This window comes from Homo sapiens, chromosome 4, assembly GCF_000001405.40.
Source record: "Homo sapiens chromosome 4, GRCh38.p14 Primary Assembly".
NCBI classification, from domain to species: Eukaryota; Metazoa; Chordata; class Mammalia; order Primates; family Hominidae; genus Homo; species Homo sapiens.
In genome coordinates, this window is record NC_000004.12 from 143,486,786 (window position 1) to 143,722,842 (window position 236,057).

At 38.5% G+C, this 236,057-nt stretch overlaps 2 protein-coding genes, 1 long non-coding RNA gene and 1 pseudogene across 5 annotated transcripts, besides 11 other annotated features; 2 read left to right on the plus strand and 2 right to left on the minus strand.

The window, feature by feature from the left end:
* Positions 26,348–26,397: an enhancer, noted in NCBI's record as "active region_21946". NCBI's record gives its function as "activates an Ori minimal core promoter by ATAC-STARR-seq in GM12878 lymphoblastoid cells {active_cell/tissue: GM12878}" and the evidence as "EXISTENCE:reporter gene assay evidence [ECO:0000049][PMID:35858748]".
* Positions 26,418–26,507: an enhancer, noted in NCBI's record as "active region_21947". NCBI's record gives its function as "activates an Ori minimal core promoter by ATAC-STARR-seq in GM12878 lymphoblastoid cells {active_cell/tissue: GM12878}" and the evidence as "EXISTENCE:reporter gene assay evidence [ECO:0000049][PMID:35858748]".
* Positions 26,538–26,607: an enhancer, noted in NCBI's record as "active region_21948". NCBI's record gives its function as "activates an Ori minimal core promoter by ATAC-STARR-seq in GM12878 lymphoblastoid cells {active_cell/tissue: GM12878}" and the evidence as "EXISTENCE:reporter gene assay evidence [ECO:0000049][PMID:35858748]".
* Positions 26,638–27,007: an enhancer, noted in NCBI's record as "active region_21949". NCBI's record gives its function as "activates an Ori minimal core promoter by ATAC-STARR-seq in GM12878 lymphoblastoid cells {active_cell/tissue: GM12878}" and the evidence as "EXISTENCE:reporter gene assay evidence [ECO:0000049][PMID:35858748]".
* On the minus strand, positions 26,687–28,052 carry SMARCA5-AS1 (SMARCA5 antisense RNA 1). The gene is made up of 2 exons (NR_104027.1): positions 27,660–28,052; positions 26,687–27,440 (listed from the first exon to the last, which is right to left on the minus strand). It is a non-coding gene; the product is annotated as an SMARCA5 antisense RNA 1 (long non-coding RNA).
* SMARCA5 (SNF2 related chromatin remodeling ATPase 5) lies at positions 26,917–70,701 on the plus strand. Of its 2 annotated transcripts, NM_003601.4 has the most exons (24): positions 26,917–27,316; positions 30,570–30,644; positions 34,644–34,810; positions 37,582–37,682; positions 38,666–38,766; positions 39,496–39,675; positions 41,083–41,238; positions 41,798–41,929; positions 43,673–43,741; positions 48,070–48,179; positions 49,667–49,893; positions 51,805–51,926; positions 52,001–52,153; positions 53,578–53,710; positions 56,724–56,872; positions 57,068–57,187; positions 57,952–58,062; positions 58,685–58,798; positions 59,140–59,262; positions 59,991–60,123; positions 60,600–60,718; positions 61,143–61,355; positions 63,212–63,319; positions 66,334–70,701. In NM_003601.4, the coding sequence occupies exons 1-24, from the start codon at positions 27,140–27,142 to the stop codon at positions 66,397–66,399; spliced, it is 3,159 nt and encodes a 1,052-aa protein (NP_003592.3). In that variant the 5' UTR covers positions 26,917–27,139; the 3' UTR covers positions 66,400–70,701. The 2 variants fall into 2 exon arrangements, with proteins under 2 accessions (NP_003592.3, XP_047272279.1); XM_047416323.1 differs by lacking the exons at positions 53,578–53,710; positions 57,068–57,187; positions 57,952–58,062; ... (5 more) ...; positions 63,212–63,319; positions 66,334–70,701 and having other exon boundaries at positions 56,724–56,753.
* Positions 27,298–27,357: an enhancer, noted in NCBI's record as "active region_21950". NCBI's record gives its function as "activates an Ori minimal core promoter by ATAC-STARR-seq in GM12878 lymphoblastoid cells {active_cell/tissue: GM12878}" and the evidence as "EXISTENCE:reporter gene assay evidence [ECO:0000049][PMID:35858748]".
* Positions 27,418–27,537: an enhancer, noted in NCBI's record as "active region_21951". NCBI's record gives its function as "activates an Ori minimal core promoter by ATAC-STARR-seq in GM12878 lymphoblastoid cells {active_cell/tissue: GM12878}" and the evidence as "EXISTENCE:reporter gene assay evidence [ECO:0000049][PMID:35858748]".
* Positions 72,429–72,588: an enhancer, noted in NCBI's record as "active region_21952". NCBI's record gives its function as "activates an Ori minimal core promoter by ATAC-STARR-seq in GM12878 lymphoblastoid cells {active_cell/tissue: GM12878}" and the evidence as "EXISTENCE:reporter gene assay evidence [ECO:0000049][PMID:35858748]".
* Positions 72,599–72,708: an enhancer, noted in NCBI's record as "active region_21953". NCBI's record gives its function as "activates an Ori minimal core promoter by ATAC-STARR-seq in GM12878 lymphoblastoid cells {active_cell/tissue: GM12878}" and the evidence as "EXISTENCE:reporter gene assay evidence [ECO:0000049][PMID:35858748]".
* Positions 72,687–74,675, plus strand: GUSBP5 (GUSB pseudogene 5; annotated as a pseudogene). Its single transcript, NR_003675.2, has one exon. The product of NR_003675.2 is annotated as a GUSB pseudogene 5 (transcript).
* Positions 72,839–72,938: an enhancer, noted in NCBI's record as "active region_21954". NCBI's record gives its function as "activates an Ori minimal core promoter by ATAC-STARR-seq in GM12878 lymphoblastoid cells {active_cell/tissue: GM12878}" and the evidence as "EXISTENCE:reporter gene assay evidence [ECO:0000049][PMID:35858748]".
* On the minus strand, positions 90,517–213,890 carry FREM3 (FRAS1 related extracellular matrix 3). The gene is made up of 8 exons (NM_001168235.2): positions 208,706–213,890; positions 206,328–206,417; positions 140,829–140,975; positions 137,323–137,553; positions 134,252–134,377; positions 124,494–124,742; positions 99,059–99,208; positions 90,517–91,067 (listed from the first exon to the last, which is right to left on the minus strand). Exons 1-8 carry the CDS (start codon positions 213,888–213,890, stop codon positions 90,826–90,828), a joined length of 6,420 nt encoding a protein of 2,139 aa, NP_001161707.1. The 3' UTR covers positions 90,517–90,825.
* Positions 213,257–213,914: an enhancer, noted in NCBI's record as "H3K27ac-H3K4me1 hESC enhancer chr4:144621195-144621852 (GRCh37/hg19 assembly coordinates)". NCBI's record gives its function as "activates a minimal SCP1, AML or CMV promoter by ChIP-STARR-seq in naive H9 embryonic stem cells {active_cell/tissue: H9 hESC(naive)}" and the evidence as "EXISTENCE:reporter gene assay evidence [ECO:0000049][PMID:30033119]".
* Positions 226,647–227,148: an enhancer, noted in NCBI's record as "H3K4me1 hESC enhancer chr4:144634585-144635086 (GRCh37/hg19 assembly coordinates)". NCBI's record gives its function as "activates a minimal SCP1, AML or CMV promoter by ChIP-STARR-seq in primed H9 embryonic stem cells {active_cell/tissue: H9 hESC(primed)}" and the evidence as "EXISTENCE:reporter gene assay evidence [ECO:0000049][PMID:30033119]".

Sequence of the window (236,057 nt, forward strand, 5' to 3'; positions counted from 1 at the left end):
TGGATCAAAGAGGGCTTGATTTTGACATGTGCAGCCAAACTGAGACTTCTTAGTCTTCTAGATTGTCTTTGCTGTATCAATATCAAGGGACTTTATTTAGAATTTGTAACATATGTTTTTTAAAGTGGTAAGAGACATATAAAATTAACCATCTTAACCATTTTAAAATGTGTAGTTCAATATTAAGTATATTCACATTGTTGTGAAACAGATCTCCAGAACTTTTTCATCTTGCAACTGTATACACATTAAACAACATCTCTGTCATTCCTATTTTAGTATATGTGCTGCCAAAGCAAGCACAATAACATATACTTTTGTAAGTATTATCACTTTATTTATCTTTATAGAATTTCTTAGTTTCTTTGATGCTTTCAAGGCCATTATTTACATTGAATTTAGTCCTGCATCATGTTCATTATACCTGTATTTTGACTTAAAATATGCCAAATTAGTCCTAAGAAAGTAAGTTTAAAGTGGATATTTTCAATTTATGCCTATATCTTGAGTTCTAGACTCTACATCTTTATTAATATTATCAATAATTTCCACAAAAGGATTTTATACTACGTACAATTCAGTTCTTAGTGGCCTGATGGCATCATCTCAATTTTCCTGTAGATATTGACAATAGTTTCCATAAATGACTTCTCTGACACATTTCAACATGTTGAAACCAAAATGTATTGTTTATTACAATAATCGCATAGTTATTGGGTAAAATAAAGAAATCTAGCGTGTCAAAACAGATTCTTCTGCTGCTTCATCCATTACCAAGTTTAAAGAGTGAATGGAACAAAGAATATAGAATCTCTAGAATGTTTTTTGGAGGATCCTGCTTTGAACTCTGTTGTGTTTGATAGGGAGGCACAGCAAGATGGCAGAATAGAAAGCTCCACAGATTACTCCCCCAACAAGGACTCCAAGCTAACAATCATCTACACAGAAAAAACTCCTTCATAAGAACCAAAAATCAGGTGAGCACTCATAGCACCTGGTTTTAATTTCCTATCACTGAAAGAGGCACCAAACAGACAGAAAAAACAGTCCTAAGTTGCCAACACCACCCTTCCGCCACCCCCAAGCAGCAGCAAATCTGGGTGCTGGAGGAGGGAGAACACAGCAATTGTGAGGCATTGAATTCAGTGCTATCCTGTTAGAACAGAAAGGAAAACCAGACCAAACTCAGCTGACAGGGAGTGAGCATTTAAACCAGGCCCTAGCCAGAGGGAAATCACCAATCCCATCCTAGTGGTCTGAACTTGAGTTCCTGCAAACCACACCGCCACGGGCTACAGCACTCTGTGTCTCCAAGTAAATTTGAAAGGCAGTCTAGACCATAAGGACTGCAACCCTGAGCAACTCCTAGCGCTGAACTAGGCCCAGAAACAGTGGACTGTGAGGGGAGCACACGACATACTGAGACACCAGCTACGGCAGCCAAGGGAGTGCTGGCATCACCCGTCCCCTAAGTCCAGGCTGCACAGCTCATGACTTCAAAAGAGACCCCTTCCTTTCACTTGAGAGCAGTAGGAAAAGTGGGGAGCACTTTGTCTTGCATCTTGGATACCAGCTCAATCAACCACAGCATGAAAGGGCGCCAGGCAAAGTCTTGAGGCCACTGTTCCAGGCCCTAGCTCTCAGACATTTCTAGACACACCCTGGGCCACAAGGGAATCTGCTGCCTTGAAGAAAAGGATCCAGTCCTGGTGGCATTCATCACCCACTAACTGAAGAGACCTTGGGCCCTGAATAATCAGTAGCAATAAACAGATACTACATTGAGGGCCTTGGGTGAGCCTCTGAGACATCCTGGTTTCAGGTGAGATTCAGAACACTCCCAGCCTTGGTGGTTATGGGACAGAACTTCTGCCTCAAAAAGCAGAGGGAAATGTAGGGGACTTTGTCTTGCACTTTAGGTACCAGCTTGGCCGCAGGTGGGTAGAGCACCAAGCAGACTCTTGGGGTCCCCAGTTCTAGGACATAACTCTTGGACAGCATTTCTGAACCTGCCCTGGGCTACAGGGGAGCTCGCTGCCCTGAAGGGTGCATTCAGGCCAGGCAGCATTCACAACAAGCTGACTCAAGAGCCCTTGGGCCTTAAAGGAACATCAGCGGTAGTCTGGCAGTACTCCTCATGGCCAGGGTGGCAGTGGCTATGAGGTGAGCCTCCTCTGTCTTTGGAAAGGGGAAGAAAGAGTGGGAAGGACTTCATCTTGTGGTTTGAGTGCCTGTTCAGTTGTAATACAATAGAACACCTGGTAGGCTTCTGAGGTTTTTTAATCTAGTGCCTGACTCCTGGACAGCAGTTCTGGACCCACCCAGCACCTGGGAGACTTTGCTGCCCTGAAGAAAAAAACATAGGCCTGGTTGGCTTTGCCATCTGCTGATTGTAAAGCCCCAGGGCCTTAAGCAAACAGAGGCCATGGCCAGGAGCAGGTCTTGGGCAAGATCCAGTGCTATGCTGCCTTCAGGTCTGACCCAACACAGTCATAGTGGTTGGTCACAGGGGTGCTTGTGTCACTCCACCCCCAGCTTCATGTGGCTCAGAACAGAGAGAGATTGACTCTGTATGCTTGGGAGAAAGTAACAGAAGAGAACAAGAGTCACTGCCTGGTAATCCAGAAAATTCCGCTGGATCTTGTCCAAAACCATCAAGGCGGTACCATTATGAGTCTGCAAGAACCACAGAGTTACTGGGCTTGGGATGACCCAAAGAGCAGATACAGCTTAGATCACAACAACCAAGTCTTTTCAATATCTGGAAAGACTTCCCAAGAAAGATGGCTACAAATAAGCCCAGACAGTGAAGACTACAATATATACCTAACTCTTTAATGCCAACACACCAAAGAACATCTACTAACATCAATGCCATCCAGGAAAACATTACCTCACCAAATGAACTAAATAAATCACCAGGAACCAATTCTGGAGAAACAGAGCTATGCGACCTTTCAGACAGAGAATTCAAAACAGCTGTGTTGAGGAAACTCAAAGAAATTCAAGATAATGCAGAGAGAGAATTCAGAATTGTATCAGATAAATTTAACAAAGAGATTGAAATAAATAAAAGAGTCAAGCTGAAATTTTGGAGGTGAAAAATGCAATTGGCATGCAGATAAATGTATCAGAGTCCTTTAATAGCAAAACTGGTCGAGGAGAAAAAAGAATAAGTGAGCTTGAAGGCAGGGTATTTGAAAATACAGGTCAGAAGAGACAAAGGAAAAAAGAATAAAAAACAATGAAGCACACCTACAGGATATAGCCTCTAGAAAATAGCCTCTAAAAGGCAAACATAAGAGTTATTGGCTTTAGTCTGGGCATGGTGCCTCACACCTGTAATCCTAGCACTTTGGGAGGATGATGTAGGTGGATCACAAGGTCAGGAGATCAAGACTATCCTGGCCAACATGGTGAAACCCCATCTCTACTAAAGATAAAAAAATTAGCTGGATGTGGTGGTGCGTGCCTGTAGTCCCAGCTTCTCGGGAGGCTGAGGCAGGAGAATTGCTTGAGCCCAGGAGGTGAAGGTTGCAGTAAGCTGGCATCATGCTACCGCACTCCAGCTTGGGCGACAGAGCAAGACTCTGTCTCAAAAAAAAAAAATTGTAAGTACACAGAAAAACAGACTGTTATAACACTGTAACTGTAGTGTGTAAACTACACTTAACCTAAGTAGAAAGACTAAACAAAGAACTGATCAAAAATAATAACTGAAACAACTTGTCAAGACATAGTCAATACCATAAGATATAAATAGAAACAAGAAAAAGTTAAAAAGCAGGGGGACAAAGTTAAGGCATAGAGTTTTTATTAGTTTTCTTTTTGTTTGTTTGTTTATGCAAATAGTGTTAAGTTGTTATCAGGTTAAAATCACGGGTTGTAAGATAATATTTGCAAGACTCATGGTAACCCCAAACTAGAAAACATACAATGGGTACACAAAAAATAAAAAGCAAGAAACTAAATCATATCACCAGACAAAATTACCTTCACTAGAAGAAAACAGAAAGAAAAGAAAGAAGGAAGAGAAGACCACAAAGCAACCGAAAACAAATAACAAAATGGCAGGAATAAGTCCTTAATTATCAATAATAACATTAAATGTAGATGGACTAAACCCTCCAGTGAAAAGACGCAGACTGGCTGAATGAATAAAAAAAACAAGACCCATTGATCTCCGCCTACAAGAAACATGCTTCGCCTATAAAGACACACACAGACTGAATATAAAGAGATGAAAAAAAGATATGCCATGTAAATGGAAACCAAAAAAGAGCAGGAGTCTCTATATTTATATCAGACAAAATAGGTTTCAAGACAAAAACTATAAGAAGAGACAAGGTCACCATATAATGATAAAGGGGTCAATTCAGCAAGAAGATATAACAATTATAAATATATATATGCATCCAACACTGGAGAACCCAGATATATAAAGGAAATATTATTAGAGCTTAAAGAGAGAGATAGGCCCCAATACAAAAATAGCTGGAGACTTCAACATCCTACTTTCAGCATTGGACAGATATTCCAGACAGAAAATCAGCAAAGAAACATCAGACTCAATCTGCACTGTAGACCAAATGGCTGTAATAGATATTTACAGAACATTTCATCCAAGAGCTGTAGAATACACATTCTTTTATTCAGCACATGGATTAGTCTCAACGATACACCACATGTTAGGTCACACTAAAGCATTCAAAAAAATTGAAATTATATCAGGCATCTTCTCTTACCACAATGGAATAAAACTAGAAATTAATAACAAGAGAAATTTTGGAAACTATGCAAATACATGGAAATTAAACAATATGTTCCTAAATAAACCAGTGGGTCAATGAAGAAATTTAAGAAGAAAATGGAAACGTTTCTTGAAACAAATAATAATGAAAACACAATGTACCAAAACCGATGGAATACAGCAAAAGCAGTACTAAGAGCCAATTTTATAGCTATAAGAGCCTACATCAAAAAAGAGGGAAAACTTCAAATAAACAATCTAACAATGCATCTTAAAGACCTAGAAAAGCAAGAGCAAATCAAACCCAAAATCAGAAGAAAATAAATAATAAAAATCACAGCAGAAATAAATGAAATTGAAATAAAAATCAATACAAAAGATCAATGAAAAAAACAAATCGGTTTTTTAAAAAGTTAAACCACAATTGACAAACCTTTAGCCAACTAAGAAAAAAAGAGAGAGGATCCTAATAAATAAAATCAGAGATGAAAAAAGAGACATTACAACTAATACCACAGAAATTCAAAATATCATTAGTGGCTACTACGAACAACTATCTGTTAATAAGCTGGAAAATCTAGAAGAAATGACAAATTCCTAGATACATACAATCTACCAAGATCAAAGTAGGAAAAAGTCCAAAACCTGAACAGACCAATAACAAGTAACAAGATCGAGGCTGTAATAACAAGTCTCCCGGTAAAAAAAAACCCAGGACCTCATGGCTTCACTGCTGACTTCGACCCAATATTTAAAGAAGAACAAATATCAATCCTACTCAAACTATGCTGAAAAATAGAGGAGGAGGGAATACCTCCAAACTCATTCTACAAAGCTAGTATTACCCAATACCAAAACCAGACAAAGGCACATCAAAAAAAGAAAACTACAGGCCAATATACCTGATGAATATTGATGCAAAAATCCTCAACAAAATACTAGCAAAACTAATTCAACAATACATAGAAAAATCACTCATAATGATCAAGTGGGATTTATCCCTGGAACACCAGAATAGTACAACATACACCAATCAATCAATGTGAAACTTCATATCAACAGAATGAGGGATAAAAGCCATAAGATCATTTGAATTGGGCTGAAATAGCATTTGATGAAATTCAACATCCCTTTATGATTAAAACCCTAAAAAACTGGGGACAGAAGGAACATGCTTCAACATAATATAAGCCATATACAACACACCCACAGCTAGAAGGCTTAGAGGAAAGAAAATCTTTCCTCCAAAATCTGGAACATGACAAGGATGCCCACTGTCATCACTTTTATTCAACATAGTATAAGAGAACAAGACAAGGGAATGATGTAAATCAGACAAGAGAAAGATATAAAGGGCAACCATATTGGAAAGAAAGAAGTCAAATTATCCTTGTTTGCAGATGATATGATATTACATTTGGAAAAAGCTAAAGACTCCACAAGAAACAGAACTGATAAATTCAGTAAAGTTGCAGAATACAAAATCAACATATAAAAATTAGTAGCAATTATAGTACTTTCTATATGCCAACAGTAAACAATGTGAAAAAAGTAATACCATTTACAATAGCCACACATAAATACCTAGGAATTAACTTAACTAAAGAAGTGAAAAATCCCTGTAATGAAAACTATAAAACACTGATGAAAGAAATTGAAGAGGACACCAAAAACTGTACAAATATTCCATGTTCATGGATTAGAAGAATAAATATTGTTAAATGTCCATACTACCCAAAGTAGTCTACAGATTCAATGCAATACCTATCTAAATACCAATGACACTCTTCACAGAAATAAAAAAAAATTCTAAAATTTATATGGAACCACAAAAGACCCAAAATAGCCCAAGCTGTCCCAGCAAAAATAACAAAACTGGAGGAATCACATTCTCTTACTTCAAATTATACTACAGAGGTATAGTAACCAAAACAGCATGGTACTGGCATAAAAACAGACACATAGACCAATGGAACAGCATAGAGAATCTGGAAGCAAATCCACAGACCTACAGTGAACTCATTTTTGACAAAGATGCCAAGAACCTGTATTGGGGAAAAGATGATCTCTTCAATAAAGAGTGCTGGGAAAACTGAATATCCACATGCAGAAGAACAAAACTAGATCCCTAACTCTCACCATATACAAAAATCAAATCAAAATGGATTAAAGACTTAACTCTAAGACCTCAAACCATTTAACTACTACAAAAAAACATTGGGTAAAATCTTCAGAACATCGGTCTGGGCAAAAAATTCTTGAGCAATACCCCACAAGCACAGACAACCAAATAAAAAAAGGACAAATGGGATCACATCAAGTTAAATATCTTTTTCATAGCAAAAGAAACAATCAACAAGATGAAAAGACAATGCATAGAATGGGAAAATGAGAAAATACTACTCATCTAAAAAAGGGATTAATAACCAGAATATATAAGGAGCTCAAACAACTTTATAGGAAAAAAATCTAATAATTCTATCAAAAAATGGGTAAAAGATTTGAATAGACATTTCTCAAGAGAAGACATACAAATGGCCAACAGCCATATGAAAAGGTGCTCAATATCACTGATCATCAAAGAAATGCAAATTAAAACTACAATGAGACATCATCTCACCCCAGCTAAAATAACTTATATCCATAAGACAGACAATAACAAATGTCGATGAGGTTGTGGAGAAAAGAGAACCCTTCCTTATACACTGTTGATAGGAACGCAAATTAGTACAACTACTATAGAGAAGAGTTGGAGATTCCTAAAAAACTAAAAATTGAGCTACCATATTGATCCTGCAATCTCACTGCTGGGTATAGGCCCAAAAGAAAGGAAATCAGTATATTGAAGTGATATCTGCACTCTATGTTGGGTGCAGCACTGTTTACAATAGCTAAGATCCGGAAGCAGCATAAGTGTCCATCAACAGACGAATGGATAAAGAAAATGTGGTACTAAGATACAATGGACTACCTTTCAGGCATAAAAAAAGAATGAGGCTGGGTGTGGCTCAGAAGTATGAACAGGCTCAGGCCTGTAATCCCAGCACTTTGGGAGGCTGAGGTGGGCAGACCGTTTAAGCCCAGGAGTTCAGGGGCTGCCTGGGCAACATGGCGAAACCCCATCTCTACAAAAAATGGAAAAATTAGTCATGCAAAGTGGTGCACACCTGTAGTCTGAGCTACTTGGGAGGCTGATGTGGGAGGATCACCTCAGCCCAGGAGGACGAGGCTGCAGAGAGCCATGATCATGCCACTGCACTCCAGTCTGGGTGACAGAGTGAGACCCTGTCTCAAAAAAAAAAAAAAAAAGAATGAAAAGAAAGATCCACTCATTTGCAACAACATTGTTGGAACTGGAGACTATTATGTTAAGTGAAATAAGCCAGGCACAGAAAGACAAACATCACGTGTTCTCACTTATTTGTGGGATCTGAAAATCAAAACAATTGAACTGGTGGACATAGAGAGTAGAAGATTGGTTACCAGAGGCTGGGAAGGGTAGTGGAAGGCTGGGGCGGCGGGGGAGGTTGGGGAAGGTTGGGGATGGTTAATAGGTACAAAAAAATTTAGAAAGAATGGATATCTACTATTTGACAGCACAACAGGGTGACTATAGTCAATTATAATTTAATTGTACATTTTAAAATTTAAAAAAAGAAATCTATGTTCCCACGAATACACATGGCATTGTCATATCCATGATCTCTCAACCTGTTTGGAACAAGAGTTTATCCTTGTTTGGTCCCCTCACCAATAGGAAGAGTTTATCTACAATAAGTTTCTGAAAAAAAATCACAGTCTGAGCTATCCTTTGAAAGTTAAAATTTCTTACACTGTAACTGACTCAAGTCTGTCTACTTGCTGCTCAGAGGCTAAAAACAAGAGATGCAAGTTTTGGTGAAAGAAAAGCAACTTTATTCAAATGCTAGCAGTTGGGGAATGGCCGTGCCTATGTCCTTAAAAGACCATTCCAAACTTCAGGCTGAGGAGAGGGAATTAAAAAGGGGAAGGTGGAATGGGAGGCATGCGTAACTGGTGTGAGATACAAGGTCTGTGTGTCATGTTCCAGGGGCTATCTTGAGTCATGGACCACATGGAGCCTGGGCTGGTGTCATTTCAACCATGGCCAGGGCTGATGCAGTGGCTCATGCCTATAATTCCTGCGTTTTGGGAGGCCGAGGTGGACAGATCTCCTGAGGTTGGGAGTTCGAGACCAGCCTGACTAACATGGAGAAATCCCATCTCTACTAAAAAATACAAAATTAGTCGGGCATGGTGGTGCATGCCTGTAATCCCAGCTACTTGGGAGGCTGAGGCAGGAGAATTGCTTGAACCCGGGAGGCAGAGGTTGCGGTGAGCCAAGATCACGCCATTGCACTCCAGCCTGGGCAAGAACGAAACTCCGTTTCAAAACAAACAAACAAAAAAGAGTGTACCATTGTTTAACATTCAAATTACTGGCCATGACCTAGAAAGATTGCTAATAGAGTCTCTGAGGCCTTTTTTCTCTTTGGGTTTTTCTTTACATTCTTCAATTATGATTGATAAGAAAGTAGAAAATAAATTCTTAACCTGTTCCATCAATGATATACTACTACTTACTTTTTGATTCATTAATGATGATCTGGTTTTTGTTGCCCAAGCTGGCCCTGAACTTCTAAGCTCAAGAGATCCTCCTGCCTCAGCCTCCTGAGTAACATGACAACATGATCTGTTTTATATGAAGTACTTATGGATTTAAACTGGGACCCAGCAATAGGATATTGGTATAGTAAAGAAATGGAAGAAAATCTGAGCTGCAATATAAAATGTCAAATTTAGCCAGTATACCAGTACCAATGGGAGATTTTTTTAAATTTTCAAGACATTTGATAATCATTACATCAGCCAGAAAAATAGCTCTTTGTTTATAAGCATGGGTTATTTTAGCTATTAAATCAATGAGATTTTTCAGTTATCAAATTTGTACCTCTTTTATAAGCAAAATATCAATCAGGTTAGAAAATGGCCCTTCCATCTGTTAGAAAATTCTACTGATTTTGTTAGAATAAGATACATTAGTGCCATCTGTTGGAAAATTATCACTATAATTATACAAATCATCTGAAATAATTAAGATATCTGTCTTAGTCATCTATTATTCCTTAACTACCTGACAACTTAGCAAACTTAAACAATAATATGTTTGGTATCTTACACAGATTATCGGGATCAGCAATTGGAAGCCTCTTAAATGTCAAGTTCTTGGCTACAATCTTAAGATTGTAGCCAAGATGTTAGCCTAGGCTCCAGTTATCTGAAGACTTGACTGGAGCTGGAGAATCTGCTTCCATCACAGCTCCCTCACATGGCTGTTGGCAGGAGGCTTCAGTACCTCACCCAATGGGCCCCCACCTAGGTCAGCTTAAGTGTCCTAACATTGTGGCATCATGCTGAAAAGCAAGTGGAATATTCTTATAGTGTCTTTCCTATTATTCTATTTAACATGTAAACAATTAATTGAGAGATGAAAATCTAGAGGCTTGAATTATAAAATAAAGTTTTCATAACAGGTCATATCGTACTGTTTAGAAAAGGGTGGCTTAGTCCAAACCAAAATACTTAGAAAACCTAGGAAGGTAGGTCCCAAACTTAGAATGTGGCTAGTGAAGTGATAAGAAACATGCCTTGATCCATATGAGATAGACCATGGGCACAAATCCAGAATTTCATTTAGTTTTATGAAGTTATAGTGGCCTCGGTCAGGATTAAAATAAAACAAAATAAATAAATAAATAAATAAAACAAGTTGTCTTCCTATTCCCCTTGAACTGAAAGCAGAGTTAGGGAAAACATGAAAACTCATAGAAATTTAAGATTTAGTTGCAATTATATCTTTGAGTGTATTTTTTGTTTACAGTTTTAACTCTTCTAATAAAAATTGTCTGTAATGTGAAATTAAACCCTATTGATTCAAACCAATAGATTCTTTTCCCAATGAGAGGTGGTTACCAGAACAGTGAGTTGCCTAACTCACAAAAAAATCACCTAGTAAGGTATTGGGGCACTAACTCAAGAGGAAAATAATAAAAGAGAATAAGGCTTCTAACAAGAGAGTGGGCAGTGCAATATTCCAGGCAGTAATTAGCTCTGGAAATATGATGTGTGAAATAACACTTGTTTGGGGCAAATTTTGGACCAAGCCAGGGGCTTTTTCACTATATTTAAGACCCAGGGTCGGCTGGGCATGGTGGCTCATGCCTGTAATCCCCACACTTTGGGAGGCCGAGGCGGGTGGATCACTGAAGGTCAAAAGTTCGAGACCAGCCTGGCCAACATGGTGAAACCCTGTCTCCACTAAAAAAACCAAAAAACCAAAAAAACAAAACCCCAAAATTAGCTGGGTATAGTGGCAGGAGTCTGTAATCTCACCCACTGCAGAGGTTGAGGTGGGAGAATTGCTTGAACCTGAGAGGTAGGAGATTGCAGTGAGCCAAGGTCGTGCCACTGTACTCCAGCCTGGGCGACAGACTCCATCTCAAAAAACAAACAAACAAACAAAAAAACCCAGGGTTGTTTGCAGTCAGAGCAGTACCATTTGGCTGAAGGCATCTGTATTTAGGCAGACGTGATGGCAAGAAAGAGTTACTTGGCATAAAACATAAATGTAATCAAGAGTATTAAAATGCTATCAACGACATCAACTCATCGGTCATTCTCACACATTGCATGTGATTTGGCCTTACTACTATGGATTTCGCTAATGTTTCAGCTGCCTGTTCTTCGTGCTATTATTTTTACAAGGAAATGGAGGTTGAGAGAAGGGAGAAAAAGGCTGCTGCCTTAGTTCCCGAATCGGCCAAGGCTTTTTACATTTTTTACTTTTGATCCAAATTATCCTGGAATCAGATTCACAGCATATTGGTCAAGGTTTTGTTTTCTGTTGGCAAATAAAGACAGCATCCCATACTTTCAAATAGAAAAGATGTGTTTCTCTCCCTACGGAGCACACTGGAGACAGAAAATACTTGTCTTAGTCAATTCAGGTTGGTGCTGCTATTAGGTTGGTGCAAAAGGAATTGTGGTTTTGGCCATTAAAAGTAACAAAATACCTTAGACTGGGTAATTTATAAACAACAGAAATTTATTTCTCACAGTTAGGGAAGTTCAATATGAAGGCGCCAGAAGATTGAGTGTCTGAATCCTCATATTCCTCATAGATGGCACCTTCTGTCTATCCTCAGGTGAAGGAAGGGGCAAACAAGATCTCTCTGGCCTCTTTTATAAGGGCACTAATTCCATTCATGAGAGCTCTCACCTCATGACCTAATCACCTTACAGATGCCCTACCTCCCAACACCACTGCACTGGTGATTAAATTTCAACATACGAATTTTCAGGGGGCACAAACATTCAGACCATAGCAATACTTTAGATATAAATCCATAAAACTAACCTAAAACAGAAATGAAATAGCCAAAAAGGCAACAAGCCTTTGAAATAGCCAAAAAGGCAACAAGCCTTTGAAATTTTGCCTTAAGTTCTTATTTAACTCTTTACGTTTATGGACACTGATGTTCTCATTTATCTTTCATTATTAGTGGCATTGCTGTTGAATTCTAAGTTTTTAAAAATGCCTTTATTGAATTCTAAGTTTTTAAAAAGGCCTTTATTTTAAATCCAGATATTTATTATCTTATTACTCTGCTGCGTCAACTGTTAAATGTCAATTAAGGTAGTTAGCATACATAAACAAAACTAATTGAGATCAAGTATTAATTGATATTAAGAGCTATCAAAGACTTTTCAAAAAAATTAAGTAGAACAAATTTGGTGAGTCTATTTTTGGAACGCTGCTTAGTTTACATAAGGACTAACATAAGATACATTAACCATACATACTCATTATGGGATATTTCAGTTGCAATTTAATATTTACACTACATTTAGTTAGGCCCCAATACCCTTACAATTAATTTTCCTTTTCTTCTCTCCTTCTCCTCTTCCCTTCTCTTTCTCTCTCTCTTTCTTTCTTGAGACAGTGTCTTGCTCCATCACCCAGGCTGGAGTGCACTGGGGATCATAGCTCACTGCAACGTTGAACTCCTGGGCTCAAGCAATCCTCCAGCCTCAACCTCCCAAAAAGCTGGTACTAAAGGTGCACGCCACCATGCCCAGTTAATTTTTAATTTTTGTTGTTGTTGTTGTAGAGATGGGGATCTCCCTATGTTGCGCAGGCTAGTCTAGAACTCCTGGACTCAAGGGATCCACTCTCCTCGGCCTGTCAAAGTCCTGGGATTACAGGCTTGAGCCACCACACCCAACCTCTTCAGGCCATTTTAATAGTCATTTCACAAAGAGCTTCACATTTCCCAGGGTGCAATCAGGTTCCTGGGTCCCCTCTTCACTCTGCATTGGAACAGAGTTGATAAGCCCTTGTGAATGTGCTTGGTTTTCAGCAATTTCTCTTCTGAGCCTGTATTTTTACCCTTCTCATTCTGGTGCTTGAATTTTTCTCTCACCAAAACCTGGAAACACAGCTTTTACTTCATATTCTTTCTAATTATGTGGCATGAAGCTGGGCAAGGAACCCTACAGCATGCTTGGAGCTCCAATCCATAGTACGGAGGCACAAGCTTGCTCCAGAGCCTCATTCCTCTTTCAGGTTTCTGGTAGCAGAGCTCCAATCTGTAATAATACCTTGTTAATGAACTGAAAAATGGTTTTTCCTCTCTTTAATACTGGTCATTTAACACCTTTCCATCGTTTACTGAAGAAGAGGAAGGGACAGTCTCAAAATTCCACCTACCCTCTACTCAATCTTCCCCATCTCTAAGTCCACAGAAGCCACAGACACAGGACAAGCTCACAAGCTAATATAAGCCATTATACTATTTTTTTTCCTCCAAGACTTAAAAAATTGGTGATTTCCAGCCATGTGCTTAGCTTCTCCTACTTAGCTCAGTAAAGTAATCTTTACTTAAAATTATATATGAAATAGAAAATTATTTAATATTTTCATATAGTGTTAATACAATTTGATTTCAGTATATACAAAAACAGCGGGTCACTTTTGGAATTGATGAACCTTTTAATTATGATACATTACATATATTTTAAACAAACATTTGCCATTATGACAGGTGACATAGACACATTTATCTATAAAGCATTAATTTTAAAAAGAAAATTGTTGGATGCTTGAGAAGTAGGAATTTTATGTGTCAATGATGTCCTTTTGTTTTCCATTAAAGGGAACCTGCTGTATGTATAAAAACATTTTTGAGTCTCTGTTTCTAAATAGTGTTTTCTCAGTTAGTTTTGAAAATCACAGTCTCAAAGGCTAGCATTATTCAAAGGATAAAAATTAAACTTGGTATTATTGAATGTAGTTTAGTGATATGCAGTAGGGGCTCAAAATAGCAGTGGCTTACACAGATAGAAGTTCTTTCTTATCTGAGTGAAGCATGAAGAATTGCACTCATCCTTCACTCACATGGTGATATGGTTTGGCTCTGTGTCCCCACCCAAATCTCATATTGACTTGTAATCCCCATAATCCACATGTGTCAAGGGAGGAACCCGGTAGGAGGTGACTGGATCTTGGGGTTAGCTTTCCCATGCTGTTCTCATGATAGTGAGTGAGTTCTCACAAGATCTGATAGTTTTATAAGGGGCTCTTCCCTCTTCACTACTCACACTTCTCTCTCCTGCCACCATGTGAAGAAGGTCCTTGCTTCCTCTTCACCTTCCACTATGATTGTAAGTTTCCTGTGGCCTCCCCAGCCATGTGGAACTGTGAGTCAATTAAACTGCTTTCCTTTATAAATTACCCAGTCTCAGATATTTCTTTATAGCAGTGTGAGAACAGACTAATATACATGGCCACCCCTGGCAGCACGAGGATGAGAAATGAAGACTTTATTCAGGATGGCCAGATGCGCAGTTAACTGAGAGAGTACTGGAGAATGGTTGTTGAAGCTTTCAGTTGGTCATAATCACACATTGTAAAACACTTTCTCAGGTAAAATTTAATATAGGAACTAGCAGAGGCACTAACCTTTTGAGTTTTCATGGAACTAGGCTTCTTCACTGTTGTATTTACATACACTACATATACATACACACATATATAGTATGTATACATATGTGTGTATATACATTGTATATATATTGTACATATATACATATGTACAAATGGTACAGCATATACACATATATGTGTATATATAATTTATATATTTAATTGTTTAATACTTTTTATTAAACATTTTTATTAAATGTTTTATTAAAAATTAAACATTAATATGTTAAATTTTATTGGCATTTAAGATAACCTAAATAGCATTTTATTGATATTACTATTAAATAGACGCAAACTATTGTCAGCAGAATTATTAAGATAAGTTGGGTGATTTTCCCCTTGAGGGACTGAATATACAAACTGACTCTATACGACAACAGAATTGTCACACACAATGTCTGTAGCAACTAGTTGGAGAAACTATCTTAGTCCCTTTGGGCTGCTATAACAAAATACCATCAACTGTGTAGACTGAAAAAAAGAAAACTAGAAATTTATTTATCATAGTGTTGATGACTGGGAAAACCAAGATCCAGGTGCTGGCAGATTTAGTGCCTGGTGACGGCCTGCTTCCTGGTTCACAAATGGAGCCTTCTCACTGTGTCCTCACATGGTAGAAAAGACAAACGAGCTCCCTTGGGCCTATTTTATCAGAAAACTAATCCCATTCTGTGGAGGTGTTATGACCTAATCACCTCCCAAATGGCCCTACCTCCTAAAACCATTAACTTGAGAGTTAGAATTTCAATATATGAATTTGGAGGAGACACAGACATTCAAACCACAGCAGGAGCTATACCACAACCTCTGCAGCAACAGCTCAGTATGGTCACAACTCGGTCAATGACTGCTTACTTCCCTATTTTTTGCATCAGGACAACTTTCAATTCAGGATCAACCAGAGAAAGCCAAATATACTTCCCAAACCAGTCATCCTAGATGTCTTATTTTTATTTAGCCTGCCTCCAGTTCCTCTATGTGAATGAGCTCTACTCAGAGCACAATACTATAAAGCTTTTCCAGTTCCCACTCTACCACTGTCCTACTTTGCCAAGAGCAAGTGACGATAGCTAAGTCCCTCAATATAACAAGTTCTGAATAAATAGCACCTGTTTGTTCTTGTTTGGGTGACCTTCATTTATTTCCACGATCTCAATAAGCTACCATCCTTGAGCTACAGGTTTCATCTTTTACTTTTATGCAATTTAGTCTAATTAATCTGCCATATCACACATTGACTGTATAATACTATGTAAGCCACTCTATCTTCTATGTCTGTTTCTCTGCAAAATGGAGACAAATATTACCCCCTTCACAAGGGCTAATGTGAGGGCCAATGAGTCAAAACATAAAAAACTTGAAACACTACATGCAACTAATAAACTTTAGTTATGATTATCATTATCATCACTATCATCATCAAAATACAAATCTTCTTTCATCTAAATTGTATCTGAGTACCTGGGATCTCTGTGAGTCCAAAATCAGGGTTCAATGATAAATATATGTTTTATTTTTCACCCTGAAGATTGTATAGTGTGTGTGTGTGTGTGTGTGTGTGTAAAATTAGCTGAAATTTGTTAAATTTAAAAGATGATGAATTTGTTGAAAGTATACTTCTTTGTCTTTCTATAATATGTGTATATATTCTTGTGGTGACCATGAAGCTATGACACTCAGATCTACTATGGCAGCCCCAGCTGTAGCCCCTCTGGATCCACCTCCCCATCCCTCCATCCTCTCATCCCTACTCCCCACTTACTCCATATTTGTGCTTAGGGCCAACTTTTCTCAGGCTACTCCCAGCAGGCAGTGGTACTAGTGCAGGAACACTCTCATGGAATATACTACTCATCTAATGAGCAACTTTGGCTTAAAGATGCCCCATCAGCCCAGCCAAAACTTTCTCAGAGCTCTGCTACAAACTGAAATTCTTCTTTCATAATCCTCCATCCTTCCCTTGTCTTTACAAATGTTAGTTCTGCCTCTCTGTCTCAAGTCACTCCCTCCTTACTCATGCTTCCTCCCTTTATTTTTATTCATGTATTTTTTTTTTTTTTTTTGAGATGGAGTCTCGCTCTATTGCCCAGGCTGGAGTGCAGTGGTGCGATCTTGGCTCATTACAAGCTCTGCCTCCTGGGTTCATGCCATTCTCCTGCCTCAGCCTCCCGAGTAGCTGGGACTACAGTCACCCGCCACCACGCCTGGCTAATTTTTTGTATTTTTAGTAGAGATGGGGTTTCACTGTGTTAGCCAGGATGGTCTCGATCTCCTGACCTTGTGATCCACCCACCTCGGCCTCCCAAAGTTCTGGGATTTCAGGCATAAGCCACTATGCCTGGCCCCTTTATTCTTCACAGTTAGTCCCTCCAGTAAATATCTCGCATGCTTGACCCTGTCTTGGTGTCTGTTTCTGTGGGGACACAAACACAATATGTAAATAAAACACAAAATAGCTAAATTATATTATTGCAATCTCTACCATAGGTTCTGGTTTAGAATCAAAGTGCATAAGATATACTCGTTATATAAAGGTAATTGCAGGTCCATAAGTAACTTCATTGTGAGTTCAATTATAAATCTAGAATTAAAATTCAGTTTACTTCCAGATATCATGATTCACCAATTCTTATTACTGAAAGAACTGTAATAAAAGAAAATTCAGTGATAAGGAATTTAGGTTTGAAATGTTCAGCAAGCTGTGACAAAAATGACAAGCAAGAGCAAGCTGCAAAGCTTACAGTCTTACACAGTTCTTACTGTCAAGGTCTCTGTTCTGTAATTCCTGATTCTCTTACAAAATAATAAGTGGAAAATTCCATTGACTTAACATTCTTCTCTTTTGTGTCTGAAAGCGAGACTTACAAAATCTCCACTTCTTTCCACTAATGAAGACCCTGAAGTGGCCTATATTGATAGGGCAAAACCAAAAGTGCACTCTTTTTCAGAACACAACTCAGTGGGCCTTCTGACCAGTGACAGAGTTACAGGGCTTCCTCCTTACATGCGTTCTGGAGCACTTACCATTCAGAGAAGATTAAGTTCAACACCAGGTACTTTGAGATGAATCAGAAACTAAAAAAAGTTTCTTTGAATTTATAAGATACTAAGTCCATACCATCTTTCATAATGAGTTATTATAGAATAATAATTATATACCTACAAGTGTTAAGAATCAAATTTTCAAAAGGCCAAAATTAATCTCCAGCTCTCAAAAAAACATACTTCAAATACATTTTAACTGAATAACTCAATTTCAAGTGCAACTGGGCTTAGAATTGGCAACTTGGATAAAAATTGAACCATGAATGAAAATTAAAAGGATCATAATGCTTGAATGGGAACATTAATAGATTTTTCTATCAAAGATAGTTTACTTTTCTGCAACATAAATAGACCATAAACATATGCTAGAGATTCCAGTCAATTCTTTGCACTAATTTACTCTTCTTTCTAAGAGAGCCTCCATTCTCGGTTGCTGCTCAAGAGGTGGCCTAGGTAGCCATGTTTATATCTAGTGGCCTGATCCCTATTCATACCTAACGAATCTGGGATTGGCACCTGACCTAAACTGAACTGATCTGTCTCTGGACCTTGAGATTTGTAATTGAAACACTGGTTGTTATCTATGAGGTACTATAATGCACAGCCAGTTGGAGTTGGAACAGACTAAACACAATGCACTTACTTAGAAGCAGAGAAACCAAGAGAAAGCAAAGAAAGCTATTCTGGAGAGATGCAGAATGACAAAAATATATGCTGCAGTGGTTACCAGCTTGCATATGGGTTGAATTTCAGTTCTTTTACTTAGTGTAAAATAAAGACAAATTAACTAGTAGGTTACTTACAAGTCCAAATGAGAATTATTTACAATAAAACTAAAACAATAGCACATAGGGGAAAACATGGGCTTAAATAGAAAATCATGAACTGTCTTGACTCCAGAAGACAGACTTTTGGGTTTTCTGACTCTATGTGAGCTATTTTACAACTCTGTAAATTGTAAATAACTTATACAAGTGCAAAATAATTCTCGTCTGTACATACGCAAGTGTTGTCCTATGCATTAGAAGGTAAACTGACTTCCTTCCCCTAGTGTGGAAGAAGATAATTTTACCTCCACTTCCACATTAATTTCAACTTTTCTTTACCCAATATAAATTTGTTTTTCCATTTTTAATCTTTAAACTGTTGTTAACACCTCACTAACTTCCGTATTAGTGAGTTAAATAAAATCTTTAACAAGTGTTCTTTTTTATGTATGTATGAGAATCATGCTTTTACTTTTTTAAAAAATTTCTTTTAACAGTTTTGGGAGTTTTCCACAAACATGTCCACTGGATTCACTTAACAAGACCAGGTGTATTAGTCTGTTTTCACACTGCTATAAAGAAATACCGGAGACTGGGTAATTTATAAAGGAAAGGTTTAATTGACTCACAGTTCTGAATGGCTGGAGAGGCCTCATGAAACTTACAATCATGGTGGAACAGGAAAAGGCACATCTTACATGGCAGCAGGTGAGAGAGAGAGGAGCGAAGGGGAAAGAGCCCCTTATAAAAACCATCAGGTCTTGTGAGAACTCACTTGCTATCACAAGAACAGCATGGGGGAACTGCCCCCATGTGCCAGTCACCTCCCACCAGGTCTCTCCCTAGACATGAAGGGATTATGGGGATTACAATTCAAGAGCAGATTTGGGTGGGGATACAGCCAAACCATATCACCAGGTAAACTGTCACCAGAGAAGTGCATCTCATGGGTAGTTTAAGCCCAGCATGTCTTGGCTTCCAGAAGTAAATCCAAAGCAGCAATATAAATTTGCTGATGATGTTTTTCTATTTTTAGTTTTCTTCTCTACTAATTTTATGGGTTTTTTTTGTTCTTTTGCAGCTGATAAGTTATTTCCCATTAGTGGCAGCAATAACTGGCAATTTGATTTTTATGATCTGACCATTTGATTTCTGTAGAAGAATTTGTGGCTAATAAAGATCTATTCTCTGCTGAGTGAGAGACAACAAAGTGTTGGATTTGTTAGTCTTTTGGTTTGTCAATTTATCTATTTAGGGCTTAAATCAATTAAGAATTTCCTGTCTATCAGGAAGAACAGCTCTTTAGTATCTGAACTGGAAAGTTATTTTGATATTGTATTTACTCTTGACCAATGGCTGAAATTTTAGAATTAAAACTCTAAGTGCTATCTATCTCTGTCTATATACGTGTCTATAATTCAGAAAAAATTTTACTTTCCTTTTGTGAGTGCGTAATGTTTTCCATCTCAGGATGTAATCAATAAGTTCAATTACAAACTCTTAAAGGGGCCTGTTCTGATTGACTAATAAAGATACTTACATGGATTGAGTATTCCAAAAATTCCCAGAAAATAATAAACTTCTAATAATTTAAACGTGCTAAAATCTAAAAGAAAAGTATTCTTACTGAAACTAACAAGTAGAGAAGCCATGTTCACAAAGTGTAGGTGAATCTTTGGCAAACAAGACTAATTTAATATTTTTGTTTTAATAAAATCATCTATGTCTTATCTAATTTATCAATATTAAGTATAATAAAATCCTATAATAATTTTAGTTGGGAATGTTTTTCCTAAATTTATACTGATTTATTGATCAAATAAACTAGCATTACTTCCACTTTATGGTTAAAGATTATGAAAAATATAAATTTGTATTTGGCCAAATTGGTTCATTATTCTGATTTTCAACAAAAGTTTTATGTCAGTTTGAAGAGAATTTCAGTGATCTCTATTTTTCCTTTTCAGCACTGTGTTGAATATGAATGTTATAAGCAGAAAACCTTCCCTGTTTCAGATCTTAGAGGGAGAGGATTCAATCTCACTAAGTATAATGTTTGCTGTAGGTATTTTGCTGATGCTCTGTATTAAGAGGAGGAAGTTCCACTCTATTTGTTTTCTCTTTTTTTTTTTTTTTCTGAGAGTTTTGTTCTAAATGGGTGTTGGAATTTTGTCAAATGCTTTTTCCTCATCAGTCAATATAATCATGTGAGTTTTCTTCTCTAGCCTGTTGATATGGCAGACAACATTGACTAATACTCAAATATTGAATCAGTGTTGAATATCTGGAATAAATCACATTTGATCAGGGTGCATAATTCTTTTTACACATTGTTTAATTGTATCTGATAATATTTTGTTAAGGATTTGTCTGTATTCATCAGTGATACTGGTCTGTCATTTTCTTTCTTATGTAGTGTCTGTCTGATTTGGTATTAGAGATAAAGCACCTTCATAAAATGAATTACAAAGTGTATCATCCTCTTCTATTATCTGCAGGAGATAGTATGGAATTGGTATTAATTCATCTTTAAATATTTGGTAGAATTTTTCATTGAAACCATCTGTGCCTGAAGATTTCTTCTTTGGGAGTTTTTAATTTATCAATTTAATTTCCTAAATAGTTACAGTGCTATTCATATGATCTTTTTATACTGTTTAAGTGGCTTGAATTTTTCAAGGAAGTGGTTTTAAGTTGTCAAATTTATGTGTGTCGTACTCCTTACTACCCTTTTGATGTTTTCAAGGTCTACAATGATAGGTCCTGTTTTATTCCTGATATTAGTGATTTGAGCTTTGTTTCTTCCTTCCTTCTTACCCTCTCTTTTTTTCCTTTCTTCCTTTCTTGTCAGACTTCCTAGAGGTTTGCCAATTTTACGTATCTTTTCAAAGAACCAGTTTTTGCTTTTTATTTTCCGTATTTAATTTTATTGACTCCTGCTCTTACCTTTATTATTTCCTTCCTTTTGTTTACTTTGGATTTATCCTTGCTCTGCTTTTTTTAGTTTTTTGAGGTGAAAGCTTACATTTGAGACTATTCTCTTTTCTGAATGTAAGCATTTAGTGTATAATTTCCCTCTAAGCACTGTTTTAGCTGTGTTCCACAAATTTTAATATATTGTATTTTTATTCTGTTCAATGTACTTTTTGATTTCTCTTGAGACCTCTCTTTGACCCATGGATTATTTAGAAGCACGTCATTTAGTTTGAATATATCCCTGGTAACATTTTGTTACTGATTTCTGGTTTGACTCCATTGTGGTTAAAAAACATACTCTGTATGATTTCACATCTTTTAAATTTGTTAAGGTTTATGGTCTATCTTGCTATATTTTCTGTGGGTTCTTGAAAAGAATGTGTATAGTCCTACTTTTGTAGAAGAAAAAAATATGTGCAGTGTTGTATAAATGTCAATTAGATCCTATTGGCTGTTGTTAAGTTCTTCTATACCCTTGCTGGTTTTCTGCCTAGTTGTAGTATCAGTTGTTGAGAGATGCTGTAGTCTCCACATATAATTGTGGATTTGTTATTTCTAATTTCAGTTCTGTCACCTTTTGCTTCACATATTTTGCAGCTCTGTTGTTTGGTACATATACATTTAAAATTGCTATGTCTTCTGGGTTGACACTTTCATCATTATATAATGTCCCTCTTTGTCTCATAATTTTCTTTGCTCTGAAGTCTACTTTATCTGATAATGATATAGCCACTCCTGTTTTCTTTTTGCTATTGTTTTAATGATATATATTTTCCATCTTTTTACTTTCAATATTTTGAGCAAAAGACTGCCTAATTTCCTTTGTCTGAAGTTCCTTTTAATAAATGAGATAAAAACTAAATAAAAAAACTCTAATTTCTTAATTGAAGCTTTGTAGTTTATTATTTCAAAAATGTTTCAAAGATGGTGGTTAAAATTTAACTTTGGATCATAATATTTGAGTTCCTAGAAATACTTTACCTAGAACCAGCCCAACAAAAAAGAAATTATTTTTTCATGAGCAGGAAGAAATGCAGAGAAAACCTGAAAAACTTTGACTACATAAACATATGCATATATACCGAGCAGACACAAAGTCTCCCACTATTTAGTTGGTGACTAAATATGAGGGGAATGAAGGGAATATATCCTTACCTGTTTATTAACAGTACAGTTAATGTTTCTCTTTAACTGAAATCTCTGTACATTGACAAATGACCTATGTGGGAGAACTCTAAAAAAGATACATACAACATGTAATCATTGGTATCTGGTGTTGGAAATACCCATTCTTAGATACAAACTCAATACAGTTTTATTGTCTTGCAGTAATCAGACTTTATTTTCTTAAGCTTTGACAAAATGAGTTGCAATGAAGAGAGGTGTTGCATTTCTTCTTTGTCCTTGAGAAAACTTTAACTCCTTTCTGTTACCATTCAAGGACACAATGCTGAGAGAGCCCTGGCTCTTCGGCACATTTTTGTCCTCTGGCAACATCTCTTTGTTCCATTGTATTTCTGTACTGTACTTGCTGTTCTAGCACATTAAATCTAACAGAGGAAATTTTAGGTGTAAACTATGTATATACATATTGGAGATAGAACACTAACATTATTTTACACTGTAGCATTCTGTTGCTGGGAATACGACTAAAGCTCTAATCCTTTCTGGTGTTTTCTTGCTACCAAACCCCTTACCCTCCTCCTTCTTTGGTTCCTCTTCTTTCAACTAGACTCTAAACCTTAGGCTTATGATTCTCAAGGATAAGACTAACACTTGAACCCAGAACTCACTATATGTCAGGCACTGTATCATGTACCTTATACTGTCTCATTTAATTTTTATGACATCATAATATTATCTCAAAATAAAGCTAGGAAAATATAATAATAAAAAGATGAGAAAATTGATTTCAAAGAGGTTAGATAACTTGTCTGCATTCACACAGCTACTAAGTTCCAGAGCCTGCACTGGAATCTAGGCTTGCCTGCTCCCCAACCCACTCTTTTACCAACACATGAATTCTGTATTATGTGATCAATTCAACAACTAGCTGCTAGTTTTAGCCTTTTAGCAGGATTTTGTGATTTGGCCACCATATTAGTATTGCTATCTGCCTGAGGAACACAGCTAATGTCCCTGTAGCTGTTTCTAGGCTTCATGTCTTTTCTGTAGCTCTTCTCTGCTTTTCCTTTCTGGTTCTAAACTCTGCCAAAAATCTTTTTCTCTGTCACTTATGCTAGATAACTGAGTTCGAGCATTCTGTGTCCTCTTGCTAGTTTCCATCTTTTCTCTATAATTTTCCCCCGAATGATTCTAATACAGCTTTCATATGATCATATGAGAAACTCACATGTAAATGCACATGTTAAAAGACAATCGCCATTTTGGAGGCAATTTTTATTTATTTATGTGCATTGTTTTCCTTGCTATTTATTGCTTTCCTTAAATAGTTATCAGACTTAAGATCCTTTCATTTATATACCTACATATAACTTTAGGGTTTCCAGACCAAGACCCAAGATTTCTACCTAAGACTATAAAAAGTGAAGAAACATTTCGAATGCTAAATTAATGTTTTAGTCTATTTAATGTAAATATAAAAATATTATTCATCAAGTATTTATTAAGTATGTGTCAGGTTCCACCCTAGACACCACTTTCTTACCCTTCCACATAATTTTTTTTCGGTGAAAGAACATTTTTTAAAATTAAAAATAAGCTTTCTAAAAATGGGGAGATGTTGGTCAAAGGATACAAAGTTTTGGTTATACAAGATGAATAATTTCTGGAGATGTAATGCACAGCATGGTAACTATTGTTAATAATACTGTTTGCATAGTTGAAATTTGTTGAGAGTAAATCTTAAATGTTCTCACCATGCTGGCAGGCAGTAAATATAAGAGGTGATGTATATGCTTATTAGCTTGATTGCGGTAATCATTTCACAACGTGTTTATATATCAAAACATCACATTGTATGCCTTAAATATATACAATTTTGTGAATTATACCTCAGTAAAGCTGAAATTTTTTTAAAAAAAGTTTTCTTAATACAATAATAGGCAAATTCGGCAGCCTGGCACAGTGGCTGTCACCTGTAATCCCATCACTTTAAGAGACTGAGGCAGGTAGATGGCTTGAGCCCTAATTGTTGTTCAGGACCAGTATGGGCAACATGGCGATCCCTGTCTACACCCAAAAAATACAAAAATTAGCTGGGCTTGGTGGCATGCACCTGTAGTCCCAGCTACTTGGGAGGCTGAGGTGGGAGAATTGCTGGACCCCAGGAGGCTGAGGCTGCAGTGAGTCACGACTGTGACACTGCACTGCAGCCTAGGAGACAGGGCAAGCCACTGTCAAAAAACAAACAAACAAACAAACAAAAACAAAAAACCAGCAACGATCAGTTTCAATACTTTTGTAAATATGCTTCCAACTTTTATCTACATTTTTGAACTGTTAAACCAAATTTTTCAGTTAACACTTTATAAATTAACATTCTTTGGCTAGGTGCGGTGGCTCACGCCTGTAACCCCAGCACTTTAGGAGGCCTAGGCGAGCAGATCACTTGAGACCAGGAGTTTGAGACTAGCCTGGCCAAAACAGCAAAACCCTGTCTCTACTGAAAATACAAAAATTAGCCAGGCGTGGTGGTGCACGCCTGTAATTCCAGCTACTCCGGAGGCTAAGTCATGAGAATCCTTTGAACCTGGGAGTTGGAGATTGCAGTGAGCTGAGATCATGCCACCGCACTGCAGCCTGGGCGACAGAAACTGTCTGAAAACAAAACAACACAAAACAACCATTATTCTACATTAATGGTTGTTAAAGGTTAATAGTTCATTTTCTGGGTGTATGACAGTTTTAAACACCTAACTTTTAATACTGGATTCAGCCTACTGTTGTTAGCTTTTTGCAGTCATATATGAAGACTATGATGAACATCATTGTAGGTATTCATCTTTGCATATATCCTTAGACATTTCCTTATAGTCTAAGAACTAGCATTTCTAGTGGAGTGGGGACATTTTTCCAGATGTCCATTTAAGAATTATCATTCCATTAGTTAAAAAATTTGCAGGCTATATATTCAAAGGGGATCCCTTCTGTTTGGAATTCAACATAACCAGTTAGCTCAAACCTCAACTCTCGAAAAATGTGTCTCCTTTACTCAACAAACATTTAGAGAATACTGAATATGAGGAATAAAAAAAGATAAAAAAGACCCTGTACTGGGCAGGTAATCTACTGTAGTATGCAGATTCGTTATCAAACAGACTACAATGTATTTAAATTTTGTAGGCGATGAATGCACAAGGCCCTTAAGCTGCATTGAAGGCTGCCTAAGGCAGTATACAAAATCAGTGCTGAATATTTGTTAACACTTAAGGAGAATGTACGTTTTAATTTTCATGTTTGATGCTTGGGGAAAAGATTACATCGCACCACCTATCTTCCCCATATATTGATTATTCGTGTTTCTCACTTCCATGGTAGTGTGCACGTTATTTGCTTAACTTTGGCATATAAATTCAGAAGAAATATCATTTAACTCTGTGCCTAAGGAGGGTATTTAGAAATAACCGACGCAGCTAACATGAGAAGGCAAAAAAAAAAAAAAAGAAAAAAGAAAAAAATCACACTAACGGACTTTTTTTTTTTTTCTAACAACAAAAAACCGTGAGACTTCACTTGGGGTAACCATAACGTCGTCAAGGCTGTGGCGTCACGCCTCTAAGCGGATACGGCAGAAGTTTTGGGGCCAGACACAAGACTTCCAAGTTTGAATGGGCAGCGCAAAACCCAGACAAGTTTTCCGGTAGTGCCGCCAACCCCTGTCAGGCACAGAAGACACAGCGAGAACCGTGAGCCGTTACGAAAGCCTAAAACACTGAGCTCGCGTCCTGCCAAGCAGCAGGCGCACAAACCTACACCTCCGAGCGCTCCCTGGAGGTCCCGCCCACTCTTCTCTCCCGAGCCGGCTAGAGATCTGGAAGAGGGCGGGCCAAGGGTGAGGAGGGCAGTATGCGCATGCGCGCTCAGGACCCAGTCAGTGAGCCAATAAGGAATCTCGCGAGTGTTGAAAGTCGGTGGCGTAGGTCGTCGTCCTGGATGCTGGCGAGATAGATGTTATCTTCCAGAGGAAGAGGAGGAGGCGGCGAAGCGTTTTCCCAGCCTCAGTCTCTCTTTCGTTTTCCTTTTCCCTTCCCCCAACCCTCCGCCCTTCTCTAAATCAGCCGGCCTTCCTTGACCTCAGTGACCCGTCTGGCCCCGCCCACCCTCGTCGACGTGATTCCCGCCGTGAGGTAAGCGCCGGTGGAACCTAGAGCCCCGCGGAAGAGCAGAACGTTTGGGAGTGTGCAGCTCCTGGGCCCGGCTCAGGCCCGTCGCGGAGGCGCGGCGCAGGGGAGCGCTCGGGTGGGAGTCTCGCTCCTCCACCAGTTTATTGCGACGTAGCATCCAGGCCTAGGCCTCCCCGTCCATCCCCGCCGGACTCGGGCCTCTGGCAGCAGCGGGTGACGCAGACGGAACATCATGTCGTCCGCGGCCGAGCCTCCGCCACCCCCGCCTCCCGAGAGCGCGCCTTCCAAGCCCGCAGCCTCGATCGCCAGCGGCGGGAGCAACAGCAGCAACAAAGGCGGCCCCGAAGGCGTCGCGGCGCAGGCGGTTGCGTCTGCGGCCAGCGCTGGTCCCGCAGACGCCGAGATGGAGGTGAGGGCGACTTGCGGCATGGGGAGCGGGTGCAGCGGGGAGGAGGAGCTGGCTCCCTCGCCGGATCGTGGCGATCGGACGCAGAGCCGGGTTTCTCTCTCTGCACCAGACTCAGCTTCACACCCTGTGGATACGAAATGATGCTCTCACTCTTGCTCCCTTGTTCTTACCCTATTCGAGCTAAGCAAAATGGATTTCTGGCTCCTCACATTTAAATTATTTGTCTCTTTCGTGAATCCTGACAAATATTTGAACGCTCTCAGTGAACAGATGTTCTTGGTTACCGTGGCCCGGGGGACCCATCGTTTTTTTCCCACTAGACTCCCATAATTCCCTCTCCTACCTCTGAATGTGGTTTTTAGTTTCCACCAAACTTCGGGGAAGGGCGAGGAGATGACCCCTTAGGAGCGGGATGCACGGGCGGGGTGAAGGAGGCATTTAAAAGCAGCGCGTCCGAGGACTTGGGCCTCCTTTTCTTCTTCCCGGTCCTTGCAGGGGCGGTATCTGTTGTGGGCAGAAACAATGGCGAGAGCTGGATGGCCGAGTGCGCAGTGGGGATAAGCGGGGCGCAGCTGCTTCTGTGAAGGGAGAGAAGGCCCCTCCCAGGCACTATTCCACTGGAAGGGAAGCAACCAAGGCAGCAGCAGCTGTCTCGGATCCCCCGTCTAATTTAGGGGGGATGAATAAGTGTAGGAATGAATTAGAGAACCAGGCGCAGTTGGTTGGCTCTCAGTCCGGCACTTTTCTCTTTTTGGCCTCTGGCCTTAAGAAAAAAAAAAATTAGTACCACTCGCTGCCGAGACTTATGGGTTTGGGTTGGGCAGGGGATGCTGACAGTACTGAGGGGGCTGGAAAGATGGGGGAAGCTGCCAGGCGGGTAAATTGGATATGCTTCCAGGCTTTGCATCTGGGAACAAAGTAATTGCTCCTTCCAATTTTTATTTTCTTGGCCTTCGACCTGTTTTGAGATATTTTGTGAGTCGGAGCCCAAAGATTTCTGGGATTTTCCTATCCTTAGACAGAATGAAAGTAATACTGCTCCGAAGATGAGTCTTGATGCAGAATCATTATACAGTAAGAAAATGGTAGCGTAATTTACCATTGAGGCTTTTGGCACAGTAGTTATATTTGGGTAGCTGGGGTTAAGTAACATTAATGTTAGTAATCATTTAAAGAACTTTTAGTGGTGAGGGTAGGTTTAGTGACATAGGAACTCCTGATAGTTCCTGTAGTTTTGAGTGATTAAGATAAGATTACTTCCAAATTAAAATATATTCAGTGTTGCTTTTTTTTCCTTAAGGAAATGGTTCTTTTGGGTTACTAGGGCTCTTTAACTTGGATTTCTGTTCCAAGGCTTAAGGGGTTTGACACAAAGCAATTATGTGTAAATGTGCAGTTCTCTACAAAAATTGTTTATAGTTTTTCCTCAGCTTCTCAAAGGGGTCTGCCATCCAAACTTTGGAAAAATGAATGTTTCACCAGAGGTCTTATTAATATCTGAATGCAGAGTAATTTTAAGCCTAAAGCAAGTCAACATTTTTGACTTGAAGTTGCTATTTTAAATGAAAATTGATTTTAAGTTCAAACGTGAGTATAGATGTTATCACTACCGTATTAAATTAGTGATATTTTCATTTGCCAGATGGGGAAATTGAGTTCTACTAGGTAGAACCTGTAATAAAACTCGGATCTGCCTTTAAAAGTGAGCCGTTTCCCACCCATCTTGCTCTGCCATGTTCTTACCAAAAAAAACATATTTGGCGGTTCAATTTATTGAATAACATTGTTATTTTTACCTTCCTAGTATAGAAATATTAGGAATTTTATTTTTTTATCCATCTTATCACTGACACATTTTTTTTTTGGTTGACATTATAGTGTGATTTTTTTTTTTGTCTTTTAAAATGTCAGTTTCCTGTTTAACAAAATTCAGAATTACTGCAATTCATGATATAAACTAAGTTTGAGCACACATGCTTAATATATATGTCACAACTTAATCTGTTTTGCACTTGGAAAATGAATATTTTATAAATGACTTTTTCTTGTTTGGAAGTATGATCTAAGGTGTTTTTCTAAACAGAGTAAACCCAGCATTCATGAATTTTTTTTTTTTTTTTTTTTTGGTGACAAAGCTGATTTTCCCAGAAATAGCCTTCCTATGTATTCAGTTACTTTTTTTCTTTTTGCTTGATACTAATAGGTCAATGGAGCACTTGTTTTTTAGTTATCCTTTTGGCAGTGTGGAACTCTTCTGTGTTCATCCTCATCTCTATTGACTAGATTGATTAAATAGTCACCTGTATACCAATAATGTGATGTCAAGATGCCTGAAGCACATTTTATTTTTGTAGGTTGCATTTCATGGCATTTTGGAATTTTGTAAACTGGACTGGGTAGGTGGCTTTGTCACTTACATATGTAGACCAGAGATTTATGATGAACATAGGGTCACACAAGTGCCAAGGGTCTTAACAATGAAGTTAGACTTGACTTAAGGTCATTTTACCTTCTATTCCAGTACCGTACCAGATCTCCTCCCCACAACTTTTTGGTCACAGATAGTTTTATTATAGCATATATTGCCTAGCATAGATTTGTGCATCATTAATGAAGATTACTTCTGCCAATTTTTTTTAATGGATGAATAGAACTTTGCAGTGTAGAAGTTGTTTTTTGTTGCTTGTGACATATGAATGTCAGGATAAATATATTTGCAAGAATAACATTTATTACTAGTTTAGGAATCAGACTGTAGTTAGAGTATTCAATTTAGGCTGCGAGATAAAGTTTTTGTAATATTCCAGAAGGTGGAAATCAGGGTGACTAATTCTGATTTCTTTGTAGACATTTGTGTGGTAGCACAGTAGATACTGTAGTTTTATGACAAAAGGGGAACTTTTCCCCACATTTTATACTATTTAGTTTGGTTTCATGGTTATTACAGAAAAAGAGAAACAGATTGGCTTGTATTAAATGTAGTTTTCTTTTAGGATGATGAAGATAATCTTGTGTTCTAATCTTGGCAACAACCATACAGTTTATATATATGGGTTAAATACGTTGTTATCCCCATAGTATCTAATATCATTTTATCAGTTTTTCTGTTAGCTTAGATGACAGCTGTTTAAGTTTCTAGGAAGTTTGGGGTGAGAATGTATTATTTAAGATGTGTTTTGGTCAGAAATTGGTCTATAATGGTATGTTTACTATTTTCGAAGACCAATTCTATTTAATTATTTCTTTCTACCAGGAAATATTTGATGATGCGTCACCTGGAAAGCAAAAGGAAATCCAAGAACCAGATCCTACCTATGAAGAAAAAATGGTATGTTCTAGGCTTGTGAATAGAGTCTATAAGGAAAACTTTTTATCAGGTGATTAAATGTACTAAACATCTATCTTAGTCCATTTTGTGTTACAACAATACCACAGACTGGGTAATTTATAAAGAAACGAAATTTATTTCTTAGAGTTCTGGAGGCTGGCAAGTCCAAGGTCAAGGCCAGCATTTGTTGAGGGCCTTCTTGCAGTGTCATTATATGGAGGAAGGCCAAGAGAAGAGAGCAAGACAGGACTGAACTTTCTTTTATAACAAGCTCACTGGTGATAACCTCCTCCTGAGATACTGACAGTAATCTTTTCCTAATCACCTCTTATTAGGCCCTACCTCCCAACACTGTTGCGTTGGGGATTAAATTACAACATGGGAGATTTGGAGGGGGACACAGTCAAACCATAGCAATGTCTGTTTAATTTTTGTAATTATGGCACAGATATCCATTTGAAATATGTGTAATATGGAATACTATAACTTCCATATCTTATGTGTCTATGTAAGCCAAATGGAAGTATTATATGAATTAACATAATATGATGTCATTATCTAGTTATGTTAACAACACCTTTAAAAATTTAACCTTGGAAGCGAGGTGAAGACCAGAATAGTTACTCAGTGTATGTTTATTCTGCACTTGACTAGCATTGTACTCTGCTAGTTACCAAAAAAAGAAATATGCTCCTTGTTCACAGCATTTTTATATTATAGATGGGGTCTTTACAAAAAGAACATGACATTATATTGGAGTCATTCAAGTCCCAGTTCACGTTCCGTATCTTCTAAGAAACTTCTCAAAACTATGACTTGACTTAAACAGTACCTACACAGAGCTTTAAATTTAAATTCAGTTTTAGTAATAGTAGTAGTGGCTAACAGTGAATGTTTACTCCGTATCTGACCCTGTTAGGAATGCTTTATATGGATTAAACTCATTTAATTGTATTGAAATCTCAAAAAGTTAAAATAACAATGTATTAAATAAGAATACCACTACACAGTGTGCTCCTGTAGGGTAAAAACAGTGTCTTAATCTTTCTTTCTGTCTTCAGTACCCAGAACAGTATCTGGCACATAGCAGATCTTACATATTTTTTAAAACATACTTTTTTCTTGTCCTTTGACTTTCTCTTCCAAATCAGTAAATATTTTTGAATGTCTTAAATAGCTTCAAAATCTTAAAATTATGGTATGTATTTTATGTGCATGTATAATATGCACAATACATATAACACTATGTAAATTATAAATGATATATCTTTAGGTTTGATTTGTTATATATTTTACATATGTATATATGTAACTGTCACCTTTTTTGCTATCAAACTTAGAGAAAAAATAGATTTGCCGCTCTGTTTTTTTAAAGTGAATACTACTTTGAATACAGTCTACATATTTTAATACTGCTTTAACCCTTTATAGTTTAGATTCTGACACACTCTGCTGGTGAATCTAATTGCCAATTCTGAGGCTTAGTTTTAGTTTCTTGATTTGTGCTTGACATTGTTGACCATTCCTCAAAAATCTTGACTTGCCTTGAAAGACATTTTTTCCCGTGATAATATCCTCTTTGCTTTTTTATTCCTTTGTCCTTCCTTATTAAAATTTGAACATTTCTTCCTAGACAGTTTGATTCTTACTGGTTTTTACCTGGTATCTTTAAACTGAATATTTTCAAATACTTAACCTCTAGCCCAGAAGCCTGTAATCCGTATTTTCATTTACTTTAAAATCCTATTCATACCTCTTACTTGAGAATATCCAAAACTGAATTCATAATTTTTACTTAGCATACCTTAGTGTTACCTCAATGAATGAAAGTTCCTCTTCAGGTATACTCAAGATGTTCATGACAGTACTGCATACTTGTAAACAATAAGTTTACTTACGAGTTTATTCTCTTTTCCATATCACCCTAGTTTAGTATTTTTCTATTATTGCATGGATTATTTTGTGCTTCTGTATTTGCCTCCTTTCTTATGATCTGGCCCCTTCCAAGTTTCTTAACATTTTTGCAAAGTGTTATTTATAACACAAATTTGACTGTGAAATGGAGGTTTTTCAGTGGCTCTCTACAATGCTTTTCATTTTCTTAGTGGCCTTTATTGGAACTCTTTTCGTTTCTTCCAGGTTTTTCAGTCTCCCAGCATTATTTCCTTTTTTGACATCATGATCTTCACCTGCACAGTTTTCTTCTAAGCAAGAAGCTCCCTTGTCATCTGCTAGTTCTAACCATAGATAAGTTCACTATCCACTCCTCGTTCTTGAACCCAGAATGCTGAGTACTACTTCAGAAAACTAAATACTAGTGCTGATTGGTGCCAGTATAAGTTTATGGTTTTTATTTTCTTGGACCTTGAGTATTTATTGCCTATCAGTCTCATTTAGCCATTCTAAAATGTCCCCACTCTGATCAGTCTTTCTTCTCCATTTCTACCATGCCCTCATTTCCAATCTTCCTCCACAAAGAATTGCAGGCCTGTCTTTATTTTCTTTCTCTTTTCAAACATATGTATAGCCTCTATTATCCTACCTCATTTCTTCCTGTTTCAGAGAAAGAAGCTAGTCCAAAGCTATTCACTTTAATTTCCGTTTGATTTTATAATTGATTTCTTTCAGGTTCCTAATCATACTCTCTTGTTTCTGCTTTTTAGGTTCTGTTGGTTTTTCTCCCTCAAGACATTTCAGTTTTAACCTTTTCATTCTTTCAAGCAGTTTATCTTGATTCCAAACATAATTACAATAATTATTTTTTCAGTCCAAACATCTTGTAGATGCGTGCTCTTGGCTTTTGTTTCATTATCTATAAATTAAGAAATGTAATTATGTAAAATATGCATTCACATATGTATCTTGTTCAGCACTTTAAAAACAGTCTGTAATCTTGGAAAACATAAATAACAGAGGCTTGTCATCTGTAGGACATTACTGGGGTTCTAGCATGTTCACAGTCTTGTTACTGTGCAGATTCATTTGCTGCTATGACTGCCATTTGTGACCCAATGAAACACTATAACCATGTGCCTTCCTAATAGCAAATTGGGCTTCAGTTTTTACATTGGTGTGACCTTAAAAAATGATTATGTTCCTTTTAAAAATACGTAGTTGTTACAACATTATGGCATTTGGATACTTCTTGTGTTTGCTAGGTAAAATGTCTTTTTGTAATTTATTCCCAAACTGACATTTTAAACATTTATAGACAGAGATGTTGAGTAGTTGGTTTCCCTGTTTATTGAGCTTTTCTTGTCTTGCTTCTCCTTTGTTTCATCAAACTATTATTGTTTTTGTATAAAGGCTGCCTAATGGCTCCCAATTTCATTATTTTTATGAAAATTTGTCTTCGAGGCTCTTAAGGTTTTTTTTGCCCAAGTAAATTTTTTCCATTCTCTCGGTATTATAATAGGGAACATTCAAAGGGGCAGATGGCAGATACGAAAGGAAGGAATAGTATCAATCCCAATACCGTTTTAAAATTTGTCACAGCCTAACTAATGAATGAGCACTGCATTTTTTCCAGCTTCTGAGTAAATTCACTTGTATTGCACAGTGTTTAATATTTTAAAAATTGTTCCGATCAACTGTATTGAAGTATAATTGACATAAAATAATTTTAAGTTTGTAATTCAATGAGTTTTAGCAAATATTTCTTTAAATACCATCACAATCATGATGCAGAGTAGTTCCATCATCCCCAAAGTTTGCTCCTGCTCCTTTCTAATCAGTTCTTGCTCCCACCTCCTTGCCACTTCTGATCTGCTTTCTATCACTAGTTAGCATTTCATTTAAGTGGAATCATACAGCATGTAGTCTTTTGTGTTTGGCTTCTTTCACTTTGCATAGTGCTTTTGAAACTCATCCATGTTGCATTTATCTGTAGTTCTCTTTTTTTTTTTGCTGAGTTCATTGTATGGAGGCATGCTGAAACTTTGATTTCTGAAGTTTTAATTGATACTCTGATAAAATGTATCTTAAATTTTTTTTTTTCAGCAAACTGACCGGGCAAATAGATTCGAGTATTTATTAAAGCAGACAGAACTTTTTGCACATTTCATTCAACCTGCTGCTCAGAAGACTCCAACTTCACCTTTGAAGATGAAACCAGGGCGCCCACGAATAAAAAAAGATGAGAAGCAGAACTTACTATCCGTTGGCGAGTGAGTAATAGTTTAAACTTCATAGTTCAACCAAACTTATTTTCGATAGTCTTCAGTGGAAGCATAAAATCACTATGATAAATAACTTAAAATTATTTTAGTGCCATTATTTATTTGGCCCTGTTTGGCTTGGCATGATTTAGCCATAAATGTATAAGTATATAAAAATACGCATAATGGTTAGAGCACAGTGGCTCTTGCCTGTAATCGCAGCATTTTGGGACGCCAAGGTGGGAGGATTGCTTGAGTCCGGGAGTATGAGAGCAGCCTGGGCAACGTAGGGAGATCCCATCTCTACAAAAAAAAAAAAAAAAAAAAAAAAGAATAAAACTGCATAACGCCTTATTTTTTGTAGCATTATATAGTTTATGAATTGTAACAATCATGTTGAGTATGGAATTTAGATGTCACGTCATTCCTCAGAGAGGAAACAAATGCAGAGGTTAAGTGGCTTGTTTAACATCACATTGAAGAATGATCCAGACTTGAATTTGAATCTGACTTGGGTGTGCTCTAGGCTCCTCCATCACATACAGATGTTGACAGTATTTTATCTAAAGTGTGGTGTGTGGGATATTGTGATGACTTACATCACGGCAGCCTGTTTAAAATTTTTATTGCATACTTAGTTGTTTTTATATAAATTGAAGTGTCACGTTGTATGCCGTCCTTTGGTGGTGGTTGAAAATAATTCTTACATGTTGAATTTGGAAATTCTCTAGAATTTTCATTCTGGTTGGATAAATAAGATGTTTAATTAGTAATAGTAGATTTAGGGCAGTCTTGGCTCCCTGAAATGGCTTTGTGTAATTCCCAAAGTGAAAACTGTGATTAGTAATTAAAATACAAAAGATTGTTTAAAAGAAGAAGTATCAACAAGGTTAAATTCACTACACAGTTTGTTGAAAGAGGGAAGTATGATCTTCATCTTGAAGGGGTTATCGTTGTAAGCATAATACCTTTTATTTGGGGTATTCCACTCATTCATTATATCTTATTTCTCATCCATTGTGACCAAAGCACTATTTTAATACTTACGAAACTTTGAAGGGACAATTTTGCCCTTCAGCTGTATTTAAAATATTTCAGACTTCAGAAGTTTGCATTAGTGTCATGGCATGAAACTGGAAACTACTGTACTGAATATTGTTATGGGATAGTCAGTATGATGTCTCGAAAAGAAACACTTCTTTTATTCTTTTCTATTTTATTATTATCCTAATTTATCTTTTTTATAAGATAAAAAAGATTCTATTGGAAATAGTAATAATAAATTGTTAGGCTTAATGTATTAAATAGTGTTATTAGGGAAAAAAGTCCTAGTTAACAGATTTCTTTACTCCTCAAACCATCTTAAATGGGAAGCTAATTTACCTAAAGTAATGAGGGTCATAGTATTGTCTTTGGGTATCAGGAATACATTTTTTTAAATCTTTTTTTGTTTGTTTGTTTTTATTGAGACAGAGTCTTGCTCTGTGGCCCAGGCTGGAGTGCGTGCAGTGGTGTGATCTCGGTTCACTGCAAGTTGTGCCTCTGGGGTTCAAGCGATTCTTGGACCTCAGCTGGGATTACAGGCTCACGCCACCACGCCCAGCTCATTTTTGTATTTTTGGTAGAGATGGGGTTTCACCATGTTGGCCAGGCTAGTCTCGAACTTCTGACCTCAAGTGATCCACCCACCTCTGCCTCCTAAAGTGTTGGGATTACAGGCGTGAGCCACTGTGCCTGGCCAGGAATACGTTTTTTTTTTAAGTCATTCACGATTATATTCAATTTTTAACAATAAATGACATCTCAGCTTTTAAGTTTTACAACTGTAATAATCAAACATTTTGAGAGTAACTATAAAGGATATTTTATAAAAAGAATTTAAAATTATCTCCCAGTTTATGGAGAATAAATAGGGGATGGAAGTAGATCTTTGTACTCAATTTCATAGGCTCAGAATGCAGAGAAGTACAAGGAATAACAGACTAGGATGTACTGATTATGATTAGAAGCATATATAACAAACAAGAAGGCCCTTGAATTTCTGAGGAATGCTTCTATCTTGGAAGGCCGCTTATCCTTTTAGCAAGCATGTGGTTTTGGTAGAAATGAAGTTACAAATTAGATTCAGCGGTCTCAACAGAGGCATAACGTGCCTTTTTCTAAATAAGATGAAAATATTTGTTGAAAGTGTCAGAATTGGGGAGTAAGTATTAATAGTTTTACTGAACCAAGCCCTTTAGAGATTAATTGGCAGTATTAAAACTTTAGAAAATCAGTTTTTAAGGGGGTAGTATATCTGATTCTCTTAGGATGTAGAATTTAGATGTGTATTTAAAAATTTTTTTGATGAATCCGTGGTCACTGCTTAAATTTCTGAGTCCTTATGCTGCAGCTTTTGCTCGAAGTTACAATTTTAAACATGTGGTTTCTGGAACTTTTTTTTCCTTGGCAAAAAGATTTTTAAAAAGGTACACTTTAAAATTCAAATAATGAGATTTTCTGACTACATAGTTCTTGAAATTTGACTATCATATTTGAGTTTATTGGGTTCTGGTTAATGTATCGTACTGGTGTATTTTAATAACTAATGTATATTTTAAATAATTATTTAAAACATTGCAGATTTAAATGTACTCATATTTTCTACTGTCCACTGGTTGATGCCTGTTAAAAATTTAATTTTGTGGAATCTTGGTCAGCCACTTGACTATGATGTTTAAACAGTAGCTGATAATTAAAGCCAAAACTCAAATCAGGTTATTTTATTTTCATCTTAACAGTTACCGACACCGTAGAACAGAGCAAGAGGAGGATGAAGAGCTATTAACAGAAAGCTCCAAAGCAACCAATGTTTGCACTCGATTTGAAGACTCTCCATCGTGTATGTTAAACACACTTGATTTTTTTAAAAAATTGCCCTTTGAGATCTCCTTTGGTTAATGTTTTGGATTTGTGTTGGCTACTATTTGTGAAGCAAATTTTTAGTAGTCTTAGATGTTTATTGGTTATGAAATAAACTTCAGATTTTGATGGAGATGAGAGCATATTACAGGATAGTAGTGCTGTATTTCAAAGTTATATAAAATGTCATTGTGTTTGTTATTGCCCTGAAGTATATGTAAATCTAAGGATCGTTTTGCTTTATATTTGTCCCACATAAGAAAACTAATTTATTTTAAAAAAGGTACTTCATGAACACATTTGCTTACTTCTGATGTTTTTATATTAATTTAATTTTTTGTGAAATGTATTTGTTTATTGGTTAGCTTTTTATCCTCAAGTGTTTTTCAAAAGGAGATGGAGGGCTACACTGTGTACATATTAAAAAAGAAAAATCAGGTGACCGTTATGTATATTTGGTAATTATTCTGGGGAGCAAAATAAGTAGTATACCCTGAAAGAGAGTGCATTGGAATGTATAAGATATATTGGACAAGTAACTTAGGAATTTCCTATTTCTTTTTTTTTTTTTTTTACTAGAAAGAAAATAAAATCCCCAGATAACCTGTATCTGGTCTTTATGAAAGCTGAAAATACTTGGTTAGGAACACTTGGTTTTTCATTAAAAAGACGAGAGGCCAAAGAGTCTCTCAGACCAGTATATGGGTAACGTAAGAACTGAGTTGTTGGAGTGGGTACTCTGATGCCCGCAGTCATGTTTCCCGCACTTGATTATCTTCCATGTCCAGCTTTTCCACTTCAGACCATGGCAGCTACCTCTAGTATTTTGGAACTTGCAGAGTTCCTATTCAAGAATCCGTTAGTAATGAAAATAAAGTCAGTAGATATGTGTAGGCTTAGATGAAGAGATTGCCTTGTATTTCTTGTCTTAAAATGCCTATTGTGCTTTTCTTTTGTTCTTAGATGTAAAATGGGGTAAACTGAGAGATTATCAGGTCCGAGGATTAAACTGGCTCATTTCTTTGTATGAGAATGGCATCAATGGTATCCTTGCAGATGAAATGGTATGTGTTGGTAGTTTTTTTTGAAGGGTATGTTTTGTATTGAAAATATCTTATACGTTGATAAAAGTTTCTTACAGTCTACAACTGTTAGCAAATGGATCCTCTCAGAAACTAGTATAAGCAGCTTGCCTTAGTTGCATAAGTGTGATCTGTATTTTAATTGTGAGAAATTTCCATCGCTGAAAATATGATAAATTTAAAAAGAATACATTTGAGAAACATGTTTTTGGATGACTTTTATAGTACAATGATTTATTTGCTTCCAGTTTTGTAAAACAAAAGTGAGGTCATTAATTGTTTATAATTGATAAATGTTTTTTCCAGGTGGTAGCTTGTACAATTCTTAGAAAACATTTATCTTTTGTTAACTACTAGTTATGTAATGAATGTTTAAAAAAGTTTCCTTATTGCTATAATGCTAAAACGTTTAATTGGTTGGAGAAAGTATGAAGTCAAAAGAAATGTGTTTCAATGCTAGCTCTGCTAGATGACTTTGGGAATGTCACTTAAACGGGGCCTTATGCGGGTGATAATAATACCTCCTTTAGAGACTTGTGAAAATTATATGACATAACACTTACAAACTTTGATATATGTTAAGTTTTTGCCATTTATTAACTGTTATAAATATGTAGCATTTCTTTTGAACATTTCTATATGTTGGGAGGTATAATTGTGAAATAATATTTTCATTTTTCACTGCTTCATGGTTATTTTGAAATCTTTCAGGGCCTAGGAAAGACTCTTCAAACAATTTCTCTTCTTGGGTACATGAAACATTATAGAAACATTCCTGGGCCTCATATGGTTTTGGTTCCTAAGTCTACATTACACAACTGGATGAGTGAATTCAAGAGATGGGTACCAACACTTAGATCTGTTTGTTTGATAGGAGATAAAGAACAAAGAGTAAGTTTCTAGTATTTCATTACATTTTTGAGGCTAAAATAATTTGAATTCAGGCTTGGGTATGGGTATAGCTGGAAGAAGGATAAATGAGACGGGATCTTCGCAAATATTAGTATTTACAAATGTAGCATTGTCTTGGTGGATAAAAAACAGCACTTTGGGAGGCCGAGGCGGGTGGATCATGAGGTCAGGAGATCGAGACCATCCTGGCTAACACAGTGAAACCCCGTTTCTACTAAAAACTCAAAAAATTAGCTGGGTGTGGTGGCACGCATGGCCTGTAGTCCCAGCTACTTGGTAGGCTGAGGCAGGAGAATCGCTGGAATCTGGGAGGTGGAGGTTGCAGTGAGCCGAGATGGCGCCACTGCACTCCAGCCTGGGCAACAAAGCAAGACCATCTTAAAAAAAAAAAATCATACTGGGAAGAAGACATTAGAAATGGTAGAAAGCTGTAAGACTGTAGTTTGTTTCTCTCCCTTTTGGGAGTGGTTGTATAAAATCATTGGTTGTGCTCTCATTAGAAGTTATTTTCTTGTTTTTAAAAGATATTTTGAAATGTGAGTTGGTTGGAAATTTAAGGAGCCACATTTTTAGATGAATGTGTGTAGTGGTAATAGTCACAGAATTAGAGTTTTTAAAGACGGGTTGAGTCATATATAGTAATTTGGTGATTTATTATGATATTTAACAAAATAAGTTAAAATTTCGATCAGTTGACAACATCCTTGTGGGAAGAAGAGATGGAAATAATGACATTAGTATATAAAGCTCAGATTTGGAAATTTATTCAGACTCTACTGAATAGCTGTGTACTTGTTTTTTATTTCCTCTTCATTTACCTGTGAGTGATAAGTCTATATTTTTCTCTCCCTTTCTAGTTATGTTGGATATTTTAAGTTATCAATTTTTGTTTGTTTGTTTGGGAGCCCAAAGAGTGGTAATTACTTAACCAGTCTTTGCTTCAGTTTCCTTACCTTTAAAATAATACTATTAGGAATGTGTTAATACATTTATAAACCTGAAAGGAATGCAGATGCCTACTACTGCTAACTATCTTTCCACCCTCTTCCTTTCTTTATGTTAAAACCTCCCTCTTTTTTGTCTAAACCTGCCTCCTAAGAATTTCCCGATCTAGTGGAATTGCAGAAAGACATTTTAAGTGTCTATTGAATTTTTCACTGGTTAACTTTGTCAGTTTTTTAAAACTTAATGGTTCTGACATTTAAATGATTAATGACGTTACTTTAGTCTTAGGAAAGCTGGTTCTAAACGTTTGCATAATATAGCTAGCTACTCTACTCCTTTTTAGTATTCCCACCTCTTTTTATATACTAGATTACTTGTCATCAGTAAATGTAATGCGTAGTTTATTTCTACGTGATGTAATTTTTTTCTCTTGTTACACAGGCTGCTTTTGTCAGAGACGTTTTATTACCGGGAGAATGGGATGTATGTGTAACATCTTATGAAATGCTTATTAAAGAGAAGTCTGTGTTCAAAAAATTTAATTGGAGATACTTAGTAATAGATGAAGCTCACAGGATCAAAAATGAAAAATCTAAGGTAATTTGATACTTAGATGTGAAAAGCCTTCATGTAAGAATTTGATTAAAGTACAGATTTTTTTTTCTTTTAACTTTAAGTTATGAGATACATGTGCAGAACGTGCAGGTTTGTTAACATAGGTATGCATGTGCCATGGTGGTTTGCTGCACCCCATCATCTAGGTTTTAAGCCCCGCATGCATTAGGTATTTGTCCTAATGCTCTCCCTCTGCTTTCTCCCCACTCCCCGACAGGTCCTGGCATGTGGTGTTCCCCTCCCTGTGTCCATGTGTTCTCATTGTTCAACTCCCACTTATGAGTGAGAACATGTAGTGTTTGGTTTTCTGTTCCTGTGTTAGTTTACTGAGAATGATGGCTTCCAGCTTCATCCATGTCCTTGCAGAGGATATAAACTCATTCTCTTTTATGGCTGCGTACTATTCGCTGATGTATATGTGCCATATTTTCTTTAACCGGTCTATCATTGTTGGGCATTTGTGTTGGTTCCAGGTCTTTGCTGTTGTAGATAATGCAATATGCAGAATATTCTAATGGTGTATTTGGTTCTTTTCTTTCAGTTGTCAGAAATAGTGAGGGAATTCAAGACTACAAATAGACTATTATTAACTGGAACACCTCTTCAGAACAACTTGCATGAGCTGTGGTCACTTCTTAACTTTCTGTTGCCAGATGTGTTTAATTCAGCAGATGTAAGTATTTCCTGGTGCTTTCTGGTTAATAATAATATTTTGCTTAATGCTATATATTTTTGTAATAAAAGTGGCCTGCCTTTTAGCATGGCTTGAGGTTATTATTAATTTTTTATGCTTTTATTTACATAGTTAGCCTGGTGTTATCTCCTAGGTTGTCTCTGTATAATGGGAATTTACTTTTGTGCCTTTGGTTTCAATCTTATTTCATTATTATTATTATTATTTTATTTTTTTTGAGACGTAGTCTCACTCTGTCACCTATGCTGAAGTGCAGTGGTGTGATCTTGGCTCACTGCAGCCTCCACCTCCGGAATTCAGGTGATTCTTGTGCCTCAGCCTTCCGAATAGCTGAGATCACAGGTGTGTGCCACCATGCCCGGCTAGTTTCTGTGTTTTTTGTAGAGATGAGGTTTTGCCATGTTGTCCAGGCTGGTCTCAAGCTCCTGGCCTCAAGCGATCTGCCTGCCTCAGCCTCCCAAAGTGCTGGGATTACAGGCACGAGCCACCACACCAGGCCTCAGTCTTCTTTAAATCATTGTTTTCTCTATCTGAAATGGCATAAATTGTCACTCCTATTTGGTAAGTCAGGTTGGCCTGACTTTGTTTCAGTGGCTCTAGGTTGACTGGTTATGTTTTTAAGGTGCTGCTCAAGGTATTCCTGAAGTGATTTGTATACCTCACATTGCTTATGTTTTAAGTCCCAAGGATGACTGTCAAATTTAGTGAAATCTGTCTGGCTTTTCTTATATTATAGTCTAACAAACAAATAGAACCTAATCTTTATGGATTATTTATAGTCATAGAAAGGATAGTAATGGTTAATTAGCTATTTGAACTGTTAATAGTAATATAATAACTATGTCAAGAGTTTGTGCTATTAGAAATTGCAGTTTTTTTTGCCTGGACCAGTGTTTATTTTTGAAGCTTTGTTTGCATAGCTGGCGTCTTATGTGTATTGGAGGGATTTGAAGAGCTCCATGTTAGTATATTTTTGTACAATTAAGTTATAAAAAGGTATTAATTAATTTTGTTTTTTTTCTGTTGAAGATTGTTTTGAAAGAATAGATTGTGTTGTAAAAAGATATTTAATCAGACTCCAAAAGCAATTTTAGCTTCGATTTTATGTATTTTGATGTTTTTGAGATAATTCCTGTTTCTCACTACATTGACACTTTCATTTACTTTAAAGCAGTGAATTCTAAGATTATGTTTACTCAAAAACAAAGCACATATATAATACATATGTTCAAGAGATGAGGTTAGGGAAACTGCCCTTGTTGAAATCGTAACCAAATATTAATGAAATGCTGGTAATTTCAATTTCATTTAGTAAGTTTGATTAAAATTGACATTGTTCGTAAACTTGTATTTGAGTAGTGCGAATGGTCTCAGAGAACAAACTATAAAATGTTTTAATTTTCAAGCTTTTATGAAACTTGAAAGATACTTTACAAGAATATTAATTTTCTAATCCTATAGAACTTGCTCTCCAACTTTTTACTGTGAAACTTGTTATTTTGATGTTTTTGAGAAGAATGTTTAGAAGGTAGTGTGATTTCTGAACTACTTGTTTTAAAATTAGTAACAATGACACATGAAAACCAGGATTGGACTAAGTGATTTTTTTTTGTGGGTTACAATTCAAATTACTAATTCTAGAAATCATTTCTATATCTGGTATTATAGGGTATTTGTTAATATTATCTCTGATCTGAGTATATTTTTTGTTTGTTTATCTAGGACTTTGATTCCTGGTTTGATACAAACAACTGCCTTGGGGATCAAAAACTAGTTGAGAGGCTTCATATGGTAAGTATTTTGGAGTAGTGTTAAAGCATATTTATGATGGGAAAAAGGATAAAGGTTTAAATTAGTAGATTATTTTCCTGTTAATAAAAAACACAATGGCTTAAGAATCAGATCTGCTTGAATTCTGACACTTAACTCTTACATCTTACAATCAGTGTAGGGGGTGATGTGTGGTTGTTTCAGTGTTAGAACCTAGAATGGAATCCTGACTTAAGGGAGAAAGTATTCTCTTACAGTTATACAAAATACAGTGGGGGGAAGAAGAATTGCATAATAATTAATATAGACAAGTTTTTGTTGTTGTTTTTGAGACAGTCTCACTTTGTCGTCCAGGCTGGAGTGCAGTGGCATGATCTTGGCTCACTGAAACCTCTGCCTCCCAGGCTCAAGCAGTCTCTCCCCATTCAGCGTCTAGAGTAGCTGGGGCTACAGGCTCTGGCCACCATGCCCAGCTAATTTTTGTATTTTTTGTAGAGATAGTGTTTCACCATGTTGCCCAGGCTAATCTCGAACTTCTGAACTCAAGTTATCAACCTGCCTGCCTTGGCCTCCCAGAGTGTTGGGATTACAGGCATGAGCCACCACGCCCGGCCTTAATAGACAAGTTTTTAAAGCTTAGTTCAATTTACATTCCATGGAAGAATCTAACAGGTTCACTTTTGAAAGGGCTAAAGATCCATCTGTTTTTTCTTAAATCTAGCTACATTGTGTATAAACAACTGCTAATATTGCATTATGAGCACAGTTGGTATGTTTTTGCTTGCTGTATAGCTTTGTTTCTACATACAGCTTCCTGTGACGGTTCACAAGTAAAAGTTGGTAGGTAGAGAAACTTCTCTAACAGACACCAGATTAAAATACCCTGCTAAGCAGGTTAAAGCAGGAGCTTGTAAGAATGTTATATAAAGCCCTTAATGACCTAACTCAGGAATTCTCAGCCTCTTTTGACATTTTGGTCTGGGTATATCTGAGAGGGGTAAGGAGAGAGGGGAGAACGTGATTGTCCTGTGTATTGTAGCATGTTTAATAGCATCCCTGATACTTTTACTCACTAGATGGCAGTAGTAACATTCCTCCAGTTGTGACAACCAAAAATTTCTCTAGACATTGCAGATGTCCCCTGGGGAACAAAATTGTGCCCCTCCATGACCTAACCTTTTTAACATTCTTTGGCATCTGTTTTACTTCTTCATATATTGAGCTTTAATTTGATAGATTGCTGACCCCACTGTCAGTTTTCTGTAAACATTGTGGTAATTCTAATCTATTTTTGCTTATCATTTTTGCTACACCTAGAATCCTTTTTCCTGGTCTCTTTACTAATACCTAGTCCAAGACTCAGCGACATCACCTCCACTGAACCAGCCAGGCTGAGGCTGGCCTAGGTGCCCTTCTGTGTATTCCATCTTTAACAATCTGAGCATCCTAATATTATAGGACTTTGCAGAGGATATTGAGATGATTCACAAGTGTTTTCCATACTGGATTGTAAGCACAAAGGCAGGAAGCACAGATTTATTTGTCTTTGTATACCTGGCACAATGCCTAGTTAGAGTGGATATTTGAACAGGGAAAAAAATTTAAGTTCATGATTGTTCAAATATTTCATTATAAAGTACTTTAAAATTCTTAAATATTGAGAGTTTTGTTAAATATTTGAAGGTAGTAATTTCCTAGCTACCTTTGTTTCAATTCAGATGGCATTCATGCATCTAAGCACTCTCTTTGTATTTACTTAGACCAAGGATTGTGGAGTGTATATGTAATCTTGGGGGTAGAAAAGGAGGCAGAAGAACATGATTTTTTTTCATGCATTTTTTTCCCCTTATTCCTCTGCTCTTGGCTTTCCTTTAGTAAATACGTAGGTACATCTAGGTAAAGCAAATGAACAACCCATTCAGCAGTATCAACCAGATTTGGTAACTCTGTTTTGTTCACAGGGTATTTTGAAAATGCTTATGAAGTCAGGGAGAAGAGGTCTTGTAGCTACCTCTCTACTTTCTCCTGCTCTTTACTTTGAAGTTTCTACAGTAGCACCTGTGGTCTTATAATGAAAGGAGGGTTTAGAAGTCGGTATGGATGCGCTTAGGAATGAGATAACTCTTATTTGATGTATTAGTTATCTAATGCTGCAAAAGAACCCCTTATTCCCTCCACCCCCCAAAAACACCTTAACCCCCCTTTAGGGGTTACTAAGACCCCCTTATTTCCCCCACCTCCAAAACACTTCATAGTTTATATTTTATTAACAACCCCAGAATTTATGGGTTGACTGGATGGTTTCTTTGTGGATTACACTTGGGGTTATCCAGTTACATTTATTTAGCTGGACAATGCTAGAAGAGAACCGGTGGGGCTAAAGGTCTTCACTTACACATCTGGCAGTTGCTGCCGCCTGTTGACTAGGGCTGAACTAGCTTTTCTACGTGGTGATGTTAGAGAGGTGTTGCTGGTATTTTTCCCACTAATGTCTAATTTGGTTTGTGATATAGTCACTATTTTTAAAAACCAGTGTAAATAGAACAGAGGTACAAAAAAGGGTATCTTTAGTTGTGTAGTTAATTTTAAAACTTACTGTTCTATGAAAATGAGTGAACTACTACTACATATAACATGGAAATGTCTCATTGTTTAATAAAAGAAACCAGATATAAATGGGTGCATATTGAGTGAGTCCATGTATATAAAGTTAAAAATGATAGGCAAAATTAATTTATGGTGTCTAAAAATAAGAATATTGCTTACCCTTGGGAAGGAAAAGAGGGGATAGTGATTGGAAGGGACACAAAAATGATTTCTAGAGTGTTCTATTTGGGTAATAACATGGGTACTTTTACAGTACTTGAATAAAATTTCTAGAACTGTACACTCATGATTTATTGAAGTGTGTACTTTTATATTCTTTCCCTAAGTTAGTACATTAAGTTTAAAGACTAACCATAAGGAGATCTTAATGAGACCCTTGTCCATTCTTTTTTTTTTTTTTTTTTTTTTTTTTTGAGATGGAGTCTAGCTCTGTCGCCCAGGATGGAGTGCAGTGGCGCCATCTTGGCTCACTGCAAGCTCCGCCTCCCGGGTTCACACCATTCTCCTGTCTCAGCCTCCCAAGTAGCTGGGACTACAGGTACCTGCCACCTCGCCTGGCTAATTTTTTGTATTTTTAATAGAGACGGGGTTTCACCATGTTAGCCAGGATGGTCTCGATTTCCTGACCTTGTGATCTGCCTGCCTCGGCCTCCCGACCCTTGCCCATTCTTAGGCACTGTTAGACAGTCTGCATGCAAGTAACTAGTTTTAGACCTGAAAGGCAGCAAATTGTTGAAAACATTTTAAAAATTTACTATTGTTTTTAGTATTTTATGGTAGTATAACAAGTATATACTCAAACATATACAGGCACATCTCATTACCCTTTGCAGTGCTTCACAGATACTGCATTTTTAAGAAACATTTATTTTGCGAAACAAATAGATGGTTTGTGGCAACCCTGTGTCAAGGAAGTCTATCAATAAACACCGTTTTCCCAACGGCATGTGTTTACTCTGTTTTTAAAGCAGTAATGTATTGCTTTAAATAATGTATCACATTTTTAAAGCAATAATGTACTTTTAAAATAAGGTGTGTACGTTGTTTTTTTTTTAGACATAATGCTATTGCACACTTAATAGTGTAAATGTAACTCTTAGATGCACTGGGAAATGTGACTTGCTTTATTGAGGTAGTCTGGAACTGAGCCTACAATATCTCTGAGGTATGCCTTTATTGAATAAGTAATGGTCTTGTATTACTACCCTTCAGGAACCCAGTAGTAATAAATTATATACAGTTAGCCCTTCATATCCATAGGTTCCACATCCATAGATTCAATCAACTATGGATTGGAAATATTTGTCCCCAAAAAAGATAAAAATAAAATAGATGGTTCCATCTGTGTTAAATATACCGACCTTTTCCTTGTCATTATTCCCTAAACGGTATAGTGTAACAACTATTAACATAGCATTTACATTCCATTAACTATTATTATAAGTAATCTAGAGATGATTTAAAGTATATGGGAGGATGTTTGTAGGTTATATGCAAATACTACATTTTTTATAATGGACTCGAGCATTTGTGGATTTTGGTATTCAAAGGGAAGGGGACAGGAACTAGTCTCCCACAGATACTGAGATATGACTGTATTTGCAGGGAGAAGTCCTAAGAAATCACTTGATACTCACGCAGAGAAATTTCTTTTTCATGTATTTTATATACAATTCTAAGATGCTGAAATATGACCTTATGTGTAATATTGGTATTACCTGTTTATTTTTGTCCTTTTTAAGGTTTTGCGTCCATTCCTCCTTCGTCGAATTAAGGCTGATGTTGAAAAGAGTTTGCCTCCAAAGAAGGAAGTAAAAATCTATGTGGGCCTCAGCAAAATGCAAAGGGAATGGTATGTATTCTCAGATGTACTTGATAGCACTATTGATTCTTCCCTAAATTTCATGTGTATTTTGTTTTCCTAATTTGTGTCTTCATGGAATTCCAATTTGCTGGATTGAACTCAACCTGAAAAGAGTTTTCTTGTCACGTAGTATAGGACTTGCTCATTAAGTTCGTTATAGAAAGTTTTGAACCTGTTAGATGACAGAATCAGGATGGAAGGCTTATGAATCCAAAATTAAAATTGGGATTTAATTAAACGGGGTTCATATGAAACCATCTACTTGGGATTTTTAAAAAGGAAACTGTGATAGCACAGTGTGGGAGATATATGGTTCACTTATAGTTCATAAATACTGGGTCAGTGTAAAGTAGCTGCAGAAAAAGATACTGTTGGCCTTAATGTAAATGTAGTGTTCAAAGGAGAGGAAATAAATATAGCTACCCTTTTCTTTACTGGTCTCATCATATTTCATGTATATTTAACTGCATACTTAAATTTTGATAAGTATTTGCAAGAGGCCAGAGTTGTTTGGTTAAAGGACTTAATATCATATAGAGAACTGGGCATGTTATCTGGGTAAGAGGTTATCTGTAGAAGGTGGTTGGTCCTAAATGTCCTCAAAAACTTCTGAAAGGGTAGCAGATATTAGGCTTACCTTGGATGGCTCTAAAACAGAACTAAGATGAGTCAATGCTAAGGAAAGACAAATCTTTTTTAGTTAAACATTTGAGTGAACTTTATATCAGAATTGAGATGGAAAGGTCTGCCTTGTTGTTTAAGCATAGATTGCCTAGGCTACTTACTTTGTTCAAAGGATCCAAGGCTCTAAAACTTTGATGCTTAGACAAATTACTCATTCTTTCATAACAATGTCTACATCCTTAGTATATGTTCAAGGCTTTTTATAATCTGGCCTTAGCTTATGGCTGTAGCTTCACAGTCCTGCCTCACAGACATACCTCCCTCCCCCATGTATTTATACGTATGTTTAAGTCACGTTGTATTCATATTATTCTCATCATCATGCCTTACCATTTCATTATTCTTCCTGTCTTCTCAGATGTTAGGGTTCTTACCTAAATGCTACACTAGCTATGGGGTATATAGTAATCGAATAGTGGCACTTTCTGTTGCAAAAAAACTGCAAACTAAAATTATGTTTAAAACTTACATTTTTTAAGTTTTGCTTTATTACTTAAAAATATTATGTCTTACTGCTGTAATTCTACCCAAGGGAACTGTTTTTGTACTTTAAAAATAATATCCTCAAGGCCCAAGGCGTAAGTATGAACATTATAATGCTATGGACAGTAAAGAAAAATGGAAGCAAAAAGAGGTTACAGATGTTAAATTCCTAACCATACCTAGAAGTTGATGAGTAGTTTCTTACAGATATTTGGGGGTTCATGTGGGGAAGGGGATTAAGTATGTAAAGTGGCAGGGATTGATCAAGGAACATTTGAGCTCTAAAAATGTTTTTCTTCTTTGAATAGGTATACTCGGATATTAATGAAGGATATAGATATACTCAACTCAGCAGGCAAGATGGACAAAATGAGGTTATTGAACATCCTAATGCAGTTGAGAAAATGTTGTAATCATCCATATCTCTTTGATGGAGCAGAACCTGGTCCACCTTATACAACAGATATGCATCTAGTAACCAACAGTGGCAAAATGGTGGTTTTAGACAAGCTGCTCCCTAAGTTAAAAGAACAAGGTATCGGTTACCCGTATCAAATTATCAAAACTGTTTTAAAATGCTCATGTTAAAACAAAGGAGCACTGTACTTTGAAATGACTGCTCTGATGCTTTCCAAGGTTGACGTGTAGAACATTAAAAAAACCTGTTCATTATCTGAGCTCTAACCCCCACTCCTGATTTTAGGCCTTAAGTCTCTTAGAAGGTAAGCAATAGTTAGAGCAACCATACTCCCTTGATTTTGGGAAGAGTTCATACTTTATATATACTTTCCTAGAAATTATAGCTTTCTGTCATAAAATGTGAAGAATGCATCTCCCTCCCACACATGGTTACCAGATCCATTGTTAGACAGTGGTGGTGTGTTCATGATATTGTTTTTTAATTATTTATGTGGAGTTTTAATTTAATAAGGTACCATGTACATGGACCTGAAACATTTTTATTTGTAGTATGCTGACTTTTTTTATGAAAATGGGTATGTCTGTGTTGTGTGTTTGGGTATATTTAAATTACACGAATGCAGAAAGAACTTAGAAGCCAGCTTCTGATTTTAACTAATAAAAACGTTTTTAGTCTGCTATACCCTTCCTCCTCCCAGATTATTCGAAGCAAACGCCAGACACTATAGCCTTTCATAAATTATTACATATCTCTTAAAGATACGAAATATCACTGCTATAGTATTAAGTGTGCAGATTCAAGTTTGTGTTTCTCTCTATATTTTAATAAGAATGACATTTGGACCAGTAGGTGAATCTCCTCTATGATACTATCAAAAGCATGTTGTAAGAGTTGTCAGTGAATGGGTTTACTTTTTCCTTTTCATACCTTTTTGTAGAGATAGATTTTTAAAAAATGCTTTCCTTGAAAGCAAAGTAATTAAAGGAGTTAAATTGGTGGGGAGGAGTGGCAGGAACGTGGTGGGAATACTCAGATATTAATGAAAGGTATATTAAACTCTGCAGGGAAAATGGAGACTATTAAGTAGTCTCATGTCCCAGCACTTTTTGGAAGGCTGAGGTGGGCAGATCACCTAAGGTCAAGAGTTTGAGACCAGCCTGGCCAACATGGTGAAACCCTGTCTCTATCAAAAATACAAAAAAAGTTAGCTGGGCATGGTGGCATGCACCTGTAGTCCCAGTTATTTGGAAGGCTGAGGCAGAAGAATCACTTGAACCTGGGAGGCAGAGGTTGCAGTGAACTGAGATGGCGCCGCTGCACTCCAGCCTGGGTGTCAGAGCAAGACTCCATCTCAAAAAAAAAAAAAAAAAAAAATTCTTATGCATTTGAGGTGCAGGAACGTGTGACAACAGCAGATTGTCAGCCTCTGCTTCTAGGACAGGATCATTTCATAATCATTACTTTTCAAAATGATCCTTTGTCTTGATATATTCTACTGAAGGTATTATGTAGCTGCCTAAAGAAGTGGAAGGCAGTCGGATAGTTTGAATCATGGCAGATAAGTGATAAGTGAAGGATAGTCATTGTAGATATATGAGGCACATATTATGGTCCTTTGATCTAGAATGGATCTTCAGAACCAGGCTGAGACCAGGATTATTAGGTGTGTGTTGGAGGTTTGGGGAGTCATATGCATTGAAGAGTTGTTGTGAAGTAGTGGAAAGTTATTTTTAAATGTATATGGGGTAACAAGATAATGATTATCTTACCCTTTGGGATGGCAAAGCCTTCCAGACCAGAGGCAAATATGCTTTTCTGTACAAATGTTACCCTTTTTTATTTGTGCCATGGTGAGAAAAAAGTGGGAAATGACTGACTTGGATAATAATGTGTAGATTTTTTTCCCCCTTGTAACCAAGTAGGTAGCTTTGGAATTAAGGATAATTGATTAGTCTTAGTTTTGGTTACCCTTAAATTTTTCTACTTTTGAAGCCACTGATAATAGATTGTTATATTCCCCAACAGGTTCACGAGTACTAATCTTCAGTCAAATGACAAGGGTATTGGACATTTTGGAAGATTATTGCATGTGGAGAAATTATGAGTACTGCAGGTTGGATGGTCAGACACCCCATGATGAGAGACAAGTGAGTAAAATTTGGGGAGGGAGATAAAAAAGAATCAGATAAATTTTTTGACAACCATTTTGTTTTATCCATAGGACTCCATCAATGCATACAATGAACCAAACAGCACAAAGTTTGTTTTCATGTTAAGCACGCGTGCTGGTGGTCTTGGCATCAATCTTGCGACTGCTGATGTAGTAATTTTGTATGATTCTGATTGGAATCCCCAAGTAGATCTTCAGGCTATGGTAAGAGATAACGAATAAATATATTCTGTGCTTAGTAGATGGCGTTAGTTAGGACAGGCTAATTCTACAAATATCAGTGACTTAACCCAATAGAATTTTATTTTTCTCTAATCTAATGGTTCAGTGAGAGTATATTGAGGTGATCTTCCATCTAAATAAGGGTATTTCCATCTCAGGGATCTGCCATATCTTAGGACCCTGGAGTCCTCTGCTATACTGCATCCTATTGGCAGAAGGGGGAAACGATAGAGTTGGGGATTTCCCAGGAAATTCTTTATGGGTCAGACCTTGAAAGAGCCTCCTTGTCTCTCCACCCCCTTGATCAAAGAATTAGACAGAACTCAAATCATGTAGCATAACTGACTGCAAGGGAATTGGTAAATTATAGTATAGTTATATCACAGGACCAAAGAGAATTGGGTTTGATGAGCAACTAGCCTGTCTTCCACTTTAGTTATTTAAAAGAACACCTGTGTGAGAGTACCTGGTCAGATCAGGAAGATTATTTTTAGATTGAGAGAATTGATACTGCAGATTGGCCTGACCCATGATATTGGTGACCACAAACCCAACTTTAATCTCTGTCATTAGTCACTTTCTTTTTTTTTTTTTTTTGAGATGGAGTTTCGCTCTTACTGCTCAGGCTGGGGTGCAATGGTGCAGTCTTGGCTCACTGTGACCTTTGCCTCCCAGGTTGAAGTGATTCTCCTGCCTCAGCCTCCCGAGTAGCTGGGATTACAGGTGTGCGCCACCACGCCTGACTAATTTTGTATTTTTAGTAGAGATGGGGTTTCACCATGTTGGTCAGGCTGGTCTCGAACTCCTCACCTTCAGGTGATCCACCCACCTTGGCCTCTGAAAGTGCTGGGATTACAGGAGTGAGCTACTACACCCAGCCCATTAGTCACTTTCATCTTGTACTCTTACTAAGGGTGACAGGGGAAAATGGACCAATTATTAGAAATAAGGGAGTTTTTTAGGAATGTAGTTAGCAAAAGTAAAACAAATTCATATTCAGATTAGTTTGACTACTTGTATATAGTTAATTGGGTAATATTTAAAGGTTAGAATTTTTGTGTTGTTTGCTAAGTTGTTTCATGTCACTTCTTTGCCTGATAGCAGTGACAATTTGGGTTTGATTTAGATAGAAAAACATTTTGAATTTAAACCTAGGAAAAAAGACTTAAAATCTTTCCTCATCAGACTTAAAAATTATAATGTTGTATATTGTTTGGAGACATTATGTGTTTTATCTCAGTGTAACCTAGCAGAATTCATCTGATTCCTTACAGATGCAGTGTTATTACAAATTTTTAAAAGTTTTATATTTCAGAATATTTTAATTTTTTTTCTCAGTGTACCCATTTCAGTGTTATTTATGTGACTTTTAAACTAAATTCAAAATAACATGGTAATTTATTTAGGACCGAGCACATAGAATTGGGCAGACTAAGACAGTCAGAGTGTTCCGCTTTATAACTGATAACACTGTAGAAGAAAGAATAGTAGAACGTGCTGAGATGAAACTCAGACTGGATTCAATAGTCATTCAACAAGGTAAGCCATGGAACTTTAAAACTTTACCAAGTTGGATTGACACAACCTGTTTTTGTTTGAAAATCGTCTTAGAAGATTCTTGTTACTAAGCATCCATTGAGTCAAGCTTGCAGCCAGTAGAGATGACTTGTATTGCAAATACAGTAAACTTTAGTTTTGTCATTAAAAAGATGGATTTGGGCTCAGGACAGTTGAGGTTTGAATAATGAGTCTGCCAGTTAGCAGTTCTCTCTGGTTACATGAACCCATTTCCTCATCTGTTAAGTGGGGATAAAAATAACTACACTTAAGGATTTTAAAGGATTAAAGGGGATAATGTATATAAAATATCTGACATTCAGTGTGGTGGTTAATGATTTATATGTACTAACTACTCTTGATTACTGTGGGGAAAACTGAAGAAATAAAAATCAAAGAGCCTGATTTTATTCTTTTTTCTTGTCTGCAATTTACTGAGTACCCACCAGATGCTAGGCACCGTTCTTGGTGCTGAGAATTCAGTGGTAAATGGAACAAACAAGTATTCTTACTTTCAAAGAGTTTACAATTTAGTTGGGAGGGAGAGATGAAGTAAACAAGGGTATAAGTAGGAGTAGGGGGTGAGAGTGGGATTTTATTTTGGATCAATTGAAGGAAACTTAAGTTCTCATTCCAGATCAGCTTTTAAGGATGACATAATTTATGTTTTCATGAAGCCTACTATAAAGTTGATGATGGGAAATATAAAATTCAAGAAAAGGGGTGGGAAACTTAATAATTTCAAGTGTGCATTGGTTTCCTTTGTAACTGCATTTGTGAGCATGTATTTACTATCTGTCTATAAAGCTGAAAGGCATACTGTTACATTGTTTACTGATTATGTAGGTATCTTGATTTTGTCAGTCTCTGATGTCCATGTAAGAGAGTATTGTACATGTCTTTGGTATCCCTAATGCTATTCATAGTGTTAGCCATATGTCTGCATACCTGAAGACAATAAATTATTGCTTATTTTTACAAATCGTTTCCCTTAATAAAGTGTTTACTTTGTGCCAGGCAGTGTGCTATATACTTAACATTTCATTTTCTCCTTTAGTCTTCATGCCAACTTGAGATGTTAGCATCAGAGATAAAGGCTTTTGAGAGGTTAAATTACTTGTTCATTGTACATACAGCTGGGAAGTGACTCAAGGGGGATCAAGAACTTTGTTAACTCTTAAGTGTTTAATTAGAAAAGTCTCTGGGGACTTCTCGAGGCTGCCACCCCGTGATGTTATCTCATGGGTGATATAATGGCTAATGTTTTATTTTTCTTCACACATCCATGTGTTTTGAAATACACCTGCCGTGTGTTTCTTGTTCTCAGTTATTTTCATCCATGAAACACTTTTTTTTTTTTTGAGATGGAGTTTTGTTCTTGTTACTCAGGCTGGAGTGCAATGGCACGATCTCGGCTCACTGCAACCTCCGCTTCCTGGGTTCAAGCAATTCTGCTGCCTCAGCCTCCTGAGTAGCTGGATTTACAGATGCCCGCCACCACACCTGGCTAATTTTTTTGTATTTTTAGTAGAGACAGGGTTTCACTTTGTTGGCCAGGCTGGTCTTGAACTCCTGACCTCAGGCGATCCACCCACCTCAGCCTCCCAAAGTGCTGGATTACAGGTATGAGCCACCACGCCTGTCCAAAACACTTTTTTTAAAGATAAAAAAGACCTTAATTGATTCATAATTAATTTAGAAATCTTGAGGTTTTTTTACTTCATATTTACTGTGGCAATTTTTGGAGCAAACCTTCAGGCTAATAGCTTTCTTGTGCCGTTTGTAGACATGTTAGTCAAACAGCAAGCCTTAAGTGCATACCTTTGTGTTACTGTTTTTTATTTGAGGGACATAATTAAAAACGAGAGTACACAAGCACTTTACATCTGAAGGTTCCGGAACCTTCCTGCCCAACTTGGAAGTAGTTTGTATAAGCATAAGAACATTTTGGTAGCAATGGTAGCATCCAATCCAAGGAAACATACCTTGTGGATATCTCCTCACTTACAAAGTCATGGATGTTTGGCTGTATATCCTATTATGGGTCCCAAACCATGATACAAGTATTTAAAGAAGTTGTTGAAAACTTGGATCTTTTTCCACTTACTTACAAGTTGGTTGGCATATAAAAATCAAAGCTTTGTTTAGGTGTATGTGAGTGACCCTTGAGGAGGGTGAAAACAAGTCTTTCTGGGTTTTTGTTTGTTTTTTTATACCTGTATTTTTGAAAAATTACAAGGTTGTCCAAACTCCTGCCAACTGAAAATATTTATTAATTTATTAATGGTGAGTTTCTTCGATGATCCAGATACATTTTCTCACCAGGTGTGGTAGTGCATGCCTTTAGTCCTAGCTACTTGGGAAGCTGAGACAGGAGAATGGCTTGAGCAGGGAGTTGAAGGCTGCAGTGACTATGGTCCTGTCATTGCACTCCAGCCTAAGCAACAGAGCAAGACTCCATCTCAAAAAAATAAACGAATAAAATAAGTTTTTAGGAGTTTCAGTTCTTCTGGAAGTTTTCTTTAAAAAGAAACTGATGTTACATATTTCAGTTCTGTGTAAAGTTTGGCCTAGGTGAAGGATTTTTTACTTTACTTTTCTAAGGAGAAAAGCTGATTTGGGGAGTATTAGTTAATAACACCTTTCTGCTCATCAGAAACTTGTGTGTATAATGCTTCCATCTGTTGAAACTTGTAGGTTTTTGAAAATTTTTCATATGCAGCTTTCACAAAAGATTATATTTCGTTGGCACAGTATACAGCAGGTTTCATTATATAATACATAAGGTTTAGGAATGTTTTGTAGCTTACCAACTGAAAATTTGGCATTAAATTTAGTGCAAAAATCAAAATTATTAGATGTGAATAAACAGTAAACAGAAATGATTGACATTTGAGATAAAATTATAAAGCATTAAACCTTACATTTAAAGTTTCAAGTTTCCAGTAAAATAAAGTCTGTTCAGTTAACATTATACAACACAATCTTTTTTCAGGGAGGCTTGTGGATCAGAATCTGAACAAAATTGGGAAAGATGAAATGCTTCAAATGATTAGACATGGAGCAACACATGTGTTTGCTTCAAAGGAAAGTGAGATCACTGATGAAGATATCGATGGTATTTTGGAAAGAGGTGCAAAGAAGGTGAGATGTAGATTAAATAATGCTTTTAATATAGAATGTTTTAGACCAGAAACAGGAAATATTTGTTACATTGATGATAAATAATTTTATTTCCTTAAAGAGAAGCTTTTGTGTACGTGAAGTTAATTTATTTTGACTGCAGTTTTCATGCTTTCTTTGCTGTGAATCTAAGAAGCTGATTGTTTTGTTCTCTAGACTGCAGAGATGAATGAAAAGCTCTCCAAGATGGGCGAAAGTTCACTTAGAAACTTTACAATGGATACAGAGTCAAGTGTTTATAACTTCGAAGGAGAAGACTATAGAGAAAAACAAAAGGTAATTTAGAAATAGGTTTGGGTTACATGAAAGCTTTATTTTACTGGAAACTTGGAATTTTAAGTGTTACTGTAATGTCTTATAATTTTGCTTAAAACAGTAGTCATTTTTGCTTATTCACATCTGAATATTTTCATCATTATGTAAAATTTAATGCCAGTTTTTCAGTTGGTAAGCTCTGAAATATTTTTAAAGTTTTTGTAATGAAGTTTGTGGTATATGTTTACAGTGAAATATATTCTTGTATGGGATGAATAGTAATTTGGGATGGTAACCTGATTCATTTTATTTTAAACAGCAGAATTGGCTGGTAATAAAGGGAAAAATTTCTTAACTTCATAAGTAATACTTGGTAATATAGAGATAAATTGAAAAATACCCAGAGATTAGAAGAAAAAAATAATTCTACCCAGTGTTTTTCTTGTTAATATTTAGGTCTATATCTTCAGAATTTTTTGTAGGCTAATTATGTGTCTACATTTTTCTCCTAGTTTAGATTTATACCAAACATTCTGTAGCATTTCTCCCTCATTTAACAGTTGTTCCTTTAAGCAAGAAATACTGAATGCTTACTCTGTTGACTAGACACTGTCTCGTGTTAATTATATACATAATATTGAGCAAAGTATCATAGTCTCCACCCTCATAGAGCTTATAGCCCAGGATTTTGTGAATATCTTTACATTTACAAACATCCTTCTTGATGATGATTTGTTACTGTGTATAATAAAAGTTGGTGATTTGAGTTGTTTCCCATGTGCTAGATTGCATTCACAGAGTGGATTGAACCACCTAAACGAGAAAGAAAAGCCAACTATGCCGTTGATGCATATTTCAGGGAAGCTCTTCGTGTTAGTGAACCTAAAGCACCCAAGGTGAGTTGACTGACACAGCATAAAAATATCTAAAAATTTTGAAAATGTAATTTTTTTCATATATTCTTGCAAAAAGATTGATAATTAGATTTTGTGTTTCTTTTTTTTTTTTTTTTTTGAGACAGAGTCTCACTCTGTTACCAGGAGTTCAGTGGTGCGATCTCAGCTCACTGCAACCTCCGCCTCCCGGGTTCAAGCAATTCTCCTGCCTCACCCTTCCGAGTAGCTGGGACTACAGGCACCCACCACCACCCCTGGCTAATTTTTGTAATTTTAGTAGTGATGGGGTTTCACCATGTTGGCCAGGATGGTCTTGATCTCTTGACCTCATGATCCGCCCACCTTGGTCTCCCAAAGTATTGGGATTACAGGCGTGAGCCACTGCCTCTTTCCTACATTTTGCATTTCTTTAGAGTGTACTCTCTTCTGTTTTTAGTTAACATTTTTCAAAAATTAATTTTGAATCTGTGCATTTAAAATTAAGATATAAATTCAGTTTTATTGAAAGATGCATTCAGTTGCTTGCAGAATTGGCTGTTGTGGTTTATGAAGTGAGGACTAAGGATACATTTAAAATGAAATTTCTTTTTTATGGATAACACTTATTTTTGTTTTTCTTTAGGCTCCTCGACCTCCAAAACAACCCAATGTTCAGGATTTCCAGTTCTTTCCTCCACGTTTATTTGAATTACTGGAAAAAGAAATTCTGTTTTACAGAAAAACTATTGGGTACAAGGTAATTGAAATTATCTGCCTTTCTGTTCATTCCTATCCAGAAATTATGGAAGGTATAAACATTAGTTATAAATATTTATCTAATTTGGACCTAGTGTGAAACAATACTGCTTTAGCCTAGTCTAGTTGTATGTATGAAATACATAAACTTGGGTCTGTTTTTCTTTAACAAGAAAAAATAAGACTTCATGACCAATCTGGTTTGTTTTTAACATAATACATGCAATGTATCAGTATATTTTCTTTCCTGGTTGAATTGAAACTTGTGAAATGTCAGTTAGTTGGTTCATCACATGCTCTTTAAAATTTACTGATTTGATGGCATAGAAAAATATCTTTTAGGTACCTCGAAATCCTGAGCTGCCTAATGCAGCACAGGCACAAAAAGAAGAACAGCTTAAAATTGATGAAGCTGAATCCCTTAATGATGAAGAGTTAGAGGAAAAAGAGAAGCTTCTAACACAGGTATAGCCTTTAATCAGTACAAACTTTAGTAACAGTTTGTTGTAAAGGACTGTGTTAGGTTATGTTGGGGCATAAAAATAAATACAAGTTTCTGCTTTTAAAGATGGAATAATTGGAGACAATAAAGTATGGGCATGTGGATAAATGCTCCATCTGATTGTCACTAGTTGAGGTAGTTGAGAAGACTACAGATTTTATTACTCTGGCTCGGTAGAGTGGGTATCTTTTTTATCACCTTACTTTGAATGTTCCCGTCTTTCCTATGAATTTTCCACATTGCTACCCAGTCACCATTTTCAACTATAAATCTTGGCTTGGTTATTTTTTAAACATCCTTTGGTGTTCATCAAGGTCTTTCAGAATCTGGCCTTTGACTTACCTTTAAAGCTTCATTTTCCTTCCATTTTTCTACTTGCTCATATTTTTGCCCTTTATGTTATTCACTCTTTCTGGCCAACTGCTAGTAATCCTTCAAAGCTCAGTGAAACTGTCACCTTTTCATACAGTATTCCTTACTCTCAGCCACTCATATTTAATTGCTTGGGTATTTGAGCAATATATAATGTGTTGTCAAAAGTGTATATTTATGTACACGAAAAGTTACCACTCTAAAAGAACTTAATAAACTAGTGAAAATTTGTTTTTGTAATATTTAGAAGGTTTGCTAATAGCATGTTTTCCAAGTTTAATGTGCTGTGATTAAATATTTTGTTTCTGTTCCTGTGAAGGGATTTACCAATTGGAATAAGAGAGATTTTAACCAGTTTATCAAAGCTAATGAGAAGTGGGGTCGTGATGATATTGAAAATATAGCAAGAGAAGTAGAAGGCAAAACTCCAGAAGAAGTCATTGAATATTCAGGTAATTCTTTTAAGCAGGCTGTTGGAGTTTAGTAAGAGCTGTTGGAAGGTTCTTGTTTTCTTATTCTGAATTATGTTGTGATTAGCTAATTTTGTCACAGTGTAGTTAGTACCTTCTTCATTATTTTTTACAAATTAGAAAATGTTCTGTTTCCAGAAATGGCGTAATGGTTTCCTTTTTAAAAATTTTTTAACCCTAGCTAACTCTAGCGACAGCAAAGAAAATCAGAATAAGTCACTGGATAATTGCCCTTGCATTTTTATCTTAATTTCTCTGCATAACTTCAAGTATTATGTGTTGTGTTTCCTGAAGTCAGTTGTATTATTAGGTTAACATGTGAGGGTATGCTGTGGTGAGTCTGCTTAGAATAGCAGAAATTTAAGAATTAGAAGATAAATAATCCAGTTGATCCCATTTTTTTTACATTAAAGAAATAAAAATATAAATGATTTGTTTACTTTGTCCAACTTTTACAGCTGTGTTTTGGGAAAGGTGCAACGAGCTCCAGGACATAGAGAAGATTATGGCTCAGATTGAAAGGGGAGAGGCGAGAATTCAAAGAAGAATAAGCATCAAGAAAGCACTTGACACAAAGGTAATTTGCTTGTTAATAAGTTAGGTAGTTAATAAAATAACTCCTAGCTGTGAGTATGAGAGAGTGACTTTTTATAAAGGAAAAGAAGTAAGGGTTTACAATTTAAAATTTCTTCAGAGTAGCATTCAAACATGGTATTGTCAGCAGAATTTACCTATACACTAGACTGATAGATCTGAGTCAAAGACACTAAGATTAGCTTTTTACTAAGTAGAATCAGGAAGTCTTAGTCTGTATTTCTCTTTATAATAATAAAGACTATAAAGGTCTTTCGGGACAAAGATTATATAAAGCAATTGAAGTGCTCTAGATAGAAAATTCTGATTTGAAATGCAACATTTTAGCTAATTATACTAAAGCTGAGTTTGAAATACAGATTATATAGGATTTGTATTTTATATAATATAAAATCTGACTTTCATAGATTGGACGGTACAAAGCACCTTTTCATCAGCTGAGAATATCATATGGTACTAACAAAGGAAAAAACTATACTGAAGAAGAAGATCGTTTTCTGATTTGTATGCTTCACAAACTTGGATTTGACAAAGAAAATGTTTATGATGAATTGCGACAGTGTATTCGCAACTCTCCTCAGTTCAGATTTGACTGGTTTCTTAAGTCCAGAACTGCAATGGTGAGTGCTCAGGGCTTTTTTGTGTAATGTAGCAGAGTTCAGAGTAAGTGTCATCTTTGGTATTCTTTAAGGTGACTTTAAAAAAATCTATGAAGTAGACTTTTGTTACAATATTGTTAGTATCATAAAACCTAATACCAGGGATAGCTTACAAGTTTATTGGTCCTATCCTTTAGTATCTTACGTCTTTAAATATCACTATATGATAAGACTAGCTTTTCAAGTTCTAAGTGGGAGGAAGTATCAGTTTCAACTTCTGAGTGTTACGACTTTTTGGTTTTTCAAATGAACATATTTCTATAAAGAAAAATGGTCCTTGCATTCAAGCATCTGCACATCAGAATCAGCATTCTGATTTATTTAATATAAATCATCCAGAGTCTGGATTATTTTAAGATGGCTTATTATAGTGAAACACTACTTTTGCACTGATTTAGTGCTAGGTTTTGTTTTTATTCCCAATATCTGACTAACAGTTTCTGACCAAATAGCCCCATTTCTAATAACCTAAAATTTGAATTCAGAAAAGTTTAACTTTGATGGATTGCTCCTTTTCTTCCTTATTTCACCACCATTGAACTTTGAGCTTCAACTTGTTTTCTGCCAGATGAGGATAATGCTAATAAGTTCTTTAGTCTTAAGTTTGGGATATTCTGGGATAAGCAAAGTTTAAACATCTTTGTGTTTGTTTATAGTAAGATTTCTCTGTATATTTAAAGTAAAATGTCACTTTGTAAGACAGTGGATAGTAAGCAGTATTTTCATGTTTGACCACTGAAAATTTTTTTTCACTAGACATCACTGTTTGTGATACCCAAGTTTGGGAAATGTACTAAACTTAAATACATGAAGATACTTTGAAGATAAAACACTGTATAAATATATAATTAGAGAAAAGATCCAGTTGCTGAAAGCTTATTTCTTCTTAAGTGGGAACAATTTATAGAGTTAATAAAGAATAATTTTATAGTGATTGTAACAAGACAGTGCCATGTTAATTTAACTAGTACAGTACCGTAATTTAAAACTGTGTTACTTCTTAACATGTTCCATGTTAAGATGCACAAAAAATGATAATGTATTCTTCTATCTCTATATACTATTTCTAAGTCTTGTGTGGTGTATTCTATACAGTAGTATTTTAAAATTATTTTACTGTAGTTGTGTGTGTAGTAGTATCACTTACTATAAGAAAAAAATAATTTTGCTCTATAAGAAAGGGGGCTGCTACCCAGCAGCCGTCCGTGCAGATGGACTTCTGTTTCTTTCAGGGTTAACTGCTACTTCTATGTTATACTTTAAATCTTTTCTGGAGGCTGTATGTCCAGTTTGCCAGAGAGAGATGAGGTAGAACTCATCGTAGACTTCCATGGCTGGTTTTCCAAAATTGGGAAAGGTGCCATGTGATTGATTGACTACCATAATTCTAGTGATACTTTGAAGGGAAAGATTATACACACCTGTTAAAGTTCTTGTTGTTTTTGACCCTCACATATGTGCACTATTAATCTTTTTAAGTTTTGGATATAAGTAGCACAGTAGTTCTCAGACATACACACTAAGTAGCAGTATTGCATATGTTCATTTTTATTGCTTTAATTCCTAAGTGAAGGAAGAATTTTTGAAGAATACACAGTAGTTTGGCTTTAAAGATTGGAGTAAAAACATTATTTACAAATATCTTGCCTTTAATCTTCATAGCATGAATTGTATATGAAAATCAGTTGTTTTTTTTTTAAATCAGGGGTGTATTAGTGGTTTTATATATTATCCTATTAAAACATACCTTGTTTTAAAATTGAAATCATGAAACTTGTGGATGGAAAGTGCGTGTACCATGTTTGTTTATAATTTAGGAGCTCCAGAGGAGATGTAATACCTTAATTACTTTGATTGAAAGAGAAAACATGGAACTAGAAGAAAAGGAGAAGGCAGAGAAAAAGAAACGAGGACCAAAGCCTTCAGTAAGTATTCATGAATATGTAAATATGTGGATTATGTAAATTTCCCCTTTCTAAGTATTTAACACTGCTTGGCTGTCATTGATGTGTTAGTCCCTGTTGTGCACCCCTCCATTGCCTTTACTTTTTTTTTTTTTTTTTTTTCCTTAAGGGAGAACCCAAGCTCATAATTTGAGATTCTTCCACTTTCAAATTTAGGTAGTGGTATAATTTTTAATTTTTAGTTGTTATGAGTAAGTATGTATTTATAGGTTACATGAGATACTTTGATACAGGCATGCAATAAGTAATAAGGACATCAGGGTAAATGGGGTATTTATCACCTCCAGCATTTATCCCTGTTACAAACAGTTTAACTCTTAGTTATTTTAAAATGTATAATTAAATTATTTATTGCGGTAGTCACTGTGTTGGGCTATCAAATACTGGGTCTTAGTCTCTCTTTGTATTTATTTGTATCCATTAGCCAGCCCCACTTTCCCCCACCCCCACTGCCTTTCTCAGCCTCTGGTATCCATCCTTCTCTCTGTCTCCATGAGTTTAATTGTAGTTTTTAGCTCCCACAAATAAGTGAGAACATGCCAAGTTTGTCTTTCTGTGTCTGGCTTATTTCACTTAATAAACTCCAGTTCCATCCATGTTGCTGCAAATTACAGGGTCTCATTGCTTATGGTTGAATAGTATTCTATTGTGTATACATACCATGTTTTCTTTATCCATTTATCTGTTGATGGACACTTAGGTTGCTTCCAAATCATGGCTACTGTGAATAGTGCTGCAGTAAACATGGGAGTGCACATATCTCTTTGATATACTGACTTTCTTTTGGGTGTAAACCTAGGAGTAGGGTAACTCTTATCTGTAGTTTTTTGAGGAACCTTCAAACTGCTTCCACAGTGATTGTACTAATTTGCGTTCCCACCAAAAGTGTATGAGGGTTTCCTTTTCTCCACATTCTTGTCAGGATTTGTTATTGCCTGACTTTTGGATAAAAGCCATTTTATCTGGGATGAGATGTTATCTCATTGTAGTTTTGATTGCATTTCTCTGATGATCAGTGATACTGAACAGCTTTTAATATGCTTGTTTGCCATTTGTATGTCTTCCTTTGAGAATCATCTGTTCAGATCTTTTGCCTATTTTTAAATCGGACTGTTAGGATTTTTTTCAGTAGAGTTGTTTGAGCTCTTACATATTCTGGTTATTTATTAATCCTTTGACAAATGGGTAGTTTGCAAATATTTTCTTCCATTCTGTGGGATGTCTCTTCACTTTGCTGTTTCCTCTGCTGTGCAGAAGCTTTTTAACTTAATGTGATCCCATTTGTCCATTTTTGCTTTGGTTGCCTGTGGGGTATTATTCAAGAAATCTTTGCCCAGTCCAGTGTTCTGGAGAGTTTTCCCAATGTTTTCTTGTAGTTTCACAGTTTGAGGACTTAAAGTCTTTAATACATTTTGATTTGATTTTTTTATATAGTTAGGGATACAGGTCAAGTTTCATTCTTCTGTGTATGGATATCCAATTTTCCCATTACCATTTATTGAAGAGACTGTCCTTTCTCCAGTGTATGTTCTTGGTAGCTTTGTCAAAAATGAGTTCCATGTAGATGTATGGACTTTACGGACTTATCTCTGGGTTCTCTGTTCTTTTCCACTGTTGCACTGATCTATGTATCTGTTTCTATACCAGCACCATGCTGTTTTGGTTACTATAGCTCGGTACTATAAGTTAAGTCAGGTAATGTGATTCTTCCAGTTTTATTCTTTTTGCTTAGGGTGGCTTTGGCTATTTCTGGGTGTTCTGTGGGTCCATATAAATTTTAGTATTTTTTTTTCTATTTCAGTGAAGAATGTCATGGGTATTTTGATAAGGATTGCATTGAATCTGTGGATTGCTTTGGGTAGTATGGACATTTTAACAATATTGAATTTGCTAATCCATGAACATGGAATATCTATTTTTTTGTGTCTTCAGTTTCTTACATCAGTGTTTTATAGTTTATCTTAGAGATCTTTCGCTTCTTTGATTAATTCCTGGGTATTTTATTTCACGTGTAATTACTGTAAATGGGATTACTTTTTATTTTTCACATTCTTCACTGTTGGCATAGAAATGCTACTGTTTGTTGTATGTTGATTTTGTATCCTGCAGTGTCACTGAATTTGTTTATGAGTTCTAATAGTTTTTTGATGGAGTCTTTAGGTTTTTCCAAATGTAAGATTATGTCATTTACAAATAGGGCAATTTGACTTCTTTGTTTCCGATTTAGATGTCCTTTCTTTCTTTCTCTCGTCTGATTGCTGTAGCTAGGACTTCCTTGAAATACTTAAAAAGTACAAATTTAGCTTGACTGGGTTGTGTGGGAAAAATCACTTCTTGATGATATGGTAGTCCTTAATATGGGGCTTCGTGAAAATCAGGAAAGTATGTCTCGTAAATGTCAAGTGTGTACACATCTCATTGAGAATACAAGTTATAATTTTAGAATAATTTAAGAAACATTGGAAAAGCAGTGGTATTATGACTTTTACTGTTAGTCTCTAAGCTTTGATTATTTCAGTGATGTTTTAGCAATGTGAAGGCAAACACTTAAAGGGAAAAAATGTTATTTAATAATAGTTAATTTAATAAAAAATGGTTAATTTATAAAGTCATGAATAAATGAGTATCTCTGGATAATATTTGGTACTTATGTAACTGCCTTTTAAAAACTCAAGTGTTTCTTACTATTTTGGGAAGCTTGCATTTATTTGATATTGATCTACTACTGTTAATTGTGCATTAGTTTTATAACGTCATTATTAACATTAACATTTTTTATTCTGTAAGTAAAATAAGTAGGTAAGATTATTTGGAGGCTTTATAGTTTGCTTTGAAAGATTTATATAGCCTGGGGGAAAAGTCTCATACCTATTACTTTGTAGTAGTTGTTATTACTAAAGTGTTATAATGTGTCTGCAACTATATTTCATGTTTATATTAGTCTTGTGAAAAGTAATCCTTCTGTCTGTTTGTAGACACAGAAACGTAAAATGGATGGCGCACCTGATGGTCGAGGAAGAAAAAAGAAGCTGAAACTATGAATATGTTTTTGTTTCATAATCACTAACTTTAAACCAGTAGTTCTTTAATTTACGGGTCTTCATAAGATGTACTGTACAATGCTCAATTGTTATGTCATTTAAAGACATCAGGTTCATCTGTTTACTGAGCTAGAAACATAGTATGTAGTTTCACTTTTTTAAATGCAACAGCTGTGCTGAAATTTTTTTATCATTAACACTTGAAGTAATAAAATAGGCTTCATTTATTACTAAGTGTTTCATTTGATTTATTTTTCTATTGTAGTTCCATTTGTGAAGATTGTGACTTTTTGTTTATTAGCTATAATTTCTACACTTGTAAGGCTTAAAAACAAGTTAAAAAGAAAATTGCAAATAACATTTGTCCCTTTCAGTCTTCACCTAGTTGTGTAATTATTTTAATTCACTTTGCCTTTGCAGAAATTTGGGTATTTTCTTTGTAGTGCTATTGAGTCTCATCTGGAAAGATTATATAAATTGCATTCTCCTTGCTTATGTGGGTAGAATGGGAAAAGAAGGCAAGACAAAGTATACTTAAATTCTATGCATATTTCTGTTATGCTTTCTGTTTTTTTTAGTTGATTCTGAAATGAATATGCCCTATTCTTTTGAAAGAATGGCCTTTTAGTTGTATAGCCAAAGACATTTAGTATTTTCCGGTTCCTTAAGGTATTACTGTACCATTTTGTAAAAGGAATATTATTATTATTATTTTTAATTATTTGGTAAATATTTTGTCATATGACCTTCTGAAGCAGCCACAACTTAGATAATGTCAGAACTAAGGTGATTTTTTTTTTTTAATTTTGAAAGCCCAGCCAAAATGAGGTGTGAATTTGTCATACTGTTACATTGAAATTGGTAACAAAATATATCCCCTCCCATTTGGACTTTTAGGGTAAATGAAAATTTTATTGTATTTTAAAGTAGTTTCTAAGTGTTAGCAAGACTGACTATAATTCCAGTTTCTGTTTTCTATGGACAGACCTGATAAACTGGAGACCCTAAAGCAGGAATACCCAAATTATAGTGTCAGGATTTTAGCTGTACCAGAGGCCTTTATGTGCTACACATAATTTGTATAAAATTTTATATGTGCAGATTGGGTACATAAACAGTTCTCCATTTTTCTAAGGGAATGCAATAAATGTAGCATCGTGAATAAATATAACTTTTATAATCCGTAAAGTGGTCTTTTCTTTCCATTTCTTTAATTGTTTTCTCAATTTTTATTCACTTTTTCCTTTAGGACACATTTCCCTTAATTGGATATCTTTCCCTTAAATTTCTATTAGTAGTTGTTTTCATCTGCCCACATGTAATTGAAGATTTAAAAAAAAAATTTTGATACCTGCAGTATTACTAATACTGCTTAATTTCTTGAAATGTGGAATTGCTGCTGTTAATGTCAAGCAAAACGCAGTATTTATGGCAAATTGTAAAGTAATTTGAATTTAGTGCTACCTCAAAATTAACTTTTTAAATACTATGTTAGATTCTTAACAGTTAAAGGTCTAATACATGCATGAGGAATGGTTACTTATGAAAGGAAAAAGAATTTGTAAGAGTTATCACCTCAGTTTGGAAGAAATTGAAAAAATGTAAGGCTGAAGAAAACTTACGGAGGTCACAAAAGTGATGTTTTCAAGAGGAGGAGAAACTGGGAGGGAGATACACAGTGGAAATGCAAAATGAATCAAGTATAGTGGTAGCCCTGAGAGCTTAGGGACTCAAATGGAAACTGTGTGAAGGGAAACTCACTTGAAAAAAAAGCATGAACCAGCTAGGCCCTGCCACCACTGTGTTTGGCCAAGTTCACAAATCTGTTTTAACCTGTCACTTCCCTGTCACTTCTCTGGCTTTCCTCTCCCGCTAAGCTTTTGTTTCCTGGCAGTAATTAAAATCTTCTGTCAGTGCCACAGCTACTACTGCTACTGGAACTGCCTTAACCACTACTGCTACTGGAACTGCCTTAGCCACCTTGGTATCGTGGTTTGGCAAAGTATTGGCCTCTACCACCATAGGGCCCAGAGCTTCTGCCTCCAAAGTTTCCTCCCTTCATGGGTCCAAAATTTGAAGACTGATTGTTGTCATTGCCAAAATCATTGTAGCTTTTACCACCTCCAAAATTGCTTCAATCATTACCAAATCTATTATAGCAATCCCCACTGCCACCATATCCATCACCACCACCATGGCTGCCACCAAAGCCACCACGATCACAGAACTTGATGACTGTATTTGTGACTAATTGTATAATAGTTTCTGTTCTGTGGAAAGTAAAGCATTCCAACACAGGGTTTCAGTGTAGATTGTTTTGTTTTGTACCCATGCTGTTGATTGCTAAATGTTTTAATAATCTGATCATGATACTGAATAAATGTCTTTTTTTTTTTTTAACAACAAAGCATGAAAGATTGCTTAATTGTACATCTGACAAAGTGCTGGAGGCTATTATAAAGTGTAATTATTACTACTTTTAAGAGACAGGGTCTTGCTCTGTCACCCAGGCTGGAGTGCAGTGGTGCAATCACAGCTCACTGCAACCTCAAACTTCAGGGCTCAAGTGATCCTCCCACCTCAGCTTCCCAAGTAGCTAGGACTACAGATACCACGCCCAGCTAAGTTTTTTTAGTTTTTGTAGAGATAGGGCCTTGCTATGTTGCCCAGTCCGGTCTCAAACGCCGACTTCAGGCAATCCTCTTGCGTCAACCTCTCAAAGTGCTGGGATTACATGTGTAAGCCTACATTCCAAAGTGCTGGGATCATAGTTGTGAGCCTACACCACACCTGGCCTACATTTTGTTTTTCATAAAGTTGAGAGAAGCAAATCCTAAGCATAGAGTACAAGTTGAGCATCCCTAATCAAAAAATCTAAAATCAGAAATGCTCCATAATTTGAATGCTCATTAGGGCATTTCTGATTTTTGGATTAGGGATGCTGAACTGATAAGTATAATGCAAGTATTCTAAAGTCTGGAAAATGCTAAAAACACTTCTGGTTCCAGGCATTTCAGATAAGGATTGCTCCATCTGCCCTTTGAGTATTTAATATATGCCGATTGTTTGAACTAATCTGGATTTAATTATATAAATGATTATATAAATGATCTTTGGCTTAGTACCTTTCTTAATCTCGATCTTAAAAAGCATTGTAAAACACCCCTGTGGTTTTTCAGAAAAATTCTGAGTAAAAAATAAATTTCATCTTGTTCTATCCCTTTGAATCTAAAAAACAAATCTTTTTGAAAGGATGTGCTACTATATTTCAAACCAGTAGTTTTGGAGTAGAACATTGCTAAAAAAATGGGTACTAAGGAGGGTAATTTAAACAAAGTAGATTAATGACACAAGGTGGATTGATGAACTCATAAATCCAAATGAATGGAATGCTAGAAGACATGTATTAACGGAGTAGCTGTTACCAAAATATATACATATTTTGTATATGTACATAGCTGTTACCAAAATGTATCTTTGCCTGTTGGAATCTGATGTCAAGATCAAAGGTGAGGGCATCCCTCAGATGACAGATAATGGGCAAAATACATTCTTGGTGTGGAGCAGTGCTGCAGAATTAACTTCGCTGTGTACATCCCAGAATCGTTTTGGATCTGTTAAGGTTTTTATTAGAATGATTAAATAGGCTTTTGCAGCATTAACTTTACAGTAGTTACCAGAAAAGACTATGCTACAAGAACCAAAATTGAAGTAAGAAGAAAAAGACTGAAATGATATGATTCTAAATGAAAAAAATGAAGAAGTGGAATAGTTTCTCCACAGGCATAAGAGGCAAAGCATTGTTTCAGAAGTGGACTGGCACCTCACCTGAGATACTCAAGACTGGCAACATGGGTCTACATTCTTTGTTACCACAGATTCCCTTGTGTCCGGAGAGATTCCCTAGCTCTAATGACAGCTTTTTTGGGGGGTAATGAGGCTATGAGAAGATTGAGGATCTAGGTACTTGCCTTTAACTCTACAGCATACAAGGTGTGTGGCTCTTATCTCTAGGACACCAATATTTAATGTTGCATATCATGTATCTCCAGTACAAGAAGAAAGTTTATCAGAATTTAGTTAATGTTGGAAACTTTGTAATATAAACAATGTAAACACTACATTGACAAAAATATTTTATTAATACAAAGAATATGCATATAGTTTGCTTACTACAGAAATTCTTGTTTTTGATGTAGACAACCCAAAGGAGTTTTTATGTATATAGATTGTGAATAAATTGGGAAAAGAAATAGAGATAAGTAGAGATTATTTCACTTCATTAAACTTTTGAAGTCCTAATTTAGTTCATGTGATTATTTGTAAACTTTTCTTTATTAGTCTTCCTCAATCATTGAAGAACCCAGGATTCAAATACAATACTTAATGGAAACACTTTTTCATCCCAAACTAAATCCTGCCCTGAAAGCCGAATTCACTATGAAATCTGAGATGAAACTCCAAGGCTATTATGCTGGCCAGTGGAAGGTTGGTTCACCCCTCTTGAGGTGACATTAGGGTGGTCTGCAGACATCACTGGAGTGGACAAAGAGATGCCTGGGTGGTTGGGGAAAGGACAGATCATAGACAACAGTAGCCTCTTTCTAGAGCTCAGTTGCAATAAATACCACAGTTACTCATCAGACACATTGGCAGTTCTACTTATTCCCATGTTTCAAAACTAGAGAATTCTAGCAAGGACTAAGCACTGCTTCTGTAGACCATCGGTATTTCTCCATGGCTGTTTGAATTTTTGTCAAAGCTTCTGTGTCTCATGCACACTAGTGACTTTTGAGACAGAGTCTTGCTCTGTCACCCAGGTTGGAGTGCAGTGGTGCGATCTAGGCTCACTGCAACCTCTGCCACCCAGGTTCAAGCAATTCTCCTGGCTCAGCCTTCCGGATAGCTGGGACTACAGGCATGCACCACACCTGGCTAATTACTGTATTTTTAGTAGAGACAGGGTTTCACCATATTGGCCAGGCTGGTCTCGAACTCCTGGCCTCAAATGATCTGCCTGCCTCCGCCTCCCAAATGTTGAGATTACAGGTGTGAGCCACTGCATCTGGCCTGATGCAGATTGATAATTTCTTGAGTGAGGCAGTGCTGTTGCCTAGTAGCAAGGCTTAGCTGGGTGAGACATTACTAGCTGCCTTCAGAAGCGGATCTCTGCCCTGAAGTTTACCAGCCTGCTTTCCTTGATGCCCATGCTGGCTGGGTGTAGGGATCCTGAGTGGAGGGAAAAAGAAGAATAGATGATACAGATTTGCTGTGCAAAGGCGGAGTTCTTACTGGCTCTTCCTCACAAACAGGCTGGTGATTAGCTGACTTTCAGATTCCCTTCTGGGAGGTGGCAAGGGGCCATCTGGTCATCCTAGCTTTGCAAGGAGTAACTTTTTTTTTTTTCATTTTATATGCCCTTTAATCCCAGTAGATGGATAGGTTTGCTTTCTTAGTATGCTTTCCAGTTGTAGAAAGGTCTTTTCTCTGGGTATTGGCTTTCCCCCAGCCTCCTATTTTTTGCGCTCCCCCTCCTCCCCAGCCACCTCTTTCCCTGGGAGCCAACTTGATAAAAGTAATGGCACAAGTCTTGCAGAATACTCCTACCAATCTAAATGCTGCAGACGCCACAGTGCTTTTTTCTCACCCTTAATAGTCGTAAGATAAGTTAGAGGGAGCTCCTTCAAGAGTACGCTGAGTTTAGTTTCTTCACAGCAGGAACTAATCTTTAAAAAAAATTATCATTGGGCTCCTTATTGTAACTGGACAGTACTGGAACTGGGTGGGTGCTTGATAAGAGAATGAATAGTTTAGGTAGTTACAATGAAACCACAGGCACCTGTAGAGGTCTCCCCAGGCTCACCTTGACGCTCTGATTGGCGGCTGCAGACCCCATCCGCGAGATGGCAGTGTTAGGAACAAAGGTGAGCTGCCCACTGCAGGTCAAACGCTGCCGGCTACCAGCTGCAGCTGGGAGTGAAAGACTAGAATACAGAAAGGCGCAGGCAGTCACGTAGGACTAGGCCGGGTTTAACACCCGAACAGTGGTGCTAGAAGGTCAGAGTCTTCTACGTACATGTTGGAAACATCCTTGATTGTCTAGCACCAAGACTTTTAAACACAGGGGGACAAATCATCACTTTGGGTATTTGTAATTGTTCGTCAGTTCAAATCTCTTGGTTTTAAAAAAATACTTTCCCTCTGCGCGACTGGCGCGTCACGTCGCGCGCGACCAGTCCGCAGGGCTCCTCCCGCGCTGCTGATAGGCCCGCAGACGGCGGCCCAGCAGAGGAGCGGAAAGCATGGTCCGGGGGGCGGCGGACGCCTGGTAGGCGCTCGGGCCGTTGTTGTGGGGCTGCGCGCTGGCGCTGCAGGGCGGGATGCTGTACCCAAGAGAGAGGCCGTCGCGGGAGCGGAAGAAGCTGGACCGCCTCTGGAGCTTCCGCGCCGACTTCTTCGACAAACTGTGCCTTGGCTTCTAGGAGTAGTGGTATCGGCGTCTGCTGCGAGAGTCGGGCTCCACCATGGACATACCGGTTCCCTCCAGCTTCAACGACGTTGGCCAGGACTGGCGGCTGCGGCATTTTGTAGACCAGATGTGGTACGAACGGGAGGTGACCTTCCTGGAGCAATGGACCCAGGACCTGCACACAAGAGTGGTACTGAGGATTGTCAGTGCCCACTCCTATGCCATCGTGTGGGTGAATGGGGTCGACGCGCTAGAGCATGAGGGATCTACCTCCCCTTTGACACCGACATCAGTAGCCTGTTCCAGGTGGGGCCCCTGCCCTCCCGCCTCCGCATCACTATCACCATCGGCAACATGCTCATCTCCTCCACCCTGCCACCAGGGAGCATCCTCGACATGGCCGACACCTCCACGTGGGTACCATCCTGCTTCCACCGCAGACACCCACCTTCCTGTCCCACCCCGTGGGGCATTACATTAGGGTAATTACATTAGGTAAGTCACATATCAGTGACTTACAAATTTTGTAAGTAATTAAGAAATTTTCAATAAGTGTGGAGCTGAATATTTACATGAGCCCTTCAAAAACTGATAGTTAATGGAATAAATGAAAATAACAGGAGAGACTTTGTTGAAAGAAGACAAAATAGTCAAGGAAGTGATAGAGGATACAAAAGAAAGATGAAAACTTACATTCATTTAATGTCTAACCGTGTGCCAAAAGACAATATTATTATTTAGTTTTCATAACCACAACATTTGGTGGATATGATTGCTTCCATTATATAGGTTAGGAAAGTAAAGCTTAGGGGTTTGTGAACCCACTAGTTTAAAGTTGTGTAGCCAATAGGTGGTTGAGTGAGAATTCAAAACTGGAACAGATTTGCTTGATCCAGAATGGTATAACTTTATTGTCCATGCATTGTCTTCTACATTTTACTGCCTGTAAAGTGGGAGTCAGTTATGGGAGGAGACCCAGAATGTCACAGGTTTTGAAAGCTGCTGTGGAAAATTTGGAAGGAGGCATTGGATTTAATGACTGATACAGGTCAGTGCAGATTGACCTTGGAGAGAACAGTTTTCTTCAGTGGCATGGTAGTGTTCAAAACAGGATCTGATGGTAAAGAAAATGTAGAACCAGTGTGTGTAGACTCCTTGATGGAAAAGTTTATTTGTAAAATATCAGAGGAAAATTATAATATAGATTTGTCCATTCAAACCCCAAAGTCCAGATTCTTACTGCAATATTTGATGTAGCCAATATACAGCAGTTGAGTTCAATTTTGGCCCCTGTTTATGTGTATGCTAAAGAAAAATAACAATCCTAAGCCTATGCCACTTAAACAAGAGGATGTGATTATACTATGAAACACTTGTGACCATAGGAATATAGCAGTGCTAAGGCAAAATAGGTCTTAACTTGACTTTTCCTGTCATTTGCTGCCATTGTTTGCCAAAGGTCTAGCACCTATCTTCAGAGGAAAGTCAAGAAATTAGTGCTCAGATGGTGGGATGAATTCCTGAATTATTGTTGGCTCTAGTAGTTTCTTCAGATCAATTTTATAGTTTCTTTAGAACTAGAAAATTAGGTCTCAGAATGGCAGTTGGCCACCCAATGTGTATAATACAATTACTCAACCAGCTGCTTGAAAGCAAGGGGCAACAGAGAAGTCAGCTACTGGCTCAGGCAACAGGAAATTTGATGATACTCCTTGGTCAAATCCTTCATTTAACATACATTTATATAGAACCTTTCTGTATCAGGCACCATTCTAGGTACCACAGATAAAACAATAAAGAGAACTGACAAAACCTCAGCCTTCATGGAGTTTATATGCTAACACATATGCATAAACAAACACATATAAAAATCCAGAAAGTCGTTACTGCTGTGAAGACAAACAACACAGAGTAAGCAGATACTGATGTTGGGTTGTTGCCTTAAGGTGGTCAGCAAAGTTGTTTCCGGGGAAATGACATTTGGATGAAAAACTGAATAATGTAAGAGAGTTAACCATCAAACATCTGTGTGAAGATCTTTAGGAGGAGTGGGGGAACCGCAAGTGCAAAAGCCCTGTGATGGGAAAGTGCTTGTTATGTTTGAAGAACAGCAGTAAGACACCATGGCTGGAGTGTAGTGGGGGAGGGAGAGAGAGGTGGTAAATAATAATGGAGACTTAGTTAGGGCCACATCATGTAAATAGAGCTTTTACAGTCTTGTAGACAAGAAATATGTTTTGATTTTTCCCTAAGTCCACAAAATAGTTTGTGATAGAAAGCCATCGAAAGATTGAAAACAGGGGAGTATTATTTGTAACCTCAGTTGCTGTTCCATGCAGGCATAGGAAAGAATAATGCTTCCTTGCTCCATATCTATTGCTGAAACAGTTCTCCATGATCTCTTTAGTCTGAGGACAAATGACATTTTTCTGGTTACAAGACAGAGGGGATATGCCATCCTAGGCATTGAGATTGGGAAATATCAAGCATGCATGTGACTGCCAAGTATTAAACCCCATTTTCTGATGACCACTAGGGTTCCAGGTATCAGCCCATAAAGTGAGCTTTTTCTGAGAAGAACGAAAGATGGCAGGTAGAAATGATTGAGCTGGTAAAGAAGACTGAGGCTTATTGTTAAGGTCTGGGGCCTAAAAATGTCAGGGTTCAAAGTGATCAATTTGGAAAATAAAGAGATTTGGACCCTCCTCTGAAATCAGGGAGTAGTGAATATGTGGAGTCAGAAAGTAACTGCAAATTCTGGAGAAACTGTGGAAGCAGCATTTTGTAGGAGGGTGGGGGAAACAACACCCTCAACTAGTATTTCTACCTTCTGGTAAATCTATTACTTTAACTTTACCTCTGCCAGTCAATAAAACTTTTTCATGTTTTGGTACATTTAAAAAATACTTTTCCTCTTTCTATTACTTAAATTTCACATTAGAGGTTGATGTGGGCACCCAATGACAGCGTGTACGGGCACATTTTTCTACTGTGTGGTTAACTCTGCTTGGTATCTGACTTGTTAACAGATCTTCTTGCTGGATACATATCTCTAGGAACAGAATTAATCTTTTTTCCATTTTAGAGGCCAGAAAACCCATGAAGAAAGGTAATAAGAAATTTGATTCCTGGTTATATTATAAATTATTGAAGGTAATTCTTCAAGGCAGCCTCTCCCTTCACAAGCCCAGAGGTCTAGGAGGAAAGAATGATTTTGGGAACCAAGCCTGGGGCCCCCCATTACCCTGTACAGAGTCAGGACACTGTTCCCCGAATCCTAGCTGCTTTGGCTCCAGCCTCAGCTCAGAGGGCCCCAGATACTGCTTGGGCAACTGCTCTAGAGGGCACAAGCCATAAGCCTTGTAGGTTTCCACATGGTGTTAGTTCTGCAGGCAGGCAGAAGGCAAGAGTGGTGGAGCCTTGGCAACTTTCCTCTAGATTGCAGAGGATATAGTGGAAAGACTGGGTGCCCAGGAAAAAGCCTGCTGCAGGAGTGGAGGCCCTGTAGAAAGTCTCGATAGGGCAGTGCTGAGGTGAAATATGAGATTGAAGCCCCCCATGGAGAGTCCTCACCGAGGCACTGCCTAGTGGAGCTGTAGGAACAGGCCACTGCCTTCCAGATCCCAGAGTGGAAGAGCCAGCTTATACCTTCAGCCTTGAAAAGCCACAGGCATTCGACTCCAACCCATGAGGGCAGCCATGTGAGCTGCACCCAGCAGAGTCATAGGGGTCTGACTGTCCAAGACCTTGGGAGCACACCCCTCGTACCAGTGTGGCCTGGATGTGGGACATGGAGTCATGGGAGATTATTTTGGAGCTTTAAGATTTAATGTCTGCCCTACTGGGTTGCAGATTTCTGTGGGGCCTGTTGCCCCTTATTTTTGGCCTATTTCTCCATTTTGAAGTGGAAATGTTTATCAGTCTTTATTTCATCATTGTATCTTGGAAGAACATAACTTGTTTTCTTTTTTTTTTTGATTTTTCAAGGTAATATTCTCAATATTATTTATTATTTATTGATAGCACATGACTTCAAGAGAGTTAACACATTTGAGTTTAAAAAATGATTTGCTTGTAAGTAAAAAATAGAATGTAACATACAGAATAGAAATCTATATAGAGAAAATCATATACAGTAAAGATAATTGAATTAGTTTAAAAAGGCACATAATGAATAACAAGTACTACTTTTTAAAAGAATGTTTATGCTTTTGGTTAAATATAGTGAATGTATTTTTATTACTTTTCCAGAATTATGAATAAATAATTATACCCCATCATATTTATCATTTTCTAAAATTATGTTTTATATTCTAAAATAATTTTTATGTCAGGCAATTCTGTCTTTCTATACCTTTCTATACAATTCTGTCTTTCTATAAATATTCTTCCAGGCTGTATTTCACTTTGTGCCTTGTGTTTTCACCTAAATGTTGAGGGAAGAAAATTATTTTTTGGCAAATAACCATTTTCCTCCAGGTTTTTAATCTAAAGGTGGTTATATGCTAAAGACAATATGATATTAAGAAAGCAGAATGTGTCATGTTCTTACTCAAATGCTAAACCTTTTCTTAATGGAAAGAAAATATATAAACTAAATATGTTGTTTCTGAGACCTGAAGATTATAACTTTTTAAATGTATTTCAGTCTAAAAGGTTAGGATCCCATGTATAAACATGGCAGTGCATAAGACACAACTGAGAGGCGAACTGCTATACTATACAGAATTGTTAGCATTTCTTGTGGCTCGTGTATGTTTCAGAAAAAGATCAGTAAGTTACCACACTTTTCTTGCAAAATTGTATATAAATTAACCTGATATCCTTTTATACCAAATCGTGGTTACTAAATATTGCTATTCTGTAAAAGTGCCTAAGAATCATTATTTTCAACACTAACACCCCGGAAACAGTAAGAGAAACCTGAAAGTGGTAGGAAAGAATGAAAGGCCTTATTAGTCATCTAAATTATAAGTTTTCTTTTATGTTGTTAATATGGACATGGTAATTATAACTCAGTATCTTCTTGGGGTCCCTGACTCATTGTTCTTCACTCACTCTTATTAGGACCTCTGGAAGATATAATTTATCCTATTTAAGTGAGCAGGATTTTCCCCTCTAGACATACTTTATAAGCATTTTCTCATTAGAAAACCACATGTGCTATAACAGTAGTTTGATTTGCTCTTTACAATATCAACAGATACTACTTGTTTCTGTTTGTTTTTTGTTTTTGTAGAGACAGGGTTTCATCATGGTGATCAGGCTTGTCTCGAACTCCTGACCTCGTGATCCACCCACCTTGGCCTCCCACAGTGCTGGGATTACAGGTGTGAGCCACCATGCTCAGCCTGTTTTTTTTTTTTTTTATTTCAATAGTTTTGGAGGAACAGGTGCTGGTTGGTTGGATGAAAAAGTTCTTTGGTGATGATTTCTGAGATTTTTGTGCACCTGTCACCCAAGCAGTGTACACTGTACCCAATGTGTACTCTTTTATCCCTCACCACCCCCGCAACCCTTCCCCCAAGTCCCCAGAGTCCATTATGTCACTCTTATATATGCCTTTGCATCCTCGTAGCTTAGCTCTCATTTACAACATACGAACATACGATGTTTGTTTTTCCATTCCTGAGTTACTTCACTTAGAATTATGGTCTCTTTCCAGGTTGCTGTGAATGCCATTATTTCATTCCTTTTTATGGCTGAGTAGCATTCCATGGTATCTATATACCACATTTTCTTTATCCACTCATTGGTTGATGGGCATTTAGGCTAGTTCCATATTTTTGCAGTTGTGAATTGTGCTGCTATAAACATGCATGTGCAAGTGTCTTTTTCATATAATGATTTCTTTTCCTCTAAGTAGATACCCAAGACTGGGATTGCTGGATCAAACAGCAGTTCTACTTTTCACCACATCCACACCAACATCTGTTATTTTTTGATTTTTTAATTATGGCCATTCTTGTGGGAGTAAGGTGGTATCGCATTGTGGTTTTGATTTGCATTTGCCTGATCATTAGTGATGCTGAACAATTTTTCCGATGTTGGCCATTTGCATGTCTTCTTTTGAGAATTGTCTATTCATATCCTTAGTCCACTCTTTGATAGGAGTATTTGTCTTTTTTCCCTTGGGGCTGTCTGTTTACTCTGCTATTTCTTTTGCTGTGCAGAAGTTTTTTAGTTTAATTAGGTCCTGCCTATTTATCTTTCTATTTGTTGCATTTGCTTTTGGGATCTTGGCTTAAGCCAATGTCTAGAAGAGTTTTTCGATGTATTTTCTAGAATTTTTATGATTTCAGGTCTTAGATTTAAGTTCTTTTTTTTTTCTTGAGATGGAGTCTCGCTCTGTCACCCAGGCTGGAGTGCAGTGGCGCGATCTCTGCTCGCTGCAAGCTCCACCTCCCAGATTCATGCCATTCTCCTGCCTCAGCCTCCCTAGTAGCTGGGACTACAGGCACCTGCCACCATGCCCAGCTAATTTTTTGGATTTTTTAGTAGAGACGGGGTTTCACTGTGTTAGCCAGGATGGTCTCGATCTCCTGACCTCGTGATCCGCCTGCCTTGGCCTCCCAAAGTGCTGGGATTACAGGCGTGAGACACCACAGCTGGCCAGATTTAAGTTCTTGATCAATCTTGAGTTAATTTTTGCATAAGGTGAGAGATAAGGATCCAGTTTCATTCTCCTACTTGTGGCTTGCTAATTATCCTAGCACCATTTGTTGAATAGGGTGTCCTTTCCCCACTTTATGTTTTTGTTTGCTTTGTCGAAGATCAGTTGGCTGTAAGTATTTGGCTTTATTTCTGGGTTCTCTATTCCATTCCACTGGTCTATGAGCCTATTTTTATACCACTACCATGCTGTTTTGGTAACTATAGCCTTGTACTATAGTTTGAAATCAGGTAATGTGATACCTCCAGATCTGTTCTTTTTGCTTAGTCTTGCTTTGGCTATGTGGGCTCTTTTTTGGTTCCATATGAATTTTAGGATTGTTTTTTGTAGTTCTGTGAAGAATGATGATGGTATTTCTATGGGAATTGCATTGAATTTGTAAATTGCTTTCGGCAGTATGGTTATTTTCACAATATTGATTCTTCAAATCCATGAGCATGGAATGTGTTTCCATTTGTTTGTATCATCCACAATTTCTTTTAGCAGTGTTTTGTAGTTTTTCCTCGTAGAGATCTTTCATCTCCTTGGTAGGTATATTCCTAAGTATTTTATTTTATTTTTTTTGTGGCTGTTGTAAAGGGGGTTGAGTTCTTGATTTGATTCTCAGCTTGGTCATTGTTGGTGTATAGCAGTGGTACTGATTTGTGTGTATTGATTTTCTATCCTGAAACTTTACTGAATTCATTGATCAGATCTAGGAGGTTTCTGCATGAGTCTTTAGGATTTTTTAAGTATATGATCATATCATTGGTGAACAGTGACAGCTTGACTTCCTCTTTACCAATTTGGATGCCCTTTATTTATTTCTCTTGTCTGATTCCTCTGGCTAGACTTACAGTACTATGTTGAATAGAAATGGTGAAAGTAGGCATCTTTGTCTTGTTCCAGTTCTCAGGCGGAATGATTTCAACTTTTCCCCTTTCAGTATAATGTTGGCTATGGGTTTATAATAGATGGCTTTTATTACCTTGAGCTATGTCCCTTTCATGCCGATTTTGCTGAGGGTTTTGATCATAAAGGGATGCTGGGTTTTGTCAAATGCTTTTTCTGCATCTGTTGAGATGATCACATAATTTTTGTTTTTAATTCTCATAACTTGTTTTTGATCTTACAGGCTTATAGATGGAAGGAACTTTCCTTGAGTCTCAGATTGGACCTTTTGGACCTTTTTTTTTTTTTTTTTTTTTTTCTTTTGAGTTAAGGGTCTCACTTGGTCACCCAGGCTGGAGTGCAGTGGCATGATCTCAGCTCATTGAAGCCTCTGCCTCCCAGGTTCAAGTGATTCTCTTGCCTCAGCCTCTCAAGTAGCTGCAATTACAGGTGTGTGCCACCACACCTCACTAATTTTTATATTTTTAGTAGAGACAGATTTCACCATGTTGCCCAGGCTGGTCTCGAACTCCTGACCTCAAGTGATCTGCCCACCTTGGCTTCTCAAAGTGCTGGAATTACAGGTGTGAGCCACCATGCTCAGTCTCAGATTGGACTTTTGAGCTGATGCTTGGAATGAGTTAAAATTTTGGGGGACTATTGGGAAGGGATGATTCTTTTTTGCAGTGTGAGAAGATCATTAGATTTGGGAGGGAAGGGGTAGAATGATATAGTTTGGGTATTTGTTCCCTCCAAATCTCATGTTTAAATTTGGTCCCCAGTGCTGAAGGCAGGGCTTGGCTGGAGGTGTCTGGGTTGTGAGGTGGATACCTCAAGAATGGCTTGGTGCATTTCTTACAGAATGAATGAGTTCTTGTTCTGTTTGTTCACAGGAGAACTTGTTGTTTAAAAGAGTGTGGCACCTTCATCCCCCTTTTTCCTTTCTTGCCATGTGACACACCAGCTCCCCTTCACCTTCTGCCATGATTGAAAGCTTCCTGAAGCCTCACCAGAAACAGATGCTGGTGCCATGCTTCCTGTACAGCCTGCAGAATTGTGAGCCAAATAAACTTTTCTTTATAAATTACCCAGCCTCAGGTGTTCCTTTATAGCAACACAAATGGACTAAGACAGCAGTTTTCAAAGCTTTACACATTTGGCTGTATGTCTTTTTTCTCTTCTACAGCTGTCTAACCTGCTTCTTATTTGCCCCAAAGGAGGATATAGGGAAACTTTGGGCTCATGTTAATGCTCATAGGTAGATGTCAGCAGTGATACTTCTGGATCAGGTGAGGCTATCCATTTGACTTTTACACTTGAGCCCATCAGACAGCTTTACTACTGTATTAGTCCATTCTCATGCTACTAATGAAGACATACCTGAGACCGGGTAATTTATGAAGGAAGGGGTTTAATGGACTCACGGTTCCACATGTCTGGGAAGGCCTGACAATCATGGCGGAAGGCTAATGAGGAGCAAATTCATGTCTTACATGGCAACAGGCAAGAGAATTTGTGCAAGGGAACTCCCGTTTATAAAACCACCAGATCTTGTAAGACTTATTCACTACCATGAGAATAGTTGGGGGAAACTGCCCCCATGATTTAATTATCTCCACCTGGCCCCATCCTTGACACATGAGGATTATTACAATTCATGGTGAGATGTTGGTAAGGACACAGCCAAACCGTATCATTCCACCCGTGGCCCCTCCCAAATCTCATGTCCTCACATTTCAAAACCAATCATGCCTTACCAACAATCCCCCAAAGTCTTAACTGACTTCAGCATTAACTCAAAAGTCCACAGTCCAAAGTAATCGCCCTTGAAACATGGGGATTACTACAATTCAAGGTGAGATTTGAGTGGGAACACAGCCAATCCATATCAACTACCAACATTAAATCACTTTAAAAAAGGTGCCAAGAAATCTGATACTTTGCTTTACATTTAAAAGAAGAGGATAAGAAGTCTAAAAAGGCTTTAGGAAAAATCTTTCAAATCACCCTCCATTATTAGGTGGAGTAAGCACTGGGCTAGCTAGCAGTCAGGAGAATAGAGTCATAGTCTCAGCCATATCACAGCCAATGTGATGCTGGGAAAAATAATTTGCTGAAATGGAACAGGAGCTCATCTTTTTTTTTTTTTTTTTTTGAGACAGGGTCTCATCCAGGCTGCCTGGAGTACAATGGCACAATCATAGCTCACTGCAGTCTTGAACTCCCAGGCTCAAGAAATACTCTTGCTTTAGCCTCCCAAGTAGCCAGGACCACAGGTGTGCACCACCACACTCAGCTAATTTTTAAATTTTTTTTGTAGAGATAGGGTTTTGCTTTATAGCCCTGGCTGTTATTGAACTACTGGCTTCAAACTATCCTTCTCCCTTGGCTTCCCAAGGTGCTGGGATTACAAGTGTGATTCACAACACTCAGCTAGGATCTCATCATTTTAAAGCACTTTTGCTTGTACATTTCAGTTGAATCAACTCAAGCCTCAGTTTCCTCAGGTTCCATGATTCTTTGTATAACTCTGTACTTATCAGCTATAAGTATAAGCACATCAACAAATCACAGGTACTTCAATTCATGCTTTTATGGCAAGATGTGGAAGAAATGTAAAATTAGGAGTCAGGTGATGTGGGCTCAAATCTTAGCTCCACCCCTTGATACCTGAACAACTCAGGAGTATTTTTATTTCTATTATGGGATATTAATAAGCACCTCACATTGGACTAAGGACAATTAAATGGGAAAAGGATATGAAGGCATCTTGTAAATTCCAAGTAAGGAAACTGTTGAAAGTGAATATGATAGTATCTAAAGCTCCATTTGAAATTTCAGATGTGGAGCTGCCTCTTCAATTAGTTGATTTATCTGGCGTTCATTCACATTTACACTCACATTTAGGATTGCTCTAAGCCTTTAATGGATTATTGTGTCCCCAGTTAATGAGTATGGATTGCTGCTCTGCTCCAGCTGTCCCCCACCATCCATCCCCATCAGTCCTCCTGTCAGAAGCATACCTGGCCATCAGTGCGAAGGAGCCACTGGAGCACACTCAGTCAGCAGTTTGGGCATGTCATAATATCTGCTGAATTCACAGGGGTAGGCCTCCAGGTTGAGGTTCTAGTGAAAGCAAAGGGTGCCAGCAGGTCTTAGGGAGGCACTGCACTGTTTGAGGGTGGGGGGCTCTGCCTGGGCACTGCCAGGTGCTTGGCGTGCTTTGTGGTGAAGCCATCCTTGGTGTGGAGCTTGCTGTCACCAGAAGATTGGAGCACTGCGTTTGCCCACATGGGAGGAATCTCAAATATACTTAGTGTCTGCCCAAGAGAAGGAAGCTCAGTATACTTAGTGTCTACCATGGCCTGCCATCAGGGCTGAGAGGGAGCTCAAAATTGTCAAGAGGCCATGTGGACATGACAGGCAGCATTCCTGGAACCCAGGGAGACAGCCTGCATAGGGCAGAGCTTGGGGTTGGGGTGACTGGGTCCTACTTGTATCTTCAGTTCTTCCAGTGGCCTGAGGCATGGCCCTGAGGTCCCCCTTCTCCTTGCAGAGAATGCATGCCTGTGCCTTTTGTCTTGTGGTAACACCTATCATTCATGTGCGGTATCATCACAATGATTTTGATTAAATTGAGGTAAACAGCGTCATCAGGCCCCATATATTGAATCTTGGCTGAGAAAGGCTCAGCTCCCACTGTGTCAGACAGATGAGGCTGACAGAGACCTGGGAGAACAGATGCTAATGAAAACATAAGGGACTGGCCACTCCAGGATAATAAGAATAAAACAAGGAATAGTAATTACAGTTTGCTGAGTGCCTAGTGAACACTAGTGTACATATATCATCATATTGATTCTCAATAATCCTATGAAGGAGATATTCTCATTTTGCAGGTGAAAAACTGAGTCATTGACACAATTACCTCTGTGAATTATTGACTTCTATATTATAAGGGAAACAGGCTTGGAATAAATTGATTAATAATAATCAATTACTGATTTTTGAGATATCAATGTACTTCTCTCAAAAAATTCCTTGTTCAAATGTGGCCTAATTTCTTGTTGCTTCAACAAGATGAAAACATATGGAACTCTTCCTTCAATGGTTGTGCTTAGGAGACTCTCTGATGGGATTTCTTTTAGTCCTTGGAAGATGTAATTGTGGACGTAAAAAAATCATAAACACACACACATGCATACAACACATATTTAGTGAAATTATTTCATACTTGTTAACTATTATGTTAAAAAAATACATTTTTACTTACTCAGAATGGCCTAAGAAAGAAGTGGAAGCTCAAGTATACTTAGTGTCTACCATGGCCAGAGAGCTGGGGAGAACTGAGGCAGGGTCTGGACCCAGTGAAAAACATTCATTAGGGCTAAAAATCATTACACAGAGTTTGCACTGATCTGGTCCTAGCTCAGGCTTCCTCCTCACTGGGAGCCCCACCTCACTCAGCTCTGAACTGGGCCCTTTAAGCATGCTCTCTCACCAGTGGGGTGTTCTATCTTAGAAAAAGTTGCTGTCGACCTCACTCAGTGACACTAGGAGTGCATTCTGTAGGGGGGATGTGCCTATACCTTTGCTTTAACATTCTTTGAATAAGTATAAGAGTTGCTTAATTTCAACATTCTTCCTCAGTTAATATATTTCTTGTAGCATTATGTCTATTTAAGTTAAGCACTTCTGTTCAAAACAGATACTTTTACAATTCAAGATACCTCTTAATATGCATATTATATATTATGTAATATATTAAAATATACATGAGATATATATTGATTCTGACATTGTAAGAGCAATAAAAATTATTATCCGTAAGAAGGCACTTACAGTCTTACAGTACTTGGGGGACATCATTACATTTGATTTTTATTATGGCACAATACAATATTGAGGACCAGAGTGACCCGGAAAGAACTGGAGCTTTAGAATGAGACAAATCCAATGTGATAAAATGGTCATGGTGCTTAATCCAGGGAAGTATATCCATATGATTTTTATTATATTTTATTACATTTAAAATATTTAAAATGTACAAAATTAATGGGGGTATGGTAGAGAAGGTAAGCTCTTGTGATGATTCATAACTTCCTATCATATTTTTTTCTTGTGATGCTCCATTGTAGAATCAAAGAACATAGCTTTGTAAAAAGTCCAACATATTTGTGCTAGCTCTGAATTAAAATTCATTTGATCTATTGTAGTGTCAAGATATGCCATAATACTGAGAATGGAGGAGTCTGAGGCCCTGGTCCATCAACTGACAGCATGAACTTCACGTCAAGAAGTGAGATTGGTGAATAAGTGAAGACAGAAGGAAAATTGGAGATACAGCTGGATGTATGAACCCTGCTCTGAAAACACTCTTTAACGGTATAAGGATTCTTATTAACGAATTTTATTTCTTTTTTATCTGATCATTATTTTATTTTGATTTATAGAGGAATATATAGAGGGGGATATCTATAGAGACACACACGTTTGTGTGTGTATATATAAATATATATGTATGTGTATGTGTGTGTGTATATATATATGTATGTGTGTGTGTGTGTGTATTCTCTAGTCATGCTCCAAATTTGGAGTCTTTTTCTATAGTCTTGAAATTAGTAGTGCGATATTGTTATATAATAAGAAATATCATTTAAGGTCTTTGTTCCTGATTCCTGTCATAGAGCTAGTAAAACCTTTGGAATTTCTGAGTGATAGAGGAAAGTGGAGAGTCTTTTGCTATTCCTAATAGGCCCCTGTTAACCATATATGAGTTTATGCTAATGAGGTGACTCTTGAAGGATGGGCTGCTTTCCAGAGGAACCAACCATGTGATTACGGGGTTGGAAATTTCAGTCCCACTTCCAAACCTCGAGGGAGGCAAGAAGAGCTGGAGATTAAGTCAATCACCAATGAGCAATGATTTAATAAACCATGCCTATAAAATGGAGTCTCCATAAAAACCCTAAATAACAGGGTTTGGAGAGGTTCCAAGTCAGTGAATGCATCCACATGGTAGGAGGGTGGTGCATCCCAAACTCCAGGGGACAGCAGCTCCTGTGCTCAGGACCCTTTGGGACCTTGCCCGGTGTCCCTCTTCATCTGGCTGTTCATTTCTTTTCTTCTTTTTCTTTTTCTTTTTTTGAGATGGACTCTTGCTCTGTCACACAGGCTGGAGTGCAATGGCGCAATGTTGGCTCACTGCAACCTCTGCCTCCTGGGTTCAAATGATTCTCCTGCCTCAGCGTCCCGCATAGCTGGGATTACAGGCACGTGCCGCCACACCCGGCTAATTTTTGTATTTTTACTAGAGACAGGGTTTCACCATGTTGGCCAGGCTGGTCTCAAACTCCTGACCTCAAGTGGTCTACCCACCTTGGCCTCCCAAAGTTCTGGGATTACAGGTGTAAGACACTGAGCCTGGCCCATCTGGCTGTTCATTTCTATCTATTATAATATCCTTTATAATAAACCAGTAATAGTAAAAGTGTTTCCCTGAGTTCTGTGCTGTTATTGCAAATTATCAAACCTGAGAGGTGGTTATGGGCAGTTCCAATTTGTAGCCAAGTTGTTCAGAAGTATGGTGTCCGAAGTGGGAGCAGTCTTAAGGGACTGAGCCCTTCACCTGTGGGATCTGATGCTAACTCCAGGTAGGAATGGTAGGGTACCCAGTTGGTATCCCAAGGGTGGGAGAATTGGTTCTTGGTGTGGGAAGAACCCACACATTTTGTGTAAGAAATGTTGTGAGTAGAGGAATAGAATCTTAGTTTTATCTCTGTTTTGTTGTGTTTTTGTTTTGTTTTGTTTGAGACAGGGTCTTGCTCTACTGCCCAGGCTGGAGTGCAGTGGCTTACTGCAGCCTCAAACTTCTGGGTTCAAGTAATCCTCTCACCTCAGCCTCCCAAGTAGCTGGGACTACAGGCTTGGGCCATCACACCTGACTAAGTTTTTGTTTTCTGTAGGGACAGGGTCTCACCATGTTGCCCTGGCTTGTCTCAAACTCCTGGGCTCACACAGTCTTCTCGCATTGGCCTCCCAATGTGCCGAGATTACACCAGCAATGTTGAGCCACCATGCCCAGCCGAGGAATAGTTTTTATTTCATTAGATTTATTAATACTTACATTATTGGTAGATTAGGCTAATGCTGGACTGCCTACAGCTTCTTTCGAAACATAGGTCTACTAAAGCCTCAGGTTGGAATTCCCATTGCTTTCAGGACATTGTTTATCTGCTGATGCTGCTTCCAAGTATTACCTCTGTCAGATGGACTGCGTTATGTCTTCAGGACAGGGCCTTGAATCTCTACAGAAAGATCCCCTCACAGCAGACACTGAGTGTCAACCTCTGTCTGTATTCCCTGAGTGTGCTTTCTAGTGTTCTTCATTTTAGTTCGTTGCCAATACCAGCAAACTCTCCTGATCTCTCCCTGCCTGTGGTACCAGCTTCCTGTGGCTGCTATAACAAATTACTATAAACTTGATGGCTTAAAAAAACAGAAATTTACTTTCTCCTAGTTCTGGAGTTTAGAAGTCCAAAATCAGTATTACTGGGACAGAGCCTAGTTGTTGGCAGGGATGTACTGCCTCCAGCAGGAGAATCTACTTCCTGCCTGCCAGCTTCCAGTGGCTGCTGGCCTTCCATGGCTTGTAGCCCTATTACTCCAATCTCTGCCTTTCATAGTCACATTGCATCCCCCTCTTCTGTATGTAACCTGTATCTCACGTCCTCTTATGAGGACTCTTGTGATTACATTTAGGGCCCATTCAGGATAATCTTCCTATCTCAAGATCCTTAATTACATGTGCAAAGATGCTTTTTCTATATAAGGTAAAATCCGTAGGTTCCAGGGATTAGGACAAGTCAGTGCTAAATATTCCTGCAGGGACCCTATGAGACTTCATCACAAATTGTAATAACAATAACAGAATGAGGTCATTATAATCTGTTTAATTTCCTCAATTTCATAAATAGCAAAAACTTGCTAATGAGCACATATATTTACCGACAGAACTTTAAAGTACGTTTACAAAATAAATGACTGATAATCTCATTACCCTAATAGAAAGTTATTACCATTTCCAGGCATTTTCTTTTAGTCTTTTCCATATGTTTAAGGATTGCAATAGCCACATGGTCATGGATACTCTAGAATTCATACTATTCTATCAAGTAGATATCCTATAATTCAGTTAACCATTTCCTGAGTATTGGGTATTTAGGCTGCTTATAATTATTTATTATTATAAATAAGGTTAGGAGCAGCAACATTCTGCTGCCTTAGTGACAAACAAATTTTTGAATGCTTAGCTGGCAGAAAGCCAGCTGTGGAGTCATCAGTGTTGGGTTGCTCCCCATAGTTCACTGTCTCCTGGGCTGAGCCCTGGTGGGTATGGCAGTTCACCAAGGACCTATGGCTGGTGTCTCTGCTCCAGTAAATGATGGCCCTTAGCTGCCTTTTTCATTCACCCTGTCAGTGGAGCCCTTAAATTGGGCCCTGGGTACTGAAATAAAATATACAACAACTTTCCATTTAACGTTTACACAAGAACAGCAACATCTAGTGTATCTCCATTACACTTTCCAGCTCTGAGAAAACTAAAGTTTTAAGTGAGAAAAAAATACTTAATATTTTTTCTATAAAAATGTTAGCATAGGGAAGAGTATATAAGGGATGACAAATGAGCCCAGTTTTCCATAGTGTGCAATTCCATTCCTGGTAGGAAATCAGGCATTTTTTTCACTCTTTCAGGACACTAGATTACTTTCATTACTGAATTGTAGAATATGCTATAAGTCATAACTAGAATACACTAGGTTTTATCCTAAAAAATGTAATTTTGCTTCTCTGGCATATCTTAATGGGTAGAAACTGGGAATGAAACAGACTTTATAAAAAGCACTGTTTGTGATATCCTCCCCCCAAAAATATGAATGCCTAAACACTGCATTCATCTGAATGTACCTAAGTAACAAAAAAATACAATGAGAGAGAAAAAGAGTGATTTTCTGAAAAACACTGAAAGACTGGAATTAATTTTGAGTTCAAAACAGATTCCTCCATAATGCCGACAATGTGTATTTCCCCTGGGCACACAGGTACTCAGCAGGGAATTCAGTTGTTGCTTCATTTGAGGCCCAAACCAGGGGATCTGTGGGGTCTCTTAGGTATATCTGAGAGTTATCTTGGTCCATGTGTAGTTTTTCTATTACTTTTTTTCTAATGTGTGTGAAGGGGACATATCTCTTTGACCTGAAGAAGAAGCCCAATAACTATTTGTTGAATTTGAGTTTAAAAGAGTTTTGCCCCTGGTGGTTGGGCAAATTGCAAGGTGAGGGAGGGTGATTTTCTGTTGGTGGATATGCACTCAGACAGGAATCAGACAGAACTGGAAGAGATCTTAACAGAAATTGAGTCCAAATTTCTCATTTTACAGAGGGAGAAGTGAGGTCAAGAGTTATCAGGTAGTTTAGAAAAATATTTCCTCTGGTTGGGAAAATGAAAGTCTAGCAAAGAAGCAAAACCTGGGCTAACAGTAGACAAGGGTTTCTTGGCCTATATATGCAGACTATATCACAGTCAAGAGCCTTTTTATCCCTATTCAATATTTGGAAAAAATGCATCTGGGAATGGTTTCTATTATACACTATATTGGCTTGAGAATAAGTTAATGTCTGAAACACAAATTTTAAAAAAAGATTTGCATAAGAAATACCTAAAAAGTAATGATGGGGCACAAAGATGTGGTTTCAAAATAATTTGGAAACTTTGATTTATGTGGTATTAGCCACGGCTATATATATTGTCAATTTAACATTAGTTAAGAACTAATTGGGCAGTTTGTGAACTATGCAAATCTTCAACTCTTCTTTCTTCTCCTTTCCACTACTTGCATGTTCATCATTTTACTGTTTATTATCCTTTTTTTTTTTTTTTTACAAAAGAGTGCAAAGGAATAAAAAGTTGAAAAATTTCCCTACCAAGTAGTTCTGATAAAGACTTGTGAACAAAAATCGAAGAATTCGCTAAAGGAACTTTATATATGGAGAGAGAGAGTTGAAAAGTGTTTCATATGCAGCATCAATCAGTAAAGAGAGGTTAATTCTTTGATCTTAACTTTTGATTTAATTGATCACAGTGGATTTCTTACTTGCCTCAGAAACAAAGTAAAACAAAATAGAAAAAGAACATGAACACAGTCTAATTATTTGTGGGCTCAATGTTTTCTAGGTATATATATTTCTATCTCCATGCAGTCATATAAATTACATTTCCACATATCACCAGAATATAACACCAATGACAGTACAATATCACTGATATCCCAGAATTGCTAAGATCTATAAACAGTAGAGTTTCATTCTGTTGTTAGGAGACATATCTTGGCTGTTTTTTTCCCTCTTAAAGTCTTTCAATCAAAGGAACTACAAGCACTCTGCTTACAGTCCGTGATGGTGTCCTCGATGAAAATGGTAGTTTTATTTGGTTCTCCAAGCACTGCACCCATAGGCATCTGAAGAAGTAATTCAAACTTCTCTGGGCCTTCCAAGGTAGGCTGTCCCAGGTCATCAAGGATGGTCACTTGGAATGTCTGCATGCGCACGCCTGGAGCAAAGTCCAGGTTTCGGCTGATACCAACATAATCTGTTCCAGCTAGTGAAAAAGGAAAAGGCACTGGTGAGACAGTAGGATTTGTCATAAGTTTTCCTTCAGAGAAAAATGAGAGCTCTCACCAACTCTGCGGCATTCACCTTTGTACCCAACACTCTCAGGATCATATACTTTGGGTTTGATCCCCAGAAGGGGGAACTTCCATATTCTACCAAATGCCTTGTAGTCCCTTGTGCCATGCCCACGTGCCATCCTCACCAGGGCTTTACACGTCTAGACCAGGCACATCACCTTCCAACTACTTCCACCAAGATTCTGCCAAATTATTGAAGGATCTCTGAAGGTAGCTTCAATTTGAAATGAAAGGATTTGCCTTTTTAATTTTTTAACCTTGAAGATAAATGTAATACATTTTATTTTGATTAGGTTTCACTCATTCACTTTTGCCAGACATCTGTTTTAATCTCACAACACTCTGCTCAATTTTATGAAGCCATGAAGTTCTGCCATTCTCTCGGTTGTTATTAATCATTTTTTCAAGCTGGTCCACCTCACCGTACAGCTTCTTTGCGACTTATTTGGAAAGTCATCAAATGTAATGATCGTAACATGATAATCAATGGAATTAAATAGAAACCCCTGAGTGATATAAATATAAAAATAAATCGAGGAACAGAATATTTATATTGTCTCAAGGTACTCCTCCATAAAATATTAATTGCAAAGGAAAAAAGGGAATATAATGAGGAACCCTGGCAGATACTACCTTACCCAACTGATCAAAGTTAACACCACCAGTAATGGGATAAATGGAAACTGTGTGCCATTTGACAGAATACAATGAGAGGATAGTATCATCTTTGTGATATTCCTGCTAAAGATGCATTACCTGAATCTAATTATGAAAAACCATCAGACAAACCCAAATTTGGAAGACATTCTATATAGTATAATAACTGGGTTGTAATCTTCAAAAGCATCAAGGTGTTGAGAGGACTGTTGTAGGTTGAAGAAAACAAAAGCAGACATGACAGCTAAATATAATGCATGATTTAGAACTGGATTCTTTTGCTGTAAAGAATGATTTGAGGCAACTGGTGAAATTTGAATGAGGTCTGAGTAGATTATGCAAGTGTATCAAGTTAATTTCTCAGTTTATGCTTGTTTTGTGGTTATACAAGAGAATGTCTTTGAAGGAATTACATTGTAAGTTTTTGGAGACATGGTTCCAAACTTAAACTCAAGAGTTGACAAAAAAAAAAAAAAGCGTCTCACTCTACTTGTTACTCTTCTGTAAGTTTGAGATTACTCCAAAAAATTTTCTAAAAGGCACCAAATAGTGACATTAAGAAAACAAAAAAAGCCGGGCCCGGTGGATCATGCCTGTAATCTCAGCACTTTGGGAGGCCGATGTGAGCAGATCACTTGAGGCCAGGAGTTTGAGACCAGCCTGGCCAACCTGGTGAAACCCATTTCTACTAAAAGTACAAAAATTAGCAGGGTATGGTGGTGAGTGCCTGTAGTCACAGCTACTTGGGAGGCTGAGGCTCAAGAATCAATTGAACCTGGGAAGCAGATATTTCAGTAAGCTGAGATCACGCCACTGTACTCCAGCCTGGGTGACAGAGTGAGAGCCTGTCTCAAAAACAAAAACAAAAACAAGGTTATAGTGAAAATTACTAAGGCAGGAGAGTAATGGATAAGGTTTTGTATCTCATGGACTTTGACTCAAATCTTGGTTTATTGCTTACTTGTACTAATTCTTTAACTTCTTTGAGTCTCAGTTTCTTTTCTTCAACTGCAAAATGGGGATAATGATAGCTACCTTATAAGGTTTATTGTGAAGATTATGGATGGTAGAGCAAGGATGCTAACACAGTATCTGGCAAATAGTAGGCATTAAGAACACAGAAGTTATAATAATTATTAATGTAACAAGTAACACCTTATACATATATACATAAGATTAATATAGTTAACTAACCTTAGCGGATGTCAAATATTTACTAGGTTCAATAGATTATCAAGTATAAACCTTACTTCTACAACTCTACTTGTTAAACCCATGAATCACTATCCCAAGCATGAACATTACTTTTATTAGTTCATCCCTACCAGACAGCTAGCAGAGGCGTCATTACTTTTATGCAAAGAGGTTTATCTAAAGGAATCTAAATTTCTCTTTCAAACCACAGGCAAAGAAGTCCACCTAACCAAATGGGTTTATTCACTCTTGGTTTCATGGATACATACACAGTGAGAAATGACCCTGTCTGAAAACTTAAAAAAGAATGAAAAAAAGGGGAGGAGAGTGCCAAGATGGCTAACTAGAAGCTGTTAGTGTGTGCTGCTCTCATGGAGAGGACAGAGAGTGGTGAATAAACACACAAGCTCTTCAGCTGGATTTTCTAGGTGGACAGGTTGAGATTCATCAAGGAAGCAACATGACCCACAGAGAACATAGAAGAGTGAGACAGGACGGCTGCCCACCTAGGACTGGGGCAAAGCCAGGGGAGGATCCCCACCGTGGGTAAATGGTGAGTGCGACCCTCCTGGGACCCACAGTTCTTCCATGAACCTTTGCAACCCTGGGCTCTGGAAATCCCCCATGACCACCCCTACCACTGGTGCCTCCAGACAGACACAGGGAACTGTGTGGAGACTGGGCAGAGCTAAGGCTCAGGCATGCATGGAGTCCCAGGGGCTTTGGACCCCTGGGAACACTGGTACCAGCCTCTGGAGCTCCTGCTGCCTCACATGCCCCCAGGATAGGGGCTCTGTGAATTCACAGAGCTGAAGAGCAGATGGACTGCACAACTTGCCTCCACTGAACTCACTAAACAAAGCCCACTGGCCTGGGACCCCAGCATGGCCACCTGAGCTTGCAGGCTGGTAGCAGCCCTGCACTTCTCTGGGATGGAGATCCCAGTGGTAGCAGGCAGGCCTGTCAGTTTTGCTGGTCTGCAGCTCTTGCCCCTGCAGTCTTCAGGCTCTGGAGAGAGCACAAAGATTGAGAACTAATGTAACCCCCAGCACAGCACAGCTGCCTTATGGAGAAATAGACTGTTTTCCCCATGAGTCCTGCTTCTGCTACCTCTTACTGGGCAGGGCCTCCCGACCTGGGACACCAGCCACCCCAGCCCCACCTAGGCTCTTGGCTGGTAGCAGCTCCGCACTTCCTTGGGACAGAGCTCCCAGAAGTAGCAGTGCCACCATTTTTGCTGCTCCACAACCCCAGCTCCTGCTGCGCTCAGGCTTGGGAGGGAGCAAAGAGATTCAGGACTAACTCAGGCCTCCAGCCCAGTGCAGCAGGATTATAGAAAACTGCCCAGACTGTTCTCCATGCGAGTCCCTGCCACTGTTATCCTCACTGGGTAGGGCCTCTTGATCTGGGAACCCAGCACAGCCATCTTGTCCCCATCTGAACCCTTTAGTCATTGGCGGCTCTGCATTTCTCTGGGGAGGAAATCCCAGAGACAATGCAAAACCTCTCTGCCATTGCAGCTGCAGTGGTACTGCCCTTACTGCCCTCAGACTGGGGAAGGAACAAAGGGCTGGTCAAGTCACTGACACCTCCGGCATGGCACAAACACCATACGAAGAGGAGCTCAGTTTCTGTTTCCTGGGAGCCTCTACTGTTCACCAGGCAGGGCCCCCAGCTCAGGACTGCAAAGCAGTTGCCCTGCCCCTGGCTGAGCATTCCCACTGGTAGTGGCTCTGTGTCTTCCTGGGCTGGAGCTCCCAGAGGCAACTGACAGCCCCTCTGCCACTGCCACTGCAGTGGTTCTGCCAGTGCTGCCCTCAGACTGGGGAAGGAACAAAGAGTCTGAGGGCTTTACTCACACCTCTACCGTGCCAGTTGCCATATGGACAGGAGCCAAGTCTCTCTTCCCTGTGAGACCCCAACCCCCTGCTCTTCACCAGACAGGGCTCCTGGCTCAAGACCACAGCACAGCTGCACCACCTCCTGGCTGAACATTTCCATTGGCAGTGGCTCTGCATTTCTCTGGGGTGGAGCTCCCAGAGGCAACTGAAAGTTCCTTTGTTACTGCCACTGTAGTGGTACTGCCCTTGCTGCCCCCAGAGAAGAAAAGGAACAAAGATTCTGAGTGCTTTACTCACACCTCCAGCTCTTAGCTGCCCTAAGGAGAAGAGGCCAGTCTGTCCTCCCTGTGAGCTTCCTGCACTCCCTGCCCATCACCAGGCAGGCCCTCCCCAGTGCCCCAAGCTTGGGCTCACAATGCAGCCACTCTGATTTGTAGTGGCTCTGTGTTTCTCTGGGGTGGAGCTCCAAGAGACAAGTCAAAAGCCCTTTGCCATTACCACTGCTAAGGTCTCTGTCCTCGTCACCCCCAAGCTGGAGAGGGAGTGTAAAGCCTGAGCTTGCCTCAAGGCTGCGGTGTATAGCTTAGGAGTGCAAAGCCAAGATCTGCAGCCAGCACTCAGGTAAGAGAGGAACCCACACTGTTAGAGTGCTGAGAGGGAACATGGCTGCAAATGCACAGAGGAGCCATGTGGCTGAGTAAGAGCCTGCCTACCAGCCGTTACACTTACACGCCATCTACTAGATCACAGCCCAAACTTCAAAACCAAAAATACTTTGCATATAACACCCTGTGAAACCAAGGACAAGAATTCAGCTACATATGAAGACCCTGAACAAAGCCTTGGCCCTCTGAAAACGTCCAGAAACAAAGTCAATTGACTATATTAAAATTACACCACAGTTAAAGGAATATCAGCCCATACAGATGAGAAAGAACTAGCGTAAGAACTCTGGCAATTCAAAAAGCTATAGTGTCTTCCTTCCTCCAAATGACTGCACTAGTTCCCCAGCAATGGTTCTTAACCAGGCTGAAATGACTGAAATAACAGACATAGAATTCAGAATATGGATAGGAATAAAGATCATCGAGAATCAGGTGAAAGTCAAAACCAATCCAAGGAATCTAGGGATAATAATAAAATGATATAATAACTGAAAGATGAAATGAAGAAAGAACCAACAGATCTGATAGAGCTGAAAACACTACAAGAATTTCATAATACGATTGAAAATATTTATTATTTTTAAATTAATTAATTTACTTTTTTTTTTTTGAGATGGGTTTGAACTCTGTCACCCAGGCTGGAATGTATGGCTCATCACAGCCTCAACCTCCTGGGCTCAGGTGCTCTTCCCACCTCAGTCTTACAACTAGCTTGGACTACAGGTGCACACCACCATGCCGGGCTAATTTTTTTGTATTTTTTGAAGAGATGGGGTTTTGCCATGTTGCCCACATTGGACTCAAGCAATCCACCTGCCTAGGCCTCCAAAAGTGCTAGGATTACAGATGAGAGCCACTGTGCCGGGCCAATTGCAAGTATTAACAACAGAATTGGCCAAGCTGAGGAAAGAATCTCATAGCAAAAAGGTTCTCTGAATGAACAGAATCAAAAATAAAGAGAAAAGAATAAAAAAGAATGTGCAAAACTTCTTAGAAATACGGGATTCTGTAAAGAGACCAAATCTACGACTCATTGGCATCCCTGAAAGACAGGGAGAGAAACCAAACAACTTGGAAAATATATTTGAAGATACTGTCCATGCATATTTCCCCAACTTCACTAGAGAGGCCAAAATTCAAATTCAGGAAATGCAGAGAACCCTTTAAGATACTGTATAAGACAACTATCCCTAAGACACATAGTCATCAGACTCTCCAAGGTTGACATGAAAGAAAAAAATATTAAAGGCAGCTAAAGAGAAGAGAAAGGCAGCAAAGAGAACCTCATCAGGCTAACAGCATATCTTTCAGCAGAAACTCTACAGGCCAGAAGAGATTAGGGGCCTTTATTAAGCATTATTAAAAAAAAAAAAGAATCTCAACCAAGAATTTTATATCCAGCCAAACTAAGCTTCATCAAAAAAGGAGAAATAAGATCTTCATCAGACAAGCAAATGTTAAGGGCATTCATTACCACCAGACCTGCCTTACAAGAGGTTTTTAAAGGAGCACTAAATATGGAAATGAAAGACCATTATGGCCACCACAAAAACACACTTAAGTACATAGACCATTGACACTATAAAGCAACTACACAATTGAGTCTGCATAATAAACCGCTAACAACAAGATGACAGCATTAAATCCTCACATATCAAATATTAACCTTGAATGAAAACAGGCTAAATGACCCAATTAAAAGGCCACAGAGTTGCAAGTTAGATAAAGAAGAAAGATCCAACCACATGCTGTCTTCAAAAGACCCATCTCACATGCAATGACAGTCATAGGTTCAAAGTAAAGGGATGGAGAAAAATCTACCAAACAGGCTGGGCGCGGTGGCTCACGCCTGTAATCCCAGCACTTTGGGAGGCCGAGGCGGGTGGATCATGAGGTCAGGAGATCGAGACCATCCTGGCTAACAAGGTGAAACCCTGTCTCTACTAAAAATACAAAAAATTAGCCGGGCGCGGTGGCGGGCGCCTGTGGTCCCAGCTACTCGGGAGGCTGAGGCAGGAGAATGGCGTGAACCCGGGAAGCGGAGCTTGCAGTAAGCCGAGATTGCGCCACTGCGGTCCGCAGTCCGGCCTGGGCGACAGAGCGAGACTCCGTCTCAAAAAAAAAAAAAAAAAAAAAATCTACCAAACAAATGGAAAACAAAAAAAGCAGGGGTTGCTATTCTAATTTCAGACAAAACAGACTTTAAGCCAGCAATGATAAAAAAGACAAAGACAGGCATTATATAATCGTAAAGGGTTTAATTCAACAAGAAGACTTAACTATCCTGAATATTTATGTGCCCAACAGAGGAGTATCCTCATTCATAAAACAAGTCCTTAAAGACCTATGAAGAGACTTAGATAACCATACAATAATAATGGGAGACTTCAACACCCTATTGACAGTATTAGACAGACCATCAAGGCAGAAAAGTAATGAAGATATTTGGGACCCAAATTTGACACTTAACCAAATGGACCTAATAGACATTTATAACACTCTCCACCCAAAACCAACAGAATATACATTCTTCTCTTCTGCACATACACGTACTCTAAAATCGACTACACCGTTGGCCATAAAAATTATTAGCAAATTCAAAAAATTCAGAAGTATACCATCCACACTCTCAGATTATATAACAATAAAAATAGAAACCAATACCATGAAGATCACTCAAAACCATACAATTACATGGAAATTAAACAGCCTGCTCCTGAATGACTTCTGGGTAAACAATGTAATTAAGGCAGAAACCAAGAAATTTTTTTGAAACTAATGAGAACAAAGATACAACATACCAGAACTTCTGGGACACAGCTAAAGCAGTATTAAGAGGAAAGTTTATAGTGCTAAATGCTCACATCAAAAAGTTAGAAAGATATAAAATTAACAACCTAACACCACACCAAAAGGTCACAACTGCAAATGAGAAAATGTGGGCATCAATGTACATGGAAATGTCCTTTTCTTTTCCTATTGGGTCCTGTTCTTTTTCTGATAAAGCACCTGACAGGTACTCTAGAGGAAATGATATCTAGAATTGTGCCATGCTGTCAGCTAGGCCTTGATCATCCATGTCAGGAAATGCAAAGGTGAGCAGGGCATGAAGACATGCTGTTTGAAGCTAAGGCAAATGCCTGAGTCTGAAGTGAAAACCTCCTACACTTCAAAGGTCTAATATGTGACGAGATTCTTCCACGAGTTGGGACTTGCTTGGCCATTATGGGGGTAATTTCATCTGAAATATTGTTTATGAGCAGCTTTAGGTATCTATAAATATTCTGAACTTTGGAAAAATTAATGTGAGCCCATGACAAGCCAGTGGGTAATAAATGAATCATAAAGGCTGCTGTTTGAATAATGTACTTATTTTGTAACCAGCAGAAGTCATTATGTATACAAACCATCTACGTGCTGAAGCCAGAGAAACTTTCATTCAGAGTCCATCAACAAAGACTAAGCATGCTTACACTTAACAGACTAGACTCCACCATAAACATGTATCATGATAATGATATATTCTTTAAGTGGCCCTCTCACCTTCTGCTGACTCCTGCTCTGACTTTCTGGAGCGCACGGCGATGGATGATGGTTGGGAAAGATCAGTGCCTCTTCTCCAAACACAAACCTCCACGTAGCGAGCACTTTCATTGACGTGATATTCAGCATCCCCAAAGTGCAGGACAGGTTCTAAAGAGGCAAAAAAAGATACACTAAGAATGCTTCAGCCTGCCTGGTATACTGTCTCCTTTGGCCCTGTGTGAGCCTGGGCATTTGTCATAATTGTCAGACATGACAGATCCCATAGGTCTTGTTTTTTTATATAGCTCAGGGAGAACAAAAACAAAAACACACAAAAAGCCACATCAGAGTCACATACCATGACTTTGACTCCAGGAAATGCCATGAGATGAAGTCAGTTGAGATGCTATTCATTTTTTTGTTTTAAGAACTTTCCATTACATAGAAGAGATTTTCCTATTAGGGAAAATTGGCCAATCAGCTGTAACTCAGGCAAGTCCACTATTGTTTGGGAAAAGATGGTGGAGAAGTTAGAGAGGCTTTTTTTGGCAGGGAGAAAATTGCTCTTCCTGTGGAGGGACAGTTGAGCCAGAATTCTGAGTTTGATCACTATGGCTATGCCTTTTCTTAGGGCATTTGCTGATTACAGGGACAGATGGAAATCCTGGGGCAGTGAATGAGGGGGAGGAGAGATCCTGTTAGCTGAGATGCCAGAAGCGCTTCCCCAGGAGACCAAGAAGTGACTCCATAGAAAAAGAAGGCTGAAGGAGAACAACCAGCACAGACACCAGGCTTCAGCGGTGGGTAGAAGGGAATTGTACATCTTCTAAAAGGAGAAAGAGGTTGACAATGCGAATGTTGCTTTGGCCAAGCAAATACACTTATCCATACCCCGTTCGCTCTTGTTCTAAAAGGTAGCTATGAACTTAGGTGATTATTTAAAGCATATACAAGGCTTAGCTGTAACAATACCTACTATATGTACTGTCATGAAAAAGATTTTGAGATGAATACTTTTGTTGGCTGTGACATCTGGAGGCAAAAAATGTAAATATTAGGAAGCAGATTCACCATGGAGGAACAACCCCTTGAGGTTGTTGAACGGAAAATTAGTTATGGAGATGACACCTTTGCAAATATATTGCAATGCACCAGGAGTGTATCTGAATTTAAATTCAAATTTTTGGAGGCTAGGAATCAGATTTAGTAAATATTATTTGTTTCAAGATGTATTTTAGTAGATCTTTTAACTGCTGAGGGAGTAGTAGTAGTAAAACTGCAAGACCTCTCCTGTCCTGGTTATGCCAAACAGCTCCCAATACACTGAACACAGCATGCATTTGTGAGCCTCCATCTTTGTTGATGATGTTCTCTGAGCTGGAATGTGCCAATATGGCAAATGCCTACTCATTTTTTTAAGACTTTATTGATAAAGAGTTGCCTTCTCTGGGAAGCCATATTTATTTCCTCAATAAATAATCATTCTTCACTCTGTGCTTCCCTAACATTTCAAATAGTTCTATAACTGTAGTGATGGAATACACTTGCAATTTGCTCACCTCAGGCATACAGCAGGCAGGTGGCCTGCACTCAGAAAAGGGTGGTAGGGTCATTCTTTCTTTTCTTTTTAATGAACATGTAGTAATTGTATGTATTTATGGGGTACATAGTGGTGTTTTGATATATTTATGGCACAGTGATCAGGTCAGGGTAATGCACATATCCCATTCTTTCTTCTCTTACCAAGAACTTTCTCCTCATTATTGCTAATGGGTGTTTCTGATGCCTCCACGGTTGGGACAGGAAAGAAGGAGGATAGGCAGGAGTAGCAGGAAAGTTCTTTCTTGAACACTTTCATGGATGTCAGTACTCTTTGGTTTTGGAAGATGGAAGAAAAGCTGATCCTGTTTATCATGGGCACTTCTGCAGGTTCTTTGGGATCTCTCACTCCCACAGTTGGGTATCTCTTATCTGCAGTTCTCTTGATGAGGATGAAACAGATATATTCTGGCTGATCACTTAATCATTCCTCAACCTATTTAGCATTTGGAAGTACCTCTGTTCAGCCCTCTAGATGGCACCTTTGGACAAGTTCATTCTGGCTCACTCTTGTATGCATGGCTCACATGTGGTCCATGGCAACCTTCCTGCATCCTCTGCCTTGATAAACTCCAGGAATACCACTTAACCCCAATGCAGTCCCTCTCTTTTGTTCATCCACCAAAGCAGCCAACCAGTTTATCTCCCACATTCAGATTTTCCAGGCAGAGCCAGATCCCAGTTCATTGTGTTCTCCACATTGCAGGTGGCACACATCATACTGCCCAAATGGTCTCCTTCGAGCCCCCTCTCTTGATTTAGCACCTCTTTAAAATGCAAAAATGTTAAATTTACCATTCTAACATGCTATCCTGTGTTTTTTTTATTATTATTATACTTTAAGTTTTAGGGTACATGTGCACAATGTACAGGTTTGTTACATATGTATACATGTGCCATGTTGGTACGCTGTACCCATTAACTCATCATTTAGCATTAGGTATATCTCCTAATGCTATCCCTCCCCCATCCCCCCACCCCACAACAGGCCCCAGTGTGTGATGTTCTCCTTCCTGTGTCCATGTGTTCTCATTGTTCAATTCCCACCTATGAGTGAGAACATGCAGTGTTTGGTTTTTTCTCCTCGCGATAGTTTGCTGAGAATGATGGTTTCCAGCTTCATCGATGTCCCTACAATGGACATGAACTCATCATTTTTTATGGCTGCATAGTACTCCATGGTGTATATGTGCCACATTTTCTTAATCCAGTCTATCATTGTTGGACATTTGGGTTGGTTCCAAGTCTTTGCTATTGTGAATAGTGCCACAATAAACATACGTGTGCATGTGTCTTTATAGCAGCATGATTTATATTCCTTTGGGTATATACCCAGTAATGGGATGGCTGGGTCAAATGGTATTTCTAGTTCTAGATCCCTGAGGAATCGCCACACTGACTTCCACAATGGTTGAACTAGTTTACAGTCCCACCAACAGGGTAAAAGTGTTCCTATTTCTCCACATCCTCTCCAGCACCTGTCGTTTCCTGACTTTTTAATGATCACCATTCTAACTGGTGTGAGATGGTATCTCATTGTGGTTTTGATTTGCATTTCTCTGATGGCCAGTGATGATGAGCATTTTTTCATGTGTTTTTTGGCTGCATAAATGTCTTCTTTTGAGAAGTGTCTGTTCATGTCCTTGGCCCACTTGTGGATGGGGTTGTTTTTTTCTTGTAAATTTGTTTGAGTTCACTGTAGATTCTGGATATTAGCCCTTTGTCAGATGAGTAGGTTGCAAAAATTTTCGCCCATTCTGTAGGTTGCCTGTTCACTCTGATGGTGGTTTCTTTTGCTGTGCAGAAGTTCTTTAGTTTAATTAGATCCCATTTGTCAATTTTGGCTTTTGTTGCCATTGCTTTTGGTGTTTTAGACATGAAGTCCTTGCCCATGCCTATGTCCTGAATGGTATTGCCTAGGTTTTTTTCTAGGGTTTTTATGGTTTCAGGTCTAACATGTAAGTCTTTAATCCATCTTGAATTAATTTTTGTATAAGGTGTAAGGAAGGGATCCAGTTTCAGCTTTCTACATGTGGCTAGCCAGTTTTCCCAGCACCATTTATTAAATAGGGAATCCTTTCCCCATTGCTTGTTTTTCTCAGGTTTGGCAAAGATCAGATAGTTGTAGATATGTGGCATTATTTCTGAGGGCTCTCTTCTGTTCCATTGGTCTATATCTCTGTTTTGGTACCACTACCATGCTGTTTTGGTTACTGTAGCCTTGTATTATAGTTTGAAGTCAGGTAGCGTGATGCCTGCAGCTTTGTTCTTTTGGCTTAGGATTGACTTGGCGATGTGGGCTCTTTTTTGGTTCCATATGAACTTTAAAGTAGTTTTTTCGAATTCTGTGAAGAAAGTCATTGGTGTCTTGATGGGGATGGCATTGAATCTGTAAATTACCTTGGGCAGTATGGCCATTTTCACAATATTGATTCTTCCTACCCATGAGCATGGAATGTTCTTCCATTTCTTTGTATCCTCTTTTATTTCCTTGAGCAGTGGTTTGTAGTTCTCCTTGAAGAGGTCCTTCACCTCCCTTGTAAGTTGGATTCCTAGGTATTTTATTGTCTTTGAAGCAATTGTGAACGGGAGTTCACTCATGATTTGGCTCTCTGTCTGTTATTGGTGTATAAGAATGCTTGTGATTTTTGCACATTGATTTTGTATCCTGAGACTTTGCTGAAGTTGCTTATCAGCTTAAGGAGATTTTGGGCTGAGACGATGGGGTTTTCTAGATATACAATCATGTCATCTGCAAACAGGGACAATTTGACTTCCTCTTTTCCTAATTGAATACCCTTTATTTCCTTCTCCTGCCTGACTGCCCTGGCCAGAACTTCCAACACTATGTTGAATAGGAGTGATGAGAGAGGGCATCCCTGTCTTGTGCCAGTTTTCAAAGGGAATGTTTCCAGTTTTTGCCCATTCAGTATGATATTGGCTGTGGGTTTGTCATAGATAGCTCTTATTATTTTGTGATACGTCCCATCAATACCTAATTTATTGAGAGTTTTTAGCATGAAGCATTGTTGAATTTTGTCAAAGGCCTTTTCTGCATCTATTGAGATAATCACGTGTTTTTTGTCTTTGGTTCTGTTTATATGCTGGATTACGTTTATTGATTTTTGTATGTTGAACCAGCCTTGCATCCCAGGGATGAAGCCTACTTGATCATGGTGGATAAGCTTTTTGATGTGTTGCTGGATTCAATTTGCCAGTATTTTATTGAGGATTTTTGCATCAATGTTCATCAAGGATATTGGTCTAAAATTCTCTTTTTTTGCTGTGTCTCTGCCAGGCTTTGGTATCAGGATGATGCTGGCCTCATAAAATGAGTTAGGGAGGATTCCCTCTTTTTCTATTGATTGGAATAGTTTCAGAAGAAATGGTACCAGCTCCTCCTTGTACCTCTGGTAGAATTCGGCTGTGAATCCATCTGGTCCTGGTCTTTTTTTGGTTGGTAAGCTATTAATTATTGCCTCAATTTCAGATTCTGTTATTGGTCTATTCAGAGATTCAACTTCTTCCTGGTTTAGTCTTGGGAGAGTGTATATGTCGAGGAATTTATCCATTTCTTCTAGATTTTCTAGTTTATTTGCATAGAGGTGTTTATAGTATTCTCTGATGGTAGCTTTTATTTCTGTGGGATCAGTGGTGATATCCCCTTTGTCATTTTTTATTGCGTCTATTTGATTCTTCTCTCTTTTCTTCTTTATTGGTCTTGCTAGCAGTCTATCAGTTTTGTTGATCTTTTCAAAAAACCAGCTCCTGGATTCATTGATTTTTTTGAAGGGTTTTTTGTGTCTCTATCTCCTTCAGTTCTGCTCTTATCTTAGTTATTTCTTGCCTTCTGCTAGCTTTTGAATGTGTTTGCTCTTGCTTCTCTAGTTCTTTTAATTGTGATGTTAGGGTGTGAATTTTAGATCTTTCCTGCTTTCTCTTGTGGGCATTTAGTGCTATAAATTTCCCTCTACACACTGCTTTGAATGTGTCCCAGAGATTCTGCTATGTTGTGTCTTTGTTCTCATTGGTTTCAAAGAACATCTTCATTTCTGCCTTCATTTCGTTATGTACCCAGTAGTCATTCAGGAGCAGGTTGTTCAGTTTCCATGTAGTTGAGCGGTTTTGAGTGAGTTTCTTAATCCTGAGTAGTAGTTTGATTGCACTGTGGTCTGAGAGACAGTTTGTTATAATTTCTGTTCTTTTACATTTTCTGAGGAGAGCTTTACTTCCAACTATGTGGTCAGTTTTGGAATAGGTGTGGTGTGGTGCTGAAAAGAATGTATATTCTGTTGATTTGGGGTGGAGAGTTCTGTAGATGTCTATGAGGTCCACTTGGTGCAGAGCTGAGTTCAATTCCTGGATATCTTTGTTAACTTTCTGTCTCACTGATCTGTCTAATGTTGACAGTCGGGTGTTAAAGTCTCCCATTATTATTGTGTGGGAGTCTAAGTCTCTTTGTAGGTCACTAAGGACTTGCTTTATGAATCTGGATGCTCCTGTACTGGGTACATATATATTTAGGATAGTTAGTTGTTCTTGTTGAATTGATCCCTTTACCATTATGTAATGGCCTTCTTTGTCTCTTTTGATCTTTGTTGGTTTAACATCTGTTTTATCAGAGACTAGGATTGCAACCCCTGCCTTTTTTTGTTTTCCATTTGCTTGGTAGATCTTCCTCCATCCCTTTATTTTGAGCCTATGTGTGTCTCTGCACGTGAGATGGGTTTCCTGAATACAGCACACTGGTGGGTCTTGACGCTTTATCTAATTTGCCAGTCTGTGTCTTTTAATTGGAGCATTTAGCCCATTTACATTTAAGGTTAGTATTGTTATGTGTGAATTTGATCCTGTCATTATGATGTTGGCTGGTTATTCTGCCCATTAGTTGATGCAGTTTCTTCCTAGCCTTGATGGTCTTTACAATTTGGCATGTTTTTGCAGTGGCTGGTACTGGTTGTTCCTTTCCATGTTTAGTGCTTCCGTCAGGAGCTCTTTTAGGACAGGCCTCGTGGTGACAAAATCTCTCAGCATTTGCTTGTCTGTGAAGTATTTTATTTCTCCTTTGCTTGTGAAGCTTAGTTTGGCTGGATATGAAATTCTGGGTTGAAAATTCTTTTCTTTAAGATTGTTGAATATTGGCCCCCTCTCTCTTCTGGCTTGTAGAGTTTCTGCTGAGAGATCAGCAGTTAGTCTGATGGGCTTCCCTTTGTGGGTAACCCGACCTTTCTCTCTGGCTGCCCTTAACATTTTTTCCTTCATTTCAACTTTGGTGAATCTGACAATTATGTATCTTGGAGTTGCTCTTCTCAAGGAGTATTTGTGGCATTCTCTGTATTTCCTGAATTTGAATGTTGGCCTGCCTTGCTAGATTGGGGAAGTTCTCCTGGATAATATCCTGCAGAGTGTTTTCCAACTTGGTTCCATTCTCCCCGTCACTTTCAGGTACACCAGTCAGACGTAGATTTGGTCTTTTCACATAGTCCCATATTTCTTGGAGGCTTTGCTCGTTTCTTTTTATTCTTTTTTCTCTAAACTTCTCTTTATGCTTCATTTCATTCATTTCATCTTCCATCGCTGTTACCCTTTCTTCCAGTTGATCGCATCGGTTACTGAGGCTTGTGCATTCATCACATTCTCGTGCTGTGGTTTTCAGCTCCATCAGGTCCTTTAAGGACTTCTCTGCATTGGTTATTCTAGTTATCCATTTATCTAATTTTTTTCAAAGTTTTTAACTTCTTTGCCATTGGTTCGAACTTCCTCCTTTAGCTTGGAGTAGTTTGATCTATTGAAGCCTTCCTCTCTCAACTCGTCAAAGTCATTCTCTGTCCAGCTTTGTTCCGTTGCTGGTGAGGAGCTGCGTTCCTTTGGAGGAGGAGAGGTGCTCTGATTTTTAGAGTTTCTGGTTTTTCTGCTCTGTTTTTTCCCCATCTTTGTGGTTTTATCTACCTTTGGTCTTTGATGATGGTGACGTACAGATGGGTTTTTGGTGTGGATGTCCTTTCTGTTTGTTAGTTTTCCTTCTAACAGTCAGGACCCTCAGCTGCAGGTCTGTTGGAGTTTACTGGAGGTCCACTCCAGACCCTGTTTGCCTGGGTATCAGCAGCGGTGGCTGAAGAACAGCGGATATTGGTGAACTGCAAATGCTGCTGCCTGATCGTTCCTCTGGAAGTTTTGTCTCAGAGGAGTACCCGGCTGTGTGAGGTGTCAGTCCACCCCTACTGGGAGGTGCCTCCCAGTTAGGCTACTCGGGGGTCAGGGACCCACTTGAGGAGGCAGTCTGCCCGTTCTCAGATCTCAAGCTGCATGCTGGGAGAACCACTACTCTCTTCAAAGCTGTCAGATAGGGACATTTAAGTCTGCAGAGGTTATTGCTGTCTTTTGTTTGTCTGTGCCCTGCCTCCAGAGGTGGAGTCTACAGAGGCAGGCAGGCCTCCTTGAGCTGTGGTGGGCTCTACCCAGTTTGAGCTTTCCAGCCGCTTTGGCTCAAGCCTCGGCAATGGCGGGTGCCCCTCCTCCAGCCTCGCTGCCACCTTGCAGTTTGATGTCAGACTGCTGTGCTAGCAATGAGCGAGGCTCTGTGGGCGTAGGACCCTCTGAGCCATGTGCAGGATATAATCTCCTGGTGTGCCGTTTGAGAAGCCCGTTGGAAAAGTGCAGTAGTAGGGTGGGAGTGACACGAGTTTCCAGGTGCCGTCTGTCACCCCTTTCTTTGACTAGGAAAGGGAATTCCCTGATCTCTTGTGCTTCCCGGGTGAGGCGATGCCTGGTCCTGCTCCATCTCACACACGGTGCACTGCACCCACTGCCCTGCACCCACTGTCCGACACTCCCCAGTAAGATGAACCTGGTACCTCAGTTGGAAATGCAGAAATCACCCGTCTTCTGTGTCGCTCACGCTGGGAGCTGTAGACTGGAGCTGTTCCTATTTGGCCATCTTGGCTCCACCCTCTGTCCTGTGTTTTTATCAGAGTCTTATGAACTGTTCTCAAGGTCAGGCACCATATTCTATATGCCCTTGTATTTTTAGTGATGCAGTGGCTGGCATATTGACAAAGTCTCAAGAATTTGTCAAATGGACATTTTTAACTCTCTTCTGATGTATTTTGAACTTATTACAAAGTTTGTTGAAAAAAACTTTGAACAAAGTTACCTACATTTTTAGCAGAGGAATTATATTGTGTGGCATTGGGGAAGGGCAAGAAGTGAGAAAGGTAAAAAACATTTGGATCAGTTGTACTGTTGTTTAGAGAAAAAAATGTCAGAACTCAAGCCTCTGAATACACTAAGATATAAGACATGAGAGGAGGGTAGTGTCACTTGGAAAAAATGTCATGAAATTCTTTCTAGATGCTCTAGGTATTGAGCATCAGGAGATCTGTCAGAACAGAGAAAACAGCTCCTCCATGTAGCACAGAAGAGTTTCCAAGTACTCTTTACCTTAGCTCTGTCTGAGAAACTGAGATGCTAGCAGTGATTCTAAAGGATGGGCAATTAGAAGAATATGATGCTTTGGCCACATCACATTTATGTTAAATGGATTCCACAGCCATAGATGTGTTTTAATCTCCTTTAAGAGAGAATGTTCTTTAAATGAAAATAGGAAAAATAAATATGACAAGGTCAGAAATTAAGCTCTCAAAGAGATAAAATTATCATTTAAAATGAGTTCAGTGTTCATATTCGGAGACGCTTAATGCCAGGTTTTGCAGGTGAGGTAACAGAAACACTGTTGGTAAACTGAGAAACCATACAGAACAGAATGGATGCCAAAAAATGGAAGATAGGAAAATATTTTTCCAGTTGTCTCAGGATAGAAAACAGATTCTAGAAACAGACGGGTAGGCTTAATCTTTAGAACAATTCTAGAGCTGCTTATTTAAACAGGTTTTGAATTCTGAGAAAAGAAAGACAATGCCCATTGGTCAGTATTGGTTCTGTAATATCAGATTTGGCAAAGCCAATTCAATGTTTTTTTAAAAAATATTTTTTACTTCAGTTCAACGAACATCTATTGAGCATCCCCTATGTGCTGTAAGCATGGTGCTAGTTACTGGGAATGTAAACAGATATACAGTCTTGTTTTTGAGATATTTTTGGTATGACAGGGCCTCCACACCAGTTCCTTCTTTTGCTGTAGCACTTAGGATTTCATTCAGCTATGCTATAGCAAAAGAAGGGAGCCGGGCACCGTGGCTCTTGCCTGTAATCCCAGCACTTTGGGAGGCCAAGGTGGGCGGATCACGAGGTCTGCAGATCAAGACCATCCTGGCTAACACGGTGAAACCCCGTCTCTACTAAAAATACAAAAAAATTAGCCAGGTGTGGTGGCAGGCTCCTGTAGTCCCAGTTACTTGGGAGGCTGAGGCAGAAGAATGGCGTGAACCTGGGAGGCAGAGCTTGCAGTGAGCTGAGATCACGCCACTGCACTCCAGTCTGGGCGACAGAGCGAGACGCCATCTCAGAAAAAAAAAAAAAAAGAAGGAACTGCCTTTGAGGCTCAGAAGGAGTCCTGGAGAAAATAAGGTGCTATGTCTTTAAAAATGAGTGAGAATTGACCAATGAGAGAGGTGGGAAAAATGTTCCAGGTAGAGTGGCTAGTAGGAACAAAGACACATAAGCATGAAAAAAGCCTACCGTTTAGGAAGGGATGCAAGAACTTGTTTATTGGTAGTGTGTAAGGTGAGAACAGAGGAATGTTTGGAATGAATTTAGAGAGGAACATAATCATTTTAGGTAGATGGGACTTGATATTTTAGATTTTATAGAATGTGGAAACCAATTTTAGGCAGTGAAAAGGTGTTTGGTTTTTGTTTTCTGCACATCTGTCCAGTGTCAGTGTGGGCCATGAATTTAGGAGGAATTAGTGCAACCCATTAGAAAGGTATTGCAATTATTCATGTGAGACATGATGATGATTGATGATACTACTAGTAGGCAGTAGTATTAGTGATGGAGTGGAAGAGGTGAATGTAAGAAATGCCCTGAACAGCACCCACTGACTAATGTAGCACTTCTGGGATGCCCTGCAAGTTTCTAGTGTTTGTGGGTGGGAGTGGGAGGCACTAATTCAGTTGGGAATAAAGCAGGTGGAACAGCATTGACTGAGGGTAAGAGAAAGAAAGATGATGAGTTTGGTTATAGGTAAGTTGAATTTGAATGGCCTGTGGTGCATTTAAGTAGATATTTTGGAAAAACCCTTTCATGCATGAATCTAGAGTTCAAAATCAAGCCTCACAGTGGTTCATGCCTGTAATTCCAGCACTTTGGGAGGCCGAGGAGAGGGGATCACTTGAGACCAGGAGTTCGAGACCAGCCTGGAAAACATAGCGAGATCCCATCTCTATAAAAAAATAAAGAAATAATTAGCTGGGTGTGGTGCATATGCCTGTAGTCCCAACTTTGTGGGAGGCTGAGGTGGGAGGATCACTTGAGCCCAGGAGATTGTGGCTGCAGTGAGCCATGATTGTACCATTGCACAGCAGTCTGAGGAAAAGAGTGAGACTTTGTCTCAAAAAATAAAAAATCAAGCTAGGGCTGGAGATAAGATTTGGAAGTCTTAAGCATACAGATTGGGGTTAATCCTATATTAGATGGTATGATCGTCTACTATGGATGAATAAAAAGAGGATCATAGCGGGGAGCATCAACCCTTGGGGAGAAAGACCGAGTGACAGGAGCCCCAAAAAGAGACCAAAAACAAACAGACAGAAAAATAAGCAAACAAGCAAAAACAAACAAGCAAAAAATCGTTGGCGAGAGGGAGAGAGAGGAGTTTGAAACAGGAAAATCAAGAGAGTAAAGAATCTTGAGAAGAATGAGTGGTGACAATGTCAAACGCAGCGAGCACATCCAGAAAGATACATGTAAGCCAACAGTGGACGTCAACGGCAAAAACCCAAAACACATCGTATGAAACTTTAAGCTGAATAAGGTAAATTAACTATAGTGCCCAAATGAAAGGAGATAGAAAATCTACTCAGGAAGACCTGCTTAGATAAACACAGTTTTTATGCCAGTATCTTACTATTTTGACTACTGTTGCTTTGTAAATATTTTGAAATCAGGAAATGTGATGCTTCCAGCTCTGCTCTTCTTTCTCAGAACTGTTTTGGCTTTTAAAACCAATAAATACATTCAGTACAGTTGCAAAATACAAATCAACATACAAAAATCACTAGCATTTCTTTATACTAATAACAAACTATCTGAAAAGAAAATTAGGAAAACAACCCCATTTACATTCAAATACTATCAGAATAAAACACTTAGGCATAAACTTAACTAAGGCAGGGAAAGACTTGTACACTGCACTGAAAACTACAAAACATTGATAAAAAAATTAAAGAAGACATACAAATGGAAAGACATCCTGTGTTCATTAAAACATCCATTCTACTGAAGGCAATCTACAGATTCAAATACCACATAAACTGAGTAACTTATAAACAACAGAAATTTATCACAGTTCTGGAGACTTGGAAGTCTAAGATCAAAGCATCGGCAGATGCAGCATCTGGTAATGGTCCACCTTCTAGTTCATAGATGTTGCCTTCTTGCTATACACTTATATGACAAAAGAGGTGAGGGGTCTCTTTCAGGTCTCTTACATAAGGGAACTAGTAGTGTTCATGAGGGCTCTGCCCTCATGACCTAATCACCTTCCAAAGTCCCCACCTCCTAATGCTATCACCTTGGAGGTTAGAATTTCAGCATATAAATTTGGGGGAGACACAAACATTCAGTCCACTGCAGTGGCCCTCAGCATCTAGAGTATAGTGGGTTGCATCAGTGGTCTGAGGCAGGTAGACAGAAGCCAGTGACTTGGGCAGGCCCCAGTAAAAATCAGAGCATTTATGTGTGGTCACATCCTTTTCTTCCCTGCCCAGGTACAAGCTGTAATATCAGCTTGGAGCTGTTTTCTTTTCCCCGTCCACTCACTTTGCACTGAGCTGAAGGTTGCAGCTGTGGCATATGCTAGCTTGCTATTATGAACTCTAGTTTTGTTCTCAGTAATAGCTTCTGGACATCTATAGTATGTGAGATTGTTAGTGCTCAGTGACAGGTGACACAGAAGCCAGTGTTCTGTGCATGCCCCAGAAAAGTCAAGGCATTAGATATATGGTGCTTCTCTTCTCCTCCTTCCTCAAAGAAAAGCTTGGAGCTCCCAGTTGTATGTCACTGTGCTAGGGGCTTTGGACAAGAGGGTGTCTTGAACTCTCCTACCAGTTTTTATGTATAAGCATAATGATGTTTTGCTCAATGGTTGACCATATATATAAAATGGTTGTCCCATATGATCATAATACTGTATTTTTATTATACCTTTTCTATTTTAGATACACAAATACTTGCCATTGTGTCCCAGTTGCCTACAGTATTCAGTACAGTAACATGCTGTACAGATGTGTAGCCTAGGAGTAATAGGTTATACCATATAGCCTATGTGCATAGTAGGCTATACCATCCAGGTTTGTGTAAGTATACTCTATGATATTTGTACAACATTGAAATTTCCTTAAGAGATCCATTTCTCAGAACATATTGCTCTCATTAAGTGACACATGACTGTAGCTGGTTTTGTACTCAGCCTGGATATGGGAGTCTTACAGCTGGTTTTTGGATTTCTCATAAAGAGAATGTTAGTATTTTGCTCTTGAGTCAGTATGTCTGTAGAGGGAAGAAAAGTGTAGGAGGGTCTTCTGCCATCTTGCTCAGAAAGCTGATTTTTAAAAAAGAATTTTGGATCAGAATAAGGGCATTCTGTTAATTAAAGTTATTTAACCATAAATTTGGCTTTATTTTAAGTAGCAAACTCTGGGTCAATAGGATTTTTCAGAACAAAGAAAAATAACTAGCTGTCAGAGAGGCTAAGGGACACGATATTAGAGAAAGAGCACTGAACCTGGAATCTGGAAATAATAGGCTTCTCAGATTGTTCTTGCCTTGACTCAGTATGGACACTTGGGAAAGTCACTTTAACTCTCTGGGCCTTGCTTTCCTCATTTGTAAAATGAAGAGGTTGAACTAGATGACCTTTGAGGTTCCTTCTGGTCTTAATGATTCTGTGATGCAGAAGATATTTCTGCATTGGGATGTCATCCTTATAATTTATTGAGGTGGATATTAGAGGATTATGGTAGGAGGTGTGGAGGTAGAAACAGATCTGACTTGAATCATGTCAGACCTACCAGTGGAGATTCAACCACTTGGCAAGGCATGGTGTCCAAAGAATGTAGTAATTTAAAGTGTAACCTCTGGCAAAGGAACACTAGGCTAGAACAAAAGAATGGGGAAATCCAGAGCAGGAAAAATAGAGGATGAGGGAAAGGGTCTATTCTTGGGCTAGATTCAGGGGTACATACATTCTAGCCTCCAGGGAAATATCAAGTCCTAAGAGTGGAGACCAGGGTCTTGTTGATACTAGCGCAGGATGTGGAAAAAGAATTCCTGGCATAAGACCAGCTATCCACACATGAAATGTAGGATGGAAGACTTTGGCCCTGGACTATGGGCTCAGAAGCACCTCATCTGAAGAGAGAAATATAACTTAGGGAGCTATTTAAAAATCTAGTGGTTGGTCTTCACATTTTCTGAGTCATGCTGGCATCCAGCATGAGCTGGAGAATAGTCTGTGCCCTGGAGCAGAGGCATAGGAATTTTTAAAGAAGCCCTTAAATCTTTCCAACTGGTTGTAGTGGTCTTATTAAATCTGACAGTGGCTAGCATAAAAAGGAACAAAATAATGGCATTTGCAGCAACCTGGATGGAATTGCAGACCATTATTCTAAGTGAAGTAAACTCAGGAATGGAAAACTAAACATCATTTTGTTCTCACTTATAAGTGGGAGCTAAACCATGAGGACTTTGAGGATACAATGGACTTTGGGGACTCAGGAAAAAGGCTGGGAGGTAGGTGAGGGATAAAAGACTAGACATTAGGTACAATGTACACTGTTCGGGCGACAGGTGCACCAAAATCTCAAAAATCACCTCTAAAGAACTTATTTATGTAACCAAACACCACCTCTTCCCCAAAACCCTATTGAAATAAAAAAAAGAAATGACAAATGCATTAATTTAGACCTTAACCTTGTGTGCTTTCTATATAAAAAATAAAAAAGTTGTTTTGAACTTTGCAGTTGCCATTTAAACTATAATATGCTGTCAGCATAATGTGTCTAACAGTAAAATAATCCTAGGTCTACTTCTCCCAAGGTTACCTTCAAATATAAAAGTTGTGAAACTTCATAAAAAGATCTTATAATGGCTAGGAGAATGTAATCCATTTTCTTTAAGATTCAGCATAAAACCTAAAATAAATGTAACATAACTAACAAATATGGCTGTATGTGATTAAATATCTTGTTTACTAAATGCAGAAGAACTTAAGATATCATGGAGGCTGAAAAGACCACGCACAGCCAACATCTCTGCCTGAGAACTTTTTATCAGTGCTATCATTTCTATTGCAAGCAAGGGTGATCACTAGTCACTTCATTCTGGGAATGCTCTTTTCTCCTTTCTGTTTCTAAAGTCTTTTTTTTTTTTTTTGAGATGTTGGGTAATGGCCTCTAAAATATTTCCTTTCGTTAACTTTAAACTAAAAAATAAGATCCAAAATTAAAATTGTGATACTTTTAAAGCTTACAGCACTTGTTTTATAATATGACTAGCCCTAGAAAGCATAATGATACTATTTCTTCTGAACAGTTTCCTGGGTTTTTACAGCATAGCAATATATGTCTTTCACATTTTAAAAACTTTTATGTGTTGAAGTTTATCTTGGTCCATAACCACATTTTCAAAAAGTTGAATATGCTGATTTCACCAAAATGACACTTTGTTTATGCACAATTTTTCCTTACAATGTTTTCTTAAATCTGTCAACATTCTGTTAGATGCCCATTTAATGACAAAGATACTAAACTAGCTGGTAATATTTATAGGGAAATTTTACGCAAGTTTTCCAAATCCTACTGCCTCAGGACAAAATATATAACCCTCTGTGAAACTGGACATTTCTTTTTGTGGCAGGTTACTAGAGTTCTCAAATCACGTACTAAAAATTGAAAGAAAGTCTTTACTAGTTGAGTGGAGATAGTATAAAGTGCTTATATATAGAACAGACACATTTTTCAGATTAACAAGTGTTCTCAATTTTATCTTGCCCTTGATACAGGGCCAGTGGAAGTTAGGTTCTAAAGCCAGGTGAATAAATGTAAAGTTGCCATTCATTCACTCAGCAAACATTTATTAGGCAGATACTGTGGCCTCCACTCTCATGGAGCTGATGTTTTTATAATGGCTGTCTTGGCAGTGTGGGCCAGGGAGTCTGTCGTCCCTGGCCTGGGGTAATCTTAGTCTGTGGTTGCTCCTATACTTTTTCTTTTCTTTGTCTTACTCCATGATAGTTGTCCTTATAAAAGTATTTCTTCAGGTGATCCATTTGACAGGGGGATATTCAATCTCTGCTTAAGGAAGCAAACATTTCCTGGAGTCCAGCAAAATAGAATAAAATTCCTCAGCTCCATCTGGAAAAAAAAAAGCTTGCCCTTGAGCAACTTGGGTATATCTTTAGGTTGCTAGATACTGTGTCATCATTTGGCCTAAATGAAAACATGCTTTCGTTACAAGATGATGTATTTGACTCTCCTAAAAAGGAAGCATTATTGGTATCTAACATGTGCCTAAACTAGTAAACTATATGTAAAATCCTAACCCTGGGAAATGAATGTGTGCTTTTCCCGATATTTTCTCAAATAGTCAATTTTGAAGGACACATGTTTTATTTCTGACTGAAATGACGACTAAACTGCTGCTGGAGACACACCACACACAGGAATTTGACAGTTGGCTAATGCTTAGAAACTCGAATTAACAGAATTATCATTTCATGTCATTATTCTAAAAAAGATATAATTACGTGGGAAGTGCACTAATAATCCTTGTGGTTGTTTCCTCAAGGCCAAAATAAAATGATACCATTCAAAGGGATCATTAGAGTCACGAGTGGCAAAATGTGAATATCTGTAGGGTAGGGACTAAAGCAGAAGTATCTCCCAAAAAAGTCATACACTACAGCTGCCAAATGAGTGCCCCATGGGGGACATGAAGATGGGAGGAAGTCACACCTCAGAATTTTACAAACCAATACCTGCTCTGAAATATCATTAACTCTGACAGGAGATTCTGTCAGAGTTAAATATCATTAACTCTGGAGATTGAGCTGTTTTAGGGCACTCAGTAGAGTCAAGCTTGGGCTTAAAGGAATGTGACCAAATGTAACTTCAGTAGAGTCAGGCTAGGTTAGCATGGTTACATCTGCAGCACGGCCAACTGTTTTGTCCTGTATTTAAAGGAAAATGGCGTTAGCTGAAGTTAGCTCTGCATGAAACCTAGAGAAGAGCAAGCAGCCAAAAGAAGGAAAAATGGGTTGCCTGTTTCTAGCTATCTTAAGACAAAAGGTATTCTGACCTTGGATGCTGAGTCTTCAGGACCGTCAGCAGTTATTTTGCCCAGGATGGAGATGGCTGTTATTGGCTTGATGGGATTTCTCAGATCCCATTATCATCAGTTTCCTGCTTATGAAGTGGTTGCCCAGTAGAGCCTCCTTTAAGGAGAGAATCTATTAACCAGAGGACTCTGATTTTCAGTTTTCTTTGACTTTGATTTTCACTGTAATTTATAATTTGTCATTTTGGCACATATATCATGTCTCTTGTGGGTCTGCATCCTGTCTCTGTGCCCACAGACAAAATTGAGCTTCTAGACCTCTGACTCTGACAGGCCATGGACTGCAGTGATGAGCCAAGGAACTGCTTCTACATGGCTGGAAGACATCTAGGTGGTTTTAGAAATCTAAAAAGAGTGTTGCATCACTTGGCTTTGTAAAGAGATTGTGTAATGTACATAATCTTATGAATATCTAACCTTAAAATGATTTTGATACATTTTCTCAGATTTCTGGGATAAAAACCAGTGGCAATCAACTGTTATTGTTTGTCTCATTTCTTTTCTCCCAGTTGTCTCTGATTATGATGACCTCACGTGTGAAATGCCAAATGCGGTCTGCTCTTTAGACATAGTTGATCCATTTAATACATTCTGTAGCCTCAGTAGAATGACATGTTTCTGAGATGAGGAGTGCCAGATAAAGGAACAACTTAATGTAAATATGTTGATTTGGAAATAATTTGTGTATTATCTATATGAGAAAGAAAAAAAAACCTTTTTATCTGAGAAATGCAAGTCCCTTTAAATTATCCAGCCCAGAGAGGCATTTAAAATGTAACACCTGTCACATCCCACTCCCTCTTGACCTAAATAATATACTTGTTGAAGTGACTTGCTGTGGGGACTCTAGACTAACTCATGCCGAGCAGCCATAAAATGTCATACCCCCTGTAATTCAACAGTGTATAGCCAACCACTAACCAATGTTATTTCTGTAAACCAATGCGAATTCCTGACAAACCACTTTTTGTAATTGCCTTCTGATACAGTTTGGATATTGTTCCTTCCAAATCTCTTATTGAAATGTGATCCCCAGTGTTGGAGGTGAGGCCAGGTGGAAAGTGTTTGGGTCAGGGGGTTGGATCTCTCATGAACATCTTGGTGCCATCCTCAAAGTAATGAGTGAGTTCTTGCTGTATGAGTACCCACATGATCTGATTGTTTAAAGAGCCTGGCACTTCCTCCCCTCTCTGTTGCTTCTCTCTTGCCATGTGATCTGCACATGGCAGCTCCCCTTCCCCTTCTGCCAGGAGTGGACCTTCTTGAGGCCCTCACCAGAAGCAGATGCTGGCACCATGTTTCCTATACAGCCCACAGAACCATGGCCCAAATAAATCTTTTTTCTTTATAAATTACCTAGCCTCAGGACTCTTTTATAGCAACGCAAAAGGACTAAGACACTCCATCTCCTGATTTGTTCCTTTTTCTCTAAAAACTTAAACCTCTTCTTCACTCTCTGGAGCACTCTCCAAGGCAACCTGGAGGTTGTCCCAGGCTGCAGTCCTCAACCTTGGCTCAGATAAACTCTATATTAATTTTGCCTCAGCTTCTTCCTTTTAGGTGAACATATTCAGGATACTAATAAAATACTTAAAAGTTATATTTTTTTCATTAATTATTAATATCTTAAGTGATAAAAATAAGGGCAGATCTCAAATCTCAGGGGTGCTGAGAATTCAAGAGCACAATCAAAACACTTAGGAAGCTCCTGAAAGGTAACTAGAAGCCAAAACTTGGGAACTTGCCTCCTTATTAAATTAAATAATATTTTAGTGTGACTTCATGAACAAATCACACAGATGACCATGTATGTGGATTCTAGCATTACATTTTAAGCTTAGCAATGTGCTTGATCCTCAATAAATGTTACAGAATCTGAATGCAAGTTCCCACAATCCAGTAATTATAAATAATGACTTGCTCAGATAAGTATGTAGCAATTCAGATTGTTGATTGTTTACACTGAACTATGAATCTTCCATCATTATTTCTGTGCATAATTTTTTTCCTCCATTAAAAAGGCTTAATTCATTCAAGGATAATCTAATTAAAGATCAAATTGGGTAGGATAGAAGGCAAGGGTAGACTTTGTAGTCCTGTACTAAGCAAGTGGCAGGTCACTGTGAATGTCTCTTGAATGAATTATCTACCTGTTAAGAGTCTACTAAGACCATTTCAAACAACACTGTAAATTAACAATTGGGTCATGTACTGGATTTTGTGTAATTTTCTTCCTTTCTTTGTATTTTTCCTTCCTTTTTATATTTAATATTGGAAATTTTCTCAAGTTCTCTTATGAACATTAGAGGATTTAAAACTACCAAGTTTTAAGTAAAAATTAAGTAGGAATATGGCACGGCTCAAGGGTATACTATTTCTTCAAGAAATAGATATTAAGGCTTTTACTTGTTTTTACGTACTCCTTCCTGTATAAATAACTACTCTTACAGTTAAGTACAATTTAGCTCATCTTACTAACTTTATTGTTCACCTGATGGCTTTGTTGTTCATACAATGCTGTGGCACTAACAAAATTCAAGTGCTTTGGTTTCATTTTTGGAATTTACTTAGTGTTATTCTATTGTTTCAGTGGCCACTATGATTCGCAGATGTAATTTTATTATTTGAAATATAAACAACAGAGTCAAAGAGGGAGAAAAATGTAGCCAAAGTGGTTTGCCAGGATATGCACTGGATTAATTAAGAAAGTGGTGATTATAAAGAAAGCCATTTACATTCCTTATTCTCTTCCTCCCTCTGACTTTCATGTGCAGCCAATAAAGACACTATCAATTCAATTTCCTACCACTTAACTCCAAATACTGAGAGGCAAAAAATTTACTACTTTATAAGTGAGCAAAAAGTCTCCTTTTATTATCTTATAATCTTTATTTACTTACTACTTCGTAAACAAAGTGGTAATTTAATGCCATTTCTATTTTTCTGAAAAGTCAAGCGTACCCAGATGTTTTCTTGGGTAGGTTACTTATATTGGCTCATGGTTCTTTTTTCCCTTGTGGCCATTGTTCATTTCTACACAGACATCTGCTCAGCCTATGAGATGACTGGCAAAATGTGCCAGCCCCTTTTATTTCAGTTTTTTGTTCACTTATTAAGTAGCATGCTGTTTGCATCTCTTTCTTCAAAATTTTTACTGATAAACAATTGGATTCTTTGTTCAGTTGTTTGCATACAGTCAGCAGGTCTCCACATAGAATGAGACGATGCTACAGAGCCCACAGTATTTAAACAGGATCAAGGTGCATTACAAAATCCTGTTGTTCACCTGTGTGGAGAGAGCCAACATCAAAGGGCTGGCATCTGCTCCAAATTATCTACTTTTTGGCTATGTGCATATGAAAACATGTTCTTCAAGGGGTTTGCTTGCTAAATGGTACCTGTGAGATTACTATATTATGGAATATAGTAACTTTTTTTTTTTTTGCAAACACTTGAAGAAAGCTGCAACCCTTTTAAACTAACAATGGGGTTAAACTTTGGTGACTGGTGATTTCCTGTGGGTTTTGAACATGAAGGTAGCTTTTCGTTATAGGAAACACTAGATGGCCACCAGTATCACTGCAATTAGTAACTTTAAAAGGAAGAAAATATTTATCTATGGAAGATTTGGTTATTTCTTAGGGGTAAATGCATCCTAGAACCATATCACTGAAGGATGTAGTAGAGTACGAAAGAGTTACAGACTCAGAGGCAGAAATCTGGGCTTTAACTGACTGGGCAAACTGGACAAACCACTTAGTACATTTAGCTTCAACAACGAGGAGGCTGAACCACATGATCTCTAGTTCCCATTTTATTTCTAAGATTTCATGCTTCTATGAATCTAGAAGGATTTTTTTTTATGTATTTCTTGTCCTTAGCAAGACTTACATACAAACAACTTAGGTAATACTATATTGCATATTCTCTTCTTAAAAGTATTCCAAAAAATATCTCTCTGCAGTATATTTTGATAGCTAGAACTTTACCAGAAAAATTTTCTTAAGTTCGAACCTGAGTTGCAATGGCTGAAAGTTATTATTAATATCCTTTATTTAGTCTCTAGGAAAACTCCAGAATAGTGTTCTCCCCTTGATTATATAATGGTTATATTCTTCACTGCTGTATCCTCTATGCTTAGCAGAGTTCCTGACACATGGTAGGGGCTCAACAAATGCTTTTGGAACTAATACATTAATAAATGAGTAGTTCTTCATAAATGTAAAGCATGAGGCTAATTCGCAATCCCATTGAATAAAAGAATTGGCCTATGTCATTCCTGCACAGTCTTGAATCACATTCTGGATATCTCCTCATTTATGACTTTGCTCAAGCTGTTTCCTCCAGCTGAAATGCTACTGTCCTTCCTTTCTCTATCCTCAAGTTCCACCTACCCATCCAGACACAGCACAAATGGTACTTTTTAATAGTACTTTTTTTCTTGAGCTCCTCCAGTTAGAAGGAATCTCTGCCTTTTCTTGATTCCCTTTGTCCTTCATCTGAGCCTTTCTTGCCTTAATCACTTTTTACCTTGCTCTGTAGTTGGTTCACAGTGTTACTAGAAGAGGAATTGAAGATTTAGGAAAAGGGCATGCAGTCAGAAGGGGGAACTCAATGATTAAGAGTTAGGTTGAGAATCCTTGACTTACACTCAAATGTTCAATACTCTTGTAGGATTATGAGTGTAGCAGAGAAGGCTGTATTTTCTTAAAGACAAGAAGAGATCATCTTTTCATTTCATTTCCACACCAGTCACTAAATTTTCTAATTATAAATTGGTTTCTTATATAGACGTTTCCTCCAGAAACAATACTGATGGTATTAGTTTCCTTTTGTTGCTGTAATAAATTACCACAAATTTAGTGGCTTAAAACAACATAAATTTATTCCATTACAGTTCTACAAGTCAGAAGTCTAACTAAAATAAAGGGTGTTGCCAGGGCTGTGTTCTAACTGGAGGCTTCAGGAGGAAATCCATCTCCTTGCCTTTTCTAGCTTCTAAAGGCTGCCTGCATTCCTCGGCTTGTGGCCCTTTCCTCCAGCTTCAAAGTGCATCACTCCAACCTCTGGTTTCAGTCATCAGCTCCCCTTTTTCTCTGTGATCCTCTTGCATCTCTCTTATAGGGACCCTGCTGATTATTCTGGGCCCACTTAGGTAACTCAGGATAATCGCACCATCTCAACAGCCTTAACTTAATCAGACCTGAAAAGTCCGTTTTGCCATGTAAAGTAACACATTCACAATTTTGGTGGTTAGAATGTGGATATCTTTGGGGTCCATTATTCAGCCTACGTTAATGACCAAAGGACTTGAATGTCTGCTTTTTTGACAGCCATTTGCTTGTTATTATACATACAAACACTAATATTTTGGTTAAGAAGCTGTCTCATTCTTTTGTAAGGTGGTCCCCAGAGTCACCTCAGTTCTGAGCATACCAACAAAGTCATATAATGGCACCTGAATCCCATTAAATTGCTTGTTTAGATCTAATATCTGTTGGGTGCTTTATGCCTGTCTCTAGCTTTTGTAGTTTTCAGGTAAGCTCTGGTGTTTGAGCCTATTCTAATTGTTAGGTAAAGAGCTTGCAGAAAACATACATCTTATTGAGGAAGAAGAGATAGAATAATTGAAGGTCAGACAACTTCATTCTTCATGTTTGCTTAAAAATTTCAGGATAGTTTTAAAAGAAATTTCCTTCTAATTATCTGGGTAAAATTATATAATGCACTTGCTTATCAAAATGTAACTCAGTATGTGCTCAAAAAATGTTAGAGCATGTCCAGGGTATAGACATATCACTCCAGTTATATGTCTTCTGGCACTTATGTTGGAAAGAATAGCATGAGTCAAACAGGGTTAGGCCTTGGAAAAATAAAAGACAAAATAGATAGCTTAAAACACAAGACCATTCAAGTTCTTGCTTCACTAATTAACTCTCTTTTTTACCTGGCTTGTTTAGAGCAAAACTTTGACATATATTTTTCTAAGTTCATGACAAAATTTTAATGGAAAAACTCAGCCTACAGGATGCATCATTTTTGTGTATGGGTGGTGTTTATTAACTAATGCCTTTTTCTTAGAATGACTTAAGAATCATAGAATTATGGAGGGAAAGGGTTCCTAGAGACAACCCAATCAATCTCCTTATTTCAAGATTGGGAAACAGAGCCACAGATAGCTTGACCTAGCCAAGGTTACCCAGAGAGAGTGTGTCTCAGGCTTAGAATCCAAGTCTCCAGACCCCCAGCACAAGCTTTGCTGACTCTGTTGTTCCACTTTTGATTCTCTTCCTTTTCTCTCCCATTTCTTTCGTTGTGTACCTAGACCTATTACTAGCTCCAGTAGAGAAGAATAACGAAGACTGTTCTGACGCCAATCTTTCTGGCTATAAGAAAAGGTGTGGTAGTGAAGGGAAAAGGAATTTGAAGCTATGTGTTTACAAATTTCAACTTTTCATATTAATTCTTCATTATCATGGAAAAGTAAGCATTGATTATAAAAAGAAGGATATACTGTGAAGTGGACTATGTAGAAAATGTAAAAAAAAAGTCTCCACTTCCGTAACTTTCCCTTTCTCCCTTCTCACTCTGCCTGGTTAACACCTTCTTGGTCTGTAGCACTCGGTGTGGGTAAATCTTTCCTAACCTCTTGGTAAGAGATAGTTGCTTCAATATCCTAATCATAGCCCTGTAATTAAAAAAAAATTCTAATATTTCAAGCAGGCTTCAAAAACCACATAATGCCATGTCATCATTTTTTTGTCTTTCAGAGTGTCCTCATTTCTCAATTTGCTCTTCATATTAATCAACTAGACTTGACCACGTAGGGATTTTTCAGATGTCTCAACCAGACAAATTTACTCAGATTCTACTTCTCTTCTGTTGGGAAAACAGCAGATACTTTTTATAAGATAACGTGAGTAGTGTTTCTCTTTCCAAAACAACTTCTTTCGAATGAAACTGGAAAATCAAGGCTAATTTTCCTGTTGGACACTTCCTCCTATCTCTTTGGTTTAACAGAAAATATATACAATTATACATTTCCATAAAGGAATATATTGAAAATTTACTCAAATTATTTTAAGAAAAACAATCTTTGTTTTAATTCCAATGAAGAAATTTTTGAAAAGAAAAGTACATGACGAAGAAAGCATGGATCTCAGGGCCTGTCCTTATTCTTAGCTCTTGATACTTGTAAAGATGTGTTTTGGAATTAGTCCTAGAAAATTCTTTTTTATTTTTAATGGAGCAAAAGTAGTCTACTGAAAATTTCAGAGATCTGGTCCACAGGGTGAAATATTCCCAAGTAAAGCCATTTAGGAGATTAAACAACAAACAGAAGACCGCCTTTAATCTCACTCATATTTTCTCTTGTTCTATGGTTGTTATGAAGACATAATTTTAAACAGAACATGATAGTACACGATAAATTTACCATACCTACCTGGAGAGTATAAACTGTTCAGACTTTACAAATCTGTGTTTATCTCTTGGCACAGCTCTCAGTTTAATGTAAGCTTTGTGGTGCATCCATAAAGCAGTCACATTAATTTTGGGTCCTTAATAACAGCCCAGTCTAACCCTTCTTAGGTCTGAGCTTAGCAACTCACAGCCACTCAAATCCTGACAGAAGCATGGTTGAGAGATGAAGCAGTCACACTAATTTGAGAGTAGTAATAAAACAGTCTGATCCTGGCCCTGTCTTTATTACCATTTTCTGTTAAAAGTGCTCCTTATAGAAGGGCAGGTGAGACCTAGGAAAGTCATACTGGGCTTGATACTTTGTGTCGTGTCTGGGAGGGGAGTTGGTGTTTAGGAATGAGGCGCCCCTCTCTTCTCTGGCTAAATTTCAGCTGGGCTCCCCAGGGACTGGAGGCAAACGCCCTGCTAGGTAACCATAAAAAGAGGTCCAGATGCTGACACACTGGGCTCCATCTTATCCTTGTGCTGCTTGACAACTCACACACTAACTGTGAGGGATGATCCTTGTGCTGCTAAGATGAAGGTCCTCTTGGGGGTAGTCCTGGTTGGGTAATTAGATACTTGACTTAGGTCCTCTCCCTGGCTTCCTTCTAAGTCTTAAGTCACCTCCTTGGGCTGTGCTTTTTCTTGTGTCAAGTAAAGTCGTACCCAAATATTTAATCTACTCGCATGGCTGTTTTGTCATTGGTGTTGGTGATGTCTATGCATTTGAAGAGCTACTCACAGTTTTTGGAGATAAAAGAACATCAAATATTCTTTTAAAAGATAATTTAAGCTACATTTGCCTTTCAACTGTTGGAGGAAAGTGTGAGAAGGCAGCTATTGCCAAAGGTTGGAAAGCAACAAATGGACTTACCATCATAACGATCAGCCAGAATAGTCACCTTAGTGGTGGGGAATCTGGCTCCCAGCTGTCCTCCCACTGGCAGCCTAAGTGAAACGCTGAAGGATTCCTCCTCTTCATAAAGGGAGTCATCAATGATCAGGACCTGGCAGGTCTTCTGTGTCTCATTCTTGTCAAAGTGGAGGATGCTGGTGTGGTCTTCTGGACGTGAGATGTAATCAGAGAATAACACTGTGGAAGAAATCGTGCCTGTGGCAGAACCTACAGAAATATGAGAAGGAACAGGGAGGTTAAGAAGAAATGGAATTCCAAACAAGAAGCCTGTCTGTTTTCTTTAATGTATTTTTAGATAATAGCTATCTGAATGATACAACACACTTACCTCTTATGCTCACAAATAGTAATACTGTAAGAAGAAGGCTTTTGGAATAGACTCTGGTATTTTGACATGATCTAGATTTAGTGATTTTTAAATAGAGTATATTGAATAAGGTTTGTTTATATTAGGGGCTAAATAAACAAGATCACAGGATGCTAGGGCTGGCTTAGCTCAATTATTTCATATTACAGATGAGAAAACTGAGGTGTAGTAAAATTAGGACTAGAGAATCCACAGCATGAAAATAGTATCGATTTTTTTCCTGCTACTGCTCTACCCACAGTGGCATAGCTGTGAGCAGCATCTATGTAATCTGATCATCACACACCCCAACTAGAGTTCTTTGTATGACACCATAATATAGCCAGAAAATTATATCTTATTTTACAAGGAGTGCAGGATTGATTAGAGGATTTCGGTTTAGATTCAGTGTGTTTTAAATGTTATTTTAATAGTTTACTTACATTAAGATTCACCAATGTAAATGCACAGTTTGAAGAGTTTTGACAAATGCATATAATCATGTGACCACCACCACAATCATAAAACGTTTTTATCCATCCACAAAAGTTGACCTGTGTTTCTTGCAATCCATCTCCTTCCCTGTCTCCCAGGCCTTGGAAATCACAAATCTGCTTTGCATCATTATAGATTTATTTGCCTTTATGAGAAATTTCATACAAATGAAGCATATGTTTTGATTCTTTCATTTAGCACAATGCTTTTGAGATTCATCCATGTACCATGATATGTTTTCCCTTTTATTGCTGACTATTGTTTCCCATTGTGTGGCTATACCACAGTTTGTTTATCTATTTACTGGCTGATAATTTGGGTTATTTCTAGTTCTTGGCAATTGTGAGTAATGCTTCTATGAATATTCAAGTACGAGTCTTTGAGTGGGTATGTATAGGTTGTTGCAAAAGCAATTGCGGTTTTCCCATTACTTTTAATAGCAATAACCACAATTACTTTTGCACCAACCCAATAATTTTTTTTCTAGAATAAATACTTAAGAGTAGGATTGCTAGGTTCTGATGCATTTTTGCAGTTTTAAAACAGCAACACATAGGTTTAGGGCTAAAAGACTGAACAGTATTCATTGTAATTTAAATGATTTAGGCAGACCAGATTTAGGCAGAACAAAGACTATGAAATAATAACCTATTATACCAGATAAGAAGTTTTTGAAAAGTATAAATATTTCCCACCATACCTCACTTTAATAAGAAGCAATGAGGAGATGACAGTGAGATTCTGGACTGGATGCTCCAGTCTTGTAAGAGTCTTTCTTGCTTACAGCTATGGTAAATGCACATATGCAAGATGACACCAATGCCCACTGTCATCTAAACATCCGTACAAGTTGGTGTCCATCACTGCATGTTGCTTGTATAGATCTAAGTTGCTAAAAAATGATAGTGGGCTCCAACCGACTTCAGATGTTTTGCTCGGAAGGGCACTGACTCACAAAGTGTTTCAGAATGGTTTTTTTGAAAGAACAAAAATTTTAGAATTATTCGGAAGTAACAAATTGACTGTTTCGTTATCCTGGAATCATAAAAATTGTTAGAGCTGGAGAGTTGATGAGAACAAAATGTGTTTGCTAGGGCAGAGGGCAGAAACTGATCAAAATGGACAGGCACAAGGGGAACTATCACTTGGTGGGGAAGCTAGCTGAGTTTCAGTGGCGGTCTATGCTTTGAAACCTTATTATCTCATGAGATTCCTTCTCTGGGGAAACCTATGCATGAAAAAGGTCTCCACACTCAAGTCAACCAGGATAGGCTGGCTCTTGGGATGTGAGACATAGTGCTATCACTGAATGCCTAAGACAGGCACTCTCCAGTTAAATGGGGAAAGAGGTAAGTGGTTAGCAATATAGAAAGGCTCTCAAGATGAGATGAAACACTGTCAGGGAGACTTTCTGTGTTCCTGGCACACAGACAAAGGAAAAAAGGTCTTAAGCTCTTACAACAATCTGATTAAATAGCATACAACTTTTGGAATGTCTTTTTAAAGAGCCAGATGTTTAAACAGAACTATACCTTTGGAGAACACAGTTCTCAATTTTGCCTAGCCATCAAGTGTGCATTATGTTGGTATGACAGGCTATATGACAAAGAACCTTGTCAGAAACTGCATGTTAACTCCTCAGGACGAATGCCAAAAGCAGATACTGTAGACACTAGGCTCGCATAGTAACTAACACTATCTTCACTAAATATAACTATCTGTATTAAACCTCTTTCTCAATATATGTCACCTAATGAATATTCAAATAATGATTTATTTGTAGTTCATGAAACAAAAGCAATTGAGATTTTTTCTTTTTCTGTTTAATTTTTTTTTATATTTGACCAATCCACTGGTTGACATAGATATGACATTCAAGTAGGTTGATTTCTGGGTTAAATGAAAGACTGAAATATAATACTTCTTGAAAATCATTTGGCGATTGAACTCTGCTAAAGCAGAAATCAAGACAATATGTTTTAGCAAGATTTTTAAACAAGAGTTGGTGAAAAAAGTTGTCTAAGTAAATTGTATTTAATAAAAAAATTCAGTTGATCTAAATGGAACATTCCTTTTAGGATTCTAGAAAATTTACTTTGGGCAACTCTTTGAGCAGTTATATTCAATAGTTAAGAATGTGAATACTGACATTCATTTAAGTAAAAAACAAACAATATTTTATCTGCAACAAGTTAAGAATCCTCAGGACTTGGAAAAATTCTGTTCTGAAAACATCAAATATATTCTGAGATAAAAGATAAGGTCCCTGGCGATTGTCTGTACATATCCCGTATTTTACAGTGAAGAGGCTTCAAGGAGTATAAATTTATGATTTCCAGGCTGGTATCAAAGACACTTATTGGGTCTCAAGCCTTGTTTGGGTGGCTTGACCAGTGGTAGAGCATAGCATCTTTGTGAGAAATATTAAAGATTCATTGTTTGCAGAGGTAGATTATGAGGCATGATGAATGACAGTTTTAATGGGTATGGGTTTAGTTCTCCAAAATTAAGGGTTAGAACCAAAGATTCATTTCATGTTAACCTAGGAGTTCCCTCCCTTAGCATGGTGATGTGCTCTCCAAACAAGGCACGCGAAAGCTGATTTGCAAACTTTGCTGATTTTTGTTGTATTAATATTCCCATCATAGCCAACTTCAACTATCAATGTGAAGTCACTGAGCATAGAGTAGGGAAGAGGTGCACAGAATCAGCTTTCAGGAGCAGTTACTAGCTGGATCCAGCATACCACTCTATCCATGATGATGATGGCATCGATTGCCCCTGTCCAGGCCTCCCTCACCTCACTGGCAGCCTGAGAATTTGTGAAGTTACTTTAAAAATTAATAACTTATTTACAAAAGAGTATTTATGGCTCAGTCTCTGTGGCTACATATTACATTTGCTTTACAAAAATCATAAATGTTAAAATCAGAGAGAAAGTCCTATTAAGGAACTACACTAAAGGGTAATTAAATCATTATATTATGTTGTTTGGTTACTTTATGAGGTGGCCAGGGCGTTTTATCAATGAGAAAATTGAGGCAGAGAATGCCCCATGATATCCAAGGAGTCAAAGACCCATCTCCTGATAGTCAGCCTGGGGCACTTTTTACTTTCTCACATTGTCTTTAGTTGTTTGTTTAGTTGATTATAAATTCTTTTAAACACACAATTTTCTTTTAATATGTACATTTTAGTAGGACAGCAAGACAAGCAATCACCCTCTTTAAAGTGCAGCAGCTAACACCTCATTGGAGCAGGAGGCTTTTGGACCCCAGGCACAAGTCACCTCATGCCCCAGGAGGGCTGATGATTGAAGGGTGGTGGGAGAACCAGAGGAGAGAGGAGGAGGGTAGCAAAGGCTCGGCTGGAGCAGCATGGGAGCGTCTATCTAGAGGGGACTTTGGTACTTTTGTTTCCAGCAGATTGGCCAGTCAGGTACTCTGGGATGCCCGTACAGTAAAAAACAACTAGAAAAAATAATGATTCTGGCTTTTCTGTTCTCATAGGGAATATCGTCAAGTGTAGGGAATATCGTCAAGTGTCAAAAAAAAAACAAAAACCCAAAAACCCACAAACAAAACAAAATTGAAATTAAAAATAACTAAAACAAACCATAAAAACCCTCCCCCAACCTGAAATCCCATAACCCATAGAAGGGATTCCCATTCAGAAGGTGGTATCCCCCCAAGAGCAGGTGCACTATCACCATTGCAGGTGGAGACAGGCCTTGGGCAAGGGCACCTCACAGAGCTGACTTGGAAGCTATGGTTATGCCTGAGGATACAGGGCAGCAGGAGTGTGTCTGGATCAGTAGTACCCTCTGAATCCTGGAGTAAGCAAAGCAAACCTTTCTTGGAGGAAAACATTTTCAAGTGAAGCCCTCAGATCTTTCACAGATTCAGATCAAATACATGTAAGATTTTAGATGCATAGAAAAAACATCTCTACAAAGACAACTTTTAGATGAAAAACAAAGTGCTTAACAATGGAAGCCAGAATATGTTGGAATAATAACTTTAAAATGCTAGGAGAGAATTACTACCAACCTAGAATTTCAAGACTGGAGTTGAAATAAAGACATGTTCTGATAAACAGAAAATGGTGAGAGTTTACGCCCAGAAAACCTTCAGTAAGGGGACTTTTAAACCATATGATTTGTACTTCAGGAACAGAAAACTATAATCCCCCCAAACCGTCTGAGATGCAAAGTTTAACTTCTATAACCTATGAACACATCTACAACTAAATAAATCAACACAGAGAATCTTTTTTAAAAGGAAAGAAAAAAGAAAGTCTTTCACCTGGACATGCTTGGAACCCTTTAAGAATTATCCACTTTTGGCCGGGCGCAGTGGCTCACACCTGTAATCCCAGCACTTTGGGAGGCCGAGGCGGACGGATCACGAGGTCAGGAGATTGAGACCATCCTGGCTAACACTATGAAACCCCGTCTCTACTAAAAAAATACAAAAAAGAAAATTAGCCGGGCGTGGTGGTGGGCACCTGTAGTCCCAGCTACACGGGAGGCTGAGGCCGGAGAATGGCGTGAACCCGGGAGGCGGAGCTTGCAGTGAGCCAAGACGGCGACACTGCACTCCAGCCTGGGCAACAGAGCGAGACTCCGTCTCAAAAAAAAAAAGGAAGAAAGAAAAAAGAATCATCTGTTTTCTACCTCCATCTTAGGGGATGACCCACAGAAAAAATCCAATCGGAGAAGTGGGGCGAGGTCCATGGCTTGTGGTTTACTACGCAGTTCTTTTTAACTGGATAGAGTAGATCATTAAAAACCGCAACGTATTTGACTTGGGCCTGACCAAAAACCACAGGATGATTCAATGCTGTACCTACTCATTTGGTTTTAGGTTCTGTGGTTTGCTATTCATTGGCTGTTCCTCCAATAAGGCAGTTTTTTAACAAGAGAGTGACTAATGAGAAGAAAAAGATGGATGAGATTTTTCTTAAGAATGAAATAATGCCGAGAAATGTCTAATTTCCAAGTCTTTACTTAAAGAATCTTTGCGCTTAAAACATTTCATTATAGAGCAAGAGTTTTCAGTTGGGCTGATTTTACCTGCTAGGGGACACTTGGCAATGTCTGGTGACATTTTTGGGGGTCACAGATGGAGGTGGTAGATGCGTCTAGATGCTAGATACTTGCATCTAGTATATAGAGACCAGGGATGCTGCTTAACATTTTACAAAGCATGGGACAGCCCCCACAATAAACAGTTATTCAAAACATTAATGGTGCCAAGGTTGAGAAGAGGAACAAGAATAAATTCTCCTCTGCCCTGGAAGACAGAGGATTTGGCAGTAAACAGATAATTTAAGATATTTAAAACCAACTACAAGGACAAACCTTTGTAATGCATCTTCAAGATCTTCATGTTTGTTGCGTTTGGCTATATATCCAGAGATAGGCTTATTGCCTATTCTTTAACTAAGATTTCCTCTTGAAAGCACCAGATATAGCCAGCTCCATATAATGTTAGCAACTCTTGGGTTTAAGCTAGTTTTACATTTGGGAAGGAAAAAGTGAAGAGGAGAAAAAACAAGCTAGGTGAGGTACTCCTTGAGGCCTTTCTCCTTAGCTAGCTGATCACTGAAAGGATGTGCCTAATTCTTTCTTCCATTGGTGCACTGGGGCTCTAGTTTGGGTCTTGCAATAATGGGCAAGTATGTGGGAGCTACGGGGTGTGGTTGAGGCTGGACAGACCAGCTATTGTAGAAAGTGTACTCATGCTTTGCTCTGGGCTTCAAGCTGGGCTTCTTCTGGTATTAGTGACACATTCTCTGTCTACAACCAAAGTGTCCAGCAGACAATGGTGCTAAAGTCTCTTAGATGTGAATGAAAGAGATGAGATGGTAAACAGCCCAGTTGAATAGATCATATGTAATTGCTACGCTAGAAAAATTCACCGAGTGTCTGTCTGTTCATCCCTTGGAAAGAGCTATGCTGCAGAAGGACCATCCAAATGAATAGCGAGGCTCAGTGTCTGGCACGGAGTCAGCTAGGATGGAGGAGTGCTGCTTCCCCAAGTAGGAGGGCTACACCTAACTTTAGCTTCTCATAAGATTCCCTTATGTAATCCAACTTCCCACATGATTTCCAGATGTGAAAGCTGGCATGCCTGGAAAACTCCCTGCATAGCTGGTGCACAACTCAGACTGCTTGACACCTGAGCCTTGACCCCGAGATCCCCACATAAGAAGGTATTTTCATGTTTGTGGTTAAAAAAAAGAAAAAGAAAAAGAAAAAATAGGATACAACAGGGTCGGGGCCCTTCCTGGAACACTAAGCCACTGTATGCAAGGTAGCATCTTGACTCTTGCATATCTCTTGGTGGAACTGAAACTGAGGGCTAAGCTGATTAAGTTTGCCAAACTTAACCTGCCTTGCTTGCTTTTAACAGCTTACTTATGGCTTATGGTAAAACTCCCATTAGCAGCCAAGTATGGTGGCACACACCTGTAGTCCCAGCACCTTGGGAAGCCAAGTCAGGAGAATCACTTGAAGTCAGGAGTTCGAGACCAGCCTGGGCAACATAGTGAGAACTTCGTCTCTACAAAAAATTTTAAAAATTATCCATGCATACAGGTTGGTGCCTGTAGTCCCAGCTACTCCAGAGGCTGAGGTGGAAAGATGGCTTGAGCCCAGGAGTTTGATCCTGCAGTGAGCTGTGATGGAGTCACTGCACTCCAGCCTGGGTGATAGAGTGAAACCCTGTCTCAAAATCCTCCCCCAACCTACCAAGAAACCAACAACAAAAAACTCCCACTAGCAAATCACTTAGCCAAACAATGCATAACTAAACTCCCACTAGCTTCCTTATAGATAACATCTCTAACTGTGGGGACTATAATAACATTGCTTAAAGTTGTTTTTCAGGAACTAGGGGGCAGCTCTTGTCCAGTTCAAGCTGTCGAGACCACTGACCTTTAACTGGGCCTGCTTGAGTGCCCAAAGAGTGATCTTTTGATGTCAGAGGGCCAAAAGCTCCAACCTCAGATTATGCTAACACTGCCATTTTGTGCATATGTGTCCTATGAATTACCATGTAGCTTGATTAGTTTTGCACAGAAACCCCAATTACCTCACCTTTCCTACTTGCCAATCACCTTTCCCCATGCTTTAGAAGACCCTGCTTTCTATTTCATAAGTACTCCCAAATTTTGATTCGTTCTCTTGTATCTTTGTATGGCAGCCTTGTGAAGGAAATTTTTTCTCTTTTGCAAAACCTGTCACCACAGTGATTGTCTTGCTGTGCGCAAGCAGAATGAACCTGGCCAGTAACAGAATTATAAGTGTGAACGTTGTAAATCTTCTCATACTCATATCGTGTGCCATTGTGGTATTTGTCCTCACCTACTCCCCATGTATAGGATGAAAGTTCAATTCGGTTATTTAAACATCTCTGGAAGTCATGTTAAAGTAAATGTTTAACAATTACTTATTTTCATAAATAAAATGAACATGAGCTACATACACAGTGCAGTGGAAAGCAGACTCATGCTTTGTATGTTACTAATAATTCACAAATACTAAACATGACTACAGGTAAGTGAAGGAGGCAACTAGTTTTATGCTGTGTTTTGCTGGGGACCTCAAGGCCCTACTATTAAAGTTTCCATCTGCCAAGGTACTGCCTGCCCCTACTAAATGATTAGTGCACCATCAGTGTTTACAAACAATGTTGTGGGGGTATTATTTAAAAAAAAAACCAAAACATTGTTTGGGAGAGGAAGAAAAGCTGGAGGAATAAATTCTCCCTTGCTGACATATCAACAAGTAGGAGCACTGATTTTGAGAGACTGAATATACAGATGGAAAATGGCCATACCATACATAAAAAGAGAACTCTGACCCACAATCTGCAGCAATTAGTCCAGGAAGCCAAGCCACCACCTCTGTAGCAATCAGCAATCAAATGGTCAAGACTTACTAAATAACTGCCAGCTTCCCTAATTTCTGCTCCCACTTCTAATTTAAGACCAACCACAGAGAGCCAAATATGCCCTCATAACCAATCATATAGGATGCCTGCTTCTACTGAGCCAATCTCCAGATTCCCAGGCCAACAGCTTCCAATCAGGACATACCTGATACCTTTCCTTTTTCCACTATAAAGCTTTCTCATGCTTCTGCCTGTTGGGGCGAGTCTCTGCCACATGAAAGTGATGGTGGCTGACATACTACAGCGAGCTCTAAATAGCCTTTTCTTGTTGTCATTTGGGTGGGCTTCATTTGTTTCCGTAATTTTCGTTTTCTGCATAGTTGCTAATAAGATGTTAGAGAATATGATCCTGAGGGGATGAGACATGAGACAGCTAAATCTGGCTGTATAGAAGTGGTCAAAAAGAATGGAAACTTGTTTTCGGTGCGAAGATGCCTGAACTCATGGTTGGGGGGCATCTGTGGTTGTGAGATGGGGAGAGAGGAGGAGAAGAGAAACTGAGTAGTATATACAGACTATTTTACAATATTGCCCAGAGGCAATGCTGACTATTAAAAATACGAATCTTTAATTTATAAATTTTTGACTAGCATATATAAACTCTTTTGACACAAGATGTCTCATTTGACTTTCACAAATGTCTCATTTGACTAGCCCCTTCGTGGGGTAGTTAAAATAGATATTTTAATCCCAATTTTGAATAAAGCGTTATCCCTGGTTGAGGAGACCAGCTCAGAGGAGTAGGGCACCTGCACAGAGTCAGGAAAGGGGGTTCGCAGCAGGGCATGGACAATGAGGGGCCCAGGCATCCAGCATCTTAACTCTGCTTTGCTCACCCTCTGTGGTACTCCCAGCATTACCACAGTCTTGTTCTCATCATCTTATTCCTATGAACAGGACCCCACAGAGCCTCATACCTTGACGTGTGGAGCAAATGACGATTAGTTCCTGGCTTGCATCTCCAGATCGTCTTACTGGAATCAAAAGTTCCCCAATGTCCTCTTCTATTTTGTATTCCGCCTCTGGAATATAAACTGTTGATTCTAGAAAAGATGGCAGAAGACTTTTCACCAAGATTTAGATTTGATCGGTGATATTTAAACACACCTGAGCAGAAATGTACAAAGCCTTTGACTCTTATATTTTCCAACATGATTAACTGTATTAAATATAGTGAGAATGGGAAGCATTATTTATTATTGAGTGGAGCTGGAGAGGCATTGGAATTGGGTTTTAGGAGACCTCTTTTGAAAGGTTAGAAAGGACAGCCAGCATTAAAAAGGAAAACAAAAATCTTGCAGCAATTTCATGTCTTTTTTTTCTTCTGAGATCAAATTTTAAGTCTTCTAAATGGAGATCACATATTTATGTACTTGCTTTACTTTTACTGTTTATTTTTTAATATTTTAACAATCAAGTAATCTAATTCATTAATGAAGAAAACTGTTTTCATGCTTCATTCAACAAACTGCTTATTTAACATTTATTGAGCAGACACTGTGCTGGTCATTTAATATGCTGAGAAAAATAAGCTACAGGTCCTTCCCTCAATTTTAAAGATCATATTGCTGCTGAAATTTACTGAGTTGTGTATATGTGCACACACGTTTGTGTGTGTGTGTATGTGTGTGTGTGCATACACCTAGACATAATCAAAACATTCATTGAAATATCAGTATGAATATTGGTCATGTCTTGTTGATGGGATTATGTGTACTACTTTGGTGGGGAGAGATTTTAGATGTTTTCTAAGGCTTTTTATTAAGCATGCACTGTGCAATTAAAATATAGGTGTTTGTTTACAAAGTTTTAGAGGAGATTGTTCCGACTTATAGTGTGAAGTGGAGAACTGCAGTAACTATCTATGAAACCACATTTAATTTCCTCAGTTCTTTTCTTTATGTTACATATACATGTAGATTCTTCCTCTTAGTGATGCAAGCAAAAAGGGAAAAGATTGTAGGCAATCACCTTTTTTTTTTTTTTTTTGAGGCAGGGTCTTGCTCTGTCACCCAGGCTGGAGGAGTGCAATTTCGTGATCTCAGCTCACTGAAACCTTTGTCTCCCAGGTTCAAGCAACTCTCGTGCCTCAGCCTCCTGAGTAGCTGGGATTACAGGCATGCGCTACCAGGCCTGGTTAAATTTTGTGTTTTTAGTTGAGATGGGGTTTCGCCACATTGGCCAGGCTGGTCTCGAACTCCTGGACTCAAGTGATCTGCCTGCCTCGGCCTCCTAAAGTGCTGGGATTACAGGAATGAGCCACTGCACCCGGCTGGCAATCATCTTTTTTTTTTTTTTTTTTCCCATTTTGGAACTATTACTAAATGATAATTCAGAATTCAATGTTAAATTATCTAGCTATTGTATATTAATTTTTTTCTTCTTTACTTTCCTGCCTACATTAGCTTCAGCAGATATAAGTATCAACCTCCAGGAAGACACTGGCCCTGAGTCACAGGGAGAAAAGACCAGTGATAGTTTTCTTTCCTCCATTTTACCTGTATGGTAGTCTACTATCTTGACACCTTTCGATTCAAAACGTTGGCATCATGGAAGAAGCTAAAAGTAAATTAAAATTATCAATGTCATATGAAAAAATTGATACAATAGGACTAAGTTATTCAGTCATGCCCTCTATTTTTTCCAATCTGGAAAGCCTGTTTCTATCTGCCTTCTAATAAAAATCCCATTTACTTTTCAAGATTCAGCTCAAACCCTGCCTCTTCCATGAGCCTTCATTACTTGGGACCATGATGATCTATGTTCTTCTCCTTGAACTCTTAGTGTTTCTCCCATGTGTCTTACATTTACTTCATAACTGATTCATGTATCAAAGTGTTGTTCTCAACAAAACTGGTCTGATACCTTGTTCATTAGGTGGTGGGGGCAGTGTTTTCTACTTCTTTTGTATCTGCCAAAGTGCAGAGCATATGAACACTACTTCTCAAATTATGTTTTAAGAAAACTGGAACTTAGAGATTTTAAAAGATATTCCTTGGAGATGATGAAAAGAAAATCCACAGTCCAGTTTGGAAAAATTAAACAAAATTAAATGGGTTTCTTTATAGGAGAGTTTCTCAGAATCTTTAATATGCTAACATGAATTATGATGCCTCAAAAGAGGGATGAAATTTGGAATAGTTCCTAGACTTGTTTGATCATGGAAAGCTTTCCATCCCCTGTAGATGTCTATTACACTAACATTCTCTTACGTAGTTCAGAGCACACTAATGCAGGGGATTCTTCATCAAGTCTTGTGGAACTTAAGGCCTGCTCCCTAGTTGTAAGCTATGCACTTCCAGGTGCTACATGACCTCTTTTAACTACTGTGTATAATCAATGTGCTTAATTGAAATTCAAAGATGAATACTAATCCCCCCCCCCCCCCACCATTTAGGGAATATTCTTCTACTTCCAAAAAAAGGGGCAGCAAGCAGCATGATTACTGCTTAGATTTTTTTTCCTTTAAATTTATCTGGGGAGATACTTGCTGAAAGAATGAATACAAAAAACGAACCAATGAATTCAAGGATATTATGTATAATAATAACAGAACTTCAGGGAACACATGTTAAAACAAATGAGTTGGCTGATATCCAGGAGCCACATCTAGGACAATGGATATCTAAGTCCCCATTTGATCTGACTGTGAAAAGATGGTGGCCCTGAAATGAGCCCTGAGGATTAGCCATCTGGGAGCAGAGTTGCTTCGTACCTATGGCGTGCAGAAAGCCTGCAGTAAGGACTTGTATATATATTACAGGAATGCTGATACAGATCCTCTCTATTTTAATCGTCCTGTATTGTCTTTCAAAAATCCTGAGAGCAAATGAAAAATTATTGTCTATAAAGTAATTTACTTCACTTTAAATCCTAAATGGATATGAACGCATTTAGTGGCTTACAGAGCCTGAGGGAAGTATGAATGCTGGAAATGGAGCCAAGAACCTGTACTGGTTAATAAAGCAAATCAATCAGTGTCACATACCATCTCCAGGGTCTACAATTTCAACCGTTGCCATTTCTGGAAACTCCAGTACAGCCATGAGAGGTTCAGACAGAATGATCTGGAAGGTCTCTGAAGTCTCATATTCATTGTCAGGTATAATTCTCACCCTCCATGTGGCTGTAGTCTGTCCAGGATTGAACTGGATCTGTTTATTGGTCTTCCATTTGAAATCTTTGTCTTTTTTTGCAGTTTCATCTTTGGTACCAATGCCTGAATAAAAATCAGAAAACTATAAATATAAAGCCAAGTGACTGAAGGCATAGTCTCCTTTCAAAGTGGTTTCTATTGTTAACAAAAGTAGATAACATAGAAATTGTTTCTTTTAATGCTCCCAAAAGACACTTGTAAATGATCTTTCTTGGCTAAGAGAGTGTAAGTAAGCAGAATTGAATAGAATTGAGAAGAAAACATGGAAGGGGGATTGACAGAAAGAAGAGAACAGAGAGCAATCTTATTTAACTTATTTATTCTAGCACATGTTTATTGAGATCCTTTGATGTGCCAAACTCTGCCAGATGCTGGGGATTCAGAGATGAATAAGAAATTGTCCCAGCCCCCAGAAAGTTCATAGTCTCAAGAGAAAGATACTAGAATATGAGCTCTATGGCGGTAGAGATCTTTGACCGTTGTGTTCACTGATGAATTCCTGGGAATTAGGACAGTGCATGGCAGGTAGTAGGTATTCAATACAAATTTTTGAGTGAATATTTTGTATCTGATAATTTCAATTTCTGCAGCCTTTGGAAGACTGACCCTGAAGGTTGTTTCCTCTTGCTGATTCTTACTCATGGTGGCTTGTTTCCTCATATGTTTAGTGATTTTTTGATTGTAAGAGAACTCTTAGTAATTTTTCAGGCAATTAGTGCAATGTTGGTGAAAATGGAGAGAGGCAAGAGATTTGAGCTCTGTTAGGAAATAGTAATTAGTAACTTACTGAAGATACGAAACAACAACAACAACATCAACAACAACAAAATAGTGTTAAAATACCCAATGTGAGATACAATGGTGAAAAGTGCTACCCCATCAAGACTAAATAGACCTTCCTCTCAACCCAAAGTGTTCAAGCAGCATTCTAATATTGTTTGGTCTTGATTTTAACATACCAAGAAAACAATACCCATGCCTCACCACTTAAGTCCCATTATAAGGGTTAGTTACATTCTGCAGTTGTGTGGATGTGTGAAATCAAATATGGTAACCTGACACCAGCTATGGTGAAAACTTGATATAAAATAAGATTAATAGCCCCCCCATGCAATTCCTTGGCCTCATACTCAAATAATCTGAAACTTGTAAAAGATACCCGAAGCTATAGAGCCTGAAAATAATTTCAAAGGTAGGATAGCTAGTGTTGCCTTTGCAAATCTGCTGAAGAAAGCCTGCATTAATATTAGTTTGGTGACTGAGATTGAATGTCCAATATTTAGGAAGAGCCTCCTTTGGCCACATGTTGGAAGTGGGGAACATAAAAAAGAGTGAATGGTGTCCTCAGCCAAAGCTTAGGTAGAGCTAAGTGGAGCTGCTATAGGAATGAAGCAGGCACATGGTGATTTACTTAATGTTTGATGAACATTGTCTCTGTGTGAGGTGCTGAGGATGTCACACAGAATTAGGCACAGCCACCACTACCCTCAAGAGGTTTTCAATTTTGGGAGAGGCAAACAGATAAACAGGTGATTTTAATTGTGTTTGATGAGTGCCACAGAATGGTATTTATCACTTCTTGAGCATTGGCGGTATGCCAAGAACTGTGCTAGATTGATTTATAATCATTATTACGAATTCCCCTCAAACACATCGTGAGATGGATAATTTACTTACACATAAGGAAACTGAACTCTTTTGAAAGTCACAAAAAAGAGTAAGTGACAGAGCAGGAAGTCGAACTCCACCATTTTGTTTCTTTTTTCTTCTGGATCCTGTGGTTCGACTATTAGCCTGGGGTGGAGTTGGGGTATCAGAAGGACTTTCTGGAGTGTCTGATTGAGATGGTTTAGAGGTTCCTGTCTGTGATGTTGAGTAGTATTGTGATTTTAAAGAGTACTTACGGAACAGAAGGGCTGGCTGTAGTTTACTTAACAACAAATATTGGTGACTACCATATGCCCCATGCTGTTCTTGAGGTTGGACATAACCCAAGATGTAGTTCCTGACCTTATAAAGCTGAAATCTACTTGGGAAGACAAATAGACACATGATCCATGCCAATTATGGTAAGTGCTGTGAAGAACCATACAGCAGTGCATGTAGATAGAGTATGGCAGGGGTGCTGGTTTGGACAGGGTGGCCAGAAGGATTTCCAAAGGGTTCAGTTAGGGCAAACATTCAAATGGTTCTGAGCAGATGAACTTTTTTTTCTTGGGTCAGGATACAAATATCCTTCTTGACATTTTAACCCAAACTCACAAGAAAGCCTTGAGATAAAGAATTGTGGAAGTAGGGCCTGACAAGAGGAGGGAGGCATATTTCAGCTGACATTCCTGGCAGCGAGTTCCACCATGTGTTGATGTAGTAACCTGGAATGTAGGCCGAGGCTGAGGGCCACCCAGAAGTCAGGGTGCTCTTTGGCTGACCCCTTCTCCTAGGAGAACAGTCCTATTTTAGGAGCTCTGGGCCTGGAGCAGAGACTAGGGAAAGCTTCCCTTTCCTTGATTGCTTGTTTTCTCTCCAGCTCATTTCTTCCCTGGCTTCTCTCCAACAGTTTTGATATACTGCCTCGGCTCTGAGTGGGGTCCTGCATGTCGAGGAAACTCAATGCTTATTTGTAAAATGAAGACAATATAACCCTATCTGTCTTCTTAATAGATTATGTAAATAAAGGCAAAATGATTTCTGAAAGTTCTGGCAGCTAAAGATGTTATGAAAATACAATGCCTTATTAGAACAACTACTGTTAATTGTTAATGATGATAATCAGATATAGTATACCGGCATTATGTATGTGTTTACTCCAAGAAAACATATTTCTGTACTAGGTCCTTGTAGAACATAAAGAAATTTGACACCGTACATGTCCTCAAGGAATTTATAACCTACTAGCAAGGTTAAAACAATTATACATAATCAAAAGAAATATATAGAACTAAACACAGTAATGGATCATGTACTCATAAATAATTTTTCAAAAGAAATAGCTAAAAATATATGCTTAAAACAACTTTTAAGGAAATTGAGTGACTTGAAGATTGTGGGATGGCTATGAAGTGTCTTAATTTTCCTGGAGACTGGTGAGTTATAAAAGAGAGAAAGATGTAACTTGCTAGAAAGAGGAAAACAGGGGAAAGATGATAAAAATTGATACATATCTAAGCCCCATAACTCACATGGAGCAAAAACCACGGCACATTTTCACAGACACTTTTTTAGAGATTTCTCCAAACCAGTTCTTTATTCTCTTTCAGTATACTTTCTTGTAATTATTTTTAGTCCCAGATTTCATGTTTCCATGACCTTTTACCAACAACCAATCCAAAGTTACTTACTGATAAATGATGTTTCTCCAAGGTATCCTCTGCGTGTAAGGGTCACTTCTAAGAATGTGGAATCTTCATCCACAATGTAGTACTCTTTCTCCAAACAAATCCAAGCCCAGTTTAGATGGAAAGGCTGATTTGTTAGTTTATTTCCTCCTGCAATTGATAGGGGCAAAGGAAAAGTCAGCTGGAGTATTTGATGGCAATATTCAATGATCAATGTGTGCATTTTACTTCTGAAACCAAGGGTTTCAAAACATACTCGTTTTATTTTATTTTATTTTTTTGGTAGAGAGAGGAAATGTTGTTTGCTTTTCTAGAGGATGTCATGAGTGGCATCTTAAGCCCTATTCCTCCTGCTTAATCTGGAGGGAGCCAGGTGCCTCCTATTCCCAAAGGGTCTTGTGCATCAGGGTTCCAAAGAGCCAGAGCTTGGTAGTTTTAAATTCAGGTCATACTCAACACCTCTATCGTTTCCTCCCTGCCTGTTGTCTTCACTTTCACTCCCTCTGCCTCCTCCATTTTTTCTCTGCCCTTACTTACTCCTTTATATTATTTGAGCATCCATTTGATCTCATATTAGTCTGGAAGTTCCTTGAAGGCAATACCAACATTATATTTACCTATTTTATCACTTTCAGGACATAGTATGATGTATTGAACTTATACACTCTAATGTTTAAAAACTACCCATGAAGAGGACAATAGACAAGGGATATAAGGGCTCTATCTTATTTCCTCTTGTCCACACCGAGTCACTGGCCTCTTTCTGAAAGATCAACCCAGCCCCTTATTGTGGCTGTGTAATGTTTGTGTATTGGTAGCAAGAGAAGGTCTCCCTAATCTGGGGAGTGGTTGCTACAAATAATCACCCGTGAAAAGATGTTGAAGTAGAAGTCTTTATGACTGAGTTTCAACTGATGGGCCAATATGATAGATACCAGATACCAAAGTGACTGTGTATGAACTTTACCAAATACAGCTTTACTAACCAGTTCCACAGTTACTGGACCCCTTAATGAGATCAAGCATATCAAAATGGGGCAGTGTGTGGACTAGAAAGAAGAATTTGTGAAGAGAGTACTTTAGAAAAAGCTGATGCCATGGTGGAAATCCCTATTATCACCAAAAAGGGTATGGGTATGAGATGGGGCTACAGCCTTGACCTCCAGCCTACAGGGCTTCAGTGAACCTCCTGGAGAGCTTGACATCTCCTTCTATAGTTGGAGTCCATGTGACTTACTCATTTCCAAAAAAGATTGGCAGGGTAAAGGAGTGAGTGGAGAGCGCTGCATTGGGAAGCAGTCGAGTAGCTTTGAAGAGCAGGACAAAGAAAGCAGGTATATGGACTAGAGGTGGGTCATCTGTCCAGTAGGGCCAGTTAAGGAGGCAACAGGGTTTCCACAGAAAGGAAGCTGGGAGCCAACCACCAGATTCCCGTGGGTTGCACAGGCGGTAAGAGACAAGGAGGCTCTAAAGATAGGAATCTTCAAGGAACCCATGAAAACACCAAGTAAGGAAGGGGTCCCCTTTAAAGAGCTGCCACCCAGGGACCTCCAACAGCAGATGGCAATGATACTTTCTATACCAGACTGTGCTCTGCCTACCTTATCTCCTCTCTTTCTAGAGTCAACCTTGGAAGAGCAATACCTTGCTAGTAAGTAAAGGGAACCATGAGCATGGAAAGAGGGAAGCTGGCCTCAGCCCTCCTTCGCACTGCAGGTTCTGATCTATAGTTGCAAAGAAGGATCAGTAGAAAACAAGCACTGAGATTTAATCCTACTTGGGCTTAAAGGAACTCACTGATGTGTAATTGCAAGATAAATGCATATGTTGATTTTCATGTTTACTCTCTATAGTTTTCTCTCTCTTTAAAAAATAACATTATTGATACTATTGTGGATATTCTGATAAATACAGAAAAATACAAGACAAAAGCGCTCAAAATCCTACTGCTATTTTTTAAAAACCATATTTTTTACAGTTTGAAAACACTTTAATTATTCATGTATGTAGTCCTTTAGATTTTGAAATCCCATGTCATGACAATAGTTTATATTTACTTTTTTTGTGTCTTTTTCATAGTTCTTTTATATACTGTCACATGTTTTATTCTACAAACCCATTACAGAGTATGGCAAATATTAATCTCAATTTATAACTGGACAGTTTCAGGAGGATGAGGCAATTTGACCAGGTCCCCACAGGTGAGTGGTGAGGCCAGTTTTGCAGTCTGCTAGTCCAGTGCTCTGTCTTTCACTCTGAGCTGCCATTCCTGTGGGTTAGAGATCAATGCAACACAAACGCTTCAAAAGCAAAGTAGGAAAAATCTATTGCAGATCAGACCCTCTGAATAAAAACATGCACAGTGAGAAGGGTTTAACAATTAGAGACAGATACACCTCCAGATTCCAAACAGCTAATTTGTAGTCTTGTGATGAAGAGCATAGACTCCTGAGTCACATGGACCCAGGTTCTGGGCCTGCCACTTATGAGCCATTTGATCATGAACAAATTATGGATCTTCAGTTTCTTCATCTGTAAATGTGATAATAGCATTATGTGCTCAATAGGATTGTTGTGAGAATCAAAGAAAATAATGCTACCAAATGACCGGCACAAATTAGGTGCTCAATAAATGTGGGTTCTTATCATCATGGTTTTAAAACAGCATAAGATTAATTTACACTAGGCTATATTGCTGCTTTTGACTTTGCTTTCACTACTGACTGGTTAATACATCTTTTAAAAAGTGGCTAGTTTCATAGGAACAGCCTGTGTTAGAACTTTGAACTCCTCTTTTATTTTAACATTTTTCTTTTTAAAGCACTTTCTTGTCACATTTCATATTCCTTTGCAATCTGCCTATATTTTGCCTGCCCCCATACCAGACAACACTATTGTTACTATTTTGTTGAAATTTTAGTATGCCTTGAGCAAGATAAGAAAATATGAAAGCATCATCCTCTTCAAGCATGAGCTCCTTAGTCACTGTAACCTGACATCACCGGCTAATCAATGCTTTCTGTGACCACATGCTTGCTGTTAGGCACCATATCAATTCACTTTCTAGAGAAATGAGAAAGACAAACATGGTCTGGGATAAATAAGAAATATTCTGTGTTTCAAAACATTTAAAGGGAACCTACTTTAAACCAAGTATGTTAGGAGAAAGAGGCTGGTAGGAATTGTTTCTAGTTCTAGATGAATCCAAGAAGGTGAAGTCCATCTACAGATGTTTTAAAGCCCTATTTATTAATATTCCTTAATAAAATTAACCTTAGAAATAGGGAAGTAAATAGCTAAGTAACAACTCAATGGGGTTTTGGCCTAAAGATACCAGTGGCTAAAATGCAGTAAGTACATGTATTGGCCAGAAAAAAGACTGTCCATCAGAAGTCAAAATAATGGTGATGATAGAGCAGAAGAGAGTTTTCATTAAAGTATTTTCTCTTTCCCTTCTCTATGAAGCAACACAAATCAGAGATAAATGGCTCCCTGGTGTATTGGTCATATCCTACAAATTGATCCCAAATACCAACTTCTTGTTATCTGCTAAAAAGGTTCTTTTATTCCAATTAAATGTGAATTTGTGCCAAAGACAATATTATTTGATTCTGGGGCTGGCTTAGTTCCTAATGCTTAAATCTTGAAGGAGCTACCATTGCAATTTCCAGTTTACTACAGGAATAAACATCCAGAAAAGTTGTGTTATTATAATGCTGTATTTATTTATTTATTTATTTATTTATTTGTTTATACAGAGTCTTGCTTTGTCACCTAGGCTGGAGTGCGGTAGCACCGTCTCAGCTCACTGTAACCTCCACCTCCCAGGTTCAAGTGATTCTCCTGCCTCAGCCTCCTGAGTAACTGAGATTACAGGCAAACATTACAATGCCTGGCTAATTCTAAATAGTAGAGATAATATCTATACATTTTTATTTCCCTAGTGTGTGCATTGACCTTCAGGATTCTCTAATCCAACTAGAAAATAAGACGTGTATATGAAACTGTTAAATTACAACACAAGGGCAATATGATTGTGGATAGAAATGAATGGAGCAAAACAAGTAGAAAGGAAGACTTCCTGGGATGACTGGGCTGGGAGAGATGGGTAGAATTCTCTTTGCAGAGAAGGAGGGGCCATTTTAATATGGAGGGAGAAGAAGGTAGACTTAGGGGAAGCAGACTGAAGGAAACTTACAAGGGCATGGTACATTCTTAAAAATTTGTAATGGTATTCTTTAGTAAAACGTACTGTTTCTAAGGCATGACCAGACTACTTCAGAATGAATTCAGGAAGATTTCTGATTGTCAAAATACTTATGTGCATTTACCACAAAAAGAGTAATTCTGATAACCTAAAAACATTTCAGGCACCCTTTCAGTTCCTTTGGCTTGACAATTATAATAAAAAATGTGTTAATGCACTCCAGAATTCTCTTGTAGATCTAAGTTATAGTCTAGGTTTTTGAAGGATGATTGATGAAAAGTTACAATTAATTAATTAAGCCATCCATTCAGTTATTCCACCAATATTTATTGAATACCTGTTATATGCTATTGACTCTTCTAAGTGTTGAGGATAGAACAGTGAAATCAAAAAAATCCTTGTTCTTGTGTAGCTTACTTTCCAGTGGGCCAATAAGCAAATAATGTATAATATAGTTGATGGTGAAAGTGCTATGCAAAAATCAGGATAGTTGGATAAAGCATAACTGGGAGAATCAGAAGGTAATAGTTTATATAGAGTGGTTAGAAAAGGCTTTCCTAAAGGGGTGATATTTGATAAGAGATTGGGGGAAAGAATATTTCAGGCAGAGGGAAAACAAGCACAAAAATAAATATGTCCATATTTTAAAAGTAATCAATATTCTGTCATGGTCAAAGGCTACTTGGTCTCCATTCCCTTCGGGTGCCCTTTTTATTCCTATCAATCAGTACCTATCAATCAGTACTTAAGAAGGTGGTCTGGCTTTTTCAGGCCAGTAGTATTCATTAGGGACATTTAGTTAATATGATTTTGTTTTGTAACTATTCTGCAGCTTTTGAACTCCCTGTCCATATTTGGAGGATTTGGGATTTGATGAGTCCCTCACCTATAGCAGGAATGTCCAATCTTTTGGCTTCCCTGGGCCACATTGGAGGAAGAAGAATTATCTTAGGTCATACATAAAATACACTACATAACAATAGTTGATGAGCTAAAAAAAAAATCCAAAAACCTCATAATGTTTTAAGAAAGTTTACGAATTTGTGTTGAACCACATTCAAAGCCATCCTGGGCTGCATGTAGCCCACAGGCCATGGGTTGGACAAGCTTGACCTACAGGAAGGAATTAGAAAATATCATTTTGCAGCCTCTCTTACAGCTAGGGCATAAGCTTGTCACTTAGGCTTTGCCAATGTAGCTTGAGACTTTGATTTAAAAGTGTACAATGTGAGGAGGCTGCAGGTCAACTGCATAGAGTCCATATTTTGGTGAGGGTTGCAGTGGAGGCACTTGGTTTTCATGGGCATTGGTAGCAGAGATCTAGTGTCCAGTGACAACTGTACCTAGTGGCAACGGTCATCCACAGAGTGCTGTTGGCATTCTTTCTAGCTGCATGTCCTGTCATTCTGTCTCTCTGGCATCCTAGAGATACTACTAAAGCTTATCACTATGCCATAATATATTTGTTTATTTAAATAGCAATGATATTTAATAGGACTTAAATAGCAATGGTAGGTTTGCAACTAGGAAAATTCTCTTGTAGATCTAACTATATTCTAGGTTTCTGAAGGATGATTTATGAAATATTACAGTTAACTAAGCCATCCATTCAATTATTGCATAAATATTTATTGATCACCTGGTATATGCTGTTCCCTCTTCTAAGTGTTGAGGATAGAACAATGAAAACAACAAAATCCCACAGCAATGAACTTGTTTTTGTCTTGTTGTGTTTGTAAAGGAATAAGAAGACATTGAATAGTGAAGGTGAAAATGATTAGCATAACGCCTGGCATGCAGTAGGCACTCAAGACACTGGGTACATTAAAGCTATATTAATATTGATGCAATGCACACATTTTAATGGACATGTAGGAGAAAATAAGTACAAATTGGTGTTTTGGAATGCATAAATCAATTACATACAGAGAACTGATTATTTGCTCATTTACACAATATATAATTACTTTGAAGTCAAACCGTACATCAGGCACAATCCTAAGCGTCGCAGATAAAAAGACATGTCAGGTATGGGCTCTTCAGAGAGGATATTGACAGGCTTCATGAAATAATAAGAGCTTAAGCATTAAAACAGTGACAGTGGAAAGGGAAAAGATGGGTTAAAGAAAAATGAAGGAAGAACCATCAGGCTGTAGGAGATGACTAGCTCTGAGAGTTATGGGGACTGTAAAAAAAATGACTCACAGAGCCCAAACAGGGCAGCTGGAGGAGTTGTGTAGGTATAGTAGTACAGCAGTATAGATATAGCAATAGCTGATTTAGAGAAGCCAGGAAGGAAGGTAGCTTGGGAGTTTGGTTTTAATTTGGCTTTGATGTGATGATAAGAAGCCCAAGTACAAAAACTCATCAGATATTTGGATATATGGGACAAAGGTTTGGGGACAGCCAAAGGCAAGACACGTAAATTCAGGAGTAATTATTATGCAGGGAGTTTCTGAGAGAGAGGTTTAAAGTTGGGTTTCTGAAAGTTTAACAATAGAGAGCTAAATATATATTGTACAATCTTTGTATTTTGTTAGGCATTACTCTCAAATGATCTAGGCAATTGTGGAGTTGGATAAGAAGATTTATAGCTAGTGGGACCCCAGCGGCTTATCTGACATAAGATACCCCAGGGGCTCTGAGTTAGCTGATTCAGCCATCACCCTTTTTCACCCTCTCTCAGACCTGCTACTGGGGTATTGATGGACAGCTGGCCACCCCTGGACTTTGAAGCTCCAAGCCAGAAGCAAGATGGAGGAAAGGGCTTCGTCTTCATGACACATCCTGCCTCCTCATGTGTGGCTCCGACTGAGAGTCCCCTTCTGGCTGTGCATAATCACTTGCTGGAGAAAGGGTGTGAGGGGAAGGAAATGAAATATTAGAAAGGGAGAAGCTGGGCTGGGCCAGGGAAACTGCTAAGACGAAGGCTCGTTGTGTGAGGGTCAGTTACAGGCTCCCTGACTTCTGAAGTCAGGGAATTGTGAGGGGGTGTGGGATTCTGAAGTCAGGAAATTGTGAGGAGGTGTGGGATGAGGGGATGTCACTGTGGTCCTTCCAAATGGAGGCCAGAGAGATCATTGCCTAGACCTTAGCTATGCCCCCACAGGCTTCAGTTGGGAGAACTCAACTTCCTCCCTCAGACCTAGCAGCAGGCAGTCAGCCAGATGATGCATTAACAATTGTATTCTGTGTGTGAGAGGTGGTTTACTGTGTAATAAATAAGAGTGCAGATTCTGGACTGTATGAAAACCCAATTTATGTAAGTCAGGGACTTTGTGTAGCTGACACTATGTACTTCAATGAGGGAGACACTGTAGAAAAAGAGAACCAAGAACTAAACTTTGGGGACAGTTTCATTTGGAAACCAGTGAAGAAAAAGAAATCAGTTACAAAATAGAGAATAAGAAATATTTGAATTAGTTTTATCACAATGTGGAAGTCTGGTATAAAATGATCACCTAGAAGTAAAAAAGAATAGCTTGAAGCATAAGTATAATTTTCACATCAAAGCATGACACTTTGTTATTTGCTATATTAAGCTGTTGTAGCTACGTATGTAGTTATACTCTAGTGCATGATTTTCCATCTCAGTACTACTGACATTATGGGCTAGATAATTCCTTTGTGATGGTAGCCCTGTGCATTGCAGAATGCTCAGCAACCTCCCTGGCCTTTACCTCCTAGATACCAACAGCATTCCCTCCCTGCTCCTCCTCATCCTCAATTGTGACAATCAAAACTATCTTCGGACATTGCCAAATGTCCCCTGGGGGGAAATCACCACTGATTAAGAACTACTGGTGTAGGTGAAATGAAATAATTTTACTGAATCTGATACAAATCTTCATATATCTCACATGACTGTGTTTTAGAAGAATGATAAAACATTTTAGATTTGAATTTGGCGTAGATAATCAAACACTCTCTATTGAATTCAAAAGGTAGTCTTAGCATTGCCTAAATTAATCCAAGGAAAATCATAATATAAAACTGTTTTCCATGTGAGAAAATCAGAGTTTACAAGTCATGAAGAAGAGCTATTTAGTGGGGTTTGATTTACCATCACACTTTTTTCAGACAGTATTTTGAAGTGGAAGCATCAGGTTGTCAGGTTCAGTTGGCAAGACCTGACACTGTTCACTCACACAGTAGCTCTCTGGCCTTAGGCAACTTCTCATCTGCTCCCTCATCTATAAAGTGGGGGTAAAGAGGTGCAAAGAAACATTGTGTGTGAGAGACCTCAGAAGTAGGGGAGTGCAGGACAAATATCATCTTTATAACTTAAGCTTTTATTATTAAATTCCTTTCTTCACATCATAAAACAGTAGAAAACATTGTTTTTGTTTTTTTTTTTAAACTACATAGAATAAAATTGATGTCCTAATGTTCTAAAGAAAAAAAAAGAAAGGAAAACATATAACCTCATACTGGGAAATGAGAGTAAAGAGGGACCAACATGCACCAGATGCCCATTACGAGGTAAATATTGGGCTGGGCACTGTGCAGCCTGTCCAAAAAAAAAAAAAAAAAAAAGACATGGAGAGATGGTCAAGCTGAAGGAGACAGGAATCAGTAGAAAGGCTCTGATAGGACCAGCCAGTACAAGAAAATGATTTGAGTGCACAGTAAAGTGAAGAAAAATAGAAATCTGAGGAATAGGAATGGCTTAGAAAGTGACTATTAAAGTAATAATAGAGAAAAACATCCAACTGCAGAATTTTTAACTTATCAAAATGTGAAGAGCATAATGGCATTTATGTTTTCACAATTATTTCCCATTAGGTTAAAAAATATGGGAAAAAGACATCAAGTATTTTACCTAAATACTATATTTAGGAAGATTTAATTTTGATATAACTTAATTACTAATTCTAATTTCTAATATAATCTCCTCTTTTAAAAGTGCAATAATTTGAAAAATAAACACAAAAATAAAAACAAAATAAAAAGATTATATACCACTAAATAAATTTTGAAAATGCATTTAATAAATGCTGACTCTCAAATAGGTAAAGTCATTTACCAAATGATAAAGTGGCAGCCACTGTCAAATGTTAAATGTTTATGACTTAAACTTGGAAAAAATTTTAGTTGACTAGGATATTCTATCTTGAGTGCTTAATAACTTAAAGAAAAATTAATATTATATATGCTTATGTTTTCTAATACTTCATAACATTTTCAAATAGCTTCATTGTCATAAGCATTTAGCTTCTACAGCTCACACCATAATGTAGTTTTAAAGTGTATTTGAATTCCATAAGCACCCATTCATCATGCATTTGGAAACAATACCTTTACTTAGCAATTGTCACATAGTGTCAGTTAGTATCATTGTCATTTGGAAAATGCTTCACAGTGAGAAATGTGTTACTCTGACTTGTGACTTCACATGCACAGCTCCAGTTACATGTCTACAGATGATAAATATAATGGTCTTTTTTTCCAATAGAACTATAAATTTAAGGAAAAGAAAGTAACTTGGAATAGAAGAATTGGCAGATTAGGTAACAGAAAAAGCCAAACTGCATGTCAGCTAGGTCTCCATTTTCTTCCTCTGGCTATCTCCCATGTTCCTGGAGCTGTTGGTAGCAATTTCAAAAATGTGTCTTATTGGTTGAAATTTGCCATATTCCCTTCCCAAATAAGGGTATTATTCCACTTGATTGTCCAGTTCCATTTCTCAGGCTTTTGCTTAATTCACTTCTATTTATTCAACTGTTCACCGGGTCTCCCTGATTGTGCCCTCTTAGTGCTTCAGGGTGCCACCACTCACATCCTGGAGCTTGGAGGGACAGGTGGCTCTCTTTTTGGAGACTGCAACATTACAGGCTCATATCCATTCTCTTCTTGAGGAACAATAGGCTATTTTGTGCAACCGTACAAAATAACCCATAGGTTTTTCAGAAAAGAGGGAAAAAACCAAAAGAACAACAAAGATATGAGATTTATGTGGTCCTTTTCCTAGTTGTATTCTCCTAAGCCGCAGAGATGCCACTCACAGACAATGCTCTTAAATCCACCTCTGCAATCTTTGGACATGTGGGGCAGGTGGTGGAGGGAGAGGTCTTTGTGCTCACATGGTTGGTGGGTGGGGAGAGAAGAAGGTGGCAGGTGTCAAGACTGCTAGCTCTAATTCTGTTCACTGAGAGGTGTTTGGTGTATTCTTTTTGGAGATGTACCCAAACTGTCTTGATGATATATTTGGCTCTCCGTTTTGGAGAATAAAAACCCAATATGTCATGCTATGTATAACAATACAAGTTTTCGTGCCCTTTTTCTCCTTCTTAAATTAGTGTTCTTCAATATAAGGACAGCGGAAACAGTGTGAAATAATAAAGACCACAAGCTTTTCTTAGATTCTTTTGCATGCCTCAACAGGGACACCACATTCTGCTTTTGACACAAAATAAAATTACCCAAAGAAGTCTCAAAGCAAGACATTAGAGAGTTTTTAAAAACGATTATATTAGCAGAAGCTTTCAATTAGTAGCAAAGTGGAAATACACTGCGTGCCCACATGGGCCATCTCTTTTTGGGAGTTGAGGCTCCACATGGCTTAACTGGAAGGCAGAAAACATTGTACCTTCTCAGGAGCATACAAGATTTAAGGAGGAGGTTGAAACAAACTCTTTATTCCAGAGAAAACAATATAATATAATGTAATATGATATAGTTAATATAGCAACTTATTTAGAGATAAAAAGAATCATGCTCATTTTCGGATACGATCTTGAGTCCAGAGCAAGTGACTGTGAACTTTCATGTACTGAACTAGAGGGTCCTCTTCTCCTTTTGAATCTCACTCTATTTTCTTGTCCTTCCCCATTGGCGGTAAAGACTATGTTTGATCCCTATGCTCTAGGGCCAGGGACACCAGAGTTTGCTGTGTCCTTACCAATCTACCAATTAAACATACTGTCCAGAACATAGTCTTGATTTATCATTATTGAGAAGACACAGATACAGAGTATTGTGACTCTGCGTAGTAGACTAAACAGGGCTCTGAGGCAGCAAAAGGAAATGTGGCCATCAGCATCACAGAGAGCTCATGACTGCCCAGGTGAGTGCCACACCCAAGTACATCATCTGCCCTTAGTATCACTTATTTCATAGTCGATCTTGTGATTGCTGTGTGAAATAATTTACATTTGCTTCCAAAATATTAATTTGGTAGTATCTTAAATTTTTTCTTCTGGTGATTCTTCCTTTTTGTGCTATGTAAGGATCCTTCTGTGTTGTTATAAGGATCAAATATGAAGATAGATGTGGAAGTTTTAGAAAACAGAATTTTCCTAAACCTAAGTTTGCAGAGTTTTCAGTAAGAAGAGAACAGTTCTTCACCCGCAGAAATCATAGAAGGAGATAGTATTTGGGAGGGAATCAGCAGGGTGAGTCCTTCTGTTAGATTGATCCAGAGGAAATTGTTATTTTCTTCAGGTCAAAAATGGGTGAATGTTCAGAAATTTCAAATAGTTCAACTTGACATACGGGCAGTGTCAGCATGTCGTGGGAACAGAACTGGACTGAGTGAGGAGATCTGGGCTGGAGTCTTGGCAACACCGCTAACTAAAGGTGTGGCCCTGGGTGAATCACTTACTTCGCAGGGCATCGTTTCCCCATCCCTCAGATGAGGGAGTGGAATTAGGACCTTTCTGAGTTCCTTTTCAGGTTTAACGTTCTGTGATTCTTTCTGCCCCCCTTAGCATGTGGCACCATTACAGCAATCCAGAAAACAGATTAACTTATTATGTCTCATTTTGGACAAATAATAATATCACTCAGCAAAAGTTGTTGTAACTTGATATATTAAGTGAGCTTTAAGCTCCCTGGAGGTCTAAGCTGTGTGAGGAGGGTGAATTCCCTAGAAGGCATACAAACTGTCTGGGAACAGAAGTGCACTGGCAAATCTAGAGGTGTAATCTTAACATTGACTGCATATTATCACCAAGTCTTTTCATATCCATTATCTCATGTGCAAATCCAATCCTTACAACAACTTTCAAGAGTGGGAACAGTCATACTTGATATTTGACAAATGGAGTACCTGCAGTTTAGTAACTGTGCCTTTCTTGAGGTCACAGTGCTAGTAAAAAAAAAATGTAAAAATAGGCAAAGCTCTCTACAGTCTGGATCCTTTCTACCTCTCCATCGTCTCCTACCTCTCTTACTGACTTTGGAGCACACAGGCCAGCGATACCAAGTTCTCATGCTGTTTCACATCTCTGAAAACTCTTATTCATCCTTGAAGGCCCTGTTTGAATGTTGCTTCTTAATGAAGCTTCCATGGGTAATGGTTTGTCTCTGCTACCCTTGCACATACTTCCTTTTTGCACCTCTCAGGGTACTGCAGTTGATTGTCTACATGTCAGTCTCTTTCCAGATTTGGAGCTGATTGCTCCAAATTACTCCAAGTGTCTTTTCACTTTGGAGTCCCTAGCACACAAGCACAGTTCCTGGCAATTAACAGGGGCTTAATCAATACCTGTTGAATGACAATGCTTTCTGGAGAAAAAAATGACCTAAATGTAGACTCAAAGAAGAATAGAATGAGCACTGCTAATAATTCAACCCATGTATAGTTTGTAAATGTATTACTTTAGTTATCTTGTTACATAACTATGTAGATAATGGGTTAAAAATTTCTGGTAACTAGCCTGACCAACATGGAGAAACCCTGTCTCTACTAAAAATACAAAATTAGCTGGGCGTGGTGACACATGCCTGTAATCCCAGCTACTCAGGAGGTTGAGGCAGGAGAATCACTTGAACCCAGGAGGTGGAGGTTGTGGTGAGCTGAGATCGTGCCATTGCACTCCAGCCTGGGCAACAAGAGTAAAACTTCATCTCAAAAGAAAGAATTTTAGTAATATAATATAAAGCCATTTTTTTTTCTAGTTAGCAACAGAACCAGTACCTATAGTCAGGCTTTTAGATTCTTAGCTTAGAGCTTCCATAAAATACTGTATGTACAGCCAGGCTGTGAACCAATCTTTAAGTTATGAGGGTCTTATTCTAGAGCAATCTTTAAAAAAATGATAAAAATGACTTACATGTCCGTAGTATATATTATTTAACTTTTTATTCAAAATCTAGCATTCTCATGTTCTATAAATTGATCATGTTACATTGGTCATATAGAGTTGTACTTGATTGGCATTAAAATTAGATAGTATAATAAATAAAAACAAATATTTCCTGAAAGCCATAATGCACTGTACATCTTAGAAACACCTGGTCCCAATCAAACTAAGCCCCTTTTCTTCCTTATACACATAGCAGACAGCCCAAGGGTGCCTGTGCTAATGTCAGTGAAAATAGGAGGTGTAAAAGCCAGAAACACTTATTTTTCTAAGAATACAAAGATAAATGTCATATCCCTACACAGCTTATGTACACAGTGTACTCAAAGGAGAAATAAGATGACTCCAACAACAATTTGATTCATAGATATGAGGAAAAGGGAAGCCACCTGAAGGTCTACATGAAAAAAAGGAGATAAAAAAGAAGCCTTGTAGAGGCATAAAAATAAAGTTCTACTGAACACAGCCCAGGTTTTAGAACCAAGTGTATTCACTAACAATTGTGAGTTTGGCTGAACCTTGGATCTATCTAACAAATCCTTAAGTGAATGGGGGATGGATGACCTCTGGTTGAGACTTCTTTTTGAGGTTTAATAAAACAATAATTAGCGAGGAAAGGTTGGAAGTTAAGTAAACCACAGCACAGCTCTGTAATCATAATATCCATTGTTAGTCCACACATTGCAAAAATAGCCAAACCAGAGATGTAACAGATGTCATTAGCCAAGTTCTTGGCCAACACTTATCAGGCTAAGAATACAAGCTGAGCTTTTCTTTTCAGGGGAAGCATTCCATTTGCCAGAAATTCCTTCCTGCCAGACCACAAATCAATAATTGTTAGTTAAATAAAAAGCTTCCACTTAACTTACACACTCTTGGGTAAAATATTCCTTTTTCTAGAAATAAAAATGCCCTTTATATAGCATAAGCTATAAATGATCCCAAAGGGTTCCACTAAAGCAATAAACTGTCAAATTCATAAATCTTATATACCCTTAAGGAAAATAGAACTGGGTCTGTTAGGCATCATTTTGAATGATGCTGTATAGAGAGGAAAAATTTTAAAGATGGCAGAATAATCATAGATGAATCATGTTCAGTGGCAGACTAAACTTGGATACTGCCTGCAGTCATGTTAAACAGAAATTCAGTTCAAAAACCATTTATAATACCTAGAAAGAAGCTTACCCCAAAAGGTGAAAGACCTCTACACTGAAAACTATAAAACATTGTTGAAGAAATTGAAGAAGACACAAATAAATGGAAAGATATCCTGTGTTTCTGGATTCTAAGTATTAGTATTGTTAAAATGGCCATACTACCCAAAGCAATCTACAGATTTAACACAATACAATCCCTGTCAAAGTACCAATGACATTCTTCACAGAAGAGATAACAATAATAGAATTTATATAGCGAGTAGCCAAATAATCCTGAGCTTAAATAACAAATTTGGAGGCACCACACTACCTGACCTCAAAATACACTACAAAGAAATAGTAACAAAAACAGCATAGTACTGGCATAAGAACAGACACACAGACCAATTAAACAGAATAGAGATCCAAGAAATAAATTCGTGCACCTGCAGCCAACTTATTTTTAGCAAAGGTAACAAGAACACACATCGAGGGAAAGAGTCTCTTCCATAAATGGTGCTGGGAAAATTGGATAGCCAAATGCAGAAGAATGAGGCTAGACCTCTATTTCTCATCATGTACAAAAATCAACTCAAAATGGATTAAAGAATTAAGTGTAAAACTCACAACTATGCAACTACTGGGAGAAAACATAGGGGATACACTTCATAACATTGGGCTGGGAAAGGGTTTTTTAAATAAGACCTTAAAAGCACAGGCAATGAAAGCAAAAATAGACAAATGGAATGACATCAAACTCACATGCTTTTGCACAGCAAAGGAAACAATCTACACAATGGTAGGAAGTGTTTGCAAACTACACATCTGACAAGGAGTTAATATATGAATATATAAGGAACCTAACAGCAAAAAAACACAAACAAACAAAATAATCCAGAAAACAATGGGCAGAAGGCCTTAATAAACATTTCTCAAAAGAAGATATACAAATGGCCAACGGGTATATGAAAAAGTGTTTAATATCACTAATTATCAAGGAAATGCAAATCAAAATCACAATGGGATACCACCTCACTCCAGTTAGGATGGCTATTATCAAAAAGACAAAAGTCAACAAGTGTTGGTGAGGATACAGAGAAAAAGGAACACTTACTGCTGGTAGGAATATAAAGTAGTACAGCAATGATGGGAAACAGTATTTTGGAAGTTCCTCAGAAAATTAAAAATAGAACTACCAAAGGATCCAGTAATCCCACTGCTGGGTATATATCAAAAGGAAATAAAATCAATATGCTGAAGAGGTATCTGCACTCCAGTGTTTATTGCAACACTATTTACAATAGCCAAGATATTGGATCAGTGTAAGTGTCCCAAAACAGGTGAATGGATAAAGAAAATGTGGTATAGAAACACAATGTTTTATTATATAATATATAAAGTATATAAATATAAACACAACCATAGAAAAGAGGAAAAATCTTGTTTTTTAAATCATGTTGTTTACAACAACATGAATGAACCTGGGAGACTTCATGTTAAGTGAAATAAACCAGACACAGAAATGCAAATACTGCACAGTCTCACTTGTGGGATTTTTTTTTAAAAGTTGGTGTCATAGAAACAGAGAGCAGAACAGTGGTTATCAGAGACTGGGGAGGGCAGTTGGGAGGGGAGGATGAGGAGAGGCTGGTCAACAGGCAGAAAGTTACAATAAGGTGGGAGAAATAAGTTCTGGTGTTCTGTTGCACAGTAGGGTGACTCTGGTAAATGGTAAGGTATTGCATGCTACAAAATAACTAGAAGAGAGGCTTTTGAATGTTCTCACCACAAAGAAATGAGAAATGCATGAGGTGATGGATACGGTAATTACCTTGATTCGATCAGTATTTAACACATACATTATGGAATTATCAAATTGTACCCTATAAATATGTACAAGTACAGCATATCAATTACAAATTATTTAAAATATATTTTATTAAAATGAAAATAGTTTTGGGGACTTTGGATTGTATATACTGTTTTATGAATTATGCTGCTGCATAATTTAACATAGGATACTGTTATACGATGATCAGGAGCATCCAAACACGGACAGAAATTGACAAGAGAACAATCCAGGCTCTTGGTCTCTGTAACTTTCTGTTAATCTTATTCCCCTCCTGCTCTGCATATGTGTGTGTGTGTGTGTGTGTGTGCGCGTGTGCATTTGCACACGTGTTTCTTTTCCCAGGGCCGCTTTCTGTTTCTTTTATCTTGCCCTTCTCCGTGTATCTGCATCATCTTCCTATTTCTACTTTTTTGTCTTTATGCATACGTGAGCTCTTTCCATTTTCCGTAAGGTCATTTAGTTTTGTATACACTATCCTTAAAAAATCTAAAATATAAAGAATGAGTATCTAATAATAAGCATCCACGAAGAGATTTCTCAATGTATTTGTTTCCTTTACCATGTCTCTGGAGTCAAACCTTGTAGATCCCTGGAAATTTGTGATAAAATCTCAAGGTAATGCTTCACTTCCACATCTTTAATTGAACACAGACACAAAAATGGGCATGATCTCTGAGGTTGTTTCCAGTCTTTAGATCAATAACTTTGAGTATAGTAATAATTATAATAATAGCTTCTATAATTTTACCTTTTTGAAAAATAACAAAAGGCAAGTTCAATCTACAAAGCATATAATTTTTAAAAAAGCATTTCTTGGAGTTTATAAGGAAAGTAAACATTTTCTCACAAAGAACATATAAACTTTATAGTACAAGCTATACAACAAAAATATGACTGCTCTGGCAAGCCAAGGTCCTCTGCCCAGCCATAGAGGTTCCATAGTTATATTAGGGTAGGTGGCCTTTTGGTTTCCCAGGGAAAGCCCAGGAAGAAGTTATAGATTGAGGATTAAAATGCACCATTTCCCCTCAAATCTGTCCTTTCCAAAATTATTATTACCATAATTTCTGATTCTGGCCTTCTTTCTATGTATTAGTAATGGGTGATAAAGCGAACTGGGGATAAGCATCACTAGTGAAAAGATAACTATTTCTTAAGTGAAGACACATGAATCTGCTTTTCTCATGCAGCTTGTACACGAGAGTCCAGCAGGACTGTGGCCCACCTCAACAGAAGAGGAACTGTGTGCTCCGTGAGGATGGTAAGATAATCATTGAAAGCCTAGGGGTTTTGCTAGTGTGGGGCGAAGACATTCATGGTCTGTGGAACTGTTTCGTAGCTCTTGCAAACTCTCTACTTAAACCTGAGAAAAAGAGGCACCAATTTACTCTGATTGAATTTTCATTCAGGGTACCTCTACTTGCTTCAAGAATGGTGACAACTTTTTGATGGAATAGTCACTGGGATAGTTAATTTCATGTGTCAATGCAGCTAGGCTATGGTGCTCAGTCTAGATGTTGCTGTGACAGTATTTGTGTATGCGATTAACATTTATAATTCGTTGACTTTAAGTAAAGCAGATTACCCTCCATAATGTTGGTGGGCCTCATTCAATCAGTTAAGAGCCTTATGAGCAAAGACTAAGGTTTCCCCAGTAAGCAATCCTACCTCATGACTGAAACATAGAAACCCTGCCTTACTTTCCTGCCTGCTGGCTTGTCCTGCAGATTTCAGACTCAAGACTGTAACATCAACTCTTAACTGAATTTCCAGCCTTTCCTACAGATTTTGTATCTGCTAGCCCCCACAACTGTGTCAGCCAGTAAATATCTATGTTTTATCTATTTATCAATCTATCTACTTATCTATCAATATATTGGTTCTTTTTCTGATTCTCTGGAGAATCCCAACTAGTATAGCTACTATGATATTCACCGCTTGCCTTTTTTTCTTCATCTGTGAAACTTTGCTAGATACAGGCATCTTACAAAATCTCATATCTTAATTACTTTTAATTATTATTTACATGTTTGGACCCTGTCTTCATGTTTTGTTTGCTTGTTTTAATTCAGTAAGGAGCATTTTGTATATGTATTCTTTGCAACAAGAACCCTTTGTAGGGGGAGATTTGCCCCTTCCCCAGTGAGAGAGATGAAGTATTTTAATGTTACCTAATTTGCCTAAAGCACTTTCATGAAGATTGAAACTCAGATCCTTCACTGGAGAATACATAATAATAACAAAAAAAAGAAATCCTCTGTTTATAAAAGTTGCCCAACATTTAAAATTATTGGAAAATATGAGGAAGAATAAGACATACAACATGAAAGCTTAAGAATGTTTTACATAAAATACACTGAATATTCATTCAAAGATCCTTCAGAGGAAAACTTGAGTTGCAAAATTGATGCATTAGCAAACATTACTTAAGGTATTAGGACATGCTGTATTTTTATGTACTAAGCATTAGTTGGTTTTCTTTTTTTTTAGAGACAGAGTCTGATATGATTTGGTTCTGTGTCCCCACCCAATCTCATCCTGAAATGTAATAATCCCCACATGTCAAGGGCAGGACAAGAGGGAGATAATTGAATCATGGGGGCAGTTTCAGCCATGCTGGTCTTGTGATAATGAATGAGTTCTCACAAGATCTGATGGTTTTTACAAGGGGCTTCCTCCTTCTCTCAGCACTCACTTCTCCTTCCTGCCACCAAGTGAAGAAGGACATGTTTGCTTCCCCTTCCACCATAATTGTGAATTTCTTGAGGCCCTCCCAGCCCTGCAGAACTGTGAATCAATTAAACCTCTATCCTTTGTAAATTACCCAGTCTCAGGCAGTTCTTCATCGAAGCATGAGAACAGACTAATGCAGTAAATTTGATACTGCAGAGAGTGGGGTTCTTCTATAAAGATACCCAAAAATGTGGAAGCGACTTTGGAACTGGACAACTGGCAGAGGTTGGAAGTTTGTAGGGCTCAGAAGAAGATAGGAAAATGTGGAAAAGTTTAGAACTTCCTAGAGACTTGTAGGGCTCAGAAGAAGATAGGAAAATGTGGAAAAGTTTAGAACTTCCTAGAGACTTGTAGGGCTCAGAAGAAGACAGGAAGGTGTGGGAAAGTTTGGAACTTCCTAGAGACTTGTTGAATGGCTTTGACTAAAATGTTGATAGTGATATGGGCAATGAAGTCCAGGTTGAGGTGGTCTCAGATGGAGATGAGGAACTTGTCGGAAATTGAAATAAAGGTGATTCTTGCTATGCTTTAGCAAAGAGACTGGTGGCACTTTGCCTCTGCCCTAGAGATCTGTGGAACTTTGAACTTCAGAGATATGATTTAAGATGTCTGGCAGAAGAAATTTCTATGTGACAAAGCATTCAAGAGGAAGCAGACCAGAAAAGTTTGGAAAATTTGCAGTCTGACAATGTGATAGAAAAGAAAAATCTGTTTTCTGGGGAGAAATTCAAGCCTGCTGCATAAATTTGCATAAGTAATGAGGAGCCAAATGTTAGTCACCAAGACAATGGGGAAAAATGTCTCCAGGTCATATCAGAGAACTTTGTGGCAGCCCCTCCCATCACAGGTCCAGAGGCCTAGGGGGCAAAAATTGTTTTGTGGGATGGGCCCAGGGCCTTGCTGCTTTGTGTGGTCTTGGGACTTGGTGCCCTGTGTCCCAGCTGCTTCAGCTCCAGCCATGCCTAAAAGGGGCCAACATACAGCGCAGGCCATTGCTTCAGAGGGTGCAAGCCCTAAGCCTTGGTGGCTTACATATAGTGTTGGGCTTGTGGGTGCACTGAAGTCAAGAATTGGTGTTTGGGAACCTCTGCCTAGATTTCAGAGGATGTATGGAAGTGCCTGGATGTCCAGGCAGAAGTTTGCTGTGGATGTGAAGCCCTATGGAGAACCCCTTTTAGGGCAGTGCAGAAGGGAAATGTGGGGTTGGAGCCCTCATACAGAGTCCCCACTGGGGCACTGCCTGATTAAACGGTGAGAAGAAGGCCACCATCCTCCAGTCCCCAGAATGGTAGAACCATTAACAGCTTACACCGTGTGCCTGGAAAAGCTGTAGACACTCAATGCCAACCCATGAAAGCAGCTGGAAAGGGGGCTGTATCCTGCAAAGCCACAGCGCAGAGCTGTTCAAGGCCATGGGAGCCCACCTCGTGCATCAGCATGACCTGGATGTGAGACATAGAGTCAAAGGAGATCATTTCAGAGCTTTAAGATTTGACTGCCCTGCTGGATTCTGGAATTGCATGGGGCCTGTAGCGCCTTTGTTTTGACCAGTTTCTCTCATTTGGAACAGGTGTATTTACCTAATGCCTGTACTCCCATTGTATCTAGGAAGTAGCTAACTTGCTTTTGATTTTACAGGCTCTTAGGCAGAAGGGATTTGCCTTGTCTCAGATGAGACTTTGGACTTGGACTTTTGGGTTAATTCTGGAATGAGTTAAAACTTTAGGGAACTGTTGGAAAGGCATGATTTTGTTTTGAAATGTGAGGACATGAGATTTGGGAGGGGCCAGGGATGGAGTGAAATGGTTTGGCTCTGTGTACCTACACCTTGAATTGTAATAATCCCCATGTGTCAAGGGCAGGACCAGGTGGAGATAAGTGAATCATGGGGGGGCAGTTCCTGCCATGCTGTTCTCATGATACTGAGTGACTTCTCATGAGATCTGATGGCTTTATAAGGGAATTTCCCCTTTGCTTGACGCTCACTTCTCCTTCCTGCCACTAAGTGAAGAAGGACGTGTTTGCTTCCCATTCTGCTGTGATTTGTTTTCTGAGGCCTCTCCAGCCCTGTGGAACTGTGAATCAATTAAACCTCTATCTTTTATAAATTACCCAGTCTTGGGCAGTTCTTCATAGCTGTGTGAGAATGGACTAATGCAGAGTCCTGTTCTCTCGCGCAGGCTGGAGTGCAATGGCATGATCATAGCTCAATGCAGCCTCAAACTCCTGGGCTCAAGCTGTCTCCCACCTCAGCCTCCTGAGGATCTGAGACTACATGTGTGCACCACCACACCCAGCTAATTAAAGCATTAAAAAAATAGAGATAGGGTCTTGCTATGTTGCCTAGGCTGGTCTCAAACTCCTGGCCTCATGTGATCCTCCTGTCTTGGCTTCCAAAAGCACTGGGATCACAGGTATAAACTACCAAAGCTGGCCAGCTTTTTTCTTTAACTGAAATTCCATGGCTTAAAAATCTTAGTTGTATAAAATAGAGCCAATTTAATTTTAATAAGGATAGTAGAACAGAGAATATCATTTACCAAAAATGTTTATATCTGTTAAATTTCATTGTAAAGTTTTAAATGGATTCTATTGCAGTCATAGATTCTGCCTTACCAGTATGGAAATCCTGAAAACACCATCAACTCTTCATCATCACTAAATTCTCCTTTGTCACACATGCTCCACACCTTATGTTCTTCTCACCTTGTGCATCAGACAATATTTGGATCAGTGCTTCAGCTTTCTGGAAACCTCTGCATTCCTCCTGATCCCATTACAGACTGCATAGACTCTTGTTTGTTTTTCCTTTGTGAAAATTAAATATACTCATACCAACCCAGGGAAAGAAAAATGTTAACCTGGGAGTGTTAATAATAAGATCCTTCACAAGGTTTAAATTTCCCATTCTCTTCAGGCATTAGTAATACCTATTGACTACACTTTTGATGATAGGTAGACCTTCCTGGAAGAGTTGAAGATATTCATGGCTTTCAATGGGACTTTCTTCCTTGGCTTGGACTACTTGCCTTAGAAAGCTGTATATAAATTTTTTTCTCACCTTGTCTGTCATTGCAAATGAAACTATATTTGCATTACAGGCTTGGCAAATGAGGCTCCATGTACTTGCTACAATGGCACTAGATAACAGAATTGCAGATTATTTATGAAAAATTAAGGTCTGTTTACACACTGGTTAGCACCTTCTGTTTCCTCTGAATGAATGTTTCAGGACCAGTTGAGGACCCTTTGCATAAAATTTAAGAACAAATCAATTGGTTGTTCAAATTGAACAAACTAGTCCATGATATCTACTCTTACAGTTTGGGTTTGGCAAAACAGGAATTTAGCTGGGGAGCATTCTATAAATATTAGTTATGCTGTTTCTATCTTTGTTCCCATTCATTGCTTTTGTCATGTCAATTGTTAACAAAATCATAAATGCTATCGCACAGTCAGCATTCCACCAGTTCATACATCTGATGATTCTATAACAAAAGAAGTCTGAAACAACACTGAAAAGACACTAATAGTGTGTGAAATTCTCTCTCCAAACAAAGGTAGTAGTGTAGACCTAAAAATCTGATAATTTGCCTATCTTATTGTAGCCATGTTGTTTTGCCTGAATAGATGAAAACCAATAGAAGGCACTGTAAAAGCAGTTTTCACTCACAAAGCTCTTGTTCAGGAGATATTAAAAGCCGGATGCTATACTTGACCTTCCCCACAGTTGGTTCTAACCAGCCATATCTTATAAATGACAATGAACTATCAGCCAAAGATGATCAATGACTGTGGTATCTAAACCCTCACCAGGCCCAGTTGACGAGTCTTCTGTGAATGGTGAACATGGAATTGCTACTTACTTACTTACTTATTTATTATAGAGACCTTGCTCTGTCACTCAGGTTGGAGTGCAGTGGCACACTCATAGCTCACTGCAGCCTTGAACTCCTGGGTCCAAGCTGTCCTCCCACCTCAGCTTCCTGAGTAACTGGGACTGTAGACACATGCCAACATGCCCAGCCAATTTTTAAAAGTTTCTGTAGAAACGACATCTTTCCATATTGCCCAGGCTGATCTTGAACTGCTGGCCTTAAGCTATCCTCCTCACTTGGCCTCTCAAAGTGCTAGGATTACAGGTATGAGCCACCACAGCCAGCATGGGATTTGTTTTAATCATTTATATCAGTACTGTGGATTCATCCCACCCTCTCCAGTGTACAGGCTTCAGTCCTTAATTAGCATAATCACAATGGACTTTTCTTTCCTTGGGATATGTCAGTCCCTGACTTCTCATCTTCAATGAACTATGAATTTTTTCAATGATGGGATTATCTTCCTGGCAAGTAAACAAACTCAGTGCTCATTTATTTGATCACTATAGTGGTCTAGGTATTCCTTTTAATAATATTCATATGTTTCTATTTTACTTACTATTTAAATAGGGGATAGTAATTTGATTCGGTTTTAGTCAGACAAGTAATATATTTCCAGAGTGTTAACCAGGACTTAAGAAACAATGGGATTCCTGAGTGGTTTTAAAAACACGTATCTCCCTGCTTTTTTAAATGGTTGCTCATTTCACCATAATTTTCACAGAATCTATAAACAAATAGTTAATGCTGGTCTATTAGATGATTTCTCTAATTACCGTTTGCTAAATCTTTTCAGCGTTTGGCTTGCTGTACAAGAATCAAGCAAGATAGAGACTTTTGATTTCCTATGAATTCAATAGGAACTCAGAGGATGGGTGGAAAGGCATTACAAAAGACCGAAATCCCAATTCTTAAATATTCAAAGGTTTTGGATAAGATGGTTCAGAGTTTCACTGGCAAGCACTCCAGTGCCCTGGATGGGGACATGGAAATGCACACACGGAACAAAATGCTGGAGTCTGGAGGGGCTTAGAATTCATTTGCACTATCTGCTCCTTCCTCAACAGATGGTAACTGTGCTCTAATTTCAGTGAGTGCTGATTAGTAAAGTGGTCAACTGAAATGCTATAAGTCGGTTTCTTTTATTAATGAGTTAATGCGACCCTCAAAAAGACTCGGCCAACACACTCCCATATTAGTTGAAATTGTGCAAATCCAATGTCGACATCAGGAAATGCTTTAACCTGTGAGAAAATAATAAAGCCCACCCTTAAGTCATTTATACTTCTTAACAGATGGAAGGAGAGAAGGAAGTAAAGATGACATAGGTCACTTTCATATAAAATAATCAGTTATGTGCTGAATGGAATAGTGTACTTTAATTCAGCATTACTATTATTTTCTTTTCAATGGACTCATTCTTGGAGCTGCATTTTTTGTAATATCTGAAGAACTAATAGTTCAAAAGATTTTTCTGTGTATTGTATTTCTGCACAAGTCCCTAGCTGTGTATAACATCTTACCATTTTGTGCTTAATGTTACACGCTGCCAGTTTCTTCCCTGTTCATTTGGTTTTCCTGGTGTGCCCTAAATATATAAATTTAAAAATAACTATTCATTCAAATGGTCTTTTTCCTTTCTTTTTTTTTTTTTTTTTTTTTTTTTTTGAGACGGAGTCTCGCTCTGTCGCCCAGGCCGGACTGCGGACTGCAGTGGCGCAATCTCGGCTCACTGCAAGCTCCGCTTCCCGGGTTCACGCCATTCTCCTGCCTCAGCCTCCCCAGTAGCTGGGACTACAGGCGCCCGCCACCGCGCCCGGCTAATTTTTTGTATTTTTAGTAGAGACGGGGTTTCACCTTGTTAGCCAGGATGGTCTCGATCTCCTGACCTCATGATCCACCCGCCTCGGCCTCCCAAAGTGCTGGGATTACAGGCGTGAGCCACCGCGCCCGGCCCTTTTTCCTTTCTTAAAAAAAGAGTAATACATAAAGAGTTTTAAAAGCCTTAACGAGCAATAGAAATGAAAGTGGCAAATGAAATGAAATATAGAAAAAAAATCCCATTCAGTCCCTTTGGGTCTTGTGAGTTAGGTAAATTGAGGTGAAGACTGCATGCTTTCCTGCTTTTCCTCTTTCTGTTTTCTTCAGACAGAGTCTGGCTCTGTTGCTCAGGCTGGAGTACAGTGCGATCTCAGCTCACTGCCACCTCCACCTCTTGGGCTTAAACCATTCTCCTGCCTCAGCCTCTGAGTAGCTGGGATTACAGTTGCATGCCTCCATGCCCAGCTAATTTTTGTATTTTTTATAGAGATGGGGTTTTGCCATGTTGGCCAGGCTAGTCTTGAACTCCTGAGGTCAAGTGATCCGCCTGCCTCGGCCTCCCTAAGTGCTAGGATTATAGGCATGAGCCACCACACCTGGGCCTTTTCTGCCTTCTCTTAACAGTGACATGCAGAACTTGGAGAAAAAAGCTGTACAAGGTTTTGATACTAGAATGCAGCAAATAATAGGGCTTGACTCTATTTTTTTATGTTTTGGGCAAACTCTAAAAGGCATAAAGGAGCAACACAAACACAAATGGCTCTGATATAATTATTAGAGAGTGGTTCCTATTTTGTATTGCCATGTAAAAATTGCCATGACCTCAGCAGCTGAAAAAACACATATCTCACAGCTTCAATGAGTCAGAAGTCCAAGCCCAACTTAGCTAGAGCCCCTGCTGGGGGTCTCAAAAGACTGAAGTCAACGTATTAGCTGGACTGCATTCTCATCTGGGACCTCAAATAGGGAAGAATCTACTTCCAAGCTCATTTAGATTTTTGGCAGAATTCATTTACTTGTGGTCATTCAACAGCTTCTTACTGGTTTTGACTGGAGGCTGCCCTTAGCTTTTAGAGGCTTCCGGCAGTTCCGTGTCATGTGGCTCTTTTAATAGGTAGTTCACATCATGGCTGTTTCCTTCTTTAAGGTCAATGGAGATTCTCTCTAGTGTGTGCCAGCAAGACAGAGATGCACACACACACATACACACAGGTATGCACATGTGTAAACCTAAACATAGAAGTGGCATCCATATCCATCACCTTTAACATATTCTGTTGATTAGAAGCAAGTCACAGGTCCCACATAACACTCAAGGACGAGAGGTTATACAAGAAGTGTACATGGGGCTTATCTTAACATTTTGACCCCATTGTTTCCAACTTGGCTGCACATTAGAATTGCTGGGGAAGTTACTCAAAATACTGATGCCCAGTATTTACTCCAGACAAATTAAATCAGAGCGTTTAGATGGTTGGGCCCAGATTTGTATTTTCAAAAAACTTCCCAGGTAATGTAATTATACAACAAATATTTCCACAAGGACCATGTGTGCCTATTCAGTAATTCTGGAATTAGGGGACTCTTCTTTTGATTACCAGAATGAAACATGAGAAAAAAGTTTTTTAAATTAAGTTCTTTTCAGTAGGAGGTTCATAAAGTGAGAATTCTTGAACAAGCAAAACAATATTAGGTAGTTGAACTAATACCTTTAGGAGGACTACTGGTCTAAATCCAGTACAACAAACCAAGCGATCTTTCTATTTTTTTAATTAAAAAAATTTTTTTATTTTTGAGACGGAGTCTCACTCTGTCACCTAGGCTGGAATGCAGTGGTGCAACCTGGGCCCACTGCAACATGCGCCTGCTGGGTTCAAGTGATTCTCCTGCCTCAGCCTACCGAGTAGCTGGGATTACAGGTTTGTGCCACCACGGCCCACTAATTTTTGTATTTTTAGTAGGGACAGGGTTTCACCATGTTGGTCAGGCTGGTCTTGGAACTCCAGGCCTCAAGTGATCTGCCCGCCTTGGCCTCCCAAAGTGCTGGCATTACAGGCATGAACCAGCATGCCAGGCCCAAACTAAGGAATCTTTCTGTCTAAAAATTAACATTAATAACTTGGAATGTAATAAAAGACGTTATTGAAATGAGTGAGATGTATCTGCTAGGAAAGAGTTTTCATGTAAAGTGCACTTAGGAAACAAGACTCAGTAAAAAAGATTCACCAAATTCTCCGGGGAAAATGATTGTTGGTAAGAATAAAAAGAAGCACTAAACTAGGATGAATCCAATTCCTTCCCATCTTCTAGCTGCACTTGTTTTCCACTAAATGTGTTTTATATATTTTGCTGTATTGTGCAAGTTCTTCCTAAGCAACTCTGAATAAGGCAATGACATCTACTAATCTGGAGGGGCCCCATTTTTTTTGACATTTGGAATTCTTGCCCAAGGAAAGGGAAGACTCATCTTTCCTGAACTTGTCATGCAATGACTCTTAAACTGTATTTGCAAACTTGTGTTCATTCTATTATGTCATACTACTTCGTGGTGAACTGTAAAGTAAGAGCATGTTGGGCCTAGTAAGGAAACAAGTTAGAGTTGAAGACAGTGAGCAAATGAAGGAATCAGAGTAAGCATGGAGGAGCACACGGCTGGCAGGAACAGTTGAAGTGCAGCTGTTCCCTCCATCCTCCATTTCCACACCAGGAGGCCCAGGCAGGTAAGTGAGGACAGAGGCATAGGGGTCAGGGAGGGGTGCAAGGCAGCAGAAAGGATCTGTAATTTGTGTAGAAATCTGTCAGTAATCCCTTCCAGATATCTTCATTGTACTGTGCACCAGTGTACTCCTCCTTAGGACTTTTTTCCCTAGCAAATAAATTCAGGGGAGAGAAAAATTGAAGCTGTAAAGGCAAAAATCAATTTAAAGCACGAAAGGTGAAATTATGTAGAAAAATATCACCCTTTTATGCCTAAGTAATCACAGAAAATGTGTCTGCCAGCCTGAAGCCATTTTATTAGAAAGTAGCCCAGGCGAAACAGGGAAATAGCATTACCAAGCTCAACTTGGCTACACACGACAAAATGAGGGAAGAAAAACATTGCAGGTGAACAAAACTGTATTTAGTGGTTAATAAAATTAGAATGTTTTACACCTAGAGAGTACCCTCTCATGAATCTCTTCTCAGTACTCTGAAGTTAACATTGGAGATGATTTCTAATTGATGGTTTTGGTCAATTTACAATTAAACTTGTGAAACAAAAGGCAGCATCTTTTAATGCAGCATCTCTTAACTTCTAGGTCCATATGGCTCCATTGAGGAAATACCATTTAAGTTATTTTGAATTCGTATCAAAAACCATGTGGAAAAAAATAAATTCATTTCATCAGTGCTTCTCAAACCTTACAGCCAATACCCTAAGAGCAAATCGGAGTGAACCTGTCCCTACAAGGGGCAAGGACCAGGGGCCCAGGGCATAGCTAGAGGCTATAAGCTTTGAAGTCACAGCAATAGCTTAAAAATTCACTGTGAATTTTGTATTCAGTTTTATCAGTGCTTGTATTAATATAAAAGTAAAACTCCTCAGAGGATGTGTAATAAATTTATCAAGTTTTCCCACACTCCCTAGCTCATAGGCATAACCCCTGTATTAAATGACCAATATTACCTACAATAAGTGTTATTGAAGTTGTGAAGTCTCTTAAGAAAACAGATCTCAGGCATAGGTTATTGAATCTGTCTAATGTATTGCAGTAAAAATTTCTTACCCCACAGTAATTATAAATTTGAAAACAAGTAATTCATGCATAATTAGATAAACACCCAAGCCTAAACATGTTTTCAAAAGAAATCCATTGTTTTTCTATCAGTTACCACTCATTACTCCTCTTTCTACTGAAATAAAGAGTTCCCCAAGCAGTGATGACAGCAGATATCAAGTCCTGAGTTCTAAAAACTATCTTTCATTTCTAGGTGGACACTCAAGAGAAATTCCTCCGTGCAAAATTTATATGCACACAGAAACTTGTTTACATGAATGTTCAAATAGCACTATTCACAATAGCCCCAAAATGGAAACATCCAAATGTCTATCAATTGATAAATGAGTAAATAAAAAGCAGTACCATATATACATACAATAGAATATTATTTAGCCATAAAAGGCATGAAGTACTGATATATGCTATAACATAAACCTTGAAAACATTAGGCTAAGTGACAGAAACCAGACAAAAGACTACATATGGCAAGATTCTATTTATGTGAAAGACCAAATAGACAAATCTATAGGGAGAGAAAGTAGATTAGTGGTTGCTAAGGCCGAGAGTAGGGAGAGGGGTGGCGGAAATGGAAATGACTGTATGAAATTTATTTTTGGAGGATATAAACTGTTCTACAATTAGATTGTGGTGATGGTTGCATAATCCTGTGAATATACTAAAAACCATTCAATTGCATACTTTAAGTGGGTAAATTGTATAAGATGTGAGTTTTCTTCAATAAAACTGTTAAAAATATGATATAGTATGTATTTTCATGTAAATAAATAGATTTTATTTTAAAAAAACAAAAAAGTGAAAACTAAGGGGAAGGCAAAGCCCCAGAAGTGTCTGATTGTTTATATTCAACAACATAGAACATAAAATAATGAAGGAAATTGTTTAGGGTTTTATATACTTTCGCTCTTTGCATCAATGGCATGAGAAAAAAATCCAAAGCATTGTTTATGCATTCACATTCACAAAATGAAATTCAATAAGAAATGCTAGAATTATTTCATATCTTTCCTGACTGTTCATTGCAGCAAATAAATCACATTTTACCATTTCCTAGTCATACTCAATTAAACTGTTTCTGCAACACACTCATATTTATCAAGTAACCTATTAATCACATATGTACTTGTTTGTATAATAGTTTCTCAGAAAGCCTAAGCTTTCTTTTCTCCATAAAGTAGGTTAATGGTGACTGAAAAGTTTTCTTAAAATGCTTTCCATAAGAATAATCCAAATAGACCTACTGGGATCATGCTGAATATTCAATAGAACAGTCAATAGCATTCTCAGAATTTTAGGACTGGAAGGGTCTTTGGAGATGAGCTGTTCAACCTCTTCATTTTGCAAATCAGGACCTTAGATCCCAGAGCCAGCAAACAGCAGAGCTGGGACTGACCCTTAAGTCTCCTGATTCCTAGGCCTGTACTTACCCAAATGATAATTCATGATAGTAATGATGATATTGCAGAAGGTTTTAATCAGTTACTGGAACAGTGATCTGAATTGTAGCACTTTTCAGTTGTACAGTGGTTAACAGTTTATAAAAGACTTCCATATACATAATTTTATTAGTGCTTCATCACACCATATAAGCCAGGCAGGAATTAGCATCTCTATTTTAGAATTAGCTAATTTTTAGAGATGCTAATTTTAGGTTAAAAAAGGTTATAGGATTTTCCCAAAGCCATAGGCATAGTAAATACTAGATATGGAATAAGAACTTCATACCCAACACTTCCCAAGCTAAACTCATTATTCTCTGCCACCATGTTGCCCAGTGCCCATGCCAGAAATCTGGGTGCCCCTCCTGACTTCCTCTCTTTACCTCCTCGAGTTCAATAACTGTCACTTCCAACTCCTACACCACATTTATTTAATAAAAAAATCAATCCACTTCTCTCCACCCTTATTGCCACCACCTAAGTTTCTACTAACATCAGTCTCACATTATTTTACTGCCATCTCCTCTTTTCTAGTTTTGTCTCTACCTGCATAATCTGGTCTTCATAGTGCAAACAAAGTTATGTGTGCAAAGCACATTGTGAGTACTGTGGTCTGAACATTTGTGTCCCCTTCAAATTCAGATGTTACTATTCCAACCCCAAACGAGATGGTATTAGGAGACGTGGCCTTTGGGAGGTGACTTGGTCATGAAGGTTCTGCCCTCACAAATGGGATTAGTCCCCTTATAAAAGAGACTCTTCAACCATTCAACAGCATGAGGACACAGTAAGAATTTGGAATTTGTGAACCACGAAACAGGCCCTCACCAGATACCAAATCTGTTGGCACCATGATCTAGTGCCAACTGGGAAGTCTGGAGACTTCTCAGTCTCCAGAATGGTGAGAAATACATTCCTGCTGTTTAAAAGCCATCTAATTTATGGTGTTTTGTTACAGCAGCCTGAATGGACTGAGAGAGTCAGCATGTCACCCACCACCTTGTCTAAACCTTTCCTGTTTCCTCAGTGTCCTTAGGATGAAGTCTATCGACATCAGTTAGAACAAGCTTGTCCAACCTGTGGCCCCTGGGCGGCATGCGGCCCAGGATGGCTTTGAATGTGGCCCAACACAAATTTGTAAACTTTCTTAAAACATTATGAGAATTTCTTTTAAGCTCATCAGCTATCATTATCATTAGTGTATTTTATGTGTGGCCCAAGACAATTCTTCTTCTAAAGTGGCCCAGAAAAGCCAACAGATTGTCACCCTTGATTTAGAATATCCTTCATGGTCTGGAGCATGCTCACTACTTCAACTCTGGCCGCAGCCTCTGCAGTCAGGTTTACAAAGTTACGGTGAATTCAAGCAGTGCCCCAAATCTCCTTTGCTTTTGCTGTTTCTCCCTTTATGCATCTCCACTGATCTTTTCTTTCTCCTTCACTTGGCTAATGCCTACTCATTCAGGTCTCAGATTATAGGTTATTTTCTTTTTTTTTTTTTATGTGCCCCCACTTGAATTTCTTTATTTTATTTATTATTTTTATTTATTATTATTATTATTATTATTATACTTTAAGTTTTAAGGTACATGTGCACAATGTGCAGGTTACATATGTATACATGTGCCATGCTGGTGTGCTGCACCCATTAACTCGTCATTTAGCATTAGGTATATCTCCTAATGCTATCCCTCCCCCCTACCCCCACCAACAACAGTCCCCAGAGTGTGATGTTCCCCTTCCTGTGTCCACGTGTTCTCATTGTTCAATTCCCACCTGTGAGTGAGAACATGCGGTGTTTGGTTTTTTGTCCTTGTGATAGTTTACTGAGAATGATGATTTCCAATTTCATCCATGTCACTACAAAGGACATTTTTTATGGCTGCATAGTATTCCATGGTGTATATGTGCCACATTTTCTTAATCCAGTCTGTCATTGTTGGACATTGGCATTGGTTCCAAGTCTTTGCTATTGTGAATAGTGCCGCAATAAACATACGTGTGCATGTGTCTTTATAGCAGCATGATTTATATTCCTTTGGGTATATACCCAGTAATGGGATGGCTGGGTCAAATGGTATTTCTAGTTCTAGATCCCTGAGGAATCACCCCACTGACTTCCACAATGGTTGAACTAGTTTACAGTCCCACCAACAGTGTAAAAGTGTTCCTATTTCTCCACATCCTCTTCAGCACCTGTTGTCTCCTGACTTTTTAATGATTGCCATTCTAACTGGTGTGAGATGGTATCTCATTGTGGTTTTGATTTGCATTTCTCTGATGGCCAGTGATGATGAGCATTTTTTCATGTGTTTTTTGGCTGCATAAATGTCTTCTTTTGAGAAGTGTCTGTACATGTCCTTGGCCCACTTTTTGATGGGGTTGTTTGTTTTTTTCTTGTAAATTTGTTTGAGTTCATTGTAGATTCTGGATATTAGCCCTTTGTCAGATGAGTAGGTTGTGAAAATTTTCTCCCATTTTGTAGGTTGCCTGTTCACTCTGATGGTAGTTTCTTTTGCTGTGCAGAAGCTCTTTAGTTTAATTAGATCCCATTTGTCAATTTTGGCTTTTGTTGCCATTGCTTTTGGTGTTTTAGACATGAAGTCCTTGCCCATGCCTATGTCCTGAATGGTAATGCCTAGGTTTTCTTCTAGGGTTTTTAATGGTTTTAGGTCTAACATTTAAGTCTTTAATCCATCTTGAATTAATTTTTGTATAAGGTGTAAGGAAGGGATCCAGTTTCAGCTTTCTACATATGGCTAGCCAGTTTTCCCAGCACCATTTATTAAATGGGGAATCCTTTCCCCATTTCTTGTTTTTGTCAGGTTTGTCAAAGATCAGATAGTTGTAGATATGCGGTGTTATTTCTGAGGGCTCTGTTCTGTTCCATTGATCTATATCTCTGTTTTGGTACCAGTACCATGCTGTTTTGGTTACTGTAGCCTTGTAGTATAGTTTGAAGTCGAGTAGCGTGATGCCTCCAGCTTTGTTCTTTTGGCTTAGGATTGACTTGGCGATGCGGGCTCTTTTTTGGTTCCATGTGAACTTTAAAGTAGTTTTTTCCAATTCTGTGAGGAAAGTCATTGGTAGCTTGATGGGCATGGCACTGAATCTATAAATTACCTTGGGCAGTATGGCCATTTTCACGATATTGATTCTTCCTACCCATGAGCATGGAATGTTTTTCCATTTTTTTGTATCCTCTTTTATTTCATTGAGCAGTGGTTTGTAGTTCTCCTTGAAGAGGTCCTTCACGTCCCTTGTAAGTTGGATTCCTAGGTATTTTATTCTCTTTGAAGCAATTGTGAATGGGAGTTCACTCATGATTTGGCTCTCTGTTTGTCTGTCATTGGTGTATAAGAATGTTTGTGATTTTTGTACATTGATTTTGTATCCTGAGACTTTGCTGAAGTTGCTTATCAGCTTAAGGAGATTTTGGGTTGAGACAATGGGGTTTTCTAGATATACAATCATGTCATCTGCAAACAGGGACAATTTGACTTCCTCTTTTCCTAATTGAATACCCTTTATTTCGTTCGCTGCCTGATTGCCCTGGCCAGAATTTCCAACACTATGTTGAATAGGAGTGGTGAGAGAGGGCATCCCTGTCTTGTGCCAGTTTTCAAAGGGAATGCTTCTAGTTTTTGCCCATTCAGTATGATATTGGCTGTGGGTTTGTCATAGATAGCTCTTATTATTTTGAGATACGTCCCATCAATACCTAATTTATTGAGAGTTTTTAGCATGAAGGTAAGGGTTGTTGAATTTTGTCAAAGGCCTTTTCTGCATCTATTGAGATAATCAAGTGGTTTTTGTCTTTGGTTCTGTTTATATGCTGGATTACATTTATTGATTTGCGTATATTGAACCAGCCTTGCATCCCAGGGATGAAGCCCACTTGATCATGGTGGATAAGCTTTTTGATGTGCTGCTGGATTCTGTTTGCCAGTATTTTATTGAGGATTTTTGCGTCAATGTTCATCAAGGATATTGGTCTAAAATTCTCTTTTTTGGTTGTGTCTCTGCCCGCCTTTGGTATCAGGATGATGCTGGCCTTATAAAATGAGTTAGGGAGGATTCCCTCTTTTTCTATTGATTGGAATAGTTTCAGAAGGAATGGTACCAGTTCCTTCTTATACCTCTGGTAGAATTCGGCTGTGAATACATCTGGTCCTGGAGTCTTTTTGGTTGGTAAGCTATTGATTATTGCCACAATTTCAGCTCCTGTTATTGGTCTATTTAGAGATTCAACTTCATCCTGGTTTAGTCTTGGGAGGGTGTATGTGTGAAGGAATTTATCCATTTCTTCTAGGTTTTCTAGTTTGTTTGTGTAGAGGTGTTTGTAGTATTCTCTGATGATAGTTTGTATTTCTGTGGGATCAGTGGTGATATCCCCTTTATCATTTTTTATTGCATCTATTTGATTCTTCTCTCTTTTTTTCTTTATTAGTCTTGCTAGCAGTCTATCAATTTTGTTGATCCTTTCAAAAAACCAGCTCCTGGATTCATTGATTTTTTGAAGGGTTTTTTGTGTCTCTATTTCCTTCAGTTCTGCTCTGATTTTAGTTATTTCTTGCCTTCTGCTAGCTTTTGAATGTGTTTGCTCTTGCTTTTCTAGTTCTTTAATTGTGATGTTAGGGTGTCAGTTTTGGATCTTTCCTGCTTTCTCTTGTGGGCATTTAGTGCTACAAATTTCCCTCTACACACTGCTTTGAATGTGTCCCAGAGATTCTGGTATGTTGTGTCTTTGTTCTCATTGGTTTCAAAGAACATCTTCATTTCTGCCTTCATTTCATTAGTACCCAGTAGTCATTCAGGAGCAGGTTGTTCAGTTTCCATGTAGTTGAGTGGTTTTGAGTGAGTTTCTTAATCCTGAGTAGTAGTTTGATTGCACTGTGGTCTGAGAGACAGTTTGTTATAATTTCTGTTCTTTTACATTTGCTGAGGAGAGCTTTACTTCCAACTATGTGGTCAATTTTGGAATAGGTGTGGTGCGGAAAAAAATGTATATTCTGTTGATTTGGGGTGGAGAGTTCTGTAGATGTCTATTAGGTCCGCTTGGTGCAGAGCTGAGTTCAATTCCTGGATATCCTTGTTAACTTTCTTTCTCATTGATCTGTCTAATGTTGACAGTGGGGTGTTAAAGTCTCCCATTATTATTGTGTGGGAGTCTAAGTCTCTTTATAGGTCACTCAGGACTTGCTTTATGAATCTGGGTGCTCCTGTATTGGGTGTATATATATTTAGGATAGTTAGCTCTTCTTGTTGAATTGATCCCTTTACCATTATGTAATGGCCTTCTTTGTCTCTTTTGATCTTTGTTGGTTTAAAGTGTGTTTTATCAGAAACTAGGATTGCAACCCCTGCCTTTTTTTGTTTTCCATTTGCTTGGTAGATCTTCCTCCATCCTTTTATTTTGAGCCTATGTGTATTTCTGCAGGTGAGATGGGTTTCCTGAATACAGCACACTGATGGGTCTTGACTCTTTATCCGATTTGCCACTCTGCGTCTTTTAATTGGAGCATTTAGTCCATTTACATTTAAAGTTAATATTGTTATGTCTGTATTTGGTCCTGTCATTATGATGTTAGCTGGTTATTTTGCTCGTTAGTTGATGCAGTTTCTTCCTAGTCTTGATGGTCTTTACATTTTGGCATGATTTTGCAGCAGCTGGTACCGGTTGTTCCTTTCCATGTTTAGTGCTTCCTTCAGGAGCTCTTTTAGGGCAGGCCTGGTGGTGACAAAATCTCTCAGCATTTGCTTGTCTGTAAAGTATTTTATTTCTCCTTCACTTATGAAGCTTAGTTTAGCTGGATATGAAATTCTGGATTGAAAATTCTTTTCTTTAAGAATGTTGAATATTGGCCCCCACTCTCTTCTGGCTTGTAGAGTTTCTGCCGAGAGATCTGCTGTTAGTCGGATGTGCTTCCCTTTGTGGGTAACCCGACCTTGCTCTCTGGCTGCCCTTAACATTTTTTCCTTCATTTCAACTTTGGTGAATCTGACAATTTATGTGTCTTGGAGTTGCTCTTCTCGAGGCGTATCTTTGTGGCATTCTCTGTATTTCCTGAATCTGAATGCTGGCCTGCCTTTCTAGATTGGGGAAGTTCTCCTGGATAATATCCTGCAGAGTGTTTTCCAACTTGGTTCCATTCTACCCATCACTTTCAGGTACACCAATCAGATGTAGATTTGGTCTTTTCACATAGTCCCATATTTCTTGGAGGCTTTGTTCATTTCTTTTCATTCTTTTTTCTCTAAACTTCCCTTCTCGCTTCATTTCATTCATTTCATCTTCCATCACTGATACCCTTTCTTCCAGTTGATCGCATCGGCTCCTGAGGCTTCTGCATTCTTCACGTAGTTCTCGAGCCTTGGCTTTCAGCTCCATCAGCTCCTTTAAGCACTTCTCTGTATTGGTTATTCTAGTCATACATTCATCTAAATGTTTTTCAAAGTTTTCAACTTCTTTGCCTTCCGTTTGAATTTCCTCCTGTAGTTCGGAGTAGTTTGATCGTCTGAAGTCTTCTTCTCTCAACTCATCAAAGTCATTCTCCGTCCCGCTTTGTTCCGTTGCTGGTGAGGAACTGCATTCCTTTGGAGGAGGAGAGGCGCTCTGGTTTTTAGAGTTTCCAGTTTTTCTGCTCTGTTTTTTCCCCATCTTTGTGGTTTTATCTACTTTTGGTCATTGATGATGGTGATGCACAGATGAGTTTTTGGTGTGGATGTCCTTTCTGTTTGTTAGTTTTCCTTCTAACAGACAGGACCCTCAGCTGCAGGTCTGTTGGAGTTTGCTAGAGGTCCACTCCAGACCCTGTTTGCCTAGGTAGCAGCAGCGGTGTCTGCAGAACAGCACATTTTTGTGAACCACGAATGCTGCTGTCTGATCGTTCCTCTGGAAGTTTTGTCTCAGAGGAGTACCCTGCCGTGTGAGGTGTCAGTCTGCCCCTACTGGGGGATGCCTCCCAGTTAGGCTGCTCGTGGGTCAGGGGTCAGGGACCCACTTGAGGAGGCAGTCTGCCCGTTCTCAGATCTCCAGCTGCATGCTGGGACAACCACTGCTCTCTTCAAAGCTGTCAGACTTGGACATTTAAGTCTGCAGAGGTTACTGCTGTCTTTTTGTTTGTCTGTGCCCTGCCCCCAGAGGTGGAGCCTACAGAGGCAGGCAGGCCTCCTTGAGCTGTGGTGGGCTCCACCCAGTTCGAGCTTCCCAGCTGCTTTGTTTACCTAAGCAAGCCTTGGCAATGGCGGGCGCCCCTCCCCCAACCTCGCTGCCGCCTTGCTGTTTGATCTCAGACTGCCGTGCTAGCAATCAGCGAGACTCCGTGGGCGTAGGACCCTCCAAGTCAGGTGCGGGATATAATCTCCTAGTGCACCGTTTTTTAAGCCCGTCGGAAAAGTGCAGTATTTGGGTGGGAGTGACCTGATTTTCCAGGTGCTGTCTGTTACCCCTTTCTTTGACTAGGAAAGGGAACTCCCTGACCCCTTGCACTTCCCGAGTGAGGCAATGCCTCACCCTGCTTTGGCTCGCGCACGGTGTGCTGCACCCACTGTCCTGCGCCCACTGTCTGGCACTCCCTAGTGAGATGAATCCAGTACCTCAGATGGAAATGCAGAAATCACCCGTCTTCTGCGTTGCTCACGCTGGGAGCTGTAGACTGGAGCTGTTCCTATTTGGCCATCTTGGCTCCTCCCCGATTATTGGTCATTTTCTTGGGACGCTTTCCTTGAGTCATCAAGGATGAATAAGGTGCCTTACCCACTTATTCTCATAGTAATTGAAGCTTACTCTTACCATAGCATTTACCCTGCCTTATTAACTTATCCCCCATTAGACTGTAAGTTCTTGAGAGCAAGGATTATGTCTTTTTCTGTGTCATATCCCAGTTGCCTAGCATATAGGAGGTACTTAATAAGTATTTGTTAATTATAAAATAATGCTACAGTAAAGTCAGAATACTGTTAGGCCATTTCTGAAATTCAGCCCAAGTTCTAGCTAGGTGTTTCTTTACATATTGAGGACAATCCTTTTCTGAATCCTAAACACTTAAGTTGGGCAAGTGGTTAAGGTATTTTCTCATTATAAAACACAAGATTTAAGTGAAATCCTATATAAAAGACACAGTAATGCTAACCATAATGAATTTTGAGATGTTTAAATTGAATACAGTTCTATGCAAGAGATACAAATTGTTTCCCCTCTGCCTTTTCAGAACTCCAGTAGAAGTTGATTGATTAAATCAACCATGTTTCAAGAACTATCTGGATTTCAAAGTGTACTCATCTAACTAGCCCTTGTGTTCTAGGATATCAAAGGCCTGATTTATCATAATTACCCACTGAAATGCATATTATGTTTTCTCAACATGTTTATTGTTAAAGATATTTCTTACACTATCAATCCAGCACATTTTGTTCTGAAAGCATTTTTCATTTTAGTAATCAGTCTAGCTTATCTGTACTAACCTTCTAAGATTATGCAAAGTCACTATTTTTATATTGATTGCTCTTCTTAGTTTCAGGCTTTAAATACCTGCCAGGGTTTTACAAACTTAAATTATTTTGTCTTAGATAAAATAGAAGATAGGTGCAGAGGTTCTTGAACATTTTTGTGCCATGGAGCGTGCTGGCAGTCTGGGAAAGCCTACAATCCCCTTCATAGAACAATGTTTCTACATGCATAAAAGAAAATGCATAGGATATGCAAAAACCAATTATATTACAACACAATTATTAGGATATTAAAAAAATTCTGCAACTGCTATGGAAAGCAGTTTGGCAGTTTCTAAAAAAGCTAAACATACAATTATTGAATGAGATACAGAAATTCTACACTTAGGTATATATCCAAGGGAACTGAAATCAGAGACTCAAAGATACTTGTATGCCAGTGTTCACTGCAGCATTTTTCACAATAGCCAAAAGGTGGAAACAACCCAAATGTCCATCAATAGATGAGTGGATAGACAAAATATGATATGTACATACAACGGAATATTATTCAGCGTAAAACAAAGTGATGATACATGTTAAAACATGGATAAACCTTTAAGACAATATGCTAAGTGAAATAAGCGAGACACAAATGGAAAAATATTGTATGATTCCACTTATGTGAAATATCTAGAAAGGTAAATTCATAGAGACATAAAGTGGATTAGAGGTTACCAGAGGCTGGAGAAAGGGGGAGTATTACTGTTTAATAAATAAAGGGTTTCTGTTTGGAGTGATGGAAGGTTGTGAAAACAGTAATGATAGTTGCATAACATTGTAAATATAATTGATGCCACTGAATTGTATACCTAAGAATGGTTAAAATTACAAAATTTATGTTATATATATTTTACCACAATGTAAAAAAATGTATAATATACTAAAAACCATTGAATTATAGACTTTAAATGGGCAAATTGTATGGTATATGAATTATATCTCAAGAAAACTGTTAAACAATTTTTAATAAAATTATTACCAAAATTTAAAGTAATAATGGCTGTGAAGAGTATTTTGACATCTCTGCAATACCTGTAATTTGATAATAAAGTATCTGTAATTTGATATTTCTAATAGTTGCGAAGTCACAAGTAATGCTAGTAGTATTTTTGTTACCAACATATATTTTATTGGAGGAATACTGTATTTTATGTGGAAGTTACTAAAAATTAACAGAAAATTTAAATTCAATTTCACCACTATATTCTATATACAGATCTCTTAAATTAAGATCTATAGATTTATTCTACTGAAAATAAACTACTTAAGGAAAAAATTGATTTGTCTTTTCTCTCTTTAATTTATCTGCATAAATAATTTTGCCAACTGAGAATCTAATGCTGGGCAGTGTTTATTAAATTAACATTTCATATTAAATCAAACTACTTTAAAAAAAAAGGAACTGGGAAATCTATTACAAGTCTTGCCTCAAATAATCGTTGAACTCCAACATTATATCAGTCGCTTAAAAAGACTAGAAAATCATTGTCTCAGGAAACTCATTTTTTTTTCTCCCAGTTCCTTGCCAACTGGCACACATTCTGCTTTGTTTTAATCAGAGGAAGTAGAGACCACATGCCATTTTCAATCCATCATAACTTTTTCAGTTGAGTAACTCAACTGGCTCTCCTAAGCAAGAATGCTTCCAGCTGTAATCCTGCCAGCACTACAAAATGTCTGCCCGGAGTAGGGCTTAGTGCCTTCCCCGATAATTAAAGAGGATGTCTAGCTCCTTGAAACTCATTGTGTGAATGAAACATTTTCCCTAGCTAGTCTCAAAGGGAATTCAATTTCCCTCTCTTTAGTAGGATTTTCTTAGCAGAGTTTTCTGATGTTCTTAGCTTTTTTTGAGTAAACATCATAACAAGGCATTCTGTTTCAGAGAATTTGTACTTATAAAAATAACAAATTCCACACCTTCTTCAGTGCATTTATTAGATATGACTATAGTCAGATATAATAAAAGTTGCTTATTATAACTTACAGAAATTACTTTTAAAATAAAATTGTTATCTTATGCAAACACTTTTTAGTAAATAGATGAAAGTGTTTTATATTTTCTAAACACTATTTAGCAGAATGAAAGATAAGGCATAAGTAATGTAAATAAAGTCACAGGTGGAGTATTACTACAGGGCTGGAAAGTGACTCAAGAACCGATGAACATGATGAGTATCCAGAGCTTATTCTACAAGCTGGGTCAAAGAAATAAAAAGCAAATGAAGAGAAGGTGGAAGCAGAGGTAGAAAGAAGAAAAAAGTAAAAGCAAAGAACTGGAACCTCAATGGCATCACTAACAATGATCTGAGGCCCTAAACCTTCCTCTGCTTTTGCCACACTGCATAACAATACATTCCTGTATTCACTTTCTCAAACAACTGCCAAAAAATAGAAGCAAAAGCAGAAACTTCTGTTTGCATGTCTATATCTAATAACACACCCAATGAATAAAACACTGTGTTCCTTGATCACTTGATTAGCGCATCCCTCACCCTTAATGTTGGCTTGTTTGGCTTCAATTCATGAAAGGGCTGAAATTTTATTGCCACTGACTTTCCAGTTTGGTGCTATTGCTAGGGCATGGGCCTCTGAAAACCTGACACGGTTAGATACCAGGTGTGCCTTTCATGTTTTACTATATGGTCTTCTAATGAGGCCAGGGTTTGATATCCACCCCATGCTTCATACATATATTTTGTTTCTCTGCCAATTTCTCATAAACACAGGCTGAAGAAAAGTGTGCAAGTGGACATAAGCATAGTCACTCCTACTTTTTTGTAAATTACTTTAGAAAAACCCGAATCATTCTCATACATGGAGACAACCCAGTATATCTGTGCCTTGATAGGGAATTGTAAGCAAATTGCTCAGAAGCTCAGCTTAGTTGAAACTCAATTAGAAAGCAATCTGTAGGTAGTTTTTCTATTAAAAATACTGTCTTCAGTTCAGCAGACACTGAAGAATGTCTGTCTTCTGTGACTCCAGACAATGAAGAGTGTATATAGTTAAGTCATTTACGTATTGAAACAGTGATTTTTGGTTTCTAAAAGTGGCAGTGGTTTCATTCAGTTGTTTATGCTACTTGCTTAGTGAGAGGCAAAAACTCAGAGGAGTGGCTTTATTTTCTCTAAAATAAAAATGAGTCTAAGACTGAGAGGCCTGTGAACCAGAAAAAATAACCACATTAGGAACTAGGGTGCGTTATGAATTCTCTCACACAGATCATAACTCTATTCTTAGCTGTGCTTTTAATTCTTAACTAATGAATTAATAATTAATTTCTTTAGAGAGAGGGTCTAGCTCTGTCACTCAGGCTGGAGTGCAGTGGCTTGGTCATGGCTGACTGCAGCCTTAGGCCCCTGAGTAGTAGCTTGGACTACAGGCGTGAACCGCCACGCCTGGCTATTGTTTAAAACAATTTTTTTTTTTTGGTAGAGACCGGGTCATCCTATGTTGCCCAGGCTGGTCTCGAACTCTTGGCGTCAAGTGATGCTCCCGCTTCAGCCTACTTTGGGATTATAGGCCTGAGCCACTATGCCCAGTCCCTAACTCTTCATTCAATTTTATATGAAGTTTTATGTAACACTAATACATGTATTCAACTGCTTTTTCAGTTCGGAAAAAAAAAAAAAACCACAAGTCACCTAAGGACTTGTCCTTTATGCATGTATTGTATACAAACATCAGCTTCCAGATGTTTGCCTATAGTTTTTGCTTTAAATTAAATGTCTTTTGCATTCTACAGAAGCATGTAATATATATATATTTTTAAATTTCAACTTTTATTTTAGACATAGCGGGTACATGTGCAGGTTTGTTACATGGGTATATTGCAGCCAGATAGTGAGCATAGTACCCAATAGGAAGTTTTTCAGCCCACGCCCTGCTCCCTTCCTCCCTTCTCAAGTAGTCCACTCTGTCTATTGTTACAAGAACTATGTAATTTTTAAACTAACAGTAGTTCCACATATTTAAAGATAATTTTGATATTGACTTAATTTCAAAGGGATTAGAATTTTGTGATCTTCCTGTCCTTCCCTGTGACTGCATAGAATGTAACCATTCACTCAATCTCATCAAATTGTTTCTTCATCTAAAAAATAGAGGATAATATCTATCTCCTGAGGAGATTCACTGAGAAATTAAGTACATCTAGCACAATACCTGGGACAAGATATGTGTTCAGTAAATGCCGAACTTGAATTTGAGAATGAAGAATTAAAAATATCCTGAAAAATGAAGTATTTTACTTTACTACCAATAGGAAAGATACATGCTAACTAGCCATTCTAAATGAGTGAAAATACTTTTCACTTCTGAAGAGTTGTTGTATATACATGCCTCATATATTAATATACACATATGTATTTATAATTATCTACTTACTAGGCACATGTGTATGTACATGGAATTTAAGACTTCATCCCGAGGTTGAAGTTATATTTTAAATTTATCTGTGAATTGATTATTTAATAACCTGTTAACATAAAGCAAACAAAAACAGCTTTGACTTTTCAAGCAATAAACTCTTTTCAAGCAAAACGACGTTTTTAAAATTGACGTATGTGGCAATCAGGATATTTAGCAACTGGAAAATGAAAGGCAAGAAATACACAATAATGTAATCTAAAAGACACAATCCCTGAGTATAGTAGGTATTGATTTACTAGTTGAGAATATTTCAAAAAATCATTCATAATATTTCTTTTTCTTTCCAAAATAGTTTTTGATTAGCCAGATTTTCTGAAGTGTGATTATTTTCTTATATCAGAGCTTTCTTAGGTTTTTGCATGATCACACCAACTTTCTATTTTTATACATGGAATCACATGATTAAAAAAATAAATTATAATGAAAAAATAAGCCTGTGTTTCATTTTTATGGAGAGAAACATGAATGCAAATGTTTTAATGCAAATACTAAAAGATAAAGAGACCAAAGCTATTTTTCTTTAAAGCTATTTGTTCTGGCTCATAAACGCCACAATATATTCATTTTCTATTTTCAAAAAGTCTCCCTCCAAATCATCCACAATGGTAATCAATATTACTTCAAAAATCACAATTAAATATTCAGCCTCTACAAATCACAAAATGAACTTGAAATTTAATAATTTTTCCATCATTTTGATTGTTTCTTCTTTTATTCAACTAATATGATTTGATCACCTATTATATGTCAGGCAGGCATTTCAATTCCAACATAGATTATGATTAGGAGTATATGATTTGATTGACTATATCAATTGAATTAACCAAATTATCTCCCTCTCCGCTTTAACTCGTATACACAGCCCAAGATATAATTCTAAACAGCATCCTCTTACAAAAAAGATGAATATTTAGGCCATAGATAAATAAAATGTAAATTTATCCATCTCTCATACTTCCAGCTCTTTATTTATGGGAGATGTAATTACAGCTACAGCTATGTGTACTAGTTACACACACATATACATATTTGCTTATATAAAAGCAATTTTTTTTCTCTCTGGAATAGGACTACAGATGGGGGCAGGAAAGAAAACTTTTGTTTTTTGACTTTTCTGTACTAAAATTCTCATTTTATTTGTGCATATATTATTTTTATTTTTTAAGAGTATGGTGAAAACCACAGGAATGTTTCAGAATAAAATAGAGAACTGAAATAATCATCTGGAAATCATCCCACTTTTGACTCAATATCTAAAAAACTTTCACCTCAAAACCCCATTTAATTTTCTATGTGGAAACTAGGTGCGAAGAATTCTAATTGTTAAAAATTAAAATTGATACATGAGAAATGCAGCTACTTTGTAAAAGTATGGGCAAGTCTACATCACACGAAATAAACGTGTGAGCAGGATCTAAAATTAGTAAGATTTAAAGCCATTTATTCCTACATTCTGAATGAGATTTTATAGTCAAGCACTGGGGATGGATGTACAATATTTTATAAAATGCTGAGACCACACCCAGCTCTATCATGTGACATAGAGTTGTCAAGGTTCCCCTCTCTCTCCCATTGTCACTGCAGAGTGATGTTTGGCATTCCACTGGCTAGCGAGCTAGAAATGTGTACTCAGAGCAGCAGTGTATCTTCAGGCAGTTCACTGTAACTATAGACTTGATTCTAACTTGATTCTAAATTGCAGACTTAATCCTTATAAGTTCAGCATAAATGACCTCGAAACCCCAAAGGTAGAGAGTCCAACATAGTTCAACCCCTCTAAAGCCAAAGAAGCAAGAATGCCAACAACTCAGTTTACTATTCAAGGAGTTTCTTGGAACATCGACCAGCAAGAGACTTTGTTTGGTTGTTTCTTTGCTCATACTTTTTTACTTCTAAGGATTAAAAGCTAATCTTGGAATAAACTGCTGTCATACTTTGGACCTCAACCACTTGTCTGCCTTGGCATCTTTGTATGAAAAAGCATATGTTTCAGCTGTTAGTCTGATGGACTTCCCTTTGTGGGTAACCTGACCTTTCTCTCTGGCTGCCCTTAACATTTTTTCCTTCATTTCAACTTTGGTGAATCTGACAATTATGCGTCTTGGAGTTGCTCTTCTCGAGGAGTATCTTTGTGGCGTTCTCTGTATTTCTTGAATTTGAATGTTGGCCTGTCTGGCTAGGTTGGGGAAGTTCTCCTGGATAATATCCTGCAGAGTGTTTTCCAACTTGGTTCCATTCTCCCCGTCACTTTCAGGTACACCAATCAGACATAAATTTGGTCTTTTCACATAGTCCCATATTTCTTGGAGGCTTTGTTCATTTCTTTTTATTCCTTTTTCTCTAAACTTCTCTTCTTGCTTCATTTCGTTCATTTGATCTTCAATCACTGATACCCTTTCTTCCAGTTGATCAAATCAGCTAATGAAGCTTGTGCATTCGTCACATGGTTCTCGTGCTATGGTTTTCAGCTCCATCAGGTCCTTTAAGGACTTCTCTGCATTGGTTATTCTAGTTAGCCATTTGTCTTATCTTTTTTCAAGGTTTTTAACTTCTTTGTGATGGGTTCGAACTTCCTCCTTTAGCTCGGAGAAGTTTGATCGTCTGAAGCCTTCTTCTCTCAACTCGTCAAAGTCATTCTCCATCCAGCTTTGTTCCACTGCTGGTGAGGAGCTGCATTCCTTTGGAGGAGGAGAGGCTGTCTGATTTTTAGAATTTTCAGTTTTTCTGTTCTGTTTTTTCCCCATCTTTGTGGTTTTATCTACCTTTGGTCTTTGATGATGGTAACGTACAGACGGGGTTTTGGTGTGGATGTCCTTCCTGTTTGTTAGTTTTCCTTCTAACAGTCAGGACCCTAAGCTGCAGGTCTGTTGGAGTTTGCTGGAGGTCCGCTCCAGACCCTGATTGCCTGGGTATCACGAGCAGAGGCTGCAGAGCAGCGAATATTGGTGAACAGCAAATGTTGCTGTCTGATTGTTCCTCTGGAAGTTTCGTCTCAGAGGGGTACCCGGCCGTGTGAGGTGTCAGTCTGCCCCTACTGGGGGGTGCCTCCCAGATAGGCTATTCGTGGGTCAGGGACCCACTTGAGGAGGCAGTCTGTCCGTTCTCAGATCTCAAACTCCATGCTAGGAGAACCACTACTCTCTTCAAAGCTGTCAGACAGGGACATTTAAGTCTGCAGAGGTTTCTGCTGCCTTTCGTTCAGCTATGCCCTGCCCCCAGAGGTAGAGTCTACAGAGGCAGGCAGGCCTCCTTGAGCTTTGGTGGGCTCCACCCAGTTCAAGCTTCCTGGCCGCTTTGTTTACCTACTCAAGCCTCAGCAATGGCAGTTGCCCCTCCCGCAGCCTCGCTGCCATCTTGCAGTTCTATCTCAGACTGCTGTGCTAGCAATGAGCGAGGCTCCATGGGTGTGGGACCCTCCGAGCCATGCGCGGGATATAATCTCCTGGTGTGCCATTTGCTAAGACCATTGGAAAAGTGCAGTATTAGGGTGGGAGTGACCCGATTTTCCAGGTGCCCTCTGTCACAGCTTTGCTTGGCTAGGAAAAGGAATTCCCTGACCCCTTGCACTTCCTGGGTGAGGCGATGCCTCGCCCTGCTTTGGCTTACGCTTGGTGTGCTGCACCCACTGTCCAGCACCCACTGTCCAACAAGCCCCAGTGAGATGAACCCGGTACCTCAGTTGGAAATGCAGAAATCACCCATCTTCTGCAGAAATCACCCATCTTCTGCAGAAACTCTACAAGCCGGAAGAGAGTGGGGGCCAATATTCAACATTCTTAAAGAAAAGAATTTTCATCCCAGAATTCCATATCCAGCCAAACTAAGCTTCATAAGTGGAGGAGAAATAAAATACTTTACAGACAAGCAACTGCTGAGAGATTTTGTCACCACCAGGCCTGCCCTACAAGAGCTCCTGAAGGAAGCGCTAAACATGGAAGGGAACAACCGGTACCAGCCACTGCAAAAACATGCCAAATTGTAAAGACCATTGATGCTAGAAAAAAACTGCATCAACTGACAAGCAAAATAACTGGCTGACATCGTAATGATAGGATCAAATTCACACATAACAATATTAACCTTAAATGTAAATGAGCTACAGGCTCCAATTAAAAGACACAGACTGGCAGATTGGATAAAGAGTCACGACCCATCAGTGTGCTGTTTTCAGCAAACCCATTTCATGTGCAGAGACACACATAGACTCAAAATAAAGGGATGGAGGAAGATCTACCAAGCAAATGGAAAACAAAAAAAAGCAGGGGTTGCAATCCTAGTCTCTGATAAAACACACTTTAAACCAACAAAGATCAAAAGAGAAAAAGAAGGCCACTACATAATGGTAAAGGGATCAATTCAACAAGAAGAGCTAACTGTCCTAAATATATATTCACCCAATACAGGAGCACCCAGATTCATAAAGCAAGTCCTGAGAGACATACAAAGAGACTTAGACTCCCACACAATAATAATGGGAGACTTTAACACCCCACTGAACATTAGACAGATCAACGAGAAAGAAAGTTAACAAGGATATCCAGGAATTGAACTCAGCTCTGCACCAAGTGGACCTAATAGACATCTACAGAACTCTCCACCCCAAATCAACAGAATATACTTTCTTCTCAGCACCACACCACACCTATTCCAAAATTGACCACATAGTTGGAAGTAAAGCACTCCTCAGCAAATATAAAAGAACAGAAATTATAACAAACAGTCTCTCAGACCACAGTGCAATCAAACTAGAACTCAGGATTAAGAAACTCACTCAAAACCGCTCAACTACATGGAAACTGAACAACCTGCTCCTGAATGACTACTGGGTACATAACGAAATGAAAGCAGAAATAAAGATGTTCTTTGAAACCAACGAGAACAAAGACACAACATACCAGAATCTCTGGGACACATTTAAAGCAGTGTGTAGAGGGAAATTTGTAGCACTAAATGCCCACAAGAGAAAGCAGGAAAGATCTAAAATTGACACCCTAACATCACAATTAAAAGAACTAGGGAAGCAAGAGCAAACACATTCAAAAGCTAGCAGAAGGCAAGAAATAACTAAGATCAGAGCAGAACTGAGGGAGATAGAGACACAAAAAACCCTTCAAAAAATCAATGGATCCAGGAGCTGGTTTTTTGAAAAGATCAACAAAATTGATAGACTGCTAGAAGGACTAATAAAGAAAGAAAGAGAGAAGAATCAAACAGATGCAATAAAAAATGATAAAGGGGATATCACCACTGATCCCACAGAAATACAAACTACCATCAGAGAATACTATAAACACCTCTATGCAAATAAACTAGAAAATCTAGAAGAAATGGATAAATTCCTCCACACGTACACCCTCCAAAGACTAAACCAGGAAGAAGTTGAATCTCTGAATAGACCAATAACAGGCTCTGAAACTGAGGCAATAATTAATAGCTTACCAACCAAAAAAAGTCCAGGACCAGATGGATTCACAGCCGAATTCTACCAGAGGTACAAGGAGGAGCTGGTACCATTCCTTCTGAAACTATTCCAATCAATAGAAAAAGAGTGAATCCTCCCTAACTCATTTTATGAAGCCAGCATTATCCTGATACCAAAGTCTGGCAGAGACACAACAAAGAAAGAGAATTTTAGACCAATATCCCTGATGAACATTGATGCAAAAATCCTCAATAAAATACTGGCAAACTGAATCCAGCAGCACATCAAAAAGCTTATCCACCATGATCAAGTGGGCTTCATCCCTGGGATGCAAGGCTGGTTCAACATATGCAAATCAATAAACTTGATCCAGCATATAAACAGAATCAAAGACAAAAACCACATGATTATCTCAATAGATGCAGAAAAGGCCTTTGACAAAATTCAACAACCCTTCATGCTAAAAACTCTCAGTAAATTAGGTATTGTTAGGACGTATCTCAAAATAATAAGAGCTATTCATGACAGACTCACAGCCAATATCATACTGAATGGGCAAAAACTGGAAGCATTCCCTTTGAAAACTGGCACAAGACAGGGATGCCCTCTCTCACCACTCCTATTCAACATAGTGTTGGAAGTTCTGGCCAGGGCAATCAGGCAGGAGAATGAAATAAAGGGTATTCAATTAGGAAGAGAGGAAGTCAAATTGTCCCTGTTTGCAGATGACATGATTGTATATCTAGAAAACCCCATTGTCTCAGCCCAAAATCTCCTTAAGCTGATAAGCAACTTCAGCAAAGTCTCAGGATACAAAATCAGTGTGCAAAAATCACAAGCATTCTTATACACCAATAAGAAACAAACAGACCGCCAAATCATGAGTGAACTCCTATTCACAATTGCTTCAAAGAGAATAAAATACCTAAGAATCCAACTTACAAGGGACGTGAAGGACCTCTTCAAGGAGAACTACAAACCACTGCTCAATGAAATAAAAGAGGATACAAACAAATGGAAGAACATTCCATGGTCATGAATAGGAAGAATTAATATCGTGAAAATGGCCATACTACCCAAGGTAATTTATAGATTCATTGCCATCCCCATCAAGCTACCAATGACTTTCTTCACTGAATTGGAAAAAACTACTTTAAAGTTCATATGGAACCAAAAAAGAGCCCGCATTGCCAAGTCAATCCTAAGCCAAAAGAACAAAGCTGGAGGCATCACGCTACCTGACTTCAGACTATACTACAAGGCTACAGTAGCCAAAACAGCATGGTACTGGTACCAAAACAGAGATATAGACCAATGGAACAGAACAGAGCCCTCAGAAATAATACCACACATCTACAACTATCTGATCTTTGACAAACCTGACAAAAACAGGAAATGGGGAAAGGATACCCTATTTAACAAATGGTGCTGGGAAAACTGGCTAGCCATATGTAGAAAGCTGAAACTGGATCCCTTCCTTGCACCTTATACAAAAATTAATTCAAGATGGATTAAAGACTTAAATGTTAAACCAAAAGCCATAAAAACCCTAGAAGAAAACCTAGGCAATACCATTCAGGACATAGGCATGGGCAAGGACTTCATGTCTGAAACACCAAAAGCAATGGCAACAGAAGCCAAAATTGACAAATGGGATCTAATTAAACTAAAGAGCTTCTGGACAGCAAAAGAAACTACCGTCAGAGTGAACAGGCAACCTACAGAATGGGAGAAAAATTTTGCAATCTACTCATCTGACAAAGGGCTAATATCCAGAATCTACAAAGAATTCAAACAAATTGACAAGAAAACAACAACCCCATCAAAAAGTGGGTGAAGGACATGAACAGACACTTCTCAAAAGAAGACATTTATGCAGCCAACAGACATATGAAAAAATGCTCATCATCACTGGCCATCAGAGAAATGCAAATCAAAACCACAGTGAGATATGATCTCACAGCAGTTAGAATGGCTATCATTAAAAAGTCAGGAAACAACAGGTGCTGGAGAGGATGTGGAGAAATAGGAACACTTTTCCACTGTTGGTGGGACTGTAAACTAGTTCAACCATTGTGGAAGTCAGTGTGGCGATTCCTCAGGGATCTAGAACTAGAAATCCCATATGACCCAGCCATCCCATTACTGGGTATATACCCAAAGGAATATAAATCATGCTGCTATAAAGACACATGCACACGTATGTTTACTGGGGCACTATTCACAATAGCAAAGACTTGGAACCAATGCCAATGTCCAACAATGATAGACTGGATTAAGAAAATGTGGCACATATACACCATGGAATACTATGCAGCCATAAAAACTGATGAGTTCGTGTCCTTTGTAGAGACATGGATAAAGCTGGAAACCATCATTCTCAGCAAACTATTGCAAGGACAAAAAAACCAAACACCGCATGTTCTCACTCATAGATGGGAATTGAACAATGAGAACACTTGGACACAGGAAGGGGAACATCACACACCGGGGCCTGTTGTTGGTTGGGGGGATGGGGGAGGGATAACATTAGGAGATATATCTAATGTAAATGATGAGTTAATGGGTGCAGCACATCAACATGACACATGTATACATATGTAACAAACCTGCACATTGTGCACATGTACCCTAGAACTGAAAGTATAATAAAATATATATATATATGTAAAAAGAAGAAAAAGCCTGTGTTTGAAGCAACTATGGAATTTAGGAAAATGCCAGAATGTTTTAGAGATTCAAATATCCAGGTTAAATCAATATTTCTGGTGCTAAGAAAAAGTATGCAAGTATGTACCACAGTCAGCCAAGATTAAAAGTTCAAAACAACATTGAAAATGAAAGAGAAAAATGCCTTTTATTAGATAACCTCTTAATTAAACTTCAATATAGTCATAAAATGAAATACATACTGTTTAAAAAGAATAAGGCAGCTTAGGTAAATCCATTTGTGCTAGTTTATTATATATATGATGAACTGTATTTCAAGTAATAAGAACATATTTTAAGTAGGTGCAAGTAAGGTTTAGATGCAAGCATAAAAAAACTCTTACATGTATAAAAAGGATGCACATATACATATTCTGCTCTGTGAATAATTTTCTTTTTTTAAGGATACATAACAAGTTCACTTTTGGAAAAGTAATTAGGTGTCAATGCACAGTTTAATTGTTGTTTAACCATGTATATGCATTTATTTTACTTTCTAAAAATGTTGATAGCAGTCTTCTGGTCTCCACCAGAAATTATAGGTCATTTAAAATTTCTCGGACTATTTAAAAAATACCACTAAATTCAGGTATTTATTTGCAGGATTTTAGACTTAACACTTTCACTTGGAGGTACAATTACCAATGCTAAAAAGAAGGTTACGAGTGTGCCCATTAATTTTCAAAATACTGTTCCTTACCATTCTCTCATTCGTTGAATTCTCTTCTAAGACTGATTCAATCTTGGATGGTGTGAAAAAGTGTTGCCTTTTAGAAAAGAGCAATTTGTAGTAAAAAATTGCCTACAGCAACAGTTGAACTCCAGGCCTGGCTGGACTGCTGGATAACTTATAAGATGATCAAAAGTAAATAGAAAATATTTTTCTCATCTTTATATAATCAGCGGTTTCAGCATAAAAGAAAAACAATAAAATTAAATCACACAAAGGGAAAATTATCTGGCATATCTCATATGGGAGAGTGGATGATGTCACTTTGCTCAGCACAGGATCTGCACATCCAGCCCTCTGCAGCAATTTCCTATATTTCACAGCTCTGAGCTAATTCTTCCCCAGATTGGCTTTACAGAACCTGGGAATGCTGTTGGTGAGCCTTATCTGCTCCATTGCCTCTCATTGCCTCTGGAACTATCTTGCTTATAGCTTGTCCAGGGCGAACAATTCATTTTTGTTCACCATGTATACAGGAATAAAAGAACCAAACAAGAAGGACTCATGAGGAAACAAGTTAGCAACAAATCCAATTGCTGATTCCTTCCTGCCTGAGATAAATCGCCCTGATTCTCTCGTTTGGATTTTTGAACCCATTACATTATTATAATGGGGACATTTCTGATGTATGTATAAGCTAGAATAATGTGGTTAGTCATATTAATCAATATTATTGAACGAAGTTGGTTGTGATGTATTCAAGCATTCTTTTTTTCTTAAATGGAAATTGCCACCTTCTAATAATAATAAAATGGTCATTGTAAAGCATTTACACAAGAAAATGTAAAAAAAAGCAAAAGGAAATATTAATAAAAACAATTTATTATCCATCATTGCCATTATAAACCTATCTTAACATCTTGCTGTATACATTTTAGACCTTCCCCTATATATATATATATGTATATATGGAATAGGGAATAATGCATATATATATATATGGAATATATATGCATATCTATCTATATATATCACAATGTAATCTCCTTTACATCTTTACACACTGTTTTCCACTTGTTTTTCTTCATTTAACAGTACATTCTGAACCTTTTCCAATATAAACAAATATGGGTTTATTATTGTATCATCTTCTAAGGCCCATAGACTTGTTTTACAGACTTACCACACTTATGCATTCCTCTGTATTATAAGGAGCTGTAGAAATATGTCGGGCATTTTGTCTCATCACTACATTTACATTGCTTCTTGAATTCTTTATCTGCTAATTTTTACCTCATCTGTATTTTATAACTGTCTTTGCCTTTGACACTTATACTTTTCTTACCACTGTTTTTATTTAAAATATAATTAGAGTTGTTTGAAAAATAAGAGCAAACAGACTTCAAGCATTTTTGAATCAGGCGTGAAAATTTTGGGCCATGGATCTCATAATTTGACTACCTAGAGACATTTCTAACTTGCTTTTGAATTATCATATGTATTCTAAAGAGTTTAATGTTCTAAGTAAGTGTGATATTACTTTAACTGCATGGAGAGATTAATTGAACTCTTGGTTGGTTCTATCACTGTCACTGTCCTGATAAATATTTTTTAAATCTCTTATTAATTTATTTTCATAATTTGCTTGAAAAGGACAGCCACCTAAACAGAAAATAGGAATTCATATGGACCACGAGGCAAGTCAAATTCCATCAGGTCAAATTTAAATATCAAAATGCATAATATTAATCACATGAACTTTAAACACCAAATCATTTGAGAGAAAATTGAACAATCTGTTTCTAGTCTTAATAGGATAGTTAAATATCTATAGTACATCACAAAATTAAAATAGTCTTTCTTGCACATAGCTAGCTGTTCAGTATGGCTTATTAGAAGGAATTGACTTGGTTCCTCTAAATTGTTCTTTGTATAGATGATTTTTATTCCTTAAGCCCATTTTGTCATCTTAAAATTTGTAGTAAGGAGCAAATGAAATAACTCCTATAAAACACTTTATTGATATATTAAGTGCTATACAAGTTTAGAGTAATATTATTATATGGTAAGTGGAAGAGACCCATTTAGTGTTATATATAGTAGAGATGTGAAAATTTTCAATATAAATCTATGATTCCATGAGTATAATGACCTAGGGAAGGAAGATTAATAAACTTGACAGTATGCTTAATTGGCACAGTTCAGAGCTTTAGAAATCTGAACTGTATCCCCTATTCTGCCAGTGGCTTTCATAGTAACCTTGAATATAATGAAATTTATCATTAATGTTAAAAAGTAGACTGATCTCTTATGGTGAAGTAGCCTTAGTCCGGATTACTCAAAAACTGCAGAAATTGATGAAACACATAAATCCACCACATTGTCAAAAATTTCCATTTAAATTGCCAGTTAAACTCTATACACCAGTATGGTTAGGTCCATGACTATGTGAGAGGAAAGAAGAGAAGAGAAGAAAACTTGTATTTATTGGGAAATTGATATATGTTAAGCATCATATTACATTTTTGGTATATGTTAGTTCATTTAACTATAGCAGAACAAAAAGAAAAAGGCAAAATTGATAGAGACAACAAGATGTGGATAGGTAAGATATTCACTGTGCATCAGCTCAGTAAGTAGCATCAAAGACTAAAACAGTGGATTGACTTACTTCCTCTCCTTCTTTTGTCTACTTGTTGGATGTCGCATAAATATAAAATCAGTTTATAAGTAGGCAGAGAAAAAGAGGTGAGAAACCAAGGGTTTAAGGCAGTATCCCACTAAAATAATTCACCAAAATAGTCTAAAATTGACCTCATATAAAGAAGAATAAGTTAATAAACTTCTTTTCAGCTAGAAGAAGAAAAATACAAAATTTGGTATCCTAGTGAGGCAAGAGAATAGGGTCTGGAGGCAGGGGACCTAAGGCTGTTTCACACCAACTTCCTAGAACTAAACTGAAAGGAAAATCCTAATTTTCCAGGCCTAAGTAACAAAAGGACCAGAGGCTACTCCCTTTGACCTTTTCTGCCCAGCAGACAGGAGATTGGCTGTCCGCAACAAATCATAATGAGTGCGGTTGAGTCCTGGTTTGTAACTTTGTAACTTCACTCCCCGCACTGAATGGCTGCTGTCTGCAACCAATCAGACTGATTGCGGGCTACCACTTCTGTTACATGAGGTGAGCATGAAGTGGCCAATGAGAAACTTCTAGCGGGTATTGGGACCCAAGAAGATTCTGTATCCGGGCCCTTGAGCCACTGCTTGGGTCTGCTCCCACACCGTGGAGTGTACTTTTCTTTTCAATAAATCCCTGCTTTTGTTCTTTTGTTGCATCATTCCTTATTTGCTTTGCTGGGGGTTTTGTCCAATTCTTAGTTCAAAATGCAAAGAACCTGGACAACTTGTAGTCACTACCCTTTACCATTAACATTAGCTGATAATTGTAAAGATAGTGTTTATTGAGTGTTTACTATGTGTCGGGCACTCTTCTAAGTGCCTTATGTGTGTTGATTCCTTTAATACTTGTGGTAGAGAACAATGGTTCAATGTTTCCCAAAAGACATCCACATCTTCATTCCTGGAATCTATGAATATGTTGCATGGCCAAAGGGTCTTTTCAGATGTGATTAAATGAAGGCTTTTGAGACAGGGAGACTATGCTGGATTATCTGGGTAGGCCCAGTGTATCACAAGGGTCCTTACAAGTGAAAGAGGGAGACAGGGGAGTGTCAGAGTGATGCAGCAGGAGAAAGATTCACCCACTTCCGGCTTTGAAGACGGAGGAATGGGCAGTCTATAGAAGCTGGAAAAGGCCAGGAAATGGATTCTACCCTAAAGTCGCACAAGAACATGCGGTCTTGAGGTTTTAAAAACTAGGCTGGAGAGAGGCGGATGATCATGGCAGACGGGATGCAGGATTAGATTGCAGCTCCGGACAGAGCGAGCAGGGGCTTGCATTGTGAATTTTAGCTCCAGATCTACTGCAAGAACAAACCAGCAATCCCAAGAGGACTCACAGACCCTCTGAAGGAAGCGGACTGTTCCTGCAGGACCTGGGAGAGTCCCCCCCAAACTGTGAGTGCCCCAACTATGGAAGTGGTAAAGGGAGACCCTCCTCTCCTAAACACACACCCCCATTGGAGAAGCTGAAGGTCTGTTTGCAGAAGTTTCCAACTTTACCTGCAGCTGAGTCAGTTTGGAGAGCTGAGCAAAATTCAGGGGTAGAAGAAGCAGCAGAAAGGCCCTGGGAGCTCGCTGGTTCCCCTAGCAGGCCATTCCTGCCTGGCATCACAGGGATCCAACGGGAGAGGAGCAGGGGGAGAACTACACAGGGACAAGGAAATCTCTAGGTGAACTTTGTAACAATTTGAACGGGGTGAGAAGCCTCCTGGCCAGAACCCGGGGAGGGAGCAAATCCAGTGAGCAGAACTCCACAGGCAGGGAAAGAACCAAGCCCCTTTCTTTCGCAGCTGGGAGGCAGATAGCCTGGGGCAGGTTTTCAAGCCTGTGTGGTTCTCCACCTGGAAATGGTCTGGGGCTGTTGTGGGGGGCATGGTGAAAGTGAGAACTGCCCTTCAGTTTGCGTGGGAGCTGGCTGAGGCCTGTGACTGCCGGCTTTCCCCCTCTTCCCTGACAACCTGTATGACTAGAGGCAGCCATAATCTTCCTAGGTGCACAACTCCAGTGACCTGGGAACCTCACTCCCATTCCCCACAGCAGCTGCTGCAAGACCCACCCAAGGAAAGTCTGAGCTTTGACACACCTAGCCCCTCCCTCACATGATGGGCCTTCCCTACCTACCCTGGTAGTGGAAGACAAAGGGCATATAATCTTGGGGGTTCTAGGACCCTGCCCACTGCTGGTTCCTCCCCATACTACCACAGCTGATGCTCTCTGGAAAGTGTGACCTCCTAGCAGGAGATCAACCAGCACAAAAACAGAGCATTAAACCACCAAAGCTAAGGACCCTCATGGAGTCCATTGCACCCCCCACCACTTCCAACGGAACAGGAACTGCTATCCATGGCTGAGAGACCCATAGATGGTTCACATGACAGGACTCTGTGCAGAAAACCCCCAGTACCAGCCTAGAGCCTGGTAGACTTGCTGGGTGGCTAGATCCAGAAGGGAGAACACAATCACTGTAGTTCGGCTCACAGAAGCCACATCCATAGTAAAAGGCAGAGAGTACTACATCAAGGGAACACCCTGTGGGACAAAAGAATCTGAACAGCAGCCTTCAGCCCTAGACCTTCCCTCTGACAGAGGCTACCCAAATGAGAAGGAACCAGAAAACCAACCCTGGTAATATGACAAAACAAAGCTCTTCAACACCCCCCAAAAATCACACTAGTTCATCAGCAATGGGTCCAAACCAAGAAGAAATCCCTGATTTACCTGAAAACGAATTCAAGAGGTTAGTTATTAAGCTAATCAGGGAGGGACCAGCGGAAGGCGAAGCCCAATGCAAGGAAATCCAAAAAATGATACAAGAAGTAAAGGGAGAAATATTCAGGGAAATAGATAGCTTAGAGAAAAAACCATCAAAAATTCATGAAACTTTGTATACACTTTTAGAAATGTGAAATGCTCTGGAAAGTCTCAGCAACAGAATTGAACAAGTAGAAGAAAGAAATTTCTAGCTCAAAGACAATGTCTTCAAATTAACCCAATCCAAGAAAGAAAAAAGAATAAGAAAATATGAACAAAGCCTCCAAGAAGTCTGGGATTATGTTAAATGAACAAACCTAAGAATAATCGGTGTTTCTTAGGAAGAAGAGAAATCCAAAAATTTAAAAAACATTTTTGGGGGAATAATCAAGGAAAACTTCCCCAGCCTCGCTAGAGACATAGACATCCAAATACCAGAAGCACAAAGAACACCTGAGAAAATCATTGCAAAAAGATCTTCACCTAGGCACATTGTCATCAGGTTATCCAAAGGTGAAGGAAATAATCTTAAGAGCTGTGAGACAGAAGCACCAGGTAACCTATAAAGAAAAACCTATCAGATTAACAGCAGATTTCTCAGCAGAAATCCTACAAGCTAGAAGGGATTGGGGGCCTATCTTCAGCCTCCTCAAACAAAGTAATTATCAGCCAAGAATTTTGTATCCAGCAAAAGTAAGCATCATATATGAAGGAAAGACACAGTCTTTTTCAGATGAACAAGTGCTGAGGGAATTTATCATTACCAAGCCACCACTACAGGAACTGCTAAAAGTACCTCTAAATCTTGAAACAAATCCTGGAAACACATCAAAACAGAACCTCTTTAAAGCATAAATCAGACAGGACCTATAAAACAAAAATACAAGTAAAAAAGCAAAAAACAAATAACCAAAAAAATCAAAGTACATAGGCAACAAAGTGCACGATGACTGCAATAGTACTTCACATTTCAATACTTACATTGAATGTCAATGATCTAAATGCTCCACTTAAAAGATACAGAACCAGCTTCATCCATGTCCAAACTAACACAAGAACAGAAAACCAAACACAGCATGTTCTCACTCATAAGTGGGAGTCGAACAATGAGAACACATGGACACAGCTGTGGGGGGCACATCACACAACAGGGCCTGTCAGGGGGTGGGGGCCTGGAGGAGGGATGGCATTAGGAGAAATACCTAATGTAGATGATGGGTTGATGGGTGCCCCAAACCATGGCATGTGTATACCCATGTAACAAATCTGCATGTTCTGCACATGTACCCCAGAACTTAAATTATATATATATATATGATACAGAACCGCAGAATGGATAAGAACTTACCAACCAACTATCTGCTGCATTCGGGAGACTCAGCTAGCACATAAAGACTCACATAACTTAGAGTAAAGGGGTGGAAAAGGACATTTCATGCAAACGGACACCAAAAGCGAGCAGGAGTAGCTAATTCTTATATGAGACAAAACAAATTTTAAAGCAACAGCCGTTAGAAGCGACAAAGAGAGACATTATATAGTGGTAAAAGGCCTTGTCCAACAGGAAAATATCACAATCTTTAACATATATGCACCTAACACTGGAGCTCCCAAATTTATAAAGCAATTACTAATAGACCTAAGGAATGAGGTAGACAGAAACACAATAATAGTGAAGGACTTCAATACTCCACTGATGGCAACAGACAGGTAATGAAGACAGAAAGTCAACAAAGAAACAATGGATTTAAACTATACCTTGGAACAAATGGACTTAACAGATATATACAGAACACTGTATCCAGCAATAGCAGAATACACATTCTATTCAACAGCACATGAAACTTTCTCCAAGATACATCATATGATAGGCCATAAAATGAGCCTGAATAAATTTAAGGAAATTGAAATTATATCAAGCACTCTTTCAGACCATAGTAGAATAAAACTGGAAATCAACTCCCAAAGGAACCTTCAAAACCATGCAAATACATGGAAATTAAATAACCTGCTCCTGAATGAGCATTGGGTCAAAAACAAAATCAAGATGGAAATTAAAAAATTCTTCGAACCGAACGACAATAATAACACGACCTATCAAAACCTCTGGGATACAGCAAAAGTGGTGCTAAGAGAAAAGTTCATAGCCCTAAACACCTACATCAAAAAGACTGAAAGCACAGACAATCTAAGGTCACACCTTATGGAACTGGAGAAACAAGAACAAACCAAACCCAAACCCAAACCCAGCAAAAGAAAGGCAATAACCAAGATCAGAGCAGAACTAAGTGAAACTGAAACAAACAAACAAAAAATACAAAAGTTAAATAAAACAAAAAATATATTTTTTTCAAAGATATTATCTTTGAAAAGATAAATAAAATTGATAGACCATTGGCAAGACTAATCAAGAAAAGTAGAGAGAAAATCCAAATAACCTCACTAAGAAACAAAACAGGAGATAGTACAACTGACAACACTGAAATACAAAAGAGCATTCAAGGCTGCTACGAACACCTTTACTCACGTAACTAGAAAACCTAGAAGAGATGGATAAATTTCTGGAAAAATACAAACCTCCTAGCTTAAATCAGGAAGAATTAGATGCCCTGAACAGACCAATAACAAGCAGTGAGATTGAAATGGTTAAAAAATTACCACCATCACCACTGACGACAATAACAAAAAATCCAGGACCAGATGGATTCACAACAGAATTCTACCAGACATTCAAAGAAGAATTGGTACCAATTATTTTGACACTATTCCACAAGATAGAGAAAAACGGAACCCTCCCTAATTCATTCTATGAAGCCAGCATCACCCTATTACCAAAACCAGGAAAGGATATAACCAAAAATGAAAATTACAGACCAATATCCTTGATGGACATAGATGCTAAAATTATTAATCAAATACTAGCTAACCAAATCCAACAATATATCAAAAAGATAATCTACCATGATCAAGTGGGTTTCATATCAGGGATGCAGGGATGGTTGAACATCCACAAGTCAATACATGTGATACACCACATAAACAGAATTAAAACAAAAAATCACATGATCATTTCCATAGATGCAGAAAGAGCATTTGACAAAATCCAGCATCCCTTTATTATTAAAACTCTCAGCAAAATTGGCACACAAGGGACATACCTTAATGTAATAAAAGCCATCTATGACAAACCCACAGCCAATATAATACTGAATGGGCAGAAGTTTGAATCATTCCCTTCGAGAACTGGAACAAGACAAGGATGCCCACTCTCACCACTCCTCTTCAACATAGTACTGGAAGTCCTAGCCAGAGCAATCAGAAAAGAGGAAGAAATAAAGGGCATCCAAATCAGTAAAGATGAAGTCAAACTGTCACTGTTTGCTGACGCTATGATCATTTACCTTGAAAACCCTAAGGACTCCTCCAGAAAGTGCCTAGAACTGATAAAAGAATTCAATAGAGTTTACGGATACAAGAGTAAAGTACACAAATCAGTAGCTCTTCTATACACCAACAGCTACCAAGTGGAGAATCAAATCAAGAACTCAACCCCTTTTAAAATAGCTGCAAAAAATAAATAAATAAAATAAAATACTTAGGAATATACCTAACCAAGGAGTCAAAAGACCTCTACAAGGAAAAGCACAAAACACTACTGAAAGAAATCATAGACAACACAAACAAATGGAAACACATCCCATGCTCATGGATGGGTAGAATCAATATTGTGAAAATGACCATACTGCCAAAAGCAATCTACAAATTCAATGCAATTCCCATCAAAATACCACCATAATTATTCACAGAATTAGGAAAAACAATTCTAAAACTCATACAGAACCAAAAAAGAGCCTGTATAGCCAAAGCAAGACTAAGCAAAAAGAACAAACCTGGAGGCATCACATTACCTGATTTCAAACTGTACTATAAGGCCATAGTCACTAATACGGCGTGGTACTGGTACAAAAATAGGCACATAGACCAATGGAACAGAACAGAGAACCCATAAATAGAGCCAACTACTTCCAGTCAACTGATCTTCGACAAGGCAAACAAAAAACATACAGTGGGGAAAGGACACCCTTTTCAACAAATGGTGCTGGGGTAATTTGCTAGCCACATGTAGGCAAATGAAACTGGATCCTCATCTCTCACCTTATACAAAAACCAACTCAAGATGGATTAAGGACTTAATCCTAAGACCTGAAACTATAAAAATTCTAGAAGATAATATTGGAAAAACCCTTCTAGACATTGGCTTAGCCAAGGATTTCATGATCAAGATCCCAAAAGGAAATGCAATAAAAGCAAAGATAAATAGCCGGGACCTAATTAAACGAAAGAGCTTTTGCATGGCAAAAGGAACGGTCAGCAGAGAAAACAGACAACCCACAGAGTGGGAGAAAATCTTCACAATGTATATATCTGACAAAGGACTAATATCCAGAATTTACGACGAACTCAAACAAATCAGTAAGAAAAAAACAAACAATCCCATCAAAAAGTGGGCTTAAGGACATGAATAGACAATTCTCAAAAGAAGATATACAAATGACCAACAAACATGAAAAAATGCCCAACATCACTAATAATCAGGGAAATGTAAATCAAGACCGCAATGAGATACCACCTCACTCCTGCAAGAATGGCAATAATCAAAAAAATAATTAAAAAAAGCAGTAGATTTTGGCATGGATGTGTTTGTTAATCAGGGATCACTTCTACACTGCCGGTGGGAATGTAGTACAGCCACTACAGAAAATAGTGTGGAGATTCCTTAAAGAGCTAGAAGTAGAACTACAATTTGATCCAGCAATCCCACTACTAGGTATTTACCCAGAGGAAAATAAGTCATTATTTGAAAAAGATACTTGCACACGCGTGTTTACAGCAGCACAATTCACAATTGCAAAATCGTGGAACCAACCAAAATGACCATCAATAAACGAGTGGATAAAGAAACTGTGATATATATATATATGATGGAATACTATGCAGCCATAAAAGGAATGAATTAACAGCATTTGCAGTGACCTGGATGAGATCGGAGACTATTATTCTAAATGAATTAACTCAGGAATGGAAAACCAAACATCATATATTCTCACTGATATGTGAGAGCTAAGATATGATGATGCAAAGGCATAAGAATGACACAATGGACTTTGGGAACTTGGGGGGAAGAGTGGGAGGGGGGCAAAAAATAGTATATACTGCTCGGGTGATGGGTACATGAACATCTCACAAATCACCACCAAAGAACTTACTCATGTAACCAAATACCACCTGTACCACCAAAAACTTATGGAAAAATTAAAAAAAAAAAAAAAAAAGAAATGCAGCCTTGTCAAAACCTTGATTCTATTCCAGTAAAGACCATTTTGGATTTCTGAACTCCAGAGCTGTAAGATGACAGATTTGCGTTGGTTCAAGCCACTAAGTTTGTGGTAATTTGTTACAGCAGCAATAGGAAACTAATAAAATCCTCATAATAATTCTAAGGAACACATGCCATCATTATCTTCAGCTCATAGATGAGCAAACTAAAGCACAGGCAGTTTCTCAAAGATGCAAGACTACAAGAGTTGAGCTGGGATTTGGACACAGACAGCCTGGGTCCAGAGCCTATTAATTAGAAACCTTCATGGTATCACTCTTGAGATTTTAGTAAAGTTGGAGCACTAGGGTCATTTTTGCCAGCATTTCCATTCTTAAGGCCCATGAGCTAAGCTGCAGCATACACCTAATGTCCAGTTCTGGAGGCAGGGCAGGGTCTTCTTTTAACAGTTTGAATACTGGTATGGGAAACAACAACATCAACAACAACAACAACATCTCCTTCAGCCCGATGGTGAAAGATCTATTTCTAGAAGGGTATAATACCTTCTGTTAGTGCTATGTGCTATTAGGAAAAAACAATTATTAATAGATCAAATGGAAATTTTCAACATTCCATTTGGGAAATCTTTTTAAGGTGAGGGCATTTTGAAAGAAAAAAGATTAAGTCAGCCACTGTAAAGCAATGGATTCATAATATTTCAAAATAACAGATAAAAAAATGTTTAAAGTGAGTCCTTTATCAGCTGTTCCAGGAATGCCATCAACAGCAGACATGGATCTTAGCTCCATGCATGGTACATGGAAGGCAACTGAAAAATTCACTCATTGGGCATGGCAGCACATGCCTGTAGTACCAGCTACTTGAGAGGTGGATGTGGGAGGACCAACTTGAGGCCTAGAGTTCGAGGTTGCAGTGCACTATGATTGCACCTGTGAATAGCCACTGCATTCCAGCCTGGGCAACATAGAGGAACCCTGTTTCTAGAAAAAATCTTTAAAGAAATGATTTTTTAAAATTCCAGTTTGTCCCTGGATCTAAGGGAAAAAAATCCACTGGATAAATGAATGTGCAAATGTTTAATTAGTTTATGTATATGTACTTTAAGATACAGCTATGAATGAATGTATCCTCAAATATTTTGGACTCTGTGTTTGATCATTCTTATCACTTTAATTCTCAAGGTGCTTCTTTATCAGGTTAAGAAGTGCAGTCTTGGCCCTGTTCTCTAACTTTTGTCCACGGCTTCAGCTTCCCAAAGCAGAGTGAGTGTATACTGCTCGGGTGATGGGTACATGAAAATCTCACAAATCACCACCAAAGAACTTACTCATGTAACCAAACACCACCTGTACCACCAAAAACTTATGGAAAAATTAAAAAAAAAAGAAAGTGCAGCCTTGTCAAAACCTTGATTCTATTCCAGTAAGGACCATTTTGGATTTCTGAACTCCAGAACTGTAAGATGACAGATTTGCGTTGGCAGTTAAGAGCCCTAGCTTTGGAATTGGCAAGACCTGGATTTGATTCCAGTTTACTTGCCTATTACTTGTATGACTTCAGGCAAGTTATTCAACCATGGTGTCTTCATTTTAAAATGGGCATCATAACATTTACTTTTTATTTTGTAGTGAGGATCAAAAGTCATAATGTCTTTAGGGACTGGCTAGCTCACAGAAAAAAGTTAAAACATGGTAGCTACATAATATTCACCTTACAGTGTCATCACAGACTGATTTTTGTTTGTAACGTTGTCCACAAAGCATAGTGTGAGAGTCAGAGGTGCATCTTTTTAGAGTGACATTCTTTTCAAAAACAGAAAGGAAAATATTCAATATAAAATATTTGTCTTACATTTATTTATGAACCTGTTTAAAGGTGTAAATTCATCTTTTTAGTAACTTATGGTTCTTGAGAACTTGGGAAAGGGAAGGAAGATTTGATTTTAAACTTTAAGGGAGAAAATGGATAGGAGGGATCAGTAGTTTCAACTGTAGTTAGTCTCATCAGAAGGGGAGAAAGTACCTAGTTAATGGGCACCTATCTTTAAATTAATTTTTTTTAAAAAGAACAAGAATCAGGTGAAAGCACCTACTTTTTATGAAGTGCTTTACATTTATGATCTTAGTCAATCCTCTTAGCAACTCTTTGACATAGGTATGAAGACCACCACTTTATACATGGGGGAATGAATGAAGAGGACAAGGTCACTTACTCAAGGTCACACGGGACAAGTTGGGATTCAAACCCAGTCAGTATACCATATGGCCTCTCATATAGGACTACTTTACAATAAATTCAGTTCCTGACTGATTACACATGATTTAGGCAGAAAATGCAGGTTACTTACTGGGAATGAGTAATGATTTGTATTGAAAGAGGTTACTGAGTGGCAAGCAGCACACAGAGATAATTTCTGCTATTATCCTGTCATACTGCAAAATGATTTTTCTTCTGACCACATAATCATTGAATCCCTAGGTGTGTAAAGAAAGTGGCTTCTGTTAACTAGATGCTGCCCATTATTCTACTTTGAAGTTAATAGTAGACAGACCAAGCTGCAGCATAAACAGGCAGTTTTTAAGTAAGCTTTCCTCTATGCCGGGAGAAATATATATATATCTACCCCATCCAGAAAGATTTCAAGTCTAAGATCAGGGAGCCATAAGATTCAGTTCTGCAGATAAAAATCCCAACAAAATCTGAAGATGTATTTTCTAATTTGTTTCAGAATGATAGAAACCACTAGCTAGATTCACAGAATCTCTTGAAGGTAAGATTCACTTGCCTATATGATGTCACACATGATCCAGATCAGATAAAATACTTCACATTTCACTCATCAAATTCCTCATTGCTTTTTCTTCCTAAAAAGTTATTTATCAAGAATCGTTTGGCACAGGACCATAAGTGAAACAAAAAGAATTAATTTGTTTGTATTATGACATTATTTATTGTGATTACTTGCTTACATGATGCCTATACTTGCCCAGAAATGATTTAATTTTTTTTCCAATTTTATGTTGATTTTAGTTAACCATGAATCCTTTTGAAGGGTTTATTATGACTTACCATTGTCTTCAACAGAGAAATAGAAGATGTCCTTTGATGCGTTGCTGCCCTCATTCAAGACATAGGATATCTTCATCTCATCAATGTCAGCTAAAAAAAAAGCAACCATCACACAAAGTCATATTGGCACAAATGAAAATGAGTATGTTAACAACTTCAAAGTTTTAATTAGGCATAGAAATACTCCAATTAATAAATTTTAAAATAGTGATTGAGTGAACATGAATCTTCTTAAAGCTACAATGTCAAAAACAAAACTTTAGTTTGAAATTTGGTCTCAATGAGGTACCATCTCACCCCAGTCAGACTGGTGATTATTAAAAAGCCAAAAAATAACAGATGCTGGGTGAGATTGTAGAGAAAAAGGAACACTATACATTGTTGGTAGGAGTGTAAATTAGTTCCACCATTGTGGAAAGCAATGTGGAGATTCCTCAGAGAGCTAAAAACAGAACTATCATTCAACCCAGCAGTCCCATTACTGGGTATACACCCTCAAAATATAAATCATTCTGTCATAAAGACACATGCATGCAAATGTTCATAGCAGCACTACTCACGATAGCAAAGACATTGAATCAACCTAAATGTCCATCAATGACATCTTGGATAAAGAAAATATATTACATATATACCATGGAATCCTATGCAGCCATTAAAAACTAGATCATGTCTTTTGTTGTTCTTCTTCTCGTTGTTGTTTTTTCAGGGACATGGATAGAGCTGGAGGCTATTATCCTTCACAAACTAATTCACGAACAGGAAACCAAATACTGCATATTCTCACTTATAAATGGGAATTTATAATAATTCTAAGGGGAGTTCTTAAATGATAAGAACTCATGAATACAATGAAAGGAACAATCAACAGTGGTGTTTTCTTGAGGGTGGAGGGTAGGAGGAAGGAGCAGAGCAGAAAAGATAACGACTGGGTACTGGGCTTAAATACCGGGGTGATGAAATAATCTGTACAACAGACCAGCATGACATGAGTTTAAGTATGTAAGAAACCTTCACATGTACCTCCAAACCTAAAATAAAAGTTAAGAAACCCTGACTTTGTCACAGTGCTACTATGTGCATATTCTCTGGGTGCTGAAGCCCAGCAAGGAGGGCAGTCTAGTTACGTCTGCTTTACAACATCCTGGCCCTCTATGGAGAGCCAGGTCTATTTGGTTTTGAATCTTCTGCACAAGTATAGAGCTTGACATAACTGTGGATACTCATGAACTACTTGTCAAAATGAATTTAAACAAGAATAATTACTGCATCCTAAGAAAAAAGAAAATGAGAATAAAATCATGATTTTTTTTCCTATTGGCTATTCTCTTGGGTAATAATTTGTTATGAAGGTCTATAATTATGTTTTTATATTGGTAATTATTAGTATTTTAAAAACAATTTGCTTTCAGGGGTGTTTGTTTATAGAATAATTCTTATAGAACCACATATGATTTTATTGTTTAAAGTTTATATAAGTTTAATATTTGAAAATGTTATCACTGTTGTGATTGCATTCTTTCTTTTTTTGTTGTTGTTATACTTTAAGTTCTGGGATACATGTGCATAACGTGCAGGTTTGTTACATAGGTATACACGTGCCATGGAGAACCACATATGATTTCATTTGCTTTAGAAGCAATTCTGAAAATGTAACCCAACTATTTTTTAAACATGTGTAAGTTTTCCTCTGAGTTTGCATCTAGGTTTACATGTATCATGTGTGGGAAATTTCATGCACAGAGCTATCTAAAAAAGTTATGACAACATAAAGAGCATTTAAAAGCCAGTGGGTATCACATCACCTGGGAAAGTAGAGGGACCTGCCTCTAGCTCATGATTAGTAGTGACACCAAATATAAAAGAAAAAATAATCTCAGGCAAACATAGTTCTGTGCTTTTATTAGACGTAGAAATTACGTTTGAATAGTATAATAAAAATGAACAATGTAGGAATTTATATCCAAAATCTAGATACCAAACATCTTCAAAAACCTGGACTTACTAATAACTATACAAATGATTTCTATATGTCATTCTTAAAATTCAAAATCAATCTGATATTATCAGAATTAATATAATGTTATCTTCTAATATTTCAGAAGCAGAAGCTGTCCTCCCGTGTTTAGCAGTTTTAAGGTATAACTACAACTTTATGAAATATCTGTGAGTTTCTGTTAAATGGGCATTCTGATGAAATTGATGAAAAAGGACTTGTTGCCTTTTTTGTTTTTGGAATAGTTTCACGCTTCACTGTATTTTATTAGAACAAGAATCTTACTGCAAATGGCTGAGATCAGGACAATTTTACACAAAGCTGAGAGATCTGATCCAATGAAGGAGAGGGACAGAATAGGCAGGGAAGAATACATACTAACCTTGTGTAAACACTCGAGTGCTCTGGTTTCCAAGGCCAGTTTTGATAATGAAGCCATGCTCTGGTCCTCTGGTCACTTTATACTTCAGAAGCCTGTGGGGACTGTCCTGATCTTCTGCCTTCAGAGACTTGCTGGTAATCAGGAAGCCCATGTGTCCAGTGTGAAGGCGCTTCAAGGCTGGGGCACCCCTGTTGGTAGTAATCTGGGGAAGCCTATTGTCTAATGATCTTATCTGGACCCTCATTACTTGAGGTTTGTGTGTCGCCAGGGCAGTGTCTGGTAGGACATAGAAATCAGTGTGAGTGCCGTCTGTCACAGTCAAGGAGAAACTATCTTCAGTGGTCTCACTGCCGTCATGCTTGTAGCTAATCAGGTTCTTGTTCAGGTCTTGCTTGGTGAAAGTGGTCACGGGACGGCTACCATTGTACAAAATCTTGCCATGCATGGGGACCTGGGTGATGGTAAAGAGAATAAGGTCATCTGGGGTATCACTGTCTTCCACTGTCAACTCAAGGAGAGTGATCAGTTGGCTATCCTCTTTCTGTAGTGTTAGTCTATGGATGGTCAAGATAGGTTTCTTATTATCCACATCAGTGATGAAGATCCTGAAGGTTCTGAACACAGGGTAGAGTTCGCCGATCACTTGAAATTCGAAGCTGTCCATCTTTTTCTCATCATTTGAAGTATGGACATAGGATATTTTGTTGCTAGCCAATTGAAGTTGAGTGAAAGAGGCAATGGGTTCCCCAGCATAGTCAGAACTTTCTAAGTGACCCAGGCTTGGAGCCCGTGTAATGCTAAAGTGATGTTCATCAGAGCTGTTGATGTCACTGTTGGTAAGCAGATTGTTGGTAAGGGTCACTCTGGCACCTTCTATCAAGGTGATCCTTTTGCTGATTACCTCAGGGAAGACGCTGTCTAAGTTGCCAATGGTGACATAGAAGTAGTGGTCTGTCAAAGTGTTAACCCCATCAGTAACATCAAACTTGATAATGTCAACAATCCCTTCTTGGCCTGTGTGGATATAGCAGATGAGGCCTCTGTTAATCTCATCCTGGGTAAAGTTCATTCCCAGAGTAAGATTGTTCCTCACTTCTCCTCTGGGTTTTCTCAGCCTCTGTAGAAGCCCTTGTTGAGGCCCAGAATGGAGGACAAAACTGAGGCTTTTATCATCTGAGTCAAGATCTGTGGCCTTGAGGATCCGATTTGTGATGATCTCAGAGTGTCCTTTCTCTACCTTCAGCCCATTGTTGACAGTCAGGTGAGGAGTTTCATCATCCACTAGGGTCACTACAATGGGTACCTTCCTGTGGGTTGTGTGCTTGCCGTCACTCAGCCAGACCTCAAAACTGTCCTCTTTTGTCTCTGAGTCATCATGCTCATACACAATGGTGGAGGCCTCCTGGATCTCCTTGAGGGTGAAGCTGTGGATGGGCTGGCTGCCTGTAGCCAGCTGCTGTATGATTCGTCCATGCCGAGGGAGGGCTGTGAGTTGAAAGTGGAGCTCATTTGGTGGCAGGTCAGCATCTGCTCCATTAAGCAGCTGGGTGTCTATGACCAGGCTCATCCCCTCTAGTACCTTAAACTCATGGGCAAAAAGTTTAGGCTGCTCATCATTGGTGGGTAGGATGATTATAGGGAAGAAGACATTTGGGGAGAAGTTGATGCCATCAGAGCAATAAAAGGTGAATTGGTCCTCTTGTGGCTCTACTCCCTTGTGAATACTCTGTACATAATTGATATGCCTCACTTGGATATCTCTGAGGGAGAAAGCACTGATAGGGCTACCAGACTGGGACATTTTTGAACCAGGAGCTGATGCAATCTTTTCCAGGTAGCCAGAGGCTGGCTGACTAGTCACTGTGCAGAGGAGTTCATCTTGATGAGTGTCCACATCTTCAACATGGAGATGTTGTAAGGTCAAGGAGTTCTTCTCACCTTCATAGACAATGAAGGACTCCCCGACGAAGACCTTGGGTCCCACATTGTCCACAGGCAGCACAGTTACTTGTACCTGTACTTTCTCTATTATGCTATTCCCCACTACCCATTGGTAAGAATCTTTGGAGAGGATGAGGCTGAAGGCATCGTGCTGCTTTTGAAAACCAACTTCACCTGCAGTGTGGGCATAGGCTACTCTCCCATTGATGAGATCCTCTTGGGTGAATCGTTCTGTGGGCAAACCATTTACCAGAATAGTGCCCAGTTTGGGGCTGTCCTTTACAATGAAAGACAGCATCAAGTCACCTACATCCTTCCTTTTGCCATGGATGACACCCATGGTAATTTCAGTGGCTTTATTCTCTAGTACGTCTATAGAAACATCCAATAATGAACTACTTCTGAGAGAGATCCTAGGACTTCTGTTAGCCACATTGGGATGCACAGAAATTGGGATGGTGATGGGTATATGGTGCACCCCATCACTTACTTCCAGATGGAAAGTGTCACTGGTAGTCGTCTGGTCTCTGCCATGCTGGTAAGAGACACTCCCGTTAATAACATCAGCTTGCATGAAAGATTCCCCTGGGACCATACATCTTTTAAAGTACTGCAAGTGTCCATGTTGGGGACCCCGGACTAATATGAAGACAATTTGGTCAATGTCTGTGTCTGGGTCTGTAACATGCAGCTCATTACTGCTGAGGTTAAAGCTGCCTCCCTCTAAGATAGCAAAGCCTCTGTTGGTGACTTCTGGGGGCTGGTTGTCCACAGGTTGCAGGAATAATGTGAATGTGCCTGGCACGCTATTGCCTGCAGCATCTTCCACCTGGTAAGTAAACTGCACAACCCGTGGTGCAATACCCAATTTCTGTGGAGGCTGGTAGGCAACTTTATGCTGATTTACCTGGGCTTGGGTAAAGTGCATGATGAGTGTGTCTGGTGAATCAGTGAGCACAATTTCTCCAGCCCGGACTTGGTGGTTGCCATCTGTGTCAGTCGGGAGTGTCAGTAGGGTGTACCATAGGTTCTGGTCATCAGAGTCCTGGTCAATGTATCGGAGGAAATTCTTCTGGAAGTGAGTGAGTTGGTATTCTTGTACAGTCATTTCTAGTGTAGTTCCTGGATACAGCTGTGGACTCAGTATATCCACTGGTTGGACCTTGATGGTGAAAATGTGCTGTTTGGAGAGATTGGGTGGGTCATGGTCATCCTGCACATGGAAAGCCAGCTGGACCATTACAGATTGAGGGCTGTGTGGTCCAAGATGGCGGTAGAAGAGTCTCCCTTCCATTATGTCTCTCTGTAGCCACTCAGTCACCACTTTCTCATAAAGCCCTTCCTTTTCCATGTAGTGCCAGTCTTCATCTTCAGTTGAGAGAGGTAGTTCAGCCTGCTGCAGCAACAGGTCCCCCAGGTAGTGGCCTGAGTGGGAGGAACCAGGGGCCAACTCCCACTGAGGCTCTTCCTCATTTCCTTTTAGGGGCTGGTTCTCCAGCACAAAGTGGATGGTTGAGTCCTCAGAGTCAATATCAGTAGCACTCAGTACAAAGGGAGAGATCTGGACCACCTGCCCTTCAGTGAGTGAGAGTCCTGTGTTAGTATTGACCATTGGTGGTTCATCATCCACAGGTAGGATGGTGAGGGGAAAGAGGAAGTCCACTTGGTGGTGCCCGTCCTCCATCCGGAAGATGATATTGTCACTGTAGGTGTTGCTGCCATCATGCTGATACACCACTCGCCCTGCTGCCAGGTCCGCTGGTGTGAAATACTTGCACCCAGCAGGTGCCCCAAACACCACCAGCTGCCCATGTCTCAAGCCCCTGACTGCAGCCATTTTCACCTCTTCCAGGTTATCTTTATCACTGATAGGAATGCTGTGGGTGCTGGACAAGGGCCTTGACTGACCTTCAAAAAGCACAAGTCCCCTGTTATGGCTAGCCACTGGGACCAGAGTATTCATGGATTTCACTGTCACCATGAAGGCAAAGGGGTCTGAGGCGGCGCCGTCTCCGTCCACCACCTCCAGCTCCAGCTGAAAGAGGCGCTCCCCATGGGAGTTCTCTGCAGGGGGCTGATAGGCAATCTTCAGCTCCCTCAGCTCCTGCTGGGTGAAGAAGGAGACTGGAAGCCCTAGAGGGTCGTCGGTGCTGACCACGTAGCCCTGTTGCCCCGGGTGCCCTGGTGGGTGAGTGGGGGCGTTCAGAATGTTGAACACCAGGTCACCAGGGTCTGACTCGACGTCCTCCGCGGCCAGTGCGTCAGGCGTCAGGGCTGTCAGCACCAGTGGATCCACCTCCATCATCATCGTGGCCATGAAGCTGGGCCTGGGCGGTGTGTTCTCGGCTCCGCCGCGGATCCTCACGAGCAGCTGGAAGTGCTCGCGGACCAGCACACCCGCGGACCCAGCGTCTTGGCCCTCAGGCCCCAGCAGCTCCACCATCATGGGCACGTAGTCACGGTTGGGCGAGGAGGTGGCTGTGTGCTGATAGCGCACCCCAGCACGGAGGAAAGCCTCACAGTCTACGCCCTTGCCCCTGGGGAGAGGGGCCCCCACCGCGTCCACCAAGCGCCCGTACTTGGGCAGGGGGCCGTCCTCGTGAGGAAGTGGGGTAAGCCGGCACCTGCGGGTGGCCGTGGCTCCAGACTTCAGGGAGGCGAAGTCCAGCACTCTCCTGTCTATGGCGCGGCTCCAGCTTCGCAGCTTCTCCACTACCAAAGGCCTGTTACGCGTCACCAGCTCCAGCTGGGAGAAGACCAAGTCCACCGCCAGCGTGAAGGGCAGCACCAGAGTGTGAGTCGGGGCGTCGTAGCGCAGCTGCAGCAGCACCCGGGCGCGTCCGGGGCTGTGGGAGCCGAAGTGAGTGTACTGGACTTGGCGGGGCCCGAAGGTGCAGGGGAAGCGGCGCGGGGAGAGCGCGCCCTTGAGCCGCGGCAGGGCGTCCAGTACCGTGACTTCGCACCGGTCCCCCGGCTGCACTCCAATCACCAGATCCCGGAGCGGGTCGAGCCAAAGGGAACGACCCAGGGGCACCCGGAGTCCAGGGTTGGCAATCAGCACGCTGGGGCCGTCGGGGCGAGTGCCGTCAAGCGCACCCCGGGCGGGCAGGTAAAGCGCCGGGTCGGGCTCGGTCCCAAGTGAGGATGCCCGTCCCTGCAGCGCGGGGCGACTCAAGAGCAGGCAGGCGAGCGCCACAAGGAGCTGCCGGGGCGTCCCAGTCGGGTGCCGAGAAGCCCCCGCCATGGCCACGGATGGCTCCTGGCGTTGGGATTCCCGGGGTGGGGTGCCCTGTGCAAAGAGGGATCTGCTGAGCGGCAGGTGCAGGCAGTGGAAGCAGTAGCTGCTGTCCAGTCGGTAGCCGACTTGCGGATCCAGCAAGAGCCAGCGGCTGCGCTTCGGCTGCTGCAGGTAACGGCAGCGGGGGAAGGGGCTCTGCCCACTTCCTGCTCAGCCCCGGTCGCAAGTCTCTCTCTGCTGGCTTCTGGGGACCCCAGATACGCGCCCAGCGCGGCGAGACTTAGCGAGGGTGCAGCGCTGTCCCCTCCGCTCCTGGGCGCTTCACCCAGCCTACCTTACACACCTTCTCGCCGGGAGCCGTGGCCGCCGCACTGCTGCCCGCGCTGCCAGACTCCGACCAGCTGTCTGGATACTCTCTTCCCCAGGTGCCACAAAGGGATTGTCCCTCAGGGTTGGGAGAGAGACGGTGACTGTACTCGGGTCAGTCCTGCGTCTGTGAGATTGAGCTCCTGTTGTCCATTCATCCAGGGATTGGTGTTTCTGAAAAGGGGGAGAGACACCATTCCTCTTCCTTACCGCTGACAGGAGTGTATCTTCTAGCCAAAAACTGAGTCTCACTTCGGACATAAAAGAAGCTGGTGGGAGCTATTTTGCAAATAGGATTTTCTAGCTGTCTGTCTGATGAAGCAGCTTATTCAGGATCTTGTAATTCGGTGCTTCCAAACAACCCTGACGTTTTTCTTCTGCTCAGGTTTTGAAAAAGAAAATCAGCACCCAAACTTACTTGAACAGCTTGTAATCTGGGTTTTTTTTTTTTTTTTTTTTTTTGTCATTGGGTCTCACATAACAAAATCAGGTGTGCGGCTCGGCTTCCTTTCGTTTTCTTAGAATGTGGTTTCCATATCTGATCAACAATGACTTGCCTGTTAGTTTATTAGACATGCTGTTTTCTAATTACTTTCTTCGTAGACAGTAGCCAGAGGGGAGGATGTCAAAGGAAACAGTAGCAGAATACTTGGATCAATTTCTGTGGCTCAATCATTTAACACCTGGAATCAGTCTCTTCATGGCTTTCAGATGAAGGTGACTATGGATGTAGTGTTAGGTACTTAACAGAATCCTATTAATTTTTTAAGTTTTAAAATAGCCAATTTAGTTACAGTGCAGAGTAATCTTTTTCTATAAATAAAGTAGTAGTAATAGTAACGTGCTTCCTTATAAAATTAATGTGAATGTGAGAGACTTTTTGATGACAGTAAAAATAGATGTCTACAAACTATATTGATAGAAATGGCTTCAAGGGGGAATAGAAATCTTTAAATGTTATCCCCATGTTATTCTTTTAGTTTTTTACCGTGTTACAAATGCCTGTTTTATTCACAGCAGCAACGGCATCAGCTGATTTTCAGGGCAAGAATAATCTGCTAGTGACTTGAAAGATTTAATTTTCTCTCTAAACATTTAATTTAATCATCCAGTGAAATGCTATGGGTCTATACAATTCACTTTAGTTGAATGTTAGTGTGCCCCATTAGCACACAGATTTGTTCATATAACAGAATTTTGAGATAATAAGTTTGAATCAATATGTGTTTAGCCTAATGATACAGTATTAGTTCAGTGTATCTGGAAAAATATTATTTAAAAATATATTTCTAATTGAAACACAGGTAAAGTTTCATTGTAAATGAGTCATTATATTATATTTTATAAAGCTGCTGCCTTGTCCAAAGGATGGGTTTTTAATGGTAGAACTTTTATTAGTTTGCATATATTAAAGTTACCAAATGAATATTCCTATAGGAGTGCAGTTTTGGTTCTTTTTCAAGCACACTCACTCACTTTGGGACAAGTACCTTTTTTTCTATGCTATTTTCACTGGAAGTAGAGATGGATGTGGGCAGCTGAGATAACAGAAAGCTGAACTACTATGTTTATATTTTTGTCCTCTGACCCTCCCTCTTCAGCATATATTCCCTTCACCTCTTTTTCACCATTAAATGTCTTAAAAGAGTTTTTTATTTCATTACTGTCTCCATTTCTTCACCTCTCACTCATTGTCTCTTTAGGGCACTCCCAGTCTGGTTTCCACCTTAGACACACCAAAAAAACTTTCACTAAGGTCATTAGTAACTTCCATCTGGCAAACTCCTATAACTATCTCTCATATTGTTAATGTTGCCACACCTTTCTGGTTTCTTTTCTACCTCCCAGTCTAAGTCTCATTTCTTCAGGAAGCATTTTTCAAATGCTCTTCAAACCATGTTGCAAAATCTCTGTAGTTATCTATTCATGTACAGGTCGATTAGTGTCTGTCTTCCCTGTTTGGCTTTAAGCTACAGGAGAGCAGGGAGTATGTAATGTTCACCATTGATACTTAGTGCTTATGCCAAGGACTGGCACATAGCAGGTATGTAATAAGTATTTGTTGATTGATTGATTGATTGAATGAATGAATAAATAGAAAAATGAAAGGGAATCAGAAGTAGTGATCGACATACTTTGCAGTTTAGGTGTCAGGCAGGAGAAACCAGTGCAAGCGTAGGATGACTTCTTTCGTCTTTCCTCAGAATATGCCAGTTCATTAGAGGTCAGTGGAAGCTCTGTTTAGAAAATTCAAATTTGATTTCTAGCCAAATATTTATATTACCCAAATTTTCTTTTCACAGGGTAATTTCACTATCCATATTGTACTTCATTCTCTCATTAATCCAAATTTATTCTTTAAACCTGAGCTGCATCAAGTCTGTCATTAAGTGGGAAGGATGCCCAAGGTTTTCATAAGCCCTACATTATGGGATCATTGTGAAAAACCCCTGAAAGCTGGTTATGTGTCATATTTCTAATTTATATATAGTAACAGATCCCACTTCATACAGCTATCATAAGAATTAAACAGATTACTACACATAAAATGCTTTGAATAGTGCCTGGCACACAGTAAGCACTCAATAAATGTAAGTAATTATTATAATTATAGATAAGAAACTGAGACTTACAGGAGTTAAGTAGAAAAATTTTACCTTGCGAGTTAATTCCACTATAACTAAAAGTATGTCCTGTAGGGAAGGACTTCTTAATACCCCCATCACTTCAGGACAACTTTCCGTCATGCTACACTTCATAAATAACTGGCTCTGCCCTGAGGTACATAGAATAAATGGCATTAAATAGGTCATAGAAGGGAGACTATGTGTCCAAATATCCTGAGTGTGCTTTGGCAGAGAGAGAGTCCATTTTTAGAAAAGTCACATCCAGCTTTCAGAAGTTACTGGGAACAAGCAGGAAAAGTTCTCACCTCATGAACCAGGAAGCGCTAGAACAGCAGTCCGCATTCCCCCAAACTAATGGAGCCAAGACCAGCTATCTAACCTTTTCTTTGTGGAAGTTATTTTTTCTCTACCAGCTGGAGAAACAAAAGATCTTAAACCCCACATGTCACACCATGAATGCCTTGAATCAGGTTGCCTGCAAATGTTTAGCATTGATGTACTTCAGTAAAGCCTAGAGGCTTTGCTCTAATTGGGTCACCAGTGGGCTCTTAGAAGAACATGCTCCAGGGAGACTACAAGTAAAACAAAACAAAACAAAACATGGAAAACAAAACATTAAAATGGCATCCAAACCATTTGTAACCTGTGGGGACTGCAGCTTCAAGAGAAGTTAACTAAACTAAGTCACACAGCCTGTCAGTGGCCAAGCCACCTTTGCTTCCATTACATATGGACTCCGTGGGGCGCCTGCATTTTCTGTGAGTCTCTCCCAACCTGAAGAATGCAGTAGCTGCAGCTCCACCTCAATAACTACATCTCAGGGCCATGTCTTTCTTTGCATAAATCTGGGCTAGGTTCTCCATGCCCTCCGGGATGGGCACCATTATTCTCTGTGCCTCTACACATGATAGGATGTTGGTAAAGGCAGGCTCCATACAGTGGAGCAAGGAGAAGATCATCATACCCAATGGGAATAACCAGTTAGCATATGTCAACAAGTGATGCTGCATTCATTAACTTTTAAAACATTCCCAACAAACTACTAGTCATCCTATTTCGCTTGCCTTCAGAAAGGTGGTTGAAAGTCAAGGTACAGGCTGGGCACGGTGGCTCATGCCTGTAATCCCAGCACTTTGAGAGGCTGAGGCAGGTGGATCACGAGGTCAGGAGATCGAGACCATCCTGGCTAAAATGGTGAAACCCCGTCTCTACTAAAAATACAAAAATTAGCCGGGCGTGGTGGCGGGCGCCTGTAGTCCCAGCTACTTGGGAGGCTGAGGCAGGAGAATGGCGTGAACCCCGGAGGCGGAGCTTGCAGTGAGCCGAGATTGTGCCACTGCACTCCAGCCTGGGCGACAGAGTGAGACTCCATCGCAAAAAATATATAAATAAATAAATGAATAAATAAATAAATAAAAAAGAAAGTCAAGTCCATTGGTAACGTCAGAGCCATTTGAGAACTGAGTGGTGTGAAAAAAGAGGGAAGAGGGAAATGAATGTTTTGCTTGTTCTTCTGAGACATCAACTAGCATCTAGAATAGAGCAGGTGTCCGGAGCTCTCTCATGCTAGAAAGAGCCATCCTTTAGGCTGTTGGCTACATGATCCCTGATTCTCAAAGTCCTGTTCAGGCTGTCACTACTCAGAGAAAACGATGGACAGCAAGGCATTCAGAAGAGGGCAGCATGTGCGAGGTAGGTGAAGAAGGCTCTATCTTGCTCTGGACCATCACAAAGAGCTGATTCAAACTCTCAATATTGGCAGAAAATAAGACCTTGGAAGAAGAAAAGGGGTTATTCAGCACTAAATTAAAACATGATAATTGATCATCTTCCTTTAAATCATACAACATATAAAAGAAGTAACTTTTATTTCAAAGAAAAGCACTAGGAACAGATGTAAAACAAGAATCAAAGCTAAAAGATAGGGTATTTTTCTAATGTACAATATATTCTTTGTTCTATTTATAGTATATATAAATACAATGCCTATTTAAATAGAGATTTCCTTTTAAATAGTTTCAAATTTTAGAAGAAAAATGATGATGAAGAAGAGTGATAGTACTTAATTGGCACTGGTTTTTTTGAGAACTTTTTGTTGAATCTAATCTCAAAATGACTTAAAGATAACATTACTTTGCACATTATTTGGGGTCTCCATTAATTCAATTTGAATGAGTTAATAAAAGTCTGGCTTTTAGGCATAGTCCTATTTATTAGTCTACAGGTTTTGTCTGATGAAGAATTATGTAATTTTACTAGATCAGCTTTTGTCTTTCTTAAAATACGATCCATTCCACATTATAATCATGACTTTAGCACTGAAGTCGAAAGCTCAGATAAATTCTGAAAATGACTTGTTAGTATATTTGTCAGTTAGATAAAATTACAATTACTTCTCAGTTATTTTTTTATTTTGCATGTCCTCTCAGAGCATTCCATTGTGATGTTTCCCCCTTTGATCAATAGTAAAAGTGCAGAATATGGGTAGGAAATACATGACTATTGAAATATGATTCTACCTTCATTAAATATGTTTTCTAAGAGATCATTAATGTCTTCAGCAATATTTTACTATATGATTTTGCATCATACAGTATGTTATTATCATACCTACAAAATATGACCAGTAGCTATTGAATAGATGTTCAAATATCATATAAATGTTATCATTTAAACATTAATATGTTTTTGGAAGATGTTAGTCAAAGGGTACAAAGTTTCAGTTATGCAGGTTTAATAAGTTCTAGAGATCTAATGTATAACATAGTGCCTATAGTTAACAATACTGTACTGTACAGTTGAAATTTGCTAAGATCTTAAATATTCTCACCACACACACACACACAAACTATGTGAGGTGATAAATAAGTTAATTAGTTTAATTGTGGCAATTATTTCACAATGACTTTGTATACCAAAGCATCATGTTATGCACTTTAAATGTAAAAAACGTTTATTTGTCAACTATATATCAGTAAAACTGGGAAAAACATTAACATGTTTTTATGTTAATTTTTATTATGGATTAAAGGGTACATGAGCAGGTTTGTTACGTGAGTATATTGTGTGATGCTGAGGCTTGGGATCCCAATGATCCTGTCACTCAGGCATTGAGCATAGTAAAACAAAGTAAAACCACCACTTTGAAGAACCAACAGGTGGTCTTCAGCCCACATCCTTCTCCCTCTCTCCCCGTCTAGTAGTCCCCAGTGTCTGTTGTTCCCGTCTTTACACTCATGTGTACTCAATGTTTAGCTTCCACTTGTAAGTGAGACCATGTGATATTTGATTTTCTGTTACTGTGTCAGTTTGCTTAGGATAATGGCCTCCAGCTGCATACATGTTGCTGCAAAGGACACAATTTCATTCTTTTTTGTGGCTGTATAGTATTCCATGGTGTATATGTACCACATTGATGGACACCTAGATCGATTCCAAGTCTTTGCTATTGTGAATAGCACTGCAATGAACACATGAGTGCAGGTGTCTTTCTGATAGGATAAACTATTTTCCTTGGGGTATATGCCCAGTAGTGGTATTGCTGGGTTGAATGGCAGTTCTGTTTTAAGTACTTTGAGAAATCTCCAAACTGCTTTCCACAGTAGCTGAATGAGTTTGCACTCCCACTGACAGTGTATAAGTGCTCTCTTTCCTCTGCGGTTTTGCCAGCATCTGTTATTTTTTGACTTTTTAATAATTGCCATTTGGACTGGTGTCAGATGGTATCTCATTGTGGTTTTGATCTGCATTTCTTTGATATCGTTGATGATTAGTTATGTGGAGCGTTTTTCATATGTTTATTGGCTGCATGCACGTCTTCTTTTGAGAAGTGTCTCTTCATATCCTTTGCCCATTTTTTCATTGAACTTTGATTTCTTTTTTTTGCTGTTGATTTAAGTTCCTTGTAGATTCTATATATTAGAACTGTGTTGGCCAGGCACGGTGGCTCATGCCTGTAATCCAAGCACTTTGGGAGGACAAGGTGGGCAGATTACCTGAGGTCAGGAGTTTGAGACCATCCTGGCCAACATGGTGAAACCCCGTCCTACTAAAAATACAAAAATTAGCGGGGTGTGGTGGAACGTTCCTGTAATCCCAGCTACTTGGTAGGCTGAGGCAGGAGAATTGCTTGAGCCCAGGAGACAGAGGTTGCAGTGAGCCAAGATTGTGCCACTGCACTCCAGCCTGGCTGATAGAGCAAGACTCTGTCAAAAAACAAACAAACAAACAAACAAACAAAAAAAACCGTGTCAGATGCGATGCATAGTTTGCAGATATTTTCTCCCATTCTTTTGGCTTTCTGTTTACTCCATTGGTAAGTTCTTTTGCTGTGTAGAAGCTCTTTAATTAGGTTCTACTTGTCAATTTTTTTTTTGTTGCAATTGTTTTTGGGAACTTAGTCATAAATTCTTTGCCAAAGCCTATATTGAGAAGGGTATTTCCTAGGTTTTCTTCTAGGATTTTTGTAGTTGGAAGTGTTACATTTAAATCCCATCTTGAGTTAATTTTTATATGTGGTGAGAGGTAGGGTCCAGTTTCTTCTGCATATGGCTAGCCAACTATCCCAGTACCATTTATTGAATAGGGAGTCATTTCCTCATTGCTTATTTTTGTTGATTTTGTCAAAGATCAGATATTTGTAGGTGTGCAGGTTTAATTCTAGGTTTTCTATTCCATTCAACTTGTCTATGTTTTTTTTTTGTTGTTGTTGTTGTTTTTTAAAACCAGTGCCATGCTGTTTTGGCTGCTGTAGCCTTAGAGTGTAGTTTGAAGTCAGGCAATGTGATAGCTCCAGTTTTGTTATTTTTGTTTAGGATACTTTGGTTATTTGGACTCTTTTTTGGTTCCAAATGAATTTTAGAAAAATTTTTTCTAATTCTGTAAAATACTCTGTGTTAATATTAAATGGTGTGGTATTAGTTTTCTAGGACTGCCGTAATAAGGCGCTACAGGTTTAGGAGTGGCTTAAACCACAAAAATCTATTGTCTCACAGTTCTGGAGGCTGGAAGTCCAGAATGAAGATATTGAGAGGTGGCTCCTCCTGAGGACTGTTGGGGAAAGAATCTCTTCCAGGTCTTTCTTTTTGAGTTTTAGATAGTGGCCTCTTTCTATGTCTCTTCACATTGTCTTTCCTCTATCTGTGTCTGTGTGTCTAAATTTCACCTTTTCCTAAGAACCCCAGTAATACTGGATTAGGGCCCACTTTACTGACCTCATTTGAACTTGATAATCTCTGTAAAGACCCTATCTGTAAATAAGGTCTCATTCTCAAGTACTTGGGGTTAGAACTTCAACATATGAATTTTAGGAGATGTAATTTAACTCATAGAGCTCTCACACTGGCCCTCTAAAAGTCGTGCCCTCTTCACATGAAAAATAGATTCACCTTATCCCAACATCTCCCAAAGTTTTAAACCATTCTGGCATCAACTCTAAGTCCCAAATATCATCCAGATATCATCTTAATCAATTATGGATGAGATATGGAGAATGACTCACCCAGGAAAAAAATCCTCTGCAGCTGTGAACCTGTGAAACTAGACAAGTTATCTGCTTCCGAAATACAACAGTAGGACAGGCATAGGGTAGACATTTCCACTCTGAAAGGGTGAAATCAGATGGAAAAATGAGGTTATGGGTCCTAGGCAAGTCTGAAACCTGGCAGAGCAAATTCCATTAGATTTGGAGGTTTGAGAATCCTCTTTGGCTGGATGCTCTGTCTACTCCGTTCTCCAGGCCCACCTGAGTGGCAGCTCTGCCCCTCAGCCCTGCTTGGATATGTGGTAATATTCTTAACTAGTTATAGCTACAAAGAATGTTACCGTGATAGGAAAATTTTTGCCAGGCAAGTCTTAGGGAGGGAAAAAAACATCTACCTGAATTCTACCTGATTAATAAGGGGCTGTTTTGTTCAACTTTAGCGTCAAGGCAGTGCTTAATGCAATAGGTGGTTAGGTAGGAAATGAACTTTGGAAACTTTTATATGTGAGAGCAAATTGTCACTTTATTATTAGATTCTTTCCAGCAATAATGATAATAAAAACTATCAATGATATGCCATATAGTCACATCTATTTTCATAATAATTTATTTATATAGACCCAAATTATTAAGCGATACCAAACTGACCTATGGAAAATACTGAGGTTATAGCTATATGTATTTTCCTCAGATAGGATTAAAAACTGTAATTTTCTGATTTAAACTAATCCAGGGATGTGGTGGAAAGCCTGTCATATAAATGTCACTTCAGTAATTGACCTATTATTTTTGAAATGCTATCCAGGGTAACTGCAAGGATATTTTAATTATTATGTTTAGAATGTTTTAAAAACAGTGTGACAGTCAATTTTAAGTGTCAAGTTGTCTGCACCATGGGGTGCCCAGGTTAAACATTATTGCTGGGTGTGTCTCTGAGGGTGTTTCTGGATGGTATCAGGTTGGCATTTGAATCAGTGGACTCAGTAAAGTAGATTGCCCTACCCAATGCGCTGGGTGCTTAATCATCTAATTCGTTAAAAGCTTGAATAGAACAAAAAGACAGAGGAAGAAGGAATTAACCCCTTTCCCTTCCTGCCTGATTGCTTGAGCTGGGACATCAGTCTTTTCCCATGCTTGGTGCTCTTGGTTTCAGGCCTTCAGGCTTGGACTGAATTTCAGTGTTAGTTTCCCTGGGTCTCCAACTTGCATACAGCAGATCGTTGGACTTTTCAGTTCCATAATTGCATGAGCCAATTCCTTATAATAAATCTTTATATATATATATATATATATATATATATATATGTATCTTATTGGCTCTGTTTCTTCAGAGGACTGATTAATACAACTAGAGAATCTATTTATTTATTTTTGACTTTCAAGGACATTTTAAATACATTCAATAAACTTGTACAAAGTTTATTAAATCTTTTCTATTAACAGTTTCAAAGGGCTGAAGTGGTGGCTCACATCTGTAATCCCAGCACTTTACAGCACATCTGTAATCCCAGTGCTCAAGCGATTCTTGAGCCTAGGAGTTTGAGACCAGCCTGGGCAACATAGCAAGACCCCTTCTTAAAAAAAATAAAAAAAAACTAGCCAGGCATGGTGGTGCATGCCATAGTCCCAGCTACTTGGGTGGCTGAAGTGGGAGGATCGCTTAACCCATGAGGTCAAGGCTGCAGTGAGCCATGGCTGTGCCACTGCACTCCAGCCTGGACAACAGAGTGAGACCTTGTCTCAACAAAAAAGAAAAGTTCCAAAGGAAAGGGACTTAATCATTTGTTAAAAACTAATTTATAAATGGCATATTAAAGACATTTTTAAAAGAAAATTCTAATAGTAGCAGGATGGTCACATGAGATTAAATTTTCATCTGCATATGTGTGTGCATTCTCTCTTCTCAGCAACAAAGAGGCTTCTAATTGGTAAAGGCAGACTAACTTAGAATAGTAATCAGGGCTTCTTGGAGTCACGGCAGGTAGTACAACCTTTCATTCTTTTCCCCCTCCCCTAAAAGATAGGTGTGAGCACTTTGGAGTCACTTCCAAAAATTGGCTTAGAAAAGAAATACATTTTTGAGTCATTAAAGCCAAGTTGCATTAAGAATTTGGAGGGTTGACAAGATTAATGGTTGTAATAAGACTCTGTATGGAGAATTTGAAGGGGCTCTAAATTCAATTACTTACAGGATTAGACAAGTAACGTATATTAATTAAACCATAGGGTGTCAGAAAAAAAAGGAAGGGACTACATCTCTGTCTCTACTAGTAATCAAGAAGTACATACTTTACAGTCAAGCATTGTTCTCATATATGAAAGACATGACATTGTTTCACAAAGTATCTTTTGCCTTCTAAGATATAAGATTTTGGGGGAAGATAGTTCATCTTTTGGCACTAAAGGAATATTTAGACCACTGGGGTATATAGCATGGCATGGGCTAGGAAGAAAGGATCTTTGTACATGTTCAATTTCATTTTAAATATAAATCATAAGAAGTGACTCCATAGTAGGGATGATAAAGAAGCCACGCAGGCACTCAGTTATTGCCCCTGGTGGACTGTGATGTAGCAAGCAGGGATATTGAAGCCATGAGGGGGCTCCACAGGGGGTTCGCTGTGGATTGATCTTAGTTAGATTTTGTATGCAGGCCATCTGTTTGGATCAACATCCACTTAGTGCCTCATTTTTCTATTTCAGAGGATGTGTGGGGAAAATTAGGATGTTTTAGGGGAATGAAAAGAGAAGGGAAAGGGAAACAGAGATGGAGAAGACAACAAAACGGAAGTGAAGGGTCATAGGGAGAGAAATGCTGAAGGCACTGGGACCAACCACCTGGGGTCAGAGTTGAGTGAAATGACATATGGGAGTGCCTGGCATCCTGGCCTCCCAGCATCTGCTGTTTCCCTGCTCATTGCTCTCATTTGGGGTTAAGAATTGGCTTTACATTTCTGTGTCTTCCTAGGACCCAACACATAGTAGATGTCCCGTAGGTGGTTTTCTTTTAAGTGAACCATTCCAAAGTTTATGTTTAGCTGTCATATCTCACATAATAATTTGGTATTTTGAATAAAGATCTTTCTAGGCTTGGCTTTAGTTTCTGTGTAGTATGTAGAGGAATATAGTTGTGCTTTGAAGATTGTGTCTATCTTTCACTTCAGGACTGCTTGAAAGACAAGTCTTGTAACCAGATGTAAATAGGCAGGATATGAAGTTTATGAAGCTTTTGGCCCCATCTGTTTCCTATATTTGAACATGTACACCCTTCATAATCTAGAGATTAAAATTCACGTTTTTAAGTTAAAAAACTTGTATCTTTGAGTTATAAGAAATACATTTAAAGTAATCCAAACCCACACTGCATTTTAAGAAGTCTAGATTGCTTTTGTGTCAGTTGCAAAATGGGAAATGTTAATAACAAAACAGCGGCAGTGGGAGTGGAGTGATCACCCCAGTTGCTTTCCTTTTTGGTTATTGTCATTGAATGGGTTTATATTTAGTAATGTAACGTGTTTACTATTCATTTACAGTGATTGTAAAAGCAAGTTTTGAATAGATGCTTTAAGCATATGTGTAAATTCTGTGAGTTTTGTTATTGCACACATTATCATGAGAAATATTTTTATTGGCGTATTTGTTATCCAGACATTTATGGTGTTCAGTATCATTACTTTAACTTGTATGCCTTATAACATCAGACACTCTAAATTAAGATGCAGTTGGTAATTCCATAGTTCTTTGAATTTGTGAACTAAGTTTGCAAACTGTGGTCTTTATGAGAAAGAATTCAATATTTTCAAACTTGGAAGAACTAGAGAATGTCCTTTTCAATATAAAGACCAATGGGAGCATTAATAAAAATGATGAACAATTGAAATAATAATTCTAACTAAATAATTTGTTTTTGGAATACAAAATTTTTTTCTGGTCTTAAAATAGCTAAATCCGTGAGTAGTGCTCATTGGGTAACAGTTTAACCACTACTTCTTTGTACTTGTGATACAATCTAAGGCATGTCAGGTATATCTCATGTTTGGCATAATGATAGGTCCTTGAATTCTGAGATTTGTAGTGTTGTTGCCAGGGTGACGTCTTATCCCCCTGGTTGTTTAGCATGGCCAGACAGCACTCTTACATATTGAATCTTTTTGGTGCTGCAGTTTCAGGCAAAGCACAATTTAATAGGTGCGGGCAATATATATATATATATATATATATATATATATGAATACACATACACTATATATAATACATATATATGCACATATGTGTGTGTACACACATAGATACTATTTAAACTGTGACATAAAAACAACAGACATATTGAGTTGAATTCTGTACGTTAACACATTGGAGATGATCAATGCTATAATTTGTGCTGCCAGCTTAATTCATTTTTGCACAGCTATCGGAAAATCCTGCCATCTTTGTTTAGTTGGAATTTTCCTGAAATTACAAGGCAAGCTTATAAAAACCAGTTATTTATAATGTGTATCTGTTTGAATCAGACTTTCTATATACTGTGCAATCAAAGGAGAATAAAGAAAGAATCTGGATCCTAAGCTGATGAAATATGGTGAAATGTGTATGCTAAGCAAGTGAAGTTGTTGTAGTTGCCTGCAGTAAGTAAGGCCTGGTGCCTCTGATTATGATTTTGGAGTCCAAATAGGAGGTACTGGAGGAATCCTGGCCTTGTGGTGTCTCGGAGACCTGGACTCTGCTTATTAGTTACGTTTCCTTAGGCAAGAGCCACAACTCGTGTACATGACCCTTCTGAATCTCGGCTCTCCTGCCTGCAATATGTACTTAATAATACCTGTCTCTCCATCATGAGGTGTGAATAAAGCAATGGGTGTGAAAGCCCATTGCTATATGTGAAATCCTCTGTAATGTAAATAACTACCACAAACAGAACAGGTTCTTGGCTGCAGATCTGGTGCCCTATTTTCTGCATTCCTTCCCAGAAGTGTTGTTCTACATCCTTCCCATGTTCCCTATAGCAAACTCACTTTTATCCTCTAGGACTATCCTCTGTCCCCTGGCTTGACCTGGCTATTGGGAATTTCTTTGTTACTTTTGGTGCTCTTCCCCCGACCCCTACCCGCTTCACCTGCAGGCATCATCTGTGGTGGGTTTTTAATGTTGAGCTGTGGATTTTTGGCATGAGATGTGTTATTTTCCTGAAATGAGGGGTCTGGTAAAGGGCTGTGAATTAGATGTTGCCCTTGCTGTGTGCCTTGTTTGCTCTGCCATAGAAAACAAAAGATCCAGTTTCTACATTAGCATTTCAATGTTAAATGCAAGGAGAATTGGTCTCAGGGTCACCAATGTCTGGGACTGAAATTTTACCCAGCTCCAGAAAGTCTGCTGGCAATAACCCATTCTTTCTGATTTTTAAATGCAGAAACACTTCTTTTTTAGGCACTTCAAACATTTCTGTTTTCATTGGAGCTAAAGGATTTTAGTGCATCCAAATGTAATGTCACTGATAACAATGGAGAAGATAATGCTGTCTTTGCCTCAGTTTCTATGTTTTAAAAAATAAAAACGAGTTAAAATTTTCACTGTATGTTGAGAGACTTGTATTTACTGTTTAAAAGGAATAAAAATTAAGTTTTCTAGAACTTGAAGCAAGTAGGAGAAATTATATTTTGAGTGTTTGCTGGAGAAGAAATTGTATCATAATTATCTCCTCAGTGTGCTATTGCAAAAAAAAAATCTAAATCTTTGGGAATGGATAGAAAGACCATGTTTGATCTTTCTGCCACAGAACATAGAACTATGGAATAAAATTAAGATATCTGTAGTTGGGAGTAGACCCTTTGTATGGTATTTGATCATTTGTGTTACATTTGTAATATGATCTCTGATGGATCTGTGAAACACCATTTGATGTTGATTTATAATAAGAGTAGAACAGTTTCACTACGGTTATACCAGTTAATTTGGCAAAACGTCACAAGCCAAATGTGCTGGAGGAAATATCTGCCTTTCAATATTTTGTGCACTCTATTTTGTGTATTAGTTCAATTTGGCTACTGGAGGAAAGGGGATTTATGGTCTCTATTTTTAAAGCATTTTTCCTTGTTTTTAATCCGCTTTACTTTGCCAAAAACATGTAATTTTATTTTTCTGCTCAACTATGTTCGACTTCCTAGCATTATTCACTTTGGAAATGCCACAAAGATACTATCAGTTCTGTCTTTTACGATTTCAGGAGATTGAGTTTCTTTTTCTCTTCTAAAACACTTTGCAACACTAATAATGATTTAATTAATTATTTGGAGATCTTTAATGATCTATTTTCTGCAGAAGTGTAAGCTTTATGACAGCAGGATCCTGGTGTGCACTGTGTACACAGGGTTTCTGGTGGATTGTACAGTGTCTGGCACATGGAGAGTGGGCAACAGAATTTTATTCATTGGCTGAAATAGGGGATAAAACTCTGGCTTCAACACTTCACTGAGATAACTAATACATAAATCTCACTTTGTGTAAAGAGCTGGCAAGTATGCTTAAATAAGTTTATTCATCATGAGATAAAAATGATTGAGGTAATAGAATATTCATATTGATGTGTATATTGTTACAAGATAAAGCTATTAAGCACACAGCAAATCAGACCGAACAGTAGTCAATATTTTAGGAATCTTGTTATTTCATGGCCTAAGCTTTTGGAAATCCACATAAGGTAATCAAAATGCAGTCATAAGTAGAATTTGAATCTCCAAAGTCTCAACGTCATAGAAAAAGGTAATTTGTGGAAATAAAGATAATTTATCAAATTGATTTAATCTGACCAAAAAACTATGTTTATTAATAGCTATGTAAGCCATTGTCTTCTCTCTATACAGCAAAATCTTAATATTAAAATTGAGTTTAGTTTAAGGCAATTTTGCTTTGACCTTCTCCCTGAGTTTAAGGTATTCTGATTATGAGAAATGACTACAGAAAGACTTGGTGTGGCACCTTGGTAATTTGTGGAGTTAATGGCTCATTTTTAAATTAAAATTTTGTGGGGAGGAGACAGAAAGTACTAAATTTTGGAGCAGATATATTTATTATGCTTCATTTCCATTTGAAGTTAAGATTTCAGAGAACTGACTCTCTGAATATGACTCATCATATTCTAAAGTTACACCTCATAGGGTATGGAAAGTCTTTATTTCCTCTGAATATTAGTGGAGTGATTCCTTTGCAGGTGGTTCACTCTCCAAGGACCACACGACCTGTAGACAGACTGTGAAATAGTCACTTTGTTTCCCTATGACACTCTGGGACCATTCCCTCCTGGAGGTTTTTACTTTGAGATTTTCCATTATTCCTGTATATTGAACAATCACACCTAAATCTAAACCTTTCTTTCTTTTTTTTTATTATACTTTAAGTTTTAGGGTACATGTGCACAATGTGCCTGTTAGTTACATATGTATATATGTGCCATGCTGGTGTGCTGCACCCGTTAACTCGTCATTTAGCATTAGGTATATCTCCTAATGCTATCCCTCCCCCCTCCCCCCACCCCACAACAGTCCCCAGAGTGTGATGTTCCCTTTCCTGTGTCCATGTGTTCTCATTGTTCAGTTCCCATCTATGAGTGAGAACATGCGGTGTTTGGTTTTTTGTTCTTGCGATAGTTTACTGAGAATGATGATTTCCAGCTTTATCCATGTCCCTACAATGGACATGAACTCATCATTTTTTATGGCTGCATAGTATTCCATGGTGTATATGTGTCACATTTTCTTAATCCAGTCTATCATTGTTGGACATTTAGGTTGGTTCCAAGTCTTTGCTATTGTGAATAGTGCCTCAATAAACATATGTGTGCATGTGTCTTTATAGCAGCATGATTTATAGCCCTTTGGGTATATACCCAGTAATGGGATGGCTGGGTCAAATGGTATTTCTAGTTCTAGATCCCTGAGGAATCGCCACACTGACTTCCACAATGGTTGAACTAGTTTACAGTCCCACCAACAGTGTAAAAGTATTCCTATTTCTCCACATCCTCTCCAGCACCTGTTGTTTCCTGACTTTTTAATGATTGCCATTCTAACTGGTGTGAGACGGTATCTCATTGTGGTTTTGATTTGCATTTCTCTGATGGCCAGTGATGATGAGCATTTTTTCATGTGTCTTTTGGCTGCATAAATGTCTTCTTTTGAGAAGTGTCTGTTCATATCCTTTGCCCACTTTTTGATGGGGTTGTTTGTTTTTTTCTTGTAAATTTGTTTGAGTTCATTGTAGATTCTGGATATTAGCCCTTTGTCAGATGAGTAGGTTGCAAAAATTTTCTCCCATTTTGTAGGTTGCCTGTTCACTCTGATGGTAGTTTCTTTTTCTGTGCAGAGGCTCTTTAGTTTAATTAGATCCCATTTGTCAATTTTGGCTTTTGTTGCCATTGCTTTTGGTGTTTTAGACATGAAGTCCTTGCCCATGCCTATGTCCTGAATGGTATTGCCTAGGTTTTCTTCTAGGGTTTTTATGGTTTTAGGTCTAACGTTTAAGTCTTTAATCCATCTTGAATTAATTTTTGTATAAGGTGTAAGGAAGGGATCCAGTTTCACCTGTCTACATATGGCTAGCCAGTTTTCCCAGCTCCATTTATTAAATAGGGAATCCTTTCCCCATTGCTTGTTTTTCTCAGGTTTGTCAAAGATCAGATAGTTGTAGATATGCGGCGTTATTTCTGAGGGCTCTGTTCTGTTCCATTGATCTATATCTCTGTTTTGGTACCAGGACCATGCTGTTTTGGTTACTGTAGCCTTGTAGTATAGTTTGAAGTCAGGTAGGAGACCGCTAGCAAGACTAACAAAGAAAGAAAGAGAGAAGAATCAAATACACGCAATAAAAAATGATAAAGGGGATATCACCACCGATCCCACAGAAATACAAACTACCATCAGAGAATACTACAAACACCTCTACGCAAATAAACTAGAAAATCTAGAAGAAATGGATAAATTCCTCGACACATATACTCTCCCAAGACTAAACCAGGAAGAAGTTGAATCTCTGAATAGACCAATAACAGGATCTGAAATTGTGGCAATAATCAACAGCTTAACAACCAAAAAGAGTCCAGGACCAGATGGATTCACAGCCGAATTCTACCAGAGGTACAAGGAGGAACTGGTACATTCCTTCTGAAACTATTCCAATCAATAGAAAAAGAGGGAATCCTCCCTAACTCATTTTTTGAGGCCAGCATCATCCTGATACCAAAGCCTGGCAGAGACACAACCAAAAAAGAGAATTTTAGATCAATATCCTTGATGAACATCGATGCAAAAATCCTCAATAAAATACTGGCAAACAGAATCCAGCAGCACATCAAAAAGCTTATCCACCATGATCAAGTGGGCTTCATCCCTGGGATGCAAGGCTGGTTCAATATACGCAAATCAATAAACGTGATCCAGCATATAAACAGAATCAAAGACAAAAACCACATGATTATCTCAATAGATGCAGAAAAGGCCTTTGACAAAATTCAACAACGCTTCATGCTAAAAACTCTCAATAAATTAGATATTGATGGGACATATCTCAAAATAATAAGAGCTGTCTATGACAAACCCACAGCCAATATCATACTGAATGGGCAAAAACTGGAAGCATTCCCTTTGAAAACTGGCACAAGACAGGGATGCCCTCTCTCACCACTCCTATTCAACATAGTGTTGGAAGTTCTGGCCAGGGCAATTAGGCAGGAGAAGGAAATAAAGGGTATTCAATTAGGAAAAGAGGAAGTCAGATTGTCCCTGTTTGCAGCAGACATGATTGTATATCTAGAAAACCCCATTGTCTCAGCCCAGAATCTGCTTAAGCTGATAAGCAACTTCAGCAAAGTCTCAGGATACAAAATCAATGTACAAAAATCACAAGCATTCTTATACAACAATAACAGACAAACAGAGAGCCAAATCATGAGTGAACTCCCATTCACAATTGCTTCAAAGAGAATAAAATACGTAGGAATCCAACTTACAAGGGATGTGAAGGATCTCTTCAAGGAGAACTACAAACCACTGCTCAATGAAATAAAAGAGGATACAAACAAATGGAAGAACATTCCATGCTCATGGGTAGGAAGAATCAATATCGTGAAAATGGCCATACTGCCCAAGGTAATTTATAGATTCAATGCCATCCCCATCAAGCTACCAATGACTTTCTTCACAGAATTGGAAAAAACTACTTTAAAGTTCATATGGAACCAAAAAAGAGCCCGCATCGCCAAGTCAATCCTAAGCCAAAAGAACAAAGCTGGAGGCATCACGCTAAACCTTTCTTTCTTATAAAAATATCTCTCACTTACTTTTTGTCATGAAAACTTTCAAGCATGCAGAAATGTAGAGAGAACAGTATAATGAACACTGATATCTGCAACACTTGGATATCACAATTATTAATGTTTTGCCATATTTGCTGAAGTATTCTGAGGAAACCATATAATATCACCTCACTTTATGTTCACATATCACAGCCTGCATTTCCCGAAGTAAAGACTCCTTCTTTCACAATTACACCACCACCACCACCACTGCACCAAAACCCCCAACAAACAAAAAAACAGTAAACAAAACCAAAAACCCTATAATGCCATTGAATGCAGTCTTTATTTATATTTTTCCAATTTTTTCAAAATGTCTTTTGTAACTGTTTTGTTTGGAATCCAATCAAGAACTAATCATTGTGTTTGATTGTTATGCCTTTTAAGTCTCTTATAAACTCTGGTCTAGGATCTGAATTTTAGAAAAGGGGAATTGAGGAGGTTGAACTGGGACCTTTGATAAGTCTGCTAAGCCCAAGTAGGATCCCAATAAGGAAGTGTTGGGACCGTGAGACCTGGGATAGGAGCATCAGGGTAGATGTGGGGGAGAAAAGATTCCCCCAAATCCTCTGGGCCTGCAGAAGCCACCTGCATCTTTTGCTAGAGGATAGCAACCAAGTCTCAACTGAGGTAGCTGTCTCATAAGATAATATTTGTCCTTCTCAAGATTCGTCCTCCTACCTATCCTCCTGACTTCCAGACCAGTAACTAGAGTCAAGTATCAGCATGGCTCTCCTAGGAAAGTGACTGCAATGCCAAGGGAGAAAGGAATGACCCACAGAAGATCTGTGACCTGACTGACATATACTGGAAAACACTGAAGAACATGCCTGAAAATAGATCTTGAGGGTGCTGGACTGGGGCATGGAGACATAATGTAAGGCTGAACAGGGATCAATTTATTAATGCAGGCCACTGTCCAATAATTTAGGATGGAATGCTCTGGCAAGGGCATCTAGAGACATTCATATACTGCTAGGATGGTTCCTAAACTTGGAAGAAAAGACAGCCCATGTTAGGTGAAGTGGAGCTGCCATAATTCCCTTGGCTAAGAATTGAGAGAGGGCAAAAAAAGGCTTATAGAAATAGAAATGTTTGACTGAATCTTTTCTATAAGACCTGAGAATCTATCAGATGACTACATTCTTCAGAGTGGTCCAGAAGACACTCTCTTCACTAAGATGTTAAGAAATTTTCTGGTAACATTTAGATCCCTGGCATCATTTAGAAACTCAGAAATAGTTGTCCTTTGTAGGTTATGGCTGTTAGTAGGATTTTCTGTTATGGAATTTGAATGTTTTTTAGTGTATCAAAAATGATAGGATTTCAGAGAAGAAGAGGGCAAATGATAACACTGAATCATCAGAGGCAAAATGGAACTAAGTGTTGGATGGCTTGAGTCAGAATGGGAGCCCGGGAGCTCTGACCTGTAGAAATACATGTTAATTGCTAATAGAGCATAATATCCTAGGGGCATTTGGAAAAGGTATTATTTACTATATATAATCAAAGATAACAGAATGGATGAATGTAAGCAAAATGTCAGCTACCCTAGTGGGTTTTAATAAATGAGCCAGTTATCAGACATGAAGTTCATTGAATGAGTGGCTGCATCCCCTGGAAGAAGGATGCTACAATATCACAGCAAATATGTAGAAGAGCAGTTCCCCTAGTATTTCCCCCAAAGGGATCTATGGTCTCTTTTCCAGCAACTGTGCACCAACTGGGCACTAGATGTTCTGAGAGTTGCTGGATTAGGGTCAGATCAGGGTCTGAGCTCACACTGCTACCAAGGGACCTAAGACACTAATATGACTCCCTTTTCGAATAGAGGAATGTAGAGTTCAGCTGATCAATTGGACATGGAATGGACATGTTTGGCAGCTGGAAGAACTCTAATTTTGATTCATTGACTCATAAAATAAAGGTTATCATTATAGTAAAAGACTGAGTGAAAGCTGCTAAAACTGACTTCCCTTTGCCCCACAGCCTTGAAACTGCCAAGACAGGAAAACAGTCCACCAAATGGTGGAAGTGTGAATCACCTCACCATCATTCACAGTGTCCCCTTTGGAGGAATTTTTGCTTTCTGTTTCAATAGCTTTAGGTTGTATGGATGGAGAGATTTGGTTCCCAGAGAGGAGAGTCAATAAGAATCCTACCAAGCCTAAAGTTCCAGTTATTATTTAGTCATTTTGGTCACTTCGTGCTGACAATTTATTTCACTCATCATGAGAGGTATAACTGCTGTTACAATAATTGCTTGGCATTTTGCAATTTGTGGGATCCACAGGGGCATCTCTTGGTACTCTTATACTTAAATTTAATTGTGAATGGACAATTAGGCAACCACTACCTGATGAGACTATGAGAACCATCAACCCCACAAAGATGAAGGCCAAAGTCACCCCATCAGAAGAACAACTGATGACAGCAGAAGTCTACCCAATGATGAGGAAATGTAGAGTTGGTGGTGTCTTAGTCCATTTTGTGCTGCCATAACAAAATACCTGAGACTGAGTAATTTATAAAGAACAGAGATTTATTTCTTACAGTTCTAGAGGCTGAGAAGTTCAAGGCCAAAGAGTCCATATCTGGTGAGGGACTTCACGCTGCATCATCCCATGGTGGAAGGTGCAAGAGCAAACAAGTGAGTCAGAGTGCCAGAGAGAGAGAGAGAGAGAGAGAGAGAGAGAGAGTGAGACAAAGAATGGGAGGGAGATGAACTCATTCTTTTACCAGGAACCTACTCCCATGATAACTAACCCACTCCCGAGATGAGGGCAGAGCCCTCATGACCTCATCATATTTGAAAAGTTACACCTCTCCACACTGTTGCATTGCGAATTATGTTTCCAACACATGAACTTTGAGGGGCCCATTCAAAGCAGGTAGTATAATTAATTTTTGCCTCAAAGCCAATCATAGCAGTGTGGACTGTAGTTTGTTCTAGTAATCTTTCTCTTCTAATTTTTCTCAAAAGAAATTATGTCTTTTTGTGAACAATGCAATTGGGTAAACTGAAATAGAGTGCATTTGAGAAGTTCATGGAGTGGACCATAGCAAATAAAGTCCATTCTCTGTTCAGATGCTTTGGATAGCTGTTTTACCATTTCTGTGCATATTTCAGGTTTAGCATACTCCTCTCTTGCTCCCCAGAAGACTGACTTGAGCTATGTAGTCCACTTTATTTCATATCCTTCAGACAGCCAGAAATGCCTCGAAATGTGTCACCCACCAACCCTTCACTGGCAGTCATTAGTGAATGACTGATAGGTATAGGAGTATTAAGTCTCAGCTCTCTTACCTGAGAGCTCTGAGACACAAGTCAGATTCTAGAGAAAGGTTTCTTGACC

Coding starts and splice junctions, on each gene's coding strand:
- SMARCA5 (NM_003601.4), top strand. CDS start 27,140: ATGTCGTCCGCGGCCGAGCCTCCGCCACCCCCGCCTCCCGAGAGCGCG. Junction 41,239..41,797: donor TCAAAAATGAAAAATCTAAG/GTAATTTGATAC, acceptor CTTTTCTTTCAG/TTGTCAGAAATAGTGAGGGA. Junction 60,719..61,142: donor AGAAAGCACTTGACACAAAG/GTAATTTGCTTG, acceptor TGACTTTCATAG/ATTGGACGGTACAAAGCACC.
- FREM3 (NM_001168235.2), bottom strand. CDS start 213,890: ATGGCGGGGGCTTCTCGGCACCCGACTGGGACGCCCCGGCAGCTCCTT. Junction 140,976..206,327: donor TTTCTCTGTTGAAGACAATG/GTAAGTCATAAT, acceptor TATCAATTGCAG/GAGGAAATAAACTAACAAAT. Junction 99,209..124,493: donor TCTGGCTGATCGTTATGATG/GTAAGTCCATTT, acceptor TTGCCTCTTTAG/AACCTGTCCTGCACTTTGGG.